The following is a 235,353-nucleotide window of genomic DNA, read 5'->3' as shown; positions in this document are numbered from 1 at the left end:
TGTGGTGACTGGTTGTGTCTCCTTCCTTTACAATTATAAATATTGCAAATATAAACATTAGTCCTGCCTCTGCTCTGTTTGAAGGTGGACTGAAAACATGTCCTTTTTTATATAGCTTTTTTCTTCCCAGTATGGATTTCCTTGCATTGAACACGCTGCTGGGCGCTGTGACTGGGGGAGGGTGGAGGTTATGAAGCAGGGGTGGGTGTGGCAGGTGGGGTGTTGGTGCCGTGATGTACCAGCATCTCCTGACATTGTGACTGGTCAGAGTGACTCATGAAATTCAATTTGACAAATGGAAAATGAAAAATCCTCCCTCCTCCTCACGGCGTCCGGCTAAACAGGGTGTTTCAGGGTGGATACAGTGCATTTACAGTCACACAATGTCAGAACAAAAGCTGAGGGAACTTAAAAAAGTAAGGCAGCCAGCTGCACAGTCTTTTTGAATTTACTCAACTTAAGGGCTTATGTGTTTAGTCAATTTAAATGAAGTTCTTGCAATGTGCTGTTTTAAGTTGGTAAAACATTCATATTCAGATCAACTCATGCATCTAAGTTACTAATACTTAAAGGATTACATCTGATAAACTTTGTGTGAATACGGATTAAGACTATACATCAGAGGTCACTAACAGGCGGACCGCGCTCCGGGTCCGGACCCAGAAGCCATCCCGTACAGACCCGGACCTACAGCCAAAACAGAAGGTTATGATTTAAAACCTGACGGGGCGCTTCTATTTGTAATCAGCGCAGCTTTTGTAGTCTTTACGGTAGTGGTTTAGCGGATGAGAAACGCACAGACCAATTGCATGCGAGTTAAGCCATCCCACGTGATACTACTCAGCCAATCAAGTCTGTGCATTCCAGGCGGTAAACATTGCGACTCTACAGTGCAGACAGATGAGAGAGTTAGAGGCAAGTTACACATGAAAAGACGGTAGAAAGAAAAAGACAGATAGAGATACAGGTAGAGAAAACAAAGGGAGAGAAACAGAGGAGTGAGACGGAGAAAGGGAGAGAAACAAGGAGTGAGACGAGAGAAAGAGAAACAGAGGAGTGAGACAGAGAAAGGGAGAGAAACAGAGGAGTGAGACGGAGAAAGTGGAGAAACAGGAGTGAGACGGAGAAAGTGGAGAAACAGGAGTGAGACGGAGAAAGTGGAGAAACAGGAGTGAGACGGAGAAAGTGGAGAAACAGGTGAGACGGAGAAAGTGGAGAAACAGGAGTGAGACGGAGAAAGTGGAGAAACAGGAGTGAGACGGAGAAAGGGAGAGAAACAGGAGTGAGACGGAGAAAGTGGAGAAACAGGAGTGAGACGGAGAAAGGGAGAGAAACAGACGAACAAAGTGGGGGAGTGGGATATAAGAGGGGAAGAAAGTGATTCTAAAACTGTTCAATTGTTAAGATGTGTTGAGATTTATTATCTGTAAAATTGGTTGAGACAAGATGTGAAACAGAAAAAGGGAAATTCAAGCTTTTGCTCCCTTTATTTTATTTTTCTGAAGTTAAGCCCTTTATTTGAACATGCACAATTTTCACATTTTATTTATTTTCTCTTATTTTGAAATGCAGCCCTACTTTTATTTAGTTAATGAGAGAACATTATACATATCTGCAATCATACATATATGTTCAGTTCTATGTTACGTGACAATAAATATTGTCAAAAAGTTTTTGAATCGTACTGAATTCATTTGATTTGACAGTCAGGTATTTAGTACATGCAGATGTTGATAGAACTACTAGGCTACTTAAATATATATCACACTAAATAGTTAGACATTATGATCTTCCGGACCTTTGCTTCAAGAAATTTTCTCTAACTGGACCTCTTTAAATTTTAATTGAATACCCCTGCTATACATCAACAGCACTGCATATCTTTTGATGAGAGAACTTTACCTTTAACGTGTGTGGCCACAGACACTTTTTTGAGAATCCAGTCGTGAATTTCTTTACAAAGAAACGCTGAAGACAACACAGATGTGGTCATTGAAAATATAGGAACCCGGGTAATCGGCATATGATCACAATTCAGATCTCTCAGCAGCTCCTCAGGATAACCTGCCGTAACTCTACTTCAGCAGGGAATGTAGGGTCAGCCCAAAGCTACACATCAATTTTCACATATTACAAGACCCCTCACCCCATACCCTGGCCCGTGCCCCGTGAACAATGCAGCCATATTGCATTGTTGTCAGAAATAGAGCAACTTCACCATGTTTTCCTCCAGCTCTTTGTGAACTTTGATACTTAAGATACCCTTGTTTCTAGTAGAGGAGGGGAGCGTCTGTCACCCCCAGCCTGAGCCTTCTTCCTGTTGACTGATAATCCAAATCTGTACTCAGGTCACGATGGAGCGTCACTTTCACAGCTGAAGTGCCCTGATATCAATCTCCTGGCAGTGAGTGTGTGTATATTTTGTCTTCTCTCCATGGAATCTGCCATAGAACAGATATTCAACAGTTTGTCCTGTGAAGTAAAGTAAATTTACTCAGATAGCGTTTGATTCAGGGCAACTTATCATATCTTTGCCACGACTCTCAGACAATGGCAGGACATAGAATCAAACCTGCTGCTTTTCAGAGCTGCACAGCTCGCTCTCTCTCTCTCTCTCTCTCTCTCTCTCTCTCTCTCTCTCTCTCTCTCTCTCTCTCTCTCTCTCTCCCCCTCTCTGTCACACACACACACACACACAGACACACACACACACACACCATCTTATCAATATGTACACAAACAAGTGAGCTGGAGGTTACTCTGCCACGCCACTATCTTTACTGTAAGATATGAAATACGTCAGCGGTAGAAATAACAAGGAGCTTTTCTCATTGACAGCTGAGTTATTCTACTGATAAAAACATCTTTCTGTCTAGTTTACAGTATTTCCTTTACAGCCAATCTAGATTTATCTATATTTATCTAAACTTTTGTCCACTTAAAGGATATAGGTACGTTTTTATTTCACGTGACCATATGTGTTCAGAAGGCGTTCTTGTTTTTGTTACTCTTCTTCATACTGGCTGTGAAAAAAATCCTCTCTTAGTGTAATTCTATTGTAAGAGATGGAGGACAAAAGCCAAAGTCCCGGGTCTGCATGAATTCAAAAGTTAGTTCCAAAGCTACAATGAGACTTAAATGAGACTTCAGCAGTCTGACTCAGGTCTGCTTCTGTAGTTGTTATATACATTAGAATTATGTAGCTTCAGCCAAAACACACTGATAGTCAAACAGCCATTTTAAAGATCATCCACCCGTTCATTATCTATAGTGTACTGCTTATAACTTAATACTTATACTCTTACTGTAATTCTAGGGGGTCGTGGGGGAGTGCTGGAGTCAGTCCCCGTTGCCATTGTGCGAGAGGTGGGATACACCCTGGGAAGGTCACCAGGGTATTGCAGGGCCAACATATAGAGAGACACAACCATTCACACTCACATTTACACCTATGATCAATTCGGAGTCTCCAGTTATTCATTCATTCATTCGACCTTTATTTTAACTTGGGAATACATTGAGATAGAGACCTCATTTACAGTAGAGCTGAGTACAGAGAATAACAATACATCCCAAGACACCAAGAAAACACAAATAAGAAACTGTAGCATTTGCCAAATAGCAAAAGTAAACACCTCAGGAATAAAAACAATACATAACATGTAATTTGAAGTAAATTAGTCAATTAAATCAAAGGATTTAACTAAAGCAGAACAGAACAGCTGGAGGTAAAATAAGATGAGATGAGAAAACCTGGATTGCCCTCAGGATAAAAATGAGTTGAGCTTTACATTGTTTTGTATGTTATTCCATGTTGCAGGTGCATGATGAGAAAAACTAGATTTACTGAGCTCAGTAAAAACAGTTGACTCCTGCAGTGTAATCCAGTTATTTGAGTGGGTTTGATTTATAGATAAATAAAACCCAGTGTGTTTCTCACCTCACAGAGAGATAGAGACATCTAACCTTGGTATGTAACTCACAATGATGAGTATTAGTAGTTATCACTATTAATGAATCTAAAAACTGAGTGAAAAACAGACTCAAAAAGACAGTGTCCAACCTAACCCCAAAGTGCCCCTTGGACTGTGGGAGGAAGCCGGAGAACCTGGAGAAAACTCACGTAGACAAATGAGAACATGCAAACTCCACACAGAAAGACCCCCAGCCAAAGTGGGATTTGAACCAGGAACCTTCTTGCTAATTTAGATGCCATCACTAACATTGGAATCCTGATGGGAAGGCATCTCTTCTGGGCCTGTGTAGAATGATTACAGTGACCCATAATTCTTTCAAGCCACATATGAGTGTGTGAGTATTGCTTCATAGTAATTCAGAGTTGAAAAATGTGAAGCCATCCCTTAATTCCTGACTCTTCAAAGAGAGGTGAGCTGCTTGTGTCTACTTTTACGGACTAAAGTCCCCCTGATTGTAGAGGTGATTTATTTTATTTGAGTGATTTTCTCCTTTCACTTTGGCAGAGTTTTGTGCATGCACCTCTCTCACTGTATCTCTCCAGGAATGACCACAGTGGGACAGACTAATCCAGATCCCTTTCCTAAAAGCTGCTGCTCCTGGACGGATTACTGTGGTTAACCTATCACTTCAGCTGAATCTGTCCGAGCAGCCTCAGAGCTGCTTTACTGACTCCTCTTTCAAGGGTCAGACACCGGGAGCAGCGAGCCGCCTCTTCATCTCACCGGCCCCTTACCAGACACCGTGGTGCTCCTTAAACACCTTAGACAACCTTGTCTTCAAGACGCTGTCAGACATGCACTGAACTCTGGATTATCTCCTGACTTTCTCCGGAGAGGCTGTATGTGAGAACACAAATGTCTGAGTGAAAGCGCCGGGACTTTCTCCTGTGTTTTTCCTGTCAGCCCCCATAGTAAAAACTTTGGATAATGTCTGAATGAGCCCATGTGAGAACACAGCAGGAGATCCCCCGCAGGATTTATTGCGAGTGAGTGGGTGTGATGATGATGTTTCTATCACAACGTCCCACCTTCGTTCTCTGACCCTTGTGTTAATTTGGACCAAGACGACCTTTCGACCTTCCCTGCAACTGGAGCTCAAGTGTCATTGAATGGGAGAATAAGGTTTTTGAAGAGGCTTTCCAATGATTTACTCGGTCAGATCAAAAGGCTTTTGGTCACTTTCATTTATCACAGAGCTTGATGTAAACGGATGTCAGCTGCTGTGTATAAATGACAGGATATTCCCCTCTGATCTGCGCTAACCACTGAAACATATATAACATAAACATATATATGCTATATATATGCATATATATGGTCCCTTTGCTGTATTTATACGACTTGACTAAATACCATTGTGTGCTGTACTTTGAAGTAACATGAAAGTTCTGCTCATATCCTATCTCTTCTGAGGAAATGACCCTTTTTGATTGTGTCCTAAGGAGCATAATGCAAGAAATGATGGGTTATTGTCCACTGCTGGTACACGTTGCATCATGACCACGGTCGCTGACACACACCTCGTGGGTTACAGGTGTTAGCAGGTGTGTGAATTTGATTAGAAGACAGTTGAAATATCTCTTGTTGACAGCTTTAGTGCGTATAAACACTCTTAGGGCAGCATCGATCAACATGCTGCGTTGGATTAATTTCAAAATGTGGATGCAGGAAGTAGGGGCATCACATAGACGGCCAGTTAAGGTGACAGTGTTTGTTTTTCATGGACAAAGAGCGGCCCAGTGACCTTTCACTCAGCTGGCTATCTGATGGGCTGCTGTGTGTGTTCCAGGGAGGGTCACATTCAATATGAGGATGCCTCTGGTTTCTCACAGGGAGAATGGTGCCCTTTGTCCTGCAGACCCCTGGGACAGGAGGCATTCGAGGGGAGATTTAGGAGTTAGTGGGGTTGTATGGGCGCTGCTGTCTGTTGACTAGAAGTCTGAGGTACCTCTGCGAGATATTAAGCATCCACCCTTTGATCCCCCAGTCTGTCCTGAAGAAGCTAAAGAAGCCAGGGGAATGAAGGGGAGGCTTTCATTCAAACTTTTGTGTACATTCTCTGTCCGTCTCCGTGCATGTCTCTGTGAGAGGCTACTGTCTTCTTCTCAAGCCTGTCCATCACAGGCTTGAGAAGACGCCTTTTGATTTCTTAATGACGAGGAGGGGGAGAAGTTTGAAAAAGGACCTGCTGTCTCAGAGGCCAGTTGCCTTATACCTTTATTGTGTTTGTGTTACTCCGGCAGCTTTGATAGTGAGCTGTGTATGATACAACATTGTTCAGTGTGTGTGTGTGTGTGTGTGTGGTTACATAGACTGTATGGAGTGAGGACATTTTGGTCGGTCCTTACTTCTGACTTCTTTCAAAGGGCTGTTTGAGGGTCAAGATTTGCTTTTAGAGTTAGGTTTAGGTTGTGTGTGTGTGTGTGTGTGTGTGTGTGTGTGTGTGTGTGTGTGTGTGTGTGTGTGTGCGTGTGTGTGTGTGTGTGTGTGTGTGTGTGTGTGTGTGTGTGTGTGTGTGTGTGTGTGTGTGGTCAAGGTATTACTTTTGTTGTGGGGACGTAACTGAAGATACGTTTAAGGTTAGGTTTAGGTTAGATTTAAGTAGTAGCTATGGTTAAGGCTAGAATAAGTCTCCAGGAAATTAATGTAAGTCAATATAATGGCCACTGAAGTCATCGAGACATGACGGTTTGTGTGTGTATGTGTGTATTCATTTGTGTTACCTCTTTAGGAGCTTTTGCAACATAAACTCGGACCTTGTTAGGACCAGTAGAGCTAATGGGGGTAGCAAATATGCTACCCTGAGGTCCTGGTTGAGGTTAGTGGTAAGATGTGTATTGGGGTTAGGTCAAAGTTAGGGTTAGGCATGAATTGGCCGTGGTAAAGGAGGTTAAGGTTTTGCTTAGGCTGTCCACAATGGATGGATGCCAATGCATAGTCCAAATAAGGATTGTTGCACAAACGTGTGTGTGTGTGTGTGTGTGTGTGTGTGTGTGTGTGTGTGTGTGTGTGTGTGTGTGTGTGTGTGTGTGTGTGTGTGTGTGTGTGTGTGTGTGTGTGTGTGTGTGTGTGTGTGTGTGTGCGTGCGCGTGCTTGTTTGTGTGATCTCTGGCCAATCACGGCCTCCATAACAACACGAACAAGTCAATTAGAAAAGGATTAAAGGCCTGAGATGCATCAGTGTTCTCTCCCGACAGTCTGATGGGGGAATCGGATAGGAAAGTGAGAAGCTGGTCTGTGCGTCTGATCCAGCAGACAAACAACAGAGCCAACACAGTGTGTTTTCTAATATCAGTTTTCACAGTGCAGAGACGCAGGGGCAGGGCCGGCACTGGGGCTGAACCCGGTTTTGATCAGTGGTTCAAACGGCTTGAATAATGCAGAGGAGACTGTGTTTAAAAAGGCATGTAGGTAGTTTATTGTTCAGTTGGAACACATTCTCCATATTATTAATGACATTTTCAAGCATTACAACCTGACAATCTCATCCACATCATAAGTAAACTCGATTGGTCGTGAACAACTTGATACTTCATATATGCATTCAATGCTATATAAACTTTGCAATACATAAATAACAATGACTGTGCGTCTCATATTAATATACACATTCAATACATAAATACATGTGTACAATGACACAGCATAAAAATATAACTTGATAACTTATGAAACAATGGAAAATATACAGATTCCTTGCTTGATCATCACAATAAATCCTGCTGTCGAATTGCACTCTCACTAGAATACATGACGAGTCCCCCTGAATAAATGAGCGAGAACTCAGTGTTGTGTAATTCACAGTCGATAACATTCAGTGCATCCAAGACCCTGTAATACAAGCCATGAACACGGTCACATGCTCTCCAGATAAGCTCACTGAACTTTGCAGGTCAACAATGGGAAATGGGAGTGACAGAGGAGTGTGAGTTATGAATTTGGCGAGCATGGTTTTGTGTATGCAGCGTCACTCCAGCAGCCATGTGCATGTAGTCAATAATGAACATCTAGAACATCGAGACATGCGGATTTATGCGAGTGCTGATGTGCATGAGGATAATGTCGCTGGTTTGGAAAAGAGAAGTGACACACTTCGGTGGATTTTTCATAAGTGTTGCTGTGCCCTCTTCCCTGAGACATCACTCTGTGGCCCTCTGTTAGCATAAGCATCTCTGTAGCATCATGTTTGTCTCAGGTAGCCTCTGACTGTAGGAGGAGGCAGCCTGTAGCTCTGCTCTCAGAACAGCGTGGCTGTTCATCATGGATTTTCATTTTCTGATTCCTGTAGAGAATGGCCCAAACCTACTGCTGACTGAGTGACTGTGAGGAGTTCACCTGACGGCTGTGCTGTGAGCTCCTGGACTTTGAAAAAAAAAAAGTGCTGACTCCTTTGACCGCTGGCTTTGAAATGGAGCTTGACTCAGTTGTGCTATTAATAGCTCTGTGCCTTTCCCATGCCCCATTGAGAACGACACGTCACGTGCGGTGTCATGGGGCTGGCTGTTGTGCTCAGAGCACAAACCATCGGCTACTCACACTGACATTAGCGGAAACTAAATTAACCTGACATTGGACAAGGTGGATGGGGTTTAAAGTGTCCGAGGATGTGTTTATGTGCTGGTGTTTAAAGGAGCAGACTGTGAAAAATTAAGGGCATGACTGAGGGTCTGTGGTGTTGAATTCAGCTGTCACTTTGAGTGCTTGTTTACCTGCTGCTTTATGGCACATTCATAATGTTAAAATAAGACCTACTTCTTCACTACGCATGCATGAATGCTGATCAAACCCTTACGGCACCTTTCATAAGGCATTTCTCCAACGCCTTTGTCATTTGTGTCATAAGGGAAGACTACCAGGTGAGTTATGCCTGCACTACAATGTGGTTGATCATCTTAGCAACCATGCAATATATGAAGTTACAAACTGGGGGTTCAGCTGAAGAGTGATACAGACGTATTGTGTTCATGGATGTTGCAGAGCAGCTCTAGTTGGGACGGGACAGTCCCAGGGCCGTGGCCATGGCGGCGACAAGGAGGGCGGAGCTGGCCAGGATCACTGCACTTCCCGACCGGAACACCTGCCGGCCGTTCAAGGGCTGGACGGGCCTGAAAGTCCCAACCATTGGCTTTCCGTCGCGAAACTTGAGGTCGGAGAAGACCCGCAGCTGGAGGAACGAAAAATAAAGATGAATGTTTGGTCCCAGTCTTTTTTGTGTGAATTTGTCAATTTGTTTATGAACTGTACATGGGAGTCTGTGGGTCAGGAGATAAAGCGTGTGGTCCGCTAATCAGAAGGTTGGAGGATTGATCTCAGTCAACCTGACCCACCTGCCTGAGTCACATTTGGAAAGCTAAAAAGTTGTTAGCAATTCAATGAAAAGATTTTCCGTATAAACTTCTCCTTTGATTTCATTAAAATTACAGTTTGAAGCCCAAATGGTTAAAATTATCCCAATATTTCACAAAAGATTGTCGATCAAAAACAATCCCTCTGCAAACTCTAAACTTACTAACTGTGTATAAGGTAGTTGCCACTAGCTCCACCTTAAAAAGCAACAACTTTAAAATGCTACTCATGCATCTATACACCAGTAAATATATGATTATGTACAAAAATATATTGGTCACCGGGGACATTTTACATTTTGCAGATAATACTTCTTCAATTTGATGTAAAAGTTTGAATGCAGGACTTTTATATTGTTGTATTGGTAATTTTACCCTATGTGAGGGCTGTGGTTTAAATTTTCCATCAAACACTGTACCATTGCAACAAAAATAGGGAAAACATATTAAACATAAACATATTATTATCTTTTTTCCTGACCTGGTCCATGCTCAGAGGGATGGGGGTCTCAAACAAAGTCCAGATCACAGCCTCGGTGCACCCTGGGGTGGTCAGAGAGCCCTTGTAGCGGTAGTAGCTGGTCAGATTCTGCTCAGACGGGATCAGCTGTGTCAGGGAAATGCTAGACAGAGTTGTGTTGTCATCTGAAAACAGAGAAGCCACAGATGAAACTTCAGTACAATAATATGCTGCCATGTTTTTAAGCTGATCATATTGAACTGAAAATACCTACTTGTAGTTGTTATGCTTCGCAGAGCGTTGATGACTGGGTCGTACTTTCGGTTTCCACTGTTGGACCTCTGAATGTGGAAGGAAAAACATTTCATTTGGAGGTCTGGCGTGTAATATACTGTGAGTTTGATTTCAGCGATACAGAATTAAAAATGGTTACCTCATAGAAAAACCCAAGGACAGCAACTCCTTCTGGGTCTGACAGGGCTGTTGTCAGGTCAGTGTAATGGTGCTTCATGTGAACAATGTGCAGCTGTAGATAAAAGATCAACAGAGTTACACATTGTTCACACAAACTTCAGTCGCTATATCTTCTTTTAACAAAATATATGTAAAAAGTTAAGCATCAAAAACCTGTCTTTAAACAATAAACAATAATTGCCTCATCGATGTAAAGTCAACAAATTCCATTAAAAGATCAAACCACCAATAAATTGATCAAACTAACTTGTCCAAAAAACACACCAGTCTGCCTCACTGCTAGACTGGGTGACATCCAGGAGAATTGCAACAGGGCAGGCAAAGCAGGGCCCCTGAGAACAGCTGATTACGTTAATCCACAGAAATAAAAAATTTGTGAGAACCCCATTAAATTTACTTTGGTATTGTTATCATGTTATTCTTCTGGCAGTTTGGTTTGGTTTAATTAAGGGTCCCCTTGTTCCTTTTGCTTGAGGCCCCTAAAGTCCCTTGAAACACTCCTGATGACATATTTCTTCATTATAATGAACATGGGCTGTTGCTCCTACACCTCCCTTATGTAACAGTACACCTGCTGTACACACACACACACACACACACACACACACACACACACACACACACACACACACACACACACACACACACACACACACACACACACACACAGTTACCAAACCTTCAGTTTTAAACACTGCTTGCAAACAGGCCAAAAGCCTTTTTATGTCTAATTTTTTTAGTTGACTCTCTTTTGAGTCAACTCTTTCAGTCAGTTTTGACAGATGAAATCAACAAGTTGGTTTAGTTTTTTTTAATGACATCCTTATCATTCAAATATAAGTTAGTGTATTCAAATGTTTATATATTTTATATATTCCTATATAATATATTTATTTTGTACATTTTTGAAAAGTTATGGAAATCAGCAGTTTTATGATTTAACAACTCATTACTGTTTAAGTGAAATGAAGGAGATTGTTATGTGAAACACAAACAAGTTTTTAGATGACCCATTTTTTCCTGTAGTAAATGAAAAATATGATGTTTTTGTGCATCATGGTTTTTTATTTAAATCTTCTGCTTCATATAAACATATTTAATGTCTTTAAGATAAAAGAGCTGCCTTCATGTGATCAGATCAACAAAGACAGAGACAGTCTGTCTGTGTAGTGTACATGAAGCTGAAGATACCTCCATGGGATACTGCTCTCCATCGATGGTATGCTCAGAGCCAGGCCCTCCATTGTGGCCCCAGTGGAGGTGGAACTGTACGGCCTTGTAGATGGTCGGCAGGTGTCCACCTGAGATGGTGCTGATGTGGGGAACTCCAACCTGAACTGATGGACGCATACACATCAGATATTAAGAGTTCAAGCAACAGCTTCAAGCATGATTGGTTATATGGCATATTATATGTTCATCGGAAGATAAACTCACCTGAGTGGCCATTGTTCTTGAGTGTGCCTCTGAAGGTCTGCTGGTAGTTGTTGAACTGAAAAGGAGTCAGACGATCGTCTTTCAGAGTCTTTCTGGTGACGACGTTGATGGGCGACTGGAGTTTTCCCGCACAGTTGCTGTTAGCGTGGTTCCACTTTTCAGGTGCTAGAGCAAAAAAACAAAAAATGTTGAGATATTCCTGTGGCTTTTGATACAGACGGCCACTTGATTAGTTTAGGAGTTCCTCAGGGATCAGTCCTGAGTCCTCTACAATTCTTCATGTTCATGTGACATTTTGGACAAGGATTTCAAAATCATGCTGATTATTCTCAGATCTACATTTACACAATTAAAACTGCTTCTCTGCTTAAATTCTTTAAGCTTTTGAAAAATGTTGTCTGTGCTTTTATTAAATCCTTATTATATTACTTTAGTCTTTATATTCAACCACTGCATAAACAAAAATTACAAGATCCAGTAAAAAACATGTATACTGTGAAAACAAGGCCAAACACCAGAGTAGACTGGACTTGTCTGAGGAGAGACGTCTTTTTTATTTTTATTTCTCTCCTTAAACACGTTGTTTTGAGAATTACAGAACTACATTCTCTTAAGTTTTTTCATTCTGTACTTTTTACAGCGTTTATTCTTTTAATTCAATCCTTTAAATCACTCCTTGTTTGAGTCATATGTATTTGTATACACTTACAATCTGTTGGTATGATAGTTGCCTTTGAATTTTTTTTTTCAAAATAAGCTTACCATTGCACTGATGATCACAGGTAAACTGGGACTGATAGCACCATTCTGAAAAACAGAAAATGAAATACATTTAGTGAAGACAAGGTTTTCATGTTACACCTCTATCGTGAGTTATGATGTCACCAGCTAATAAATAGCAGGACTGTAATACAAATGATTGTGTGGCTGGCAGCTATCCAGCCAGATTTAATGTGTATTTACATTTGATTAATAGTTTCTTTTTCTTTCATTACTGCAAACTGAATTGAATTGTTTTCCCAATGGTTTAAGTCAACTGTTATTTCTGACCCAAACCCCTCAAAACACAGGAACTGTCTTCCTATTCACCCGAACCTTGGTGTTTGCACTTTATCTTTCCGTGCAATCATAATAAATAGCGAGACAATCTTTTGCATCAGCAAGGTCCCATTCTCACATGTTTGTCTGCGGGGGTTATTAATATTTCACAATTGGTTTGCATGTTACCATCCTGTTCTCAGAGACAAATATCTACAGCTATCACTCAAATCAAATATTTACGAAAAACACACATACCATTGAAAAAATATGGGGAGGGTTTCCCGCTCTGTTATTACAATTGTATGAGGACATGAAGGAAGTCAGTGCTTTTCTTCTTTGGTCAGTGCTTTTCCTTAGTGAGCCTTTTCCTCCTGCTCTGCCATGATAATGGGAACTGAAAATAAACGAAGCTGGGGGGGTAAACCTTTTGGGGGCATGGGGGTCAGATTGTGTTCACTGATACCATCACAGTGGTTCCTCTAATTTACAGGTTTGTATTTATTTATTAATGAAGCCTTTGTTGTGGTGTGTGTAAGAGGAGCGTGAAGAGGAGGACGAAAAACAATCTCACTAATCTCCTCTGTGCAGAATCAGGATTCATTTCAAACCTCCACTCACTTTTATTTGAAAAGTCTCCCGGCGAAGATGTTGACTTTGACTTGAGGCCACAGTTTTACTTTACTAGAGTGTTTCCATTTCATACCACTTCATACTTTATCTGCAGTTTTCCAGAGGGAAAACAACATCACACTTTTCACTGCACTACTGTTTAGATTTGTTACTTAACCAAGATACCAACATTTGCATACAAAACATGTGATGACTTTATATTATAAATATTTAATTTATTCAAATAACACTTTTATAGATAAATACGAGATTGCAACATAACTAAATTACGAAATTACTAAATCACATTTATATACATTCATATATATATATATATATATATATATATATATATATATATAAATGTGTGTATGAGGTAATACTTTTACTAAAGTCAAATTTTAAACGCAGGACTTGTAAGGAATATTTTTACAGTGTGGTCCTGAAGTAAAGAATCTGAAACATCCCAGCCAATCAGATTCCTGTCCGCACTATTTCTGCCCAATCGACGCTGGGCTTTGATCCATCGTGGCGCAGAGCAGCTGAACGGTATGAATGAGATGATCAGAGCTCTGTCTGCAGTCAAGTGAGGGAAGTGTCAAGAAGACAAAGACACAAAAGAGGAAACTAATGGGCCACGCCCGCGTGCACGAGAGCTGAGCGCTGATGTTCACGTGAATACACATCGTGTGGAGTCAGACGTTCTTTCACACACACGAAACACGGAGCACAAGAGGAGGACAGATCAATGCTCTGACAGAACCTGCGCAGAAACACCAACTTCTGGATGTGGCGCTGAGAGTCCGGGTCTCCCACAAAGTCAGGATTGGTTTAATTGATTTAAGAGCCAGTGCGTCCTCACTCCCAGAGGACAGGTTCACTTAATGTGATCAGCTTCTCTCTCCCTCGCTGCAAACACACTGGTTTCTCACTGGCACGCTTCACCTGCAGCTGCCCCACACAGGCTGCACATGGCCGCGCAGGCGCACGGTGCGTCATTGGATGAGAGAGCGGAACATCCACTACACTGACTCCACACCTGAGAGTTCCATAGTGTCCAAGGTGCTTCTTTGCAAACTCTTATTAAAATATACTAAATTATTATCGCTAGTATATGGATGGCTCGTTGTGGAGGATTGTATTTGTCACTTTAAGGGTGTAATTGGATTCAACTGCGTAAAATGATTATGAAGCTAAATGGTTAAAAAGATGCATTTCTAATTTACAGCAAAAACAAACAGTGGAGCGTCAGTGAACGTCCTCTCGGTGCGCATCTGAAAACCGTAATGACTAACCACTGACCAAATGAGCCTGATAATTTAATTTGCGATCCCGACGGCTGTTAATTTACTTCATCACAGAGCTGGTGCCAAACCGAGAGGCTTTTATTTCTCTCAGTGGATTTCACGCCTCAGAATCTCCCCCCCGCTGTGAACCTGGAGACGCAGCGCAGCTTCATTACCGCGCGCCTCTGCGGCAGCAACAACTACAAGGACGCACAAGTCTGTCACACACACACACACACACGCACACACACACACACAGGCTCAGTTTGCGTCCGAGCAGGTGCACGAGAGAGAGAGAGAGAGAGAGAGAGAGAGATGTGCGTCCTGTCATTCTCTCTCTCGGAGCTCAGAGGTGTGAGGGCAGGTACGGAGGAGCAGCCCGGTGCCACATCGTGACGGACACGGTAGGTGGAGGACAGCGTCACGCACACGCGGGTTTGGTGCTGTTTTGGAGCATGGGTGGGGGTGGGGGTGGGGGGGCTTTAATTTGGGGAGCCTATTGCACTATAGTCTCTCTCTCTCTCTCCTATTCGATTCTGGGATTTGTCAATACACATTTCAATCTCAACTTTCTGATTGGTCGCATGAAGTGACTGTGAAAAACTTCAGCCTGCTGGTCTCACTGAGAAGATCGATTGATTCCATGTACAGTTTTGAAAGGAGGTAAATATAGTCATGTTCATACATCAGCAATCGATCAATTACACCATGTAGGATAAGCTCACAGATTTTGATCAGGAAAATGAAAAAGCCTGTGTAAGAATCACTCATGTCCAGATATTTATTAGTATTAGACATTTTGATATCAATTAGGCTGTTTAACCCATTTGTCACTGTATGCACAGAGGCAAGGGGAATTCAAATAGAGACAGCATTTTTTTTAAGTTTGTCCATATTTTGCATGGATGAATGAGAAGAGACTCACCTCCGGCTCCTGTGCACAGGGTCCACAGGCAGGATGCCAGCAGAGCGGGCACGATGAGCGGCTGCATGCTGGAGCGTCTCTGACTCGACCGACTGGAGGCGACACAACGACTTGTTTTTTTACTATGTGGTCGCATTCTTGCAGGGTGGGGGGTTCTTATACCTATCCATCAGCATAACCCCACAGGAAAGACACAGTGGTGGCCCCTCCCCCTCCAGGCATCGCCACCAATGAAGATACAACCATGGGGGGGGGCTATCAATGGGCTCCTGGTGAGCAGGAGCCTGTGGTGAGGGAAAACTCTTACTGATGATCTGAGGAGTCACTGTACAATAATGTGATTATAATAGTGATATTAACCCCATTAGTGGACTGAACATCAGCTTCACACCTGACCCTCATATTCAACCTTATTCCTTTACTGTTAAGGTTAGACAACAAATCACAGAGGCATTTCAGCCTGTTCCAGCTGTTCATTGAAGTTAAGGGATTTTTAATATTCATATGTCCCACGTTTATTATCACTGTCGTTATGATTATGATGATGGTGACTATTATTAGTACTAGCGTCATGGCTGCATCAATTTGTCTGATGGAACTATTCTCAATGTTTAAAGTTAAAGTAAAAGTAGCACAATATTGAAAAACAATACAATACAAAGTCCTGTATTCAAAATTGTACATACAGAAGTATACAGGCTTGTTAGTCACGTGTTCAACACTTTGAGTTGCACTAATCTGTACTAAATGTTCCACATAGATTAAGTTAAATTGATTGAAACAACCCAATGTGCACAAAATATCAAAATTAAGAGAAACTAACAACCCCTGTAAAGTCTTATATTATTACTCTATTGAACTTTTTTGATTGGTTAATAAGCAAGAGGGTTGTATTTGGGGAAAGTGGAATTAATTCATGTTAACAGTTGGGTATAGTCCATAATAGAATGATAGAATAAAGCAATAGGGTGATCTATAAAAACAGATTGTTAAACCCTATGAGGCAGATTGTGGTTAGTGAACATGGGCTGCATATATAAAAAAAAGTTTAATTGATTGAATAATGCATCATATTATGTAAAATTATCAAGGTTTCATTTATAAAAATATCAACGTGCTGTGGAATTTATTAATGGAATAAAGAAACAAACAGTGGAGGAGAAATATAATGTTGTATTAAGTAGAACTACTACAGTGTACCTCAAAATAGTACTTCGTTATAGAAGAGGAGATTTACTTTTCACCACTACATTTTCTCCCCAAAAGACAATTGGACAAAGGGATATCTTATAGGGACAGCATGACACACACACACGCACACGCACACGCACACGCGCACGCACACACGCACACACACACACACACACACACGCACAAAGACAGCCTCATATCTAAAATAAGATATCAGGCGACATCTTTAAAAGGGTTTTTTTTTCCAGCTCAGTTCACCTTGTCCAGGAAAACCTATCAAAGTCCCAAAAATAAATAAATAAATCTGGACATCTCTCTTCAACTTTTTGGAGAAGTTGGAGCTGTCATCTTCATTTTCATTCAGTGAGTGGAAACGCTCAGTGTGAATTATTGATCCTGCTGAGTGAGGGACATCAGGGTTTTTCCCCCCCAAAAAACTGTGAATCAGCTTGTGCTGCTCTTCTTGAAAACTCGGACCACACAATCAGCGAGTCTGAGAAACTGCAGCTGAGCATGATGAGGGGTTAAAGTTCTCGTCTCCATACAGACCGTGTGTGTGTGTGAGTGTGTGTGTGGGGGGGGGGGATATATAAGTGAGAAAGATATACGTTATATATAGTATAACTATGGGTTTTACTTCCACCCCGTATATGTTCCTGACTCAATGTCTCCTCCACCACTGTTTACAGAGAGGAAATGGCTTTAGGAACCTAATCAGAGAACAAGGATACTGTACTTGAAATATTCCACAGCAGGGGAATTATGCAACAATCCCTTGATATGATCGGCTCAAAGTGCTTAAGCCTTGTTGCAGGAGTAATGGCTGGTGTTTCTTTTGATGGAACAGCTCCATCTAGTGGACGGATGGAAGAATTTCATCTGTGTCCCAGGACTGGACTAAGTGTTCAAATACTTTAAAGTTTCTCATTATACATTTTAAAACCTGACTTTAAGTTATAGCAAGACCAGTTACACATTCAGTGTTACTTTAATGTGCTAAAGTGGAAAAAAACTGTAAATACTTCAGTGAATATACACAATGTTTTCCTCTAGTTTCAGAAAGAACAAATAAATGAATATGAGCAAAATCACCCACAGGATATCTGTCACTGAGAGTTTGAATAATGAATAAAGCTGTGGTTTATAATCCTGTCTGTCTCACTTTAGGTCCATCTTGTGTTGTTCTGTGATGACATCTATAGTTTGAACCTGTGCCAAGGAGTTTGTTTTTTTATCTGCATTTGATTGTTAGTTAGCAGGATTACGCAAAAACTACAGATCTGATATCTATGACATTTTGTGGAGTGGTGGGACATGACCCAGTGAAGAACGTGTAAAATTGTGGTGCGGATTGGGATCAGATTCAGGATTTCTTTTCACTTTCTTTAACATTGTGAGATAGGGCATTTTCAATATTTTCATTGTTTTCTCAGAGTATGATTCATGGATCGTGATGAAACAACATAAGACGTGTTTAGGGGATGGATCTAATGAATTTAAATGAGGTTTCATAAGGAGACTTTTGGGCCTTGGCAGAGACATACACTCTTGTAAAGGTTTTTATTGCCTCTAATCCATTATCATTTACCACATCATTTACAGTGCAGTCCATCATTGTAAGGACAAAATAATCCACATGTTTAGACCCTTTAAATACTGTAACTCAAAAGGTAAATGATGAGGCTGAGAAACAGATGCATATGATATAATCTTTTATTTTAACCCATGGGATTTAACTTTTACAGTGCATTTCTTTACAACAATATATTCATTAAGTGACAGGGTTTAGCCACCACTACAGATCAGATAACTATGTATGTTACATTTCTGAACTCCTCTGAAAGATTCTGACTTCATGAACACCTTGTGATAAAATCCCAGTGATCAGATGATGGATAACCACATGAGTTTAACTAATTCACTCACATCCAATCATCCATTTGAATAGTATCAGTATCAGATTGAAACATTTGTTAAAGTTTAGTTGCCTCAGTGTTATTGAACAGATGACTCTGTACCGTTAAAACATACAGAGGTGGCCAATTGGAAACCTGCTGCCATCCAGAAGAAAGAAAAAGGCTTTGAAAATAGACAAAACAAAATATGGCACCATTGTCTCAAGGAACAACCAGTAGACAAACACTTTTTTTTTTAAAGGGGACCGTGGCCAAACTCCCCTAAACAGAAAGAGAACTCCAAGCACTTTGTTCAGTCTTTTCCCCGAGCAGGCCTTACTGCTAGTTAGCGAGCAGTCGGAGGAGTCGTCAGTCAGATGGACATCAAGCTTTATACGGATGTTGAACCAGTCGTTCTCAAGCATCTCAGCAGAAAATATTCCCTCTGTCACGTCAAAGAAAACCAGCGCTACCTTCACTTCACTTCACTTCTCACATCAGGAGACACGAGACATCTGCAGTCTTCCAGCAGTGTTATATTCTCCTCCTTTCCACATATCAAGCACATGTCCCACAAAACAAACAACACGCAGCATTGCATCAATCCGTCCATACGTACATACGTACAATAACCCCCCACGAACCCCAGAGCATCGAATGTCGCAAAATGGCTATACTGGAGAAAAGCGTCGATAAAAGACAGAACCACATTGACTGTGCATATACATCATTTTGAGAACACATTGCAGCAATGAACACATATACAACCCACCAAATACACAAGAACATAAAGTCGATCCAGTTACCCATTACATATTACATTCAGGCTCTAAGAAAACAACAACAAAAAAGATGCGATGGCAAAGTAAACAGCAGATTTCTCCCTTTTGCTCAAGTTTGGTCTCAAATTCCCTCAAATACATGACAGCTAGTAGTGCACAAAATAAGAATACAAAATTAGACTTTTAAACACTGTAGCAGCAATTCTTTTCTTTTTGAATTTAGCCTCCGATAATAGTACTGGTGAAGGCTTTGGAGTCCCCGTCACGTGGAAGGGGGAGCGATTGTCCTCTGAAGCGCGAGACGGTGTCTGTCAGGAGGGTGCAGGAGTTTGGTACTAAAGGTGGGTGGGCTCTGCCTCGAACAGCAGGACGCTGCAGCGCTCCAGGCTGGAAATGTCTTTGAACAGAAAGGGGTTGTTCTGGAGGGAAACCCTCCTCCAGCTCTCACGACTCCATCTAAGACCTTCAAGTTCCTCGTCACCGCCGCTCAGACAGTCTCACAGTGCAAACTGAGCGTCACAAACAGTAACAATTCCTCCTCATATTTCACCCCCAAAACCCACGGCAGGTTTACAACGGGGCTCTCAGCTCATCCGTCCAAAGCGAGCAGGACAGAGCCGAGGCAGGCCACGCTACACGATAAGTCTCTCAGCTGGAGGCTGTGGCGATGGCCTTCTTGAGCTGCTGGCTGCGGATCTCGCGGGTGCGGGCCTCCAGGAGCAGGTCGTGGCAGGTGTTGCAGACCAGCACTGGGTCGTACAGCTGCTGGTCTGGGATGGGCAGCTTCAGATGACAACAGTCTTTACAGAACACATTGCCACAGTTCCTGTAGAACAGAGGACACAGAAAGTTTAGATCATTTGATAAATAGATTGGACGACTTACAGAGTATACAACTGCATCAATAAACTACCTCCGATGTCTGTTTATTACCAGCAATGTGTTGTAAGTCTGAGAGTCTTAAGTCTGAGAAAAACTGCTCATTTTAAACACTGATTCAAATCAAAATGAGACCTTACACCTCTTCCTGTCTCATTTTCTCAGTGGAGCATATAAATAATTCTCTGACTAACAGAGGAGCTTTGATGCTGAAATCAAAGCTTCCCTTTAAAAATACAAAGCAAAGTGTTGAATCTCAGGCCGACACTTTGGCAAAACTGTGCTGCAACAAGAGTTGTGAGAAAAGTGGGATCCAAAAAAACTGCATTTTAAAAATTCATCAAGAAAAGAAAATATGAAACTACTCCATAATGAATGAGGATATTTGACAATCGACAGGATTTGATGTTTAGAATTGTGCTGTTACATGTTTCTTGATTCTCTCATATTTTCAAAGAAATCGATTTTGACGACTTCTGACCATTTTACATGGTATTTATTTGTAAACAGCTAATAGCTATTTCAATGTTGTAATATTATTTCAACATTGTCCGCTGGGATCCAGGCACGAACGCGGCTCCAGAGCAGGATATCAGAGAACATTTAGACTAAAAACACGGTGTAAATGACCCCGTTTAGAGTCGAATTTGAATGTCGGGCTTATGGACACTCGGATGACAAGACAGGAGCACTATGGAGGCATTTCATTTTTATTTTATATTTAAAGAATCGCTCACCATTTACTTCAATTCTATTGAATTTGGCTGCAACTTTGTTTACCCCTGAAATTCCGGACTCAAACACTTCACCATAGTGGAGGTTTACATTTTTCTGTAAACTATCCCTTTAATAGACTGTCCCAGTTTACCCAAAGCATTCTGTCCCACATTATCAATCATATTTGATAAAGTGAGACAAAAATAAATTTGTTTGAAAAAAAACCAAAACTAACTAAAACACATTTATAAAATATAATGTTTTACATTCAGAGTGTGGTGTATTTATTCATGTCAGAAAAACCACAGTGAAGCCCCACCTGCAGTGGTGACGTCTCTTGGCAATCCAGAACTCACAGTCACAGTTGAAACAATGGGAGGCCATGTGGTCAGGCACCCACCTCGTGACCTACACACACAGACACACAAATCTATCAGAACAGTGCGTGGCAATACGGGGTGCTCAAAGCCATACAGGTGAGGAGGAGGAAAGAGGGTGAGGGAGTAGAGTCTATATTAGAGTGACATTAAGCCTCTAAAGGCCTCTGACCTCAGTGTCCCTGGGCTCCACTCGATCCCAGCTGCCCTCAGACAGACGATCCTCACTGTGGGTGGACAAAGAATCCTCCTCGTTGCTGTTGTCCGATTCCCGAAGACACGTCTGAAACAGAGAGACCAGGGAGAGATCAGAAGACGGATGGAATTAATAGAAGAGCTGACACTTCTGGATATAATCTAAAGTAAATATTTTTGAACATGAAAGACAAAATAAAAACGTATAGGCTGTCAGACAATATTGTCATGACTGAACAAACTACTCACAATGTCATCCTCGTAGTCGATGTCTGGCTCTGAGGGAGGGGTGCCGTACTGTTTACTCTCCAGCCTCATCTGCAGCTGTCGCACCTGCTGCCGCAGCACCTCCACCTCCTGCTTGTAACCTGCCTCGATTTGCCGCAGCCTCTGCTGGACGGCGTCCATGGGCACCGGCAGCCCGTCATCATCGAGGTAAGCTGGGGCCTGAGGTGGCGGAGGGGAGCTGGAAGCAGAGGGTGAGGTGTGGGACACCGGTAGGAGCTGATGGCCTGCTAGGGCGTAGCCGTTAAGGGCAGCAGCGGCGGCAGCAGGCCCATACAGGCCGATGTATCCTGCAGTCCTGGCTGCAGATAGCCATCCAGGCTGCGTGTTGCTGCTGGGACAACCAAGAGCCTCCCTGGGGCAGCACTGGGACCCGTTAGCAATAGCAAAGCCCTGGGAGCGGAGCAGCTTGCTGGCAAGGCGGCGGCTCTGGTAAGAATTGGGCTGCAAGGCCCGGCTGACACCAGAGTGACTGGCACTGCTGCAGGCAGACTGGACTAGACCTCGAACACTTTCCCAGTGAGAGCCGAGCAGTGACAATTCTGAGAGCTGGCTCTGGGAGATCAGATGGCGAGCTGCTACCTGAGTGCAATCCACAGAAGCTGCTGCAACTGTTAGCACACGCTCTCGTCCTTTCACTACATCTGTCCTCGTGTCCTCCTCCTCCTCCTCCTTCTGGGGTTGAACCTGGGGCTGTGACTCAGGCTGCTCCTCACTGTTAAAATTCTCAATGAGATCCTGGCTCACTGTGGGGGGCGGGGTGGGGGGAAGCTCTCCCTCATCTGTGATGGTTTCGGTGGAGTCTTCCATGGGAAGGAGTGGTGTTAGCTGCTTCAGAGCAAGCAGGCCTTCAGATTCTGGGAGGCCATTTGCCTGACTGTCAATGTGGCCGTTAAGCAGCAAGGTGGGTGTGGAGAATGCAGGTTGAGTGCCGTTGCAGGGAAGAGGTAAGCACGGCTCTGATTTGTGAGTGGGTGAAGTGGTGCTCTCAGCAGTCCTATGGGGGCTCTCAGCTTCCGGCGGAGGTGGTGGGAGTGGAGGGTTTGTGATCTGAGTCAAAGCCTGCTGGAGGACAGGTGTGGGGAGAGGAGTGTGAGCGAGTGTGACCTGCTTCCTGAGAGGGACAGGGGGGAGGGGCAGAGAGGGCAGAGGCTGTGTGGTCAGACAGGGCTCCTCCGAAGTCTCCTCCTCACAGCTCTCTGCACCTAGAACATCCTCCGGGGTCTTGGTAGGACTTTGTTGTAGAGGTTCCCCCTCAGCAATGTCCGGTCCAGTGTCAGGTGTGACCTCGTCAGAGTCTGAAGAGGTTTCTTCCATAGCAGGCGAAGGCTCCAGGGCAGAGCGACCCTCCTGGCAGTGCTTGTTGAGATTGGGGTCACTGGATGTGCGTGTCAGGGGTACCCCATTCTCAAAAGCTGTTAGCAGGTTGTCCATGGAGCGGGTCTTGGGAAGTCTGGAAATGAGACATATATGGGGATTTATTTGTAAGAATTATACAATTATGGGTTTTAGACTGAGAGCAGTCTGAAAAATTACTTTAAATCTCTGCACAAACACTACCAAGAACAGAAATGACAACATACCTGTCCAGGGAACGGGAGGTGAGTTCGTCTCCTGTGACATTTGGGGGGAGGTAGAGCTCCATTGAATCATCCACAGCTGTGCACGGGGAGGAGGTGGGCAGGTAAACAGCTGTCCACAGCTGTAATGCTCGAGTGTGGCAGACTGGCTGCAGCACCTGGCAGACAAATAAGTGATGAGGACTATCTTAGAAGGTCACCATGGACACATGATGATGCTCGTCAGGCTGTTATTCCACTGCTGTGTGTAATAATCACGTTGATGCTGTCTTTGACAGTGTGAATGAGGAAGTGGGATAGATTTAATCTTCGATGTCAAATCTTTGATCTAAAACACAGTTAAAGTTAAAATTGGAGTCACACTATTAATGAATCATTAATCAAGCCACTTATTCTGCTCAGGATAAAAAGAAGCAAGGCTAGAGGTACTTCCCATAATTCATGTTATAGCCTGAAAATACAACTATTTCTTTCAACAAATCACCTTCTCATCACTAACAGTAGGAGCCGACCTCCAGTTGTTACTGTATTTAAGTGGTGGCTCTATTACAAAGCCATAAATAATAATGTAAATCTCTAGGTACCATATCATGACTGGGGATGTAGAGGAAGTTCTGGAAGTTCTTGTTTCCTGTGCGAAGTAGTGACCACACAGAGCAGGTGCGTTTGTAGATGTTCCGCGACTCCCTCTCGCGAGCGTTGTTACACAGAAATGTGCCGTAAAGACATGAGTATGTGTGCTGCACCAACTTGACCTGGACACACGGGAGGTGGAACATGAATTCAGGCATTTTATAACACTCAATTCCCAATTCAATGCAACAACTTATTGATTGAATAATATAACTAGTTATATACAACTAGTAACTAGATAGTTGTAAAACAACAGCATTAGATCAAAATTATTTTTCGATGGAGCAATTTCAAAGCACAGACTCAATGCAAAAAAGTAATTTACTAGTTAACTGGTAAGATAACTACTTAACTTTTAGCATGGTTTCATGTTATGTCCAGCAATATGTCTGACACTTCTGAGTTTACTGGCGAATTAGTCACAAGAAAATACATCGTGGAGACAAGGAGAAGTAACAAGTGCAGTATGACCACCCACCAGGAAGGCCTCGTTGAACTCAAACAGGCAGGGGAACTGTTTGAGCAGCTGGTGAACACAGTCCAGCCACTGCAGGAAGACGGGACACTGCTCGCTCACATCGTCAGCATTCTCCTGGTGGCCACAGCGGTCCCCGAACTTATGGCCATAGTCGAGCCACTCGGTCTCTACAAGCACCTGGAAACCCTGGGGATGACAAGCTAGTCAGTATTGAGGGTAATAAAATTACAGCTTTTATTCTACTTTTAAAAATATGCATTTACATTTAATCCAGACCAAATATACTTAAAACCCTGTGCAGACTCTCACCTCTAATGTTCTGTAGTAGGGGTCCAGCAGGACCTTGGCGAGGGCTATAATTTGGGGTGTGCGGTCCCACCCGTCCGAGCAGTGAACCAGGACCGGACGGCCGTCCCTCTCCACTGCTGAACACACCAGGGTGGCTGCCTTTAACATGACAGACAGGTGCTGCAGCCAGCGGGTGCTCTCGAGTGCTGAAAGCCAGCTGGAAGCAATAGATAGGACGGATTAGATGAGTACAAATCTATATAAATTAGGTACATCTCTGTGTGGTGTCGCACTACTGTGAGCAAGAGCCATTAAAATAGGGGGGGTGAAGCTGCTCAGACAGATCGACTTACTTTGCCGGATCCGGAATCTGACTGCATACAGCCCTCAGAGCCTGGAAGCTGTTGCGGATGGCGTGGATGTTGGCCATTCCCATGAACATCACCTCGCAGTTGGGGTAGTACTCTGAACACAAACAAACATCAACAAGTCAGATCAAGGTCATCAGACATAAATAATGCTTAGCTTGTAAGCTACGATAGCCTCTTGTTCTGATGTAGGCATTACCTCAGTCAGATGCAAAAATCATAGTCATAATAATGGTTTACGTTCCCATAGGAAAATACTTTAGCTGTCAACAGCCAACTGGAAAATTGACAGCCCTGTCAGCACTTAGTTTTTAGTTTAGTTTTTTGTCCTCATCGTTTTTAACTTTGACCTCTAAACAGATTGACCTTTATAAAGCATATCTAATAGTTTTCTAGGTCAGAGGAGTTATAATTGTTGTAGGTGACACACACCTTTGAAGCAAAATGAAGAATTAAATGCATTTGGAAACCTACAGTTGTATTATCTGCCCTGCAATCTTACAAAACTGGGTAAAAACATTTGTTGCATTAAACCGTTTAACCATCGTTTTTTTGTTGGCAGATTTGCAGGAAGAGAAAAAAGTGGAATTACAATGTGACATATTTATCGCATGACATATTTTATTGTGTTGATCCAACAGATGAGGTTAAACTTTAGGATTTATTGGAAGTTGCACATCTAAAGAATATAAGTTTAAAAAAAGTTCAACAACCAGCTGAATGTTGAACTTTTTTCAACAGCTAGTTGTGACATTTGTCTGTTTGTCATTTGGACTAGGAAGACACTGTCTAGTGGGTCATTTTGCAGAACACATCTGCCTGCTGCTGAGGTTTAAGAAACATATTACTCTTGCTGAGGGTTAAGGGCAGAGGATGTTGCACCTTATTAAGCCCTATCAGACAAACTGTGATTTGTGAATATGGACGATACAAATAAAATTGTATTGATTGATTGATGTTATTAGCGATGTGAAAATGATAACTGAATCTAAATATAGAAATTAGTTGTTGAGGGCTGTTTGAAAGTTCGATCACACTAACCTTCACATTCACAGCCTCCGCCCTTGGCTCTGTTAGCCACTGCAGCAGTGTATGAGCGAGCATCCAGAATCAGTAGCTTCTGTGGCACAGTGTTGTCATCGCAGCCAGAGCCACCTGTCAGAGAAGAGTCTGGAGACACAGAGATGTTTTTATCATTAGGAGAGGATGGTTTAGTTTGAACCGAATGGCAAAACACAGGAAGAGAAACAATGTGTGAAAGGAAACAGAGGGAATCAAAGAAGTGCCAGGGATATGATTAACATAAACTGCTGAATATCAGTATCTCCTCCTGATAACACAAACACCTTGTTGCTATGGGTAACCATCACAAGCGATTAGCTTTCAAACGGACAGAACAGCCGTCAGGGGCAATTTGAGGTTCAGCATCTTGCCAAAGGACACTGACATGTGGACTGGCACAGTCGAGGATCAAATCATTGACCTTCTAATGAGTGGACGACCTGCTCCTGAGCCACAGCAGCCTGCCTAAACAGCAACCTGACTGCAATCAACAAGCCACAATTGTCCAACAGTGCCCACATACATGAGTCAACATTCACAAATAAAGCTATAGTTTTACCAAAATCACTATCCGAGGAGTCAGGAGCTTCCCCACGTTGTCTGCAGGCTGGTGCTGCACAGGTACCCTTGGCTCCGGCGTCCATCTGACAGGCCTTGGCGATGGACGTCACCAAGTACTCATCATCCGTGTTCCTCCAGCCCCACCAGCTGATCTCAGGCTGGCTGCAACGAGCGATCACAGCCCCGTTCTTCTGGTGTCTGGAATTAAAGGATGTAGAAACAATAAGCAAAATAGGAAAATGTTCCTGTTCTTGTGTGAACAGGAGAAAATGTGTGTGTGCAGGTTTTATTCCGGCATAGAGAATTGCTGCCTCTGTCTAATTTCGCGCCGCCTCCCGACAAAATTCTATTAGAGTGGAAAATGCTTATAGAGATCAAGTTTGTCCCGGGCCAAATTGATCACTATAGGCGGTAGATTACTATAAAAGAAATGCGTAGCTTCTGTATGATAGTCCCCTACGCCCAGACTGAGTGGAGCTGTGCATGGCTCCCTGGGTGTCTGCCCTGGAAGACAGGCCAGGAAAAACCCTGGTGTGTGTGTGTGTGTGTGTGTGTGTGTGTGTGTGTGTGTGTGTGTGTGTGTGTAAACCTACCTATAGACGACCACAGGGATCCTCTTCCAGGATCTGAAGGAGGCCACACTCTCCAGCTCCTTGTCTGTGATCCATATGGGAACCAGAAGCTTCTGTGGGTAGCTTGAGCACAGCCTGTGGACAGGAACAAGGAACATGACGTTAATGGAGGTTATAATCCTGCATTATACTGTCAGTCTGTTGGAGGTGACTTTAGTTAAGTTTGCAAGTAAGTCTTATAATGAGAAGAAATAGATTAGTGTTTTGATATTCAGCAAACACACATCTGAGACAAATATTGTGGTTTTCAGGATGATTGCTGCATCACTAACTCTCAGGGTCAGCAGAGAACAAATCACAATGTGCTACTGCCTCACTCCATCTGTCTCCTCCTCCTCTCTCATGATGCTTCCTTCAATTTCTATTCACCTGCTGACTGACACACCTGGGACCGTGTGTTTATGTGTGTGTGTGTGTGTTCCTGTACTTACACCTTTGTGAGGACCATTTTAAGCAGACCCGACAGAGTGACGACATTTTTGTAAAGTAAGGACATTTTGGCCGGTCCTAACTTCTTCACTTTCTCACTGCTAGGGAATGCATTATGCCAATGAGTGTCCTCACAAAGATAGAAGTACAAACGTGTGAGGGAAAGTAAAATACTGTGCTGAGTCACGAGCCTCAGCAGGCTGCGGCTTGTTTAATTAGTCAGTTGTCCTGTGAGTCTGTCTCCCTCAGCAGGATGTGCTCTCCTGGGCGCTCGGAGCAGACTGACCTTTTTTTATAGCATTTATTTGCCAAGACAGAAAAGGAGATGCAAAAGTCTGCAACATGCACACACACGCACACACTGCATTATTTCTGCTTCAGAGAGTGCCACAATGTTATTTTTGTGTGTATGTGTATGTGTGTTGGAGACTTGGCTTGGTGGAAGTGTTTCTGGCTTGAGACGAGGCAAAGGCAAGTGTACACATTAACTTGTGTTGTTGAAGATATTTAAAGGAACAGTCTGATATAAATGTGTCTTTTGGGTAATAAATATTCACCTACTGATGTGATTCAAGGAGCAAGTCAGCTGTAGTCAGCTTGACTTTGTAACAGTTACGATGGATTCCATCGGAAACCCAGACTTGAGAATTATGTCCTAAATGTGTCAAAATGTCCATAGAAACTTCTCAGATCACTTCTGTATTCCAAACAAGCCTAGACTCACATATAAATTACAAATTAAGATACATCATGTAGAGCTTCCGCACTCTGAGGATGCAATTGTGTGACACGGGTAGTGTTTTGTCCTTTATCGGTAAAGTGAAGATTGTCTAGAACATAATCCACATATTGATTATATGCAGAAAAGATGATTATGCTGCAGATGTGGTTTAAGAAGTTTCTCTGGGTGTCGTGATACATCTTGACGTTATTTTTTGCCGCAACTCTGGGTAACCACTAGAACCTAACCTCACTGCTCAGAATCTACACCAAGGGTCTCAAAGTCTGACAGTGGACTAGAGACAACTGCGCCTCCCCTCAGGAACCCCATCTGTGCTACTGACAAAAATATACTGACTGCAATATGAAAAAAGCTGATATGAAAAGATTTTGTCACTCATCCCTCATGGATCCAGTCCTGCCCGATTCTGGGCCTACTCTCACTCTCTACTCGTAACTCACCATTCACTTTCCAAACAACCATCATGACACCTTACAGTATTTTGTAGCTATCTGCAAAGAGAGAGGTGTCATGCTATTTATAGGTGACGTATCTGTGACATACTTGAAGTTGCAGTTTATGTCCGACACTCTCCAGATGTTCTGTGTGTCAAAACCCATCCTCTTGACCTCCATTTCCATTCTCTGACGCACATGATCACCTGCTCACACACACACACACACACACACACACACACACACACACACACACACACACACACACACACACACACACACACACACACACACACACACACACACACACACACACACACACACACACACAGAGAGAGAGAATGGAGGGAGTAGATTATTTCAGGAATGTTAATAGTTTAACAAACTACACAATGCCAGAGGCGCAACTGTTCTAAACTTTTGAGTCATTATCTGTTTGGATTGTTGTGTGTACCCGGGCGACAGAGATGAACGTGCTGGTCCTCATCGTCAGCGTTGCCTCCTAGACACCATGCATGGTAGGCCAGGGCGAACAGGTCCTCCAGCCGGGACGGGTGAGCTATGGCCCGGTTCAGACGCTTGACCCACTCCTGGCACTGCTTGAATGTTGCAAAGTGGCATCTGTGGTGAACCCAGTGTGACGATTAGAACAATAAAGTGACAACTTCATGCTTTGGCTGAAAAACTAAAGAAAAACTACTTTTTGTGATTTTCCAGCCTTTAAACAGGGGTAATATTGTGGCTGTTTATGATTAGGAACCAAGATGCCGCTGGCACATCTGCTGCTGAAAGACTGAAGGCTCCACTTGGTTTGACCTTTTCACTCTGCTGTGAAATTAAAGCAGGTCTTTTGTCTTTTTTTCTTGAAACAGTTTTTAAGCTAAAAACCACTGGAATCATGTTCATTGTATCCCATTTTATAGCTATTAGAGTTTTAATGTAAATGTAGATATTGCAAATAAAATATTGATTATTGGTTAAATGTGGCAGTATATGATATTATTTTCCTCTTTAAGGGAAGACAAAGTTACACTATTGTACTATTAATTTAAAAGACAACGACAGCATTGTATTACATTTGATTAATAGCATGAATGGATAATATGGTCAGTCAGCTGCTTTCCTCACCTGACAACTTTGGAATCTTTGCAGATGATGTGCAGCTGGAACATATCTCTGCTCTCCACACCGTCTATCAGCCTGAGAGGGACCTGTAGGGGGAGACAGAGAACACGTGTGGATCAGCCTAATGGCCCACTGTCAGAGCAGTCAGCACATCTGCAAAGAGGTTACCACCCCCTGTCTAGTACAGACTGAATCCAGGTTAGATACACATGGCACAGTTTTAATCCCACTGCAGAGGAGAAGAGGAACTCTGCAGTATTTTAATCGTGTGTCTAGATCTCTGTTATGATGCCATACCACAGTCACAGACCTAGCATTGTTCACAGGATTGTCAATGGTAAATTAGGTAATTTTACATAGCACTTTTGTAGTCTTAAAGACCACTTTAAGTACTTTACTCTATGAGTCACATTCACACACACATGAATACAGCTTCTACGCTTTCTTTATATATTCATATAGTGCTTTTCTATTCCAGTCACACACTGGTGGCATAGCCATCAGGGGCAATTTAGGGTTCAGGATCTTGCCCCAAAGACATTTCGAAAAGCAGAATGGAGGAGACAGGGATCGTCTACTCCGCTACTCTTTGTGGATTGACATATTAATGAAAGCACTTTCCAGATTTACAGAATCACCCATGCAGCTTAACCTTCTGACCAATATTTACAACTTCACAAGCTCCAGTGTGTGGGATTTAGAGAGATCTATCAGCAAAAATATGAATCATAATATTTGTAATTATGTTTTCATTGGTGTATAATTATCAGAAACTACTGTTTTCATTACGTTGGAATGAGTCATTTATACCTACATTGGGAGCTTGTCCTGTTCCAGAGGCCGCTATGATACACTGTTGTCTCTCTACGGTAGCCCAGAAAGGACAATCTAAACACTGGATCTAGATGTTTTTTAAAATGTTTCTATGTTACCTAAAGGCAACCATAGGTTATCCTCCATGCTTGGAAAAGGTTGGTTGGACGAGGGATATTTGGTTGTTTGTAATATGCAACTTCATCACAAGGTGTCACTAAATCCAACACACTGAACCTTTAAGCAACAAGGTGCCAATGTGCATCTTATATGAATGAGAGAATAACTATTATTTAACGTCATATGGCTGAAAAATTGCCTATTTTTCTATGTTTCAAGGTCAGCCAACATTCTGCACTCCAATCATTTACCAGGAGCTTTCATGGAAAATTATTGTAATAAGTCCAGTGTAACCACTCCGTTGAATGTAAATTACAATTTGTCCTTAGAGCGCTGTAATCGTGTGGAGTGAAGAAGAGCTGAATGACTAAGCTGTCTAGACGGTAGCAGAGGGTGGTGTTTTATCATATGGTACTCACAGATATCTCATTGTCCACACCTGGGTAGGTCTAAAACACAATGACACCATGGAGCACACACATACACACAAACAAACAGAGAGGGAAAGAAGGAGGGAGGGAAGACAAAAGACAGAAGGAAATGGAAAAACTATTAAAACAAAAACACTTGGGAGACAAAGGGAAATGAAGAGTTAAAATGAAAGAAAAACATCAAAGAGAATGAAAGATAACCGGGTGGATCACGCAGTGAGCTACTTGCAGCACATGACCAAACCAAATGGAAATCATGGAGAGAAAGACAAACATGAACAGGAGCAAAGGGCATGAAAACAGCTTAGAAGTAAGGGATGAGTTGTGAAGGGGTTGGGTGGGGGGTTCTGGGTGAGAGGTTTTGGCCTGTTGGCATTCATACAGAGTTCATTCTGTGCAGCTGGGGTCAAGTAAGGACTCTGCCTAGGAAGAAATCTGTTTTAGGTTGTGCTGCCTGAACTCAATGCATTAATCAAACTCTTCTCTGAAAAAGTAACAAATTTTCCACAAGGATTCAGCTTCTGGAATAAATGGCAGGGATTTGGGAAGGAGAGGGAATTTCTCTGCCAGTAAATGCAAACAATTGGCCCGTTTGTCTTTGAGTAAGGTCTGACGTCAGTCGGAGCAAGCTGGTGGACATGAGTGCCAGTGGGGGGCGGTTCTTTGGAGCCTCGATGTCACATTAAAACTCTCCTGCCTAAAGATCAGAACGCAACTCCTGAGGTACAAAGTGGTACAAACAACTTCACGCCAACTGTGCAGGGGTACCTCATTTAGACACTTATAGGTTCATTTGCTTTGCTTGTACAATTATGTGTTTATTCAAAAATGATATGGAGAAAAGGGGACAAAGCCTCAAACTAAACATCAAAACCTCCTCTCGCCTGCTGTTGGCTTCTGAGGTGGCGAAACATGGCAGCAGTAGTGACATTTGTGAAAATTGAGTGTCTTTGATGTGCACTCACATTGATGACAGAGTCTTTGAACTTGATGTGCAGCCTGTAGTTAGAAATGGCAATGATGGCTTCATCAGCACGGCCGAGATATTCCACCCCTTCCCCCTGAAGAACTGGGAATGGCACCTGGAGAGACACAAAAAACATTTTGTTTTATTGTATTCAAAAGTTAATTCTGCACCACAAAACATTGCACCAACAGCTTTTTCTTTTTACAGATTTGTCTGATGACAATGTTTATGTGTGTCAGTGTCTCAGCGTGAGTGAGGGAGAAAAAGAGGAAATGGAGCGAGCAGAGTCAGGAGGGACTGAATGAATAATATGCACAGCTATGAGGAAAGGCGTGGAAAGTTTTGACAAACAAATCGACGTATGGACACGCAGAAGCAAAAAAATATGATTAAACTATAGCAGGTCAGAGACGTCAGTTTATTAGGCGGTCCTTCATATCTGGCCAAGGATACATTTGCGTTCACACAGAAAATAATGTGGGCCATATGTGTCTCAGACCACCTCTGAATGTGGTAATCTGATCTCTGGACGCATGTTAGGGTTCAGCAAGTATAATCATAGGACATGAATGTTTGGTCCAACCTTCATGACAATAAATCCAAAATCTGTTGAGGCGACCAAATCTCAAACATCAAACTCACTGAGATGCCAGATCAAAAGTCTGGAATCACCAAAGGCAGGAGGATTCATCATCATGGAACCATGATTATCATCTTTGTACCAGTAGCACTAGAGGAAAGGTCAGGGGACCACAAAAGGCACCATGAATAGTTGTGGACCAACAAACTCGCTGTTGGACTGACCGCACTGGATGTCATTGGAACCCCTTTTAGCGACACTGCTGGTAGACCTAAAAAAACATTGTAACTAGTCCGCAGATTAGCATTGGGATGCTTGAAAAGGGTAATTCTTAATGTTTACTTAGATTATTCATTTTTTAATTTGAAATAAAAATGTGCATTTAAGACTGCATTTCACTCAGGCAAGGACCAGTACAGCTGCTTTGTTGAAAGACTAAATTAAGCACTGATCCATTTTTGGACTAAATAGTCTTTTAATAGGAAAAGAAGGTTTTGTGGAACCATTCTGGTAATGTTATTGAAACGCAAGTATCATACTGGCAACAGCATAAAACATTTTCAAACAATACCCAGGCCAGCACTAAACATAATGACTGTTGTGCCATTACAGAGATGATAAAAAGGGGGGAACATGAGAAATTGTGTGCATGTGTCGATGTCCAATTAGCACATCGTAGTTTTACAGAAGGACCATTGTGAGTGCAAAGGGCTTGTTGGTGAGCCTGAATGAGCAGGCAGACAAGAGGCAGCCAGGACTGGGAGGGAGACTGTCTTCACCAGTGCTGGCGGTACACGGAGGGATCCCAAACTGTCCATTAACATTCTTACTCCAATTTTTATTATGGGCCCAGGCTTTGGCTCCAACAAGACTCCTGCATTAAGATAATTGGTTCCCAACAGAAATTAAAAGAACACATTTTTCTGTTAATTCTGAGACAGGGCATTATATTTAAAAGCCGACCACGTGAATGAGATGCATAGCTACAGTTGCCAGCTTCTAAACGATCCTGAAAATTGAGGCATCAAATCTATTTCACACTGGTAAAAGTTGTTGTACTGACTAGTGTAGCTACATTTTCAACTGATTTAAAAGGAATGGATTCATTGAGCTTTGAGATTTTATGAATGCTGCTAATCAGGGAGATTTCTAGGTAAGGTTGTCAAGTTGTTTTTTGAAACACTTTTTTAAAATCTTATTTGTTGGAATCTTCTTCACGTCCCAATAGCCATCAATAAATAAAGTGGTCAGAAAAACAAACACAACCGGAGTCTTCACAAGTCAAAGAGACATACACCTCTGAAGTAGAGAAGATGGTCAGAAGTTAGCGAGACGAGAGGGCCGATGGGAGGAGGTGGGTTGTATTGATTGCATTTTTTCCAAAGTGCTAATGCTTACTTTTCCAGGATTACCAACCCCGTCTTTAATATACAATGTTGAGGCTTACTTAGCAGACTATATATTATCACTCCAACATCACTTTTTCCCATCTGAAAAAATGAGAATTGTGTTATGCACATTCATTCCTTACTTAGGTGATCTCTTCACACTTGAGTTTCTCTTAGTCACTGCTGCTTAACCATGATAATTATCACTGGGGACCACGCACTGCGACCCAGCTCTCATTGTTTAGTTGCTGGTAGTGATGTTGCTTAGAGACAACATTACCTCATCCTACATCAGCATGCATTGCTGAGTCACGCAGAGGAGGACCCACTGGTGCATGTTAAAAGGGGCCATGCAGCCAGGCAGATGGGGGATTATGGTGAGATGCCAGGGAATCAGTCTCACTTGAAACAACATTAGCCAACATGGTTAAAAGCACAGACTTTGTTAGTGCACTTTGTTAGTGACTTTGTTTTTACCACTTGAGATAGAGGAGAAAATAAATTAAATAAATCAAAACTATTCCATTTTTTAAATTGAAATGCTACATTGTTGATTGGCAAGAGGTCAAAAGCCATCAGTACATTAGATTGTTGATGCCTCCTGGTCCAGAGTGCTTAAACAAAAAACAAAAAAACAAACAAAAAAACAAACAAAACAAAAACAAAAAAAGCCTTGACATTTATCACTGCAATTGCTGTCGCTCATCTCGGACTGAGAATGTGTGCGTGAGCCCGGACAGGAAGCACACCAAGGGAAAGAGTACAGCTTAAGCTGGGAAATGGGGCATGTAGTCTCCGCACTTAGACACCATCAAAGCCAAATATCGGCAGCGGTCCCTCTGGCACCGTGTGCTTGGACTTCATAAAAGTGGAATATTTAAAATGCAACAGCTGTAAGTCAATCAACTTCAAATCTACAGGTGCAAAAGCAAACCTGAAAACCCTGAAGCTGTTGACTGTGACAGAAAAAGCTGTACAGATATTTTATCAACATTTCAAAGGAGAACAAAAACTGAAAAGCCCAATCATTTTTGCAGAAGTAGTCCATTTGTATTAGAGGCTGCCTTAACAGCAGCAGAAATGGCGGCAATGAGAATGTGCAACTGAGCCTGCGTGCTGCTTTGCTGTGGAACAGACCGAACACGTCCTGCAGAGACTGCCATAGTTAACATGCTGTACAGACCGGGAGCTGCATTAAACAAGCTGTGCTCCAAAAGTAGTAGCATGAATCACCGGCAGCCAGCAAGTGCAGCAGAAGATACTGTGTCACGTTTCCCCTGTGAAGCCTTCAGCGGCAGCATTATAGAGAAAAGGAGAGGGGAGGGGGAGCTGAAAGACCCATGAATAACACTCTGACTTGTGAGTCGTGACTTCCGGTTCAAGCAGCCTCTCTGTGAGGACATGCACATGTGCAAATTCACACACAACTCTGAGCATGCACCATGGCTTGCACGCACACAGGGGGGGAGAGTAACTTGCCTGCAGGAAAGCTGTGGTAAGAAACATCAGCTGTCAGTAAAACTATCATGGGAGCGCATAGAAAAAAAGAGACAATGTGTGCATGCAGGGGGAGTAGAAGTGAGCAGAAACAGAAGACGTTGCAAGGTGACTACAACAAGAACAATTACTAAGTATTTAGTAGAGATAGCTTTGCCTTTGGGCTCCTTAAGATGCCGCCTCATTAAGTCTGTTAGACACCGTGTTACAGATCCCTCCCAGTCTTCTGACGCTGCTTCTCATGAAATGAAGAAATCTACCATGACCGTTGACACACAAAATTAATCATAAAAGAGATAAACGCCTTTGAAAAGGTTGGTACACTCTGTAAGGTCGTTGCAACCCAAACGGATACAGGCTTAGAATGAAAACCACAAAAGAAGAAACAAAGGATAGTGACCCCAGGCTGGGCGTGACCCAAGGCTGGGCAACCCCCCCCTTCCCTTTTTCCGGTTCTCTCCAGACACATGATGCTCAGCTCCATTAACCAACAGACAGCCAGAGCACAATCTCAAAACCATGGAGGCCACAGACCAAGTAGCCCATCACAATTTTGCTACCGGCGTCTTCACCGTGGAATAGACTTACAATCTGTCTCACTTCACTGACCGAAATGCTTTTTAGCATCCCGTTCTTTATCTGTTACTGTGACTCTGCTTTTTTAGTAGGGGCAGTGTATTTCTCCATAGATCTCAAACGGAAACAAACTAGTAAAATAATACTTGCTGATCTTAAATGCCCTGACAAACCGTCATTTTACATGTTGATAACATGTAAATCAAAACCGGGTAGTCTACAGCTATAAATAAGTTAAATTTAAGAATTTTAAGACCATTTAACACCACTTAAAATTAAATTAAAGACCAAACCTGCAATGGAAAAACACACCAAAAGTGAAAACCTATGTATGTCCATTAGATTCCACTACCAGTGTCCTAAATTTGAAATACTTTCGACTCACAGTGCAATTTGCTTTCACCATCACTAGTACTCGTCATACCCAAGTCAATTATTGTTAAACTGGAATTTCCCAATGTTCAGAAACTAGCTAGCAGTCTGGCTAGAAAGGCATTATCCTAACACATAAACTTAAAGACACAGCGCATGCAGAAACTAATAATTCTCGTTTTTTCTCGTTGGCAGAGTAGAGAAATTTCGTGGGGATATGTAAAAAAATTAAGACTTATCCAAACTGAATTCAAGACAATTTAAGACTTTTTAAGGACCTCTGGCCACCCTGAGAGACACAATATTCATCAAAGAAGTTGTTAAAAAGGGGGTTCAACATAATACAGAGCCACTAATAGTTTTGTATGGGTGTTTTTGTACATGTACATGTGTGTTTACATAACAAGCATGTAGTTACATAATTTATTTTGTAGAAGTGCATCTGTTGATGCAATCTAGACATACTAATGTGTTTGTATTTCTATGGTTTAAATGGCAAAAAAAACAATCTGGACAACTTGAGAATAATGTAAATACTCTGGGTTCTTGTTATGTAGCATGCAGCTTTTCATTTTCCTGTATTTTTGAGAGCCACACATGTGAAAAGGAAGATTACTACAGAAAGGCGTGAATCACACCTTCATAATTTTTTTAATTCCTGGTTTCAAAACTTTCCCTCTGGTCATGGTAACGCTTTGTATAAATATTCTGTATCTATTGGCTAAATAATACTGAAGACAATTTGTTTCATTTATGATGCCTTATCTGTCCAGAGTTTGGGTAGAATGTTAGACTCCACCAACTTGCCTAATTCACTTTTTCCAATGTCGAATACTGATAAAGCAAAATGATGAGAAAAATGTTCTCCTCTAGGCCAATGTTTTTATCTCTCCTTCAGTGTCTGGCTTCAATCTTGGCAATTGCCATGACTCTTGGCAGTCGCAAGGCATTACCAGATACTACCAAGCTTCATCAAGGTGTTTCAGAGGAATGCTCTGATGGCACCTCTGGATCTAGGGCTGATCATCTGCTGATTCACAGTTCATCTCACCTGTAGGCTGTCATCCTCCTTCACCAGCTCCTTCTGGGGGAACAGGTCCTTGGCCTTGATGTACTCCAGACTGGGAGGCCCCTCTTCACCCTGTCGGACACAAACACAACGCAGATAAATACTTCAGTTATTATGTAGGTTGACACAACAGGATGGAAACACCACATAAATCTACATTAGAAAAAACTAAACACACAAACCCCTGAGCTAATATAGTTTAATGATAGCAGGTCGGACCACAAGGGAGAATACTGAGAAGGCTTATGCAAAAACAGTTCACATTGTGCTGAGCATTAATCAGGGTGGTAAGATACATGCTAGGTGGAATTTCACAATCCCCATCAGCTAACTCACAGACATCACGTAGCAGATTAAATATTGACTACAGGAGATCCAAAATTCTCTTTAAATAGGGACACACAACCTTGTGTAAGGTCAAAGAAACAAGCTATTTCAAAATGTTAACTACTTGATCTTAACAAGCATTTTCATGATGGATTGATAGATAATAATGCAGCAGGATATATTTATATTCTGTTTGCTTTGGCACTGTGCAGGCAGTTATTGCATATGAAAAATGATGAAATGACTGAACTCTGCAGTGGATACCTAAAAACCTGTAGACTTTGTGACTGGGTGTTACAGTCTTGAAAAAACACAGATACTGGGACTATTTCACACACATGACCAGTTTTTCACGAGGCTCGGGTAGGGCTGGGTGATATGGCCAAAAATCATATCAAGATAAAAACATTCATATCAGTCGATATCGATATTTATCACAATAAAAATAAATAAAGGACCAATTTTAGCTTCTGAGGGAAGGTTGTGGTTTTAAATTCTTCTTAATGAGCAGAGAATAACAAACCCTTGATAAACAGCAAAACATTTTACAAATCCAGGAGAGACCAACTACAGATATACCTCACTGTGTATCAATATATAATTGACCTTTGTTATATTGCTATTGATGAAAAAGATACTGCGATAATTATCGATATTGTTTAATTGCCCAAAGCCCGAGGCATGGACATTGATTTCTATGGTTTAATATCTGGTATAATAAACTGGTTTAATGTGTTGTTTCAAAGGTTGCTAATAAATAAAAACATCCAAATGCAACCATATCAAGTGCACACCTGTTATAATGAAAGATTGGCTAATATTAGACTGCAACAACTCAAGGAGCAGCAGAGGCGAGAGTGAAATAGGAACAAAGAGGGCGGCAAAACCTGTCCTTGCAGCTAAGGGTGGCCAGTGCCCTTTCATCAGGTCACACTTCAATCACTGGAGAGAAAATGGGAACAAAGTAAATTGAATGATGAAACTGAAGGACGTGCCCTATCGGTAAAAATCCCCTGCACCACATAGACACTAATATCCTGATATTGAGTGACATCCTTGTTTTGCTCAAGAGATGTAATATATAAATGGAACATAAACTCTGTTCCCTATATTCAGTACACTATGTGACCCTAACTTTACTCAGGTTTCTGATCATCTGCTGTGAAATGTGCCGGCACGTCTTCAACCCCTCCATATCTAGTCCGTCTGTAATTTCTGTTGAACCCGAGATACCTCGGCATTTGGTGGTGAACCCAGTTAGGTTTCTGGCTGCCTGAACACCGATTGCTACTCTGCTGGACTTGGCTTCTCCAACCAAGTGTGACCGTATGTCGATGCCAGTTCTTAATGAAAATAAATATGGAGTCGTGAAGGGGAACCAGAGGGTTGCAGAAGACAGTCATCTGTAGTTTATTTCAGTGGACCACATCCATGGACTCGGGTTGGTCTTTTCTTATGTCCCAGAACAAAGGACACAGCAAAATAAATAATAAATACATTTATATAATAATATAATAATAATAAGCTCCAACGTGTGATTAAACCACATGATAAGCATACCCACTGGGCTGACTGGTAACAGATGGGGATGGATCCCTACAGTGACAGCCCCTCCCCTATAACTCACCAACTCACCATCTGATTTTCAGTGTGTGGATCATTAGAACCTGCTAAACAAAGTATAATTTATCTGCCTTTGTAGGGCTGGGCGATAAAAACAAAACGATTAATGAATTATAATTTTCTTTGATTGGGAATATAAGTTAAGTTAAGCTTGAACAATTATTTAAAATGTAAGGGATGTGATGCTTTTCTATGTCCTTTATGTTAGTAAAACTAAAATCTGTGGTTTTTCAAAGAAAACATGAAGATGCCACCTTGGGCTCTGTTAAAATACAACATTTTTTTTATAAACAAAACAATTAATCACAAAAATACTTAGCTGAACAATAGATAGTAAAAATAATCATTAGCTGTAGCTCAAATCCAAGTATAGCGAGGACAGAGTACAGGTGCTAAGATCTTTGGGTCAGCGCAATGGAGAATAGTTTGCTGCTGCTGTCTTTGAACTGGTGGCTTATTATGGCTATGGGGAGTGTGTGTGTGTGTGTGTGTGTGTGTGTGTGTGTGTGTGTGTGTGTGTGTGTGTGTGTGTGTGGGGGATTAACACAGTATATCACTACACAAAGCCAGGCTAACTGCTACTTCTACAACAGTAATTGCAATAAATGGCAGTGCTGATGGCAGCCATGGTGGAAGGGTTCAAGGCTGTGCCGAAATGGGATGTCCCTCCAAAGTCCTTAAAAAGTTGCTCCTACATTAGTGCTGTCTGCTAAATCTTCCAAGCGATGCCATTATGTTTGTGCTACTGCTGTGTTTCTATCTGCACAGACATACTCAAGGTGAAGGTGAGTAGGAAGCTGGTTTCTAGCATAACACAGCCACTAAAATACTGCATTTACAACACAAATACTGGTGTATTTCTGAGAAGAATGAAACTTTGTAGTAAACTTGTCTCTCTGCATTGCAACACCCCTAATCTCTTGACCTATGACCCGAGTCAGCCGACGGCATCACACTGGCGAGGCAGCTGTGTATAATCAATTTGACTTATTTTTACCTGAGAATGGGCAGGCTATGACAGCGGCCATCTGTCAAAGGCATCCTGCGAGAAGGTTGGGTCATTTTTGTTAGGTCACAGTTTGATCTCCCACGCTGTTGCCGGGCAGTCTGAACCATCAGTCTGCCATCCAAGCACAGAATAATTTACTTTCCTTAAGGCAATAAAGTTTACCATAGCATGCCAGAACGCCGCCATAATTTACTCAAGAAGCTATCAATATAGTGTCTCCCACTTATTACGGCAATGCCAATAAGTAGAGTGGAGCACGCGCGCGCACACACGCGCGCGCACACACACACACACAAATCAATAATCCATCCATTTTCTTAGTTCCATTACATCTTGTTCTCTACTACCTGGTAGATACTTGGCATCTTTTACTCCCTTCTCTTATAAAGCACTCCTGACGTTGCACTCCTCAGAGGTCTGCTAGAACATAGTGTACTTTAAAAGGCAAAACTCAGCTGACTAAAAGATGAGTGTATGTTGTACTGCTCCATAAATCCAGTAAGACAGTCTATACACACAGACAAACGTATATAGATGTTTTAGTGTTAAACATCAGGAAGAAGATATTCCCAATTGTTTACCAGACAAGTTTATATGACAGAGGATGTCAGGTAGAGTAAAACACAGACGGAGCTGCACTAAAGCACAGACGTCAGTGTGGCAGTGTTCGGAGGAAGCCTTGTAGCATCGAAAGCTGGTAACCTTGATATTTGAGCCTCGCATGGCAGATAACACAGAAACAAGACGGGGCTTAAAAAGTCTGTCATTACATTTGCAAATGTACACAAGTGGTGAAGCACATCTGTTTTCAGATTTTTGGTTCATTTCAAGGTGTCCACAATCATCTTACAGGAGATTATAAGGAAAAGAGAAATGCTCTCACTTCCAGCCGCCCCGTAAAGATGGAGCACAGCTTGTCCTGCGCGACACGTTTTTTGCTTTGTCACTGCTGTGAGCCCGCGCACCCTCCCCCACCTCCGTCCAACCAGCAATCAAAAAGCCGGAGCTGACAGGCATGCGCACACACATGCATACATCTCTATGCATATATCAAATACAGTATAAATGTCACAGTTGATGGCACATACAGTGTCTTGATAACGTGTATCGCCATATCAGTGACAGTATTGGCCAGCAGCTGAGTAGACAGCTCTCACATAGCTGATAAACAGTGTGCATGTGGATGTAAAAACATCTCACTTCAGTTTTTCATGCACTAAAATAAAGTTTTTAACAGTCTGGGGAAAACGTGTGTGAATGGAGAAGCGAATAAAGCAGATGGCAGGACAACACAAAGGTAGAAAAGGTGGAGAGATTGAAAAAAGACACTGGCACGGTCTTCATGGATAAGTGTCTGGTTGCCATGGATACAACAACCTCTTTTTGCAGCCAGAGTCCCTTTCTCTCCAAAGCTTCAGGAAATAATTTGCTGTCCTTACTCACCAGATTATTTAATCTCACTGCAGCTTTGTCCTAGAGTTGTGCAGATTAGAGAATCACTAGATGATGCAGAGGTGACCTCCTAAATTTGCCAGCTTATACGTCTGCTTTTATGTGTCCAGTTATTTACTGGGTGGCGCAGAGTAAAAATAAGGACGAGGTTGGAAACAGAGGAGGCAAGGACAGGGCAGAATGAAAGATGAAAAACAACTCTTCTCAGAGTCAAGTTAGGCAGGGCAGTTTAGGTAATCGGTCAAGATCAAAGCTGGCAGAGTATGACAGATCTCTTTGAATGCATTTCTTTCTGCCTGCCCTCTCTTCAACTTAATATTTCATAGACCACCGCGTTGTAAATGATCAGTCCCATTTTAGGCTGAACTTCGAGAGCTGAGGACAGGGCCAAGGTTTTCTACAAGTAAGCAGAATTCAGACATTCATATGCTGAGGTATGAGAAAACAGTATTAAAAGGGATAGTTCACCCACAAATGGTAATTCACTCATTATCTACTCACCCCTATGACAATGGAGGGGTAGGTGAAGTGTTTCCAGTCCACAAAACACTTCTGGAGTTTTCAGGGGCAATATTTGACTTGAAACACTAAAAGTCCATCAGAAGTGGCTAAGCTAGCGGACGATAGCATTTCCGATGGTCCCTGAATGCGCCTCGTCGGAAGATATCAGCGGACATTTAGGCTAAAAACACAGTGTAAATGAGGCCGTTTCGAGTCGAATATGAATGTCGGGGCTCGCGGACACTTGGATGACACCACACGAGCAGTATGGAGGCATGTTGTGTTTTTTTTACGTCTGAAGATAGTTCACTAATATCGTCAAGTTGTAGGGGATTCGGCTGCTACACTGATTGCCGCTGAAACTCCAGAAGTGTTTTGTGGACTCAAACACTTCACCCACCCCTCCATCGGCTTAGGGGTGAGTAATGAGTGAATTATCATTTTTGGGTGAACTATCCCTTTAAGTGCCACCTCATCACCACTTTTCCCTTTAAAACTCTTCTTCTCAGTATTAAAATCCAAACTGCTCTGTCATTTTGCTGCCTTTAGTTCTCCGTCACGACGCTGTGGTCACGATAGCTCCCTTTATGTCGTAGCACACTGAATGTGTCACCTACTAAGTACTTCTTACGGGTGTTACTGCCTTGATGTCATGCAGAGTGGTGAAGCCCACTCAGCCTCACGTGTGGCTGAAGCACATCCCCCGAAAAAAAGCTTTTGGCTGTACTTGCACTCTTGATTCATTTAGCTGGTGGGTATAATAGAATCTGAGTCATGGAAAAATCTTACCCAATTCAATTAAGCTTTTTATAGTTCCATTTAGTTCAGACAACATATCACAGAGGGAGATAAACATGATATATTAGAACACTATCTGAAGATCTTTTTTGCTGCAGCTGGATCACAACAATAGTCACGGTGATGAAAACTTGGCAGAATGCTGCAGCCCTCTTCCACATGAGAAGACTGACAGAGCTGTGGTCCACTTAAGTTAACAGAGGGCCTGGATACTAAATTATACAGACTCTGACGCAGAAGAGGAACTGCCAACTCAGCTGCACTACAGACATAATAAAACGGAGATCATAAATTGTGTAGCGACTGACCAAGTCTGGTCACAGATAAAGAAGAAGAGGAACCGACTGAACCAACATGGCTCTCTGGAAGAACTGTGATGGAAACTTATGTAAAGCTTTCCTTATATTACTAACATCTATTGTTGTTAAAGATAGCAACATAAAAATGCAAAACAAATCTCTCAGTCAACATAGTGGGTTCTATTCTGTGACCTGAATATGTATAGTGCCTGTTGCAAGGCTTAGTGGTCAGAGATGGGAATAAACAACCCGTTCCAGTTGAGGACCAGGATCCAAATTGTCTGATGCATCAATTATCACCCCCCCTTTATGCTTACTGCTTTTCAATAATTTTTTCCCATGGGTACAATTGCATTAAATAATCTTTAATCCCATCGATGCTGGCTTGTTTTTCAGAGCTGGATGGCTCCAAATGCTCACTATGCAAGTTTGGTAATCCTCCCCCTGTCACAATGGGTGTCAATGTTTACAACTTTGATGAGTGGATGAATCTGTCTGGTCACAAAAGGTTTAGTTAAGTTGATGTCTCGCTAACCTCACTGGATAATGTGTCTCCTCTTGGTCTGACTTTGTTTTGCCTGCCAGTCACTTCCTGTATTATCCTGTGACTTTATGCCCGACGAAAGTGAAATAAAACAATTGATCATGTTTGCTTAACACCAACAGTCATATTTCTTCATGAGCAGTAGCTCGTTAAAGATAACCATGTTGCACGTGGACATGCGTCCATATGCACATGCTTGAAAGGAAACTCGTGCCACCATAAAACGCTGTGGGGATATGTTCAGATGATAACAGGCTGTGTTGGCACTGCTTACAAGTGCATATCATTTTAAAACAAGACAATGATTATCTAGTATCTCAGTCAAAGTTTAGTTACAAATCTGGCTATTGCAAGATTGAAAGTAATGAATTAACACTAACTATTGATTAAATATTGAATTTAAAATGTTGATTAGATGGGCATATTGGGAAATATGGATTTAGCCAAGCCAAGCCAAATTATATTATTGGATACATGTTATTTAGTAATTTTGTTGCAAGTATTTGGCCCTGGTCCATTTGCATTGCAGAGTATGAATGATATGAACTATGAACTCTCTATGATAAAGTAGTTCTGGGTGCCAAAAGAGAATACTCAGTTCGTTAAGACACACACGTGATTTTTTAATGTTTTTTAATTGGTACATTGCATTGATTTCTTCATTAATGTGTTATCAACATTTTGGTTTAGAAAGAAACTGATGCTTAGGGGTGAATTTTGTCATAGGCTAAATGTTATTAGCACACATGCTCCTTAACATATTTCACAGATAGCAATCTATTTTTTGGTTTCTCTTTGGTGAGGTGTCTGATGTAAAATGGTAGTGAGGGTTATGATGATAATCCCATGCTTGAAAGATAGTCATATTAAAGATGTTCATATCAAACTCAGCAGTATCCTCATAAAAAAAGGAATGGCTAGTTGTTTCATTGCAGGCCACAAAGAGAAGCAGGACATTTTGTGTAGTCTTTCAGTATCTTGTGCCATATCAGTATTAAATTCTATCACAGTTTTATGAGACAAACCAGTCACTTGTCTGGTTCATCAGTGACAACAAGGTTCCTTACAAAGTCTCCTTCTGAAATAAGTTTAAGCTCCTTAGCTAATAGCTCATAGCCTTTGTAACATTGTCTGTCAGAATGTGGTCTGGTGAATGCTACATGTTTGGTGCACAAACTCTGCCAAACAGAGTTAACTTCACCCAAGAGCATTTGTTCTTGCAACTCATCCAGTTAAGCTGCAAGTTTCCAGCTGTAATGATGTTCAAGATTGGCATTTTTTATCACTGTGAGCATATCCAAACAAAACAGACACTGGCTTGTCCTCATAATTTTTCCATTTCTCTTGGAATACATGACAGTAACCATGATGCTTCACCCTGACAGTGAGCTGACAGGCATACAGCCAGGAGGGACCACCCTGAAGGACATGTCTGTCAACCAGCTTTTTTGTATTTCTGCATTGCTGTTTTGCATTTATGAATTGCCTTGCAGGCATTATATGGCTCCGAGGCCAGAGGGTCCGGATCCCTGCCCTACCATGTACAGCCCAGTACCATAACTACTACTCAATGCAGGTAGTCCACTGCAGTGAACACACTTCACTGCAACAGTGAGTGCACAGTGTTCTCACTCTCAGCAGCAGACGCTTTACATGTCGTACTCCTGATAGGCCCTTCTCTCCTCCTGCCAATCAATGTACTGACACCTCAGAGCACTTCATACAACACAGTTAAGTAATGATGGCAATAAAGTAGCTTTTCATCATCACATGTATGAGAGGACTCTGAGGAAATTAAATTATCTGTATGTGGAGTCTGTGTTGGTTATTTAATAACCGCAGCGATCACGTGTGTCGACCATACCCCTACGCCCCCCCATCACCCACTGATTGGCAGGCTAACACACTCGAGCCAAGGTAGAGAGAGGAGCACTTTAATACACACCCATCAGAAACCAGGGTAACACAAAAAAATGAAAAAAAAACACACAAAAAAACGTGTTGACTTACAAAGCAGTTGAGCATGGAGCAGGACACCCTTCCTACGACTCTCATGTCGAGGAGAGGCAGGGCTGTGCCAGAATGACACGCAGCCTATGGAGCAGCAGCACGACCAGAGCACGAGGAGCCGGCATAACCATTCTTCTCCTCGCCGGAGCCTCTCCACCCCTCGTCCACTCCGAACCCCTCTAACTGCCACCCCTCTCCTCCCCCTCACCACCTTTTGCACGTTTCCCCTTCTCAAGAGGTGCTATGGGACAACACGCCGGTCCCAGCTCTCATTCAGGAACTCTCCCCACCCCCCCACCACTCCCAGCGAGAGGAGAGAGCGAGCACACTGGTGTCTGAAGACAGCCCCTGTTGCACTGCTGAGAGAAGGATAATCCAAGGTGCAAACGCCAGCCGCAGTCCACCTGATCAGCCGATTTAGGACTAAAGGGGAAAGCAAAAGTGATGAAATGACCGCAGATGCTCCTTCTCAACTGTAGGGAGTGGATGAGGGGAAACTGCGAGAAGGGAAAGCAGGAGAAAAAGGAAGAGAGAGGGAACTGCCTGATGATAAGCTCCACCCTCTGCATGCGCATCTACCTCCCTCTCTCACATTCACATGCTCGCACACATTTCTTACCGTCTCCCTCTCATCCCTTACTCCTCCCCCACTCCCTCCTTGTTCACCCTTCACCGACATCTCCTCATGAATATGCCTCTCCCTCAGCAATGAGGTGGTAAAGCTTAGAGCGTACCGTTAGCAACCAGAGGATGCTCTGACTGCCATGCACGGTCCATCTGACATCAAACGCAGCCCACTGAAGCAATTGCCCAAGTACACACTGTGTGCTTATAGCTGTGTGTACAAGGTATGCTGAGCACAAAAACACAGCCTGGAGCAAATTCAGCCCCACAGACAGAGAGCAGAGGAATACTCCATCCAGGGGTTGGACGGTATCCCATCACAAACCCGTTGCACTGGCTGCAGCTGATCTAGTGCAGGAGGATATTACGTTGCAGAGGACAGATGAGGGAGGGTGCTGAGGAGAATGACTCTATGCGGAAATCTCTGATGACACAGCAATCTACAGACAAACTCTTCTTCAGTGTCTTCTTGGCACCGTCCGGCACAAATGCAGTACATATTTGAAATGCTAAGTCCTATGCTTGACATCTGGGATGGGCACTGCATGTACACAGTGTGTACATCGTCCTGTATACGATAGTGTGACATGCAGCCCCTCCCCCTCTTGCCCCTATCTCCTCGCTGATGGAGTCGTGACAGCCACTTGTGGGTATGACCCCATATTATATAACACGTTTAACGTAGTAGACACAGCACGGACTGGGTACAGAATACAGCAATTTTAGAATGGGATTAATTGTACTAAGGAAAGTCCCATTAAGAACCTCATTTTATATTTGATGGGATGAATTTTAATTTGTTGGCCGAGGGTGGGGGGGGGATTTACCTTTAATTATAGACATACTTCTTAATATCTGCCTGTGCTTGCAATATCATCTCTGTCTATAAAAAGGAAGGTGGACTGAAAGAATTTGATAATGAGATACTATACCTATACTGCACCTTCCCCTATAACGTACCATTGGAAAATGTTCAGAGAAATGTGTAAAATCACAAAGGAACAAAATTATCCCTAATGTAGCATCTTCTTTATATCCGTTTTAACCTTATTACTGAAAATATGATACCCTGTAAAACCTGTATGTGCAAGCCATCAAATGACAATTCACTTTTCTGCTGGATTCAAAAAATGCAGATATCATGGAAACTTCAGTATGGATGAATTTTTCACATATCGGATATATCACAGTTTTTGTTTCATTTCGACCTCACTGCTTCAACATATTGCTTTTTATCTTGTTTCAGTTTCAGAATGAATTGGCTCAGCTGCATTCATACAACTATCCAGTGTTCAAATGTGCAACTTTTATAGCCTCCATCAATACATGATTACTAATAATTTCATTGTTACTTTATTGTATACATCACACTTTTCAATACAAAAACAATGATTATTTTATGCAGACTGAACGGATTCATTATTAATGCCTGTCATGCTCACATAACTCTTACATATTACGACGATGTCTATATTTCATAAAAGAGATCCTTATGTTGCAGGATTAATGATAAATTACACTCAAATGCACGATGACTTTAATTTATTAATAAATGAGCTCATGCATCTGCTGCTATAAAATGCACTTCCATTAATCAAGCAGAAGTTGAGTGAGAATCATTTTAATGTCACATAAAAAACCTCAGAGTTGTTAAATGTATATTCTTCTGGTTGTGACAGGTTGACACATAAGGCACATGGTGAAATGAAGTGAAATGGAGCATTAAGTATTACAGCGAAGCACAAACACATGAGCCTTACAAACATGTCCTGTTTGTCATTATTGAAACATTGTATTGAGATTGTGTTTCATCAACCTTTGTTGTTGTTTTTATAGTCACATTATTCAAACTTGTTTTTAAATGGAACATAATATGCATGAATAAACTTGTCAAATATACCTGTTTTTACATTTGATCTCAGTGTAAACCTGTATATGCAGTTGGGAATTCTTTCAGGTTTTTTTCTATATTAAACAATAATCTTTGATTTAAGCACACCTTTCATGTCTTTTTTCCAGTTTTCAGTAGTCGTCCATAAAAAAGTATACATCATACATTCAGTATATCTGTAATGTATGATGAGTGGGTCCACAGTCCAAACACTGGGCTTTCAATTCCTCCTTCCTGCCTGCCCAGCACAGCCCCACCCAAACCAGCTGCAAAAGTGAGCACCAGATTTGGCCTCCTGTGTCTTACATTTTATTTTAGGAAAGGAGGGCAGCGTTTCACCAACACAGTGTCAGCCTACATGTTAACACACAGCTATAGAAGTAGGATATGAATAAGACATAGGAAACAGGAATGGTCTATAAATCTACTCATATTTATCTTCATCTTTTAAGTATCTGAAAATGCTGCAATGATTGCAGCACACAGGCTGCATATGTTTAATCGTTTTATTACAGTTATCTGGGGCGAACTGAGCCATTAGCTTGAAGAAGCTGAGTGCTGAATGATGCATTAAAAGCATTAAAAAGCAGGCTGTCCAATATTTCTTAACTCACAATTGATTAGCTGCAAGGTGACCACTAAAAAGTTGTACATCAGAACATCTCAAACATATGGTATGCTCTGATTAAAAGACACACACAGTACCCTGAACAAAACAACATTACCAGGAAGAATAGGGAACCAGACAATGACAGCCTGACCTCAGGAACCAAAGCAAGGTCATACAGTACTAGAAGCAAGAGATACAGTCAAATCATTAAAGACAACCTGGAACAAAACACAGGTGACTTAATCCTTATGTAAGAAGGTGACATCATATTGGGCAGTGACACAAAGACCAATTTTTGCATGTTGTTGGTGGCACCACGAACTTCTCTTGCTAGTTCTGCACAGCACCTACAAGGTAGTATTACAGTGTATTGTGGGTACCGAGAGTAGGGTAAACCAATCCCATTGTCCTCATTTCTATGCTCGCATTATCCTGCTAACAAGATCGCAGCATGAGTGGACAACAGAATGAACTCAATACTTCCCAGTTTGTTTCAGCGAAGAAGCTGAAGGCTGAGAGGCAATTGAACACTGCTTCACACAAGATAAGATTAAAAGGATCATATTACCTGTGGAACAAACTGCAGGAGCAAATGTCTGACAAGCCGAACTGAGAAAATGACCCTTAGATCAACAGCAGCTAAGGACAGGTAGAAGTATAATTAGCTGTGGCCACAGGGCGACTTTAAAAAAAAGGACCAGCTAATGGAGCTGCACATCTTACAAAACAATAGACACGTTTAAATGGACAGCAATATTCTGATATTACCCAGATTAAAACAATGGTCTGATTTCCTATTTCTGATTACCTTAACCTAAATAAGATCATACTCAGATTAAGCAACAATCAAATTTAGACATGGAGCACTCTGACCTTAGTCACATTTTGCAGACACAGTTTACGTCTTATTCCCATGAACATCCAGTTGGAGTTTTCACAGACTTTTGCTACATGAATGTATGGCAGTTACCAACTGTTTGATGGTGCGCGCCCTGCGTTTGAGTTTAAACAAGTAGTATCTTATACCGAATAAGGTCAATACATACTGAAAATCGATCAATCAGAGTAACTTCAAATATGGGGTTTACTGATCCCTAGTGATTGAAGTAGTCTACAGTGTGTTCTGAGTGTGGCTGTGCTCTATCAGTTTCTTACCACACCCAAAATGCAACATGCTAAACATAAGGATGGGTCAGTCAAAAGATGCATTTTAGAGTCAACTCAAACAAAACTTCAACACAGGACTAGCCGAGGTCCACGTCCTCACTCTATGTGCATCATCAGTGGGCACATAATTTGTTCTTCAGTTCTGCCATTAATCAGGCCCATAGCTCGACCATGTGTCTCACAAAAAGTCAGAGCTGGGCATGTGGCCATGGTGGCATTCTGTGGACCCAGCTCACAAGAACCTCGGAACACACGTCCTCTAGTTACACTTCCTATTTCTGTCCCATAAAAGCTCATTAGTTTCAAGAGGAATTTGTCGCTGCTTCCCGTCTATTAGGGCTTAAGTACATTTGCTGTGGGTTCAGGAAAGAGCAAACAGACAGAACATATCTTGGATATTCTATGCTAGAATTACAGAATAATATGCATTTAACACCTAATTTGAGAAGCATTACATGGCTACACAGATCATAATCTTTGACAAATGGAGCACTTTGGTCAAATATTTGTGAGACACTGATCAAGTCACTGTAATGGCTGACGACAAATGCTAGTAGAGTTGTGAACTGAACATAACCCATCTCTCACATTATATATGCTATGCTTCAGTATAATTACAGTATAACCCTCTGGCCTTCAACAGCGGCAATGATTAGACAAACTATACACTTGTCTCACAAATAAATCTGAAAGTCAGCATTCCCACAGCAACACTCACATTCTAACAAAATGCATGTGGCAACTTGAAGGTGCACAGATTTATTTAATGGATAAGTTACATTACACAAAAATGTTTGCCTCAGAAGTGAACAGTCTTCGACTTCCACTAGAGGGCAGATATCTATCCATTAACTCCTGTCGGACACTCAAGTCAAGGTCGTCTTGGGAGGGTGTGTACTTAAAAACCATCAGCACAACAGAGAGCTGTTCCAGAGACATGTGGCAGGAAGCTGCATCACACGTAACACATGTAACATCGGTTCCCTCTACAGAGCATGGTCCTGAATAAAACAATCTGTTACCCTGCTGCGAAACTACTTATGAAATGTAGAGAGATTCTGACTGGGGAAAGTCAATTTTCACTTAAACTGGGCTCAACTACAGGAATTTGGGCCAATTTAAGCCGGATTCAAGGCCCTGCCAAGGCTACCAAGGCTAACGTCAGCTAGCATGCTAATGTTGACAGATATTAATAAGTTACAGTTAAAATCTAACCTGAAGAATAGGTTACCAGCATTATGCACATCTCTCTGACCACTTTCTCATCCAGACTCTTTCAGCATTCTGCTTTTACATTAGAGGACGTTGTCGCTTCATGCCACTCTCCATTTTCGTTACATCTTCTTCACCATGAGGCCACATGAGAGGGCCTTTGAAGAAATAATCCTAGTGAAATCCTGTTTGTGTGATGCGTTATTATTTTTTAATATTTAAGAATATAGGGAAGAATATTTCTGAATTTTCTCCTTACTGGGATTGGGGCGGTCCGGCCAACCCCCCAAGAAAATAATAATAAATAAATGAATAATAAATAAAAAGGGAAGGCACTAAGGCTTCTGGGGTGAAAAACTCTTTTAGCCTTTACTCTATCTGGGTGGCCCCTTTGGCAGCGGCCCTCTTGGCAGCACTACTGCATCCAGGTGCATTACGCAGTGCCGGTCAACAAGAGTCTCTGCTCCTCTGCTCTTTTCTAATCACTCACACTTTGCACTAACCTTTATAAAAAGCTGCTGAGTTCATAATTTTGTTCATAGATAAACGGGGCGTCACTTCTTCCCCAACAATAAAGTTAAAACACTGCGTTGTGTCATAATCTGCAGGAAGAATTTCTCTCCTGATCCTTCACTGGTTTCCCACCCAAATACATGGCCTAGCAGACTTGAACATGCTGGAGATACCATCGCTAAGAAGTTAACCCAGAGTTTCTGTGACGATAAACAAAGCATTGTTGGTCACTAATCATATTTAGCCTTGGCTAGCATAATCCAAAATATTTGTTTCACCTGCATTTATAAACTAAGAGCACAGACTGAAGTGGAAGCTGTGATTGAAGGTTTGTTTTTTTGTTATGTCTGACAAACAAATGAGACATGTACACTTCCAAGCCCAAAAGAGGGCAGGTGTTGAGCTTGTCTGTTTAAGAGCAACTGCGCACATTTTCACAATGACTGAAAATGTGAGTCCTGCAGTGTTTTTTTTTTTATTTGATATGTGATAGATACATTTATATACTACTGTTTGTAAAGAAACATCTGCAGTGGTAAATGAGAATATTGTTTAAAATAATATGGAATCCTAAACCGCACTGTGGGGAGTTGAAACAGTGACAAAGGTTTGCTAACTGTATCCTATTGTTAAGCATATTGCAACACCCTGCACTTGGTTAAGGCCTGTAACAGTATTGTGCCATTTCCTATGTGAGAGTTAAGAAATCCCAAATTGCCATTTCACCTTCATAAAGCAACTAGTTTACTATCAACCACAAATCTGCAATCTACAATCCCCAACCAAGTAGTGTGATTGGCTCACCATGCTGCCAGCCCGTGCTGTAGACAGTTGGTCTGGGTGCTCCTCTTCAGATCCCGCCCTCTCCTCCCGTCTACTGGGCTCTGCTGTGCCAGCGATGGCTCCTGCCAAGATAAAGACACACTACCTTTAGACATTGGGTGTGTATAGTGCGGGGGTGTTTGAGGGAGTGTGTGTGATTGTGAAAAATGGCAGGATTTCAAATCTGCTTGTAGTTAAGTACAGCATGCACAATGAATGCTGGCACTAAAATAATGTGTAATGTACTTTTCACTTTAATAGAACTGACCACAGTCCCAGCAGCTCTCAGAGGAATGTTGGGGTATACATAGTGATGGTTAGAGTGGCTGGGACAAGAAGTACTCTCGACAAATCAGGTCAAGTCAATGTAAACACTCCACACATGCAGCGCTGCAGACAGACGTGCATGCACAAGCAGGAAGTCTGTTGCCACATAGCAAACCTTGGAGTGGATCACATGACATGACCCGACGGGAGAAACTCCGATTTAGGGGAAACACAAACTCTACATTCCTCATCAGTTTATCGGCAGCCAATAAGATACCAGCAGGAGACGCAAGTACAACAGATGCAAACTCCACAACTCTTTTTACACACTCAGCACACCATGTCCTGATCCGCTTCAGACATGACCAAGAGTTTCTGACATTCATTCCAACACTGAATAGAAGCTTTGTCACAGTGGCTGCTCACATTATAAAGCAACAAGTCTAAATACTCGAAAATAAAAGACGGTGAAACACGGAGCAGCCTGCACCTAATGAAATAACTAACTACGGTATGAAAAAGCAACACAAATAATGCACTGCCTTCTCTTCCTGTGTGCACGCAAGCTCTGTCAGGAGGGAGTGGCATTTACTACAAAGTCTGTGACAAATACACACAGGCAGCAAGACTAAACAGAGATATAATGTTCACTCCCTTGTGTTTATAATGAGTATACTGCAAAACATTGCTTCCAAGGACATGGATTGAAAAGCTCAATGTGCAGTGCTGTCATCTCACTTCCCCCACTGTTTATTTCAGACACACCCCCTTTTGCACACAGTCTCACAAAAAGAAAAGGAAAACTATTACTCTCAAAATAATATTTTCCACATAACCTTCTCTTACCTGTGCAAAGTGGCGAATCACACTTTGTGCTGAAACTTCTCTCTGCCTTTTAAGCTTGAACAAAAGCTCAATGCCTTGCAGTAGTGGTAGTCTCATCTACCAAACACATACTGGTTGTAATCCACTGCATGACATACCGCCCTCCCTCCCTCCCTGGCTCCGTCTCTATTGCTTACTCTTTTTCCCTCCCACTCTCTAAGTGCCAGGCTTCTCAAAGTGAAAGGGGCCATACTACAGGGCACGGACATTTCACCCACCTACAATAAACTAACGGATTTGAATAACCTTTAATTAGCAAGTTACACATTTAGCAGAGAAACAATCTAGTTTAGAGTAAGGAGACCAAACCTTTAAAGGAACAGTGTGTGTGTGTGTAGGATTTTTTGGGGGGGGGGGTCTACTTGACAAAATGTTTTCACCCCTGTCCATTTGTTTGTAGGTTGGTTTGCAGGATTACGCAAAATCAATGGACCCGATATTCATGACATTTTGTGGAGGGGTGGGACATGACCCAAGGAAGAACCCATTACATTTTGATGGCCAGAGAAATGAGAAGGCAGATCCATAAACTTTTTTTCCTTAACATTGTGAGATAGGTCATTTTTAAACATTTTCATTGATTTCTCAAAGAATAATTCATGAATCATAAGAAAAAAATCTGGATCTGGTGAATTTAAATGTGGTTTCAAGAGAGGACTGTTTGGCCTTGGCAGTGAGTGCCAATCTAGTTAATCATGTTTTCTTTTGTGTATAAACATCATTGTGCTTTCATTGCCTTAAAATGAACCTTTCGAAATGTACATAGTAGCAGGACCTCTTCCAAGGAGTCAGACGTTCACATGCTTTGTTTGCAGTATGGTGCTGGGAAGGTAATGTGCAGTGGGTTTATCAGAGGTTGTTTGCTGAGAATAGCTGCCTGCTGTTGCTGGAGACTGGGGTAAAGAGAAACGTGATGCTGTACCATGCACTGTGTACCATACAGTACATTTGTGCTCTGACAAAACAACAAACCAAAACAGGTCAAAATCCCTGCAAACTCTTGTTTTAGTACTTCTTCTATCCAATTAGTGTATATTAGAAACCATTAATTTTTCAAAAGATGCCAAAATAACTCTTTCCCAAATACTGTTTTGGCAGCAGTTACAAAATAGCATAGTTATTTTTCCATCTAGGTAGGTACACATTTGGGTGGATTAATTTGTGCAAGAAATCACTTTTTCTAAATGTATAAGCCAACATTTTGTCCCCTTCATTTACTCTGTCTTCATATGAAAACACAAACATACACTGATGCAAAAATTACAATTTGCAATCATTCTGCTTTAAAAAGATTCTGAAGAAATAATACATATGGAAAAAGAAAAAAAGTAAAACTTGTGTGATCTAATCTGTGCCACAGCATTTGCCCTCAGTTGACACCAGCTTATAGGAAATTCTTTAGAAAATAAATGACACACCAGAGACCGCAGCTTGTGTGAGTTCAAATTTACCATGTGATTTTTTTTAATTAAATGTCTTGGCAAGAATTGGCTTATTAATAAAAGGTATCTACCACACCCACCTCTGTATTATGCAACAGGCATGCTCATGCATGTCAAATCCTGTGTGCACATAGGGACTGCTGTGTTCTGTACATGATACTGGTTCATTAAATGGTAAATTAGTCTCAATTTGATGGCCTTTTTAGCTTATTAAAAACTATTGTGTAATAACTCCCCACGCAGTTTTCTGCTTAATGAAGACTTCACAATATGCCACATTGATTTCACTCAATACCAGTCATATGCCTCCATGAAACATAGCTACACTGTATGCTAGTAGTGATTGAATACCTGTTTCTGGTTAGGTGGTAGCATTGCAATGTTTTGAGTTATGATTAAAATAGGTAGTGATTATTGTTTATTAACATTCCAGCAATGTATTATTCCACCAACTAGTCAGTAACTTACTACAAAGACCCCGCTAGGCACCGTTCCCCTGTCTGCTCAGCTGAGACGTGTGGCAGACTGACAGGAGGGCTGCCTCTTAAAAGTCAAAAATTTGAATCATTTTGAGAATCTCAGTGGAATGAGGGGTCTCTGTCAGTGTCCAGCTACTTCAGGAGAGATTTGGTTTCCTTGAGGCATGATGATATGTATGATGCTTGTATCTAGCCAATGCCTTGTTGCCATGGCATGAACACTCATTTACCAGCTCATTAGGTTCAGCTAAAACTAATGCAGGCTAAGACAGCAGTCCGGCAATATATATATCCTACACTTGTCCTCTATCCTATCCTACTTTATAACAGTTATAATGTTCAAAATATGTTGAAACAGCTTTAGAGAGGGGCTGATTCAACACTGGAGGCTATGATATGAACTCTATGGGACAGTGGATCTACAATTCAACAGGAACACAAACTGCATTATTCTGAACGGGTAGAATTTACTGAGAGGTACTGTAATATTAGAACACATTGGTTTGAAATGCTTCATAATCTTTTACCCTCTTCATTTAGTTTTACTTCAGTCACGTGTTCAGCTGCATTCCATGTGGACTAATTACTGATAATGTAAACTTTTAACTAAAGTTTTACTTTGGTTCCTTGTGGTGATTTAAAATACAATAAATAAATCAATAACTTCCGCTTACGTGACAGCAAGTTAATCTTTGTTGAATAAGCAAAATAAAACAAAGGGGGAAAAAACAGGTGGCATCAAAAATGCATGATGGACTTCACTATTTTCACAATATCAGTGCAAATGCTTAAACAAGAAAACAGCCATTTACATCTAAAGTAAAAATTAAATGTCCGATTCCATAACTTTGTGGCCATTCGTGTTGATAAACCCTGACTAAAGCTACATTATGTGGATCAACAGAGTTGTTAGATAATAAGCACAAATACTCAAAGCAGCTGCAAATGAAGCATCAACAGAGACAGTAGCTGTGATGAAAGGACTTTTGCAATACCAGTTCCCTTTTCTCACTCCACGGTGATTTCCACTGATCTAAAAACAAACAATTTGAAATGTTCCATCCTCCCACTGCACTGCTCGCTCCTCTGGGCAGAGAATAACAGGTGACAACACAACAGGTGTTAACGACCTAACACACTCAAAGTTTAAAGTCGTGCTGAAATGGGGAAAGTGAAAGTGGACGACAGCCTCACTACACACATGTCCCATGTAGAGAGCGGCTCGTTGACAAACCGAAAGTGTGTGTGTGGGAGTGGGAGTGTGTGTGTGTGTGTGTGTGTGTGAGAGAGAGAGAGAGAGAGCACTGTTTGCAAACGCTAGCATCCTGCTAGCTACCGGTTAGCACCACTATTAGAAGCTAGGGTGTAAATTCCTCCCTTTTTCCAACAGGAAACGGCAAAACGACTTAATGTTCAGATGTCCAACACATGTCCGACAACCCGAAGACATGTCAACCGCGATATATTAGACACAAGTTCGCTTATTTTAAAAATTAAACCGAGTTACTCACTCAGAAAGAATCAGCTGACACAACGGTGACTCAGTAGACTACGAGACTTCCGCATTCTTGCGTGATGACTACAGCGCCAACCAATCGTCGGGAAGGAAACTCAACCCTCTGGTCCAATGGCGTTAGAGAATGCGCACCAGCCAATGAGCGTCAACAACAGTCGAGAGAGCGGCTTGCACACACCCACAGCACAGCCAATCAGGTGCCAGAAAGCTCCTGAAGCGCACCAATGGAAAATCACAGCGCGGCACAAACTGGGTGCACACGTACACTGAGCGGAGAGTGCGCACGTAGAGTTGTGTCAGGTCAGCAGGGAGTTCGAATACTGTGAACAATTAAAAAGTTAGTTTCAGTTTTCACACAAGACTAAATAGAGAAGCGTGAAAAGAGAAGTGAAAATGACATTTAAAGGTCATAACAGAAGGACAATACATTTGAATGCCTGATCAAAACAGCTTAACCTCCGCAGAGCACTGATCTGAATCTGAAGCCATTAATAACTGATCAATCCAACAGGAGAAAATTATATCACAACATCTTTTTTATTATTATAATTGATTAGCTGTCAAACAAGCAAATAAATAAACATTCCAGTTCCCATTGTTTTATCTAACCTGATGATTATCTGTGTTTAATTGCTATTTTGGATCACTGTAAATAAAATATCTGTTAGATAGATCTGTTTCGATATCTAAAGAACTTAGACTGTGTTCTGGGGGGATTTTGGGTGGATTTCTGACATGATGAACCAAAAAGATGAATCAGTTATTAGATCAATCAATGATCTGGTCACTTCATGTTTTGAATTTCCATGACAAACAGTATTCATGTAGACTTCAACAACACCCGTCTGCAGGATTCTGTTTTAGCTCCCTCACACAGACAGAGGACTGAATGTGTACATTGTGCAGCTGACGTGCCCGTGCAGTTTACAGTATACTGTCACTGGGGCCAGACACTATTTCTGTTCAGCAGCCTTGTCTGTCACAGCCTGGGCCTGACCTCACATGCTCTCCTGCACCAGTCAACAGCCACACAGCGACTCACCTCTTTGTTGCTTATGTTTGCACAGCAAGGAAAATATATAACTCTCCCTAATGTAAATGTTATTATTACCTGAAATCACATGCAGATTCAGCAATGTTCAGAATTATGCTGCAGTTAATCTAAGTGTTAGATCTTGATTCACTTGTGATCACAGCCCTCAGTGTGTAAATTATTCATGATTAAAAATAAAAACATGCAATTAACAGGAGTGGTACAAACTGTTCATATGCAGCAAGAACGTTGTGCCTCTTGTACACACTGACCTCACAGTGCATGGCTGCTGATCTTTTTCTATTTATGGTGGTTATATTAGACAGGGTTGCTCCCTCTGGTGGTGGAAGTCAGACACCAGAGAGGGAGAGGGTCTGTCCTGATAGAACAACATGAGTATTTGTCATTTTGTATCCTCAACCCTTTTACTTCTGAAGTTTTATCTCAGTGCAGAACTCTCAGGTCAGAGCATGTGCCATTTTTTCTCCATACTTCAATAAGCTTCTTTTACCTAACATTAAAAATTCTTCACCTGATCTGGAGTGCATGTTCACGTATGAACAAGAGGTATATGAAGTATCTCATCTAAGACTTCCCAATGTATTGTGATTGTAGTGTCTGTATTTCAATGTTTTGGAGTGTCTGTCGATATGAGAATGGAGGCCCTGAGGACGATGGAGGGCGCCTAGAGAGAGAACCCTACACAGGGGCCACTGCTGTGGATCTTTGTAGCTCGAGTGCAGCGGGGAGCGAGGAGGTGGACAGGTGGGTGTAGATCCCAAAGGACCAATCACAGCTGGTCATCAGGTCAGTACTTATCTGCACAGCCTCAGGCCAGACTCTGATTTTGATCACTTTTTTTCTTTCTCTGGACTGTGGCCCATCTGTAATCACAGCATGGTAAGAGACTTCAGCATTATCACATGCAGTTATGATAATAATGATAAATATTTTTTAAACTTTATTTGTATAGCACCTTTCATACAATATGCGCAGCTCAAAGTGCTTACCATACAACATAGATACAAATAAAAACATGTTTAAATGTAATTCAGAGAACAGATTTAAGTAATATAAGAACATATAATAAAAAAAATAAATAAATAAAATTGAAAAAATGCATAGAAGTCATAGAGTTATGATGAGCAGGTGCCTTCTGATGTAAGACATAGGATTGTTTCACAGCCAAGTAATTTAGGACATAATTAGATTTTCACTGGATAATAACCAATGAACTCACATTAAAGTATTAGATCTATCTGCTGCAGGTTAGTCTGAGCAACTGCTGATGAAATCATGATGACTTACATTCTTTTCTTTCTTTTCAGACCAGCTACACAGATAAAGGGGAGAAGGTAAAATTAAAACTGCTTCTGAAGGAGTCTGGTGTGTGGTAGTAGTTTAATGTGTAAACTTGACCGTTCTGTCAAGTTACTTGTTAAACGCATTGTATAAATCATATTGTTTTGCAGAAGAAAGGCCTGAAACATTAACAAAGAATAAATAAGTCATTTAAAACTTAAAGCTGAATTTCAGAAAAACAATCCTCTAAAACACATAAACTGATTAACTACTGATTTCTCCTGTTGTTTTTTTGTCTTTTAGCATGAAAGGGGAAAGTTTGTCAGGTTTCATCACCTCACCTTCTGGGTCGGCAATGCTAAACAGGTCAGTATGCAAACACTGACATCAGCGAAACAGCTAAACGTTCACATTGTTTGTCATCTGTGACATTGTCATGATCTCAGTGCAATCAAAACTAAATCTATTAGGCAAATTATGCACTTTTAGAATCAAAATTAGGTTTAAAAATAATTTTAAATAGTTGTATGCATTTTAATATTTACAGAAACATCTACAGGTTTTGGTTTGTTAATTATATAATAATTCTAAATGTATTTCCCATATAAAGGTTTTGTATCTTTAGCCTCTGGAACATTTTTTTCCCTTGCTCTGTTTCTGCTTTTGTTTCTCAATAAGTCACAGCCTGCATTTTACAGCTCACACAATTAATCCAAATTAAACTACAAGAAAAAAACAATTCTTTTAATAACTTTTCAAACACGATTTCCAAACTAATAATATTTCTTTGTCCTACATGGAAGCAAACTGAGTATCTTTGGGGTTAGGAGTGTTGGTCGTTCTGGTAAAATATAAAGGGGCATCTTTCATGATATTCTGACACTGACGGATAAAACAATTAATTTAGATTAGATTTATAATAGATATACATTTATTATGAACATCTTAGATTTAGAACAATGAAGTAGTTGCAGTGCTGTCAGATTTATACATTTGAACATAATATGGATGATATGTCAATTTACTGAACATGGATCTTGTAGTGTATTTGATCATTCTGGCTCAGACGACACACATCCAGGGCTGGTTGATTGACACTGGACACATGTGACAGTGTGTCTCACTTTGTAAAATTCAATGAGAAATGCTCTTCACATTAAAGACAGTCTGATCACTTTGCAGGCGGCCTCGTTCTACTGTGATAAAATGGGCTTCGAGCCTTTCGCCTACAAGGGTCTGGAGACTGGCAGCCGAGAGGAGGTGTCTCATGCTATCAGACAGGATAAGGTAAGCAGTATAACATGCTAATGGCATTACTACACACTGATTTTACAGTTTATCTAAAAGCTGACCATCTTCCCTCTCTCCTCACAGATAATATTTGTTTTTGCAACTGCACTAAATCCTGGAAATGAAGGTGAGTTTTCACATAATAAAACTTGAGACTATATGAACATAACATACAAATATATGAAGCATATACATGTCTGAGTTTCTGAATGTCTTTCATCTTTTCTCAGAGATGGGAGAATACTTCATTAAACACGGAGACGCAGTCAAAGACATCGCTTTCCAAGTCGAGGACTGTGACTTCTTAATCAAGGTACACTGATACAGAGGGCCTGTGTTGGACGGTGATGGAGCTGGTGGATGTTGTACAGGAGGAAGTAGAATTAGACAGAGATTTCATTGCAAGAAGCAGTTATGATTTTCATAGTTTCATTTTGTTTGACAGTTCTGGCCAGTGTGTTTTCTGGAACATTATATACTACACAGTTCTAACTATTTGACACAGTTCGTAAAAGAAGCACTTAAGTGTTTTAATTAAATAAGAGTAGCAATACCACAGGGTAGAAGTACAAAAATGTATTAGACTCAATGAAACTTCTTTTGAAAATTTGCATTGTGCAGAATGGCCTGTTCAGAAGCTATATATCTAATATTATTAGATTATAATTACTTATCTTATCTTATTTGAGCTAAACTTATAATACATATATTTTTATAATCTATAAAATAAATGTAGTTGAGTGAAAATACAATATGTAGAAGTATTAGTATTAGTAATAGAAGTAATAAGTAATAATAAAGTAATAGGTGTAGGTAGTGGATTTGAGTCTCACTACATATAAATGCACTTACTTGTATTTTTTGAACATCTGAATCCCTGAAACAGGGGTAAACATGTTGATGTAACAGGCTCCACTAAAGGGCAGCCTTGATGTCAACTGGTTGATTTGATGTCATCAGTTCAGTCGAGGTCAGATTGCAGGTTTGGATAAACTCTCTGTGTTGACCCTCGTTTTCACAAAGAAACACAATTACTACTGATTTCATGCAAAGATCTACAGCAGCAGCAGATCACAACCGGCACTGAGTAGGGAGATATTCTGTCCCCAGCCACTGGAGGGCTTCCCGGAGCTGCGTACGCACAGAAACACAGAGTGTGAGTTTGCTTCTGCTTATCTGATCTGATCCCAACACCCCTGTGCTTACAGACAGCTAAAGAGCGAGGAGCTGTGGTGGTCAGGGAGCCCTGGGTGGAGCAGGACAGCCATGGGAGGGTCAAGTATGCTGTGGTTCAGACGGTACGTAAAGACTGACGCACATGAGAGAGTCTCACGTAAATACACACATGAAACTGGAAATGATTAATTATTGTGTCAATGTTTGGTCCTCAGTATGGAGACACAACACACACACTCATTGAATACCTCGGACCCTACAAAGGCCTTTTCTTGCCCGGCTACAGAGAGCCTCTGTTCAGGGATCCTCTGTTAGCCACACTGTGAGTCAATAACATTTTATTATCACATAAAATGTAAACAAAATTTATTTTAGGGACTTTTCAGTATAAATTTGTAGCAAACAATTAAATACTTTAACATACCTTGTCTTTATACCTCCTCTTTCAGTCATACTGAAATTATTGTAAAGCTCCACTCAGAGTATATGTAGCAATACTACAATGTCAAATACTCCTCCACTGGTACATTTTAATATATTAAAATATTATATTAGGTTAATATTCATATTTTTAATATTAATATTAGGCTAACTTTACCCAGCACCCATGGCTAGAAAAGTAATCAATCAATCAATCAATCAATCAAACCCAAGGCAAGAATGTATGTTTCAATGTTTGTGCTATTTTGTTTACTAATAATATGTTTTGTTTTCACTTGGTGTATGAGTTTTTTTTCCCGATTTTGTTATTTTTCAAGTAGTAGAGTGAATGTACTTAGTTACTTATCACCACAAGTGTACTGGTCTAATTTGGCCTGACCTGCTGGAAAGTATAAGGCTCGGTTCTTATAAATTGAATAGTGACTCAATAATGAATGAATAGTGACTTTTATTTTGTTTCTTGAGTCTTTTCCGTTTTTACACTCAAACAAAAACCAGTCATTTAAAAAGCTCATCCGTTCAGTGTTTCTCTATCTCTACAGTCCACCAGGAGGTTTGAACTTCATCGATCACATTGTGGGAAACCAGCCAGATGACGAGATGGTGCCAATTTCGGACTGGTAAGACTCCTGTTTGAGCGCACGTACACACTCGACGGCCAGTGGGGGACACACAGGGGCAAAAGAGGAAAAGCAAACACTCCGCCTCTGTCTCAGGGTCAAACCCGAAATCACTGGTCAGCGAGAGGAGAGGACACATTCATTTCCACGTAAGTCCCAGTTAGCTTATCATCAAATCCTCTGCTGTTCTCCAAACTCCAGGTATCAGAAATGTCTGATGTTCCACCGGTTCTGGTCAATAGATGACAAGCAGATACACACACAGTACAGTTCACTGAGGTCCATAGTGGTGGCCAACTATGAGGAAACCATCAAGATGCCCATCAATGAGCCGGCCAGGGGGAAGAAGAAGTCACAGATTCAGGTGCGTCGTCAGCTCATTTCAATAGAGCTCATTAAAGACTTATCACAGCAGTTAGTTCTGGTAACTGGTCCTCAGGGGTCCACATGTGGGGCCCCAGCACAATAAGTTCTCATATATGGATCCATGGGTCCAGCTAATTGTGGTTTGTGACATTAGAAATTGTGACACATCCTGGTCTACAGCCCTGTCTCAGTGGCATTGTCATTCATGTCCCTCTTGTCCCTCTGCACAGGAATATGTGGACTATAACGGTGGAGCAGGTGTTCAGCACATCGCCCTCAACACGTCAAACATCATCCAAGCTGTGAGTCCCCCAACGTTTAATCATCATCAAAAGTTGATCCACAGACTTCGAACATCCTCCCCTAAATCTACAAGCAGAGGCAAGTTTTACGTTTTTTTTTCTTTCTCAAAACAGATCGTGAACCTGCGAGCCCGAGGGATGGAGTTCCTTGCAGCGCCTGACACGTACTACGCCAACCTGCGGGCGAATCTCAAAAACGCCAAGATCAAGGTGAAGGAGGACTTAGACCGTTTACAGGTGAGGAAGTGTCAAGTTGCAAATGATTCACAGGCCTTTTTTTTGCTCATGTTCTAAACTATTAAAAATCTGTTTCTTTTCAAGGAATTGAAAATCTTAGTTGACTTTGACGACAAGGGCTATCTCCTCCAAATCTTCACCAAGCCTGTGCAGGACAGACCGACCCTTTTCCTGGAGGTCATTCAGAGGAACAACCACTTTGTAAGTGACCAGTTATGCAATCAACAGGTAAACCTGAGAAGCTGGGGGAAAGCCTTTCAGCATTTCATCGCCTCACTGGTGGGACTCACAGGCCTGTGGTCTTGTTAAAGAAGCCAGAGCGGCCTGAACACCTGTTTAAAGCTCCCACCCAGTGTGAACAGAGTAACAGCAGCCCACTTGTAAAAGCTCAGTAAATCTATCACAGGCACAGATTAAAAGGCTCACATGCTTCTCAGTGAGGGGGATCTTTGGATTGTGTTGCACCCTGTGGCACTCAATTTATAACACCCGGCGCCCATTCTTGCTTGTCAGAACAGGCACGTCTTGTCACTCTCCAGCGTTTCAGCAAGCCTCCAGATGTGGAGACAATGCATGAAAGTAAGAAACCGAATCCGAACCACCGCAAAGAATCTCTCAGAGCAACCACCAGCACTTGATCTTTTTGATTTCCTATGAAAATATTTACATGATTAATTTCGCGAGCTGCCGGCGAGCTCAGCTCCCTGTCGGAGGGGCCCATGTGGACGTTTGAACCCTGTGAGAATATGTATCCGCTGTTCGTTATCCAACATCAAAGTGGTGAACTACGTCTGGGAGAAGAATCCCCAGAGCCATAAGGAATGACACAGAAGACGGCAGATCTCTGGGTAATTAGCCATCTGTGTGTGCCTGTTCTCTCTCCAGGGCTTTGGGGCAGGGAACTTCAAGTCTCTCTTTGAGGCCATTGAGAAGGACCAGGATGCCCGGGGCAACCTCACTGTGCTGACACCCCAGGGCCAGGCCAAGGCCTTGTACTGACGCTCACCCTGCTGCCGCCGCCAGACCACACTGAGGCCGTCGGATATGGATGTACATTTCAGCAACGCCAGCAGTATATCAAACACAGTCTTCATGTGACAAGCACCATCAGATAAGCTCAAAGCTGTCTGAAGATTTCATGCTGTATGGCTAAATAAAGAAACTCATGCTTGTGGCTTGTCGTCAGTGTGTAGAATTTAGTGATATCTAGTGGTGAAGTTGCATGTTGCAGCTGAATACCCCTCACCTCACCCTCCCCTTCCAAACATGAAAGAGAACCTGTGGTAGCCTTCAGTTGTCATAAAAACTCAAAAGGTGTTTAGTTTGTCCAGTCTGGGCTACTGTAAAAAACATGGCTGCCTCCATAGTGAGGACCCGCTCCTGATGTAAATATAAACTATTTAAATATAAAGGGCCCATTCTAGGGTAAAGAAAACCATTGGTACAATTTAGATGTTTACACACTAGTTAAAACATAACTATTACTAACATAACTAAACATAACTATTCAATTTCTGACAATAGATTCTTTCACCTAAATCTTACACACTGCACCTTAAAAACATGATGTTTTGAATGCAGGGATTCGCTGTTGCATCTCTATCACTGAAACATACGACTTAAGTAATATTTCTTCTCAAAATTTAAATTCAGTCATCATCTACTCTGCTTCGTGTCAGTCAACCTACAAGTGAAATTCATCCAGCCCTGTAAATTAGGCATTTGTCTATTTAACCTGTTGGCATTGGGCTATCACAAATATATCGAATTAGCGTTTGATATGAAAACTTATACAACAATATACAGAAAAATATGCTGTTGGTAATTTAAGTGGTGAATGGTGACAATACCTGAATGGATAAATACAAAAATAAAAAAATACAAAATTCCCTATTCCCTAGTTTCTATTTGTGGTCCATGTACAGATACAACTTTTCCATCTACAAATACAGACAGAGTCTTATAACAGGTGAACACTGTTTCTCAGTTGAGTTACATGATGACTGAGTGTCATTTGAACACATGCGTCAGTGGAAGAGACACAACTCAAAAAAAGGAATTCTTAGCGTTTTGTATCTTTTGAAAATTACGTTGGACAATTTCCCAAATCTTTTAAAATTCTACAGCCGACTTAGAAATATCTCTCCTTCATTTTAAATGACATCACACCTTGTGTTTTAAAATGTTTTTGAATCCTAAAAATTCCTATAATTTACAGGTTTAAATACTAGAGAATTTTAACCCTATAATAAACCCTGTAAATTATATCCAACATTCTTCTTCCAAGGTCTGATAAATTGGCCCAATTAAATTTAATACTTTGAAGGACACTTGTGTGTGTGGGGTAATTTTGGATTAACTATTCCACAGGAGCCCAAACAAAACACATTTGAAAAGATGTATGTAACACAGGTCTTATTTCAAAATAATTTATTTGCATATACTTGGAATGAAGACAGGTTGATACATCTGTGATGGCACTGGTCAGTTTCCACATAGGAACATTCAGTCTATACAGAAACCACTCTTTCAAACCTGGACAAAATGGATAAATATATTAGTAAATAAATATATTAGTGACATGTCACTATATTGAAATGTTCTATTATATATAAAATACAACACTATTTCATTTCTGTTTTTGTTGTTCTCGTTTTTGTACACAAAGTATCCAAAATATACTGACACATCCCTTAAAAGTTCTGGAGGGATTTGTTTTTACTCTATTAGAAAAGGCAGTTTCAGCTCATTATTCTTGCAAAACATAACAAAACAAAGACATGAACGATGTACAGAGAAAGAATGAAATCACATCAGATATTCTGCAGCATCAGTAGATGCTATTATTACTATGCTGGAGGTTTTGGGATTGTTTTTAAATTAATACTAGTAGATTTGCGTTTTTTTTATTTCTCCCCCCCCGCCCCAATATAAAATGTTCTATAACCAAAGTGCTGCTTGTGATTCAGTCATTTCCATCTCAGAGACTGTTTGGGCATAACAATAAAACTGGGATACTTTTGCTAGAGGACGCTGAGTTGATTCATTCAGAGTGAGGTATTATTTTTAAGGAAATGGATACGTTAAGTTCTGTATGATTGTCCAAAAAGGATTTCCACTTCGATTTTAGCATGTTCCCTCGTCTCAGTGAAAGTACATTTAATTCTGAGATTTCAGGATGGGAATGAAGCAGGAAAAAAAGGCATATCACAGACATACTGTGTTACAAGGCCACTGTGTTGAAGATTTTGCGTCTTTGGTTAGACAGGTAAGAGCTTAGCGTGTTGGGAGTTTCCCGAATCAGGATTACGAACAGTTTTCAAAGAATAAGGCACATGGAAGTCTTTAGTAAGTGCTACTGGTTACATTGCAAAACCCATGCGTTCTCAGTGTGCTGTTTGTGCTGAGCTAAACTCTATCTGCAGTCTGGCTGCAAAGGAAAATCCTTTCACATTTTCACTGAGCCTTTCAGGGAAAGTCCACGATAAAGCTGAGATCCCAGTTACTCTGATCTCAGATTATTTAGTTGAGTACGTGCGTGCATGAAGACGTCTGTGGTGAAGCCAAATGTAAGAGAGCCATGTTTGATGGCATGATGATGGCTGACTTTTATCTACATAATTTAAATGTACAGAGTCGTTTTCTTGGAGCATGAGCAACGTTCTGTATCTGTCAGTCTGCCAGAGGCTAAATGGGAACAGAGGGGCGACTTGGTAAAGATCTAAACATAGATTCTGTCATTTATGGCTTTCTAACATTTTAAAAACTATTTATCAGAATGTAAAACATCTTTACTCAACACTGCATTCGATTTCTGGTAATCTTCCTTTAAGCGCTGAAAGTGACTGGAAATGCATTTACCTCGACAAAGGATTTTTCACCATTCTGGATATCATTTCTGTGACTAACATGAATTCTTCCCATCTTTCCAGTGTTTGTTCCTGAGACATGTTCTCAGACTCGACTCATTAAAGTTTGAAATCATGGGATAAGCACAGCAAGCTCTCATCAGACTGTTGCTAATGCAGACAGACTCATCTGATGCTCAGGACTGTAAGGACCACTTGGCATGGCTTCACTCCATATAACATTATTATTATATAATCACTATGTGTTTTCTATGGTTGCAATGTAGAACATTTTTCTAGAGCTTTACTTGCTGGAAGACAGCGGGGGGGGGGGCATTGTGATGAATTGAGCAGCGGACATGATGTTGTCCTTCTGGTGGGGGTAACAGCACAGAAGTCACACATGTGATGAAACCGACAGAAATTATGCAAATGAGACAATAGCTTGTAAGGACGACAACATAATTCAGTCAAACAGGTTCATTTTGAAAGGTGAAAAAATAATTACAGGCTACAAAAAAATAAAAAATAAATGTTAAAAACAGCTGCCATTATTGAAATAATGAAAACAAGGCCCATGCATGGTTCAGCAACCTCAGTGAATGCTCATTGTTTGAGGGGCTGAGCATCAACCTTTCTCTCCATTTGGACAAGAGGATAACTTTTAGTTGGGTTTACGGGAGCTACATGGTTGTGAGAGAAAAAAAAAAAGGAAAAGTCACTACAGCAGTACCTTTAAAGACCCCGTGTGAGGCGTGTTTAGGAATCTGTGCTGAGGTAGGCTGGAGAGAAGAGCTTCTCTCAGCTGAGACTGGACTCAGCGAAGGAAGAAGAGGAAGAAGTGAAAGTTAAGTACCTCAAAGATAAATCAAGTTGTAATATAGTGAGTGATGCAGAGGTGGAGTCTCACTTCATTAGGGCTCCACACCCAAAGCAAGGATCATTCATTAGATGACATTAAGGAGCATGGAACTTGTGATGTCATGTCAGAAATGACTATTGTTCCTATAACTGATGAAAAGAAACACGGAAAAACAAAGATCAAAAATATTATTTCCCCTTTGTGGTGCATGAGCTGTTTCCCTAGTGACTCCCTCTCTCTACACATTTAAATCATTCACTGTATTCTGATATAAAACATTGTAAGCAAAATCTAATCCCAATAATTTCACTTTTAATGATAACCCAACTAAGTCAGCTAAAAGCACATTTCGGCGTGCGAGCGTTGAATCCTGGCGGGGAAGCATCGGGGCGTCATCTGAAAGAAAAGGCATTGCGGCGGAATCATGTGGAAGACATGAGAGCGATTGGCCAATGAGAGGCTTGTCCATTCTGGCTCCTGTGTAGCAGCGTGATAATGGGGATGCAACAAGTTTGTCAAACACCAGACTCCTCTTCTGATCCTGTGGACACAGACACAACTCAAGTCAGATTCAAAGTATGTCAATAAAAAACTAGCCCACAGGTTTTTGACGAGGTTAAAAAAACGTAAAAAGAAAGAAAAGTGAATTTACTGTTCTCATTGTTATTACAGCTATTCTAATTTACGAAGACAACCCTGCCTGCTACATGAAACACTCCACTCCAGTTTGCTGCTAAGCTCAAATAGCTCACAATTCTCCCTGCAACACACACATTGCATTATGCCAGTGCGCACTCTGCTCACTGTTTTGCTGTCATACTTGCTTACTGCTGCACCTCTCACCTGAAAACTATGCTGCTACTGTTGCTGCTGTTGACATAGCTTTTTAAAAGCCACCACCTCTACCCTACATCCACCCATAGACTCTGAGGCTACACAGTTATTGTTGGCACTCCTCACTCTGTGCTGTGTTAAGCCTGCTGTTTCATTTTAAGGAGCCTAGATACCAAATATCAAAGTTGTACATACCCTACAGCATATAATAATCCAGTTGGCTAATTGAGGTGGGTTTAGCTCAGGAAAAAGGATTTCAGATTTTGATTTGAGCATTTCATGATCTGACAACTTTTTGATGTAGTAAATTCATTTTTCCAAGATCTTACAAGATGTGTTATTAAAGTGTGAATAAGAAATAACTATCATTTGACACCTGGTCATGTTATTAAAGATAAATAAGTGAGACACTCACCCTGATTGTGGTGTAATGTTTGGCAGTATAAACAAATGTCTGTGTTGCAGTCAGCAGCAGGCCCGTGGTGGAGCCTGCAGGGTGGCCTGTCCATAGAAGTCCCAGGCCCCAGTAGCTGAGGCTCTGAGCGAGCCTGCTGCACCCGTTTTTGCCACACGACATGGGCCCCGGCACAGCAAGGCCACTCCTCCATCCCTCCGGAGTCCAGAATGAGGGGCACGGGGAGCAAAGCCGGGTGCAGCTCGGGGGGAGAGCAGCAGAAGCCTGGGCCCTGGCCGTAGTGAATGTGGATGCTACGGTCATCCGGCAGATCCAGGCTCTGGTGGAAGCGAACAGAGGGGCCATCAAGAACACAGCCACCAACTCGCCCAAGAGGAGCGGGGGGGTGTCCATGTCCCTGGTGGCAGCAGTGGGGTTGGAGCTGTAAGGGGATCGGGGACATCAGGACAGGAGGTCCTGAGGGACTGCTGGGGTCATGGTCATGACGCTCTCCCTGTCCTGGGCTGGGCCGATCTGTGGGGTCTGGCTTTGGGCACTGGCAGGGACTGTGCTTAGCAGGGCCCACAGGTGAGTCTTTGTCCAGGACAAGAGCAGCAGGTGCTGCAGCAGCAGCGGCCCCCTGCTCCTCGTCCGAGCCTCTGCTCGGGCCCTGGCTGTGCTCCCCCTCCTCATAGTGGTGGTGTCTGTGGCGGTGGTAGTGGATGTGGCTGAACACAGTCTGTGGCTGTTCTTCAGGGCAGCCCGCTTTGTTCACCACAGAATCCAGAGACCTGGGCCGGGCTTGCGCACCAGCCTCTAGGCTGTTTCTCCGAGGGCCCCGCCCAGGACCTGGCCCAAAATATACAAATGGATCGTAGTCACTACTCAGAGAGCTACGGAAGGTGGACCAGCTGCCATAAACTCCCTGCAGGGACACGTCAGTACAGTTAAGAACTGAGTCGCTGGAGGAGCCATGGCAGGGCCCTGAGCTGGAGTCACTTGCTGGCCCGTCAGCCAAATATCCACTGCGTTCTGTGTGGTAGCTGCCACCTGAGCAGCTGCCCTCATCCTGCCGACTGTGGGCAGGCGCTCCACGGGTCTGTGGCGTGCCAGAGGCAGTGTGATGCAGTCTTGAGCAGGATGCACTGCGCTGGGTCGGACAGGACAAACGATAGTTGTGGCAGGAGCGACGAGGCGTGTAGTGGTGAGTGGACGTCCTGCAGTTACCTCCAATCCTGTGGGGCCTCCCGGGACCCTCTGCAGGAAGGCGGTACCCACAGCCAGGGCCAAGCGGCCTGCTGGTGAGGAAACGCAGAGTTTGCGTGTCCATGGGAGAAGAGCCACTATAGTGGCCCAGAGAGGGATATGGTCCAGAGGGTCCACGAGGATAGTGGGGCCTCATAGAGAAGGGGATAGCATGTTGAGGGAAAGGGTGGTTGTGTGGGCTGCTGTAATGCTGAGGTTGGAGGAAGCCTTGACTTTGCTCTGGACTCTGCTGGAGTCTGCTCCTCTGGGGCTGCCGCTCTGTCCCTGTGGATTACAGCAGCAATTAGAATCGACACAGTACTATACACCTACAACAGTAACCTCTGCTTATAGAGCAATTATCAAGATTAAGTTCACTGAGCTGAATCTCAGTAAAACGTCTAAAACAAACCTAAATTGTCACTTACAAAAGTGTGAACATATTTAAAAAATGTTATTCTACATTTCAACATTTAAGCAAAAGATCTTCTATATTCTGCCTGTTCATATCATTTTGAAATGTGTCATGATTTGTTGATTAATGCAGTTATTGAAAACATATATATCCTTGCAGTCTACAGTTTGATGGGGCTTTTTATTAAAAAAACGAAAAACTTAACTGTAAATATGCTTGTCCTCACCCATGATGTTGTGCATGCAGAGGGGACAGGTGCGGTGCTGCACCAGCCAGGGGTCGACACAGTCTTTATGGAACTCATGAGCGCAGGAGATGATCCTCAGGTGCTGAGAAGAAAAGGAGACAGAAGTAAGATTTAAAAATATGTGACAAAAACAAACTGCACATTTCAATAAGTAAGTAGAATGGCACTCAGATGAACGCATAACTCTGCCAAGGCGCAGCAGTTCCCGTAAAATCCATAACAAATCTGTCATGTTCATTTAGACGTAGTTCTAAAACTACTGAAAAACTGTTGATTCCTCACTGAATCCACATTATCTCAGTTAAACAACGGTGGTAGTTATAGGCTGAAAAAAGCTCACCCTCTTATGATGCCACATTTACATCGAATAGATCCAGATTTTTATTTGGATCGGCACACTCACATTAATCAGTTCCCTAAATATGCCTGATTTTATTTTCATTAAGATCAATGTATCATTCACTAGGATATTGCCAAAAATGTCCTGTCTTTCAATGTTAATGATTAAATAATTTTAAGTTATTCATGCCAAAATTTTATCAGTTCTTTCGTGTCCCAATGAACCAAGTTTCGTGGAAATTCATTCAGCAGCTTTTGCGTAATCCTGTAGACAAACAAACAAACCAACAGACTAACAAATGGACAGGGGTGAGGACATAACCTCCCTGGTGGAGGTAACTAACCACAGACATGTTCCTCTCTCCTCTTACCTGCCCGTCCTGGAACTCCTCCAGACAGATAGCACAGACGGGGCTCGAGTTGGAGCTGCTGGCTGAGCCCCAGGCCGCCCGGTGCCGCTGCGAGCCCGAGCAGCCCTGAGAGTTGTAGGTTTTGGTCTCCAGGCGATTGATGGCCCGCATGGTCTGCTGGTGGACAGAGTCCTGCACGCAAGAAGGGGAGACTTAGAAAAAACATTGAAAGACCTCCAACTGAGCTGCGTCTGTAAACTTGATACTTCCACTGATGCTATTATTGTTTCACTCACCCAGGTCCTGTTGGACTTGCACTTGTAACGGAAGGCAAAGATTAAGACGATGGTGAGAATAGCCAAGATGATGGTGAGCAGGATACCCATGTCATAATGGGGCTGACATTGGAAAAAAGATGGAAAAAGAGCAAATATTTATAATAATGTCAAGCCGACAGTTTTCCATATTTAAAATCTAGTTAATTTATTAAGTTAAGAAAATCCTAGATGCTCCTGGGCTCATGGATATAAAAATCAAGTTCTGTCTCTGATCCTCTCCTCTCTGTGCTTGATGGGCCATTTGCATCCTAACTCTCAGTCCACAATAAAGTCTGATGTATTTCACACCAAACCACCATTAAACACAGAGCCTCGAGTGGCCCCTCAGCTAACAGGACGTGAAATTTCCCCCCAGCTTCATTTCTGTTCTGCTACCTCCCAGAGGGGTTTCTTCCTTATTCTTCTCCCAGCCATTTAAAAGGGAAAGTCACAGCTCATGAGAGATCATGACAGACGAGCGTGTGCGGCGGTGCTTACCCATCGAGACTGTTCCACCTTGATCTCAATGCGAACTTTGGCCTCCTCATTCTTGTTGACCAAACCCATCAGCTCCTCTGCATGCTCGGCCTCCACCAGCACGACTGGTCGCGGAAGGGCGTCTGTTTCTCGCAGCTGTGTGTGTCGTCCCAGCAGGTGTGTAAGCGAGAGGAGAAACAGACATCATAATGAGTGTGGGAGAAAATGGCCATCTTCTCAATGCTAATTAATCTAAAATGTTAATATTATTAAAGGTGTAGCTGTGCCTACACACTCACCTCAGCAGCAGCATTGGCATCATCACTGACGTCAAAGATAACAGCCTGAGCTCCTTTGTCCAGCGCCATGCGAGCCTGAAGGAAACAACACACCAGATGGATTCATTAACTCCTGTGATCTTTGTAATGGACCAAAGTGACAGAAGACATTGCTCCTTGAGGGGTCAGTTGACTATACAGTGGACAGGTGATAAAAACTTGTGTCAGTGTCTTAAAACCATCACTAGGTGGCAGTCATGCCACGAGCCTCTGGCCTTTCCACACAGACCAAAGTGCAGCTCCTCCTGCCGCTTTTCCACCTGACTCTGGAAGCCAGACACCCTGACTAGAGAGAGTGTTTTGAGGAGTAACACAACACTAATCTGCTGCCTCTGTCTAATGCTGGAGAGAGCGGCTAAATGAAACAGTGGAGAATTATCGAGTGAAAAGGAGAAATGCTGAGTGACTGAAAGAGGATGAGGCAATTAAGTCTACCAGGCAAATAAGTGATATTTTGTATTCGAATTAAGATCTGAAAATGTTCATTCATTTAATTGTGTCGTCTTACAGTGTGTCAATTATAATTCAAAGCTGAAAACCTGCTAACCTAGGAAACAGCCGGATAGGGGCATCAAAACACCATCGAATTACCATTTGATTATCAAGTTGTAGTAACTTACATGCAATAGTATGAGCCAACAGTTTCCTATTCCCACAGCCAGCTGATGTGGATCTACATTAATATTCACAATGTTTCTGATAAGTTCAATTCCTGCTCTGCTTGTAGCTCAGGTTTTGTTCTCCTGCATCTCCCAAGGAAAAAGCTTTGATTCTTTAGCTTCTAAATGCTCCACTGTGTTTCATCATCATTTCATCAATATGAGCTACTACTTTTATATACGTCGTCACGTACAGTTTCACTGTTTATTAAAACAAGTTAAGCACAAGTGACAGTAAATAAAAAAAAAACACAGTGTTATATAGTACAAGTAGATTAGAGTAGTCGAGTCAGAGGTTACACTTAAACATCCCATAGATTGAATTGTATTTAACAGGGATTTACATTTATATTTTTCTACTGAAAGCTGCAAATTGCACAAAATGTATAAGTGCTGTAGAAACAGTGCGCCTCAGACAAGTTGATCAGCAGGACAGCCAGTAAGTCAGTGAAACATTTTTGTGTGTCTGCTGGTTAATGGTTTCAGTTTTTTGAGTGTGTATAATAATACATATAAAGATATTTTCAGTTCTAAAGGCTGCGGTCCCTGCATACTTTATGTGTTGTGTGTGTGGGTGTGTGTGCTGCCACTGCTATTTTGTCTATTTTCGCCTGAATGTTGTTTTTGTTGTCAGCAGGCTCTTACAAAAATCCCAGAAATGCTTTCGCCAGCATCACCAGAAGACGAAGAGAAAACAAACAGCAGCCTTTTCATCAGTGTCTAATCATGAGCTTTCAAGCGTCTGGCATCTGCCATCGCTACAGAAGGAGCAGACACACGTTTAAACACCTAATCACCCAGGTCAAACAGAACACTAAACCGTGACTCCTCGCCTAATTCTCCAGGCACCAGGACAGGAAAGTGTGCACCCTCCCACACACAAAAGCAAATCAGGTAAAAGCATCACTCAGCATCCATTAATCAAGTTAATGGGAAAACACTCTATTGTGGAGTGGTGGCACTGACCTAGGATCAGTTTTTAACACTTCAGAAAGAGAAAGTCGACACATGACAAGGAAGAATCTGACTTTTCCTTTGTATACATAAAATATCTAAAGCGTACCCCTGCTTTATTTATTCCCTCAAAGCAATGTGTACTCTGAATTGCCATGTGTATGTGCACACAATATGGATGTGTGTGTGTTTTTGTGCAGTTGTGAGTATGTAACATTGTCCCACTGAACCTCAGTTGGTATTCAAAGGCCACAGTATCAGTGGTCAGGGAGAGGTCAAATAAGAATTCATCATATCCCCTCTGATCTGGCTTCCAGCTCTCGAGCAGTAGCTTTTTTTCTGCCTTTCATCGGAACAGTAAATGTAGTCCGTGCGTGGGTCTAAATGGGGTGTGGTCACAGAGGAGAGGAAGAAAAAAAGAAGCTGGATCTTTGACATGTGGGATTTTGCTTTACCTGGGGTTCAAAAGTTCTCTGTGCAGCGCTGTGCCCAATACGTCCTGTAGTGGTGGTAATAAATGCAGGAAAGCCCGCTCTTGTGGTGCAACACACACACAAATACACACGTTTGTACTTTTATCTTAGTGAGGACACTCATTGGCATAATTCATTCCATAGCCCCTTACTCTAATCTTAACCATCACAAGTAAAGGCCTCACCCTTACCCTGACCCAAACCTAATTCTAACCCTAAAACCAAGTCTTAACCCTCAAACAGCCCTTTGAAGAAGTGAGGACTGGCCAAAATGTCCTCACTTTCCAAAAATGTCCTCACTCTGTAGGGTCTATGCTTAAAATGGTTCTCACTAAGATATAAGTACAGTAGCACACACACACAAAAGAGAGTTCTCAAATAGCCTACTACAGTCCAGTTTAACAACGGCCAGTTCGAGAATATATCATCCTATATGTCTCTACTGGCTGCTGCTGCGGTCTTATTATATCACAGTATTAGCAGTAGCGGCACCACAGTGTGGTTGCAGAGACATACGCCTCAACTGAGCCACAGACCTGAAAGAGGCCTGAGAGATCTCATTACATGATTAATGGGTGATATATTTAACTTTTAACACTGCGATGAAAAGTGCAGGTTCGGACGCTAACAAGACTAAGTGTTTCAACATCTCCGCTTTTGTTCTAGATGGAACTGAAACAGACATGACTAGACAATATTTGGCATTTCAGGAAAAACAACTGCGGCGTCGGAAATGACTGTGGTTTGCTGAGCTGAACAGTGCAGACGTCATCACTGGGAAACTAACAAACAATGCACAGGCCACAATGGAGTGTTGCTACTTTTATCGCTGTCGGGCTTTTGAAGGAGGGGAGGACGTTCTGCTGAGAGTTCTGTGACACTGAGTGGGGATTATTTCAGTGAGGAGGAGGAGAACCAGGTTCATATAGAGCTGCTGACACAAACATAAACACACCTGAGGGCACAGAGATAGGAAGAGGCACCGTGAGGTCACAAACACATGCATGCGCGAGCGCACGCACGCACTCTCACACACACACAGTTTGACTTTTTTGGTGCTATTACACAGCACACACAAAAAAAACATGTGTTTTACAAAATGAATACTGACTTAGAAACACTTTAAATCACAACCCACAACTTACAGTGTGTTTCCCATCAATTTAAAGTAATTTTTGTAATAACTGGTTATGAATACTTAAAGTATAAGTGCTCTATATTTTATACTGTTGCTCAGTAAATCAGAGTGTAGCCTGTAATAATTGATTATTTATGTAGAGATTAAGTTCCCAGATTGTTAAGCCCACATTTCCGAACTTTACGTGTATGTATGTATTCATCTCTTGGACTTATGTATACATATTAGTACATACGGTACTGGTACATAAAGATAAATAGGAAAAAACTATAAGCTGTAGGGTTAGGTCACAATTTAAAGCATTACTCTTTAACTTGTGTGGCACACTGCATACTTAATTCCTGCTATACTAAAACTAAACTAAAGTAAACTCCATCTGCTGATGAAGGCCATGAGCATGGATCAAAGCTCTGTTAAAAGTGGTTCTTGTTCTTATGGGGTAAGTTGGTTGAATGTTCCACATTTTCTGCATCACTTCTCACCAATAGTATTTCATGTTTCTACAAATCAAAGCATTTGCTATCAAGAGAGTTGAAATAAAAAAAAACTCCAGCAGCTGACAGGAAGCAAAGATTCATAAAAACAGACCAATCAAGCATCTGCTCCACCTGCAGTGGGTGGCCTGCTTGGGGCCAGGCAGCCAGCGCTGTTTGTTTACATCGCTGGTGAAGTGCGGTGTGTGTGAGCCAGGCCTGGCATCACAGTGTGTTCCCGACCGAGCAGAAACAAACTACGCTGCTGTGATGACTTTATTTCACATGAGGGAAGGGACAAGCTTTTTTTCCCCATCGCCTGACAAGATTGCTCTGCTGGTTAATGCCACAGTGTTTGTCGTGAGTTTAATGTGGTGCGGATGGCACAGCCGGGCCAGCCGGCGGCTACCTGCCTTCATCTGCAGCCAAGTTCCGACGTAACAGGGAGGAAAAGGACAGGGCAATAATGATAATGTTACACACAAATACACGCATTCGGTCTTACCTCGGAGAAACATCTGTTATATTATTCTGTAATTATGATTACAGAACAAAGTGACCCAGTAGCTTCATAACCTTTGACTTTTGACAGTGGGTTTTATGTGAGTCATACAATAAAAGGCCATAAACTGTAGCAGTGACCACAAATCAAGAGCTCAAATATTTATCTGCAAATTGAGCCATTGACATTTTTCATATTTTGAAAAGAATCTGTGAAACATTTCCACCAGAAGATGGAAAAAGAAAGAAAAAAAATCTAACAAGAACATGAATGTTACGAGAAATTTATTGAAACTGTTGCTTTAAAGACATGTTTCAGTTGTTCCTATAATATGATTTTTTTTGCTGCTTTTATTTTGAAAATCTTTATTGCAGTTAATTACAAAGCACCACACACCAGGACAGAAAACTTTCCTGGGCTCTGAAAACTCCTCCTAACCCTCCTAAAACATGATGATGCTGAACCCTGTTTAACTAGGTCTAACTTTACTTGTGGGGACCCAGTTGGTCTGGTTTCCCAGCGTGACTCTCATTCACCATGACTAAATTATAGCATGGAATAATATGTGTGGGAATAAGGAGTGAGAGTGAAAGAGGTAAAGAAAAAAGAAAAGGACAGGGAGAGGAGGGAGGCGAGCACGCTGTGGTGCTGCTGCAGCATTAAAGCGTCTAATGACAGAGTACAGAGCTCCGGGCCTACAGGTCTGAGGGCGAGACTCTGCTCTGTCATTTCTCCTGAGCGGCCTGGCACACTGGAACCATTACTGAGGCACTGGAACAACACCGCATGGTTAAATGAGGAGCAGCCGGAGGCAGCCGAGGGGGTAACGATGACTGGTGACAATGATTTGGGAGCATATCATATCAGTTAGGAGGCTTGCCCTGCTGGTCAGCTTTAGCTTTTATTTGATGACAGCATGAACATCGCCATCATGTGTCCGTGGTACAAAGTTGACTCACCTCATGTTAACTTCTCAGTGAAGCGACAACCTGCTAATCATTAATCAACACTGAGAGTTTCCTGCCACGTGTTGATGCTTTGAGCTACATGCTATCGTCAGCATGCTAACATGCTCACAAGAGCAATCTAAATATTTTGTCAATTACATTTATAAAAAGTAGTGCAGTGCCTGTTCTAAACCTGCCTGTTTGTTTGACCTGTGTTAATGCCATTAGCTACTTCAGAATTATTCACTGTCCTCCTCAAACAGTTCTAGAATATATTGTCACTTTTTTATTTTGTGTGCTGGACTTTGTAGCTTTTTATAAACAGTCTATGGGACAGAATTAAGTTAGAAAACGTTGTGTTCATCCTACCTGGTTTATCTGCAATGAAGACTTTATAGTCGATGTTTTCATGAAATGAACTGAAAGTTTAACATTAGGAACACATCTCAGAATAACCCTGTACAACGGCACCGGAAACTGTACTGTAGCCTTCAAAATGACCATAACAATAAACCAATGGACTCAATAAAATCTAATCTTCGTTAAGAAAGGATTTATTGCAGGGCTGTTTTATTATTTATTTTCAAAGACCAGTGTATAATAATAAGTTGTGTTTGCACCTCCTTCACCATAAAACGTTGTGCCTAACCTGATGATAAACACACGGTAGATCATTTTCTAACCAATATAACATCAAAAAGGCTTAGAAGTTTACATCCATTCAAATCTAATGATTATTAAAGTATTTGAATTGTCCAAATACTCAGGTTTCAATAGTACTGAGGCACAGACCTGTGTGTCAGACTCATGGCAACAAAAGGAAAACCTGCCCTATCAGATTTAATTGAGAATAATTGGACCTGGATAAACTTGAATCAGATCTCAAGTTACAACAGAGAGTCAGTGACCCACGAAGACCTCTGCCTTGCATTTGCACAAGTGAAAAAACAAACATGACTACCCTTATTTAGCTTTTTGTGTAGCCTAGAGAAGAAATTCAGGGATTTGAACGCCTTACACACAAACAATGTAAGTGGCCCATCGCTAACATATTTAATCGTATTATATATTAGTAACCAAATCACAAAACTCAAATGGACAATTGAGAACCCAGGAATGATTTAGTTTTTTTGAGTATTAATCCTGTAACCTGATAAAAAATCCTGCTGGTACTACAGTAGGGCTCTTTAATATTAAATAAATACATTTGTGGGGTTAGTGTTGTTTGTGCTTTTTGACATACGTGTACACATCACATGTATGTTGACCAGACCAAAACGCAGGTTCAGCAGCTCAGTGGTTTGTCATCCTTCACCTATATTATTTTGTTTCACTTCTATGTAATTTATTTAAAATTATTTAGAATTGTTTTTGTAAAGAACATAAACAAACAAATATGGGTCAGGAAGAGTTTAAATTCTCTCACTGATATTCATTTAACATTTTACATGAAAAATAACACAGCCTCGCTTTAAATGTTGTGTCCATTTTGTTTGATATTTGGGAACGATTGTGTGTGAATAATTGCTGCATGTGTGTGTATGTGTGTGTTTGTATGTCCGCGCTGCTTGATTGCCGGGTGCTTGCCACTGGCTGTGTGGCAGCTAAGTTGGTTGGAAGGAGGGAAGGGTGTGGCCGGTGCTGGGTATCCATTACTCACAGGGGTACTTTGATGTGGGGCTGCTGGAGGGGTGGGGGCAAGAGAGAGAGAGAGAGAGGGGGCAAACAAGTCAGGGCAGGTGAGCAGATTCTACGCTCTCAGGAAAAGTATTGAGCCTGAGGGGGTGGACCTGAATCACATTCTCCTCCTCCTGCTGTCTCCCATTCATCCTGACACACACACACACAAACACACACGCATTCATGCACACACGCACACGCCACACTCACACGCACACTCACTGTTTTGCAGAGGAGAGAGAGACACACATACTGGAAAAAGTTATGAACCTGAGCGGGCTGTCTGGAGGTAAGAGGGGTCATTCAGAGAACTCACAGTATTGAAGCTCACCCCTCCTCTTCCCACTTTCCTTGTCTCTCACCCCCCCCCCCCTTGTTAGCAGGGACTGGCTGCCCTGTGACGCATTGGAAATGCAAAACACAGGTCGACAGAGAAGGACCAGTGTCATCTGATACACTGCCGTTTGCTAAACACATCCTGGAAACATCAAAGAGCTGGGCATCAAGTGCCGCACCCTCGGGGGCAGAGGAGACTGATGTGGCCGCCAGCGACGGCCGTGATGATGGAGCTGAGAGGCCCTCAATCACACACACACACACACACACACACACACACACACACACACACACACACACAGCAGCTCACTACCTCCTGGTTGTAGCTTATAATATAATAATGTTGCCATCAATTCACTCATCGAACAATTGTCAAGAAAACAAATAAATGTATTTCCCAAAATACCAAACTATTATTTTGAACCCAGCTCGATGAGAGTGGTTTTAGCAAACTAAGTAGTGTGAGCATGCTTAGCTATCCAGGCTAAAAAATATGTTTTACATAAACATATGAATAATGCAGTGTGAAAACAGGGAAGAAATAATGAAAAAAGATAAAAATGGGCATTGATGCTTTGTTAAACATTGTTCAACATTATTCTATACAGAGACTAGAATATGAGAATATTAAGACACAACAAAATATGTTATACAATTGGGCTGAAAATAATTAAATGAAGTATCTGCACCATATTGCACACACTCATAAATATGTTCATCTAAACATACCAGATTTTTCAAGATCCATGAATTATTCACTGAGAAATCACAGAAAATGGTGAATAATGCCCTATCTCACAATGTTAAATAAAGCAACAACAAAAAAATCCTGAATCCGCCCCCTGATCTGGATCTTCACCAAAATTGTATGGATTTTCTCATGACCCATATTGTATCCTTACACCAAGTTTCGTGCTAATCTGTCCAGTAGTTTTTGCGTACTCCTGCTAACTACCACACAAACAAACAAATTCAAATGAAAACAAAACCTCCTCGGCGGAGGTTGTTTCGTGTATAAAATGTAAGCACGAGCCCACACTGACATTTTAAAATGTCTTACTTTGTCCGACCAACTGCACAAAAGCTTATAAAAATACATCTGATAACAAAGTGTGAACTTGTAACATACTGTTTGATTTTGTTATGAAATGGGAGAGAGCTCTGTTTCTGAATGTTTGGCACTGTAAGTTAGGATTTCCCAAAACCACAGACCTGGCTTCTCCAGAAAGAAATGAATTGAAAAACACCAGAGTCAGAGTATAGTTTTTCACATTGTCAGTCCAACGGTGTTTTACCAACACTGACTGCTGCCACACTGACATCACATAACTAAAGCTGCCTACGCATATGAAACTGTTCTAAAATTAATCACAGTGTTGACTATCATGATATACCTTAATTATGGCATCACTTGACTTTAATAAGTATAATTAAGTCAACCACCTGGATGTGATGGCAGCGAGTGAAATGTAAAGACAGGAGTTAAATCCCTGGATGTACAGACTCTTCTGATCTAGTGGGGGAACATAAACATACCGAACCCCACCTCCAACACTTTCTTCTCACTTCTTAAAAAAAAAAAAAAAACTTGGCTATGAAAGGTCCCACATGAGAAACCGTCTGATTTCCACAGAGCAGCAACTATCTCTTTTATTGTTTGTATTGCACCCAATGAAGAGATTCAGGTGGGAATAATCCTCCTTTGAGTGGCGAAGGACGCCCTTTTTATAGCCTCGGTATCAGTGTGATGATACATTCCTATAGTGCTGATGAAAGTAAAACTTAGAGGGAAAAGTGTCCTGTATGAAATCTCTCAGTCTGTGGCTGACAGAGGATTTTCTTTTCCTCTCACCAACGGGCGGCAACGCAGAGTCTCGGGGGAAGCCAATTAGAGGGCCTTTCCCGGCCTTTTAAGAGGCAGATAATGTTCTTGTTTTCATAAAGCATCCTGTTATTTAATCAGGCCTGTAAGTGAGAGCCTGACACCCCTCCTATAGTGTACAGCAGCCTCCCCCCCCCTCCCGCTCTCCCTCTCTCTCTCTCCCGCTCTCCCATCATTCCTGCCCTGAGCCCTCCATCTCATTCAACAGCCCTTGTAAGCCTCCAGGAATTCATTCTTGGAACAGGCCGTGCAGTAAGCCATGTCTTTCTGCAGAGCAAACACACACACACACACACATCCACGCACACTCACATGTACACACACTACTGACGACTAACGCTGCCTGTAAATGAGGGAGATATATATATATAAAGACTTTGATTTGAAATTTCAGGAATATCACACGTTTCTACCATTGCACAACTACTGCGAATCAGTGCAAATCACATTTCACATAGACAAGGGAAAGTTGTTTATGAAAATCAGACCTGCCCCATCTTCAATGCTCATAGTCGATATAAACATACAGAGAGAAACAACTGATTTTACTAGTTCACACTTCAAGGCTTCTACATGGCACAGGTGTGTTTTTATCCTCTTAAATTCAAATCATTGACAAAGAAGACGAAAACAGCATGTAAATCATTTACTGGCATTGGTGGAACACGTGTCCACAGCCTTTACTTTTCTACACCACATTGTAGTAGCATAAATAAAGTTGCATTCAATGTAATATTTCAATGTATTACTTTGGAAATAGTATTATAAAAAATATAACGAAAGTGTTATATGTCATGTTAATGTAAAATAATATTATTATTTATGTATGAAGAGGTGGAGCTTATTAACAGTTTTACATACTGTTGACTGTTAACAATGTATCATTTATAATAAAATGATAAGAGGCTAAAATATAAACATTACAATAATATAATATAATATATATAATATTATAATATATCTCTAAATGTATAAAAAAACATCAAATATATAGAAATAGAATAGAAAAGAAGTATTCTTGTTGTTATGTTTCCCCACTGTTCACAAGTATATTCATACATATAACTCTAACATGCTTATGTCACAGGAATATTTAGCATGAAACCATGTTATCATGCTAACACAATAAGCACAAAGGTAAATACGAGTGTCGGTAGTTTTACTGGTTTTTGGTCGTAAGTAAAAAAAATTTACCTGACAATGATGCCAGATGAAGGTTTTGGAATCACCAAAGTCACTGAAAATTTATCCTGAGGGGAAAAGGAATGTCTGAGCAAAAGAAATTCATGAAAATCCATCCACTTGTTGACACTTACCACTCTAAAACACAAATGTGAGCCTCGAGGTGGCGCTAGAGCAACAGTCAGGCGATCACCAAAGGTCAACAGAATTCCCCCCTTCATGAGGAACATGAATGCCTAAACTTCATGATGGTTGTTCAAATATTTCAGTCTGATCAACTGACCAACAACCCTTCAGCTACAGCACAAGTATGTATCCTTCCTTGTGTACTGTGTTTTTGTTGTTGTTTGTTGTACCATGTACTGTTCTGCAGCTGCTGTAGCACTTTGGCCTAAGACAAATTTCCCTATGGGACAATAAATTAAAGGAAAAAAAAAAGAAGAAAAAAGTGTGCCTTGAAAAATAAAGAGTGACATGTTGGTTCATAGGCCTCTGAATGTAAGTTTAGCAGCTTCATCACCATCACCCAACATAAGGATGGCGTTTACTCATTACCAAAACAAGGTTCGTGTGTAAGTTGACATGTACACCACAGTCTGACCTTTTGGATTTGAATTGGCATCCAGAACACCATCCTTATAAAATGTGGGTCAACATAAAAAAATAATAATAATAAAAATAATAAAAACCCGCTTGATAGCTTTAGGGCATTTAATGCTTAAGAATAACTAGTCTCATTGTATTCTGGGTGAATTCCATACTGTAGAGGCACACTGTCTGCCCTGTGAGTCTGTTTTGTCAAACCCCTGTTAAAAGCAAGTGAGGGGGCAGTTGGCACTGTAACCAACCTGAGTCAGAGTTAAACAGGTTCATACTGCAGAGGAAAAACAAGAGCTCACTCCCTCCGCCTGCAGTGTCGGACTCACAAGACCTGTTTGCTGCTTCGCTTTAAACCCCTGGAAATGCAAAGTGCTCTCTCGCTTGCCTGGGGAAGTAGTTATTGGTAACACAAACCTGTCTTCTTTGCACTTTACTTTCAGCAGCAGCGTGCCCTTGCCCAAGCCTGCGGCGAGCCAGAGCTCACAAAAAAGGGAGAGGAAAAGAGACAGATGAAGAAAGAGAAGACAGGGAGAAAGTGAGACAGTGGTGGGTGAAGGGACAGGGGGGAAATGTCTTTTTTTTAATGGGAATGTTTCACTTAATCTCATAAAGGCAGCGTGAAAACCTCCATCTGTTTGCCGAGCAGTTCAAAAGAGACTCCACATGCCTCCGCTTGCTGCTATATAAAAACAACATTCTAATGCAGATCTTAAAGAGGGCCAGCGGCTCAGCCTGCACAATGGGCGCTGGGATGTGCCAGACGAAGCCATGGAGGATGGGAGGGTGGAAGGAGAACTCGGTAAACAGAGGGGAGCAGCAGAGAGCGGGGGTCTGGCGGGGATGAAGAAGTGGGGCGAAAGACGTCAGAGGGTTAAATCAAAGCAACACATTTTTTCCTGTCAACAGTCCTGTTTCTGACCTGCTAGACATGACCTTGAAGCGGTATAGACAGACAGGACTGGTGCGGATCGCCCTCTGGCCTCGCCTGCCACTCCTCCGAATCAACCCATTCACCTCTCCACCTCTCCCGACTCTCTCCTGCCTTCTGTTCCCTTCGCCTCTGCCTCTTCATGTTTCACCATGAGGCTTATACCATTCGCCTTTGTCATTAATGGAGGAATGTCCTGGCGCTGAGCAGGGATCCAAGGGCAGCACCTTCACATTAAGGGTCTGCAACGATAAAACCCTCCCTCTCAATAAAAGCTTCTACAGCAGGTGGAGGCACCATGAATCTCCCGACAGAGGAAATGAAGGAAAATCAGACACATCAGTTTAAATCATATGATGATAAATTATTCCGTCGATGTTATTCAAATACAGGGAACCAACGGTCCTCGAGACGGCAGCGTGATGCCTGTGCAGTCAGGTTTTCCTGCATGCTAGCGCCTCTGCACACCTCCAGGCCTGCTCTCCCCACAACCGGGGCAAGACCAGGCCCGATCCCGTCTGCAAAGCTATTCCGACAAGCCGCCCCTCTGAAAAACTCCAGGGTTCAAACTGCTGCGAGATCAAAGCGGCAATACTGCAGTAATAATACGTTACTGCCCTATGAACGTCTCATTCATCAGGGAGAGGCAGTGATATAGTACAGTTGTAACTGCAGGGCCACTAAGCACTCATCATATGATGCTAAACTTGCTGTGCCCGTGTGGAAAAACATCTTCAGCTCTGTAGGCAGATTGAGGACCAGGGATGGACTCTCACCAGTAACGCTCCCAAAACATTGATCTGATAAGGAAGGACGCAAAAGTTGCACTCTCCGGCAGCTGTCCCAACTTTTCACACATCCTCCCTCACCCCAACTCATCATCAAGCTGCGACCACACCATCACCTCCCCCCCACACACGACACTCCTGCAGCCAGCTCGAGGTGTCTCCCAACCCTTTGGGATGATGGCGGTATTTTAATAGCAGCAATCTGGCACCGAACTGCATCATCTGGACTCCATCTCTCCTTATGAGCATGACATGGCATTCTATTTTTAGGTATGCATTCTTCTCAGATCATCTGTGCCGAGCGCCGACAACAGTCTGATGAAACCCTGACCTCCACACGCTCCCTTTGAAGTGACAAGTGAGAGATGTGCCGCCTTAAGAATGCCTAGAGATGCTTTCTCGAATGCCAGGAGCAGCTCTGCGAGACGGCGGCGTGCTCGCCCTGGGGGAGCAGATAAGCAGCCTTGCGTGCGTAGACGCTCACATGGGCCAACGTAAAAATGTTTGTAGGTGTGTGTGCAAAATCACAAACACACAATTGCTTGTGAGAAAAATGATTCTCTCCCTTCTTGAGGCTTCATTAGTGCCAGTCAGACAGCTGAGGTTAAACATAAATTACCCCATTACCACGAACTGTAAAGCATTCAAACCAGTTCAACTTGAGTTTAAACATTTCAAACAATGTAAGCTAACTGAATTTCAGCTGAATAATTCACCATCTCATCTCCTGAAAATGGGCAACTACTGATTTCAGTTAAGTTAATTTGATGTGAAAAGATTAATAAAGTTAAAACAGCTTGACATCAACAACTGTTCAATCACAGTGACAAATACAACTGTTGTATTCCTTTTCCATTTCCTCAGTTGCAAGAGTCAACAAGAGTGTAAAAGGATTGAGAAGGAGTTAACAACTAACCCTCATTACTGTTAGCACTGCTTTTATTATGAAAACCTCCATATCATCAGAGGTAGAGAGGCAAAGGAGCTGTATGATGTGAAAGAGGGAGGTTCATGCAGGTGTATTAAAAACAACGGAAAGTTAGTTGGATTTTTTAAATAACGGATGACTCTTTTCCCATTGCCAAAAGAGAAGTTTACATTTCTGTTTTTTATTCACCCCCAGTGTGTCGTCTTAAACATCAAGAATGCACTGACAACTGAGGCGCTTCTCACCTCGCTGCCTTGTCAAATTAGAGCGTTCACCCAGATGTCATGTTTCCATCGTGGATGCTGATTTTATCCATTCTCATTGCAGACAAAAGCCAGATTTTAGTGGGTGTTTGTGGGTTTTTTGAACAGTGGAAAAAGGGCTTGAGACAAAGGTCATTTGCGTCAGAAAGTCATACACCTTCTCAGAGTCATAACGCTGCTATTTCTAAATTCAAAAAGTTTGATCCTGCATCAAAAAAAATCTTGTGATAGTTCACTGTGCATCTACGACCTCAGTGCACACATGAGCTGCTCCACTCAATCATAATATAATGGTCTTAGTTTGCTCAAATGTAAACTAACAAGGCTAAAGCACAATGCTCAACTTATAACACCCCACCAGTGTAACTTAAAGCTTAGAGCATGACTATCCAAAAAGTAAGACAAAGGATTACAACATGAATACTATTAAAGAAATATTATGTATAGCATTTTTATTTAATAGACGAATAATAACATTTACATATTTAAGTGAGCATTGAATTAGTTTATCATAATTTTAATTCAACTGAACTGGAAATGTAGAGTTCAATTAAATAAATATACATATTTACTAAATTCACTAAGTTCCTTTATGTTTAAAAATATTGAAAATTTGTGAAACTGAATTGGGAACAATTCACACTTTCTTCACTTTTCATAAGAAAAACAGTGCTCTGTACAAAATATTAAGGCGGGCATATTTTGCAATCCAAACATATATACACGAGCATGTGATATTCCAGCTTCTATTTTGGAGAGGTACTTCCCACAAAGTGGCACAGCGGACATCTCACTGTTTGTGTATTGGAAGTTTTGTGGTGATGCTGCTGACAAACTAAACCACGCAGAGCCAGAAACGAGGAAGAGCAGAAAAGTGAGAAAGCGGGAGCAACACTCTGCTAATGGCCATGCAGCCACTGGGAAAAGACAGCCAGCATCTGAAAATCTCCTCTCACAGCAAGCGACACATCTCCCACATTGTCCGTATGTGTGGGGAGGACAGTTTGCCATCAGCTCAGAGTCAATGTTTAGCTTAGCAACGCTGGCATTAGCCGAGAAACTAACGAGAGATGTGGATGAGAACAGCAGCCGCAGCTGGGACGCGTGTTAATGCTGCTGAAAATATCCTCCAGAAGTAGCACTTGCACCTTTAGGCTGGAGAATTTTCCACCTATTTAAGGTGACAGGATGAGTGCATAGTGCGCTGCAGAGAGCAGACCCTTCTGCAAATCATTCACACCTCATTGGTGGAAGTGATGACATCGCTGAACTGAGCTGAACGACAGCGGCGCTGCAGGTCAAGGTGACATCTGTTTAGCTGTGACCCGAAGGCCTCTCTAACCACCGGACTTTCAAGTCTCACTGTGTTGATGATCCTCTCAGCTTGACGACCTGCAGTTAAAATGCTCCTTGTCAGCTGCAGGTGGAATTGTGCATGACTGATTTTTGAATAAACAAACAAACAGATGTGGTCGCTCGCTTGCGCTCAAGTTTGCAGCAGCCTTGGGCCAGCAAGTGTGGTTTTTGGAGATATGTAGGAATGCAGCGGTGAGGTGGACCTACCTCAGAGGTAACATACAACAGGCATGTGATGGATTTTAACAGCCTCCTCGTGGCATTGAGTGATTTTACCTCTAATTCCTCCTCCATTTATCTTTGTGTAGACTCACCTTGTTGCTCCAGAGGTCAGAAATATATCACCAAGCATCCCAACCCACTTTCCTTCCCCCTCGGCAAGAAAACAGGACGTAATTCCTTCCATCCTCGGAAAATTCTGTGACCACCTGTCTTTTTGTTTCCCACCTGCTCACCTGAACAGACACATTCAATTCAGTGCTTGTTTTGCTGCACACAGACCTACTGTTTTTTTTTTTACAAAGCCAACACATGACTGCGAAATGCAAAGCACAGAAAGAGAAGAATGCACTTCATCCATCGAGGAAAGAAACCTGACATATTACTGTAAAGCCGTTTTCAGATGTGAACTCTGGAGAATGTCCACACAATTGGGTCCGGACTTCTCTGGAGTTTGCCTATTACACAAGAACGACACCGAAGGCGGTTCTCAGCTTAGACGCGTTCACAACAACACAGAAATCTCTGGAGCGTCCAGGTGAGGGATGGTGCAGCAAGCATACGCAGGACATAATGTATTGATTTCGCTGTGAAGATCCCTTGTTTATAATACATAGACACAAGCATTGGACCATATCACCAAACACTCTCTTGACAACTTCGTCAGTGTCTTCTACGAGTATAGCCTTGCTTTTTCATCCTGAGATATTTGTATTCCTTTTGTGTCTTTTTCAGTTTCGTGCCTGTCACGTGTTAGAAACATCATCAACAAGGCCACTCGCAGCGAATTCTCCGGAGGATCTACCGCTCTATTCTCACACTGGCTCACTCTGACATTATCTGAAGTCTTTACAAAGGGGTTTGGCAGGAGAAACTCCGGAGCCTCTTACTTGGACATTTGCGTTCTCACATACAGTCCCTCCGGTGAATGTAAGGAGATTATCCGGAGTTCAATACATGTCTGAAAGAACTTTAATTTTTGAGCAGCTCACAAAGTCAATTGAACAAAAAAATATACTTCTGCACAGCATAGTTACTTCCTCGCCCCTGTCTACAGATCCATGTCTGCGAACTTGCACCTTAACCATCTGGTGACCTTGGCGGAAAAAACAGGTTTCCCTCTGATAAAGAGCCGCTTGAGTGGTGAAGGCTGGACACCTGACAACAACAACAACACAGAGCAGTATGAATACAGCAACTATCTGGACCTAATGAGCAGAAAATCCTCCTGAAATTGTGTACAAGCCCTCCCACCCAGGCCGAGGTGAACAAGCAGCAACCCAAGGTAATTTTGGCGGCTGGAATGTGAATAACATTCCTGTTGCTCAGGACTCTTCCTCGTCCAAAATATTCTTTGGCCGAGTCCCATGGGAAAGCATACTCCAGCGTGTGTGACGACAACAGGCAAGACTTATCACCCTGTTTTCCTGTCCTTGGACTTCTGACACGGCAGATATCTCATGAACAGGCTGCTGCTTTTCACTCTCAAACCAACCACAGTGGGCTGAAGCTGCCTTAAAGAGTTTCACGAGTAAGAGAGGAGGGTCTGATTAAAAACAAAGTGTAAACCTCTAAGTATAAACTGGCCTTCTTCACAGTTAGGAGTTTATCTTCTACAACATATTAGCACTCTATGCGTGACGTTTTTTTTTCATAAATATCTCTGCATTAATTGAAATTCCTAAAATTCCTTAAGCTATTGCAAATCTCAATGTTAAAGAATGTTAAAAAAATAAATAATTGCAGGATCCACCCCCCACAATCGAATCTGCTCCAAAAGTTAATGGGTTCTTCTTCAGGTCATATCACACCGTTCCATCAGGTTTCAAGAAAAATACACAAATGTTTCAAAAATATACATTTGAAACATGGATGTATATTATATAACAATTCCTTACATACATAAAAATAATAATGAAATGGATAAATAAAAAGGTGTTACTATAAAACGTGCACTATGAGCTTTTTCTGTCATTTTTTAAGATGACTATTGAATGTTAACACACTGACTAATTTAGAAAGCCTGCTGCTCCACACACATTTAGTATACGTGTGTGGATACATGTACTGTACATACAAGAGTGCAGTACCAGTACTGTCACAACAGCAAAGGATAAAAGCTGACTGCAGCCAATGTTACCACTGTTTGCCGTGGAGTGTGGATGGGCGTGGGGGTTGATAGAATTCTGCTTGTGTAGGACGGTGGATATAAGGGAACAAACTGACAAAGGTGCCCATTGTTTGGCTCTATTAAAAACCCTGTGTGTGTGTGTGTGTGTGTGTGTGTGTGTGTGTGTGTGTGTGTGTGTGTGTGTGTGTGTGTGTGTGTGTTGGTGACACTTCCCTTTTAATATCTGAAAGGAAGAAGAGGGAGAGGACTGGAGGCCTCTACAGTCAGAATGAAATCTATCTCACAGACAAAATAAATACAACTGTCCTCAGAGACATGGCTATCAAACTACAAATTACATCATGTCTACAGTAAGAACCATAATGAGTGCACTGACTGAAATGAAGGCAGTCATTAGGCTGCTGGACCCAAAGCTAAGTACTTCCTACTGGGTTATCTTCACTGTGATATGGCGAGCTGAGACAGCGCCTAACTTTAGCAGCAGAGGAAATGGCAGGGAAGAGACTGTGTCGTCCGGGTCAAACAGGCACAAACAGTGGAACGTGGTGAGTTAGTCTCATCTTCTCTGAAGAGAGAAGGAACGATGCTGAAGGGAGGAAACAGTCGAAAGACACTTTCTCTCAGCAGTGAAAAGTGAGAAAATAATATTTGGTACACTTGTCAGAGCTTGACAGAAAGGGAGGCCTGAAAAATGAAAGCCCAGAGCGACTTTCTACATCACTTTTGAAGCAATTGCATTCAAGATGAGATGATCAAAGCAGTGTAAACCGATCTGACAGGGAGCATAAAGAATATGACCCTCAGGATAACAGGAAGAAAAAGGCTTGTACCTTTCGCTCAGATGAGTGAAAAACAGATTTTGAAATGTCCCTGCGTGGTTTGCAAACTTTTTATTCAGTGATTTATGGTTTATCTCATATTGAAAACAGTTAAAATGCTACGGTGTGTTTTTTTTGTACGCTTGGAAGATTAAAGGAATAATCTAAGGTGCATGCAATGGTTTAAGAGGAGCACGGTCCTTGCCGGTCGATTAGTGAGGCACGGCCGAGGTTGCATATGTTCGTGTCCACATTTGACTCGCAGAAGAAAGAAAGAGAGAGTCATATTTTATCCCTTTGAAGACAACCATGCAACTATCTGGCACAGACAAGCAAATAATGACTTTTCTTGGGAGAGAAATCAAAGTGAACCAATTCTTCTCACACTGACGCATTTCATACAGGCCAAAATGTCCATTGTGTACCTGCTGCTTTTTGCATTTGCTCTTAAAAGCTGAAATTTCCTCAGTTTTCCAGATGTTTCCCTGTGTTCCTCCTCCTCCTCAACTTGTCTCTGATGAACTGGAGATGTTGGACTCTGCTACTGGAGGAAAAGAAGCCAAAGGCAGCTGCCATTGCATTTCCAGCCCCTGTCTTTGCTGAAAAACAGCAGGCGGGAATAGCCTGAGGTCAGTGTCACCCCCTACAGATAATCAGACATGAGAGGACAAAAACATTGTCATGAGGGCCTTGATTTATTCCTCCCTGAATGGGCTTCCCTTGTTTTCAAGCACTTCCCATAGCTGGGACTATATTCTTCCTGGCCTAAGAGTTTAGGCCAAAGTGGATGACAGATTTCACCGCAGTTGGACTAGTTTTTAAGAGTTGTACTGGACAAAGTAGAGTGTTTTTCATTCTTTACTTAGTCATTCTGCAGTCACAGATGGAAGCTTTCACATTTGCTGTTTTAATATGCACGTCTGTTTCCTCAGGAGAAAACAGACTTTATTATGAATCAGAGGACTCACGAATATATGGTTGGAGTGCATTACACATTACTGCTTGGTATGATCACGGCTGTGGACCTTTGCTGCTCTGTTTTTATTTTTCCATTATTCCATATTATGCATCAACCTTTCTTTTCCCTTTGTGTTAATCTTTCATGAGCTCATTATTTAAATTTCAATTAAGTGTAATTAAGTGTATATATATACTTAAGTGTATATATATTTATATTTAGTAAAATAATAAGCATAAGAGTGGCTCTGTGGGGTTGTAGGTGCAGTGCTTTGAGCTTCATGCTAACCAAGCTCACAATGACAATGCTAGCATGATTATGTTTAGAGGGCATAATGTTTATCAGGTTCACCATCTCCAAACTTATTATACTACATCCTCTGATCTTCTATAAAAAATATGGCACAAGACAGACTGATCCACATATAGAACTTCAACTTGATCTAAAGAGATTTCAAGCTTCAGGCTGTTTGGCACAATATTAACAACATGAATGTATCTTTAGTATTAGATGTATGCTGCCAATCATGTTGTTTAAGAGCATATTATTCTAAGGTATCATATTCAGTTTGACAATCACGTTGTAAAAGGACATTACAAATACTAGACAGTGTTGTTTGCATCTCGATCCCTGTGACTGACGCTGGTCTTTGGAACGCCAAGCTTGCCTCCTCACAAAGTGGCCAACAGGTAGATTTGGGAGATTTGATGTAATGTGATCCAATGACACATATGCACAAATGCGGGCGTGTACACATGAAAAGCCCAGTTAAAGAAGCAGGATTAATGCACAATCAGGCCCAAACCCCCTTTTTTATCCGAGAGGAGCAGAATCAATAAGCGAGGCCCTCTGTGAGAGTCAACAAGTTCAGACACGGGCCAAAACTTCAATGACTGTAAAAGAGCTGTTTCCACAAAACCATGGATTCTTCATAGGTTGATGCAGTTTCACAGAACTGCAGTGTGAGTGGCAGAGAGTCAAGAAGCAGAGATTATTAAATCGGAGGTAAATAAGCTCCTGGCACTGCAGTGATGCTGTTTCTCGTCGAGTCATGTGTCGCTCTGTGACTTCGCTTGAGAACATTTTCCAGGGCTTTGGTATAAACAGAAAAAAACTGGCCGGCCGGCTGGTGGAAAGCAGACGGATCACGTCTACTGTAGCAAAACATGCTGGCAGAGAAAGCTTGTGGCCTCTGCTTGTGTTGTGTTGTGTAATGATGCAAAACCACTGGAGCAGAGGAGGGTTTTGATTCATGCATTTGCATAGAGAAAGATGTATCTGAAGCAAAGATCGGTCGGAAGAAACAGTGCGAAGTCTAGGTACTTTTTGGATTCTTCTGATTTGAAATGTTTAATACCTACAGTTTGTGTAAAAGTTAACTAGATTAAGCGAACTAACAACAACTTTTGCAGCATAGTTATTTGCTGACTTTTTTGCTGTCACCTAACCTGTTACTTACAGGCTAGCCTACTTTATTGATAGGGCGGATGTGGCTCAGGAGGTGGAGAGGGGCGTCCACCAACCAGAAGGTAAGTGGTTCGATCCCTGACTCCTCAAATTTGTATTCTGAAGATACTGAACCCCAAATTGCCCCAAATGACTGTGCTGACAGTGTTTGCATGGTGTGATAGAAAAACTGTTGCGTATGAAAGAACCAATCCCAGCTGACATTGGGCGAGAGGCAGGGTACATCCTGGACAGATTGCCAGTCCATCACAGGGCCTGGATGTGTGTGTGTGAATGGGTGAATGTGACTTGTACTTTAAAGTGCTTTGAGTGGTTGATAAGACTGTAAAAGATCTATATAAGTACAGTCCATTTAACATTGATAGAGGTTGTTTGGATTTTTGCCTGCAGGTGAAAAAATTTGATAAAACTTTAATCTAAGTGTGGTTAAGGTTTAGGGTTAAGGTAGTCTTACCACTTTAAAACCCAACCTACACCCTCATAATATTAAAAAGCCTCCTTAAATTCTATTAAACATCAACATTTCTGAGAATTAAGAACTCCTACTTGAGAAAACAACTCATTTCATATGTATGTGTCAATCTGGGTGAGAGGTTGCCAGAAGGAGGGGGCGATGCTTACAGGCCTCACCAACCACTTTAATTTGAGGGTATCTGGAGAAAGTGTATGTTTTCCTCCTAATTTGTCCAACTTTCCAGTATGTTCAGAGATACTGTGAGACCCATCCAGTAAAACCAAGAGCAGCAGAGAGATGTGCCAGATCACTGCCAATCAGCAGAGGAATCTCCCCGCGCTGCCGGGGGTAGGAACCTCCGCAAACCCAAAATTCAAACAAAGGACAACAATGAAATCTTATCCTTGATGGTACTGCGTTTTTGCTTTGTTTGGTTTACAGCCTATTCTGAGTGTGTGCAGTGCAACACGAACCCTCTGTGGCCGTCAGGGTATCTATAGATCAGTTGGGCGGGCTGCTACAGTCAGGCTAAACTGTAAACAAGTCCCATTGAGAGAGAGCGAGGCCGACCCATGCACCGCACATCCCAAAGCGTCTGATTCATCGCCTTCAAACGGCCAAGAGCAAACTCCTCAACAGCTGCATGATGAATCCCCAATAAATCCACCACGACCCGAAGCTTTGAATCTTACTGAGGAAGCAGGGATGCAGGTGGCTGGAGCGGAGTTTATTGCAACACATACTTTCCAGGCAACCAAAACAACAAGAAGGATGCCCCCCCCTCGCTCCCTCTTCTTCCTCCCTCCTTCACTTCTAATTTCAAAGAGGATCTGCAGGGAGGGAGAAAGCACTCGGAAGCAGCAGCCTTTTGTCCGCGAGTTCTTTTGCATGAGGGAGAGCCGGTGTTTTGTTTACGGGACAACACAGTGTTGCCATTAAGGCTTTAATCAAAACTGTTTTTTAGAGCCGGCCCTGAGTGACAGCCCTCTCTCCCCCCGGTCGGCTCCCACTGAGGGAGAGCGAGCGACAGGAGGAGGAAGAAAGGAGCAGGGAAGTGTGGGAATGTCTCTACATCGTCGCCACGGCGGGAAGCTCCTAAACATGGCTTTAAATTAGGGGAAAAGAAAACACAGGCTAAAAAAAGGCAGTCGCCTAACTATACTCCTGCCTGCTAATTTGTCACCACTTGAAAAACAGGGAAAAAATAGCAACAGTTTTAAATCATACTGCTTTAAAGTTAGGATGTGCCAGTCTGTGTGTATGGTATAAAACTTAAACATAAGGGAGATTTAGGTCAACTCTGTTGCACTTATACATACATCTAAACCATTGTGGGTGGAATCTATGGAGCTCTGACTGCGCTCATATTAGAGGGGAGCAGAGACGGAGAGCACCAAGTGTCTGGTTCTGGCTGGCTGGCTGGGCTCGGACCAGTGACAGCTGCTGCTTGAAAGCCTCACATCCAAAGCCAGGGCTCACTGCCACTTGCTACATAGCAGTGCTGCGCTAAGCCCGTCCCCTCCTGTCCAAGCCCTCACTCTGAAAGATCAGTGTCCCGAACAAAACATTACACTCCTGCCAAATAATTCCCTCTAAAAACCATCTTGTCTTTAATGTCCGAATCCATGAGCGGAAGGGATACTGCGGGAGAAAGACAAGATGGCGAGATGGTTTATCTGTCTGCTGCCGTGTCTGAGATGGGATGGGTTCATGGAGAGGGACGTTTCTCAGAGTTTTAATTGGGGAGTAATGCGTGAAACACTCAAAGCCACGTGTGTAAGTGAGTGTGTGTGTGTTTACCTTATCGAGCAGCGGCAGGCAGCGGGGTACCCTGTGCTCCAGCTTGACAATGGTGATGAAGTCACTCTCTTGCCGTTCATCCTCGCTTGTGTTGCACAATGACAAAGGGTGATACTGCAAAGGAAGTGAAGGAGAGAGAGACAAAGGTTATGAGAGGAAAATTGGAAAATGTAAAGCTACACATGTGGTGGGAACATTTTTCTGTCCACAGTTTTAGGTGTATGGCGTTCAAGAGAAGCCCGAATGCCAAGGTACACAAACAGCACATCTGCAACTCCTTCCACCTCAGCACACTGACATTGTTCTTCTGACCCAATCCAACATGTTTGATTTATGTATAATCTTAAAAATACTCAGACATTCTAGGGATTTGCTTTTTTTAAACAGTGCCAGCAATAAAAAGTTACACAAAAGCTTCTTTTTTCAATGATAATAATCTAAAACAGCTGAACACAGTGATAGATCCTCCTAAGACCAAGAGACAGGACAGAACAAAAATAACAGCTGCTATTTTTAACATCACTTAAAGGAGGAAGAGAACATTTTTAGAGGAATAAATGTAGAAAGGAATAAAGATATTGTTCTCTGCTGAAAGGAGATGGAAACTACAAACCAAGGATAAGAACCAGATCACACTGACATCTATCTATTCAGTACATTTTAAATCCCTTCGATTTGTACCGAAACCACCACATGTAACCTGCAGTCTGTGACCGTACACATATCAAAGATTGGACCATAACCAAGAATTAAAAGAATGTTTGAGACAACCATTCAAAAGTCGGTCTAGACAGTGAATCCAAAGCTGGTTTTCACGCCATTAGAACACAACAGTTGCACTTGATAGAAGCTTTTATGTGTTCAATTAAGGCGTTTCCTTCCCAGTTAAAATCAAGAGGAAAACTTTGGCACCCAAGGTAATCAATTACATGGATGGTGATGTTCTCTCCCACTCAAAGCCTCGAGGACTGAAAGAATGGGAGATGGTTTTTTTGGGAGGAACATTTGATCCCCTCTGAAAGGCAGGAAATTCGTAGCTGCTGAAAGGCTGCATTTAAGAGCTCAAGGGATAGCGGTGGTGTTTGCAAGTCACAGGCAAGCTGTCACGGGTACGAGGGGTTGCACGGCAGTCGAGGAGGAAGCGAGTGGCTCCGGAGACACCCCCTGTGCTTCGCTAATTTGCTCACATGACATCAGTGCGAGCAACTGCCAGTACACCAATGCTCCTGGATGACTCCTCTCATTGCTGCTCACAGATTTGCCCTGCTGCACCCTACTCTAGCTGTGCTCACCCACACACCAGCGGAGCGGTCCCACCCTGCCCTGCCCTGCCCTATGTAGGCCCGTTCTGGCCCGGTTCAGCCCCGTTGGGCCTCTTCATGTGGCTGTGGGCTGACTTCGTGGGGCTCCCCCTCATCTCACCCAGCGGAAATCCCTAAATTAAAAAGACCCAAGGGTGACATCAACAGCTGGCACGCCGGGGCCTGGGGAATTGACGTAATGTGCTGCAAAGGGCTGTTGCATGTCTGTCAGAAGAGGAGAGGAGGAAGAAGAGGACTATGGGGGACCATGGTGGGGCGGGGACATAAAAGCCAACATTAGATGTGGGGTCAGTAGGAGGGAAGCACATTGTCCAGGGACTGTGCAGGGCAGGCGACTCACAAACCACTTATAATTAATGTGACAAGTTAAACCAATACTAATGATGAATCTTATTGAAGTAACCAAATATATTAATGAGCTATATATCAATAATTTCCTACCAGGGCTAGTTGTATCCCAGGGGGTGGGAATGAATACTGAAATGAATACTATTTATGAATGATCGTAAATATATCCCCATGTTTTTGTCACAGTGCCCAAACTGTGCCAGAACACTAATGCAAATTGCAAGTTGAAATTTGACATATTATCTGTTAAACTATACTAAATATACAATAAAAAACAAGTGCACACCTGCAGTAATTTAACACTAAATACCAGTTTCAGTACTGAATACAGCCAAACAGTCTCACCTCCACACTTAATTGTCTCTCCACGGCTGGGGCCAGGGACGCCCACAATGACTGATTTGCTTGACAAGGATTTACACCAGCAGTCAAACATGGAGCATCACTCTGCCTTTGAATGTGTCCTGTGCGTAACCAGGCATTTTAATCTTTTTCTTCCTTGTGCCCGAGTCTGTTTGCCTGTGAGTTTTTAGTTTGTTTGTTTTTGCCTGGCTGCAAAACAGTTTACCTTTAGGCATTTTGTTTGACTTGATTTTGAGGTAACTACTAGCTAACTGCAGGCTATGTTCCATCTTGTCAGGGCCAGAGTAGTATTAACCAGGGTAAGGTGGGGATGTTCATGTTGCAATCAGAGCAACTATTTCAGTACACAGCTCAGGCACGGGATTCTGTGTTGTGATTTGGCCCAGTAGTTACTGGCCATGTAGGAAGCGGTGCCTGACTGGCATTGATTTTGCTACCCAACCCTAGAAGGGATGTGCGGGTACATCAGACAAAAAAAGCTCTGTGCCACCGCAGGGTCATATAGACTAAGGGGCTAAAACATTTTGGAATCAAATCTAAATACCTCCCTCTTCCAAAGGGGAAGGTGAAATAGAAAAACACTTGGTTGAGGATTGTGGCCTTAGTAAAGGCTTTTGAATAACAGCCCCTATGCAGGAGGGAAGGCACGCAGTGATGCAGCTTGAGCCCCTGGACTGGGCTCCATGCTGCTCTGCCAGCGGCCTCTACCAGTCTTCATTTACTAGGCCCAAATTAGAGGACTAGAGTTGAACTTGGCCCTTAACTTAGAAAAAAATATCCTTTTCAATGACGCTATTTCACTGATGCTATGACCTCTGCTCTTTTTCGCTGTAGCTTTGTGGGAAATGTTGGGAAAGAGCTACATTCAGTGAGAGGAATCAGGTTTTACAACACTTATTCTTTAGGCTTACTTGATTATGTGTGGATCTTTGTTGTGACATTGAACATGTTGATGCACGGGGCGGTGCAATCATAGCTAATAAAGCAGATAATAATCCGAAAGCTGAGCCAAACAGGCTCAGGAGGAACGGCTGCGTTCAGTTTCTTCTGGCTTTCTGAGGCACAGCGTCAATGTTTTGCATCGTTGACAAGACTGAGCCTTATCTTCTATTTTAGATATGCCCACACCACTCACAATCAGAGGGCTGTGAACGCTCTCTGTGTGCCACCACTGGTGCCATCCACCACTTAGAAACACGCTGCCGCTGGACTATAAATGGCAACTAGGACAGACTGAAACTTCTTCATTTGGTTTTTGTATGGCCCTGAGAAAAAGGGGCCTGGGAAACCAAATCACTGAGTCTCCATTTCACAGAGACTAGTAACCACAGGGCACGCAAACAGTTCCCCACAGACTGTTAACAATGCTCACTCCTCCGTTCCTCCTCCTCATCTGTCTAGATCTGTTGCAAAACTGACGGGGACATGTCCCTCGGTTTCTTTGTAGCCACGATTAAAGGCATTCCTTTCCAGCTCAATCAAAGACTACCCCAAAAATATTCCAAGGCAAGAATCTAACAGCCTCAAAAACAAATACATGGACAGAAAAAGGGGAAAATAAATAGTAGCTGCGGTGAGAAGTCAATAATATTTTTTTCCCTTCGCTTAGCCCTGCAGATCTTCTTTTTTCATCTGCCAATAATCAGCAAGAGAGTTTTCTAGTTCATCTGCTGCCAGCAGGGAACCAGGCCCAGGCAGTTATGTCAGTGTGTTAGAGCGGGGGAAGCAAAAAGAGCTTGCACCTCTCATCAAGCTCCACCACTCAATTACCAGCCATTCAGGAAGGTCAGGAAGGCTTCAGAGGAGCTGTTGGCTGCATATGCAACATTATCATAAAGAAGCAGATTGGTTAAGGAGGGGATGAAAGAAATATTTCAGTATGTGATTATTCTATCATACAATATAAATCAAGACTCCGCGTCACAAGGGCAAAAGGATTCTTAAATGGAGCTCTGCCCTGAGGCCTGGAAAGTCTGCCAGGTTAGTACACATCAGGGGAAGGATTGAATAAACCCTGCAAGCTCACACACACATCACACACACACACACACACACACACACACACACACACACACACACACACACACACACACACACACACACACCACGAACTCACAAAAATGCACATACTATCTGTTGCCTGCGTTCATGATTTACTGAGTGACTCAGCCTCCCACGTCTGGACTCTATATCTAATGAAATCTCTTTGTCTCTCTCGTTCTTTTGAAACCCCACCATTAAAGACGCACCTGCTCAGTACACTGCACACTTACACACACACACACACACACACTTATATTCTGCATAAAAAGTAGCGTGAGAAAAGGGCCCTGCATTAAGTTTTATGAATGCTCACCAAAAATTCCTCAAAGAGACATTCAGTAATTTTTATAATAGGTCTAATTGTCCTGTACAGGTCTAATTGTCCTGTATAATTAGACTAGAACATTCACGAATGTAATATCCAATATTGTGAAATTGTTTTGATTCTCTCTCAAACACGCATACTGAAGGTTCCAATAACGCAACACAAGTTCTGTCTATCTCACGATGTGCTGTCCCTGAAGGTGTAAATCAAAGCTTTTTTCTTTTTCAACTTGGCAACAAATTCTAAAACGGTGGCAAAAGTTTTTTTTTCTAAGCGCAGGAAAAGCGGTTGCCAACAAGACCGCATGTAATAGATAAAAGAGATTGGAATCTGGTTGCCCAGGTAACTGAGCAACACTTACTGCGGATCCCTACTAAGATGTTTGTTACGGGATGAGGGGGCCTGAGGTGAAAGGACACGTTGAGGTACTGACCCTTTGCACACATCAGGTAGTGGGTCTGCCAGTGTGTGAGAGTTTGTGTAAAGAACGCAGGTTAATGAGTGAGAGCGCAGCTATGTATTGTTGCTAGAGGCGCTTGAGCATGTGCTTGCATGTGGACATAATGTATGTGTGCATGATGAGGCTGAATCTGCTGATCTATTGGAGCAAAAAGTCCCTCTGTGGTCCTGCAGGGTACGGGAGTGTGTCTCTGGATCTCAGCAGTAACTTCAAGGGGGGCGCTCAAAGCCTCAAAGCCAAGGCACCAGGCCTTTTCTCAAATATCATATCCGCTCTTGGACCATTATTCAAGCAACGCTGGTTTCTACATACACATTGAGGTCCAGCTCTCTGTGCCACAGATGACACAGATACACACTCCTCATACCACACTCCTCAATCAAACAGGCCTATATCTCAAGACCCTACACTAAGTAGATTTACATGAAAGGCTGCTATAGTGATGCCGGACTGCCCCGGTGCCAAGGGAGTGGAGCAGAGGGTTTCTCTCTGTTGGAGCATCTGGAAAAGTCGGCTCTGAGGCCATCGCCTTCTCTCTTTGCAAATGCAAACGAACAGGACGCATTACTGCTTTAGTCCTGTCAAAACAAAAGGCGTGTCATCTTTCCCCCAGCTTTATTGACAGTGTCAGCCCCATATCCAGTAACGGTTACCACAGAGAATGACTTGAGGGAAACGTGATCCTATAATGAGGCCCAAATAATTACCACCAGCCCCAAATTTGCCCGGGCGCTTTCTTTAAGTAGCAGTGCTTCCCCCCAACTCCTGGGTCGTCAGACTGTCTCTGTTCTATAAAAGGGATTAGATGGAGAAGAAAGAACCTGGAGAGGGAAGAGGAGTTGTTCTTCAAGAAAGGGAAATGAGGAAAGAGCTAAGTACTTATATTGGTGGAATACCAGATGAGGAAATATATTTCACATTTTTATTGATGCAGCATACTGTAGATCAACAGGCCACAGCATTAATAATAATTACGGGTTTTAAAGTTGCGGCTGATGGGTGTATTACTACAGACCATTGATGCATGGCATCTTACATTTACTCCAATTCATCTGTTGCAAGTTTTTCATTGCCCTCCTCACTTGCTTTATCCCTTGTTTCTAGAAGACATGTCAAACTCAAAGCTTGTGGCACAATTACATCCTGTCTGTGGGAGGATTTATATTTATCTTAAAATATTGCCCTTCATATTCATTACATTACATATCATTTAGCTGACGCTTTTATTCAAAGCAACGTACGATAAGTGCATTCAACCGTGCTACATGTAATTTAATTTTGAACATTTATTTTATATAAACACCAAAGTTGACGATGGTTATTAGACATCATCTTCTTAACCAAGGTGTAGTTAGAGGAGATGTGTCTTTAGCCTGCGTTGGAAGATGTGTAGACTTTCTGCTGTCCTGATGCCAATGGGGAGCTCGTTCCACCATTTGGCAGCCAGGACAGCAAACAGTTGTGATTTTGTTGAGTGGCTAGGTGTCCCTTGCAGTGAGGGAGCAATAAGCCGATTGGCCGATGCAGAGCGGAGTGGATGGGCTGGGGTGTAAGGTTTGACCATGTCCTGGATGTAGACTGGACCCGATCCGTTCGCAGCACAGTACGCAAGTACTTGTGTCTTGAAGCGGATGCGGGCAGCCACTGGTAACCAGTGAGGGGAGCGGAGGAGCTGTGTAGTGTGAGTGAACTTAGGTAGGTTAAAGACCAGTCGAGCTGCTGCATTCTGGATGAGCTGCAGAGGTCGGATGGCACTAGCAGGCAGACCAGCCAGGAGGGAGTTGCAGTAGTCTAGGCGTGAGATGACAAGAGCCTGGACCATAACCTGAGTGAGAAGGGGATGTATTCTCCTGATGTTGTGCAGCATGTATCTACACGAGCGGGTTGTTATTCCCCACAACATAAGTACTACAAGCCCCAACAATGCACTGCAACATCCTGTGTTGTCAAAACTGTAAATCACGTGCATTTACGCTACTCCTGACAAGCTCATCAGCAGCCCAGATTACTTCCATCAAGACAGTTATTAACTAGCTAGCTTGTTAGCAATCCAGCCAAAAGCAATGCTTCATCAAAAGGTCGAAAAAATGTGCTTTTAATAGGTGGAATATAGATTTTTTTGCAGTCACAAGTTAACCAGCCAATATAATGTTCAGTATATTTTGGTTTAAAATAAAAACGACAAAATGTATAATGTATCAAACAAGTTCAACTGGGATGGACCTTGAGGACCATGGCCTCAAATGGTAAATGGTCTGTATTTATATAGCACTTTTCTAGTCTTAATAACCACTCAAAGAGATTTACGGTACAGTTTTGCGATCCACCCACATTCATACAGTGCTTCTATGTGCAGCACTTTCTCTATCACACATCATTTGTGCGCAGCCATCAGGGGACGACCAGCTCTACCTCACTGAGCCACAGCCTCAGTAAGTAAGCCACAGCCCCAAAGTAACATTTTCCAAAGTGTCAGTTTGTCACAAAGAGCAGAATGCTTGAGCAAGTTGTTTTGAGCATTATCATCATCAGTACCATCAGACATCAGATGCCTTGCCAAAGAGATGTGGTTTAAGCCATCACAATGGAGATATTAGTGTGATGTACAGTATGTGTTCAGTAATTTAATGTGGCCCTTGAAGGATCCTTTAAAAATTAAAATAACTTTTGATAGGAAAAAGGTTTGTGTTAATCGCAGTTGTCATAAACAAATGGACCAATGCTTACGAGCCTGTTCACGCACCCAACTCTAGTTTCACTGTTCCAATCATGTGACATGCCTCACTCTCCACAATCCTCTATCATACACACCCTCCCAATATGGCTGTCTAATTCAGCTACAAAGATTTCCCATCTCCCCCTTTGCTCGTCAATGCCCCTGCTGCCCTGCGTCAGTATCAACACGTACTGATTCAGCCCCTCAATCAAGATATCTCCTCATCACTCCCATTATGTGTAATCATATCTGGAAAAGGGATGAGGTTATAACCTAGATGCCAAACTCTAACTATGTTCTGCTGCTGCTATAAACATTTCAAATGTGAGTAATCTGACTGAAATATACATTATGCTCTTCTATCGAGTAGCAAAAACATAGTTGCAGAGTGCATGAGCACAACAAATTTTCTCTACTTTAGTGCCATGAAGCACATTACACCTCGGTACTTTTTAGTTGTCATTATTTGTATGACTGCTACAGCGAGTTGTAGCAGAATGACCTCACTGTGTCCCTGGTGACAAGGTGTTCACAGTCACTCAAGAGACAAAATATATTAGCGGTACTGGGATCAGCGTGGAAACGGTTTAAAGATGGAGCCCTGTGTGCTCTTCACATTCCCTGCACAGGTTCTGTTGCCTTACAAACACACACAAACAAACACACACACACACACACACACACACACACACACACACACACACACACACACACACACACACACACACACACACACACACACACACACACACACACACACACACACACACACACACACACACACACACAACCAACAACAAGGCCACTCCATCAGCCTCAGGCCAGTGCTACACTATACATTTCAAAGCTCTGAGTTAAACATAAACACAGCACTTCCCTGTCATAACAAGTCAGTGGCTTGGTAACCCAGCAGTTTGTTAGTATTGCAGTGATCCTTCTTCCCCCTAGACACAGGGGCCACATCCACACGTCCTCCAGGCTTCCTCCGGCCTGTCCCCGGCCCGCAGGACGACTCGCATATTCTCTCAGGTTCCACACCATCAGTTCGAGAGAAAACCTACACATTTCTATGTGCCAATTACTTAAGGTTGGGAACCTAAGGGTCGGCCGCATGGAAAGAGATTAGCCAGGGGAATGTTGAAAGGCGTTTACGGAAGGGAACTCCAAATTATAGAACGAGAGACAAAGAGAAACAAAAGAGAGACAAAGGGTAAATGTGATGTGAACAAACAGAAGGGACGAGCCCGGTGCCATAAGGTCATACAGTATGTGCCCTATACTGTACACAGTGAGTTAGTTAATGGATCTTCTTCATTTAAAGCAACCCTTTCTAGTCTGGGATTTTGAAGATTAAGACTAATTTCAGAGACTGAAGCTCCAAAAAATAGTCATATCTCCTCCAAATCTATTACCTATAACAAGGAGGTTGTGTTTTCACCTCTGTCTGGTTGTTTGTAATGTGTTTGTTGGTAAGCAAGTTTAAGCAAAGACCACTGGATGGATTTCTAGGAAACTTGGAAGAACCCCTAAAATGTTGATGCAGATCGAGATTTTCTTTCAAGTGTTGGAGCTTAATTAAAAAATAGCAGGAACGTTTTTGGGGACATATATTTAAGAGTGAGCACAATTTGGAACAGCTCAATTGAATTTAAGGGGACTGCCGGGCCTTGACGGTGCTATGTGCTCCACTGAGTGCCATTCTAGTACATTATCAATTTTACGTGCTTTACATAATATACATAATTAATACCTGCTTGCATCTCTGAGTGGCTGTAATGAGGAGCAAAAGTGCTTTGAGCTAACTGCTAACATCATGTTAAATACAAATAATAATGTTAACATGCAGCTGCTTGACTCTTTTTTCTACTGTCACCATCTTTGTCAAGAACAACATTAACTAGTTAGCATGCTGATTGGGAGGTAATTTGTTTTGTGGGTATTCTTTGTTGACATGATGATCTTGCTCGAGGAAAGGTACGTTGATCATTGGCAAGATGTACAAATGTATACGATGCGATATTTCAGTCCAGACCAGTGGTGGATGAACACACCAAATAGAACCATGCTTCTACAATGGCTGAAAACATATGTGACCTACCCCAACCAGGGCTCATTTAAACACATGCAAACTGATGCTGTCACTGTTCAAAATAAAACTTCAGCATAGGACTGAAAAGTCACAGTGCACAGACAGTGAGAGTTTCAGTTTGGTTTCTCTTTAACAAGAGACAGGTGCCTTTTTAACATGCTTGCACATAAAATAAGCTGCTAGGGGGGTTTAGGACCCCTCTTTTATTTGCGAATGCAATGTCCCCCCTGGAACCCACCAACATGTCTCTTTTGTAGCTTTTGTAGTCCTTGAAAAAAGAGGCCTTATCCAAGTTCATGCAGCTCTGTGTGAAAACAGGAACAGGCTGAAACCCCTCGTGAAAGTTTAACTAAACAGCTGCAATGAACAGAGAGCACAGATGCGTTTGAACAATTCCCTTTTTTATCATAATTTTTTCATATATTTCCCTACACTGGTGCCAGAGCATCATCACACATTTTTTACTAACAAGTAGAATCAATTTTAAGTGTTCTTTTAATTTGAATGTACTCTTTTTGATTTATTCACTGGCACTTTATATATATGTTGTGGAATGATTTTAATCATATTTGCAATATAAATCCTGGCATGTGGCTCTGTACTGTCATATATAATATTGTTTTTCATCTTGTCTACAAATTGGCCGCCGGTGTGTTTCACCTGTTGGCTGCAGCACACAATTCAAATGAAATCACTCCAAATGGCTTCAGAGAAACATAAAGCTCAGTCACTGAGTCAGAGTTCAGGTATACGCCATAAATCATTTTCCTGAAATGCCCTCCGAGGCATCCCCATCCTCCCATCTGCACCGAGCAAATGACAGACAAAAACTGACTTAACCCACTGACTTCCTCTTTTTTTCCCTTCATGCTTGATTCTTTTAACATCTGTCCCTATGTGTGTATACTTTGAAAATGATTTCAATACGAACAAGTCATGTTGTAGCTTGCTCAGCCTTGAATCGAGTTTTTGTGCAAAGGGGATATTCGTCATAAAATAAATCAGATTACTCAACTTGTGTTTAGAAATTAAACACCCACCCAGTGTCGGCCATTAATCATTTAAAATAATTGGGGGGGGGGGGATCTCAGAGGTAAAAAAACATGCTTTCAGATGTGTATTTTTTTTAATCAAATTTTAATTGTGTGGCCCATATTCACTAATCAAAATTTCCCTCATAGGGTTTAACAATCTGTACAAGGTGCGACGTCCTCTGTCCTTAACCCTCGACTCAGGAGATACTAAAACGTCTTGGCAGTGCAGTTGTTAGTGCCTTTAATATACTGTCATGGAAGATCTCTAATTAAATCCAGAGGAGGATCCCGTGGACAGAAACAGAAACACAGTGAGATATTTCTCCGTAGAAGTCTGCGTCTGCCCAATCCTGCCACTCAATCCCACAGGGAATCCCATAATCACCTGTGGCCGATGTCGGAGAAATGTAGTCATAAAGGCAAAGAGCGAGTAAACACAACAGCTAAATTAAGAGGTTTTATGTGTTATTTTTACTCTTTGCAAATGTTTATGTGACCTTATTGCCCGGGCACATACACATGCGGCATCCTTAGCAACCTCACCAGTAAACAGTCCCGAAAACATCAGCGGAGAGCTCCTCTGATGTGGCCGCTGACTGCTTGCGACACACCTTGTAATTGGCAACATAATTGTTTTCTTTTTTGTTGCTATATTTCACTCTGGCTCGGAGGCAGCCATCGCAGCAGCCTGATTTGTGGTCAGGGAACGCTGGGAGAGCTTTCGAGACATGGACTGACAGTTGTGCATCTGGATATCTACCCGAGTCCATCAATGGACTGGGGGGAGGAAAAGAACATTAGAGAGGAGGAAGGCTGGGAGGCAGAATCTCCTGCCCCCCTGCGGTGCTAGGGTGCAAGGATCCTTCTCTTCTCCTCCTCCTCCTTCTTTTCCCTCCTTTTCCCTGAAGTTACCCTGCATGCTGTGTCCTTGTGTTGTTTTAACGGTCACACTGAGTGTACAGTTGTGTGTACAGAAGCATGTATGTACCATAGGGGCAGGGGTGGAGGGTGGGGCAGCGGAGTAAATGTTGGTGGGCACAAAGCCAGCAGCACGGAGCTCCTTGTGGAATGCTGTGGAAAAATGAGACAGAGGAATGCAGACTCCACAGAGCAGTGTAAACAGGCCGGGCTGAGAGAATGCTGCCATGCCGCTTTGAAGTAGCTTCATCTCCCTATCACACACACACACCCACCCACCCGCACACACCCGCGCACACCCACGCGCACACGCACACGCACACACACACACACCCACTCCTACACGCACACGACCTACTGCACTGCTTTGTGATTAACAAAGACAGCATGATTTTGAAAGTAGTGCACAATAAGTTCAGCTTAGTTTAGGTGGTGACATGAATGCGACCTCAGCATGTGCAGTACATGTGCATAGCCCCAGCTTCATGTCTGCCAGGCCTGAACACATCACACTATTTATTACTAGAACACAGATGCACTCGATTCAACACATGAGCGCGTGTATGCACCCACACACATGCCTGTGCAGTCAAATACAGAACATACACACACACACACAAACATATACAGGAGCTCACACCTGCTCTCCCTCTGCAAGCTCTACACTTCCAGCCCTGCTGACGACAGTGAGTTTTATGAGGCGAGTCCGCCTCCTCGCTCCTCAGACTCTCCCTCCCTCCTTCCCTCCTGTCCCATCCACTCCTCCTCGTCCTGCTTCAATATGGCCTTTCAACATCTTTGTTGAGCATGTGGCAGTGATATCAGGCTAAGAATGCCTCCAGTGTAGACAGTAGACACACAGGCACCGGAGCCTCTACCTCAGCGTCTGAGCCAGCAGGCTGAGGAATCCACTCAAGTGGGCAGGTAAACACTGCTGCCCTTTGGAACGCCACTCTCCCTTACTACCTGTGTGCGTGCGGGTGAGAGTGTTTCACTGTAGACGTGAGCAAAGCTTTATATCAAAACTACTTTCTATTTGGGTTGTGATGGAAAAAAAGGAAGAAAAAAAAAAAAAAGAATGTAGATTTAATGAAAAGACAAAAACTATAATTGTATTTGTAATTATTCGCTTATATTTGCGTTTGTGTCTTTGAGTATTGTTAAAAGCCTTATATAAATGTAATTATATGCATTTCATTCGAATCATGTTCTTACAATATGCAAATGGTTGAACATGTATGAGCGGTCGCATTTACACAGGGACAGGAGATAGGGGATTAAAACATGTTTTCGGGTTTTACTATAACCCAGAGGTTAAATGACGGTGTATCACAGCACTGTCTATTGGTGTGTTTATCATTTTAAATTAATTTGAATGACGGCTGATTTGTCGCCGTCTTTGTTTATAACCATTATCTATCCAGTGGATGAGAACATTTTGAAACCAACACAGTTGCACATATTCACACCTAAATGCTGCCCAGTACAACCTCAGCGTGTAGAGGCAGGTGGAGTTGCTGTAATAATGGTCTTACTCAAAGGTAGAGGTGGTAATGAGGGAGGGGCAAGTGCAGCTTTCTGCGCAGATTTATCCTGCCAATTTGGGAGTTGAACCAGCAACCAAATCAGTGTAGTTGTCTAAAATATGTCGATACCTTTCAGCCCAGTCCTGTGTCCCTTTATATGCATCATGGTGCAATAGCTTTGCACAAACCAGCCTGTTGGTCAAGCAGAGGATGTTTACAGTTTGGGGCTGAGCTGACTTGTCAAACTCAAAGTTGCCAACACAGACACACAGCCAATACTTTTTCCCATTTACTTATATAAAGTTCCTCATCAGTCAAACCGTACACTGTATTAGATTGAGAGATTTTATTAATAAATAAAAATAAACTTTTGTTCTCCAGTGCCTTTTCAAACCAGAGTTACAAGGAGCTTCCTGTGCAGATAGACCAAAAATCATAGAAAAGCCAGATCATACTCAGCAATGCAATTATACAAACAAAATATATATAAAAATATTATTACATTAAATACAAAATTTTAAACTATAAAAGTGCCAGTTCATTCAGGTGAGTTTTTAAGCACTTGTTAAACAGAGGCACTGATTCTGCTGATCTGATGTTGAGTTTGTTCCACGGTGTTGGAGCTAAAAACATAAAGCATAATCCCCTTTGTTTTAGGGATCGTGGGAAATCTGTTGCAGATCAGGAGACAGTGTAGTTCAGCTACAGGACTGGAGTGATATGTTCTCTATTTTAATTAAATCAAGTGATGAAGCAAAGTGCACATCCTGTACCAAGTAGTTCAGGTTAGTCTCACACGGAATATGAGGATCTGAGGAACCTCCTGCAGTCAAACAAATAAATGGTAATCTTCAGGTTGTCATGTTTTTTCACTTTTTTCACAAAATCGAAAACAAATTCCAACGAATAAATCTTTATATATGATCTGGGTTTACTGACATGTTAATAAGACCTGCTGCAGCTCAAGCTGTGGTGAGTTTTAAGAATGCCCTCTGCTGGACCACAAGGCGAGCTGCTTCAGATGATCTCATGCAATCTGACCAGGTCGTTACAGTTCAGAATATTGTTTTCTTATATTTGAACGAATGTTTGAATTTTTGATAAAAATACGGCAGCCTTAGTAAATACATGACAAACAGTGCTTATGTTCAGAGACAGATACAACAGCAGCACACACTCAACCCCACAACCACGCAACACTCAACACATCTATATAAACAGTCATAAAAGTCGCTATAGTGTATATACACATAAATCACTTGTCCTACTTGGAAACAGTGTGTATACAGTACAAACACAGACACTAACAAAGTAAAGCTGAGCCGTGGCTGCTGCTGCTGCTGCAGGATTTCTTTTTCACAGAGCCGTGACACCTTAGTAGTAAGAGCCTGAAGGTGTTTGAACGTCAGCGCCTGTCCCGAGCCCGATGAATGAACTCCGCAGCGTTCACCTACTGTACTTCTGTCTGGGCGCCAGTGGAAAAGAAACTATTTAGATAGAGCAACATGCAAGGAATGCTCAAAAGTCTCAAAATGGCTCAAAACAAAACGGCTATTATTTAGACATCATCCTCATTAAATTATATTTGGGCGCATAATTACAGAAGGGGAAGTGAATGTTAAGCGTAGTGAGCCTCAGACAACGAAACACAAGATGTCCTTGTACCGCAGCGGCAACATTACAGTGCTGTACTTCCTACTTTAAAGAGCACTCTTCCACTCTATGCTATGTTTTCTGCGGGATAAAAGGTAGGAGAGCCCGGAACAGAGCGTGGCCTGTCATCACCGCTGCGCTGTCATATCATAGGGAAGCTTTTAAATTGGTACTTCTGCTGCCTGGCAGGGTCGGTCTGCTAGTGTTTTCTGGTAGCCGCTAGATAAATCTCTTTAGCAGGGAGAGTCAAGTCTGTGATTTAGGGGCCAGCCGACGCCACAAGTAGGCACTGCTCCGCAACTCGGAGACCTCGGTCAGGTGGCTAAGGTGCATAAAACCCCAGCAGCAGCTCATCTACCTCAGCCCACTCTCCTCCTCCTAACCTGGAAGCTCTGGGGGCCTGCAGACAAAACATTCCTGTTTTTCTGCAGATTCTTGGCAGCAGCAGAGAAGAAGGCCTCCTGATTCAGTAACAGGAAAACACAGACTGTGCTGGAGTTTAGCGTGCATTTTTTCCTTTTTTACTATCATTGGCGGGAATTCATCGTAAACAGAGCTTCGGAATCCTCAGTGTTGTGTTCTCTGTAGAGAAGAGAGCGGGTATGTCCCTCACAGAGAGCGTGCGTTCCGCAGACTTTTAGCCTTTGGCAAATGACTAAACCAGTCTGGGGTCTGATACACTGAGCATGATATTGTTGTCTGGATGTTGCAGAGCTGCACAACGTGAGCACACAACTCACAACTCATTATGTTTTATCTATTTATTAATGAAATGATGAAAAATACTTACATTTTTTTTCTTAATTGTCTTATTGCAAAATGTGATGCAAGAATATTGGCACTACATTTAACCAATAACCCAAATCAGTTAGACAAACAAATATAACAGCTGTGGCCTTAGGTATGGTTCAGAATTTAGATGCAGCTCAAAAACTATGGGCTCCCCGAAAGAAAATCATCCTCTGTATCTGTCTTTTGTGTCTAGGTACTTTATTTACTTGCATCATTCAATTTCAAGTATATTGATTTCAGTCGAAGTCGCACAGATTTTGTCACGTTTTTCTCATTTAAACAACTCTTCATCAATGTACCTGTACAGTTAAATCAAACCGTATATGCATGGACTTTCAACCGTTTTTGCGTACGACTCAAACTGGCAGAGTGGGAGACCTGTTTGTAAGATGGAACATGTAGTTTAGAAACCTATCATGTGTGGGAAAACTGTAAAATACTTAAGTCAGATTATCTGCATTTGACACAGCTGATAACTGTACAATGACTCATCTTTACATCAATGAATCATCTTTATATCATAATGTCTCACTTTCCTGTTTGAATCCCATTCTAAAACAAATATTTGCAGTAACCTTAGGAACCTCTCTTATATTAGCTTTAAATTTGATTCAGTACATCCTCTCATTGTCAAAAAATGTCAGACCATGGAAAAAAAATTACGTCGTGAATAATTTTGCCCAGTATCTTTTTTCAAGTCAAACACTCATGAATGACATTCCTTTACAACACAAAGGAATTCAAATTTCCACTGAGGCATTCTGTGGTTATAGCCTACGGCGAGGTCAGGGGGGTCTCTCACACGAACAGGACCCTGCTGACGGAGACGAGCACATTCACTGAGACAGATTGACTCATCTTTACAATGCAGACCTGGCTGGCCCCGCAACCTGATCTAGTAGCCTTCCAGAGTCACTCAGCAGCCTCACATTGGACCTTTACACTTCCTCTGCTGGGTCTCCTTCCTCTGGCCCCGAGGGCGTGGGGACCATGGGTATCTGTGAGTCTCGGTGATGTGTTTGTGTGTGCACATGACACAAAAGACGGTGACCTCATGTGACATGAAAGGAGACTGGAGAATCCTGTCTCAACTGGAGTCAACTGGAGGGTCCACAATGCTGACGCTCCTGCAGTTTTCTATTAACTGCCACCGGAGTCAAGTTTTTCTGCCCACGGCACAGAGGAAAAAAAACTCTGTCTGGGGTTTTCCTGCATTTTGTCCGACAGATCAGATCATTTAAGTTTTGCACTAATTGAAGGCTTCTGCTCGACTAAGCATCGGGCAGGTGACAACAACAATGTGGTAATAACTTTTCACCACCTTTTCCCCCAGCTGTGGGCCGGTCTGGGGGTTGGTTTGCGGCATTTACTGCCATGCGAGGGGAGGGACTCGGCGCAAAGTGGAACCAGAATTTCCTGATCCATTTTTGTGCTGGAACCTTTGTACGCAAGCCAACACATCTCCACGGTCGATTGCACACACACCTGCACCCGACGGAAAAAAGGAGGAGAAAGAGAGAGGGAGAAAAAAGCGGTGGAACTCAACTGTAGACCGCAGTAAATAACCGCATAAAATTAAACTCCTGGCAGGGAAACGATAAAGGCTGAGGGGAAAGCACAGCGTTCCCTCACATAGGTCCATTCAAGCTGCGCCGCTATGTGGGTGGGCTGCAAATCAGAACCAGCTTTTTACAGGCCGGTCCCTCAGAGCAGGCGGTGCTGTGTGGCAAAGGCCAGCTGCCGCTCTGCCAAACTGCATCGCACTCCAGCTCTCGCCTTGTTAACCACATCACAGCCGAACCGATGGGCGACCATGACCTTTCAGATCACTCATCGCCTCCCAATTGTCACATCCCTCCCATTCCCATTCACACCTGCTTATCATTGCAGGATAATGGTAAAATAACAGAGCTGTGGGATAAGGGGGCAGTGCATCAACAGCTCAAAACAACCTCCTGTGGGTGTTCAGCTGATGTTGATGTGCATGCTGGTTTTTCTACAAAATATCCTATACTTTTGTACTGCATACTTCATTGCAGTTATTTTTATATTATCATAAAAATGACATGTCTTTAATCAAATATGTTTTTTTTTCTGCCATGCCACCAAGTGCTGCTTCTAAGGCTACATCCACATAACTATGTTTTTATTTCCAACTCTGCTACTGATACGCCTGGTGTCCATACCACTCTGGTGTTTCAGAGGCAATAAAAGACAGAAGTTTTGAAATGCTGTTCGTCCCATTTTAGTTCGGAAATTTAGGAGCCGTGTTTTAGTCTGGATGTGCAGAAACAATGACATTGACACTCACAACAGCTTGCTGATTGGATCCTTTAGGTTATGACGTAGCCTTCCCTGATTCGTCAAGTTCCTATCACATGACCCCCTTCCATTAGCCTCGAGTACCAGTCTAGAACGCAACATGTGGTCCTTGCCTACAGCTGTTGTGAAGCTGAATACCGCATTTTCCACTTCCTGTGCACTTGGGCACACGCATGCCTTCCTGTTTACACCGCCGTGTGCATGTCCAGTGTACGAGAGTGGTCATGTGATATACGTTTTCAGGTGTGTTAATATGGACGGGGAATAAACTGATTGAGCCAAAACACTTGTGTGGACAGAGATCGTCTTGGTCTAAAAAACAGGTTTTAAAACGAAAACGTAGTGGTATAAATGTTATAAAGGTGTTCAAAGCGCTTTATGTTTACTACACACTGTGCAAAGACACATATAAAAATAATGAAAAGCAATCTTACTTTTCAGTGCAGAATTCCTCTAACGTGACTAATGGTCTCATGCTCACAATGTGAACATACTATTCCAACGTTTTGCTTCCAGCTCTACCCTCTATTTAGTTTAATTGATTTCATCTGCCTCCGTGAAGGTGTGACTCATGGGATTTAGTAAGCTTGGTAATTGCAGAGGAATTAATTCTGTCAAATACTCATGAGGCATTAGGTGTATAAGCAGTGTATAGGTGTGTCCCTCTGTGTATTTCAATATATTCACCCAGGCCAGTAGCCTGGAGTGAACTGTTAAATCAGTGCTATCAGCAGATGTGCATGATTCAAGCAGATTTTTAGTCATCCTGAAACTCTAGCCAGCCTGTTATCACCGTAAGCCTGAACTGAATCACCCCAACAGCACAGACGTGTGTATTGTGTAAGCTAAGGGAGAATGACAATGAATTCAAACAGTTATCTTCACCTTCCTGGCACACAAACACACTTTGGACACTTTGTTTATTAGGGTGCTGCAGGAAGACGTCCCTCAGGTTGCCAAAAGCAGTTAGTTATCATAAGTCCTAATGTTCCTGTTCATTAATAAACAATACCAAAAGCATAATAATATTGTACTAACAGTTTCTTCTTCTAAGTAATTGTTTTGGGTGTGGGTGTGGGTGTGGGTGTGGGTGTGGGTGTGGTTTTCTTGTTCAGCATTTCCTGCTTAATTAAAAAAACCATTTTGGAAAATGACTGGTGGCTCTACAGAAGAGAGATGAAAAATAAATCATCAGGAGTTTCTTGACAAAGACCAGAAGACCGGGGCTCTAAAAGCGTTTCTTGTGTTGTGTTATTTAGTGCTGCGTAACCCCAGGGTGTCTTTCACGTGACAGCTGTTTTTATTGGCACGGCTTAGTTCCTCAAAGCGGGACAGTCTAAGAGTAACTGATTTATGCCACAGAGAGGTCTCAACTCAGTCTCTCTCTCGTTTTAATTAATAAATTATTTATTTGAGATTTTCTTTTTTCTTTCGATGGCTAGGGGCAGAATATCAGCCCAACCAAAGACCTCCCACACACTTCCCCTTGAAAATTTACCACTAAAACCCCAGCTGCTAAAACTAAGTATAGTGGCTCATTTAGCTGAATATTAACAACCAAATTACTACAAAAAAAAAACAGGTACATTTCAAGAAGAGACAAATTCCAACATATGTGTGGACTAGCTTATTCCAGGTGGACACCACCTTAACCGATAAGTTGTACATTTTGGTAGATACTCTCATTTGAGGAGATCAATAACACTCTCATGTCGGTCAATTTAATATGTAAGTGGAGCGAGCACATATTTAGCTTAGCTTAGCATTAAGACTGGAACCAGGTGGAGACAGCTAGCCTGAAGGCAAAGAGCTCGCTGTGAGGAGGGGGTTCGCCTCTACCAAAAGAGGAGAAATGTCCGTCTGTTGATTCCAAGGTTGTTTAACTGACATGGTGGGTCCTGTTAGCTGGTTTGCTAATGTCAGCTACTAGTTAGCCTCCATTTAGGATACACATTTCCACTTGTTCGCTGCTGCAGTCACCAGAGTAAGCGATAAGCTAATAAACCCATTCTGCGTGTGAATATGCAGAATCTGTAGGCGAGGGACGCACTTTAGGAGTTTGAATCCTTCTGGTTTCTGTTTCTAGTTTGACTAATCACGTTTGAACAGGCTTTGGTTGCCTGCAGGACATTATTCCACAGCAAAGTAGCCCAGTCTGAACTGCCAATCTGCCTTTTACATTCCAATACAAAATCTCTCCAAAATAAAATTAGCAACTTTTTTAACAGGAATACTTCATCTCTCTAATAATAAAATAATGTTAAAATAAATGTTCTTTTCTCGTTTAAAGTAAAATAATGTTTGCATCAAAACATTTTTTAGAGCTTTTAAAAAAGGCATCTTAAAATAAAGTGCTTAATTTTAGAAAAACATAATAAAAAGATGTAGTTTGAGATTCCCCTTTTCTTCTTTTTTCTTAATATATAACTACATTTCACATATGCACAATCTCAACAAATAATCCCAATTTCTCTTGTTCAGTAAGGGAAGTAAAAATCTTCCTTGTCCTACCAGGATTTACTACCGTAATGACAAACAAAGCTGTGCAGGTTAAAATAAGACAACTGTAAATGCGAGAAGAGTTGCGCCAGTTAAAATCGAAACGATGATGATTTTTTTCCCCTCCAGCTTGCTCTTAGGGCGAATCCATGATTTGACTAGACGCTGCCACCTTCCATACGACGCGTTGACACATGTTGTGAAAATCGACGTATTTACTTTATCGATGACGTCGATTACATTGACGCATCGTCCCAGCCCTACTCATAGGAGATGTAAACAGTGTATGGCGAATGGAAGACGGAATACCGGCCCAGATGCTCACTATCTACACTGGCAGCTAATTTGTCATCAGAAGATAGCCGTTTGGGGTCCGAGATTGATGTTAGGCTTGTTGGTCAGTAAATACCTCCAGACTGATTACTGTCTCCTTGTCAAACCACAATGTCTAATTTTGTTATTGTGTATAAATACAGAATATGTCATGTATGTTGGATCAGGTTTGATGGAGCTAGCAAAATAATAGAATTATTCGTATTTTAAGCATTCATAGTTATTTTTCAATAAGTGATGACTTGTTGGTAACATTTTCATGTTACTTGCCCTCAATTACTTGAATAGGTATTTGTGCTGATGATGCACTACGCTCGCTACGGGCCAAACTGCCCTGTTATTAAAATCCTGTGTATTACACAATACAAGAATAATCCAAGTAGGAATGAGTCGTAAAAATATCACGGATGACGTGTGAGCTACTTTCAGACTGTAGATAAGACAATGTAATTTAATATATACTATACAGGTACTGTGTAGATTAAGTTTAGCATCACTGCATGATGTAGTGAGATATCCATCCACTAGTCAATGCTGAGTTAGAACTAATCATCTGTGTCTACAGAGAACAACAACACTACAGAAAACGACTGCACTCTATTATTGGTCTACTTTAAATATTCAAACAACACACACACGCACACACGCACACACACACACACACAGTTATAGGAGCATGAGCGAGTCTACATTGTTTTAGAGTGGTGAAGTGATTGTGGCAGTGTTTTCCGATGAGTGTGTGTTCCCCTTGCTGTGTGGACCGACAGGCCTGTCGCCTCAGGTAAGATGGATGGGCTGAGAGTGTGCAAGGTGTGTGAAGGGAAGGCGGGAAGGGAAGGAGGGGAGGCGGGAGGGGTGTGTTTCAACATGCAGCCCCTCTGTGCAGACGGGCGATGACATCCAAAGCACTTCCGACCTTGCACTCCCTCCGAAGGAACATGTTGCGTTAATGTAGAGAGACAGACATTCATCAGAAGGGAGCGCCATATCAGTGGCACTGTGGTAAACATGCCGGCATGATTGTTGTTTATAAGGCCACACCTACTTGGTCACCAAGTTGTTGATGCATCACTTTATCAAACGCTTTGCAGTTTTACCGCAGGTGCAAATTAAGTAAAGTGTCCTTTAAAGCAGGCCTCACTTTGGGTGTAACAGTCTTGTTGTGAGAGTGTTCAAGAGCAAACTACTTATCTAAAATTACCTAATGTCTTATCTACTGCCAAGCTACATTTGTGGTTGATTTGATTCAAAATGAGCAGAACAAAATGTAATCCATATATTCTTCTTTGGAAAAAAAAGAAGTAACGATGGGGAAATATTTAACATAGCTAAGGTTGGATTTAGTGGAATAAACGACAAATCTCGAGAGGATTATAAAAACCAACTGGCATGTGAAACCCCTATCGTCTGAGGAGGAAATGGAGCCGGCCCAGGGTGTTTTCCACATTACATGCAGCCCTAATATCAAAGGAGATAACAATTCCAGCTGCATCGCTGTTGCTGCTATACACAGGATCATCTGGAGGAGTCATCCCCTACCAGTGGCTGCAGTCCACCATCCAGTACTAAACACGATTCAAAAGCACAATCCGATCGAAACACTCATACTTCTCCATGCAGAAATGTTACAGCGTAAAAATATTTTTCTGCATTAAGTCTACAAATGAGATACACAAAGCTACGCAGAGGTTAAGAATGCCTGCCCTCCGAGTTATATCTCTATTCTTAATAAAGGCTGTCGCTCCCTTCAGAAGCTTAATTAGAGGCTGAAGTGGTTGCACGCGATGGATCTGGCCCTTGGCATCGACCTGCGACAGCTGAGCTGCTGTGCTCTTTAGTGAGGATCTGCTCAGAAGCTTGCTGTCTATTTGGCCCTCCAGGCCAATCAGGCAGAATGTGGGAGAGGAGTAGGCAGGTAGATCAGGTATGAATCAAAAACATACCTGTCAAGGTGACAGACCCCCAAGGAGAACAAAATTGATGGTAGAAGCATCCTGTTTTCTCCTCACGCATTTGTGGTTCCGTTTGTAGTGAATGGCACAACTTGAAAGAGTGATTCGACATTCTGGCAAACATAATTATTTTCTTTTTTAATGTTAAGATTTAGATGAGAGGACCAACAGCGCTCATGTCTGTATATGAAGCTGAGGCCAGGAGACGTGCCATGTCCAAATTTGCATACTTCCATAATCATACTATTTTGAAGTGTAGAAGTGTGGTCACACTGACACGTTTTGCAATATACAATGGACAATTATATAGAAATATGTTGTGCAGCGATTTTCATGTTACATGACATGTTGCTCTATTATTGTTTTGATGTTGTTCTTTTATCAGATTTGTTTTATTGCGCTGCTGTGTATGATCTGGCTTTTCTATGATTTGCAATCTCGAGTCTCTGTTTTTGAGCAGAGCAGCTGACAGATATTTTTGTGGGTGACAACTATGGTCACTTGGTGTGATCGTCATTTCCAGCGAGTGTACAACAGCCATGTTTTGATTTGAAGCAAGCTACTCAGCCACAATTTATGCACCACACCAGTGAGTAAACACAGTGTGCTACATGTGAGTGTACTGAGTGAATATCCAGTTTGAGACACAGCAACATGTAGCTTAGCTTAGCATAGAATCTGGAAACTGAGTGAGACTCAGCCTGACTGTTGAAATCGAACACAATTTTCCTGCTAACGTCTCTGAAGCTCATTAATTAACACACTATATGTCCCAGTTTAATCCATACAAAAAAGACGAGTTGTGTACCATACTTTTTCTGGACTGGTTGCATTAACTTCCTGCAGTCTTGTCACCATGAAGCTGCAGACTTAATATTCTTAACTACATAATGTTTTCAAAGACTGACTCCTAGACATGAATTCAAAAAGGGAGATTATCTTGAAGCAGTGTGAAATCTATTTTTAAGAGGCTATAAATCTGACTGATAATGTCATAAGACAAATGATTGATGTCGTTTCAATGTTGACCTTATCAGACAGTCTCCAAACAGAACAGGAAATCATTTGTAATCATTACAGTCACAAATAGTGCATCTACACTCCACATGAGAGGAGACTGAATTGTGTCACAGTCTTTACAGAGCAAAGAACACAACACTATCTTTCTATTACAACAAAGGAAATTGTTTGATTAATAAACACATTATTTAATGTGTCTGGGTGGCGTTCTGGTTTTAAATTTGAGTAGAGTAGCACATCTGAGAGTTATATACTACATTCTGTCAAATGTGGATTTAACAATGCAATGTATGTAAACATGGAGACCAACTGGTCCACAGAGAGAGGGCACCAGAGATCACACACGGTCAGTACAACCAAACCCAATGGAGAGTACAAGTGGATTTTTTTGGCCAGTAAATCCCTGTGGTTTGCCCTCACTGCACTGACTGAAGTCATGTAAAGAGGGACAAACATTATGCTCTGTGAACTGAAACACAGTGTACTGAGTGGGACAGTACACACAGCATGGTTGAATCAAGTGAACATATGGGTTTGTGTCGTTTGAGTTTGTCTCACAAAGCGACACAATTTTAAGATAATATGACACTTCAATGGACATCCTAAAGTATTATTATAAACGATGCATGCAGAAAAAAAGTATCCCCGGATACTTTCAAGCCGATTCCTTAATGTTACAGTGATGTTATGTTTTAAATGCTGCTGATGTTTAAAAGAAACATATTGGGGGGAAACTCCACTGATTTTACACATCAAAGTCTGTGTGGTAAGAGTACTACTGGGTATGTAAAAAGGTTGTGGTTCCAGAGGGAGCTGAGTCAAGTCCATTAAATGGCCGCAAGTGATGTCACTTGAGTCAGGGCTGAAGACTACTGTATGAAAATAAAAATAAATTTGAGGGGATAGAAAACAGTGACCTTACTAGACCTTGGTAACCTGCTCTTCATCTCTGCTTCAGGCTGGTGGCTGATATTAGCAAACAATTATCTGACTTTACTTGTGCATTCACATGGTGTGATTTTTTTCCCGACTGGAAAAATTATTGTGAATGCTACTTCAAGTCGGAACAACAACTTGTTAGGTCGGCGAAAATGTTGGTACACGAGTTAAAAGTGTTGTTGACGTCATCATCGTATATAAGCCAATCAACATAGTTTTACAATCAGCACGGAAATAATAATGTAAACTTGTCAAGTATTACAATAGTGTCAAGTGAAAACTGTATGTCCATCTCTCACAAGTGCCTAATACTACATTTTAATGAATACAGAATTGTTTTTATGATTATCTTGCAAACGTTACACTCCTTTTCTTTGATCTTTAATGTGCAAATGTTGTTAAGAGGTGTCAATGTGTTGTTTAAACACTCTAAGTACAACACATTTTGTTTACAGCCACCATATCTTTCCATATTCTGACTTCAAAGCACAAGAACACACCAATGTCGGAACGACTGCCCAACTGCGGAATTGGGATCTCCCGAAAAGCACATGAAAGGACAATATTACCAAACTGTCTGCAGTCAAGTAAGACTGTGGGTATTGTGAGCGCCGGGTTTTGAAAAAGAAGGAGCATGGATAAAATAAAAAAAACATGACATCACTGGTTCTGCTGCATTGATTTTCTTTTTATTGTCCGCACAAATCTAATTCACTGGAGCACTGATGGAAACTTTCCAGCTATACCTCTCCTGAAATTATACAGAACCTATAAAATAATGTATAAAGCAACACAAGAAAGCATTACAGAAAAGCTGGCAGTTTAAATAATTATAAAAATGTTAAATGTTAAAAAATACGTACATAAAAAAAAGTAGAGCAAGTGCCACCGAACCCAGTGTTTTCATGAAGTTCAAACAGGTTAAAGATTCATACTGCAGTGCAGGACAAACTCTACTTTCTAAGAGCTACAATGTGAACATGACAGTTGTTTTTATGAGTCCACTTTTTATGTGAACCTCCAGACATCAAGTGTCCACACTGTGCCGCGTGTGTTTCTCATCTCTCAGTGAGCAGAGAAACATCACTAGCCTTGGAGCAGAACCTTCCTCTATTAAGGACTTTAGTATGAGGAACTGTGGAAAAATAAAAGCATGCCGACGACAGACAAGGAAAAAAAATACTTGTGCATAAAAGGGGAGTGATAAGAAAGGTAGATTGGCGATAAGACACAAAGACTGTACATGCAGAAACGGGCCAAGACCAGAGAGATGAGGGCTGATGATAAAACACACCGAGCTGAAGGTGGCAAAACACAAGCGTATGAAACAGAGAGACGGAAAGGGAAGGATACAGAGAGCAGGAGAAAGAGATTATGGGCGAAGATGGAAGTGTGTGTGTGTGCGTGTGTCTCATAGTTGCACCTGTGAGCAATCTTGGATTCGTCAGTGTGCTTCAACATCTCTGCAGGCTTCGCTTCCTCTAAATGGGCCAGATGAATATGTAATCTGTGCTCTTTCATCCTGATCCTTTATTTCCACCCTGGCCACTTGCAGCAGTCTGCACTGCTGCTGATCACAGTGTAATGAAAAGTGCACAGACACAATATGCTGCACACAAGCCACACAAAAGCAGGTCGCACGGTCAAATCTCCCCCTGGAGCCAATCCACTGAGCATGACGACAATCTAAAGACTTACTGGTATTTATGATGCCCATCCCTATATACAAACCCCCATGTATGGGATGTAAAGAAGGGATGACAAAAAAGGGTCAACTTTAAGCGGCCCTTAAAATTGGACTTTTATTGCACTAAGCACAAAACATCTGTACTGACAAGTGCTTACTTTTCCAGGTGTTCTGATATTTTGGCTTTTAAAAACAGCTTACTTGTCCAGCCCGCACTCTGTTCAGAGAGAAACAATAACCTCTGCTATTGGAATTTCAAGACTCTCCCAACACACATGTAAACACACTCCAGAAAGTGTTCAGTGAGATCCTCCTCAATTCATCTCCTGCTCCAGGTGTAGGCCATGTAGGACAATGAGACAAGTCAACAGTGTTAAAGGACATTACAATAATAAAGGCAAATCATTCCTCCAGGGCTAGCCAACCAGGTGTCAGGTTTTCAGTCAACGCTGAGAGAAAGGGCTGTCGTGTTTTAATCAGTTAACTACATCACCCATTTCAATTCAATAGGTGAATGCTTCAGTTTTTTCAAATTAAAGCAGTTTTTGTCAAATCTTTTTTGGAAAATATGACTGTTCAATTTAATTCCACCCAAATGTAACTCAAGAGGGGTGGAGGTTGTGCCTGGGCTTTCAGAATACTGCTCAGAGAGCTCAGTGGTGCTCAACAATAGATGACTTCACAGATTACGTATAAACTGATCGTGGTGTCTAATATGGGAGTTCCAAGACATCATCTATATCCTGCTAAGCTTCAGATGTAGCTCAGTGCGATGAGGACTGTGGGACCCTGAGCATCAGCTCAGGGTGTAGGTATAATAGTGCATTTTGTAGCAACAGGGGTTTAAAATGATAAGAGATGTTGGTGTTATGACTGTCAGCAGCATGTGCTGGGCCATGATAATGACTGTGGGGACAGTGAAACCCACAGGTGAAGGTAGAGTTTACACTGTAGTTTGATGTTGTCACGTTGCCCAGCATAAAGCCTGTACAAGCAGATTATATGGGCCAAGAAAAAAAGCAAAACAACACAGACAAAATATGGAAGAGCCACTGACTTTAAATGAATTGTTAAAATATTTTAACAGAGGTTTACTTTCACTTCAAAGCTCAGCTAGTCGAGTCTCGTCTAATGTAGCGCCCCCGTCCTTCGAGCATTTTGTTTCCATGGATTCCCATCTAAGCAGATTAGGAGAGCCGTCTTGTTTTTGTGGAGACATGGCAAGCTGTCTGCTGTCCATCAGTCCACATCATGCACATCCAATGTGCTGGCCTCGGCCTCCTCCTCCTCCTGTTACAATCTGAGGCCAAAGACGGGCGCCATGCCAAATACACCAGATAGTTTTATCCACAGCTGCAAGCAGGCGGCCAGCCCAAATAACAATGAAGTCCACTCATTAAAGCTAACCCGACTCACACAAAGACACGCAGAGAGAGGGCAGTTAATGGAAAAATGTATCAAAAACACGAAACATCTGATACAGAAAAACAATATGTTAAACTAATTCAGGAAGCTATGACGTCTTTAAACAGCCAGCTTGTTTCTGCAATAGAGAAAGACAGCTTGTGATAGACAAGACATAAGAATTGACATGAGCTGATATCAGATGCAAAAGATATCTAGTTTTGTGTCCTCGGGCTATTCAGAGCATGCCTTCCATGCGCGGAAATGAAACCAATCTCTCCACTCATAAACACCATCTCTACTGTCTGCTACAGCAGTGTGATATCGGTCTTCAATAAGCTGTCTTTTTGCCATGCATGATGTAATTAAAGCTACACACATTAAAGGTTCAGTGTGTAAGATTTAGGTGAAATGGATCTATTGGCAGAAATTGAATATAATATAATCCAATCTATGTTTTAACTAAATTGTATGAATTTTTGTTTTTTTTTACCTTTGAATGGGCTCTTTAAGTTTAAATACAATATATTTACATCAGGAGTGGGTCCTCTCTACGGTGGCTGCCATGTTTTTTACAGTGGTCCAGAGTGGACAAACTAAATATCTTTTGAGTTTTTATGAAAACTGAAGGCTACCACATGTTCTTTTTCATGTTTGGAAGGAGAGGGTGATGTGAGGGGTATTCAGCTGCAACATGCAACGTCACCTTTAGATGTCACTTAATTCTACACACTGAACCTTTAAAACAAAACCGCTATCTAGTGCTACCTGATCTTAACCTAAACAAGCAACTCTACATTTTAACACCTGTAAACAAAAAACTTACTTTCAAGTGTTTCTGAAAGTTTGGTGTTTTAAACCAATTTTTTTGGGAGTGTAGCACTCAGTACTCTGTTGAAACCTGGTCTAGTAATAATGAAAAGTAATCATATTTTTGCAATATTTCTGTATAAATGCATTGATAACTTACACATGACTTATGTAGATGTGTGTCGGAATCTATCAAAGGTAGCAGAAATTGGCAAATATAATATACAGAATTTTTCATATTCAATTCATTAAAGCTAGGGTTGGTAATCCTGGAAAAGCTAGCCAGAGCCGGCAACACTTGAAAAATATGCAATCGCTGCATCACACCCCCTCCTGTCGGCCCTCTCGGCAAAGCTGCACCCCAAAACACAAGAATGCTCACTACCTGACAAATGCTAGTAGTCGACTTTTCCATGACTCGCTCACCAACTTCTGGCTATTGTCTCTGCTTCAATGGTGTATGACTCTACGGTTTGTGAATACCCCAGTCATGTGCAGCGAGAGCACGGGCATGGTGCACGAAGGAGGGCCGGTCAGTAGTGACAGGTTCGTAAGCCAATCATTTCATTCAGTCCAACTTTATTTATTGATGGCTATCAGGACGTGAAGGGGATTTCACCAAATGCGATAAACAGTGTTGCAGAAACACCTACCTACCTTTAACTATGAGATTTAAGAGCGTGTGAAGCGGTACTTGCTAACTGCTCACATCAGAATGCTAGTATGCTCACAGTTACAAAGCTAACAAAACTTTATTTACCAAGTGTAGTTTTTACCATGTTCACCATTGTTTATTTAACATTAGAAAATTACCATTAAACAAATTAGAGCTGAAGCTGATGGAAATGCTGTTAGTTTTATTGAAGCATTTAGCCATGATTCTAGCATAGCTATAAAAGCAAAATAAAGACAATTTACAAAGTGTATGGCTGCTTTTTCTGTGTGGTTGTGTGGTTGAGGCTGTCAGACTGAAAATGAGAGTGAACAACATGGTTAACATCAGCTGTAATTATATTTCATTTTCTGTAGCCTGTTATTCTCCACAGTAACATTCCTCCAAATCGTGTTTGATTAGCCGCTTTAAAACAGTCACTTGTCTTACTGTAAGAGAAAGAGACTGTAACTGTAACATATGAGCTGGCCACAAAACCCTTTATTTATTCTGAGGGGTCCAATTAACAGCCTGTTTCTCTCCAGGAGACTCAAACATTAAAGGCTGCTGTCTTCTATTTCTGTCATGTGGTCAAGTTTTAAAGAATTGTACTCCGACGACCACGGGCCTTCAGATCTGTGTGCAGTATATGCAGTATGAGTGAAGGGGAGAGTACATTCAACAGTGTCATGCTGGGAGTGCAGCTAGCTTGTAGCATAGGTTTCTCACCACATCCTTCGTTAGCAGTGTGGACATAGCTTGGTGCTGTGCCGACGTAACCTGAAGCCTGCTGGTAAAGGCATTTCATGCTTTCACACGGGCCTGGGCCGAGTGTGGGTGGGTTGGGGGGGGATTCGAACATAGAGACGATCATCTAACAGAGGCCTGGGCAGGCCGGTAGAGGGCGGGGAACAGCTGGCTTTTCATTGACAGGATTTGAGAGCTGGCAGTTAAGATTTCCCTCCAAAGAGAAGTGGGGGCAGTGGTGGCAGGGGGGCATTGACATTGTTCCAACAGGAGCATACTGTGCTTGGAAAAAAATATAAATATATGCCAGGGAATGGAGTTGACTGGATGAGTATTGTTAGGAAATAGGAGATGATTGATGCTGCCTCTTTGGACAGCAGAGCTACTGGGGGAACTAAAGCTATAACCACAACGACAGTGCATGCTATTTATTCTAACTGTGCCAAAGCTGCACATCCCAGAACCAAGACTCTTATCTGCAGCATTATGCCAACATTGCACTGCCCAACCCACAATAAAGACTGGACTCTGTAGACCAGAGGGATGTTAGCAAAGCTAAATGTAAAATATGACATGACCCAGTGAGCAATGGCAGGAAATGCATGGTGTTACAACACAAATGCACACACCGGAAATGTTGAATGATTCATTTCCAAAAACGTAGTAAATGATTGAGGCGTGTGTCATATCAAATGTATAATGAACTTCTGAATCCACATGCTCCACATTGTCACTGATAAGTCTGGTGCCGGACTCCAGACATTCAGTACATGTGCCACCTCGTGGTCTTTTCACCTGCAAGGAATGAGCCTCAAAAGGAAAGCATAATGTAGAAGGTTCATAGTATTGCCTTGTTTACGTCATATTGTTGAGACAGTAACACCACTGGTTCTCAAAGTGTTTCCCTATTCTGTGTTCCCACCCCAAAACACAAACCATTAGAAACTGTTACAGTAATGAAAAGCATGAGAGCCCTTAGCAGCTGCCTATGTATGACACATTGGCAGGAACTGAACCCCAGATCCTTGATAAGTTCAAATTTAAAAGCAAATATGTCTATTCAGGTATGCTTCCACTAACTGCCTTCATTATTTCATAATAGAATTACTGAATAAATTATTTACTTTCGAACATAGATAGAAAATGTATGCAATCTACTAAGAAATGACAGTGCTGATACAATAATCTCAAAACACACTCACAACAACCCTCCAGTCCATTCACGTGCTGCATGTTGACGGATTCAGTATCGAGTGGACTACATATTTTGACACCGCATGGAATGATTCCATCTTGTTATTTTTAGCAGTGGGCGCAACACATCCATCATCCAGCAGGATGGTGCCGTTTGTCCCTGTTCATAGCGGCCACAGCACCCCAAGACCCAGCAACCTGGCCTGTCCTGTCGCCCCCATAGAACTAGGCCACCCAGTGAAGACATCAACATGCTGATTGTTGGACTCCAGAACATTTACCTCATCTTTTACCCCCACCCCCATCCTATGTGCACCAGCCAGTTGGTTCCCACACTCCCCCTCTGTAGCAGGCATCACTGCTCCCCAACCTTACCCCCACAAAGGGGCCAATGAGCAGTGATGTCACTATGTAGAGGCTCGACGCTCATGCACGACTTCACATGCACATGTTGTCACAAACATCTACATAAAAACAAATGTGTACACACATCCACACACCTACTACATCACTGCCACCATCCTCCTGTCCTACAATGCCAATGTCTTTTATCTGCTATAATCTCCAACCATATTCATTTCCTTTGGTTATGTCACAATGACATGCACAACCACAAAAGGAACAAGTAAAGATGCAAACATGACATCACCCGCAAATGTAGCAAACATGACTCGTGTGTCAAGTAACAAGAAGGTTCGTCCTAAAAAAAATCAAAACACCAAAATGTGGATTGCTTAACAAGTATTGCTGGGAGAAGAAACTGTATGGCATGAAATTCCTGTGAGTTCATTATCGGGTGAGAAAATGTCTACACTGTGGCGTCCCTACTATATCCTCATGGAAACCCTGGGAAAAAAATCCTATCCATACCTTTTAATACCATCTACTTGGATAATCACCTGGTGAGGATCTGGTATATGCGGCTGTAGCTTCTTTTAGCACAATATCATGTATATGGTCACCATGTGCATATCTCAAATCCTTTCAAAGAATTATCTGATTGATAATTAGCATAAGCTAGCTAGATAAAATCTGCCAGAGACAGCAGTTATTTTAATCAACTTGAGGATAGAAATTAGAGCCCTGTTTTGGATCCCTTTATTGTAAAATTGAAGAGCTTTAATCTAAAAAAAAAAATCACTAGGAATTTCCAGTGTAAAGTGCATATGTACCATGCAAAGCAACAAAAGGTGGGTAGGAATTACAATACAATAATAATGGACAATAATCAGATGTTATGTTGTCTGGACCAGGCATTATAGAGACTTCCAGCTCGATTTATTGAATCTTTACGAATAATTGTCCACTTTTCTTCTATCCTCACATTCAGACACACAACCGCTGCTCTTCTGGCTGCTTCATTGTTGCTTCAGCCCCCCTCCGAGCTCTTCAAGCTTCTTGGCAAAATAAAAGGCCTCTATGATCAAAGGATTTAGACACAGGTTCCAACTGAAAAACCTGCCGTTATCAAAACGGTTTGTTTATTCTGCATCGCCATGACAATATCAGATAAGAGATCTAAAAATATAAGGGGCTTAGGAAGCGGGTAGACGATTACAGAGTAAAGCGTGCAGCTTACAATGAATCTGAATCAATGTGGCGGAGGAAACATGGGGAGATAAAATGTGGAAATGCCTGTTTCCATTGCTACTGGATAAAAACAGTGGCAACAACAACAACAACACAGGTGTGGGGTCAGCTACTCAGTTAACTTTGCTATGAATTATCCTCTGGGAACTGAAGCTTCTGTATAACTTCGAACAATGTTATAGTATAATGTGATGCAAAAATTTCACCTAAATACCATTATGCTGTGCTTTATTTCTCTTTCTGGAAAAACACACTCTGGCTATGTTTAAAAAAAAACTGATATGAAAATCCTTTTATCTATGTACATTAGATAAGCCACATGAATAAGAAAAACAAACAATGCAAAGTTTCCGAGCCATATCTTGAGTACAGTTAACAAAAGGCTGTTATACGCACAATAACGTAATTAACGATCAACAATTAATGCATTTGGTTTTATTAGTATTTTTGTCAGTACAGTCTATAGCTTCTGCATTTTAAAGGGATACAACTGCGTACATGTAAGAGACGAACATGCGTATGCCTTCCTGTGTACACCGGCACACCCATGCCCAGTGTATGTGAGTGCCCAGTGTGAGAGTTCAAGTGATATGCGTTTTCAGGCATGTTAGTTTGGACAGGGATTAAAACTGATACAGAGCCAAAATGCTCATATGGACAGAGATCAATTGGTTTGAAAACGCCATTTAACTTAGCAGTATGGATGTAGCCTCACTCTCGTACAGAGCCGCTACTAAAAAAAAACATTTCTAGCATTCAAATATACATTTCTCTCATGTGAGAAGTCAAAACAGACACAAGCAGGGAAACGGGCAGATCAGAAAAGCAGAGCGATGTTTTTCCATCATACCAGGTCATAAAGTGTCCAAGAGTTGACCCAAGCAAAAGGTGGGGTAGAGAGGGGGCGCTTGGAGTGGGCTGTCTAGTGGAACACATCCCTGCCCCTTGTGGCCAATGATCGCCTAGGAAAATGTCACCCTGAAAAATGATTGACAGGCCACAGCTTTGACTGTTGGTGAATGTTAAGGAGGGAACGAGTATTGCATAACCACACAGCTAGGGGAACATAACTCACAGCTATAGTTGCCTCCCATGTCTCCAATGCCTCCCATTCAGACCACAGCCATGCAATACTATACCTGCTAACAAGGCAGCCTGACATTCTGCCTCCAGTATTTACTTTCCACTGTATTTATGATCTCTTGTCTATTCTGGAACCAACCCGTGTTATATTCCCTTTGATTTGCCTGCCACAATTCCTTCCGTTAAAAATGGTATTGCTTCTCTGTGTCAATGATTGCCCAGCTCTGGATCTGAACTTTTGAACCTTTTGAACAACTACTCTTATACGCCGTGGGGAGGAGAGGCACGGAGAGAGAGTGATCTGGGTTGGGGGTTAACTTACGATTCGCACCATAAAGCTTCCTGAAAGGTTGGTCGGGCAGAACGACCAAGGATATGTTAACCTTTCACCTTCCCACACTGTAGATACACAAGAAACGGTTACATGTAGGTGTGTGTTTTTGTGAAACTGTGTTTGTGTGACACAGTGAGCGTGAAAAGGCAATCCAGACGTGTCTTTCTCCTCCTAAAGAGCAGGTGTTTGTGCAAGCTGTCCCACGAGAGGCAGCCTGGCTACAGTGTTGTGAGATCGCTCCCACCTGTGAAGATCAAATATGAGATATTTATTATACAGGGGGGACTTATCTAGCGTGCCCTATCAGATGGGCTATGTAATAGAGAAGCCCTGGGCAGATCTACTTTCACTGCCCTGAAAGGCACGAGAGGTGACCCAAAAGAAAATCATTATGCCAGAAAACAAAGGCGTGGAGGAGAAACCCTCTGAAGGGTACTGCCCTCTCTCCTACCTGCTCGCAATGCAGACTGGGAACACTGGGTCGCTGCAGGGCATATTATGTCTCTGTGTTTGTGTGGGGGAAGTGTCTGGGTGGTGTGTTTGAGATCTCACTAGTCACCAATTTTCAAGTTGTGCATAATTAGACTGTTTAAAGCAGTGAATGAGTTAAGGGAGGTGGTGAGTAAGTAACTATATATTTTACACATAATTACGTACTGGCAGCGGCTGACATTTAAACTGGTGAGTTGGAATTTAACCATATTTAGGCCTATGCATCTTTGTGCATATTCTTTTATGAAGTCTTTAGTAATAACCAGCTGTAAAAGGCTGCAACTGTTTGTCCTCTGGGCACCAACCAGACACCAGTGAAATGACGTTGGCCTTCTCAAAGTCAAAGCTAGCTCACCACTTACCAGCCCTTCAGCAAAGGTCTCATGCAACCAACACTTGCCACAGTGCCGTATGCAAACTGTTATATAAAAACCTACAAAGAGCTCTGCAACATAGCCAGAATGAAAACAAATGGGATTACTGCCAGTAGGTAGTGGGTTATTTAACTGCAGTCAACACCTGTCAAATCTGTACGCTATTTGTAATTTCCAGTGTACCCAGCCTCTTGCCCAATGTCAGCTCAAATTAACCCCAGCTCCACCTGTGACCATAAAAGGATAAGTGGTGTAGATTATGGATGAATGGACAATTGAGAAAAAAAAACAAGTGCGAGAAGCTACTGTCTCTGGTGCTTTGACAGGGAGAACAAGGCCAGGACTGCTAGGGAGAGGAAGTGAGGTTGGGAGAAGAGAGGGGAAGCAGGCTCCAACGGAACAGAGTAGCGCATGGCCCGAGGATATCTGACATTACCATTTTAGACGGTCCACCACACACACTTCAAAGAGTTTTACATTTACATATCAATTATAAAGAATCCAAGTTCCCTTCAAAGTATGTTCTCCATCACGAGTACCATGTGTACTGACAGATTCAGCCTCAAATGAATAAGCACCTTGTCCAAGTATAATGAGGCAACCACCTGATCAAATAAGCAACATAATCCACAATAATTGACCCACATGGACACATACTGAGTATTGCACAGTGTCTATCTGGCTGCCATCATCTCCTTACTCATTACTCATCCCTCTGCATGGGAATTATTATTTGAAGCATGCACAATCAATTAAATCAAAACTGAAAGAGAAGGAAACAAAGCTGGACATGTAATGATCCAATTCAGGTCACAGCTCTGTCCCTATTACTATAAAACAACTTTCTGAATTCAAAAAAGCAGATACATTTTTCATGGCTCTCATGTTTCATCTAGTTTTCCTACCACTTCTGTATTATTGTCACAATAACTCTCCTGTTCCCTGTTTACTGCCTGCTGGTCGCTCCACCCCAGCCCACACACCTGTCCCTATTTACCTGCTTGTCCCCTCTGCACCTCTACGTTTACAATGACCACTTGTCAGATTGCCTTCATGCTCATTGCCAAGCTCTTCAGACCTCCGTTTGCTTATCTACCTCATTCCTGTTCCTGTTTGCTTGCCTAACCATTCTGCCTGACACCCATTTGTACCGTTGCCTGGTTTGTCTGCCTTGTGAACATTAGTAAAGACCTCTTTTACCTGCCATCATGACTCTATTGTGCTTTTGGGTCTTCTTGAGTTTCTTGGCATATATTATTAGTGCAGTTCAGTTTTTGTACATTAATACCATGCAGTTATGGACACTGAAATTGGTTTCTCATAATGATTTCATCCATTTATGATCAATAGTTAAAGCATATGTTCTTTTCTTTTACTATTTGATGGGAATTCCCTGGTGCAATTATGTAATTACCTCCTAAGAAGGTAGTTTTTTTGTGATCAGTACCTATATTTCTCTACAGTATTAAAGCAAATTTACAGCTTTCGCGTTTTCAGTCGGATGGATCTATACAGCTCACTCATTAATCGGTCATTTGACTTCAATAACTGATCAAATTTGATTAGTTGATCAGTGGTGCTATCTCCTGTCTACTTTCTCCATGGGATAGACTATTTCCAAATCAACTGAGCAGTCAGACTGGATCTCGCCTACCCATGAATTTGTCATCTCGTGATAACAAGTTAATAAAGTCATGATCATCATAAGATATTAATGTTTAATTATCTCGAGATTGTTATACAATTGATTCCTTATCTCAGAATAATGGGCTAATAGAATTAGTTAAATATGCACAAAATTGTAATTTGTTATCAGGATTAATTACATTAGAAATACGTGATAAGAGTTTCATGATGGTGATAGCAGTTTCCAGTCTTGTATTTCCGGTTCAGAAGGTGCTTTTAAATTTTAGATCACAGATGGTGTCTTTATGATGTTGTACAAGATAAGTGGCAAATATGATCAGCTACGTCCGCCCTCAGAATCTGTATAAAACAGAAACCATAAGAGCTTAACCACCTTTCTATCCTGCTGTTATCAATATCACTTTCTCAGCTGCAGATTTGACAAAAGGAACTTCTTGCACATTTGACATACTATCAATTATGGGTTCATTTATTGGCAGAAAAGTAAAAGGCAACAATAAATAATGAATTTCAATACATTTTTCAGGCAAAATGCCCTTAATGTTGTTAGTTTTTCACTTTACACTACACATCTGGTGGGTTAATGTCTTTTAAACCACTTTGTAACTTGCTTTTGAAAGGGGCTATGTAAAGAAAGTTATCAGTTGCATCATGGTGAACCGTATTAAATGTTGAGTTTCCAACAAGATAATGACTGATGTTGCTGTTATTGCTGGACTGCATTGAGAGTAGCAGCATGATTACAAATCAACAGGTACTTTCAATAATACAAAACTACAGCATGTCATTAAAAACTAAAAAAAAACAGTTATTTCAGGGATTGGGCTGAAAACATGGTGTTTTTGCTCTTTCAGTGTTTCATACTGTGACCACACCAAAGAAAATGAATCCAAACATAAAAAGGGTTTATAAAAACAAGTGTGAGTGGCTGAGGTACCTGCCAAGGACAGTTTAACCAACATGTGCATGTTCGAGCAAGGGGATTAGGACACAGAGGGAGAGAGCGAAAATGTGAAGAGGGAGAGAGCGAGAGAGAGAGAGAGAGAGAGAGAGAGAGAGAGAGAAGAGGGAGGAGGGAGTGCTCAGATAGTGCTGCAGCGCTGGGATAGGTCTTGAAGCAGAAACTGTAGCTGTGGCCCTTTTGGAAGGACTCCAGGGCTTGTAGTGCAGGTCTCCTTTGATAATGGGCCACAGTATGTGTAAGAGTGTTGGGCTCCAGCCAAGGTACACAGCCCTTTTGCTAATAGTTAACAGAGTGGGCAAACAGTGGAAGTCAGCGGCATGGAGGTAGGTCAGGGAACTGCAGTCAACACAGTGTGTATACCCTACACCCCCTCCCCTCTCTCTCTCTCTCGCTCTCTCTCTCCCTCTGACAGATCTCGGCTCAGTTCCTGACTTGTAGGTTTGAACTGACGCTTCATAAACATGCTGTTGACTCATGCAGGACAAAATGTTGTAATGAGCACTCAACAGGACATTCTTAATAAAATACTGCAGAATATAAACAGTCCTCCAACAGGGTGACAACCCTATCTAACTTCTTCCAAAACCTGTTCATTTCTAAATGTCATGTGTTGCAAATCTATTCCCGGAATCCAGAAAATAATCATAACACTGCAACATAGAAGCTGTGATGTCTATGACAGTTCAAATTTGGAAGAAGGTCGATAAAACTGTTAGACAACAAATATGCTTTCCTCTCCACTGTCAAGTGCTGTGAACACACAGATTTAAAAGTTACTAAATCCACACTACATATAATAAATTCACATTGCAAGCATGTGCAAACACAAGAATGCATAAAAGGATTAATTGACACTACATTAACCGAGTACATGAGGATGGAGATCAAATGCTTCAAATTAATGCATTCCTCTATTATAATGCTCAATACACAACTTGAACTACTGACACTGATAAGTTATCGAAACATTTTATTGAGCACTACAAATTTCATCTAATGTTCTACTGCTTTATTATTCAGTGTTATATACTTTCAAAGACTTAAAGCTTGTATATACATGTTCTTAATTAATATAGTAAGCAGCAACTATTTTCTATGTAATGTGCATGTGTGTGCATGTTAGAGCATGCGAGTCCCTCCCCTTAAAATTGTTGGCCCTCCCCATGTTTATAAATCAAAATGGCTCCAGATCAAATTGGGCGTGATGTAAACATGACACATGCATAATTTTTGTCCGTAATGTGGCGTCTTTCAGAGAACACTGTAAATACACCTGGCCACCACGGTGCTGTTAAACGCCTTATACCGTCTTTGGGCTACACACAGCACAGCACGACTATGCTAACAATATTAGCCATAATATGTAGCTGCTAGGTGCCATGCAGGCCCGCTGAAAGTGTCCTGCGCTAACTCTTGCAGCCCTGAAACAAGTTTTTAAAAAAAAACACATGTTTATTGACTGAAGAGGAGCACAATTTTAAATTGTAGCAGTCTGCTGGATGGTTTTCTAATGGCTCTCTAGTACACAGGGTCACTTTATTCAGCTGTGACACTGGTTGTTTCTTTGAGGGCAGCTTTCATTTGGCAGAGTTCATGAATGTTTTGTTGTTTCTTTTACCACAATGTTAGCCTATCCTGGTGATTCTTCATGGTCAGACTTACTCTGGTGGTGGAAGACATGCTACGTTTGTGCGAGTTGTGTGTGTGAGTGTGCATGTGCCTCTTGCTTTTAAGTAGCCGTACAGTCCCAGACAGTCCAAGGACTCAAGAGCGGTAGACGTGTCATTACCCAATCCTCTGCCGAGCTGCTGCTCTAATCTCAGAGTGAGCAGACCAAACACCAAACCACACACAGCTCTGCTTTAGTCTTTAGAGCTGGCTTTCAGGGCTGCGCTGGTGTAATGCTGTGCTAACCCTAACCTAGGGCACAGAACAAAGAGCAACACCACGCTCCACCCCACTTCCCCAGAGCAATCTGGGGGTTTAAATAGCAGGCTGTGAGGGAATGAGGCTTGGCAGCTCCAGTCACCAACAGACCATCTCAAAGTAGAAAGGAGCCCATATAACTCCAAACAGCCCTAAAAGCATACCATGTTAGCTGTCAAGTACTACTTTCTGTTTTGGAGTGGCTCCCACAAAGGAGGTTATCAGGTGAACGGCCCTGATGAGATGGCCCCACTCTCTCAAACACAGACTGCCTTTTGATCCGCCTACCTGATTCCAGTCAACGGCTGCACACTCACCAAGGGCAGCTGACATTGTAACAGCAAGGATCAGTTTTTTTACTTGGAGGCTGCAGGAAGCATTATGTTGGACTAAATGTAAACACACACGGTTTATGTAACCCAGATGTAGATGATGTTCCATTGCTCTATCACTACCCAACAAAGGCTATTTGAAGGGAATAATCAGAATGTATTTCTAGTGGAAAAGCAGCACAGCATGCTGGCATGAAAACGCAAAGATAGTAATGCATATTTTAAGTGACTTCAACAATGAGATCATTTGTGTTTCTGTTGCTGACTAGTGTTAGCTGATAGTGTTGGCTGCACCACACTCCAAAGCGTTAAACGTGAGGGGAGTCAGTGACTGTGCAAGCCTCTCTCAGAGCACCCTAAACAGCAGCATGTCAGCATTCCTACTGGGTGCCAACATATTTACTTTGGAACACAGAGGGAGGTGCTGTGAGGGACTGCCTCTAATTAGGAATAGCCAGTCAGGAGGTCATGGCCAATTGGAAAGTGTCTCCAAATTTGTGGTCCTTTGGACAGCACAATCAAGGACAGTCCAGTGTGGGTTTAGTTGTTTTTGGAAAGTGCAACACGGTGAGGGGCATGACTATGCTGAATCAGATATTTCACCAAGAGTAAAACTAACAAACCGCTGGTGGCAGCATTGTTGCCACATATTTAAATACATTTACAAAGTCTTACCTGCCTTGACCTGCATTCCTCGGACAGTTATAGGGTCTGTGTGATATTTGTCTTCACTATCACAAGAGAATTAAAACTGTAGTGTCCATTTGAGTATAGCTATTTGGTGATTCAGATGCCAGCCCTTGAAACCAATTTGATGTTTGCCCTTTATTTTTATCGAAGTAAATTAACTAGATGAACTAGGCAGTCCAATTCAATTTGTGATTAAAGAAGTTGTGAGCTTTGATGTGGATTTTATCAGTCCCCTTATTTAGGACACATCCTCTAGGGTTTGCCAATTTGAGTTGCTCCACCCTTCACATGTCCTAAGTATCAAAATGATCCAAAATTAAATGATCCAAAGTGGATCCCAATGGATCCTAATGTATTAAAGTACGCTTTGATCCATTTGTCTCTATTTAGGTATTAAACACAGAACTGCCAGGAGGATGACACTGTACCTGACCTCAATCACACACAGTATAATTTAGCTCCAGTCCAGACTTTGGTCCTGAACTGGGTCTCTGTTCCACAGAAGCAAAAGAGCCCATAATAATTATAAAAATAATCTTCATTTAAGATTAATTTGAGCTCTTATTAAAACAATTCAAATTACAAAGGGCATCACAAGGAGGCAATCAACATAAATAAGTCATAAAATCGTCAGGATAAAAAAAAAAACATATATAAAAGGTTAAAAGAAAGTTAAAAAAAAACAAATTCAAGTATCAAGGCTCTCTGATAAAAGTGTGTCTTAAGAAGAGACTTAAAAGAAATTATTGAGTCAGCTCATTCCAGAGCCTCAGGGTCCTGACTGCAAACACTCTGTCACCTTTTGTTTTTGGTCCCAGCATGTATGATAAAAAAACTTCTCAGAACTGACCCTAGGGGCACACCAAGGTTAATAGTAGAAAACGGGTCCACTTTTGCAAACTCACAACTGCCCGCAAAAAATAAACATACTTCACTTCTCACCCGCTTTCTCCCTGTGTATTTTTACAAATACATTTTTTTACCCAATAAACAAACTGTGGGTGCCCGAGCTGTTGCTGGACTCTACACGTTGCCTCCTGTTTGACAGTAGGTACTGTGTATCAGTAAATAAAGATCTCTACAGCTAATTCACTCTAAGTGCCTGAAGAACTCCCCTCTAATGAGACTTATTTAGAGAGTTCGATTTGGACCACTGTGCTGTGGTGTAACATTCACTCAAATGAACAAGTAGAAGCAGGGTGATCAGTGGTACTGGTGGTAGTGGACAGGAAAGGTGTGTGAAATGAATTTGTGATCATGTATATATGCATATACAGTGACCATGTGACAGCAGCTCAAATTCTCTCAGCAGGTCACATGGGACTGTCTCTGCAGCACTGAGTTTGCATTTTCATCAAAAACTCGCTGAAGGGGAAGAGGAACACTCTCCCTCCCTGCAGGTGAAGTGAGATGAACACATCAGTTAAACACTCGTCTGGCAGATAAACTAGCCCTTTGTCTAATTCAAAAGCATGCAACTTCCATTTAGTCCAACTGAGAGAACAGCCGTCCATCATGCTGCCAGGCATGTGACAGGAAGTATGATGATCAGTCATGTTCACAGAGAACAATCATTCACCTCCTGCTCACAGAGTAGTAATTAGGAGAAGACTACAAAGGGGCGAAAACACAGTCCACATTCAAGACAAAAAAGAAAGGGGAAAGAGTTTTTTCAATTTACAGATTATATAGCAGAAAACTACCTGTTTTATTTAAAACAGAGTTAACTGTTGAGAAGTTAGCTCCTAGTCTGCATCAGGCTTTGCCCACGACATTTTGGGATGTGCAGAATCAAACTATTATAGGGTCCTTCTGTGTTCACTAGTGAGTTACAGTCTATAGTCTGCTTTTCATTTTTCATTTTTCATTTCTGCTCGAATAGCAGGTGAATGGACAGTCAAGGAGTGAGAGAGTGCTGCTGACTTGCCTTCCCACATTCAAAATGCCAGAGAAGATAAATGACCAGCTCCGCTCATTATATAGGGTGGAAATAATAATTTACTAACTTATATCATATGTTGTAGTGTGATCCAAATAATCATTACAGAAAGACATTGAAATGATTTGAGAGGCACTGGATTATTTACACGGTATTAACACATATGTATTTTCAACATGATTTAATTTTTTTAAAGATCACAGTTATTGTCAATACCCCTTGTCTTAAACCATTCATCTCATCGTTGGCAATAAGGCTAAATCAGACCTTGTTGTAGAGAATACATACAGTAACCTTTATGTTAAGCATTTCTAATTAAGTAAATTAATCTTAACACGAAGCAGGAACGTATGAGGCCCATTAACGCAACACTGAGGGCTTTCTGAGAAGAAGGCAAAGAGAGGTCAGAAGGGGACATGCTGCTTGTTGCTCGGAAGTGACCATGTGACTTTTGGAGACATAAAGAATTTTTTGTCAGCTGAGTTATCTTCCTGGTTCTGAGGTTACAATATGGCTTTTGTAGTCAAGCAGCACGGAAAGATCTAAGTCACTTTGATCCCGCTTAATAGAGTTTGGTAAATGATCTCTGTATGGGAGCTCCGCCTCCTGCTCACACACACACACAGGCTCACTTATGCTTGTACACATACATAAAGAATCAGACGGTCACACAGGTAAAAGCTCTTCTTGCGGATCGCTGAGCTGAGCGTTCGAGCAGAAAAGTAGAAAATTTGCTTCCTCTCACAAGACTACTCTGTGCTCACTGCAAATCCTGCTTTCGCTGTGCCGCTCTGGCGCAAACTAATCAAAGACACGCCATACATACAAGTATTTGCCTTGTCATACAGGAACAAAATAACTTACGTCAATTTACAATGCATGAAATTAAATTGCTGGGAGGTGCTATAGCTACACATTTGCCAAAGCAGTGGCCACAAAGCCAAATACGAATAAAAGGTCTGAAAGAGTGACTGGGGGAGCCACAGGGAGCCCGAGAGAGGGAGGGAGTTTGTCAGAGAGCATTTATCTGTGGTATGGTGATGACTCTTTTCCTCCGACCTCTCAGCAAACTAAGCGCTTCCTGTCTTTTGAGTACATGTCGCCAATTTTGTCCTCCAAACTAAAGCACATGCAATGAATTACAACCGTTTTAAAGAGCTATCAAGAAACAAGAGAGAGCTGGTTAAAGGAGAGGAGGTGAGGAGGTGGAGGAGGAGGAGGAATTTGAAGCTGCGTTCCTGGGAGAAAGAGGAGCGAGACGAGCAGAGAAAAGATAAACTGAGGAGAAGGATCTGAGTCTTTGATCTTAGAGGGAGCAGAAAAGGCTGCTCCTGCCATTACAGGCAGAGCGCAAGTTAATACTGAGTGACTGCATGATTAAGTCAACACTGACACCATCTATGATGACATTTGGCTGAAAGGCACAGAACTATCTATTAACTGTCTGATAATATGACAGCAAGGACAAATAAGGTCCCAGATAATTACAAACAGTGGAGGAGTTCAAATCAACACCAGATCTCAAACTGAAATTTATAAAAGAAACGTAGGAGAGCCAAACCAAACCATTAGTCCAAAGTCCATTAAAGTTGAGCTTTTATTAAACTAAAGTATGGTTGAAAAATATTTTGGCAAAAGCAAAAGGAGGGACACACATGCTTATTAAACAATGGCTTGACCATAAAGCATGTCAAAACTCATTTATCTAGAAGACAGAGATCTTAAGTTGCACTTGTTGAAAACTGTTCTTCAGATGGTGTGAGCTGGGATTTGGAGGGAGAGGAAAAGGAGCCCTATTCTTTTTTGTAATTTAATAAAAAGTTCCATGAAACTGTCAGAAAAACACAAAATTCAGGTGTCGAGATAATCAACAAAACCAAAGGTCACAGCCATGCTAGCAGCTCTGTAAAGCTTATACCCCTTTAACACCAAAATTAGTGGGTATACGCGGCTTTCTTCAAACAAAGGTAAATCCATCCAATCGTTTTCTGAGACATTTTACTCAAAGCAAAAATGTCAACCTGGTGTCCCAACACAAAAAGTAAGAGGGTCACCGAAGACATTAGGATATATTGTCGAGGAAGCCTCATAAGCTATGTGGGGGCCACGCAGACTGCAAAGGCCAAACCAAATGAGGTGGTCTGGTCCAAGGAGGATTTTCATGATTGGTTTCACAAGCTTGTCCTGCCCTTATAGCTGTTGCCTAACAACATATTGGCCAACAATTTGGCCACGATGAGAAAGTTTTATGATGCAGCCCTTTAAATTCAAACAAACCTTTTGTCTGTATATAAGTTTGTGACAATGTGTTAGTTAGATTTAAATAGATATTTCCCAGGACAAGAGAAAACTTTGAAACTGCTGGTGGTGCGAGATAAAAAGTCAGTGGTCCACCGATAGCTACACTATATTCAATGGTAATCCATCCCATAGCTGTTGACATATTTCAGTCTGGTACAAAGTGGCAGAGAGATCAATACAGCTATTCCGAGAGCCAAGTTGCTACCACAGCTAGAGTGGTTAATTTTAATATGTTTCATTTGCTACTTTTGTCTTTTGAGGTTAGCAACTTAAAACAGACCAACAGAACAATATCTGGAAGCACTTAACTTACAGTTATCAGTTATTCAGTCATCGCATCAAATCTGCCCCTTCGTGATCGGCCCGATCAGTATGAGGATAGATTGAAATCTATCTGAATGAGAGGGAGCTAGACCCAGGAGCAAGAGCGAATTAACCTGACCTCCCTGATTGGTCTGATGGTATCATTGTTTATAAAAATAAGAATTTAACCTATCCCTGTAATCATAACCTTTCATCTGGAGGGGAATACAAATCAGACACAGCCAACTTTCCCACAAGTAGCATCTGAACTCTCCACCTATATGGTGCCATTGTCATCTGTTGCAACATGGTTCTATGTAAATCTCTATAAGTGTGACCTTGATCCCCAGGGAAGGGTCAGCTTGACCTCCATGCCAGCTATGGATCAGCAGCCTTTTCTATGTGCTCCCAGTGGATCGATTTCAACTGGAAAGAGACAGGTGCTCCACTTGACATGCACTGTCTGGACAGATTCAGAAAAGGTCACGCATGATGCCAGTCTCCCTGGGAATGCAAAAATGTCAGGGTACTCTCGACTGTTTATCGCTTTTTTACATAATTGAATTCCACTCAACTGGAACGTACCCTGGCCCCAACTGGTGCTGTCAGGTACGGTGCCAACAAAGAAAAATATAGGCAGGTGTGAGAATGTTTGTATTTGGTCTTTCATAGCCAGCACTGACTCATTCCTCCCCATTGTAATGGATGCCACATTATAGCACAACTTTAAAAAGCTGAGTAAAGTGCTGCTCTTTCAGTGCAATGGTGGTTTCTTAGAGGGACAGACGATAAAAGTGCTCAGAAAGAGGAGCGGGAAAAAGACTATCATTAACATTTCATTTACGTGTGCGATATTAAATGTGTATTTAAATTCTTCAACCACTCCTTGTGAGACCGATGAATTTAAAAAGCATGCACACACAACCTTGTACTTCTATCATATTGAGAACTCTCATTGGCATAATGCATTTCCTAGCCCCTTACCCTAGCTATAACCATCACAACTACATGCCTTACCCTAACCTAAACCTGAGTCTAACCCTTACCCTACGAGCAAGTCATAACCCTTAAGAATCCCATTGAAATTGGTTCAGAGAGTGAGGACTGGCCAAAATGTCCTCACTTTCCCAAAATGTACTCACTCCATAAGGTAGGGTCTCAAAATGGTCCTCAAAGATATCTGAACAATTAAACACACACACAGTTGTGAGGACAATCCCTCACTTTAATGTGAAATTTTCTAATGCTTGTTTCTGCTCTGATGTTGCTTTTTTCCTTCTCTGTTCTCTCCAACTCACCCTTTCTGTGGGCCGGTTCAAGGATTAATCCAGTAGTAATGCCTTTAGCATGTGTCTGTGTGCATGTGTGTTTGCATTCTCTACGTGTGTGCTACAGAAACATGGAATTAAGTATGTTACTCTTTTGTGTCTGAAGGAGTGAGTGAAGCAGTGATAGGGACTGTCTACAGAAGTAGCAGAGGCCTTCCTCTGTTATTTGCACGAGGAGAGCTATGAAAAGTTGACAAGAATGTGTTGTATAACATTCAAGAATTCCAGACCTGGGCTAATGACTTAAAAAGAAGGGGGCCAGCAGGATTAAGGGACTTGCCATGTTTCCCTGACCTGCCTCTCCCATCTTCCCAGTGCTGCCGCGATGGTAAGAAACATCTCAACAGCCATCTCTTGTGGAAGAGGGTGGGCAAGACAGCACTAGCCCCTGCTTCCTGTGCTGCAGGCTGCAGCTTTGTCAGATGCCTGCCCAGGAGAAACCATTACTCCAGAGCTCGTCTGATAGCTTGGACACACATGGGGGTGTGTTCGAGGAGGGTGCCAGAGGCAACACAGAACAGTGGTCTCACATCGCTATAGAGGAAGGAGATGGCAGAAAAGCAATAGCAAACAGGTTGAGCTGATGAACATATGGAAATACAAAAGACAAACACGTCTTGACTGTGGGCCACATAAAAGAATGTGAAGACTTCCATTGACAGCAGTGAGCATGTTTCGTTGTTATATGCTGGATTTCAAGGCGACGACTGACCCTGAACGTCCTCCATTTCTACACAAACAGCACTTAATTACTCTTCTTTAACCGTCACTGTGGCGAAGCGGACGGAAATTGTGAGCTTATAGAGATTTGATTCATTCCTTTATGTAACTGCCAATTTCACTAAGTGCCAGAAAGGATGGATGGGGACGTGACTCTGCTGCTGTGTGTGTTGAGGTCTCATATGGCGTCCATACCAGCGGACATGGCAGAGCTTTGCATGATAGACATAGTTGCTGTGCATGTAAACTGGGCACTGCAGCAAAACTCAGAGCATGATCCCTTCCCGTCTTACTGTTACTATACTGTAAAAGTCAGACCTCAGTGAGTGCAGCTGCTTGCCAGACTTGAAACTAGTTCCAGATTCATAAGCAAGCAAATAACTGGAGGACAATAAAGTGACAGCAAAGCACTAACTTCAATGTGAAAATTTAGCAGTAAACATTAGCTTTAATCCCATATGCAGCCGTTTTACTGAAAATATGTTCCTGTCAATGTTACAAATCATCCACACGCCCATTATGGGATACATATCAAACTATGTCCCGAAACTGAAAAAAAGCCTTTGAAAGCTTATCTAATAAAAAAGGTTGTGCATGAGTGAAACTAAGTTTTGAACCATTGCATAATGTTGCAAAATCCCAAATAACCCAGTATGAAACATGTGATGGGACTGTACTTCAGCGACGAGCAAACAGAGTAAATGCCCTTGCCTCCAGGATCCCAACTTTTTTTCCAGACTATCAGTTTTGGCTTTTCAGATCAGCAGGACAACGCTGCCAATAATTACGTGATTTGCACGTTGACCTAAAGATTAGCCCTTTCAAAACTCAAGTTTGAATGTTTGTGAATATACGTGCACCAGTTTTCAGATCACCCTTTACAAAGTTTCAAACCCAAAAAACAAAAGCAATTGGGAGAACAGTGAAAACACTTTTTTTTTAGCTTATCAAAATATTATGCAAGGCTTCAAATCTTTGTTTCAATCATGCAAAAATCTTTTTTCTTAAATTTCAAACATTCCAACAGAGTTTCAACCTTTTTTTCGGTTTCAGAGTATGGTATGATATTTATCCCATAGCCGATTGCTACACACTGTCTATCAAATCCTCCAAAAGTTTGATCGATTTTGGGACACGTTCAAAGAACATTGAGTAACCCCAAGCAAACCAGAAATATGAGCGAAATATTCCAGTATTTACTTACACAACAGTTACAAGGAGTTGATATGAAACTAAAAACACTCCAGGCTACTGCACACACTTCAGGAAAATCTTCAAAATCTATTTGTCACAGGTACAGACTGTGCACAGCAGTGAGCCCAGCAATGTAAAGCAGCGAGGAGCCCCAAGGAGCCTTGGACAGGATGTTATCTCATCCAGGGAGATAGGAAGTATGTACAAAAAAATCTAGAGGGAGGGGGAGGAGAGGGCCCATTTGGGAAGTGCAGAGTAAACAGTCTCGGTTTTTAATCATCCCGGCTCACGTTCGGAACTGGACTCACTTTGATGTTCTCCCTCAGCGCCCCCCCTCCGCCCTCCCATCCCTCGATCCCAAACGGCTGTGGTGAGGGCCAGCCAGGGGGGAAACATGCAGAAAGTGTCCTCGGACAGTCGAGGGAGGCACACAGTGTCTTGTGGGACACCGAGAAGGGAGATGAAAGAATGCAAAGTGCAGCGTTAACTGGTGTTCAGTCAATTGCTAGGCCTGCCTTAATTATAGCTGGTGTATTTAAGTGAGCTCTCAAAGGTCAATGCAAAATTTCAAAGTACAAAGCTACAAAAATACGACATGAGGGAGAAAAGAAAAAGTCAAAACGTCTTTAAATGAAAACAGGTGGAATCTTTATGATGTCTTTTAATCGGGTACAATGCCTGTATGAAGATAAACAATTTACAATCCTTTATAGTTTGAAGTTATCCTTCAAGCCTTTGCACTTCTCTTGTACTTGTATTTGTCCAAATAGTTCTGGCCAGACCCCAGCCAGTGTTCCAATGAACGTGTTCATTCAGAGGACAGGGCAAACTTCCAGGGAGTTCACAGTTTTAATAGATCAGAGGGAAATGCGCACCAAAGCAAAGCCTCATCGCTTGAACACACAGACGGAGACTCTTTCCTACACCCTCTACTTTGAGTTTTTACCTTACATGCATTGCCAAACAGGATTACAACAATACCTCGTGGTAAGAGCAACAGCTCCGACTCTACCTTTAGAAAATGTTATACTTCCCAAATAAAATGTTGCTAAAATGCCAAGTAACTGTGGCTTATCAAAACTGGTTGCCATGCTTCAGCATGGTCCAGAGAAAAATCTGTAGACGAAACCAGACGAAACTACAGCCCCACAATAGACATCTAGAGCTTTGGTTTCATGGTTATTATGATGCATTAATCGGCTGGACAGTTTTATCACAGTGGAGAGATCGTAATCTGTAATTGAAAGGGGACATTGTGAGGCAGCATATATATGTATGGAACTCCACCTCCTTTACAGCCTTCAACCCCCTCGTCCACTGGAAGACAAGAACATTAAAGCAGAGCAGCTTGCCGAGGCAATGAGGACCTGTTCGAACAGGCCTGCCCTGCACAAAGAGCATCCTGCAGCACAACACCACCTCTGTGCACTGTGGGAAGAGAGAGTTGGACAAAACTATACCTTCCTAACCTTGAACAGAACCACAATCACTGGTCTGACTAAGAGAAACAAGAAAGCAAAGGTTCAGACAAAACCAACTCTGCTGACATTTTAGCCTGCAAAAGGAAAAAAGGGGGGGAAAAAGGGATCTTATCAGTGGAGGATTAGACTGTCGCCATTCTGACTGTGGTATAGATGAAAGTATTAGCTGGCCCTGTTGCACTTTCCTTCACACCTACAGGGGAGTATGTGCAGATATCCCTTCTACAATCTTGATCAAGTCTCATCAACCATATGCCAGCTTAATATGCACTGTATCTTAGTATGTACAGTATGTTGCTGAAGCGTTCTTCTGAGACCTGGTGAAATTGGGTTAATATCTTTTTGTGAATTTACAGAAAATGTGTATTTTGTCCTTCAGATCTGTACAAAAACTGTGCAAGGTTTTACTGAGGGAAATATAAAGAATTCTGGAAATCCCAGAAGTGTCTCTGATCTCAGCTGCTCAGTGTTTCACCTCAACTACATGTTTCCAAGATCCCACACAGGCCCATTAAAGTTGCATTTTTTTAACTGGAGAGGCAAACAGCACCAACGTTTCACCATCCCTAATACTGGGCTTTCTCTGTGGGGAAAGCCATGTAAATCCTTATCAATTATGGGAAACTGACGCATCTGGCTCACCATTCACAAAACCTCCCACACCTGGTGAGTGAAGAGAGACAAGATCCTACAGTGCCGCGTATCTGTCGTCCTGTTTCTTTGGAAACAGCAAATAAATTGACGCAAGCGGGCTTTATGGCCCAGGACCCTTAATCCACTCCTGAATCCTAAATATGCACAGTGAATAGACTACATACTTTACATTAACATGGTAGTGACATGCTGTGTTTAAAATGATTTGCGGTGTTGATTAATATTCCTCGACCACACCTTGGTATCAAAAAATGTTGGAAGAACATTAGAAGTCATAAATAGTAACTGCAAAACAAAGCTGTTGCCTCAGAAAAGATACACCTACGAAAGTTGGCAACCTTAATCAAACCGTAAGTAAAAATAGACTGAAAACAACCTAACCTCAATAACAGCTGTGTGTCATCACTATTGTTCAAGGAATTTAGATATTCTGTCATCACACGCTGAGGGCTGAGTGGAAAGGGTAGTACTGTGTACTGTAACCCATAGTCACTGCAGTATTTTGATGGCATAGAGCAACAATTCAGGTGTTAACATCATCTAGTTCTAATCAGACAGTGGATGCTGTGTAAACAGCCTTTTTTAGCTTAGAGAAACATGTGGCGCCAACAGTCCCTCCACAGAGGGATGGAGGCACTGAAAGACAGGACAGTGTGGCAGCGAAAACTAATTGTCGAAATGATGCTTTTTACATGGAGCCCCAATAAAATGGGATTTTAATGTTGAATTATGTCTCCCCAGTTGGCATCGAACAGCAGTGATGGGAGTAGGGACGAGTCCAGTGGATCTCTTGACAGTTCAATATTTGTTAAATACTCTACCATGAGAGAACAGTCTAGTAATAATGTACTGATCTGTGCAGAGTCTCTGTTATGTGTCCACACAGAAGAACTTAAGTCAAACACATGATCAACTCTACAACAGGTGCGCACCCCCACCCTGTACGCACCAACAACCTTCAGGAATCGACTTTTCAGGTGTTTGGACATTAATCAGGTGTGAGGATGAGAAGCCGTGTTGTGATCATACAGAGTAGATTCCTCCTTAAGACATCTTACCTGCATTAGTTTCCCATCCGCGTAGCCGGCGCTTCCTCCCACGAACACCCCCTCCAGGGTGATGGGCTTCCCCGTCGGCTCGTTCTTCAGCAGTGTCACCTTGATGACCGCTCGGAGGGCCGGCCGCTCGGACTCCAGGCCCGGCTGGCCCAGCACCACCTGCAGGGCCGCCATGAGCAGCCACGGCCAGAGCCCGGCCAGGCGCCGCTGGGGGACGGTCATGGCCTCGGCTGCAGCGGCGGTGCCCGGCCGCACATGGTGGACTTCAAAGCAGGCAAGCACCGCGGATCAAAACAAGACAAATATGTACACACGTCCCACTTCTTCTTTTCTGCCTCGGCGACTACTGCGAAGTAGATGCGATCCAAGCGTTTACAGCTGGAGGACTGCCAGCATAACTCAAAGTCATAACTCAAACTCCCATTCAGCACCAGAGTTAATATTCAAACTGTACAGGGTGCAGAAGTGCGCGTCGCTCAGTGCCCACATGGAGCCGGCCGCATCGCCTCCACTAAACTGATCCGTTCCCTGATTTAACGGCGAACTTTTATCCAGTGTCATTAATGTGGGCGACGGAGCAGTGCACGCACACATGCACCGTGAAGACGCGTCGTGTTGTGTTAGGAGCTTGAAGTTTGCACTGGTTTCCCGCAGACGCACAACGAATGTCCTCATGTGGAACGCGTTGGCCTTACGCTTCAACCAGTATCCTTTACGCAGAAGGAGGGCAGGTCCCGGCGAACAGCGATGCGTCGATCTTCACCCGTATCCCGACTGCTGCGTGTTATTGATCGTTATTTAAAAAAAACAGTGCGCACCGGCCACTGTGCCGCGCGGTCACGTCTGCGGACCGGACACGAGTTGACAAACGGCGTCAGAAGGCAGCTCGTCCCGGCGGCGCCACATTTTCTAGATAAATCCAGAGAAAACGCAGTGGGGCTTGAACTTCAAAGGCTTGGTTACAGGTTGCCGCCGGAAACTGATGAGGCGTGTTGACCCACAATGGAGAGACAGAGGGTCCGACTCAACTTGTACAACCATGGGGAACGAGAAGAATAAAACCCTCGCCGTCAGTACATCGTAGTAGCAGATGGACAGTTGACTCACTTGACTTGTATCTTAGTAACTACGCTGACCCCTGTCGCAGAGCCATCAACTCTCCATTTAAACCTGATCACTGCCAAAAACAAAGAGAACACGGGAGGAGGAGAAGACAGGACGGACAGAGGAGGAGGAAAAAAAGGACATTCCCGAGTCCAGCGGCTCCGCTGCGCTGAGAGAGAGAATTGGATACGATCCTCCAGAGGACAGAAAATGAGTCGCTTGTCAAAACAATCTTCAGCGAGAACGGAGAAGAAACTCTGGAGGAAAAAGTGAAGTGGAAGTTCTCCAAACTCCTCGTGATTCCCAAGTTGATAAAGTGGAGAGACGCAGTGTGCAGATCTCTCTCTCTCTCTCTCCCTCTTTCTCTCCCTCTCTTTCTCTTTCTCTCCCTCTCTCTCTTTCTCTCTCTCTCCTGGGAGCTCATTGACGGCCTCTACCTGCTCACTGTCCTGATGCCTTCATGTGTTGTAGGAGTTTGGGAATTCTTTAAAAAAAAAAAACTGGACCAAAAAAGTAACAATGCGTTTGGAAAGGTCTGAGAAGTCATCTGAATCGATTGTGATGCTGGGTGTTCATATATGCTGCTGACAGTGATGCAAAGTGAGACACAGCTGAAATTTGCCTTCTCTGTCTCCAGTCAAACTTACTTCCTACGGGCTTCGATTTGTAGGCTGCGCCACACAACACTGAAGTCCAACAAGAAAAACAAAAGTTGTAGAAATGTAATAATGGAGCTTCCGAGTAGCACGTGAAGGCACCATTAAATGCGGAGGGAGGAGCAGCAGCGCGGAGCAAGAACTAGTGAGTGGCTCCCTCTAGCGTCTAAAATCCTACACAACCACCATAGGTCTCCTGTACCCAGCTGTCAACAAGACATTAGGAAATACACATAAAAACCACAAACCACCTGATGATCTAATCTATATCTCATTTATTAAAAATACTTTAACACTCGTGCCTTTAAAACCAAGCAATTAAATATTTAAAAACACAGCAGCTACGATAGAGATATATTAAAAACTAAAAGCTGGAAAATGAAAACCGACATCATCTGGTCACTACCACAAACAATCGTAAATATCGTATAACTTGTTATGACAACTCAGTTGTGATAGTAAAATGCAAGTAAAAACTGTGCATATTAAAATGGGGCGAGGAGTTTAAGTAAGCTCCATGCTGCAAATATATAGATATACTTTAAATACTTTAAAAACATCAAAAGTTGGTAAAATATTAAGACTAAAAATGTAGGTCATCTTTTGCTTCACCCTTTAAAAATGTTAAATGGTACATATGTACCATGGTTCAAGCAAATCTAAATCTAATCAAGCAAAAGACTTAAATGAATGTATTCTACAAAGTCATTAATAACAAAACGTACATGTAACTACTCTTGCACAATGTTTTAAATACAAACTTAATGACAGTCCTCAAACAGACACAACAAATCATTTGAGCGAGGAATGAAGTCTGGTAATAGTGTAAACTTCCCTATGACACATCCTGAAGACTCCCTGTCCCTTTCCAACATGTTGAGATCTAAAATGAGAAACAGGACCAACTATCAGTGAACCTGATGCAGTGATGACTTGTAAAAAAATGTCCCTGTACTAATTTTACTCTGAACACACTTCCTAAATATTCATCAGTGTCTTACCTAAAGGATTGGAGCACTCCATCTGTAGCTGATGTCCGTAAACTGACTGAGATCAGGGTGAAAGTCTCCAACCTTGGCAACTAGGATCTCATTGTCCTTTGCATCAACAATGGTAACCTTGCCAGAACACAGAGGAAAGCACAGCAAATAATGTGCAGCTCTTCTACTGAGCTGTTACACACCCTGTATTACATGTAAATGCCATATCAAATATAAAGGTTGCAAACTTCTGAGCAGACCACGTCCAGTCTTTCTGGGCAAAGTTTCTTGCCTTTAGAAAAGATGAGGCCAAATGTCTTCAGGAAATCTACAACGTTGAAGCTTACCTCATACATGGCATCTTCCGGCATGAGTTCAGTCACTGAAGTCACAGATTCCTTGTGCTCACTGTAAGTAGATCCATCAGCATTGCTCGACCTATCTATTATGATGGTTTGAGGGTTGGCTGTCCTGGTGCTGGCAAAGCTGTTGCTCAGAATGGTAAAACTGGTGCTGGAGGACAGCTCTGACACAGGGACCGGCTTCTCTGAGCTCACAACTCTACTCGGTGGAGCTTGAATCACTTCATTCGCAGCCTGGAAAATGGTGTTCAAGTTAATGTCACATTATTTCACCGCCTGGTTTTTCTAATTCTGTAACTCCTGGATCTCTTCAACATGACAGAGCATAGAGTGAAATAAAAGTGTAAGTTTTAAACAAAAATATACTTATCTTTCTTGATTGATCACAGATTTGACAGAGTGCATTCACCTACCTGGAAAACATGGGTCCTGGGTAGCCATGTCAGAAGCCCATTCTCCACATGGTTCAGCTGGTAGCACTCCAAGACTTCGAAGAAAAAGAACAAAGAATTACAATCATAAATTAAATCCTAAAATGTCGTCCGGGGTGTTGCACATTGTGTTGGGTTAACTGAAGACTTTAAATTGACCATATGTGTAAGAAAAAAATGATTTGTCTCTATACATTGGTCCTGCGATACACCAACCCTCAAAAAGTATCAGTGGTATAGATAATGGATGGATAGATGGTTTAGCCTGTTACAATTGGAGTTGAAATCTAAAAATGTTTGCATACATAATCAAAAACATTTTTTCTCAACATACAGATACATACTAATGCATTTTAGAGTATCATGTACAATTTAAGTGATGTAACAAAGTCTGGTCATAACTCGCTTTCTAACAGGTTAACTCAAGTCTTGCTCACATGTGGGAACAGAGCCAGGCAGATACTGTGCAGCTTGAGCATAAAAAGTGCTGAAGTTTGGATTCCCATGGTTCGCACAGGCCATGAAATCCTCCTGCAGGTGCGTGGCATCGGAGCTTGAGGATACTTCTGCGTGGCTTGGAAATACTAGTCCAGTCGGTAAAGGTGCATCAGCACCGTGGGCCCTGGTCAGGTGTCGTGGTGGGACTGAGGTTCCAGCGTGTGGATCGTGGGAATGAGTTGGCTCCTGATGCATGGGGCTCGGTAGGGAAGTGACTGCAGAGACAGGGAAACACAAGCAACTTTTCAGACAGTATCAGTCATTATCATGGTGTAATTGACATCAATAGTAACATGACAAAAGCCCAATATATATATATATTGATGGAATGCTTAAGCATTGTGCAAGCAGTTTGGAAATCTGAGCTACCTCAGATTTTATAAGTTTTAAAGAGGACTTTAAAACCCCAACCTTCAATACTGAAACACACACACACGATACAATATATACAATATACAATAATTCCGAAGATGTCAAATCCCCTTATGACAAAGAAATGTAGCTGAGGCTTTTATAGGATATATTTTATAGGATATTAAATAGTTTAAGCATCAACTTTATTATAAATAACTAATTAAAAAGAAAACACAAATACAAGCGAATATATGGAACTTGGATGAAAACTAACTGTGGAGGTGGCTCCTGGATTCAAAGACGGAGGAAGAGAGAGACACGAGATGCACATGGGCAACACAGAGACCCTGAGAGGCACTTAGCTGAGCTGCAAAGCTGACAAATAATAACAAAAGTTGGATTGGATTCTCGAGGACGGACAAAGTGCACATGCATCCATCAAGGTAAACTGTTAATCACTTCTTCCTAATTGTTTTATGTACAGGCCATTTAAAACGCATTCCTGATGGCAGCAGCTGAATATCAACATGGAAGAGGTGTGGGGTCATTAATAATCGTATATGACGTAATCTTTGTGTTTGCCCAATAATTTACGAGGCCGAGGTTAACAACACTGTGGCATAGGATGATGCCACCGGGGTCTCACCCAAACAGCCAGAGACAAACCATTCACTTTTCAGCATAAACTCAAACCTAGAAACTTAAACACACCAGTCAGCTTTGCAGCTCAGCTAAGTGTCTCTCAGGGTGTCCGTGTCTCCCATGTGCCTCGTCTCTGTCTCCTCCCTCTGCCTTTTGAATCCAGAGAGCGTTCATTGGCCAACTAGTCTCAGCTGTGCCAATCCCCTCTCCCTGGTTCACCTGAAGGTTCTCACTAAGCCACCTCCACACTAACATTCTCTTTTATGCAACATGTGAGCATAAATGCACATATTCTTTGCACTGTGTATTCTGTAAAATAAAAGTTTTCTTACCAGAGTATATTGGCAAACATAAACTGATACCGATATGTCTATGAAAGGCTAATATCAGCTGATATCATGAGCCCACCAGGCTTCAACTTAAATTTAAAAAGTAATGTGACATGATAATTATTCTTCATATTAATTAATTTGAACATTTTGGGTCATATTGCCCAGTCCTAATTGGTTTGAATGGAAAGTTATGACTTAAGCTTAATAAATAATTTAACTTCAAAATTGTATTCACTTGCCTTTTTTCCCACCTTTGTTTCTGCCACCATGATCTTCTATGTGTCTATTCAAGGGCCTGCATGTCACAGTCTGACCAGCTCGTAGCTTGGCCTTATTGTTCAAAGTGAGTCTCCTCAGAGTGGAAACAAGTTCAGGATGGCTTCTCTTGAAGTTGCTGTGGTAGAAGTGACGGAAGTGCCCATGTACAGCGGGAGGATGAATTCTGTATATAACGGCCTGGTGTGGTTTCCTGAAGCCGTACAGGTTCAGCTGACGGGTAAAACTGCAGAAGCTGGTTGCTTTGAATGTGACAGCGTTGTGCGAGGTCCTGATGGTGCGGCTGCTGCAGCCGGTGGTGCTGATGTTGGTGCTGATGTTGGTGCTGATGTTGGTGCTGATGTTGGTGCTGATGTTGGTGGGGGAGGAGGATGGAGACAGGGTCTGCCCCTCGAAGAGCTTCTGGTCAATGATGATGACCTCGCCCAGTCTGTCCCAGTAGATGGCTTCATTGGCCGGGTTGTTCACCAGACGCCATAGTTTGCCAGGGAAATACCGAGGATCGAAATTATCAGCGAGTGAAAGTCCACCAGCATCCATGCTGTAGTATGTAGACCTGGAAGTGGAGGCGATACTAGTTAACATGGGCTTATCAGGTCAACTGTCAGCAGTTAGCTTTAGTTAGCTTATAATCCAACACAACACACTAACTACCAGTCCTACAGCTAACTATGAAGTAGCACAATTTAGCTCAGATGCTACACCTTCAAAACATTAACCAGGAGTGGTTTACGTTTAAAAAAACAATACAATATATTCTAGATTTTTAACAAGATGGAAACCCCATTAAGTTAACCCACCAGTATCATTAAAACTCATCATATTAATGGCTATTGACTAAAAAGATTAATAGTGTAAATTATTAGCTGTACTCAAAGGCAAAAGATGTAAAAATGCTAACTTGTGACGTTAGCTTAACTCAGTTAGCATTAGCTAGCGACAACGTTAGCTCATCAATAACTCTGTGTATCTGGATTTATCTTTGCACAGTAACGTTGGAGAACATTCTGTCCACATTCTGTTGTATTTCTGCGTCAAATGATGCTGAATAGAAAATAAAAACTAACTATGATCGTACCTGGGCCACAAGTGCAGCCTCCGTCCTGATCCTGCAGAGCTGTGGGAAGTTCAGGCGCCGTTGAAGCAGTTGAGGTCCAAACGCTTCTTCTCCACAGTCAACTGTCATGGCTGCATCCATTGGACCTGTAATCAGCTGCGACACACTTTAACTACATGACGACGTGTTGCATTCAACATGATAACGTGTCATATCAGCAGCAAACATCGGCAGCAAAGTAAATAAGTAGCACATATTTAATGTGATTAGATTATTATACACGAAATTATGAGCCATCGGTTGATCAGGTGACAGATAGATAGATAGATAGATAGATAGATAGATAGATAGATAGATAGATAGATAGCCATTCAGACTCAAAAGCACAAAAATGTATAAACATATACATTTATATAAACATATAACTAATGCTAATATTTGACAACACCAAGATGATTTAATTAAGTTTTCTGAATTGAGTCAGCAAATAAATGTATACATAACATTTCTTATGGACACGTTGGAAGGTGTTAAATCCTGCAGCCACAAACATTTCACATCTCACACTGGACTAGACCATAATATGTCTCTTAAGTAACATCCTTATAAGCAATTTACACGTTTCTTTAAGTTTGCGTTTTAATAGTTTGACCAAGAGTGAGCTGCTGACTCAGTGAGGATGGATGGAGGGATGCTTGGATGGGTGGTTGGACAGATGGCGGTATTGATGCATGGATGGATGGATGTTTGGATGGATGGGTGGATGGATGGTGGATGGGTGGATGGATGGATGGATGGATGGATGGATGGATGGGTGGATGGGTGGATGGGTGGATGGATGGATGGATGTTTGGATGGATGGGTGGATGGATGGATGGATGGATGCTTGGATGGATGGTTGGATGAATGGTATGGAGTATTTTCCACAGTAGACATGTAACCTCTTCATAACGGAGACAGCACAGAAGTTACCAATAACTGTAATGATCTTTCTGTTCCACTGAATTGAACACATAGACTATAATGAGGATTTAAGCAGCCATAATTTAACAAATTAAAAATTCCTTATCCTTTTTTGGGCAATTTGAATATAGTTGACAGTGTGGACATTTTATTTGTATTTTTTAAAAGAAAGGTCAATGGAAAATACTAACCAGTGCCATTATCTACACCGCACCACTAATATCCAAATTGTTTTTACACCCAGAAGTTTGAATGATTTTGAAATGTGTTTAGGTTGAAGCTCAAGTCAAAACCAACCACACATCAGCTTCCACCAGAACAACAAACTGCACTCGAGAATCTATAAAATCTCCTCTCTGTGTTCTGGCAATAATTTGTTATTATTGTTTATATCTTCTTCTTCTACTTCTTCTTATTATCCTTAGTGCTTCTTCTTTATCACCTCCTTCTTACTTAGTCACAGGAAGAGTGACAGATGACCACAAATATCTAATTTAGCTGAAACGGAACTTGTCAGAAACATTGAACATAATCTATTTCTGAATGTTTTTGGATAACATTGCTGAGTCGTATAAAAACACAACAAATAGGTCAATTATTAAAATCACAAACGAACAAAGAAGAGAAAGAAACAACAGCTGTATGATTTGGGCATATTTCTTCACCCACGGTTTTCCAGGAGGTAAATCTTAAACAAGAATATGCAATATGTGTGTTTTTAAAAACGGTTTTAAATAATACAGTATCCAAAGTTAAACTTCAAGAGAAATCTGTGAATTGTGGGACTATAATATACTTTGAACGTGCTATACCTGTCATATATTAGTTGAGGTTCTTAATGTACTGGGATTAAAAATTGCATCATTGAATAGATCCTAACATATTTCAACATATTTTTGTTTTAGTGTTTCTTTTGATATGTGTTTATTAATTATATATCTGTTGTTGTGAGTTTGGGAGGATGTACTGTTGTGTTTTGTGTCATAGTGTCATGTGTGCTGTGTATTGTATGCCTGTATCTAATAAAATGAATTTGTAAATGTGTGCATTATGGAATGTTATTATAATAATACTATTACCTCAAAGTAAGGATTACCAAGGAATTTTCATACACAGGGAAATTTGTATTTATTTTTATTTTCCAATTTTGTGAATATCTCAGCAGTAGCTGTTGAAGATTGATGTTTGATTTGACATTTCATATTTTGGTAAAACTGAAAAGTAGTTTTTAGTGGAATGGAGATGTTTTAAATATATAAAATAAACCTGTGACTGCGCAGAATATTGACGATAAGTTTTCTTGACAATTTGCAACAACACAATCCCTCTAAGTTCATGCATTTCATGATTATTTTTATACAGGCGCAGACGCGGACACCTCTGTGCTGGTGGCTGGTTCTCTCCTAGTACCCCACAGATGACGTAGTTCCTTCAGCGACAGTAATACATTCAAAACATTGATCTGTTGGACTGTTACACCTTTTATCGCCTGTTTTACTGCGGGAATTTAACACAATGGCGCTGGAGACGGTTCCTAAAGACCTGCGACACCTGAGAGCTTGTCTCCTGTGTTCGCTGGTGAAGGTAAATCAGGAACAGTTGGAAAGAAACGATGGAGCTAGCTTCAATGCTAACATGTAACCGCTCTCTGTGCAGCGTTTTCTATCTGTTGTCACAAACATGGAGTGAAGGTTTCAAGTCACGATTTCACGATGAACTTTATTTACTTAATATTATTGAAATACTGGGGAACTCCTTAAGAAATTGTGTGTTCGCGTTACAACAAACAGCGTTTTCGTAGCTGGACACAAACGCACTACACCAACAGAGACCGAGCATGTCTGCATGTATCTGAATCACATCTTAATTCTCGTTTCATTTCATCGTCCTCTTTTCTTCCTCAGACCATTGACCAGTTTGAGTATGACGGCTGTGACAACTGTGAGTCGTACCTCCAGATGAAGGGGAACCGCGAGATGGTGTATGAATGCACAAGTTCCTCGTTTGACGGGTAAACATCCACGTACACTGATCGTCCCTAAAGGTTCACATAGAGAGAGAGAGAGAGAGAGAGAGAGTGTGTGTATACTCTACGTTTACCATGACTCTGTGTGTGTATGTTCACAGTGTGATAAGCATGATGAGTCCAGAAGACAGCTGGGTAGCTAAATGGCAGAGGATAGGTAAGGATGTGTTCCTCCACTTAAAGGTGCAGTGATCAATTACTGACCATTGGGAAGAAGAGAAAACACACACACACACACACACACACACACACACACACACAGACAGACACACAACTATTCACACACAGGGTTTATGACTCAATAGGCTTTCATTAAGGATATTGTCTTGTTAGTAACAAGCTAGCATACCCCAATGCTGTAGAGAACAATGTTAATTACACCCTTGTCCCAACACTCAAGTATTGCCTCATTGTTTAAGTCTTTACGCTTGTGTACATTTTCCCTCCTACAGGAAACTTCAAGCCAGGCGTATATGCTGTGTCAGTGACAGGCAGACTACCTCCAGGTAACTAATCTGTCCTGACTCAATATGTAACATAACATACATGTGGAAAATACTTTTTTGGCTGTTTTCTTCATTGGAGTTCCTTACTAATTTTCCTCTCTCCTTTTCTAAAGGCGTGGTGCGAGAGTTGAAAAGCAGAGGAGTGATATACAAATCCAGAGATACAGCAGTGAAGACATAAATCCAACAGCTTCCAGTTGATGTCGTGTCGAGTGATATCGTACTGCAGCAACCCCAAGACGAGAAACTACAACATCAATTCTTCTTTTTTGTTGGGATTAGCTATATTAGCGTAATGATTATTGTCAGAAAAAGGCGGTGTTTTGTATTTCTTTGAGTTGTTGAGAAAAATAAAAGTCTGTTTTATAAGAAATTGTCATATCATTGTTTATTTGTACGCTTCTGTATGATGTAAACACACGAACATGAACCATGAAGGAGCACAACTCTTCATCTTCTCTCTTATCTTCTTCAGATTGTTATTCTGTAGAGAATGGGTTACCCAGCATGTCAGACATGTTCTAGGATGTCTGAGGTTGATACAGTCTGTGGGTGTTTATTGAATAAATGTACAGTGATAAAAAAAAATTGTTATCACATCCACACCAGGATGCAGGTATACAAAAGTAGAAGAAATCAGGAAAGAGGAAAATACTTTTTCACAGCACTTTAACACCACGACTGAACTGAGAGATTGTGTATACTTTTTGGTTTGAACAAACTTCATGAAACATTCCTGTACTTAATTATTTGCGCCACAAGACGGTGCTTTTTACCTAGTACCTGAATTGTTTGCAGAACCTTTTACTGCCACTAGGGGGAAATAAACGCCAAACTATCAGTGGAGTAGGCACATTCTCATCTACTGTCTCCAGTTGAATCTCAAAGCTTGTTTCATTCCCAGTAACCGCTGTAGCTACTGTTTCATTGCACAATAGCCTGTAAGGTATAGCTCGTCCTCCTGTGATGTGTGTATCAGGTAGAGCACTCTGCTTTTGTCTTGCGTTGCTATTTAGGGAGAACGTCATTATTCCCAGAGGCTCCAGGCTTTGTCTAATTTCACTGTAACCTGATGGAGCGGGGTCATGCACATCAAAGACTCTTTAAATCTCTGTAAGTGAGCACAGTGAGCTCTCGCTGTCGTCTTATTAGATCTTATTAGTTGAGATTTTATTACACCTGGGGTCTGATATTTTGTTACAAAGGTGTGGTTGGTGAAATCGCCCTGATTAAAAAAACACGCTGAGGTTGTGGTTCAGTGACGTGAAGCAGATGGTTTAATCTCAGGATCCTCAACTCACCGGGTTCTCATAATAAAAGTAAATCCAAAATAAATGGATATTCAATGATCGCAGGGGGTTTGAAATCAGCAAAATGAGTTTAAAACAGGATAAGAAAGGTATATGTATCAGTCATATCATACACAGGGCAGCTGTCCCAGTTTCATGTGTCTCACTTTATGTTTCTGGACAGACTTCAGTCGAGAAAGAGATGAAATGATGTGCAACGTGCCATTGAAGAAACAATTCATTAAATATCATCAGGAGGATTTCTTTTGCATCTTTTTTTAATGGAGGACAGAATCTTTATTTTTTATCTAACGCCTCTATACTCACTTCTAAACAAAAATAAAAAGGCCTCAACAGAGAATCATACAGTACAAATATAATCTGACACACTCATATATCACACTGCAACTTGAAAGTGCACTCTCTGGTGTGATGCACTGCAGGATGTGCACGAGGGCCTCACGTTAGTCTGCTCTTTGTGTCGTTTGACACTGTAACTGGATCTGTATTAGAAGCAGCTTACAACAGAGGGAGACGTCTCTCTATCACCACAGAGGAATCACTCTGTCTCTTCATCCTTTCGGACAAATTGCACTCAACTATAGAAGAGTGGCCGAAGGGCGTAAACCAGACAGAAAGTGTTCAAAAGTATTAATACAACACAGTGAAAATACTTTAAAGTCCTGCTTTCAAAAGTTTACTTGAAATTCAACTCAATTTTATAAGTGTAGCACCAAATCACCACATACATTATCTCAAGGTATTTTAGACAGTTAGGTTTAGACCTGACAGAAATTTAGAGAAACCCCTCAGTTCCCACAGCGAACAGACACTGTGGAGAAAAAAAACTCCCTCATTAACTGGAGGAAACCACGAGCAGAACCAGACTCAGTGTGGGCGGCCATCTGCCTCGACTGGTTGGGGTGAGTAGAGAAAAATAGAGGACAGAAGAAAGAGGGGGGGGGGGGGTTATATAAAAAGAAAGAAGAAAAGTATCAGAAGAAAAAAACAACTTCAGATGTCAAAGTAAAAATACCAGAACGGCTTCTCTCATTTTTGTATTTATTCATATCAACTATAGTTTAATTCATCAACCCAATAATCGTTTCTCTTATTCATTTTGTGGATCAAGATTTAGTTTGTAAGTTAACTTGTCACTATATCTGTCAGAGAAATGCAATAAAATAAAAAAATATATGAAAATATGTCCTTGGACTGTGGTGGAGTAAAAATATAAAGCAAAAGATAATCAAAATACTAAATACGTCAAAATTGTACATAACTTAGTACTTCAATAAAAGCACCAAGTTATGTTTCACTGTTGTGAAGCTACAGTGTCGATAACTGACCAAAGATACATTTCAGAAATGAGTATGGTAAAAAAAAGAAAAGTTTAAAGTTTAAATTGATAAACCAGTGTTTATTTTAACATCTTTCTTTCCTGCTGCCGCCACAATGAGGTTAGAGACTCTGTAGCAATGACCTTTATAATATTATCTGTAGCTATGAGTAATCTTGTTGCATTTTAGTTGTCCTACTATTTTATTTTTCACTCCATTCCTCCACTCTCGGTAACTGAAGTGATGAAGTGTTATCACCAACAATGTTCAGACAGACATAACGGATTTTAATGTAAATATGACTTTAAGTCACTGTTTAAACTGATGTGTCAGGTGAAACATCTCTTCATTCATTTGGCAAGGACCCATGCTTCCTCTTACACAGTTAGCAGCAACTTACATTTGTTTTACACAAAAACTAAATTCAAATCAATCATCACAGTTATTCAAATGGAAAGCATTTTGAACAGAGTGTAAAGTCTTTAGTGACAGTTGATGATCAAATCAGAAGTGTCTGTGCCTCCATGTGGCTTTTTAACTCTCAGTGCACATACAGACGAGTCCATTTTTACAGTTTCACACTAAAGTGCAGTTTCTGGCACCTCTCCTCGTGTTCTCCTCAGATGAAGCTGAAGTTGTTTCATGAAAACTGCAAACTAAAAACAAAACTGAGAACTGGGCTCGCTGCTGTGAGACTTCCACAACCACAAGCATGTGTCAGGAAGACTCCGCCCAGGCTCTCTACTCTGCACAGCAAGTGTCATACTGGCATTTTATTTTCTCTCACATGCACACACGCACACGCACACAAACACACACACACACACACACATTGGTGCCTGCAACTACACTTTAGGGTTTTGCCCATATTTGGATATGTCAGGGATTAAAACTGAAGGGAAAGTATTAGATTAGAAACTGAGGTGTCGACTCAAGGTTTGTTCTAGAAAATATGATCTGCGTGTGAGGATAAAGAGGAGATAGAGATGAAGGACGATGTATTTCACACACACACCCTCACAGTGAGTGTGTAAGTGTTTCCTAAGGCTGACAAAACTTCCTCTCCTCTGCAGAGTAGAAAGCAGAGACAGAACTGAGAGCAGCTCGTCATAGTTGGGGATTTCAATTCCTTTCGCAAAGGAGGGTTCATCCTCTGCAGCACTGACATGTGCACATGTGACCTTTGGGGCTCAGCAGTGTTGGAAGATGTTCTCTGATCCTTTAAGTACGAGCACAACAACAAAATACTACAAGTCAATACTACAAGGGCTACATTTAAAAAATAATTATCTGTATTGTCAATTTACTTTAAGTATTAAATACAATAAATACCCCTGGGACTTATATTTCAATTACATACAACATATTTTATTTCACTTAGCAAAACATGTGATCTCCTCTTGTCCTCTATGAATTATTACCTCCGCTCCACTTTATGCTTTCACCCCTGTCTGTTTGTTTCTTGGTTGGTTTGCTTTTAATGAAGATTACGCAAAAACTATTGGAGTGATTACCACAAAACATGTGTCATGGATCAGGGAGGAACCCATTAAATGTAAGTGTGAATCTGGATCAGAGGGCGAATTCCAGTAACGTTTTTCTTGTTTAATAGGTGTCAGTCTTTTCATCAGTGACTATTGAGAATATTTTATTTATAGTAACTTTATTTGTTCATGTAGAGACAGGCTGAAAACAATAGATGAAGGTGCTGAAATTATTTTTAAAAGGACATTTTTATTTATATTCATATTTTCATAAATTTACAGGCAAACACTAACATTCAGTGATAAAGGCCTCAAAATAAGTTGGAATATTTCAGTTTCTGGTCAATAGGTTGTGTATCATTGCTTCAACATTTTGTTGTGTTTTGGAAGCTTAGTGATGTAATATGCTATAATTTGTAAAAATTAAATGAATAACGTGGTGGAGCTAAAAGTATAAAGAAGCATACAAATAAATTACTGAAGTATAAGCACTTGAAAATGTGACTTTTAAATCTACTTTCCGTCGGTGCTCTGCAGAAGGCGGTTCAGAGCAGCTCAGGCCTCTGGGGAGTTTTCAGGCCTGGGAGGCGTCTGAGCTTCTGGGCGGCTCGGTGGTGTCGACACACGGCCGAGGGTTACAGGCAGGGAGGGGGAAATGGCTGTGGGCCCAGATAAGGTCTATCACCAGAGGCAGCAAGGGCCTCGGCTTTGGAGTTAGGATCACTTCCTCATTGGTGGAGCAGTGGCTGGTGTCGGTGGAGGCTGGGGACTCAATTAGCTGGAGAGGGCAGGGATTAGAAACTGGCAGGGAAGGGGTCAGGAGATTGGAGGGTTTAAACAATACGTGACCGTAAACTGGATCTTTTCAACAAGTCGTCATTTGAATGGCTGGTTATATCTGTAACTGGAGCATCATATATTGTATCATAGTATTAAGTATTCAGCAGTATTCCTTTAATGTACTTGTATATACGCATACAGTCGTCACTTTGTTTTCCCCCAACATCCATCTGGTTCACACGCTGACGCCAACTTTCCCATACTTTTGTGTAAATTCAGTATTATAACTATCTCCCCCCCACACACACACACACACACACACACACACACAGAGACAGGTGGATGGATTTGTTTCCCACATTCACTCACCCTCAGAGATATTGATGTCAGATGACGTTTGTTCCTTTTCTCACGACAGGAGCTAATGTCGTGGGAAATAAGTTTGACTTTACATAACCATGTCACACATTTCTGTACACACACACACACCCAGGTTGTTCATGGTTCTCACTGGGAAAGTGTGTGAGCAAGGTTCCACATACAGAGAGAGTAACCTGTGTTGTAAATGTTTCACTTCTCCTTCCACTGCATTGGAATCACAGGTATATTCACTGCTCAGAGTCAGATTTAAACTCAAAAGATTCAGTCCATGAGGCTGCAGAACTCTCAGGACCTCTCATATGTAGCTGGTGACCCTGTGGAGGGGCATGACCCAGATTGGGCAACACTGGACTGAATAGTGAAATGTTAAAATGCTGCTTTCACATACACACTTCAGTATTAAGAATCTAAAAGCATCATATGTAACAGCACAACATGGACACTGTCAGATTTCGCTTGCGGGACTTGTAATGTAACTTGTAACAGAGTATTTTTAGAGTGTTGTACTGATACTTTCAACCCAGTAAAGGATCTGAAAACGTCTTCCACCACCTCCACACTGAAACCACACACAGTGGATTCCCTTTTCATCGCACACATTCAACATCCACACACAGTTCACAAGAAGAGAATGCAAATACCAGTGATGGAAAGAATAACACCTGAAGGAAAGAGTTAGCTTGAGAACTAAAAAGTAATGGAACAGGCAGCATTCATACACAGTGCACAAATATTTCAATAGATTATAAACAATAAGAATAATAAATCATTTCTAATGCATTATTATAGCATATGCCATAAACGCATATGAGACTATTTTGTAGTTTTTATTAATGTACTATTTTTTACTATAATGTCATTTATTATCTGTCTACAAATGTGTTATAGTTTTTGGATAATAACAAGGGCTATTATCTGCTTATTATTATAATGTATATGTATAAATATTTATTCATACCTGTATTCATTGTTCATAACTACTACGTAGCAACACTAATTGCAAAGTGTTACCCTCATCACCAGTGTCAGTTCAGTATGTAAGCAAAAGTAATACAGACTTATTATAGAATTGAATAAACTAAGCTTTTTGTTTTTATTTATATAAAAAACAAATCACTGTCAGAGAGCTCGTACAGCTCAGAGCGGCTGTGTAAAACATTCAGTGAATTAAACTGTTAAACTACCAGAGAGAGAGAGAGAGGAATGAAGGCAACACAAGTTTTGGTTCTCTGCTGATTTGAGTTAAGTCTGTAAAAGGCTGAACGTTTATACTCAGTGCTTGTTGACTTGTTCAGATCCTTCACATGAGTAAACACATCATTACAACACTGTAATAATATTTGTTTCCAAGTTAAGGTCCTTTATTTAGTGTTGATCAACTTATATGTAAATATTCTCTGTAAAAAATGTACTTAAACATGCAGGAAGATGAACTGTATGTGATACTATTATGTTTTTTTTTAATTACTGATGTATTATTGAGAGGCATTTTAATATTACACTGAATTCATTCTGTGCAGTCTGCACTATAAAAATCATCATGCTCATCATGTTATATACATTACATTTTTAAAGGAAGTAGTACCTATAGCTGTCAATATATGTACTGGAGTAAAATTTCAAAAATTTCCCTCAACATGTAGTGAAGTAGAAGTATAATGTAGCATAATGTAAACTTGAAATACTTGAGTAAAGTACTTCAAAATTGTATATAAGTGAATGTGTTTCCACCACAGCCTGTGCTCTATATAAAGAACACTCAGAGCTCTCTGAGGCTGATGTTTCCACATCACTAAATGTCAGCGGTGCAGCTTCGTTGCATCATTTTCACGGTGCCGACCTGACGTCTGTGGACTCTGTGGGCTACAGTTGGACATTTGCATTTACAGGGAATTGAAACCTGTGGCCTTTTACTTTTGAAAAACAACAGAAAAGAAACAGTAGTCCCTACACCTGCCTACAAGAGAACACAGTTCAAGTTTAAATTCACATTATTGCACGTGTATAAGTACATGGAGTTTTTTTTCCACTATAATTGTTTAATCAAGGGTTGGATCCTTCTTACTGGCCTGAAAGAAATCCCATTAAAAGTGATTTGAGTGAAACAGAGAGGGAGAACGTTCTCATTGTTCCCTGTGTGATAAAAAAAAGTGTCCTGACATGAGGACTGTGGATCAGTTGGAGTGAAACAGCTCCAGGAAGCATTGTGACACTTTCAGTGTTTATATGAGCACAAGGACACATTTAAACATGTGAAACTTCCCTTTACCGATGCAGCTTCACAACCACCTTCAGTTAGAGCGGTTTCATTCTGAGCACACCTCTATTGTTTCTGCATTTGGCTGAGGCGACAGGCTTTGGTTGCTAAGAACAAACACCGACCATCTGTGTTCAGCTCATCTTACAGTAAACTATACTTTATACTGGAAAACCTTTAGTGTTTCTTGTAAAAGAAAGAAAAGTTCCACACACACACACACAGGAAGTGTTCCTCTGCGTTCATCAGGTAGCTTCCTGTAGCGCTCTGACATCGAAGCAGCAACTCTGAGAACATGATTTCAGGATGTGCACGTCATATAGGTACCACCCAAACTGAAGTTAATGCAGAAAATAAATATAAACAGCTAATGTGAACAATATTAACAGTTCACATTTGTATAAAGATGAGCTCATATCGTGTGTTGCAATCTTTCCTTTTACCAAACATCACATTCTATAGTTTAAATGACACCATCATGTGCACAGCAGTACAGACACAGAAAGTCTTGAAGGGATTTCATTTTAGTGTGATTAAGAAAGCAGAAATTATTAAAAAGAAAGCTATCAAAAGACGCTCTGGTGTGTGTAGTCGACAGAATTATGTGTTTGTGTCATATTGTCAACGTGGCGTCTTCTGGTTGCTTTTAAAAAGGCGCCTGCAGAAAGCAGCATGGAGAAGAGGCGGAAGTGGCGAATGAGAGCGGCTGTGACTGTTAGACCTCTTCCTGTGGTTACATCACGTGATCATGGAGGGTTCAAAAGGAGACGGCTTCTTCTTCTTCTTCTTCACCCACTCCTCGGACAGAGAGAAGACACCTGTGAGAGGCTGCCGGAGAAGCTTCACGTCCAACAGAGAAAAACCACAAAGGTAGAGGTACAGTATGATGGAGGGCATTGTGTCTTTAATGTTCAAATGATCTGTGACGACGTGGTAAGAATTCTGTGTCAGATAATACAAGATGAGTCAATATTACAGCTTTTACTTCATTTATTCAACTTTTTTGAATCTATTGTTTTGTCAAAGGAGTATTCTATTCAATGTCAATTAGAATTTGGATGGAAACATTGAAACTTATTACTTGAAGCTGAACTCATTCTTCAAACTATGTTTTTTATTTAAGCTTTAAATGTTTCTACAGGATCTTTGCATTTGTTCCGATGTTATTCTAACCTGCTCACAGACGTCTGCGATCTTATTCTCTGTGACTTTTGAAAGTTATTGCTCGGACAGAAAAGCTAACTCATGCCAGACAAAATGGCTTCCACAAGATAGCGCTTCCTCTGCCTGTTAAGTTCTGACTTCAGCTTAAAAAAAACGGCACTGAGGCCCAATTCGTGACAGATCTTTGTCGTGTGTAAAACTTTACATGCAAATGTTTCACGAACAAATCAGGAAGTGTGTTTTTTCTGGTTTGAGAAAAAAGTGAAGTCTGTGTAAGCGTTGGGTGTGCACTGGGCCGAGAGGTTTCAGTTTGGGGCACAACTGGGCGTGGGGGGTTGGTGTGTGTGTGTGTGTGTGTGTGTGTGTGTGCAGCTGCGAACCCAGGTGCAGAAGAAGAGAAGAGAAGCGGGGAAGGACACAAGACGGAAGAAGAAGAGCGTGGATGTACAGTGCAGTCATCCATAAAGTAGAAAGCACTACTAAACTCCTTGCCACAGTGTAGTGTTTCCTACTTTATGGATGAGTGTACTGTTGGCTTCAGGGGAGAGGAGAGATCTGTCATGGAACCCACACAGGAAGTCACCAAAAGAGGAAGCTGCTTTGTCTCGCAAGGCCACACATTCACCCAGAGTGTCGCCCCAGTCTCTTCACATGGGCGGTGTGTGGTGCGGAGCAAAGTCTGCAACTCTTTCCTTCATTTTCTAATCTATCGCTTTCAACTGTACCTGTGACGTTTAAACTGTAAAAATATTCAATAAAGTCAAACATGAAGAAGTATTTTGTTTAAGACTCGTGTTTTCTGTGAAAATAAACATACTTTATTCCTGTAAAAAGATCCATATGGAAAGAAACCATCACATTTTCAAGTCAACGAGTCCTCTGTGTTCTACATCTTTAGTTCATGTTCCTCCGGCGACACTGCCTGGACATGCAAAAACAAAACAGCAACTGAAAAAACAAGATTAACAAAAATATTTACACATGAGCTTTCAGAAGGATATTGATAAAAACAGTGACATATATAAAAATGTTCATCTTCCACTGGTTTCAAACAGTGAATGCAGATCAGGAAAGACGAAGAAAAAAAAAAGAGAAAAAGAAAAAAAAGTTTCCCGCACTGCATGAAAATATAGCACAAGCCCCAACACTGTTCATTATATACACAAAGCTCCTACAGCTTCTCTCCCACTACTGCGGCCATCTACATATATTGTAGACGAGTCAGCCTAGAAAAACAGAAACGTGACGAGAACGTAAATAAGGCCAAACATGGGTATAACATTGTTCTGCATGCAGTCAATAAACATCCTGTAAACAACAGATTAAGACTAAACAAGGTCGTCTCGTAAGGCTAAATATGATCAGCAGAGCTAAAATGATACCTACACGGGTCGAGGTCCTACTACCCAGCGGAGCCGCCTACTCGCTACACAGCAGGTCGAGGAATACTTGTGCATTAAAGGCCGTCAAATACGAGATCAGTACAAATATTCACTGTACATTTCGGCAACTTTTGAGCATCCACTCCCCTTTAAGAAAAACATGAAACAGACAAAACACTGTACAGCCTCAGTCTCGGCTCTATGCTAAAGTGTCTTTGTCAACCTGCCCTCAATTTTACTCTCTCTGCCATCGTGCTCCCTTTATGTAACACTGACAAACGATTCAAAACATTCATGACATTAACGAAAAAAGTATGTTATGACTCTGTCTGCCCATGTGGGGGAACTTCAGCGACACGCTCCTCTCCCCCACTCTGCTGGATGCTGCGCTAACAGGCAAAGCACCAAAGAGTTTGGCATAATTGTGCAGCTTTTCAACAGCCAGAGTCCACAGGTGGCTCAGCGTGAACGACTACGATTTAAAACCTGAGACGTGACCCCAACAGCGATTCCGCCACACAGATCCAGAGAGATCCAATCAGACAGAGTGAATAACCACTGCACGTGTTGTAACTGAAAACTAAGGCCTGGTCCACACATTCACAGCACAACCTCTACATCTTCATCTAAAGCGTCAACAGACACGACACGCTTCTGTTTTTGTTCCAGTATTGCAGGTCACAATACGCTATATTGCCAAAATGGTTTTACTTAGCTTTAAGTGTCAAAGTGTTATGACGTTAGTGTGTGAACACAAAAAAAAACTGCTTGGGCTGATGAAGATGTTTTAACACTGTTTAGCCTTAACCCAATATTCACACACTGCAATTTCCCTCCTGACATGGAGGCCAAAGAATAGCAGAGTCCCTCACAGCCCAGTGGAGCCACAGACCACCTGACTGAAAGCTGTTCAGTTTAACAGCCCGCTCTCACATGTGTGAACTTTCGCCTCCCTTTCACTTCCTGTCTGAGCAAGCGAGGGAGCGAATAAACCATTTGCTTTCAGATGTATAGCAAATCGCAGCGCGGCTTCACATGGAGTTTAACTTTGGTGAAGTTTGACCCACGATATTCACTTTGCATTCACGTATGTGTGACATGTACACAAAATACAGTGTTGTTAGTGTTAGCTGGTTTTACATGCAGAGATCCGTTACTGCATTCAAACCACAGGGAATCCCAAAGGCTGACAGACTGTATGTGGAGCTGTTAACTGCTCACTGTAGCATCAGGCTGCTGCAAATTGTTTTAATATGAAAATGTCAAATATTTTATGGTTCTCAAATATGAGAATTTATGAATTCAAATGAAATGATAGTGAAGTGAATATCTTTGGGTTTTGAAGACAAAATGATAATGTCACCACGAGGTGGAAACTGGGATGGGCATGTTTTACAGACTGAATAAATTAAGTTATTAATTAAGAGAGGCTATGGTTTTATTATATTAATTAGTGGCCTTTAAGCTACTCATCATCTGATACTACATCATTTTACAAACACTGCAGGTCTCTCTTTGTCTCTCTCACACACACATACGTGTAATATGCAACATTTAAGCCAATTATGACTGTGGTCAAAAACATCAAGAGTTCCTGTATACATTTTTGAGAAAGGCATGTGTTTTCAGTCTCATCACCAGTGGACTGGGCAGCTTCTCACACACACACACACACACACACACACACACACACACACACACACACACACACACACACACACACACACACACACACACACACACACACACACACACACACACACACACACACACACGAAGTGCAATCCTCCACATTCTTTACATCTAACAGCTCGTTCCACTCTGACAGTCACGACCCCAAATAAATTAGATCCAAACTACAAAAGCATGAAAGTGGATCATCACCGTCTCTGACAGCTTTCTATGACTAAACCTTCTGCCCCAATGTCACTTCATGCAACGTCGTGATGACCAGGGCTAGAGTGTACAAATAAATAACATGTTCTGTACAAAGTATAAATACTACTAAAGACGAGAAACACACGAGGAACTAGCAGACATATTTAGAATACATCCATTAAGGATGGATAGTGCATTTTCATATTTATAGTCACACAGAACATATAGACTGCAGCTTCTATTTGTTTGCTTCAAATATGTAAAGTGGCACCAGTACATGAGCATTAAAGCTGATGTTAAATAATTAGCTGTGTCCGGAGCTGTTGTTCAGCATTATTTTCTAACAGACTATTTTAAATAGATATGATCCATTGTTTTATATCAAGCATCAAAGGTACTATATGTAAGAATGTGAAGCAGTTTACATATATTAATCGCTTCTTTACTGCAAATGTGCAAACTGCCTTAACTTAAAATACAAGATATTCCACGACTTTCTCGGTTGCTCGTGCACCAATTTTTAAATAAACGACTTGGGCCACATTTTTCTGGGAAACTCTAAGCAATGTGACGCTAACACTCGTTTTGGGGTGGTTGCCTCAAAGCCTCTCTTCTGTTCCCCTACACTGGGACAGCACTGTTGGTGCTGGCTAATATTAGCTGTCAGCAATCAAGCAGCTCCCAGCATAACTCCAACACAAACTCCACGTAAGCACAAGGGGTTATCCTCTGAAGCGTTTGTAAACATGTCAAAGGAAAGTAACTTCCTATCAACATGATGCTGGTAAACCAAGTTCGGTCTCATGCCTACCTACGGAGTTTGAGCATGCGCTTGAGCAACAGGATGTGGACTGCAGTTCACTACCTGTGTCATTAATACCAAGGGTTTTCTGACCTTTACACATAGAACCTTTAAAGCCTCTGTTAAGCCAATGCTTAGATAGTTAGGAAGTATCTGGAGAGTATATTTGGACACTTCAACATGCTCCTCTACATGCTCTGATGCTGCAAGCTGTATGTTGCTGTTTGAACGTACTCTATATCTAACAGCTGGTTTTGCAGTGCTCGAAGGCAAATGTACAGTTACTGGCGGTTAAAGCATCAGTTATTAGACCTGATACTGACAGCCAATAACCGCACAGCCTACCAACTGAGACTTACAGAGAAGACAGAAAAAAAGTGCATTTGATGCGATGCAAATCCTGAGTCAGGGGTCCCGACTCTCATTCTTTCTTGCTGGATCCCAGCTTTTTGAATAGCTTCCTGCCTTTGGAGAAAAAGCCTTTCTTCTTCTTGCCTTGTGCAGAGCAGTCTGTCTTTGTTGAGCTGTCTGGTGGAACCGGGGCTGGAGGAGAACAGTGGACCTCCACTGCAGCTGGAGTAACAGCTGGACCAGGAGCAGGGCTCCGGTCTGACGGGAGGCCTACAGAGGCGGCTGGTTTGGCTGGTATGTCGGTGCGCTCCGTTGGGTCAGGGCGAGGAGGTCCTGTTTGGGCGTGCAAAGATACCTCTGCTGTTGAGCATCCAGGATGTTGTGATTCTGTAGAAGACGTCACAGTAACCTTCAGGAGGAAATTAAGAGTGTTAGAATGACCAACAAAAATAATACTACATCCTAAAACAATATCTAAAGCTGAGATGATTACATGTCATTTGGCAGACGCTTTTATCCAAAGCGACTTACAGCTAGTGCATTCAACATCTATGAGGTGATGATCATACAACAGGGGGACACTAGTATAGGAAACACACAAGGGAGGAGGCTTTGTGTTTCAGTAAACTAGATCCGAGGTGGGAGTAGGAGTGGTGTGGAACTATTGTTGAAGGAAGTGGACATATACTGGGAGGGAACAGGAGTAACTAGAATGGACCATTGAGCAGCTGCAGTTCTGTTTGAAAACACTTACAATCAAGTCTCAAAGTGCACACTTCGTTTGTGCTTCTGTACAAGGCCATGCAGGAATCAGTGTGGCAGAGGAAATGCGACAGGGCAAAATTAAAGAAACAGAACAGAAAATGATAGAATGCAGTCACTAGAAATACAAGTGATGGAAAAATAAAGTTAAATATACTTTTTTATGTCAGTGAACATGACACATTATGTAAGAGGAGGACGTCCACAGTTCCATATCCAGCAGCGTGTAGTTATAGACAGAAGTACCTGTGATTCTTTCTTGGATTCTGTTGCAGGCTGAGCAGAGAGAGGTTCTGCTGGACCGTCTTCTGGTAAAGCCTGCAGGAAGTTGGACGGGACCAAGCCTCTGTGTCCATTCAAATCTCCCTGCAGAAAAAATGTATCAGATTTAAAGACGTATATCTTGAATGAATATATATATATATATATATATAATTAATGTATAGTGTGTGTATGCTGCACATATATAACACTATATTCTTTAATATATAATGTCTATATTGTGTCCATGTATATTTCGAGTATTTTCCATACTCATCGTGCTGGATCTCTTTTGCACAAAGATTTTCACTATTTACTTTGCCTAGTGCAGTGCCCGTTCTAAACCTGCCTGTTTGGAATGGGCTGTTTTCTTAGTCTGTGGTGATGCTGGTTGCAGTTTTCTTTCTGAACTGCTCCAGGACCACAGAACCCTGAAGCTGCAGCACTGCTGCACAAAGAGCTGTTCACCTGTTTATTTAAAGCCCAGTGAAGCTCGACTCATTACGCAGAACCAAGAACTGGACAATCAGTTGTTGTTGCTGTTGTTGTGAATGTGCTGTTATCATGAACGACAACAACACTTACGCTAATGAGTCCCAGCCGCCAATGCTAAAGAGTCCTGGTGCGCTGTTCATTCAAAGCTTATTAATATTGAACGTATCACATGTCTAAATCGCACCAAATCTGACCCTGCACTTCCATGTGCCCTTAACAATGCACATGCCGAACGTGAAGCAGATAAGACAAAAAAGAAAACAGTTCTTGAGATATGCGAGCCTCATACACACAGATATTTCTATAATTATTAGATAGATAATGTTAATAGTGTCAATTATCTTTGATGTCATCTCTGAAACTTACTTAATTTATTTTATTTGTATTATTTCATCCAGTTAGTTCTACACCTGTTGCTGTAAAGTAAGACCAGGAAAGTCAGATCTTGTCTTGTGTTAATGTGTTTTATAGAGAAACCGCTCTTGCACACAGGAATGAAATGTATGAAAATTTCTCAGTCTTTTCAACAATGACAAAATTGATTGGATTTTTTGAAGTGAAGTACAAAGACTATAACTACTAAAAAAGACATGTTAATACTCACGTAGAAGAAGCCATCTTCATCCATGTCCCCAAACACATGTATGACGTCTCCTGCACTGAAGGTCAGCTCAGCCTGAACAGAAACAGAAAAGATGATGAACAAAAACCACCACTAAACACACAGCATGTTCCCTCCAATAAAAACATGAGCCTGTGTAAGCCTGACCTCTATGTCAGTGTTGGGGGAGCTCTCTCGTGGGTCATAATCAAAGATGGCGACCATCCTGCGAGCTCCTGGGGCTGCGCTCCCTGCAGCTGCAGCAACAGCAGCAGCAGCAGACTGGCTGGGATCTGTCAGTCGAACAGAGAGGGACAAACAATTCAGTTTAATAATGAGAGGAGTGAGATGTCTCTGCAATCCCAGTCAGCTCATCGTGCCTGCATGTCCAACTCACTCAGCCTCATGCTAAGCTGAGGAAAAGTCACAGCACTGCAGTCAAACAGAAAAATAAAGACAACAGGAAGTTAGCACAGAGTCGTAGCAGCCGGAGCTGTGCTGCTGTTTCAAACATCATTCAGAGGAAACATTTGTCAGGAGCTGAGGAGTGAACTCTTTCCTTCGCTGTTAGTGTAGATGAAGACAAAAAGTAAATATTTGATTAAACTTAAACTGTGAAATGAAAAGAGGAGTTAGCAGTAGAAACTGTTTGACATTTATAACTGGGGGTAAACAAAGAGCTTAGGGATACTACAAAAGTTGGGGTTGAATTTATTCTCCTCTCAAGAAAAACATTATGTCTTTCCCATATTTTAACAATATCCATCCCAGATGAAAAAGTCGATATTTGTCAGTATACCCCGAATTAATCAAACAGTTCCTCATGAGGATGTTTAAAGGTGAGTTGTGATGTTATCAGCAACTACAACACAGTTCATGTGATCATAACCATTAAAAATAACCATAAGGCCACAAAATGTACAGAAATGATCCAGTAGACACATGCTGGCCTCCAGTGGACAGTGGTGGCGGTCGTTCGAACATGCAGGGACAAACAGAGAGGCAGAAGGTCAAAGGGCTAACCACAAACCTTGGCTGGAGGAGTCTACGCTCTCCTCCCAGAGTGCTGCAGACTCCACTGGAAGAGACGTGGTGGGGGGGGGGGGGAAGAGCATGAGCATCAAATTGCAGCAATGGTAGAAAATACACATTAGACCTCAAAAGCCAGAATCTGAAGTTAAAGTACGTCTCGGAGTCACAGATGGAGATCAGAGGGGATGGACGAGTGATTTTCAGGTTTATGTGATCATGTAATGCATTTGGGACAGAGCAGCAGAACACTGGCAAAATGACTGTTGGGAGAGATTATCGTTCAATAAGCGACACGCTGCCACGTTCTGCTGCTCTGCCTTCTGTGTATTACATGAACAGCCAATGGAAGCTGACCAGAGGGACTCAGTACTCATGCATGTGCAGTGTAACAGTTGTGAAGATGTTGCACAAACGTTAACAAAATCATAAAATGTTAGCCTGCTACCCTGAGTAACCCGAGGTAGCAAGAAGAAGGCCTTAAAATATAGAATATGAAACTATTGTAAAGGGAGAACTATTCACGATGGTAATATTTGACTATAACTGATTTTATTACAACAGCAGCTGACCTTAAATTCCCCCTCACTGAAAAACCAATAGCTACATTGAAATAGACATAAAGACAAGCAAACCAGAAAACCAGAGAGGAGCAGAAAGGATGACGGTGGGAAGCTGCAATCTGCAGCCAGACACACCTTTCTTGGATCGCCTCGGTTTCGGTGGTGGAACAGGGCGGCGTGGAAGCTGTGCGTGTGTGCGAGTGCCTTTATGGAGTTTTAGACAGGAAAACCAAAAAAAAAAACAACAACCAAAAAGAAACACAGAGGTGCAATTTTTGAGATAAGCAGACACCAGACAAAATAGACAATGAGAAGCCAAAGTGGAGAGCAATTCAAAAATGACAACCAGCGAGCAGCAGTGAGAACAAGTGGAAGTGAACAGGTTAAACCATCTGCAAATATCGCTCTGGGTTGAAAGCTGGAAACAGAAGCAAAGTGAATGCTGGATTTTACTGGGTGTCTCACTGCGACTCACCACAGGCAAACACTTTGTGATAAATGTATTCTTTAGAGACCTGCATTTAAATGCAGTCACTGAGAATATGTAGATGGTTATGATTTTCTTAATAGCAACACAGTGAACAAGAATCCATGAAAGCAAAAAAGAATGTCTTTAGAGAAGATTTTGGTTCCATTTTATAAACTGAATCTGATCTGAGACATGTGTTTGTGCCTCCGGCTGGGTCAAGTGGTCTCAGAGTTTTACCTTCATGTCCTATCGTAAGAAAAACAGTTATATTTTCCTCCTATGGACTGCAGGCAAAAATATGCCAACATGTGTCAATAAATCACAGGTAAATATCAAGTCCATATTTTACAACAGTGGATTCTGCTACACATGTGCTGCTATTTTCACTTGCCACTTAAACATGAACAGTGGTGATGTTATGGGTAAAACATTCACCTACAACAAGAACGCCCAAATATACTCATTTCCAAGTGTAACACATCAAATATCACATGACACAATTACAGTATGTGTACAGTTGACAGAGAATTTGGTCTGAAATCTGCTGACAAACACATCTTCAGGTAGCTGCTAAATCTTTGACTGGCAGTGAACATACCTATCTTCTCCATGGAAGCGGCTGTGGACAGGAAGCCCTGCTGCAGGAGCTGTTCCCGGGTCTCCTCGTCCTCCACCTGGATCTCAGACACCATGTTACACGGCACATAACCCAGACGACCAGCGGACTCCCCTTGGTAGAACCCGTCTGCGTCTTTATCTCCGTAAACCTGAGAAAAGGAGTGTATAGACGTATGAATCAAAAAATAATGGGGGAAGCACCTTTTCCACTGGTCAAAAACCCCACTAACATCTGGCTTTTGTCTTGGCTCTGGATCGGATCTGCAGTGATGGAAACGTGACATCGCGGGAAGCAGTCAATCGCCTTTTTTAGGGAGTTTACCCACGTTTAAAAGCCTGCGTATACCAGCTAGTCTTGGTGTAAAAGAGGTGTGTAAGTGTGTAACTGTAATGTTTGCGCTTTCAAAGGACAGTTTACAGTAATGTTCAAAAATGTCTTGTGAGAGATCCATTACACATATTTATTGTCCCTACAGTCTGCATACTAAACCCTGGGCATACTTTAGTCTTTCTGTTACAGTGAACCTGTCAAGGTTGCTGTGTGTGGTGTGTGAGCAGTGAAGGACATACTTTGATGATCTGTCCTTCAGTGAAGGGCAGCTCCTCCTCAGCAGCATCAGGATTGGGTGACATGGAGGTGGGATCATAAGGGAAGAGGGCCACAAAGATGCGTATGTCACCGTCTCCTTTGACCTTTGTTGAATCGACCCCACCTGCGTGTGTACACACACGCACACACACACACACACACACACACACACACACACACACACACACACACACACACACACACACACACACACACACACACACACACACACACACACACACACACACACACACACACACACACACAAACAGGATTAAGACACAGTGTTAAACCGACATAGATCTGAGCTTTCACACACATCTCTCCTTTTGATTAGAGACTGACAATGTTGTGAGCATTGGTTATGTAACTATCACGATACTAAATCAGTTACTTCTTACAAGTATGTATTTAAGAGGATCAACTTGATTCTTATAAGAAATAAAATTGTATGAAGAAACAAATAGTCAATCAATTAATCAACAGCAAATACATCAGCCACTATTTTTATAATCCAATAGTCGTTTTGGTAATTTTCTTTTAGGAAAAATAGCTGGTTCTCAAATGGGATGATTTGATAATGTCTTTGATGTACATGAGAATATTTTTGTATGTTGAACAAAACATATTTAAAGATGTGGCACTGGGCTGATGAATCAAGAACTGATTCTGCAAATTAATCAATAATGAGAATGATTATTACTCGCAGCCATTATTTTACTTAAACATTTGTTTTTATGCAATTCATTTCCTCTTCTTGTTTGTTCGTATGCTGCTATTTTAACTTTGTTTCTCTATAATTCAACTGTTTCGATTATTTCAATGCATCGGATCCTTTGCAAAGGAGCCATGCATGGCTTGCAACGAGTTCTGCAAAAAGTACAGCCAGTGCGCCCCACCCCCACCGCCCACCAGCAGCAGTACAGCACAGGCATGTCCTTAAAACAGGTAATCAAGCTAAACCACTGATCCTAAGCTGTGTGAGCCGTTTGAAAAAAACGTGCACTCGTTCATGATCTGAAGCCACCGAGCAACAGAGGAAACATTGTGGGTCAACCTCTCACTCCGATCTGACAACACAGCTACAAGCCACCATATAAAAATAATAACAAAATTATCAAAATGTGCTTTTATTACATTCCATGTCACAGATCATGCACAGCAACATATAAATGTGACTTGTAGCGCTGCCTACATCAGAGCAGACGTGAGGCATGACACCAGTGTGACTAAAGGCATTACAACTGTAACCTGTTTGACAGTGAGACAAATTTGAAGAGCTGTAGTGAGACTTTAAGCTGCACTAAAGAGACGTGTTCTCTATCTCATTATAGAGAATCAGCCCATCTGTGGCAAGAGTCACGGCCGACAACACACTTTCACATCCTCACTGATTCTCTAGTCGATAGCGCAGAACTTCTGCCTGCTCCCTTCCTCTATCTGTGTGCACATGTAACACTTGTGCACTGGTCTGTGTTGTCAATAGAAACGTTTATTGAAGGAGTGTGCAGTCTGTGTCATTCAGACAAATGAGGAGAGGCAAGTGAAGGAACATGTTGAGAGAGGAAGAGAAAAAGAGAGAGGCGCTTGCACGTTCACACCGCAGCCTAGTTCTCTGCTTGCTAATCGAGGTTACTATTTTAATGTCTGTCACTTCCTCCTGTCATGACAAGCCACTTTGGGTTAAGCTGGTTCTCAGCTTAGCAGGCTCTCTCCCACTTCTCCACTGCAGCTACAGCACCTCCTCCTCTCTGACAACCCCCCCCTTCCTCACTCTTCCTACACAAGGTGCTAATCTCACTGCCATCATGTGAGACAAGGGGGTGGAGGCTTTACAACGGAGAGCACAGGTGTGTCAGCATCGCCTCATACATTTCAACTGCATTTGACAAACAACACACAGAGCAACACAGGAGGAGGAAAAGAGCAAAGCATATCTGACCTTTCAATTGCTTGGCCTGCAAGCATGCTGGTTTAGAGGAGGGCTCAGCCTGGCCCCCCCACGATGGACCTGCCACAGCTGGAGGGACTTGGCCGGGCTCCTGTTAAACATAGAGAAAAATAAACAGGTCAAAGGGAAAAAAATGTATTCTCAAACAGAAACACAGATTTTTAGGGAGGAGAGGACACCTCAGGGGTTCAGAGGAAAATGAGTGTAGCTGTTAATTTTTTCAAGACAATATTTCAATATCTATGCTTTAAGTAGTTATGATGTACTGAGCTCTTACGTATATCAATACTTGAGATCATCAACAAATGCAAAAAACACTGGGTTTTCTAACATCCTACTGTTTCAACATTAACATGTTCCGTTTTTTGCATTGTAACCTCAGCAGATTCAGACACACATCAATGCACATTCACTGTGATGCCTGGGCCGCTCTGGGTGCATTTGCAGCGTGTGATGGCTGCTTCGCTGATCTGCTGTTGTTCACACCAGGAGCGTGTCTGCTGTGTACCTGCTGCGGAGCTGCTACACCCACCCCACGTTTTACATGGCCATAAATTAAATAATTTTTTATATGATGTCATTGTACAAGTTGTTTTGACAAAAATAATTGTTAAGAAGTTTTTGGTCAATTATAATTAACAGCAATACGAATAATAAGTAGATTAAAAAATACATACAGATATCTGTCTTCACTTTTCAGGTTTCCAGGGTTGAGCAAATTTTCTTATTTATATTAGGAGCAAGACGTTAATTAACATACATGCCAAGAGAACTGTATTTAGATGTGTCTGGGTTTAGTATCTGCTTAAATGCTGTGTGTTGCTTTGGGATTGTTTTCCTCTTTCCAATGGCTAGAGTGCTTTTACTTTGAAACGGGTACAGGAAGTGTTGCAGATATTTATGTTTGAGACATATTGATTTGATGATTGAAACGTTAGAGGAGCAGCGTCTAACGCAGGCAGTGTGGCTGCTCTAGCGTGATAATGGAAGCCGAAATGAAAAGCCAGAAGTTTTGCTCATGCATCCAGTGAGGCCCAGGCATAAGGAAGCACTAACTAGTTTAGGACAAAAGATTAGTGGTTTTCAAGGAGAATAGAGGATAATGTGACGGTGGTGTGAATTAGTGCAGTCAGATAGAGGGAGATCAGATTCAGTTATGCATAGATTGTAGCAGAATTAGAAATCTGAAGAAAGACAGTATTGATGAACTGGTTCAGATGTTTATCAGTGACTCTGGCCCCATGTTAAAATACTGTGTGGTGTTTGCTTTTTAAGACAAAACTACCTGACCTCCCTCTGTGCACTGCAGTTATGATAAAGGAAAGTAAGTATGGTTATTTTTCTACTGAGTGCTGGGGGACTGTCCACTATGGGTTAGATCCACACAGCTACAGGGAGAGAGGAGTGGGCTGGGACAACACACCCATTGTGGCTGGCCTGCAGAGACATTTACAGGTGGATCAGTCTTCAGCTCACGGCGGAGAGGAGGCCTGCCGTGCTCCGTCTGAGCCCCTTCCACCCACCACTCGGAGCTCATCTGCTCCATCGCCACCTCCCCAGGACCGTACTTCGCGGGCTCCTCACTATCATCTGTGCCGTACTCCAAGTCAATCTCCGCCGCACGACCAGCAGGTGACTTAACAGTCCGTCCTGTTTTGCTGACTGGGTAGGGTCTTTGCGGGGGAGGGCCATGGCTGAGGTTGCCTGCTGCAGCACCAGTCCTCTGACTCCTCAACATGGCCTCCCTCCTAAGGCGGTCCCCTAGCCCTTTTAGCAGCGATTTCTCTCTGCTGACCCGCCTGCTGGTCGGACCCTCGTATAAACTCTCTTCTTCTTCAGGATAACTGATGGTGTCCACTGTGTCTGCGTAGCGCACCCTGTGCTGCATCCTAGGCTTCACCTGCGAGGGTCCGTGTCTGAGTAAAGGCTCTTTGGTTAGGGATCTTGGATCCCTGTTGAAGTGGTGATGGTTAGGGGGAACATTCGGGCGTGGGTTGGGTTGATGTTGGTGATGCTGGGGGGCATGACGGAGGCGCTCTGAGTCTCTCTGGTGAACGTGGCTGGGCCTGGGCCGAGGTTGACTGCGGCGGGTTAAAGGATCCTCTTGACTACTGTCGTCTTCCTCTGTCAGCTCAGGAATGCTGAACAGCTGCTTGCTGGTGTTGACCTGTGGGGGCAACTTCAGGATCCTCTCAACAACATCCTCATCACTGTCCGAAGGCTCCCAATTGCAAGACTGCAAGGGCCACAGGTCAAAGCAAGCAAGAGTGGGTTGGTGAAGGTAATAATCAATATCATATTGTTCAGTGAAAATAACGGTGGAGATAAAACAGATGACAACCCGGTCATGCAAATAAAAGAGAAAAGAAAGAAGAAAAAATCAAACACATGAGGAATATGACAACAGAAAACAAGGCCACAATGAAAATGTATGTGTGCATGGCAGTGAAGAAGCAGAATTTATAAAAAAAAAAGCAGAACACAGCGTGCACTCATTCCTTTACCCTGTTAGCGCGAACTGTATATCCCCGTGCCTGTGATTCTCCAAGGTGGTCAGAATAGAAATCCTCCTCCTCCTCCTCCAGGATGTCGGACAGGTCTGATCGGCTGTTGTCTGCATTGTAGTCACTGGGAGGTTCCACAAGCCCTCTGCCATAACTCTGTAAATACGATATGTGAACACCATCCAGTGAGAATTTATTTAGTGAATTTATCTTTATCTTTTAAATTCTTTCTTGATCACTTTCAATGTTTATAGTAGTGTATAACAAGAGATCTGAAAAGGAACATTTCAATTAACAAACTGTTGCTTTCTGCTCTAAGATTTGTTTGTGCAACAACCCTGTCGAAGTTCCCCAACCAATAAAATGCCAGGTGTAGTGTTGACCCTGGTCAACCAATGAAATGAATGCAATGATCCCTGCCTCGTTGCGGGCGAGTTCGCTTTACTTCAGAGCGTTGCATGCGGGCGGTAACTCTTTAACCGGGTTCCTCCACTCCCGCCCTCCACTGCTTTATTATATTGACTTCCCCTTTCTTTCTCTATGACTTTTGGAATAAAAGGAGGGCGGGAGTGGATGAACCTATGGGATGAACCCGGTTTTGCATCATGTATTGTCTCCATGAAATTAATGTGACAGGCTGCATTACAAGCACCAAATAACTTGTCAACTAAAAAAGTATCATTTAAAGGGGAAATGATTTTCATAAGCTGAATCAGGCTTTAAGCCCAGTGCTAATCTTTATCATATTGCTGCAATGAATGTGACTTCTGAAATCAGCGGATTCCTGCTGTACTATATACCCTTCCTTCAAATCTGAAAGCTTAGACTCACTCATGACCACTACTGGACATTATGACATTTCCTCAGGTCAGCAGCTGCTCAAATGACTGAACATAATCAAGACAGATAAAGGACAAACTGTTCGAGGCTCTAGAAGAAATCATCAACTTTATATGTGGATTATTTGATGTACTTTCGATCCTACACCTTTTGCCGTATAAAACTACTAGTGCGGGTGAAATCGACAACATCTAGACCAAATGATCTTCCTACTTTCAGACAAGCTCTCAGTTGTGATCAGACTCAGCTGTACCTACAGCACATACTACATTTATCTTTCTAGGGATGAGTCGACTATTTTGAAGTAATAGCTGATTGTCAGGACTGACCTGCTGCCTCCCGCTGTACACCGGCTCCTGGTCCTGTCTCAGGAACTCTTCGATAGACACCAGGCGGGTATTCTCCTGCTCCTCCTCTACCTCTGACTCCAGTGGGGAAGTGCTGAGAGGTCGGTGGACGTTTGTGTCCTGAGGGTTAAGGAGGTGTGTGATCGGGGCTTTGGGTGGGGTAGGGATGCGCTCATGGATGCCGAGCTTGGCACTGGGGTCCTCGATGAAGTCTGTGATGGATGGGAAAGGACGTATCGTTCCAGGGCTGTTGGTGTCTCTGCGCTGCTCCAACATTGCTGCTGCTGCTGCTGTCATTGGTGCTTGTGCAGGTGCTGGTACTGCTACTGGAGATAGTTGAGGTGCTGAGGTTGTGGGGGAGGTCACATTAACCTGGAAAGGAGAAAGAGTCTGTGCAGCATGAAATAATGTATTTATTTACTTAATTATTGTAGAAAATAAAACACTTGCATTCTCTTCTAGACAATAGAGTGAGGATTACCACTGGAATGATGGAGGGGACGACTGGTGATGTGGTCTCACACACGGCTAAGGCAGCAGCAGATGAGGGGTTGGCCCAGGCCTTCACATATGAGGCAGATGAGAGAAGGTCTTCTGAGTGGAGAGCAGTAGGAAAGTTGGCAGCAGCCTCCACTGTGAGGCCAGTGTAGTGTGTGTCTGATGGCAAGGTGCTGGGCAGCACAGAGACTTTGGCAGCAGAGTTCATGTAGGACTGCGGTGAGGGCAGGTTACTGGGACCTACAGGGGCACAGGGCAGAGGGGGTGGCACAGCTGGGGCGGTGATAGCTGGGCCCGCCATGATGGCAACCAGCTTGGAGGGCACATTGACTGGCAAAGAGTCACAGGACTCGCCATGGGCAGACATTGTGCGGACAGTGAGCTCCTGTGCTGCCTGCAGGGACTGGATCTGAGAGGGCCCCAGCAGGGCACTGCCTGCTGTTGGGGAAGACACCTCCAGCACCTTTGGATAAGAGAACGACAGGTACACAGGTCAAATTTTCCACGTGAAGTTGAAATGATCAAACTCAGCTTCATCTTATAGAAAACTTAAGACGGATAAAACCCTTCTTACCTTTTTCTTATCAGCATATATGGTGTATCCAGTGACACGGACTCCGTTGGAGGTCCCGGTAGCATCTATAGTGACTGGCAGCCAGCTGATGAGGGCGATCCCCGGAGAGGGGCCGTGCTCCAGCTGTACGTCCAGAGGAGCATCAGGTGGACCTGCAGGGGTGGAAGGCATCACACAAGGGAAAGCAAAAGATACAAAAAGCATGATTTTATATTAATATATGATGAAGTGAATTGCTCATACTGAAAATACAAAGTTTGGGATTAGAATTAATGATCACAAAGAGCACATGTTTTTAACAAGGAAACTGCTGTCTACTCCACTCTACAGGGACACTAGGAAATTCAGAAACCATATACCTGAGTCCCCAGTGTGTGGGCATGGAACTTAAGCACATTTGAATGAATGTTTAGAGAAATTCAATTTACATCTCATAAATATACATCTTAAAGGCCTACGGTGCCTCAAACTGACAAAAAGATTGAAATTACTCCTACACAGTCTTCAGCAAAACACCACAACCTCAAACTGAGCAGATCTTTGTTTCTTCGAGCCAGAAGACAATTTTAGGTCAGTGCTTTTTAAGAAGGGTGGAAAAATATCAATCAAATGGAAAAGATGCACAGAAAATAACCAGTAGTTACGATAATACAAGCCAGTTGGTGCAGTAGAAAAATGAACTCTGACATGACCGATCAAATCGGATATTTCCCTTTCGTTTTCAAGCAATGCATTCTGTGCCAAGGTGCCCTGGTGTTAATATAAAGGCAATGTGAGTCAGAGCAGCTAATAAAAGCAGTTCTCATGAATTAATTGATGACCTTGTGTTGGGAGGTAGAGACTCGACACGACTTAAGATGAAACATCTTCATTTGCACATCAAGATACAAGACACTGGGTTAACAAGCACTGTAGCTCTGAGAAGTAACTGTGCTGCTGTACTTCATCAAAGGTTCAGTGAGATTATGTGAAGAGCTGGACTCTAGGAACTGTGTAGCTATGGGAGGAGTTAGCACACTGGTCCCTGACATAAATGGTGAATGAGTTATTAATACAACATACACACTGGAGTGTTTTGCGAATTAAATCATAACGAAAATGTTATTATACACATTTTTGATTTTTGCAGTACTTAGCTCATTGTACCCAATCCATAGTTTTTTTTAGATCCAGCCATTTTATTGTTCTTCTTTGTAGTAGATATATCTGATTCACACATCCTTTAACAATAGTGCCCTTTCAGAATACAACACTGATAGTAAAATGTGTGTATCTGAATGACCTGATGGAATAAGCCATTTTCATTACTTTTATCAAATTAAAATGTTTGATTTAATTTTTAGTTGACAAAAATAGTAACAAAATGAATACATATAACTTCTTCTTCAGAGAGCCTTTGATAATATAGAAAATACTTAATCCTGACCTGCCATCAGTGTGCTGAAGGTGATTGTAGTGTTTCTGTGTTCACGTCGCTCCACAGGTAACTCCCAAGGTGTGCGGTGCGGCCGCGCCTCCACTTTGACGGTGTAGTGCAGGCTGGGCAAGAGGTTATTGAGGCACAGTGAGTAGCAGCCAGCCTTCACCAGCTCACACTCCTCCTCATTCAAGGACACAATGTGCACATAGTTACTGTTGCTGGGCAGCCAGGTCAGGTTGGCAGAGGTGGCGGTGATCCTCTCCATACGCAGCTGTGTGGGCGCCACACAAACGTCCCGACCGACCAGCATGCTGCAGCGCAGCTGGTCTGACGGGCCCTTCTCTGTCAGGCTCTGCACTGACACACGGTAGGCCTTGAGGTTTATGTCCAGCCGCTCCAGCACTGCTTTGGTCTGGGAACCGAAGGGCACATTGATCCGCAGCTCCTGGTCCACATACACGTTATAGCTCCACACATTGCCCCACCCAGCCGGCACCAGCGGTGGATCCCAGCCAATGATGATGCTCTTGGCGAGCTGCTTGATGAGGGTAAGCTTACGTGGGTAAGGCACAATGTCCACTCCCACCTCCTCCAAATCCAAGTCCAGGCCGTTGGTGAGGGGGGCTGGGACAGCCAAGGCTGATGCTGAATCTGTGGGGGCTGAGGCAGGGCCAGGGCCAGAGGGAGCAGGTGCCTCTGTCCTTTCTGAGGTGCTGGCGCCGAGGTGGATGTGATGCTGGTGGCTGGCACTGTGCAGGCTGCTGTCTAGCAGGGAGTTATGGGTCATGTCCCCTGTCTCTGGATGGTGACTGCTCATGACGTCGTCGTCCGATACACGCTCCACAAAGTTAGAGGGGACCAGCCCTCTTCGTCCGTCCATCAGCTCGCCTGATAGGGACCACAGTAAACAAGTGAATTCCACGAACAGACAGGAGCATGAAAACAAATTAGACTGCGGATTTACCTTCATAGAAGCCATCGTCATCCATGTCTCCATACACATAGATGTACTCTCCAGCAGTAAGTGGTAGCTCCACTTCAGGGTTGTCATTGGGGCCATCATAAGGATTATAGCTGTTTAAAGTTAAATGTTTAATTAAATTATTTTCTTCACACATCAGCAAACTGTGGATGTAGTGACTTGACCTCCTCAGTATAAAGCTCACCTATATCTTGCAATGAAAACCTGAAGTTTTGCTGCTCCTCTGCTGGCTGTGTAAGGTGCTGGGGCCACGTCAATGTCTAACTCCTCTACTTCACTGGCAGTGTCCACCTGAGAACAACAAGTACAGACCAATGAATCACTGATAAACTTGATACATTTTATTTCAGTGAAAAGTAAAAGTACATAAATGGTTGTGAAATGGCTTGAATAAAGCATCTGACAACCAGTACACCTAGCGAAAACGAATGAAGTATAATACCACAGTCCTTGGTTATAATGTTCTTATATGTTGTATCTTAATGTTATCACCTCAGCCAAGGAGGTTATGTTTTCATTGCTGTTTCTTTGTCTGATAGCAAGATTAGCAAAAACGTTGGATGAGAAAGGTATCTGTCAAAGAAGAACCCATTACATTTTGGAGTGGATTCTATTAATGTTGCAGATCCAGGAAATGTTTTCACATTATTTAACATTGTGAGATTTTCCTACGTTTTTGTGAATTTCACAAGAAATAATACAGACATTTTTAGACATATATAGACATTTTAGAGTATTAACATCAATGTTAATCAGTTTGCAGAAAATAACATATGTCAACACATGTATATGCAATAAGTTTATAATGTGGCCAATTAGCCTTGGAGTGGCCGTCTACTTAAAGGTGCTTTAGAGTCATTGATTCTGCAGTATGACCATTTTACAGGCTTGTATTACATCACACAGGGAAGAGTCTCCTTCATTGATATAGAGGGATTATCCAAAAATAAAAATACATCTGGACACCACAGTGGGCAATAACAGACTTTATGTAGCTGTAGTTTAATGTAGGTATATGTGTTGCTCTAAATTTTAACACCAAGATTTTAATTTTTACTACAAATTAAATATTGGTTCTTAATACCATTTATCAACCTCCTTGATTACCAATAATGAGTATCTGTAATGTTACCGAAAAGCCATACTGGTCGACCCCATACTTCCTGGTTTTATATCATCTGCCTGTGTTAACTTTAATTAATTCAGAGGATACATGCTGGCTACCTTTGTGAAACGTTTCTCGGCAATGTCAGCAAATTTGGGATTGGATGAGTTTGGATTTTACACATATGAACTGTTAACTTGAAAGGCCATGAGGTAAAGTCCATGACGGTCATTATCTTAAACAGTAAATTATTCAAATTTTTTGGGGGGACGTTAAATCTGACTGAAGAACAGAACAAAATATATTGAATGTAAATACAAAACTAGCTGTAAGTCACAATAAATTACTGCTCGTGTAAAAATATAATATTTGTATTATATAATGAATACAATTAGTCACTGTTGCTGGTAGAATCATAATCACACCTGATGCAGAGTAAGAATTCCATTCATACCCACGACACATAATACAATAGGAGAGCCTGTATATTTATAGCTCCCTGGGAAAACCTTTTTAAGGATAATGACTTACAACTACTACTGTATAACCTTTATAATCCACGGTGGCCAGAGGATTATTTCACTAAAAATGAGCTTTGCAGAACTGTGTGCAGACGAGTGACGAGATGAAAAGATCACCAACCTGTCTGCTATGCAAGACCAGAGACTGACTCTTTGGAGACATGGCACAATTAAAAGACTAAATCCTGGCAGCAGATCCAAATTATTTCTCCTATATATAAGCAAAGGGGGCTCTAGTGTATTCAGCTGTAGTCTGTGAGACTACTCGCGTGAGATGACAGAGAGGGTTAAGGAGGGCTTTTTAATCCATTAAATCCAAACAAGCAATGTGCTCGTGCATAGCTGTCTTGGTAATCTTGATGAGTGATCTGCCTGTCTATGCTCGCACAAAGAAAGCAGACATGTTTGCGAGTAGGAGTCCCGCATAAAGGATACATTTAATACATACATACATCTAACACTAACCAACAAATCAAACGTTGGACAAAAGCAAACCATTCTGGACAACAGTTATCCAGAGGTTTCAAATGTCAAAGCAATATTAGTTTCAGTTTGAAAATGGTCAGTTCAAGCCATGATAACAAACTGTATTAGTTTAGGTGACTTCTGTTTTAGCGGTGTTAAACAGTGCAATAAGTATATAACAACAATAACAGTAATAACTGCATGCAGTGTAAGTCAACTTAACCAGAAGCGGCAGTGTTAACGACAATCATTATGGTAAAACATTGTTGATCCATTGTATTTAAGTATAATACAATAAATAATACGATAATTCTTCCACCAGCAAATAAACATTTAATTTATAGTTTGAGAAATAAGACTGTAACAGTGACTACATTTACATGGACACCAATATTCTGACTATTGACCTTATTCAGTACAAGACATAATTTTCATTATGGTGTTTACATGAGTTGCTCATAAATGTATTCATAAATATTTCTGTTTATATGTTACAGAGACTCATTACATCTTAGTTTGATTGTTACTTATTGGGTATGACCTTATTTGGGTTGAGGTTATCAGAAAATGCTGTTTAAATTGCATAATCCACTCAATATCGGAATATTGGTGACCATGTAAATTTAGTAACGTTCAAGTCAACAGGGATTCACAATTTTAGGTCAAACTAAAACTGTTATTTGTGCTTTAAGGTGTTTTTTTAGTTCTTTGTATGTCTGCTTATCTTCTTTTTAAATTTACGACACCAGCCTACGCTTAAAAAAAAGCCTTTAGGCAACAAAAAAATCTGATCCAAGTGTAGAAATAAATAACAAGAACAAAAAAATAAATAGAAATTCTGCGGGTTGTACCTCATGTGTTGGGCTTGATTTGTGCGGACTGAGGTGGGAATCAGACTTGGGGGTGAGGTGTGTGGTCTCTGACTTGCTGTGGGAAGAGCCTGACTTGCTGACGCTGATGGTGGGCAGCTCTCGATGCTTGGTGACAGGCGAGCGCTCCACCCTGGACAGCCCTGCGGCGTGAGGGGTGGCCCCCATCCGCAGTGCAGCCGCCACATCTAGCAGGAGACAGAGGGGAAGAGGAAAATACATAATCCATGACTTTAGCAAACACCTCCAGCCCTCTCACTGGTTAACCTGCTTGAATCCGTGAGCAGCTAGGTGGGTGAGGTCACTGGTTGACATGCAGGAGGCTCAAGGTTGAACCTGGCTGATTAAACAGTGGAGGGTAAAATCCTGTCTCCATCTGTCTGAGGTCAGAGGTCATGCTAAGTTGTGGCAACGTGTGTCACACCAGCACTGTTAACGGGCTTAACTGGTTCCGCGGTCCACACACATTTCCCCGACCCTCATGTGATGGCGAGCAATACACACAAGCTCTGTTACAGTGTTGGACGGTGTAGGTGGGATGACGGGTTAGAACATGCCGTGCCCAACACATATTATGGGTAACAGAGACAGAGAGCATACCGAGCGGATCATTACCCTCGGGGCAGGAGAGAGTGTCACCTCCCTCGAGACTCCAGAAGGCTATTTCACCCAGAGACACCATATCCCATGAGCCATCAGTGCAGTCTAAAACACATGAACAGTGTAGGAGAAAGAGGTTGGATACACACAGTAGGAAAGGTATAGACTACTGTAGATTTGCACTGTTGTTATGTTTAGCTTTGGATGGGATTGTGTTATAATGGATATTTATAAAACCTTTCTTGTTTTGGGACATCTTTTGTGCATGAAAGTCAAAACACGTACACACACACATACACGTGAAATGAAATGAAAGCAATTGTGCTTAATCTATTTTACTGATTATTTTACAAAATTAAAATACACTTACACTGTGATCATTTTTGAAATTATTTGATGTGCCCTTAGGTTTTAGAAGGAAACTACGAAGTCAATAATAAAATATCCCTGTAAATAACACAAAAACGCTTAAACCTGAAAAGACACATTCCTGATGGAACAGTTAAAGGATTTGGATGCTTTTGTCCATGTGAGGACTGATGCTGTTGGGCTGTGTTTGATTCTAAAGCCATGCTCTTTATCCAGGACTCTGTAAGTCCCAAGATTATCTTTGGAACTGAAACAATCCAATTATTAAACACTATAGAAGTTAAATTAAACTTAGCCAATGATTTAGGTTGCTTCCTTTTCACCTGGTTGTCACAACAGTACATATCCGTGGTGGCATGGCTCACCTCGCTCAGTCGTCAGGCCCACCCCGTTGGTCAGAAGAGAGAGGTTGGCTGGGTTGTGGAGGAGGGGAGAGCCGGCCAGATCCACCTTCGACGCCTGCAGTCGAAACTTCTCCAGCTCCTGGGACAGCAAGCCGAACTGTTCGCTCTGGCTGCGACATTTATCCTCCAGGTCTCGCACCTTTGACTACACATGAGGCGTAACAAACACACGGTGAACAGATACAGACAAAGTAGAAACATCCATCTTTCCACACTATTACATAGGATATAATCAATATGTGATCATGAATATATTTCAGTGGTAACTGTATGATAAAGTGCAATAATTAAAATTTATTCTGTGCCTGTGTTTAAAGTGAATTTATCCTTATGATACAATCACAAATAGTTTACAGTATTACATGACATGTGGAGGGATCTGACCACTTGAGAATAAAATTAATTAATCTTGTTTATAAATTGTAAAATGTCATGTAGAAACATTTTGTTGCCATTTACTTGTTCCATTTCTAACTAGGAAAACCGTTTATAATCATTCATGTACATGTCAAATTCCAGATCAGATTTTACACCTTTATGGTTATTTTTATAATATAAACACACGGTTTATAATATTAAACTATTACATTCAGAGGTTAGGGTTCTGCAAGACAAACAGCTGTTACTAAAACACACTTTACAGCTGCAAACACACATGGAAAGCAGAACTCAGACTCAAAGGGAAGAAGATGGGAGGGAAACAGAGGCAGGTAGTTTTCTGCTAAGATGTGAAACAGCAGTAAAAACAGAGCTGGAAAGTAACATAGGTTGTGAGAAGTTGCACATTATGCTTCTGCTTTACATGGCAATCACTTTAACAAAGTGACAGCAGACAGCAGTGTTATTTGCCAGAACACTACAGAGGTTGGCTTCACTGAATGTCTTTATGCGGCGGATTTCACTTCCGGTTGTGGTGGGAGTTTCCTGGCAGCCTGATCTGACAAAGGCCTCTGTACGAAACTGTCTAAGCAACATTTCCTGTTAGCTCTCACCTACGCAAACCAGAGCCTGCAGTCAACTGTATTCTGGTGACGCTGGGCTGAAGTGGTGATGAGAACTAAAACACTAAGAAATATCGCCTACAGACCTCAAATTAATACTTGGCTATGTGCCAGATTTACGGAAAAGTCAATTCTACTTTACTGAAAGAAGAGCAAAAAACAATCCAGCATGACGACCATGGTGAACGTGCTCAGTGCAGCTGGAAGCGGTAACTGTGCCACAGCTGTAACACTGTTATCTGGACTGGTGTGAATGACCCAATTTACTCTACATTAAACCTAAAAAACTGCCTTATAATTGGCTTCAATGACCACAAACATTTATGAAAGACTGCAGGTAAAGCCGTTCCAATATATGTATATTTACATGTCACAAATGTTGTAAAAACCTGGTTAAGATCTATAAACGTTTTGTATTCAAATAAAAGGAAGAGGGATTTTCTGGTTCTATCTACAGGGGCTAGGGAAGGCTTTGTGGCACATACATAATTTGGCAGAGGAGGTCAAGCAGGCTAAAGGTTAACAGTACCTGCATGCAGTCCAGTGTACTCTGGTTAGCAAAGAGATAACACAAAGCGCAAAGGTAAACACATGCTTGAATCTGGGACAGAAAACAATAAATATTAATAAAGTAGAAACACAGCAGTCTGAGTCCAGGACGATGAGAAAACCCCTGTCAGGAGGCCGTGTCACCAGAATGTCTCTTGGTCTTCAGTAGCCAACACCTGCCTTCTGCATGAACACACATATTCCTTATAATCTTCAAAGAAATGGTTTAAACAGACTGAGAGAGGTTGTGTGTCGACTTGGTGACAAAGCTCAGACTATTGGAGGCAAAGAGACTTTCTCCTGTGACGCTCTGGGGTTAAACTGAGAGAAGGAAAGTGAGTGAAACAAAGCAAGTGGAAGGAAACAAGCAGTTACAAGGAGCAGCTATACTCTACCAGCTCCCTCCGCAACACAAGCTGAGTCAAATCCTAAAATGAAATACACACTTCTTTTAGGAACAAATAAGGAAATATTGAGCACAAACCGCAGATATATTCAGTCATCAACACAGCCATCAACTGTGGATGATGATATGTGATGAAAGGAGTTCTTGCTGTTGGCTCTTTAGTCTTTTACTTTTTTTTTCAGTTTTAAATTAAATCAGAACGAGACCGACTGTCTGCACTCATTTTAAATACATGATGTGTTACACTTACACTGAGAGCAAACACAAAAGTCCCACAATAGCAGAGCAGCCATCTGTTCAAACGGTTTTCCAGGCCCTTCAGTGCTACAAAAATACAAGTATTTTCTGCCACAGCTTCTTCGCCAGGTGTTTAGATAAGCAGAAACAGCTCATTGCACTGTATGTCCCCACCGCTTCTGCTGCAATGTAATGTCTTTTGTGTACTTTAATTGTCAACTATTACTAATAATCATATTCTTTTGGTTTGGTGTAAAGAAGATAAGAAACACCTTTAATGAATAGTTATAAGTTTCACTCTTTTGTGTGACTTTACAAAAACTCTGGAAGCTTTGATTCTTATTTTGGCAACTCATTCTAAAGTGCTGGAAGCCTCTCAAGCTTTAATGTATCGTGATAGAAGCACTGCATGGTATAAAACAACATTTATTTGCTTTTCTCCTTTGATGGGTAGCCACAGTGGTGTAATATAAACTCACCTCCAGCATCTGTACCACTCCCTCATGCTCCCTCTTGGCAAATAACTGAGCCTGATGATTAAAAAGATATTAAAGTCAGTGTAATGTTGGTTATTTGCTCATAAAAGCCTAGTTCATAGCACGGCAAGAATAGTCAGCACTTTATAGGTGCCCAGAGGTTGCCTCCTGCTGGACAAACCCCCCATTTCTCATAATATGGTTGAAATTAACCAAAGGGTCATAAGTGCTTCACTTGAGCAAGAAAAAAATTTCTGTTAAAGATGGAGAAAGGTTCTTACCCGCTGTAACCGTTTGATTTCATCCTGTTTGAACTTAAGGATAGCCAGTGCCTGCTCATGTTCCAATTCCAGCTGCTGCCTTCGCTCGGCGACCTCTCGCATATGCTATTCGGGGAAAATAAATATGATCAGAATACAGTTTTTACAAGTAGCATGGTGAGGATCGGACCCGCTCTGTACCTGAAGGACCTGCTCTAGGTTCTCCAGTTTGGCACGGAGTCTCTGGTTCTCCTCGAGAACTGAATTGTGTTGAGCAGTCACTTCAGAGAGATCTTCCCTCAGCTCCTCATTCTCAGCCCGAGTCTTGAGAAACAACAGTGGGTTAGATGACCGGATTACTTTAAGGAACATTTTTCAGTTTACACTAAAACTAAATTAAGCTGAAAGTTGTTCACAATCTCTTAAATTATATCATTGCAATATATTATCACTGCATCCCCAAATTTCAGCTTTGTTGGATAAACAAGACATTGGATGGAGTTCGGCAGGGTGGGGAGACACTGACCTGGTCGAGCAGCTGTGCCTTCCTCCTGAGGAGATCTGCCTCCTCCTTTAGTTGCTCATTTTCGCCTCGCTCATCCTCAAGCTGGCTCTCCTATGAAGAAAGCACAAGTTCAGATAAAAATGAACTCTCAAATCATCACTACGTCCACTATAATAACCAGCCACACAGCACATTAGAGGGAAATACCAGAGGAAGAAGATTGCTTACCAAATCCAGACATCTCTTCTGTCGCTTCTTTACTTCATGCTCGAGGTTTTCACATTCTTTTCTCTTCTTGCTCAGCTCACTTTCCTGAACCAACAATGATAACAAAGCAAAGATAGTTACATTTAATTCATATTTTCAAATCTGTCCCTGGCTCGAAAAACAACATCTAGTTCTTTACACGGTTTTAAAAAGAGCTATCCCTCAAAGAGCAGGACACATACTGTATAAAGGCAAAATCATGAGGAACAATATATAATATAATGGCACATGATCTGCATTTACATTCAGCAATGCTTAATACATTGGCTTTAGTTTCCATATTGACCTCTGACACACATCAATGAGGTATTACAAAGCTTAGCATCCTTTAATTATTCTAAATGCAGCTTACATGCAGGACCAGCATAGGAGAAATCAGCTTATTTCAGCATGGCCACAGGACCTTAATCAAGTATTACCACTGGGACTGTACGGGGGGAAGCAACAGAACAGACAGGCTAATTGCAAACCACCTGCAGGAAAGACATTTTACTCTCACCACTGATGACACATTAAGACAATAACGATAATTAAACTGCAATCTGTGTTCTTATTCGTTTGCCTGTGAATCTGTCACAGCTTTAAAGACCTGAATAATGTGAATCAAGTAAAGATGTTCTGTAGTATCGTCAAACTATGACTGTGAAGGTAAACTGGAATTTACCATTTAACACAGACACTCACTTAACTGTTCACTTATTGTGACTACAACTTATTATATATTTTTTTACAGATATTGATTGTCAAGTTCACCAAACCGACCTATAGGATGTTTTTTTCTGATACACATTGTTCCCAGTCAATGTTCTTGATTGCAACTGAAAAGACAATGGAAATTTAAAACATGGAGGCACATGGGGTCGTGTTTTAAGGTTAAACAGCATGTTTGATAGCTCGCTAGCTACCATTAGACAAACATGTTGGCGTCCGTGCTTCCCACCCTGAGCGTGATGTCAGAGAGAATAAAGTCTATATTAAGAGAGTACTATCTTTTATGGGTCTTTCAAAAATCAGCAAGGTTGAAATTGTTTTATGAGGATGCAGGTGACATCTTCACACTGAAATCTGGTGTGTAAACTGGAGTAAGAGTCTAACAGCCATGCTACTAAATGCTGCACTTATAGTGGGCACTGTGGCTAACATAGTCATTGGTGACAAAGATCCATCCACTTGGCACCATGAATGTTTATATTTGTATAGAAATCTGTCCAAACATTGTTGAGATATTTCAGTCTGGACCAAACCAACCAACCCTAGCAGCTAAAAATATTACTTGGATGCTTTGTGGGCTAATTTCAGCTCAGTGTTTACTCAGCTGATGGGCTTTGTCCTATATTGTATCTCATTAAACTCATCTAAGAAATCCCATTGTCTGAGATCCCACTTTTCTCCGTGACTCAGTCATGCTCGAGGAAAGATAGCTAGTTAATCTATGATGTAAGTTTGAGATCCTCTTAACAAACCAAAGATTTAAAAAAAAAACACAGTCAAGCTATTTTCAGCATTCTTTGTTAAACTAAAATGACAAAGTTTTAATGAATTGGGGTACTCCTTGTCCAGTCATGTTGTGTATTCAATGTAAAAGTCTAGAATCGCCAGCCATCAGAAATTAAAAGCAGAACATTACTGCCTGAAGAAATATACAGTGGTGTGTTGGCACAATGTAGTGACTTTTTCCACACTGCTGGAAAAATCTGCAACCAGTGAGTCATGAAATCCTCAAATGATGGTGAATTAAGCTTTCCGTGTTCTTGTGAATTACAAACACACAAAAAGGATGATGACACACATCCTGTTAATGACACCATTGCTATTTTATAGTCAATTCTGCTTGTACCATTATTGATGCTCAAACAATAAACAAAACAACATCTATATTTGTCTGTAATCTCCATTTTGCATTCTGACCAAGTCAATACAGAGCTCAGAGAGACTGTGGTCTATTTAAGCCACGAGACCCACTTGTAGAATCAGTGAGGCCAATGTGCTATTCTTCTGTTTCCAAGGGACAAGATCAAAATAATCCCTGCATTACATAACAAATCTGACCCTGGTTTTTCCTTTAGAGGCAGTCAGTTCAGCCACAGCACTGAAATTCAGGCTGCAGTTTCACATGAAAATGCACAGTGGAGAGCAAAGTCCCGTCCCTGCAATTAGGCATAATATGCAATTAGTGCTGCTCAGAGATGTATACGACTCTCATGAATGACTGTTTGGAGGAAAGCACCAGTTTGAAAATGTTTGCAGTGGAAAACCACTGATCTCCAGGTCTGGAGTATTTTGAAGCATCAGCTCAGCACGGTGCTCTCACCAGAAACTGTAGGCGCTGCTCCTCTGTGTGATCCTCCTGACCAGAGGGGTTCGGGCAGAGGCCCGGTGTGGGCGTCACTCGCAGCCCCAACTCCTCCTCCTCTCCGGGAGTCTTCTCACACCTGGATGGAGCTTCATCTAATGCCACACACGGGGTCTCTCCTCCAACCTGACAGGGAAAGGAAGAACTATTCAGTCAGTCACTTTACATTTACAGAGATTATTTTAAAAAAGTTTCAAGGTAGTCTTAATAAAAAGCTTCTGCTCTGATCGTAAAGCAGGGAGCAAGTGTGTGATGTAATACTGTTTTGACATTAAACATAACCCCCTGCTGCGAGTGAGGGATTAGCGGCAAGCCCCCTTCCCAGTGGTCCAACCACAATCAATGAATAATCCAGGGGAAATCCCTGTAGCCTGCAACACGACTGGAACTCATTAGCAGGAACTTGTCCTTGCTAATTAGGTTGCGTGTTAATGACTCAAATGTTTCAGAGTATGTTTTTTAATCAATTACAGCTACACAATCATCTTCATAACTTGTATCACTGGTCGAACTGGGATGCAGGTGGGGGACAGGCTGACATTGGTGGGGGGTTAAGAGTCGGGAATCAGTATCTAATTTTAGAGCAAACCTACTTATGCTCGGAGTAGAACTGTGCTAGTGCAGCCAAGGCCATGACCCAATAACAGGATCAAAAGCACTGTGCCACGTGCTGCAGAGGGGATCTCAACTTAACACTCTACTTTCCTTTACATTTTTAATCACTACAAGGCACATTACTGTACACCTAACAGTTAGGTATAGTCACAACAATGAACAGAGAAGAATTATAATCTGCAATGACAAAGGGATACCCTTAACTGACTTAATTTTACTTGTGTTGTAAAATTGTCACGAAAGAGAAAATAAATAATCAAACCTGGGAGCACTGGTTTCTTTTATATAAGTGTTTTACATTTGTCTAGTCATATAAACAGGGTTTGGCCCTTTCACGACAGACGCATAAATCAAATATTCAACGATGGAACAGCTAAACTGCCAAATCTATCATGTTAGAGTTGATACATACAGGAGAGATTGAAGGTTCAGAGAGAAATGCAGTTATATCCTCTATCCAATAAGAAACTGAATTATAACAGTACTTATTTGGACTGATGTGTCCAGTCATTGTTATTTTTACAAAGCTCTCACTTCCAGCAACCTGTCAATAACAATACCCCTTTATGGAAGACAACACTTAATTTCTTAAAACAGAGGATTTTTACTGGTATTAGTCAATACTATATTTTAAAAGATTTAATTTTCCCACCAAACATTTAATTGATCCTTATTACATTCACATGCAGCATAGAAAAAATCATGTAAAAGTTCCTGCATCACAGTTAAAAGCCTGTTAAGTGCCTGTGTGTTGAATGTGCAGGTGATTAATGTAAGTTCTTCTTCCTTACACACGTGTCACAGTTCACATCAAGGACAGGTTTAGGGTTGTTCTTAAATAGTGTGTTCACAGTAGATGACAGACAACCTCAACATAGTTTGATAACTCATTTTGACTGTTCAGCACAGAGTCGGTGGCATGCCAGTGAAGTTAAGCGAGGCCATCCCTGGTTTATCTTTTGGATAGGGGACCAGATGGTGTGAGTAGTGGTGACGAAAGGCCAGCAGGAGGCACTAATTCCATTGGCCCCTTTACAAAAACAGCACACAGGAATGAGTGCCTTAAACAAGTGCTCTGCGTTTTTTTTTTTTCCTGTTTCTGATTCCTTTTTGTGGTCAAACATAAAGAATGGGATCATCCCATTTCGTGATCCAAGCATCTTTACAAAGTGTCTTTGGTTAGTCATTTGGTTAGTTGTTAAAACAGTCGCCCTTCTTGTGATTCCTAATTAGCTTGTAGCTCTTCATACCAATCCACTGGGCTGGCTTAAGCGTGTGGAGTTAGTTGCTACAATCTGGCAGCCATGCAGCGAGGTGGGAGTGACACATTAGTCAGGTAAGATCCCACAAGTAAATTTGAACAAACCACATCCTTTTAATCATTACTTCACTTGTGTAGCTCTCCTCCTTCGCTTTACTCCTTCTTTGGAGTTTAGAGCCAACTTTCACCATGAATCGAACAATTAAACATATCAACGAAGTAATAAAATCATTGTTTTTATGTTTGAGATAGTTTAGTGGGACTAACTACACAGTGGTAATATTTTAAAATCAGTATGTCATACATCAGCCTGCAGGTCAAATCCCTTAAAAAAAGAGCAATCCTTTTTGTAAAGGGAGCTCACAATGATGAGCAGATATAATCAGGGTTAAGGCAACGTGTGATATAATTCTAACATGGTTTTGACGAATAAGCACGAGGGGGAATATTACATAATGCTTCATTTATATGATGTTATGAGGACTAAAGGGACTGTCATAGAGAGAATTAGACCAGGGCTTACAGCTATTAAGAATCATTTGCAGTCAATGTTTGAGATTCTATTCTGATGTGTAGCTCAGCTGAATGTTGATGCTCCAAAACATTTGTTATATGCCTCATATACAGGAGCAAATTATTATATATTTGGAAAACTAAATCAAGACATGGAAGCACTTTATGTGATTGCAACTAAATATTTTTAATAGTCTAAAATACCTTAAACCCACGAGGCATTGCTGTACCTGCTAAATATTGCCAGAATTCAACTCGTGTCTAAGAAGCAATATGGAATCTTTCCACTGATAATTTGTGTAGTACAAACACAGATGTGCATATGGCTTGCAGATAATTTGGGTTGAATTATTGTCAACAAATTTTTAATTTATAATTTTCTCTTTTGTCAGATTTGAGCAGTGATTCTTCTTTAAAATTATATAAATCAAAATTGATCCTGCAAACAGAAGAATCTTTCAGAGGATCACATGAACCTTGACCAGGGAAGGAATAATTTAAGAATGTAACATGTTATAATGAAGGTGAAACGGTGAATCATGTCATAGCATTACTACAATATAACATGTAAATAGTTTAAGTACCCAAAGCTTCACTCAAAAATACAATGGTCAATAGGAAACTATTGACCATTGTATTTTTATATGAAGTATATTTAAAATAGACCATAAATTGATTTAATGAGAATGTTGTACTTGTATTGGCCTAAACTGGTCACAAACAGTCAAAAGATGAAAATTACCAATTTATAAGCAATAAGTGCATCAAGATAAAGGCTCATTTTAAGAAATATGGGAGTGAGTATAAAGCTGCTTGTATATTATATATATATATATATATATATATTTATTGTGTCCATATTGGTCTTTCAATAAAAATGAATTATAACCAGCAAGTCAACATTGTTTCGGAATTTCTGAGCAAATAAATGTTTATATTCAGGGATGCTACAGTTAGCATTAGCTTAAATTCTAATATGTTGGTACTAGCTTTGATAAGGTAATAGTGACACAGAGATGAATACGACATACTGACATGCATTTGTTTTCATTAATTAAAAGGATGCAATCTATCATCTTTTACCTTAAGTTGACCTTTAGCTTGAACATGGAATTCATAGAGTACATATGAGCGTTCTCCCCGTTTAGTATGCAATCGAGCACTGGGTTCAAAGTCAGACAGTATAAATGTAGTTATTTATAAGTTATTTATAGTTATTTAAGAACAGTTCCAGCATGAACGAATATTTTTGATTAGTCCCTACATCCCCTTGATGTTTTTTTCTCTGTGCAGCTTTTCAGTAACATTTTACAGACTATACCTGGTGGAAGTATCTTACTTTATGTCCTTTGGCTTGACTGTGTTATGACAGATCGGACAAAAAGTCATAATGTGAAAACTGAAAACAGCAGCACTTGTTTAACCTCTGAAAACACAGAAACAATAATTATATATAAATATATATCATACCATTATATATTATATATCTACCATTGTGGTCTTTGAGAATGGAAAGTAATTTAAAATTGCAAAACGTGATTGTCTGCAACCAGGTTCAGTAACAAACACTAACAGTTGTGTCCGAGTCTGAGCAGCTGTGTCACGTGAATGAGACTAGGGGGTGTAATTTTGGCTGCATAAAAATGTAATTATAGTGGTAGATATTATAAATATTGAGTAAAGACAGTCATATGCATCATTATAAATAAATGACCTGATAAAGAATGCAGCCATGTCTTCAGGTTATCCTCCGGCTGAGGTCACGACGTGTGGTTTTGTCGGATGAGGCCCATGTTTAGAGGCTCACCTCTACTTGCACACTGCTTCACACAGTCAGGTGCAATTGTGGACACTTCACACTGATGTGGTCCATATATACTAAAGGATCAAGTACACCCTGGGCCCATGCATACTAAAGCAGGGTCAGATCCCATGCAGCAGGCCCTGAACGCCATAAGCACATTGGTATAATCCCTGCAGACTACTGAAACGGGTAACTGGATCACTTCTTTTAAAAGCACCTTAATGGATTGGCCTGGCCGTTGATTTTCTTTTTAATACGAAGCATATCAATGTCCGCCAATCAAACGCTCTACCACCCTGTCGCTAAGTCGGTTTGTCCAAATTCTACATCTGGACGCTCCAAAATATGACTGAGGATAGAAAACTGACCGGCTGTCCTTGACCAGGCCTCATGTGTGTGCCATCTCTCTAACGTGTAAGAAAGTGGCAGTGTCATCACACACAAGCTTAGATTTACTTTAACTGAATTTAATTTGAAAACAGCAGCCATAAGACCTTGATGAACAATCTCCTTCGCTGCACGGAAGTACTGCATGTAAAATACTGATAATCTTTCAGAATGAGCTGCTGGTTCAATCATATAACACAAATACAGCTCCCGTAGTTTGATGCCAATTCCCTCACACCCCAGATTCGTCATGACACTGATTTGTTTTCAGTGCCAAGTCCCAAGTTTGAGTCCTGCACAGCTTCATTCTCACATCCAAGCAGACACATATGAAGTTAGCCAAGGAGAACTGCGCAGGACCACAGACACCTAGACACAGAGATAATGAAACCATAAACAACGACCTACCCCTTTCGTGTGATCTGTGGCAACGTCAAGGCTTCCCTTGGCCTGCTAGTTATCCAGAGCAGGGCGAGATAGAAAAGTCTTTAGTGCGGCTGGAGTCTTACCTACCACCCAAAACCCTCTCACCGCTGCCACAGCAACAGAGAGCGGATTACTGGACTGTACCATTCTGTTGTTAGAGGGGATTAGAGTTCACACAACATGGCCCCTTTCTGGGTGTGCGCGTGCCACTGGCAGTGCGTGTGTTCGTCCCACAAACGAGAGATTACCACAATCGGCGTTCTCATTTGAGCTCAGCAGGCATATAATTTTACTCCATTCGCAGGCAGAGGAGAATTTGACAAAAAAAGAATGGATGTTCGCCTTCATAGTGATATAAACTGACAATAATAATAAAAAAAATTCTTTAAAATCAAAGGACAGCAGTAAAATTATATTTTTCCATATTTCTCCATTATAACAAATATGAGCCAAACTAAATTATTATTATTATGGATTTGTATTAAATTAATTTACACATTCATATATATGTGACACTGTATCCAGTATGTGCACGTTAAACATTTTGGCCAGTGACTGACATCTCTGAGCATCACTTCAGCGGTGAAGAACTGCTTCTAAGAACTGAATACCGAGCAGATCAGTATGACATGCAGAGAGGATCAGAGTGTGTGACTTTGGTATCTTTGATCAGGCCCAAGTTCAAGACAGGGAATCATCTCATTATGGCTTGAGGCAGATTAGTATCAGGTCCAACGACAAGCCATTATATAACACTGTGAAACAGCAATCATGCCAACATAAACATACACAAGGTTTCAGAATGATTTTTTTTAGATTACCAACAAAAAGTATAATCCCAATTTAACAGTTGTAGCACCACCATCAATGCTCCTTGGTGTAAATGCATGATCTCCTTATCTGTGCATGTTTGTAATCACACAGAAATTACAGTTAAACTGAAGTTTGAGTGGGCTTGGACAAGGTTTTGAGTCCAACAGAGGTCAGTGTAGAGTTGAGCTGTGCTTTGATATGAGGGTGGGGTGGTGAGTTTACCTTCTCCTCCACCTCCTCCTCCTCTGTTTCTTCACACTTCTCCAGGCCGCTGGGGTCGGGACTGTGGTTGTGTTGCTGTGTGGACGATGTGACGGACAATTGCCTCTGGAGCCGCAGCACCTCCCTCTGAGACTCTCTAAGAAGCCTCTCAAATTCCACTCTGCCAGATGGAACAGGGGAATCCTGTGCAGACATATAGACATGCATTAGAGACAGCCATAAAGGTTATTTCAATTTTTGTTATAACACTGTCTGTATCTCAAACTACTAAACTGATTCAAAGAAAGTTCATCTCAAATAAAGATATAAAGCAATCTCGAATCATGTGCATTGTGATCTAATTGTAGTTTTTAGAACTGACTTTGTTTAATTTTCTAATCTTTTCGATTTAAAATGTATCTTGCGTGCTTCACCCTTCCTCACTGTCACCCTCGTGACATAATGAAATGTGTTTTTGTTGCATTAGAGATTTAGCACAGTCATTCTAATCAAATCAATACTCAGCTCATACAGTAAGACCCTTCACTGTTTAACACAGCACATGTTCACAGTATGAGCTGTTAAGTCACTGTACCAGTAATTAAAAACAGGCACTTAGAAAGGCAGCCTATTCCTGCACTGTCATCTAGACATCAGCAGTGACGCAGCCTTTGTAATACGGGCTTAGGAGGGAGTTAGGATGAGCAGTGCCCATGTTGTCCAGCAGAGGGCGAGCTTGTGGCGTAATGAGCCTTTGGCAGGGATGGTCAATAGTGGAATAGGTTAATGTGGCACAGTAGAGCAAAAACTCACAAAATCAGTGATGGTCAGATATGTTACGAAGCACTGTGATCTTAACTTGATCCGTCTTTCAGTCAAGACTGAGCTCAGGTTCTAATTCCTAACCACAGTTCAATGTTTGCTGAGAAACTAGTTAATGGGGAAGTGTTTGAATACCTTGGTGGTGCCCAGCCGTGCCTCCAGCTCTCTGCACTCCTGCTGCAGGGCAGCAATCTCTTTGTCCTTAGACAGTAGTGCATCAGCGTGCTGGGCGAGGTCACGAGCTCGCTGACGGGCAAACGCCCTCTTGTACTGTTCCACTGACCCGGGTCTCATCAGTGACGGGGAGTTCACCTGTACAAGTGCAAGAAGGAAACATACTGAATGTACTAATCAGCAGAGAGGACACCAGAGGTGAAGTCTCACTGAGGCTTCAAACAATAACTGAAGCAAACTAACTCAGTTTCTAAAAAATCCATATACATCAGCCTGTGACCTAAGCAGTCGGGACAGAGACAGATGGCCCTTGAGATGACTGCTGTACTGTAGCTAACTGAGAGGCAGGCGACTGATTGCCTTTCATAAGATATAATATATTTAAATATAAAATGTGTGCATCACACAGCTTTTCATTAGAACAGATTTGATCACAGTGATAGTGTAATTTTTAAGAGATATTTCATCGTCAATAGATTTGTGACTTGTGGCAAGACACTTTTTATGTTGTGTTTTCATCACACGGATCTCCTGGGAAAAATGTGGATGTAAACGTCCACTAATACTGCATAACCATTTCAACACACTAGGGATTAAAGACACAAACTGAGCGGAAGCTACTGTAGATTGTAATATTTTACACTCAGTTCAGAAAGTAGCACCCTGCATATAACATGTTGTCTTCTCAGCCATCCTCAATTTCTGTTGCACACATGGAGAGAGAATTTACCAGAATATAACTTCTAAATATCTATTCAGTTGACTACTACTAAACAATTCTTCCTCCACAAGAGGCAATTCACTCAAACTCTGTATGGTTCTTTCCTCAGAATAGAGTCTGATACGTGTGATGATGTGGTGCTGATGTACTTGAGTACTTGAGAAAACTATACTAAAATAAAACTAAACAAGATGCACATTCCTTATTTCAACACAGGCAACAAGGTAATCAACTGATATTCCCCATCTAACACGACATGCAAATTTATGACTTAATTCTCCTAAAATTCTGACTTTATTCTTTAAGAACTACGAATTTTATTCCCATAAAACTACAACTATATTCTCGAAATCCCAGGGTTTTATTCCCGTTTGAGTGGCCCTCATACTATATCGTAAGATGATACCTAACTAGAGAGCAATGTTGCAAAACAAGTCAACCATAACACAATTTGAAATGCATGTCCACATGGCTTTAAAATACTTAGTTCAAGAAGTGCTACATGAAGAATGTAAATGTTTTAAACTGCCAATAATAGTGTTTGATTTTTGTTCTGCTTTATATAATCTTTGTTGTCTTTGCTGCATCTCTTTTGTAAGATATTTTCTTAACTTCCTATTGAGTTCTTGTGACTATTCTAGTGATGCATTAAATTATTCAGTAGGGTTCTGGTATTTAACAACAAGGCTCCCATTCATCACATGCTCAACTATTCCATTAAACTCATTACCGGACATTATGATGATGTGGTGATTTGGATGGTGGTGCTTGATAATGAATCACTCCCATTTGGGTCAGAGTGCAGACAAATAGGCTTGGCAGTTCAGTGTGAAATTGTTTGAGGCTTTTTTTGTTGTTAATTTGTGTGTTATACCACTTTGAGATTTGCCTCCTGCAGTTTCCGAGCTCTTTCTTCCAGCCTCTTAGCGAGAACAGCCAGCTCTGTGTTCTTCCTCCTCAGCCGCCTGACCTTCTCCTCGGTCTCTGGGGCACTGCTCTTTCGCTAAACACAAGGGAAACAAAAACTCATCATCAGACAATGCCAGCAGCAAATAGTAACACAGCAATGCACAACAAGTTATTGAGGAGTCGTTATTCAACAGGGAGTCAGAAACACTTCCTGGTAGGGCTTTGGGTATGTGATTCGATATTCAGCATTTTAAAGATTATCTGAATCGTTGTTTTTTATTCCATTACCCCAAAAATAGAATGAATTTTAAAATGTGATATTTTGGCTCTGATGCAGTTGTCTCTTTCTGTCTTCAGTCCCATTCTGTGGGGATTTAATTAAATAAAGTTACATTTATACATAAATATGTACATTAAACACACAATGTAGTTATTTGATTTATTCACACTTACTCAACATGATAGCGAACACTTGATTAAATGTGACCATTTACATTGAACAAAAAAATTGAATATAAAGTTACATGGAAATTTAATATGAAATTGAACTACAAAAGTCATAGTTTTAGATTTTATTTTTACTGTAAATGTATATTGGTTCTAAATATTGTTTATCAGCCTGTTTCATTACTAATAATCAGGGTCAGAATTGTCCTCATGCCCTTACTTATCTGTATAACCTATACCAATTATGTTATTCCTCTTATTGTGAATTTTACCAATTTATTTTACCAATTGACTTATATGTGTATATATATGCAAAGATGTTGTATATTTCCTCGTTCAATCATTTTATTTGATCTTATCCTACGGTTTTATATATGCCTGTGTAACCTGCATGGGAGGAATTTCAGAAGACAGATGTGGAAAGGACAACATGCAAACTTTTTATAAACTGAATAAATGTGAAATAACGACACATAGCAAGTTACAGCTCCTAACAGACACAATGCTCATAAAGATGTTGTATTCAAGGTGTCTGTGCACCTGGCCTACTTTCTAGGAAGCTTTGTGTCAAGACTAACTGTTATTTTTAGTCTTACCAGCAGGCAATTTTCCTCCCTCAGTGTGGTGCAAGTCTTTTCCAGCTCATCAAGGGCTCGCAGGAGTTCAGAGTTCTGACGAACCAGGAACCCATAGTCAGTGCCATTCTGAAAGAGGAGCACAACAACAACATATTCAGTTAACTGACTACTTCTTTTTTGCTTTGCATAATAAACAAAGACCCACATACATTTTTACAGTGAAACAGGGATTGATTTGTATCTCTACAACATTGCTTCAATCATGTCCCATCTGTCGGCCGCATCAAAAGCCCTTCTCTGCTTGTCAGCATGTGTTTACATAGCAACTACTTGTAATGGCAACTAATTGTGGCTGACAGATGACAGCACAGTGAAAAGACTTTTCATTAGACGAACTCAATTAGTCTACCAGCAGCTCTGAACACCTATTACTCCACAATAACTCAGCATAAAGAGAGGAACAGCTCTGCTCGCACGTCACACAATGGAGAGAGGAAGAGAGGGGAAGATAGAAACCACATCACACATCACAGAGATAAATCAGACTAAACTATTCCTTTTTGAATCGTTCTGTTGTTTTATAGGCTTAATTGTGTTATGGCGTTTAGAACATTTTGGCAACATACTGTCATAACAGTTGTACCCTGGTCACACATATGCAAATGTGAAATGAATATCGATGGTTGAAGTTTGCCAGAGTGGAACTCCACATGAACCTACATTGCAATTTGATTTGTGTGTAGTAGTGATGGAGTAATAATCTTGTTACGTTGTTTTTTTATTGTGAAGGGACAGCTGAACAAAGCAGCAGCCAGCATGGCAGATAGTCAATGTGCTGATCAGGACTGTCATTGGTGCTAATCATCCATGTGGAGGATAGCTGGAGGTGGTGATGCTGCTGTGCCTCAGTGCCTCTGTGTCAGGGATGCTCTAAATGAGCTCTCAGGCACAAGGGGACAGGTTGAGAGAAGACCTGGCACACATGGACTGAAGTGAGAGCAGATGGACAGACAGACAGGGGAACAGATAAGCTGGAGGTGAGGGGATGGTTCTGCCCTCAGACTAAAACACACTAGACACAACAGTCACCTGGGCCCACTGTGGCTGGTATGGCTAAATATATTTGTCAGGTCAATCTGCACACAGATGTGACACACCAGTAAACCTGTTTAGATGTCATTGCTGTTTGGAACCTCTTTAATAACTTGAAATATCCCTTTGCCATAGAATCACTTTTCTAACTGAACAAAGACTAATGTCGTATTAAATATCTTGATTATATGGTGCACTCAAAAAAATACATGTAACCATCATCTTGTGAGATTATGTTGTCTTGGCAACTGCAGATGATGGGTCTTTAATGCCCTTGTACCTGTGTTTTAAGTCAACGCTAATGACCAGCTGTTTACTGAACCAGCAGCTGAGGCTCCCGTGTGTTTATCTTTCAGTACTATTATGATGGTGACAGGGGACATCCTGAGTGTCTACTTAGCGGGTCCCAAACTAGTGCCAGAAATACCATATGGTTTCAGCTTAAAACCATGCAGAGCAGCAGACACAATATTGTGAATGAAATTATTAACACATGTTCTGCTGAGGAAAGTCCTTAACAAGAAAGAAATACAAAAATAAAATAGCATGAATAAATAAATGATGTGCAAAAAGACGCAATCTGCACACACTTCCATCAAATTGGCAGAGTTAGAGGAAAACTATTTCAAATGCTATATTACATAGTGACAATAAATACATGTTTTAGTAATTTGCCAATACTCTCTAAATTTGTTGTAAATCTCCTGCAATCAAAACAAAAATTGAACTACTATTTGACACTGTAGGCAATAAAAGATGCTTCATGGACGACACTTATAATCAATGCAGGTGCTGAGTAAGCAGGTACATTGTCATTCAATGTGATTGCTCTCTTCAAGCACAGCTTGGCACCAGCTAAAATACTGAAACACAAAATGTTGTCCTTTTATTCTGGTTAACAATAGCTGCACCTTATAAGGAAACTACTGACCCTCTGACATCAACAGACATGACTTATCCTTGAGATTTTCACACGATTTAAATATAATTGATATTATATGGTTGAAATTTCTTCTGAAATAGACATTTAATGTATTTTAAATAGCAATTATCCTTCTACGTGTTTGCCTTTATTGGTAGTGGTGGAGTCCCCACGCTAGATTCAGACTGCCTACTTAAACTTGGGATGAAAACAAAAACTACACAAACATATAATATAGTGCAATTCTGTCTCATTGATATCAGCCTCACTCTTCACACCACATTATATTAAGTTCCTGCTGATGTGAGTGGATCATCCACCTGCTGCTGCTACAAATTAAAAGCATACTACTGGCAAAACACAAGGGCCTTTTAAGCAGCACTTTCTGCTAAGGATAACACTCACTCACTCATCACTCACTCACACTCACACACTCACACTCAAACACACACACACACAACCCTATACCAGGCACACAGTCTGCAGGACATTCTCTTCTCACCCTCATTACATGATGTATTGGGGTACACTGAAAAACTGCAAACCAAAGCTTGTCATAAAATCCTGTGAACAGCACATCATGAACAGACTATTTCCTATTTGTTCACGATGAATGCATTTTCCAGGGACAGATGGAAACTGCTATTCAACTATCTTGGCTTGATTTATTTGTTGCATGGTATAATTGCCGGTATAAGAGCTCTCAGTCAAAATTTCAGCTATTTCCTTAAACAGTTAAATGCTATGATTCTTTCATGTGTACATGGTACATTTTAGACACATATAAATAGCAACAAAACAATTTACTCCTTCTCTTAACAATATCGCATCGTATTTATGCATCACTCAGAGCAAGTAGCAATCACTCAAAAGAGACACAAAAAAATGCATTGTACTAGAAAACAGATTTTTCACACACAATATTGAATTTCCTTATGGTTAGGGAAACAACATAAGCTGTGTTGTAAGCACAAGGAATGGTCCAGGAAAGTAGGAACAGGAATTGTAGAGTTAAATGTATGGTTTTGTAAAAGTTCTGGCTGTGGATACAGAGGCTGTTTCTCTATTTCTACTCCTGTTATACATATAATGATCTGCTGACAAATATTAATATGAAACAATTTTTAATCAAACAAGAGGTCAGTCACTAAACTGTGGTTATATCAATAATTCCTGTAGCTCACTAACAATTGGCTGTCAGTGGTTTACTCGTTCAGTGCTTTTCAGCTCAATTTGTACTGCACGGGAGTTTTGATGCAGAGCAAGGCTAAAACAGATCTAACGAAACTGACACTCAGTAGAGTGCAGACCTCCGCCAAGGTCTAACAGTCCCCTCATGAAACCACATCAAAATTCCCTAAATCCGGATTTTTATTTAGATTTGGATTCGCACCAAATTGCTCACACTTTAGTCCCTTTAGTTTTCTTCATCAAGATCCATTAAATCTGGTAATTACCGCTATAGTACATGCAGCCATTATGACACACACACACACAGATTTCCCAAGGCGTTGTTTTGACGGCATGATTTTTGTCTTTCCTCAACATAAAAAGGGCAATTCTTTCAGAATTCAAGGAGGGGTACTGTGGGCTCAGCTCTAAGATGAACCTTTGTGTCTTTGAGTGTTACTTTGCCATCAGTCAGATGTGTCTGCCGGTCCCAGTGAATCAGTCCTTCTCTCAGGACGGCGATACTAAAGCCCAATCTATCACATCAGAGGAAGGCCTGCCAGAATGAACTTAGCCTCTGCCTTCTTCCATTCTGATTCTAATGATCTTGGAGTCCATCCATGTCTTGTAATTGTTCCCCGTGAATCATACTGAAACACCGGAAGCTTTTCCTGAAGCATGAGGTAATGCTGGCTCCTTGTAAACTAAAGCCAACCCTGCTGCCACAGAAAAGAGCTGCAGGTGGTGAGGTCTACTCAAGGCCAGTGTATTAGCATTCAGACATGTGCTCCTTCTCTCTCAGTGGTGCTGTTTTCACATGGGTCTGGCTCAGTGAGCAAGGCAGATGAAACTCAGTAGCAGGAGGGCAGGGGTCTCCAAACAAACGTCTGTCAGAGGAGCCAGAGCCGTGGGCAGGGCAGATGGGCCTAATGGAGCCATCTTCCAATGCTCTGTTTGAATCTGCCTGCAATAATTGCGGTGACAAGCAGATTATAATACAAACACACATACACACACGCATGGATAAAACACACACACACACACTATACTGACACCTATAATGATACTGTCTGCAGCCTGCAGGGTCTAGACAAAACTGATATGCACCATGGATTATTAACTTTTTAGCATTTTTAATTTATTTTTGTCACTATCAAAATGAAAAATCAAATGATTTGATTTGATTGTAAAGCTGAAAAAAGAATACATAATAATAAAAGAAGTTATTTTGATTCCCACATATCTTTTTACGAGCTACTGAACCCCAAATTGTGAATTATTGTCACAGTCTTTACTGATTGGTGGTGGGTGTAATATATTTTTTTGCGCTTTGAAAAGCCTCTATGACATCTGGGTCAGCTTTTCATCATAACACAATTCTCTGCTTTTCCTTCCTCAGAAGAGGATGTGAATCAAAGTGGGATTTTCAAATGATCACAAAGCATAGTTTGCTTTCAGCTTGTCAAACACAAATTCTTTCACCTACACTGATATTGAATTTTCACCAGAAACTGCTCTACATCTAACCTTACTGTAACCCCACTTCTTTATCGCTTACTCTCTCCCACTCTCACAAACTGACAACCCTACCACATCAACAAACTCTGTACCTGTCCGTCGGAACATTCGCTCCCTCTCTCCCTCCTCTCTGGCCTCCTCTGTTCTATCAGCCCTCCCTTCAACTGAGACTTTCTCACTCATGCATCCTAACTTTGCCACAGACGCTCTCCTTTCTACTCTGTCCTACTCTCTCGATTGTCTCTGTCCTCTTAGTCCTCCCCAGCGCCATGGTTGTCTGACTCGGTGCGCGCCGACAGAGCCACTATGTGAGCATCAGAAAGATAATGGCGAAAATCTAAATCATCTACCCTGATGACCTGCTCACTTATCAATCTCTTCTCGCCTCGTTCTCTGCCTCTATTTCTACAGCCAAAAGCTCTTTTTTACCAAACTAGAATTCCATCCTCATTTTCAAACCCCCAAAAGCTGTTCTCCATCTTTTCCAACCCTTGAACCTCCCAGTCCCCCTCCTCCTTCCACCCTTCTACCAAGCCACTTTGTCAACTACTTTACAAAAAAGATAGATGACATACGCTTCTCATTTTCAAATCCACCTTCTTTAACTACATTTCCATCAACATCTTCGTCCCCTTCCTCTTTCACCCCCCTGTCTCCCAATCAAGTTCTTACCTTGGTAACCTCTGACCGCCCAACCACCTGCCCCCTTGACCCCATCCCATCTCACATTCTCCAGTCTTTTGCTCCTGACCTTCTTCCTTTTCTCAACCATCTTATAAACACTTCCCTGTCAACTGGCTGTTTTCCTAACTCTCTGAAGGAGGCAAGAGTAAACCCTCTCCTGAAGAAACACACCCTCAACTCATCTGAAGTAAACAACTACAGACCTGTCTCTCTTCTTCCCTTTCTTTCCAAAACTCTCGAGCGAGCTATCTTTAATCAACTCTCCTCCTATCTCCACCACAACAACCTTCTTGACCCTCACCAGTCTGGTTTCAAGGCAGGCCACTCAACTGAGACTGCCCTCCTTGCTGTCTCTGAGCAACTTCACACTGCTAGAGCAGCCTCTCTCTCCTCTGTCCTTACCCTTCTAGACCTCTGCTGCATTTGACACAATGAACCACCAGATCCTTATTTCCTCCCTTCAGGATCTGGGTGTCTCAGGCTCTGCTCTCTCCCTGCTCTCATCCTACCTCAACGACCGCACTTACCGGGTAACTTGGAGAGGATCTGTGTCTGAACCTTGTCCTCTCACTACTGGGGTCCCTCAAGGTTCCGTCCTGGGTCCCCTCCTCTTCTCTCTGTACACCAACTCTCTCGGCTCTGTCATTCACTCACATGGCTTTTCCTCCCACAGCTATGCTGATGACACCCAACTAATCCTCTCTTTTCCCCAATCAGAAACACAGGTAGCAGCACAAATCTCTGCCTGTCTGACTGAAATCTCTCAGTGGATGTCAGCACACCACCTGAAAATCAACCTTGACAAGACTGAACTACTTTTCCTTCCAGGGAAAGGCTCTCCCACCCACGACCTGACTATTACCTTTGACAACTCCGTGTTAGACCCCAACCAGACTGCTAGGAACCTGGGTGTGACACTCGACAGTCAACTCTCCCTTACTGCCAACATTACTGCAACAACCCGTTCCTGTAGATTCACGCTGCACAACATCAGGAGAATACGTCCCCTTCTCACTCAGAAGGCGGCGCAGGTTCTGGTCCAGGCCCTGGTCATCTCACGCCTAGACTATTGCAACTCCCTCCTGGCAGGTCCGCCTGCTAGTGCCATCCCACCTCTGCAGCTCATCCAGAATGCAGCAGTTCAACTTTAACCTACCTAAATACACTCACACTACTCCGCTCCTCCGCTCCCTTCACTGGTTACCAGTAGCAGCCTGCATCCATTTCAAAACATTGGTACTTGCATACCATGCTGCGAACGGATCGGGTCCAGTCTACATCCAGGACATGGTCAAACCTTACTATACAGCCCGTCCACTACGCTCTGCATCTGCCAATCGGCTTGTTGCTCCATCACTGCGAGCTAACCACTCAACAAAATCACGACTCTTTGCTGTCCTGGCTCCTTAATGGTGGAACAAGCTTTCCCATTGACATCAGGACAGCATAAAGTCTACACATCTTCCGCCGCAGACTAAAAACACATCTCTTCCAACTTTACCTTGAATAAAAAAACTAAACAAAAAAGTAGCGATTAGTAGCACTTATATGGAACTTACATGTAGCACTTTGTAGTTTGGCTTTCTTGAAGAAAATTGTACTTTCTTGATTCTTGTTGTTCTGGGTTTGTACCCTCATGGTTGAATGCACTTATTGTAAGTCGCTTTGGATAAAAGCGTCAGCTGAATGAAATGTAATGTAAAAATGTAATGTAAAATGAGAATATGGGTGGAATGTTTTATTAGCAACTCGTGTACATATCATTATCTGGGTAATGTCTTATTCAGAATAAGGTCAATGGTCAGATTATTGGTGGTAAACGTAGTCAATATTTGCAGGTTCCATTTGTGACAGGAACTAAACTTATATTTCAAAGTCAAAGTGGGCCCACACAAGGACAAATTATTCTAGAATCACATGGCTGTTGGGCTACACGGCAGGTGGTTCCTGGACCAGCATATGTTACTGACCTTGAACGTACAAACATCCTCAGCCATGACTAATTTCAATCTCAATTATCATAAAACAAAGATTTAGAGACAAGCAAAACAACCTCAGTTTTTGACAAATTTTAGGAGTAACAGTGTTTTGTTTCAAATGATGTTCTATTACTTAGAGTAAGGCAAGCTGATACTGAAAAATCTGAGCTTTGTAAAGAGAGCAGTCTAACATGCCTCATGACTATCTGGGTCAGTAGCTGTTTTATATGCCTCTGAGGACCTAAATTAGATGTCTGAAGGGTTTTTTGAAATTCATCCTCTTTGTGGGCATCTTATTGGCAGCCTGATAAAGTCGAGAGTTAACACAGATACAAAGTCTATGTCTTATTTAGAGATTATAAAGCTGCTCTTACAAAAAAAATATATATGGATGTTAAAGGTTTAGAAAAGATTAGACTGACATATTTAAATGGTTAGTTCCCTGAAAAATGAAAATTCACTCATTATCTACTCACCACGATACGTTCTGAGTCTCAGGGGTAAAGAGCGTTGCAGCCAAATCCAATACAATTGAAGTCAATCGGGACCTCTTCTTCAGACGTAATAAAACAACAGAAAAACATAATGCCTCCATACTGCTCCTGTGGTGTCATTCAAGTTTCCACAAGCCTCGACATTCATATTCGACTGGAAACGGCGTTATTTACACCATTAGCCTAAATGTGCCAAGGGCACATGCAGGGTGTACGTTCGTATAGCTACGTCCGCTAGCTTCGCCACTTCCGGTAGTGGACTTTTAGGCTTAAAAAACAGTGTAAATTACGTTGTTTCAAGTCGAATATGAATGTCGGGGCTTGCAGACACTTGGATGACACCACACGTGTAGTATGGAGGCATGTTGTGTTTTTTTCTGTTGTTTTATTACGTCTGAAATAGAGGTCACTTTGGCCGAAACACTGTTTACCCCTGAAACTTCTAGTGTTTTGTGGACTCAACCCCTTCACCCACCCCTCCATTGGCATCGTAGTGAGTAGATAATGAGTGAATTTGAATTGTTTGGTGAACTATCCCTTTAATGAATCAAATGAGAAAGTATCTGTAAATGCTCTGACTGTGCATTTAAAGCATGAGAGAAAACAAAGACGTAGACACTGGCAGAAGATTCATCTGTTCTCAGTTTCAAGGGTTTGTTTTGTCAGAAAGTGCAAGTAGACTTAACTTCAGTTTTTTATATTCAAGTCATTCCTATTATCCTACCAAAAACTTCTATTTATCCTGTGTCTGTGATTCACCAAATCACAGTGAATGTCAGATGAGTTTCATCACTCTTTTCACCACTGCAATGTTATGAATGTATAAGAAACAGACACAAGAACTGCTGACAAAAATAAATCTAACAACCCTGAAAATGGCTGCATAGAGGGGAAAAGAGCAGATCATTTTTGTTACATTTGTGACATAGAAATTTTGATAAATCATTAAATGTTTGGAGGCTTGTTCATACATATTCATGAGGTCACACAACCAGATTATCCCTTTGTCTGAGGTCTATGTGAGCTTTTGTACAGCGTATGGAAATATCTTCAGTCTGGTTTCACAGAAACACCAACATCAGCATTTTTAGCTGACAGCTAGAAATCCCCCACTGGAGTATAAGCCTCCGAGGAGACAGCAAGACAAAGGCACAGACATGCACATAGAAGCACACAAACACATGGTTTGCCTTTGTTAAGTCTGTGTGACATGATAGTTAAAGTAGCAGTATAAAAGCTAGAATCTGCCATTGGTGTGCAACATCATTTCAACAAAAGTCAATTTTATCACCATGAAGGTCGTGTGCTAAAGCAATACATCAGAACGCCACTAATTATACCTAGTGTAGATTGGGAGTTAAGAAATATGAAAACCATTATTTACACTGGTTTAGCTGTTGGCCAGTGTTCCTCTGACATTCCCAGGGAAAGAAAAAAACATTATGCTGGATGGAAAAAAGGATAATACAGAATGGAAACATAAATAAACAAGTCACATACACTGCAATTCAATAGTTCTGCTTCCTTTAGTTAAAGAAAGCAAGTCTCAACAGCAAAACAGTATTTACACATTAGAAATAATTTAATAATAATAATTATTGTTTTTATTGCAATGCATCTTAACACTGGTTAACGCTTCTTTCAAACAAGAGTGACCCTGAATAAATCATCCGCATATTTATTTACTCAGTATTTTTAGACTGCAGATACATATTTCTAAAAGCATAAACACTGTACACAATTTGAAAGTACTTGCTGCTGAATTTCATCCAACAGTGTGTCTCAGAGGATTGGTATGAAGGAGCCAGTCAGCTGAATCTGGAAATGTTCCTTAATTAGTCCGGGCCTTGTCTGCTCTTAGCAATAATGAAAAGGGAAAGGCCTCCTCCCATTGACCCGGTCCTAAAACACCACATGGTCGAAGAAATGACTCCTGAACACAGTTTTAATTACCACGAGAGGCGAGGAAAAGCAACACCCAGCAAAGAGTGGGAACGGCTGCCCTGTCAATGAAGTGGATACTGACGGACTTGACGATATCGGTGAAGTGTTACAATTTAGAGCCAAATCAATGACACTCTCTATCTCTGTCTCCTGCATCAGTGGTTTTCTAATGATATTACCTGAAGTGCTCGGCTGTCAAACATCCTCAAAAGACACATAAAAGTTAGAAGAATTTCATCTTCTACAGTAAACCTTATTTTTTAGTCTTATGTTGTTACCACATATCTTGTGATTTAGAAATGCTAAAATATTTTTTTTATAAGCTGTTTTCAAACCCCCTTTCCAAGCCTGTTTTGCCTGCAGCAATATCCACATTATTCCTTAAAAAAACAGAGGCTTTGGAAATACTTTCATATCTTTAAATAGTGAAAAAAGTAAGGCTGTTATCTACAACAGTCTAAAACTAAACAGAGAAATATTTCCATAAACAAATTACATATAAAAAGAACCACAAAGCTGTTTGTGGCCAGAATTATTTTATTAACAGCGTGTCTCTCCCCCTCTACTTATATATAAATCATGAAGAAGCTCTCAAGAGTCCTCTCAAATCCTCCCATGTATTTATCACGACTCATCTCCCCGGGGTACATGATGGTGACAGATTAGGGGGTCTAACATAGAGCGTTAGAGAACAAAGAGCCAACACGAGACACCCCTTTACTCCCCCTGCAGGCATCCGATACTACCTCCAACGCACCTCTTGCAAAAACGTCCTCTGGGTGAGGTTGTGCACAAATAAAATGGACTGTGGAAATGCTTGTTAGTGCCTTCTGCCTTTCATGTCTTAGAGTATACAATGTGCATAAATTACAGGTGATGTGAGCGATCTAAAGGAAGATGAGATGTAAACGAGATAGCTCATAATGTCTTTTGACGCTCAAAGTCATGGTGCAGTCACGTGTTACAATGTTTTCTTATGAAGCGATGGGCAGATTCTTAAAGATTTTATGCTTAATCCAAGTTAAGAAATTTATGGAGACATGGTTACTATGTGTTTTAGCATCTGCAATAAATAAATCATCCCTTCAGCTTTCAGATTGTATTTCTGTTAAGATTTGGAGCCATCTCAGCCCTCTCCCTTACAAAGCCAATATAACCCTGTCCTACAAACACAGCAATTAAATCCATACGAGCATGGCTGCCTCATCATCTCATGGTCCGCATATAATAATGTCACAATCCCGTGAGCCTCCGAGGGCTTAATAAGGTGTCAGACATGCAGCCAACATCTGGCTTTTTAAAAGTGAAAAGACGAACAGAAGGAGGGTCGTCGGATTATTCCTTTTAGTGCAGTGTCAGCAGAAATGATTTGTTTCACCCCCGACAGGCTCAACCCTAAGAGCTTCTGAAGAATATAACCCTTAATCTTGTCAGAGAAAATTGCAAATGCATACAAGCTCCCGCAACAACCCCCACATTGTACATTGTAACAGAAACAACTTAATTTGTGGTCTTACACAACAGATGCACTTAGAAACAGTTTAGTCATCAAGTCAAGACGACATATTCGATTACTCCTCCTCTGCATTGCTTATGTACTACAATGGATAATATTATTAAGTCAAACATTGAATCACATATTGAATAATGTGTTTCTCCTAAAACACAAATTTAGCTGTCTTTCTTTGTCAACCAGTCCCATGTAGAAGAGCAATATTAAAGCAACACACCAACCAAATCACATGACATCTAGATATTGTGGCTGCTTCTCTGTAGTGGTTAAAAAAGGCTGAGGATAAACAGCCTTTGTTAACTGGAGCTTTTTTCAAAACAATCAAAATGCGATGCCATTCAGCCAATTTCATTCTACAGATTGGGCTGACCTCATCAAGCAACTGTGCTCGCAGACAGAGATGGAAGTGCCTAAAATTAATTGGAAAAAAAAACAAAAATACTCACAAGGTCCCATGAGGACCTTGTCGCCACTGGTAATGTTGCCAAAAAAAAAATTACTCCGTCACTGTCATCACTACGGGCCAGCATCTCATCACCCGGAGCTCAAATGATAAAAGGCTGAAATATTTCCCCCGGATGTTTTCACCGTGGAGATACATTCTTAGTGGGAATTCCCCTGTATTACCAGCCCTGACCAAACATAATGAACTATTGTTAGTTACATACTTGTTTTAATGGAACATCAGACTAAATGTCTGCTATGACACTTGTGTCTTCTCAAGAGTCTACAGCTGTTGATGGGTTTGTGTTTTGCACAGCGACGTAACAAAATATTCTATCCTTCACACGGAGTTAACACTTCCTTTAAACTATGTTATTCAATCAGGTAGCATCTTGTTTAAGGGGAACAATCCAAACAAAGAAAACAGGCTGTCACAAAAACACATAATATCTCTCTATGTTGAACAGATCATGTGATATCATAATCTCAAAGTAGACTTAGCCAAGAGGAAGACAGATCTAACATAGTCTTCAGGAGGTGTACAAGTGTACAAGGCAACTGGACTGGCTTGTGTTTCTTGAAGACATTTCACCTCTCATCCAAGAGTCCCATTGCCTTGTACACTTGAACAACTCCTGAAGATACCATTACCTGGATGACTGAAAATCTACATAGTTATTACATATTGAGAGATGAGGGCACCAGGCTTAGACATGTATTCCTACACAACAGAACCCTTACCACTGTAACCCCCAAATTAGACAGGTCTTTTAAACACGGGTAAACTAGCTGAAAAAAGGCGACTGACTCCTTTCCCATTGCTAGTAAAGGAATTCCCTCGGTGCCTATTATTAGACATCATGAACACTGCAAAAAGTGAGATGCTCGCTCACCTCACTGTTTTGCTCAATGAACGCATTCACCCTGTTTACGCGTTTCCATCACTGCCGATGTTTTTTTACCAGTGAAAAAGGTGCTTAGGACTGGCTATCAGAGGGTATATGCGGTTGATAAGTTTCTAACTATAACGTATAGTGTTAAACAACAAACATTTACAAGTCACATTCAATAAATGTAGGGTATCTGGTAGAGGTACTTGAGTAATGAAAGGCCAGAGTAACCTTCACTGACATTCAGTGTGTCAACAGAATGATTCTCCCTTTCTTCCTCCAGGCAGAAAGCATTTCCCATTAGGGGCGAGAACAGAGGCCATCATGGGTTTTATCTCACCAGCAGCCTGGGACCAGGACTAAATATCACAGGCATGTGACATACACAGCAGACAGCTGCTGGAGGACTCCACATATGTATCAGCCTGTGCACAACAGAGAATGGTTTTCAACAAAATCTTTATTCAGATCTTAGTCACAGCAAATCAGTGAAACAATGAGTGACACTTTAAATTAATGCCTAAGAATCGCCTCTACAATATTCAGTACATTCTGTCACACACACAGTGTATGGTGTGACAGTGATGCCTAAAGGTCATGACTCCACACTGCAATTGAACGTGACAATGAACAGAATGTCTGACCCTTGTTCCAGAGAGACACTCTGCACCTCGTGCAGCCAGACAGCAGACACAACAGACAGGGATGTTTGGGCTTGGATATGGTGAGATGAAAACACTCCAGAGATTCCTCTCTCACTGCCCCATCAATTATTCACAAGTCATAACATGGCTGGTCAATAAAATACACTCATATGTGCACGCACACACACAAACACACACATACACACAAGCACACACACAGGAAAGTAGAATTGTCCAAAAAAACTATAGTATTATACTATAGTATTTTAAGCGATAAATTAAATTCTAAAATATTTTGATAAGAAATTTATTTAAGGAATAAATGTCAAATTTTGACAGTTTTTCTGAGGTCTGAAGACGTCAGATTGTATTCAGGAGAACTTAGATGAACATTTTTCACTATTTTCTGATGGTTGAAACAGTACACGGTTAATCACCTCAATCAAAAAAAACAACAGAGGAATAAGCAGTGGAATAGTTAGTTGCAGAAATCATTAACTGTAGTTCTTCCCTTCATGTAAGTCCTGCAAAATAGATACAGTGCTTACTATGTAGAAATATCTAATTTTTACAGAATATGAGAAAGAAAACCAAACAAATCCTTAGAGGATTGTGTGTGAGAATAAAGTGTTTTGTATAAAATTGTATAGAGAAATACATCACATCTTCACCAATACTAATATAAAGTAAATCGATCCTTTTATCTACTTTCTATTTCTCTCTGGATGCAAGATTCAACATCACATGCTACATCAGAAGTAGGGCTGGGTGATATAGCTTCAAATCAATATCCTGATTATTTCAATTTTAACATACATTTTCCCTTAATTTCCCATTCCTAATCAGAAGTAGAACAAATATGGCATCCACTTTGAGATGTACGATTCATTTTAGAAAATTACAGAGCAAGTTATGCTCAAATCTGACTGCCAGGTGTTCTATACAGACACAGCGCTCCACTTTCTGTTCTCCCTAAGGTACCAACTAGGTCAGTCTTCTCAGTACCACAACCTCTAGCCATCAGCACCAGTGATTGAGAATTCTGATGCAAATAGTTTGATCTGCCCTGTGGGTTGCATATAAGACATAACCTCCACAACACAAAACCTTTGCTTTTATACTTTCAGGCAATGCTGAGTCCAGTTCACCTGACAAGTATGTCTTCAGCTTGAGAGGAAACTCACTCAAACACAGAGAGAACATGTTAACAACAAACACATTTTCTCCACATAGACTTTGATAATGGCTTTTACTCAAATTGATTTGCTGAGATCCACTATGGAAATGATGGAAGAACTTGAAAACCTGGCCTTTAAAACAGCCTTTACCTAGATAAATCTGACTGCACTTTATATAGAGCCTCTCTAAGCAGTGAGAAATAGTGCTCCAGATTTTTTCTGCTGAGCATCAGTCATGCCATTTTATCCACAGCTGGGGAAATGACATGGTGACAAGGTAACAAGACTGTCAACAGATTGAGCGACAAGTTCTCTTATTTTACAAGGCAGGAAATGCCCTTGCTGACTGGACCAAGTAAATATAGTTGTGTGAACAGCAGCATCAGCACAAATACAGAAATAACAAAGAGTAGCTTCAGTGTGTTGACAGAGCTCAAACATATTTGTACACAAGAAAAACTGACCAGTCTGACCAGTCTGGATCCGCCCCCTCATCCAGATCTGGTTCTTTCATGGTAAGCCATCCTATAGTTTTTGCGTAATCGTGCTCACAGACAAACAGACAGGGGTGAAAATATAACCTCCTTGGAGGAGGTAACAAAACTAGCATGAAGCTAAACTTGGGACAGATGAGTTGATAAAACACTGAAAAAGATGACTTCCAAAGGCTCTCTGATAGTGCCCGCCTAGCCTTAGCTGCATAATGTCCTTTAAGCCGTAACTATGTGATCAAGGCTATGTAAATATTGGGTCATCAGATGAAATAGATGTATTCAGATCAGTGATTCAGTTTTTTTCTCTGTATAGTAGCTCCATTTGGAACACACACTGTGTGAACCCAACATTCATTAGACAAGCAGCCATATGGCATCCAGACAGGTGTTGAGTGTAGGTCATAGAGGACCACACACTCAACAAGCTCATCAGTCTTAGAAAGACTGACATTAACAACTGCTCTACACATTCACCCTCTATCACGGTTCTACTGTAAATGACAGATACAACTGTGGCTAACAAAATACTGATACACATTTGTGTTAAATTTAACACAATTGTCATCATCCAGACTCACCTGGAAAGTGAAATCAGATAATCTAAGATTCTTGGTAACTGTTCATTGTGTCTTGTCAGCATAAAGCTGAATGGAGTGTACTTTATGAATGAGTATTTCAAACATTTTAAAAGTAGTAGTAACAGTATTTACTTCATTCTCATCTTATCCAAGATTGTGTCTAAGTATCTTTAAATGAATGATGATTAAAAAAAATAATTAATTAATTAATTAATAAGGATACATTTCCCTAAGAAACTGCCAGTCAAAAAACTGAACCAAAATAGTTCACAAAAGCTTTAGAACACAACACATGGAATAAGTCTCTGCTCTATGGCCTAAGCCACACTGGATCATGGAGATCTGAGGAAAAATGTCACTTACACAGTAAAGCCTACTCTATAAAGATTCTATTTATAACCCAGTCTGTTCATTTGGGTTTTAGCTGAACATGAACTCAATTTCACCCACTTTCCTTCTGCTGTATAACACCTGCTTAGCCTCTTATAACAACGTTCTACTATTATTACAGTGGACTAGCATTCACCATATTCTTAAAAACATGTATCCTGTTGTACAATATACACATTCACACACAATCATCCCTTATTCTTCATTAAGGAAATAGAAGAACGGCCGTGGTACCCCACAGCAATTAATGGTGCAATCATAAACAAAGAGTATTGGCCCCACTGGTCTGAAAGAGCAAAATAATAATTTCTAATGCATCATTTAATGCTTCCTCTCAGCTCCTGTAGCCACGGATCCTCTCCCAGGTTGTGTGTTGACAGTTCATTAGGGGTTTTCACTACACTGTGATTGTGGTGTTTAGCTAATGAGCTGGCGGGGGTTGGAAAGACAGGAGGCAATGTTGCACACCGATTAATTCTGAATGATGAAATCCTGTCTCCGGTAACGATGCTTTCAAACCATGAGGAAAAGGAAAAGGAACTGAGGTTTTATTTTACAGAATATGAGAAAGAAAACCAAATAAATCCTTAGAGGATTGTGTGTGAGAATAAAGTGTTTTGTCTAAAATTGTATAGAGAAATACATCACATCTTCACCAATACTAATATAAAGTAAATCGATCCTTTTATCTACTTTATACATTTCTCTCTGGATGCAAGATTCAACATCACATGCTACATCAGAAGTAGGGCTGGGTGATATAGCTTCAAATCAATATCCTGATTATTTCAATTTTAACATACATTTTCCCTTAATTTCCCATTCCTAATCAGAAGTAGAACAAATATGGCATCCACTTTGAGATGTACGATTCATTTTAGAAAATTACAGAGCAAGTTATGCTTTCAAACCATGAGGAAAAGGAAAAGGAACTGAGGTTTAACAAAAGAATTGGTGGTTAAACATTCTGTAGTTCCTTTTCTTTAGTAGAAGCTGAACATACAAATTACTGCCCTACGGTTGTATCCCTCTGACAACCAGGGCTGTTTTAGTCTACATCCGGTCAGGTCACTGTGACATTTACCTTTGACCACTGAAATCTCTTTTAGCCCAAGTGACAACTGGTTAAACTGTGAAGAAATTCCCTGAAGGCAGACTTGAGATATGTTCAAGAGGCTATAATCATGTTTTGTTAGACTCCCATGACCTTGGCCTTTGACCACCCAAATCAAATCACTTAGTCTGGGAGCCTAATTGACCATTTGTGCCAAATTTGATAGGATTCTCTCGGAGATGTTGTGTTCATAAGGATGGACAGACAGACAACCCCAAAACATAATGCTTTGGGCCACTGACTGTTGCCAGCATGGCAGCATAAAAAGGTAAACATTGTGCCAGGTCTCTGAACAGCACCCCTTATCAGAATAAGAATCAGAAATACTTTATTGATCCCAGGGGGAAATTGTGTTTGTTCCAATAGCTCCATGCAAGATTAGAAATATAAGTTTATAAGATTTACAAAATATATCAAATAAAATAAAATGAAATATGAAATATGTACAATATGTGCGTTCTGTACATTGAGTGTTTATTTTAAGCATTGATATGTCAGATATTGTTGGCATTAAAATGAGTCAAGTCGGTAGACTCAGAGTATCTGATACTCAGAGGGTCTGACACTCAGAGAGAGGAGTTGTGTAGTTTGATGGCCACAGGCAGGAATGACTTCCTGTGGCGCTCTGTGGTGCATCTTGGTGTTCTCAGTCTTGCACTGAACGTGTTCCTGTGTTTGACCATCACGTCATGGAGAGGGTGGGAGACATTATGCTGCCTTCATAAGTTGATCTTCATATTCTATGATGAAAACACTGTACAATCTGTTAGGTCCACAGTACCAAGGCACTGTGTGTTACCTTTAAACAGTATCTTTTAACTGTTCAGAAGAAAACACTTGCAATCCATTACCCCAGATGTCTTTGAATATAAACATTGCATATCTCTTGTTAATTGTACTTGGCAATTTAAATAAGTTGTTTTGACATGTCCTCCCATTGTTCCATCGAAATCTCAAACATTCTCTATTGATTTTTGACTTGCCACCATTAAATGGTTGAGCTGTCTGACCAGGATATGAAATTAGAAACAAGGTTGTTATAGGTCAGCATAATAACTGCCAACCGTCCGATTTACAGCGGTACTGTTCCAGTAAACATGTGCAGAAAACATGCTGAACACTTAAGTTCAATGTAACATGACCGTTATCCAATACAATCGATAATCCAACTACCTGTTTCAGCTTAATAGGACATCTTTAAAATCCCTTTAAATTTCATATAAGAACCAGATAATATGGTAAAGTTTGCAATGAAAAAGTCACAAAACCACAACCATGGTATTGAGAGGGCTAGTGATACTCAAGACACTATGAAATGATTGTTACTCTAATGATGGTGGGACTGCACACTTCTCATGTCTCCAGGCCCAAACAGTTTTATGTCAAGCATCTTGAATATTTCTGGAAGACACAGCAAATCCTCCACGCTTACCTTACGTACCCTTTCCACTTCAAAGCCATTGAGGTTTGCATACAGTGAGTGATGCCTCTTTCCTAAGAGTGATGTTGAAGTGATATTAGCCGTGGTTGGGACTGCCTTGTCCAAGAGTCCGTGTTGTGTCTTAACCTGCTCCTCCGACCTCCTAAACTCCTGCTGCTGTCCAGGAGCCTCGGTGTCACGGACCTCCATTTCTGTAGCCGGTACAGGCTCGGGCTGCTCAGGCCGAGTGAACAGGTCATACATCACTCTCTGTCAAAGTCAAACAGTGCAGATGGGGTCAATATGACCGTATGAGGTGCCCAGCCGAGACCAAGCCATCACAGGCTTTTCATTTGCTGGAGGAGAATAACACAGATCAGCCGGGAGAGGTTGACTTCAGAAGGATAAAGATGTGATGTTCCTCCCGTTCTCCAACAGTTTATAAACGGCAGTTTTCTACATGGCTAAGGTGAAGTGTCTGAAAACAAGCAGTTTTTGCCATGGTTTTCAGTAACAAAACAGTCTCTTCACTATGCAGTGGGAGTTTAAGCTAACAAAAATGGCACTGCTGGACTGTCACAGTCGAAGTTAGTGTGTCATATCCAAGAGAAAGCCAGTGACATATAAACCAAGAGTTATACAGTACCTCCTAATCCTTCTCACTGTGACGTTTTGAAAAAAATACATTCAGCCTTAAAAGGATCTCACATATTTTTGGCCTTGGTTTCTCACTGTAATAATTGTCATCATCCCGATAGCGTTCTTCAGCATCCTGATGTTAGACTTTATCACAGTGTAGCATTCAGATTCAGAGACCTGCTCACCGCTCTGATACAGCATGTTTCATCATGCCTTACCGCTCTGTCGTCTGGGCTTTTTCATAGGTGCTTGTCCAGACCATGAAAAATACAAACGGTTCCAGCTCCTGTCCTACATAGCGCTGAAAGAGCATGTGTAGGCCCAGCTGAGATAGCAAACAAGAAGAGATGTGCGATGGAGAAAGAAATACCAGAAAAGGATTTAACTAACAGGTCTCCCCTCCAGTTGCCAATCTCTCAGAAAGACTGGGCTGCGGGTGGCATGTTGACTCTTCAGCCGCGAGTCCATCCTCATTGATGCGGCTGTGACAAAAAGCGTATGATCCAGATGCGACAAGACTCGACAGGGCTGCTTAATCCTATCTCGCTTGCAGCGCCATAAAGGTGAAGAAAGAGGACGAAGGGAAAAATGTGTGTGTGTGTGTGTTTTTGTGTGTGTGTGTGTGTGTAAGGAGGCGAGTGTCGCTGAGAGGAGGGGGTAGGGAGGACTGCTTCAATCGTCCTATCACAAAAAGGCAGTCTTTGAGACGGGGCCCAATCATTACCGCGACCAGAGCTCGTTTCCATGGAGATGACGCTGGAATGATGTTGGCTGCCTATTGATTGTTCAAGAGGCAGTACACACTGCAACACAGGCAGGCTGCAGGAGGCAGACAGGGGATGAAGTGTGTCCAGTCCAGACTACTTCTAATGTTTTATTGCAGTTGTCCACTATAGAAACTAATTGCGTCTGACAATGTAATAAATGCTACTCATGGTTTAAAAAAAGACAATAAAAAGACATGTAAACAGGTCTGAAGCAGCAAAAGATCTGTGTTACAACTTAATGCAGATTTATTTAGCCTTACTGCCCTCCTTTTCACTAGCAGGTGATATAAAGTACTCCAGCTATTTGTCTATCAAATGAGCAAGGCAGCCTAATGAATCCCATTAACAAGCAGTGGCTTGAATCCAAGCCAAGAGATAGAGGGGGTTATTTGGGCATCTAGTTAAATCCTCACTCAACCTTGACAAACTATACATTACCTAAAAGCACAGACCGTTAATTTGGCTGTTGCTCATTTCAAAGCAAGCGTGTATACAAAGCCCAACAGTAATAATATAGAATAAAAATAATAAAGATGCAGTGATCAATCAGCCGGCTTGATTGGCCATTACTGATGACCTTTCAACTGGTTCACATAGTGCACACAGCAGCACAGACACAATCACAGACACAGTCACAGACACAACATGCTGGTAGTTCTTCACAGTGACTGAAGAAGATGCAAGCTTGCACTTTGTAATACCTGTAAGGCCAAACTAAGCAGTGGTGGAATAACCACAAAAACATTCAGAGTAACAAAGTTAATGAGATACTTAAAACACCATCAATCCACTGAAAATGCCCAATGATAAGAAGTTAGTAAAGGCAAAGTGGCTATATATAGTATTTAGTTTTTAGTATTGTATTTGACTTTTTTATAATAAGCTCTTACAACTTTGCTTTTATTTGAATGTAATTATTGCACTGCTTAGCTGACCCGTTTCTTATCATCTAACACTTTTCATTGTATTGTTGACCCTGTGTTAACTTGCACAAGACAAATAAAACTTGAAACATGAAAATTAAAAAAGGTAGCAAGAACGCAGAGCCATTCACAAGTCTGCAGCCTCTGCTTTCTATTCTCAACAATAAAATCAGTAAATGGCACTGGTAATTCTTTGTAGTTGAGGAAAGAGACTGAAGAAATTTTATACATAACCAGAGTCCAAGATACACACTTACCAAGTAGACCATACTTCTCCGACGTCACATTACCAGTCTTTATAAAGCTCATGTTACGCCACACACACAGCTTGCTTCAAGCCAATTCCAGAGCAGCAATTAGATTTCCAACTGACTAACTTTTATGTTAATGTGAAGTCTGACTGCTCAGTGGGTTGACAAAGATTTCCAGCAACACAGATTATTTTACACTGTTAAGAAATGCCAGGGTCCCACAGTGCTGACAATCTTACTGCCACATTAGACACAATGGCCTCAACTGTAGGACATTGACAAGACCATGGTTCATGTGGTGTTGGAAACAATCCTAAAAACACTACACTACACATTAGTTGATGGAGAATGAGGACCTGCTGTCCCAGTGAAACATTGCTGATGCAGTGCCAACCTGAAGGAAGAGAGTTTGGCATTTTAGACACTCTTCGCTCAACTATTCACAACTTCACAACATCCAGGCACAGTTGGGTCAGCCTAATGCTGCTTTCAGACATGCACTGAACTCCGGATAGTCTCCTGAAATCATCCAGAAGGGATTATGTATGTAAGAATACAGTCAGATGCTCCAGACTTCCTCTGGAGTCTTTCCTGTTAGCCAGCTAGTAAAATCTCAGGAGAATGTCCAAATGAGCCCATGTGAGAAAGAAGTAGGAATTCCCCTTGAGTGGGTGTGTTGATGACATTTTTAACACACAATAGACACAAAACTGAAAAAAATAAATAAATGAATACAAAAACAGTATCTGAGGTTGAACAACAGGTAGAAGACGCTGAAGAAGATATCAACTTGGAAAGATGAAGATCTTTTGGTGATACGGTCCAACGCCGGTGTCGATGTGCAATAAATAAAACATGTTATTTACGCAGCAGAATTCATACTTTCTGCATTATTTACCCAGGCACCACCCCTCACCTGAATGCTCCAGAAATGTTCACCCTTGACATGAACGTGTCATGTCTGAAAACGGCTTAAGAAACTATTTCAAGCCAGATGTTCCATTCCACACAGCAGGCTACAGCGAGCAAGCTGGGATGAACCTGGCCTACTTTTCTCTACCAATATCAATTTGGACACCTCAACTTAAAGTATTTGCCATTTCTCAAACTCAGTACACACAATAAGGTTGTATTATGGAAGTACAGGTCTTAGAAATCAAATCAGTGCATCCCTAGTTGCAAGCTCAAACAAACGTTACACTATTTTCATCACAGTAGGGCAATACTTAGTGGCAGCTGACCCCTCTCTCCTTGCCTGGCAGCAACTGCTTGGTGGCTAAAAGTATCTTTTGAGTCACAATTGTGTAAACACACTAGGAATGGGACAAAGACAGAGATTTGTGAACCAGAACGTATTTTAAATAGAATGGCACTCAGTAGAGCACAATCACTGGTGCCAGATTTTTATCATCAAGATCCGTGAATTCTGGGAAAATGGTGAAAATGTAAAAAAATTTAATAAGTCCTGTATCAGGGGGCTGATCCGCACCACACTTTATTGGGTTCTTCCCTGACCCATACCACATGCTTATACCAACTTTGGTGGTAATCTATCCAGTAGTTTCTGTGTAATCTTGTTTACCCACAAACAAACGGACAGGGGTGACAAAATAACATCCTTGGTAGATGTAATATAGTGTTTACTTGATATATTGTCCCTGTTTTAGGCAACATTGTGGGCCTGTTGCAAATGAATGAAAATGCATTTTTATCTGATTATTCTATCAATTGTTCAAAGTCACTCTGAACACACTTCAAACCAATGTGAGAATAAGATATGGATTTCAATTAACTGTCTGTCATGTACAGAATGAAACGGTTTTTGATTTTGATTTTAAAAAATGAGGAGCCTCAACCAGACAGATCAAGCTCATACATACCCCCTGTCTCTCGCAGACATGAGCTTCTTGTTTTGTGCTAACGCAGCATTTCAGTCCTTCCCATTAATAATTCCTGTGTGCTCACAAGACCATGGCTTCAGGAGCTGAATGACTGAAACCAACCCTGGTGTGAACAGAGGTGCCTACAGCGAAACCACTGCCACCAGCAACGGTACTAATCACAGGCTGCACACAGCACACATAAACTAAATATATAAACTTTGACTGAGCATTAAATAAAGAGAAACATCCAGTCAGCATTCATGTCAAATTGCCTTTCCTCTGCACAGAAATTCAATGATATTGACATCCTATCACACTGACCCTGTTAACCATGTGACTCAGTAGCAGGCTGGTGGTCAAATATACATCTGACATGAACTATATCCATTAAATTAGGACAAAGAAATGAACATCTCTGAAATATCATTTAGATTTTTTCCAAAGAAACTTGCAAATGCTAAAATACAAATACGGCTGTCTGTCCTTCCTTAAGTTTGTTTGTAAGTTTTGTGAGGCCTTACATTTTTGGCCAATCTATTCTCAAATCTGAGAAGAGCCTCTAACTTTTTTATGGTAAACATGTTTCTCCTATTGAATTGCATATGCACATTTTATTCTACAGTATAATACAGTATATATATCTTTGAAAATCAAACACTGTATGGCACAAATTGTCAGAAGAATGAAACATTTGTGTTATCTATAGCACAAACATTGTATATATATATACTGTATATATAGAGAAAGATATATCTCTCTGCTTCATTATCCATACAACAAAGGGTGATGCTTTCTTAGTGACGTGAAAGATACCCAAAGAAAAATGAGGCTGGGCAAGTAGGCATTGCTGATTGCATTACTTTGATGAATTATTCATTTCCATTTTCATTATTAATTTTCCTCCCAATGAAAACTTGATCCAAAATTTAGGAGACAGGAGCACATTGACCCACTTCTGCCACTCTTAAAACAGAATTGATGCACCAGCACATAACCCCTACTCTCTGCTCACATCCCACATGACTCACCACCACAACACTGACAACAAAAGAACTTCACAGAGATGTTTTTACACAAAACCACATCAGTCTTTTCAACATCATTGCATTATTGACAACAGATAAGCCTGCACAGCCAACCAGTGTTTGGTTCTCCTGTCTGTATATAATTAGAAACTGAGAAAACAATAAACTTCTCCTTAGTTTGAGTAGGGGGAAATTATCTGTGGTCTTCACTGTCTTCACAATATTGGAGTTGTTTTGTTTAAATCCACTTGCAATTTTTTTATGAGGGATGACACAAATGTGTTGTTGAGCAACATTAAATGTAATAGTAACTTGTTTGTTTGCAAGTCAATAGGAAGCCTTCAAGAAAACAAAGGAAATAATAAAGTATTGTTTTCCTTAAACATACTGTATATTTTCAGTATATATTCAAGCACCAGTGAGCATGTTTTTAGGAATATGTAAATATGAAATATCTTACCTCCATGTTTCTCTCCATGCATTTGGAGGGCGAGGACTCAGTGCAGGAGGGGGGCTGGTCGTCCCAGCCGGCATGGGGAGTGTTGTTAGGGTGACAAATTTTCAGAGAGCCGCTCCGACAGGTGTCCACGACTGCAGCAGCGGTGCTGGGGTCAGATTCACACAAGTCCCTGCCTGAAGGCTGCTTTTGCTGATCTTCTTTGCTGCTCTTCTTCGATGAGTGAGATGCACTCTGAGATCTCTGAAGTCTCTGACAGGATTTATCGCCGTCTTCCTGAGTAGGCTTTCTTGAGAGACTTTCAAAAATGTTGCTGGGGTGACCTGCTCTCTGTATCCCCTGCAACGGCCGTCCGTGGGTCTCTAGCAGGTGGCAGAGGAAGATGGCTTTTTCTAGCTCAATGTCCTGCCGCTGATGCAATTTATAGACTGCCTGCTCACCATTTATCTCCTCATACAGTGTCAGCAGCAACAGCTCCAGCTTTCTATAGGTTTCTCCTCTGCTTAAACGAAAAGCCTCTTTCCCTGACGACTCATCCTTACTGCATTGTTCAGTGTGTTTATTGTTCACCTCTTTAGCCACCAAACCCCTGCGTCTGTCAGAGTGCAAGTGCTTTTGGGTCCCACGCCTTGCCGTCAGCTCCCTCACGGCCCTCTTCTGTTCCCTCTCTGCTTCTTCTCGCAGGCGCCTTAGCTCCACACTGAGGTGTCCGCGGGCCCGCTGCGTCTGGCTCTTCTCCGTCTCCAATTCAGCACGCAGCCTCTCAAGCTCTCGCCCATAGTCCGCCTGACTCTGGCAGTATTTCTTGGATGAGAGTGCCAGAGGGTTATCCCTGTCTTTCCTCATGATGCCTCATTCACAGCACAACATGCAAGGAAAGGCAGGACACATGCGTTTCTAAAGAAGGGCCTGTGCATCAGACCTGAGAGGGAGTGCAGGTGGGTGATGGATGCATGGTTATCACAGACATGCAGCATGCAGTTATCACACCAGGTCACAGGCCACACTGGAAAGATGAGACAGTGGAGGGTTTGAAAGAAATTGGCAGGTGTTATTGTTTTAGTGCACTGACAAAAAAATACAGTGCTTCTAGTTTGGTGAAAGATCCATCTAAAAACATTACAATATCTTGGAAAATATATTTTTTTTATTTCTTCAAAAAGTGAAACTTTCCTATATACATCACATGTATAGTGAAATATTTCAAGCCTTTTTTGTTTTAATTTCGATGATTATGACTTACAGCTCACGGAAATCTAAATTCCATTATTGGCATGTCCATAAAGCTTGTCAGCAGTAAGGGGCATGTACTGTAGTGCTTACAAATGTCATGGTTAGACAGCTGCGTGGACCAACACCAGCAGATGACATGGCACCCCAGATCCTCACAGACTGCAGAAACTGCCCACTGGACTTCAATTAACTTGGAATCTGTGCCTTTCCACTTTTTCACCTGACTCTGGGACGTTGATTTCCAAATGAAATTCTAAATTTACTTGCACCTGAAAAGAGGACTTTGGACCACTGAGCAATGGACTCAGCCCAGGTAAGACGCTTCTGACATTGTCTCGATTGACACTAGCTCATTTCCTGAAGACGTCTGTGCGTGGTGGCTCTTGATGCAGTGACTCCAGCCTCAGTCTACTCCTAAAAGCTCTCCCAAGTTCTTGAATCGGCTTTGGTTGACAATCGTCTCAAGGCTGTGGTCATCCATGTTGCTTGAGCACCTATTCCCATTACAGTTTCTCCCTATCCATTCAACTTTTATTGAATATGCTTTGATATAACCCTCTGCGAGCAGCCAACCCTTTCTGTAGTGACCTTCTGTGGCTTACCCTCTGGACATGCAGTCAAGTCAGCGGTCTACCCCATGACTGTGGTTGAATGTACTGAACTAGACCGAGAGATACACGGTATTTACACTGTACGAATAGTAATTTACCGGAAATAACTCATATTTTAAGATACTTTCATTGAGCTGTAGGCCGTTATTATCAAATTAAATTAAAAAATACTTGAAACATTTTAATTTACGTGTAATAAGTCTAGAATATATAAAGATTTTACATTGTTAAAAAAAACGGACATTTAACTTTTTCACGATAATGTAAAGTTTTGAGATGCACATGTACAAGTGATGATCTCCTCACTCTGTTGGGAGGAGGATGCAGAAAGCAATGATGAAAAAAAAAATGATTTTGAATTATGAAAGAAAGGATATTAAACACAGAATAGATGTGATACTCTAAAATGGAAAATGTGATACTCTAAAATGGAAAAGAAAAACTGCAGAAACCATATCTGTGTCCAAGTCCAAACGCAACAATTGAACTGCTTACATGGACACCTCGACATGACAGTGTTTATAGGTGTTTATTAGCTTATTATCGCATGATGATGAGTGACAGAACTAATCACCATTACACACATGAGACCATAATAAGACTCGGTCGCCTCTCAGCGTTAATGGAGGCCATGTTTATGGGCAGGGGTCTGACCTCCAGCTGAGGATGCAACAGGTGACCCGTTAGCTTTCATCACTTCTACCATCACGAGCTCTACTCAGCGGTCCCCACACCCGGTTCGTGTTACACGGAGGGTGGAGACTCCTTCTGCAAATGGCTAATTACCAACTCTAACTCCAGCAGACTGTCACAGGCCCCAATGGGCGATGCTACGCCAGGCGACGCTATTTTAACAACACGACCCAACAAGTCCTGACTAGCTAACTAGGTCTCGCTAGCCGCTGTTAGCTCGCAGTGAAGTTTTCCAGCATTTAAACTCACCTCTCAGCAGGACTCTACTCTCATGCTTCACTTGTTATCAATGGAGTCACTTCACTTTGAGCCCAGGTTTCTTCTGTCGCCATTAACATTGTCCATGTGGTGACACGGAGGCAGCGGAGGCGTGTGGTTAAAGGTCCCTGAAGCCATGCAGGCGGTTTGTTTATGTGTCTGCTGAGTCTCACCCTGTGTCCGCCGTCACTCTGCTGGTCAGGGGGCTGCGTTCACTTACCCTTGTCTCAGCACATAACAACCCAACACGTTTCAATGGCTCACGGTATGTGTGGCGGCTTTCAATCGACAATTTCAGTAATTTTTGCCCCTACCGTCCTCACCATTCCTTCTAATTTATTTTTTTCTTTGACTCTAAACTCCAAATGTCCACGATTTGCTGTTGCATTCATCCTACAGATTCTTTTGAGTTGTTCGAGTGCTTTTTAGTAACGATTACAACATTACCGACAGTCCCTGAAGGCAACATCATCATTGAGTCCAACCAACTTGTGCGAGACGGGCGACTACTAGTGGTGACAAGGTGTAAGTGCAGAATTGACCAGTTGTGTGGAGGCTTTATGTAGAAATATATTTAAACTCGGATCTGAGGGGTTGTTGAAGGATTTTCGACTCATCTTGAAAAAATACTTTAAAAAACTTAAATTATGATAAAGTGACACATTCTCCTAATGCTCCTGAGCCACTCAATTGATGTTCAGCAAAGTGCAGGGCACTGGAGTGTAGTATCGGGTTTTGATCAACAGATCAGTATATTTTTAGGATCCCTGGAGATGAACTCCCTCCTAAGAAACCAGTATATTCATGTACTCTGAGAGGAATGATTGAGAAAATGGCTGCAAAAAGTTATAGTAAAATAATAAATAATAATTTCTTAGTCTAAAAACTGGGGAATTAACAGTGCATTATAGACTAACATTTTTATAAAACAAAGAAACATCAGTAAAAGTCATGCAAATTAAACACAAAGAAATTAATAATAGATAGATAGATAGATAGATAGATAGATAGATAGATAGATAGGAAAAATAATCAACAGACTCTTAATAAGTGACATTACCATAAATATGCTTGATACATGCTTATCTTGTCCTGCCCCAACAGTCAAATGATGAATCGACCCAATACAATCATCCTCCTCCATGTCCATCACACCTAATATACGCAATTGAAAATGCATAGAAATAAACAACATTATCAAAATTAACAGCATTCTCTTTTCTCATTTTCTCAAGTACTGTAAGTACTTTTTTCATCTTTTTGAACTGTATTATATTATTACAGATTTTTTACATGTTAGAATCCGGTATAATTTATGCTGACTCACTGTCACACTGCCAAGTCTCATGGG

The 235,353-nt window shown here is 41.6% G+C and overlaps 7 protein-coding genes across 16 annotated transcripts; 2 read left to right on the top strand and 5 right to left on the bottom strand.

Annotated features, from left to right (window-relative positions):
• Nucleotides 1-7,371: 7,371 nt before the first annotated feature.
• On the bottom strand, nucleotides 7,372-15,705 carry ca4a (carbonic anhydrase IV a). The gene is made up of 8 exons (XM_035178763.2): nucleotides 15,555-15,705; nucleotides 12,456-12,500; nucleotides 11,694-11,858; nucleotides 11,448-11,593; nucleotides 10,216-10,308; nucleotides 10,057-10,123; nucleotides 9,804-9,967; nucleotides 7,372-9,141 (listed from the first exon to the last, which is right to left on the bottom strand). The coding sequence occupies exons 1-8, from the start codon at nucleotides 15,688-15,690 to the stop codon at nucleotides 8,962-8,964; spliced, it is 996 nt and encodes a 331-aa protein (XP_035034654.1). The 5' UTR covers nucleotides 15,691-15,705; the 3' UTR covers nucleotides 7,372-8,961.
• A 2,737-nt stretch (nucleotides 15,706-18,442) lies between these two features.
• Nucleotides 18,443-58,098, bottom strand: mtmr4 (myotubularin related protein 4). 4 transcript variants are annotated; one of them, XM_035178233.2, is made up of 20 exons: nucleotides 58,007-58,098; nucleotides 53,405-53,505; nucleotides 38,003-38,092; nucleotides 32,537-32,653; nucleotides 31,560-31,589; nucleotides 30,211-30,293; nucleotides 29,537-29,703; nucleotides 29,192-29,288; nucleotides 27,439-27,552; nucleotides 26,844-27,043; nucleotides 26,264-26,392; nucleotides 25,208-25,319; nucleotides 24,876-25,071; nucleotides 24,567-24,752; nucleotides 24,040-24,210; nucleotides 23,459-23,613; nucleotides 21,840-23,328; nucleotides 21,568-21,678; nucleotides 21,338-21,426; nucleotides 18,443-20,248 (listed from the first exon to the last, which is right to left on the bottom strand). In XM_035178233.2, the coding sequence occupies exons 2-20, from the start codon at nucleotides 53,405-53,407 to the stop codon at nucleotides 20,071-20,073; spliced, it is 3,717 nt and encodes a 1,238-aa protein (XP_035034124.1). In that variant the 5' UTR covers nucleotides 53,408-53,505; nucleotides 58,007-58,098; the 3' UTR covers nucleotides 18,443-20,070. The 4 variants fall into 4 exon arrangements, with proteins under 4 accessions (XP_035034124.1, XP_035034125.1, XP_035034122.1 ...); XM_035178234.2 differs by lacking the exon at nucleotides 58,007-58,098 and adding an exon at nucleotides 54,536-54,666; XM_035178231.2 differs by lacking the exons at nucleotides 53,405-53,505; nucleotides 58,007-58,098 and adding an exon at nucleotides 46,584-46,828.
• Nucleotides 58,099-59,862: 1,764 nt separating this feature from the next.
• Nucleotides 59,863-65,952, top strand: hpda (4-hydroxyphenylpyruvate dioxygenase a). The gene is made up of 14 exons (XM_035178716.1): nucleotides 59,863-59,944; nucleotides 60,373-60,399; nucleotides 60,650-60,712; nucleotides 61,529-61,633; nucleotides 61,721-61,763; nucleotides 61,867-61,949; nucleotides 62,845-62,934; nucleotides 63,028-63,134; nucleotides 63,796-63,873; nucleotides 64,075-64,237; nucleotides 64,470-64,541; nucleotides 64,656-64,778; nucleotides 64,863-64,979; nucleotides 65,664-65,952. Exons 1-14 carry the CDS (start codon nucleotides 59,942-59,944, stop codon nucleotides 65,775-65,777), a joined length of 1,188 nt encoding a protein of 395 aa, XP_035034607.1. The 5' UTR covers nucleotides 59,863-59,941; the 3' UTR covers nucleotides 65,778-65,952.
• A 1,241-nt stretch (nucleotides 65,953-67,193) lies between these two features.
• On the bottom strand, nucleotides 67,194-150,730 carry LOC118122046 (E3 ubiquitin-protein ligase RNF43). Of its 2 annotated transcripts, none has more exons than XM_035178456.2 (9): nucleotides 148,939-150,730; nucleotides 97,381-97,494; nucleotides 74,406-74,480; nucleotides 74,128-74,262; nucleotides 73,609-73,710; nucleotides 73,334-73,504; nucleotides 72,582-72,705; nucleotides 70,738-72,246; nucleotides 67,194-70,029 (listed from the first exon to the last, which is right to left on the bottom strand). In XM_035178456.2, the coding sequence occupies exons 1-9, from the start codon at nucleotides 149,158-149,160 to the stop codon at nucleotides 70,004-70,006; spliced, it is 2,478 nt and encodes an 825-aa protein (XP_035034347.1). In that variant the 5' UTR covers nucleotides 149,161-150,730; the 3' UTR covers nucleotides 67,194-70,003. The 2 variants fall into 2 exon arrangements, with proteins under 2 accessions (XP_035034347.1, XP_035034348.1); XM_035178457.2 differs by having other exon boundaries at nucleotides 72,603-72,705; nucleotides 148,939-150,729.
• Nucleotides 150,731-151,002: 272 nt separating this feature from the next.
• LOC118122047 lies at nucleotides 151,003-153,180 on the bottom strand. Its single transcript, XM_035178458.2, has 5 exons — nucleotides 152,909-153,180; nucleotides 152,454-152,527; nucleotides 152,026-152,274; nucleotides 151,700-151,816; nucleotides 151,003-151,581 (listed from the first exon to the last, which is right to left on the bottom strand). The coding sequence occupies exons 1-4, from the start codon at nucleotides 153,162-153,164 to the stop codon at nucleotides 151,700-151,702; spliced, it is 696 nt and encodes a 231-aa protein (XP_035034349.2). The 5' UTR covers nucleotides 153,165-153,180; the 3' UTR covers nucleotides 151,003-151,581.
• A 4,805-nt stretch (nucleotides 153,181-157,985) lies between these two features.
• supt4h1 (SPT4 homolog, DSIF elongation factor subunit) lies at nucleotides 157,986-159,498 on the top strand. 2 transcript variants are annotated; one of them, XM_035178647.1, is made up of 5 exons: nucleotides 157,994-158,177; nucleotides 158,498-158,604; nucleotides 158,721-158,776; nucleotides 159,072-159,125; nucleotides 159,239-159,498. In XM_035178647.1, exons 1-5 carry the CDS (start codon nucleotides 158,109-158,111, stop codon nucleotides 159,304-159,306), a joined length of 354 nt encoding a protein of 117 aa, XP_035034538.1. In that variant the 5' UTR covers nucleotides 157,994-158,108; the 3' UTR covers nucleotides 159,307-159,498. The 2 variants fall into 2 exon arrangements, with proteins under 2 accessions (XP_035034539.1, XP_035034538.1); XM_035178648.1 differs by lacking the exon at nucleotides 158,721-158,776 and having other exon boundaries at nucleotides 157,986-158,177.
• Nucleotides 159,499-168,615: 9,117 nt separating this feature from the next.
• Nucleotides 168,616-234,207, bottom strand: LOC118122678 (peripheral-type benzodiazepine receptor-associated protein 1). Of its 5 annotated transcripts, XM_035179551.2 has the most exons (33): nucleotides 233,994-234,207; nucleotides 231,211-232,213; nucleotides 206,813-206,920; nucleotides 205,735-205,863; nucleotides 204,101-204,277; nucleotides 203,165-203,347; nucleotides 197,082-197,249; nucleotides 194,732-194,815; nucleotides 194,525-194,614; nucleotides 194,200-194,322; nucleotides 194,020-194,124; nucleotides 193,742-193,792; nucleotides 192,600-192,620; nucleotides 191,031-191,214; nucleotides 190,297-190,401; nucleotides 189,679-189,884; nucleotides 186,921-187,027; nucleotides 186,719-186,828; nucleotides 185,761-186,642; nucleotides 184,335-184,486; nucleotides 183,744-184,223; nucleotides 183,245-183,652; nucleotides 182,076-182,231; nucleotides 180,995-181,807; nucleotides 179,563-179,662; nucleotides 177,602-177,744; nucleotides 177,012-177,180; nucleotides 176,080-176,148; nucleotides 175,383-175,430; nucleotides 174,521-174,645; nucleotides 174,356-174,427; nucleotides 173,242-173,361; nucleotides 168,616-172,642 (listed from the first exon to the last, which is right to left on the bottom strand). In XM_035179551.2, exons 2-33 carry the CDS (start codon nucleotides 232,051-232,053, stop codon nucleotides 172,304-172,306), a joined length of 6,870 nt encoding a protein of 2,289 aa, XP_035035442.2. In that variant the 5' UTR covers nucleotides 232,054-232,213; nucleotides 233,994-234,207; the 3' UTR covers nucleotides 168,616-172,303. The 5 variants fall into 5 exon arrangements, with proteins under 5 accessions (XP_035035442.2, XP_035035444.2, XP_035035443.2 ...); XM_035179553.2 differs by lacking the exons at nucleotides 190,297-190,401; nucleotides 192,600-192,620 and adding an exon at nucleotides 193,015-193,047; XM_035179552.2 differs by lacking the exon at nucleotides 192,600-192,620.
• Between the last annotated feature and the right edge of the window lie 1,146 nt (nucleotides 234,208-235,353).

This window comes from Hippoglossus stenolepis, chromosome 15 (genome assembly GCF_022539355.2).
Source record: "Hippoglossus stenolepis isolate QCI-W04-F060 chromosome 15, HSTE1.2, whole genome shotgun sequence".
Classification (NCBI taxonomy): domain Eukaryota; kingdom Metazoa; phylum Chordata; class Actinopteri; order Pleuronectiformes; family Pleuronectidae; genus Hippoglossus; species Hippoglossus stenolepis.
Note: the sequence above shows the minus strand (reverse complement) of the source record. Positions and strands in the feature narration are given on the sequence as shown.

Bases quoted from the DNA above. Each gene is read 5' to 3' on its own strand.
- ca4a (XM_035178763.2), bottom strand. From the start codon at position 15,690: ATGCGACCACATAGTAAAAAAACAAGTCGTTGTGTCGCCTCCAGTCGG. The intron at 12,501-15,554 runs GTGAGTCTCTTC...TCTGTTTTTCAG, and splicing joins CCTGTGCACAGGAGCCGGAG to AATGGTGCTATCAGTCCCAG. The intron at 10,309-11,447 runs GTATCTTCAGCT...TTTTATCTACAG, and splicing joins GAGAGCAGTATCCCATGGAG to CTGCACATTGTTCACATGAA.
- mtmr4 (XM_035178231.2), bottom strand. From the start codon at position 46,628: ATGAGAGTCGTAGGAAGGGTGTCCTGCTCCATGCTCAACTGCTTT. The intron at 32,654-38,002 runs GTGAGATGAACT...GTGTCTCTCCAG, and splicing joins AGGAGGATGACAGCCTACAG to GTGCCATTCCCAGTTCTTCA. The intron at 26,393-26,843 runs GTAAAACTATAG...CTGTGTCTCCAG, and splicing joins CTCCTCGGATAGTGATTTTG to ACTCTTCTCTGACAGGTGGC.
- hpda (XM_035178716.1), top strand. The intron at 63,874-64,074 runs GTAAGACTCCTG...TCCAAACTCCAG, and splicing joins ATGGTGCCAATTTCGGACTG to GTATCAGAAATGTCTGATGT. The intron at 64,238-64,469 runs GTGCGTCGTCAG...CCCTCTGCACAG, and splicing joins AGAAGAAGTCACAGATTCAG to GAATATGTGGACTATAACGG.
- LOC118122046 (XM_035178456.2), bottom strand. From the start codon at position 149,160: ATGACCGTCCCCCAGCGGCGCCTGGCCGGGCTCTGGCCGTGGCTGCTC. The intron at 73,505-73,608 runs GTGAGTGAAACA...TCTTGCGTGCAG, and splicing joins GCAAGTCCAACAGGACCTGG to GACTCTGTCCACCAGCAGAC. The intron at 72,706-73,333 runs GTAAGAGGAGAG...TTTTCTTCTCAG, and splicing joins AGGAGTTCCAGGACGGGCAG to CACCTGAGGATCATCTCCTG.
- LOC118122047 (XM_035178458.2), bottom strand. From the start codon at position 153,164: ATGCATCAGGAGCCAACTCATTCCCACGATCCACACGCTGGAACCTCA. The intron at 152,275-152,453 runs GTAGGTGAATGC...ACCATTTTCCAG, and splicing joins CCAGGACCCATGTTTTCCAG to GCTGCGAATGAAGTGATTCA. The intron at 151,817-152,025 runs GTAAGCTTCAAC...TGTTCTGGCAAG, and splicing joins CGGAAGATGCCATGTATGAG to GTTACCATTGTTGATGCAAA.
- supt4h1 (XM_035178647.1), top strand. From the start codon at position 158,109: ATGGCGCTGGAGACGGTTCCTAAAGACCTGCGACACCTGAGAGCTTGT. The intron at 158,178-158,497 runs GTAAATCAGGAA...TTTCTTCCTCAG, and splicing joins TCCTGTGTTCGCTGGTGAAG to ACCATTGACCAGTTTGAGTA. The intron at 159,126-159,238 runs GTAACTAATCTG...CCTTTTCTAAAG, and splicing joins GACAGGCAGACTACCTCCAG to GCGTGGTGCGAGAGTTGAAA.
- LOC118122678 (XM_035179551.2), bottom strand. From the start codon at position 232,053: ATGAGGAAAGACAGGGATAACCCTCTGGCACTCTCATCCAAGAAATAC. The intron at 176,149-177,011 runs GTATGTTCACTG...AACTCCATAAAG, and splicing joins CGCTTCCATGGAGAAGATAG to GCACTCGCACACACGCACAG. The intron at 174,428-174,520 runs GTCAGGCTTACA...GTTTCTGTTCAG, and splicing joins CCCCCAACACTGACATAGAG to GCTGAGCTGACCTTCAGTGC.